Source organism: Coturnix japonica, chromosome 2 (genome assembly GCF_054131305.1).
Source record: "Coturnix japonica strain WE chromosome 2, WE-NBRP24, whole genome shotgun sequence".
Lineage (NCBI taxonomy): Eukaryota > Metazoa > Chordata > Aves > Galliformes > Phasianidae > Coturnix > Coturnix japonica.
This window is the reverse complement of record NC_140664.1, coordinates 63,647,051-63,935,408: the sequence shown is the minus strand read 5'-3', so window position 1 is coordinate 63,935,408 and position 288,358 is coordinate 63,647,051. Positions and strand designations below refer to the sequence as shown.

The 288,358-nt window shown below is 39.5% G+C and overlaps 3 protein-coding genes and 3 long non-coding RNA genes across 28 annotated transcripts in view; 3 read left to right on the top strand and 3 right to left on the bottom strand.

The window, feature by feature from the left end:
- Positions 1-18,183: 18,183 nt before the first annotated feature.
- LOC146761861 (uncharacterized) lies at positions 18,184-23,131 on the bottom strand. The gene is made up of 2 exons (XR_014942674.1): positions 22,835-23,131; positions 18,184-19,125 (listed from the first exon to the last, which is right to left on the bottom strand). It is a non-coding gene; the product is annotated as an uncharacterized LOC146761861 (long non-coding RNA).
- A 37,966-nt stretch (positions 23,132-61,097) lies between these two features.
- Positions 61,098-62,776, top strand: FANCD2OS (FANCD2 opposite strand). The gene has a single exon (XM_015855021.3). It carries the CDS (start codon positions 61,297-61,299, stop codon positions 61,735-61,737), a length of 441 nt encoding a protein of 146 aa, XP_015710507.2. The 5' UTR covers positions 61,098-61,296; the 3' UTR covers positions 61,738-62,776.
- A 13,845-nt stretch (positions 62,777-76,621) lies between these two features.
- On the bottom strand, positions 76,622-218,469 carry BMPER (BMP binding endothelial regulator). 10 transcript variants are annotated; one of them, XR_014943492.1, is made up of 16 exons: positions 218,330-218,469; positions 216,591-216,676; positions 196,504-196,603; positions 186,005-186,087; positions 184,396-184,486; positions 183,562-183,644; positions 147,014-147,113; positions 143,663-143,772; positions 142,900-143,040; positions 140,540-140,644; positions 135,118-135,163; positions 124,910-125,239; positions 118,409-118,745; positions 93,997-94,126; positions 82,869-82,999; positions 76,622-77,223 (listed from the first exon to the last, which is right to left on the bottom strand). XR_014943492.1 is itself a non-coding variant. In XM_085540008.1 (15 exons), exons 1-15 carry the CDS (start codon positions 218,442-218,444, stop codon positions 77,042-77,044), a joined length of 2,040 nt encoding a protein of 679 aa, XP_085396134.1. In that variant the 5' UTR covers positions 218,445-218,469; the 3' UTR covers positions 76,622-77,041. The 10 variants fall into 10 exon arrangements, 6 of the variants coding, with proteins under 6 accessions (XP_085396134.1, XP_015710551.2, XP_085396135.1 ...); XR_014943493.1 differs by lacking the exon at positions 93,997-94,126 and having other exon boundaries at positions 124,910-125,111; XM_085540008.1 differs by lacking the exon at positions 93,997-94,126.
- Positions 217,978-218,621, top strand: LOC107309895 (uncharacterized). Its single transcript, XR_014943501.1, has 2 exons — positions 217,978-218,053; positions 218,417-218,621. It is a non-coding gene; the product is annotated as an uncharacterized LOC107309895 (long non-coding RNA).
- An 8,055-nt stretch (positions 218,622-226,676) lies between these two features.
- LOC146761860 (uncharacterized) lies at positions 226,677-228,631 on the top strand. Its single transcript, XR_014943502.1, has 2 exons — positions 226,677-227,041; positions 228,331-228,631. It is a non-coding gene; the product is annotated as an uncharacterized LOC146761860 (long non-coding RNA).
- A 3,558-nt stretch (positions 228,632-232,189) lies between these two features.
- The window catches only part of BBS9 (Bardet-Biedl syndrome 9), a 257,151-nt gene continuing 200,982 nt past the window's right edge, over positions 232,190-288,358 (bottom strand). For 9 of the 14 annotated variants that reach the window (XM_085539988.1, XM_085539990.1, XM_085539987.1 and 6 more), the window contains one exon: positions 261,509-262,504. In XM_085539988.1, coding sequence (XP_085396114.1) covers positions 262,383-262,504 — 122 coding nt within the window. In that variant the 3' untranslated portion in view covers positions 261,509-262,382. Of the gene's footprint in view, positions 235,780-261,508; positions 262,505-288,358 lie in introns of those variants that run through there. The other 5 variants (XM_015855026.3, XM_085539999.1, XM_085539992.1 and 2 more) reach the window with 1 other exon arrangement.

Genomic DNA, 288,358 nt, shown 5'->3' with positions numbered 1-288,358 from the left:
ATAGAAGTTGTGTCTGAAGTAATGAATACACTCTGTCTTCTAGCGATGAGCAGCAGAATCTGAAAGTACAGATTTACAATGGAGGTGGAAAGCTGTTAAAGGGATTGCAGGACGTTTTATTGCCAATTACATTTTCATGGCAGGGTTATTATTTATTAAATATAGAAGCAGTCAGCTGAATTCTAACTGCTCATAGGCTTATTTCTACTTATAAAACAGCTGAAGAAATTATGTAGAGCTAGAGAAAAAATCCTTTGCCATACCAAGCATGTTGCTCATGATTTTCATGAATACACATGAACACACATGAAAAGAAAGCAAACCACTCTTCAGAGAGAGAATGAGCTATGCTCTATTTCCCTTTAATAATGCCTAAGGTGCAGTAAACTAAATGTATTGCTGGCACTAACAGGCTTGTGGGGGACAGTTTGAGCGGCATAAGTTCCTTGATTACCAAAGCTCAGACCTCAAGGCTCTCCTGAGAAATGCTTCACCCATTGCTCTCCCCTCCAAAAGGAGAATGAAGACAGCATGAAATCTGCTTACAGATGGAATCTGTCCCACAGCAGACCTGGAAAATACTGGACACAATATAGAACACAATGAACAAATAAATCCATTTGATTATCATAGAATTGTAGAATCATTAAGGCTGGAAAAGACCACTAAGGTCATCTAGTCCAACCATCAGCCTATCACTGTCACATGCACTAAACACATCCCTCAGTGCCGCATCTACGCACTTCTTGAACACCTCCAGGGATGGCGACTCTACCATCTACACAGGAAGATTGTTCCATTGCCTTGCCACTTTGAGAAGAAATTGTTCTCAGTATTCAACCTCTTGATTCCAATCCAATAAAGAAAAAGGAGCAAAACAAAATTGCTCACCACACTAATTTGAAGACAGAAAGGGTATTCGGAGAAGCCATGCTAGCTAAAGAAATATACAAAATTTAGCATCTGTCATAAGATTTCAGAAATACTTGGTGTAAGTACTCATACTCCCTAGGGACTGGACATTCAGCAAGTTGTAACTGGGTCAGTCAACTCAGCCCAGTATCTTTGTCCCTACATTTGAAGAGACTTTCATATCTCATTAACCTTACTGTCATTTCAGTAAGGTGCACACAATAGCTTATATATTATATGCTAGTGATTTTTTGTTCACTGATGTAAATAGATCACATCATCACAACACAAACGTTCAACAAATGTCAGAATGGGCACAGTCACCCACCTGACCACATCACTCTACCTGCAGTAGATGCCAGGTCCTCATGGAAATAAATGGGCTCAGCACTCTCCAGCTCACAGGTTGTGCACAAGTGTGTGAGGTGCTGATCTGGCTTTCTGGTGCTGCCTGGGGGTGAACTATTGATTTCTTCATATGTTCATGATGAAATTCTTCTGTGTATAAGCAGAGCTGATTTGCTGTTTACATAGACAAAAAAATTCAAGTCTGTATCCAAACATACCACTGAATAAGGTTGTATTTTTCTTGTAATAAAGGTAGACAGAGTAAAATGATAAGTATCCACATGGAAATAGGAGTGCAAAAAGTTTTCAGTTTTTAGTGGTGGAATGGGAGAAATGGCACATGCAAAACATGATTTATTTGTCATTAGAAACAAACCTGGAATCATCTTGAGATGTGTTGCTTCCTGCTGCCCAAAGCCATGTTTTCAGCATTTCTAAAAAGACTTCAACTGTTGAAGAGCTCTTTGGTTTATCTCTTTGGAACAGAAAGAAATTCTGAAAAAATAATTTTTTATTGCTATGCATCCACATACACACCAAATTAGGGAGAGATTAAATGAAGGAAAGGCAAACCATCTCTGTGTTTGAAGCATTCATCATTCTTTGTAGCACAGTTTGCTTTAGGAGAATATGATGTTTTCTGTGGTTATGAAGATGCAAAATGATTCCAGTCTTTATATGAACTGCTGCTTGGGGATTAGGGGAGGATTTAATATCTTCCTCAAAGAAAGGATTAATTAAAGTGTCTCCTCTTTGGGAAGGTGATGAGCAAAACAATACATAGAGCTTTTGATTTATTTCTCCACAGAAATAAAATGTGTACGATGATTTTTCATTTCATTTTCTTTAAAAAGGAATCATTTTAGAAATTTATCTGTCATAGGAATTGCTTCAGGGATTTTAACATGCTTCCAAATGTCAGCTAAAACTGAACCATTGAGTCTACTTTAGAAAACTCTGACAATCTGTTGTTACAAGCTAAGGAAATACTACTTAAGCTTCGCTAGGGATCTGTCCTTTTGTTTCATTTATTCCAGTGCTTAACAGTGGAATTGGTTGGGAAACCTATTAGTTTGTTGACAGCCCTCCCTGTATTTTGCAGTTCTGTGATCATTTCATGAAAAGTTTTGCCATTCTTTTCATGAAAGACCTCCATTTTAATCAGAAAGCTGAAGGGTGGAAAGAAAAGAAAAGAAAAGAAAAGAAAAGAAAAGAAAAGAAAAGAAAAGAAAAGAAAAGAAAAGAAAAGAAAAGAAAAGAAAAGAAAAGAAAAGAAAAGAAAAGAAAAGAAAAGAAAAGAAAAGAAAAGAAAAGAAAGAAAGGAAAGGAAAGGAAAGGAAAGGAAAGGAAAGGAAAGGAAAGGAAAGGAAAGGAAAGGAAAGGAAAGGAAAGGAAAGGAAAGGAAAGGAAAGGAAAGGAAAGGAAAGGAAAGGAAAGGAAAGGAAAGGAAAGGAAAGGAAAGGAAAGGAAAGGAAAGGAAAGGAAAGGAAAGGAAAGGAAAGGAAAGGAAAGGAAAGAAAAGAAAAGAAAAGAAAAGAAAAGAAAAGAAAAGAAAAGAAAAGAAAAGAAAAGAAAAGAAAAGAAAAGAAAAGAAAAGAAAAGGAAAGGAAAGGAAAGGAAAGGAAAGGAAAGGAAAGAAACAATCGTTTTTATGCTGGCAAAGATTTTGAGTTCCCTTCCCTTCCCTCCACTCCCCTCCCCTCCCTTCTCCTCTCTTTTTGTTATTGTTCTCTGCTGGCTTTAGGATTTTGCCCCTAAGACCTTTAAAACTCTGGTAAAACTTGGACTTCTACATCACTAATGCACAACTGCTTACTATCAGCTCAGCATATTTGCTGAATCTGATAAGAACAATGATGAAAGGGTGATACAGTGCTTAAGGATATGGCTGTGGTTTCGTTTAACCTAAAACTATAAGGGGGATTAATGATCCCCTATATACTATCCCAATATACTATGGAAGAATGGTGGTGCCTAACTGTCTATAACTCATTTATGTGCCCTGCTCCTGCATTGTCCTGTCAGCAAATTGAAGACAACAGAAACTTGGGATATTTGGTCCAGAACATTTGCCAAAAAATAATGAAATTTTCACTCAGATGCATCTACACTATTTGTGCCTGGTTTAAAGCATGGCTTATAGGATAATTAATGCCTTCCCTCTTAGATAACTCAAGTTTTTGCATTTTCTTATTAAGTAAAGATGCTGGAAGGATCACAAAAAGTCAGATACTGTAGACAGGTAGGGTTCATTTTCTAGAGCTCAGATTTGATCTGTACATAGATATTTAAGTATGAGGACAATGCATTCCCCATCAGACAAGCCCTGAGCAATTACAAGAATGGTATCCCATTGTCACAGTAGGATTTGTGTTAGCAAAGTACTGTTTACATACCCTCTGTAGCCACTACTTGCAGCTTAATTAAAATTCCTTTATAGGTGTCACTAATGAGAAGAATTGCTGTGGCTGCACTGAACACACAGTTCGGTGTGGAAGTGTCTAACATATTTCACTCAGTTAACCAACAGCAGGTGCAAAGGATGCTTATCCTGAAATACATAAAATTCAAGGGAATGAAAACAAAAGAAAAAGGAGGAATAGACAGTGAGAGGCTGCTGAGAGGAGCAGCATTCATGAAAGCAAAAAGCAAGGCTTTTATTTCTGTGCTGACTTACTGTCAATCTGCACAGTTTCAGCAGTCCACATTGCTGTTGTTTAAATGTGTAAATGACCCCCAGAATGAAAGAAGGTCACTGTTTTTATTAAAATTAGAGAAATAGTGAGGAAAATCTTCTCTTTAATCTGAGCCTTCCATTCCAGAGATCTTTATATGAGGTCTTCTAAGACGTGTTTTCCATTACCAGACATCTTCCTGCCTATCACAGCTAGCAGCCCACACTATTAATCCCACATGAATTTCAGGTACAATGCCTTTTGCCATCCTCATACTCCGCCAACCTTCATAATTTACAAGAAAATGTCAGTATGAGACATTACACTAACTCACCAAAAAGTGAGGAAATATATTTGCAGGCCTTACAACTGTTGATTTAAGGAACTCAAATGAAAATGCAATTAATCTGGCCCTACCTCAGGGTCTGAAAATCTGGAATGACTTTCACCACTTTATGTCATTAGAGAATCTCAGAGGAAATCTGTTAGTGCCCAGCTCCCTCCTCTTCTCCCTCCACAAAACAACAATTTAAGGCAGTTGCAGTGAAAAAATAGAACAGTAAAATTTAAGGAGACCAAAATTTCTTATTCATAACTCTTTTTTGTCAAAATGATTTGACACCAAAGTAATTAATTTTACTCAACCCAGACAAGCATTTTTGTGAAAGTTATTGCACAAGGATAACTTTTAATATCCTGATACAAGGAGTTCAGCAATAGCAATTCTTAAAATATACCTGTTTGGTGGACTGTGGTTTAGTTTGTGGGGTTTTTTTTTCTGACAATATATCTGGCAATTTTTATACCTAATTCTGTGCTAAGTATAAATATGTTACGTAGGTCACATTTGTTCTGTTACATTAAACTTCAGAGCTTTCTGCATATTCATATAAAGCTCAAGAAATATGAAAGATAAATTAATATACCAAAATCAGAAGGACACTTGTGCTATCAATGCATATTGCATATGGGATATGGGAAAGAGGTGATGAATGACAAACTCTAAATAATATTTGAGAATAAAGACTCAAACAAATAACTTCACAACCTTTCATGTACTGGTACTCTTCTGTAAAAGCCCAGGACCTTATTTGGGTTTTTATGCCCCAGATGCAAGCTGGTTGAACCCTGTAGACCTTGCTTCTTGATTATGAGTATCAGCAGGGGCACTGCTGTCCCTCACCCTAGCAAGCACAGTCTCTGTCCCACAGCATAGAACAGGTAAGAAGAGAAAATAAGGATATTTTCATGCAGATGAACAACCTGAGGAGCTACCATGTTGTTTGCATTCCAGTGAATGTCTCACCACTGAACTGCAAGAAACAGTGGCCTGAACTTTACAAGCAATCCAATCCCATCATTTTAGCACAGATATTTCCCAGTGCTGAAGAAAGGATCGATGGCCAGGAGTTTTACAGTCTCTGCCACAGTCTTGTAAGGTAAATATTGATTAACTGTCCTGGATTCAATATTTAACGCAATAAAATCATTTTTTACAGGTATGGAAGTGCGACTTTGTCATGCATTTTAATTATGCTTCAAAAAATGTCATGTCAGCATCTAATTTGTTCTGTTCAAATCCTAACATGCTCAGAAGATAAATGTCTTCTGTTTGAAGAAGGTTAAGATAGTCAAGGGAGCAGATCAAATAATTAGGCATAGGTGAATTTAAAATCACTGTTTCAGACTGTCAAACAGATAAGAGTTCAAAGACTGATCAGTAAATTATACATACATAAAATATACATGTACAATTCCTCATTCCATTTTTGTAATTGAATAAAATTATATATGTTATATTAATTCATCTGAGACTCTTAAGATATTCAGTCAGAGGTCAGCAACTATATCAAATAAGCTGTAATGAAGCCTTTGGGGTGCCTGTACAGAATTAAATTGAGATTGGGGGTGCTGGTCAACAGCTAGTTGAATGTGAGCCAGCAGTGTGCCCAGGTGGCCAAGGAGTCCAAAAGCAACCTGGCCTGTATTGGAAACAGAATGAAAAGAAAAAACAAGGAAGATTAGGTCTCACTGTACTCAGCTCCAATGAGGCTGCACCTCAAGCACAGTTTTGGCCCCTCACGGCAAGAAGAGTTTGAATTGCTTGAGCATGTGCAGAGAAAAGGGAATGAACAGGAAAACAAGCCATATGAGGAGCAGCTGAGGGAATGGGGACTGTTCAGTCTGGGGCAGAGCAGGCTGTGGGGGAGACCTCATTGCTCTCTGTAGCCATCTGACAGGAGGCTGTGGTGAGGTGGGTGACAATTGATAGAACACAACAGCCTCAAGTTGCACCAGTGGAGATTTATATTGGCTGTCATGAAGAATTTTCTTCATGGTGGCCATGTGTTAGAACAGCCTGCCCAGGGAAATGAAGAACCCATCCCCAGAGGTGTTTAAGGGTTGTGGAGGTAAAACAAGGAGACGTGGTCTGGTGGTGGGCTTGTAGTGTTAAGCAGATGGTTGAATTTGGTGATTTTGAAGGTCTTTTCCAACCTCAGTGAATCTGTGACTCCACATCACAGCATACCTGTAGCTCAGCCTAGCTGACATGCTGTATGCACATACCCTTCTAAATTAGCTTTTGGGGCTATGGAATGTAATGATGAGGTGAGGAGGTGTCAGCTAACCAGTAAAGCAAAATGAAAACAGAAAAATTCAGCTTCCTTGCTGGAGGTCAGATAATCATTTTTTAAATTGAATTAGGTATAGATAAAGCTATAATATTTCAAGATTTCCAAAGTGAAGAAAATTTAATATTCCACAGAATAGTGCTAAAGTTCTAACTTATCTAACCTTTTATTTTAGCTGAAACTTTGCTAAGATGTTGAATGTTACTTGTGAAGCCAAGAGGCCGTAAGGCTTTATAGCACTGGCCTCTTGCTGAGGTCTGTGCTGTGTGGCATCATTAAAGGATATGAACCTGCTGCTCAGGAGAGAAGAATCATAGAATGGTTTAGATTGGAAAGGACCTTTGAGATCACATGGTTCCAAACTTCCTGCTACAGGCAGGGAAACCTCCCATTAGACCAGGTTGCTCAAAGCCCCGTCCAGATTGGGTGGAGGCATTCACTGCCTCACTGGGCAACCTATTCTCACTACCTTCACAGTAAATAATTTCTTCCTGATATCTAGTCTAAATCTGTCATATTCTAGTTTAAAACCATTTCCTCCTGTCCTGTCACTACCTGCCCATATATAATGAAGTTCCTCCTAAGAAGACGATTTGTTTTTGTCTTCAGTGCTGTTTCTGGTATCAGCAGTGCTGATGGGTAAGGAGAGCTGGGTAAGGACAGGGAAGTTTTCATCCACCTCCCTTATCTGGGCTTGGCTCCTTTGCTGTTGTTATAGAGGGGTTCACCAGTGGCACAGAGACTCAGAGTCACAGAATCACAGAATCATAGAATCATTACAGTAGAAAAATACCACTGTAAAGATCATCTAGTCCAACCATCAGCTCATCACCATTGTGCCCACTAAACCATGTCACTCAATGACACATTCACCTTTTCCTTCATAGAGCATCAGTGATGGCAGAGATGGTCTTGAGGAAGACTGCTTCACCATCACTTTCACCGCAGTGAAAATAAGTGATAATTAACAACACTGATGTTCAAAATCAGCAACAGCACCCGTCTATCCAAACCTGTGGCCTCTGTTCAACCTTTCAGATTTCACATTCAGAGGGATTCAGCCCATGGGGAAATTCCTGGCTAGATTTTGAGAACTGCCACATGAAGGACATCATAAAGCATATCTTGCCCCTCAACCCTGCTGCTCCAATCTTCATCTACATGCCATTCTGTCTTTATGACACTGGTCTGGAGCAGTTAGTTCTGGGCTTTTCCAAAGGACTTAGGCCCTTGAGAGCCAGGGTAGGTATGGCCCATCCAAAAGTAGGAAGAGTCTGATGAGAATGATCTTAGAATTTCACTAACACAAATTTTTTCTGTCATCATCTCTCTCCTTCCCTGTCTCTATTAACTACTTACTCTATTAACATCTCTCAGAAGGCCTGGGGTATTTTCCATGCACCTAAGAAAACCACGCTGCCCTCCTCTCACTTCACTTTAGCATAGGAGAAAACACAGACCTCGGTGGGCAACATAGATCCTCCACTGCCATTACCCTGTATTTTTAATGGTGGGTATTTTGGACCTGCCTGCCCTTTCACACCCTGCTCCTCGTCACTGGATCACATCACCCCCTGTAGTCTCCACATGCTCAGTATTCCACAGATAATGTGGCCAGTTGTCCCAAGTATAGGCTGGCTGCCAGTCATTATTCAGCAAAAAAATGGTAACTGTCTTTTACAATGAAATGCAACAGACCTCTTTACTGATGTGCACACATGAGGGATCTCCTACATTATTTAATGTTATTCATCTTTAAAAGCCGTCTTCAAATAAAAGCCTTAAAAGCATCTGCCACTATTGCATTTGGATTCTTCTCTAAGTATATTCAGCTCGTAAGCCCCTTCTATCCTGTATAAATAGCAAGACTGGCTTTGCTGGCATTTCTCACAGAACAGTGGAGCTTATCAAAGCCCTCTGGGGCCAAGAGCTCCATGTGTTATCCACAGGAATGAGAAGAAAATCTCCTGCTGAGGACAGAGGCTGGAGGAAGGATCTCTCGAGGTGATTACAGGTGCCTGACACACCAATCCTGCCCTTATAGTTTCAGTAAAGTCTTGGAGGAGGAATAAAACCAACAACAAATTACATAAAGATCAACACTGTATTAGTAGCACTACTGCATGGTTCATCAGTATCACTGAATTTTCTGCTGTCTCATATCCAGGAACATAGTGGCATCTTCAGGTATTCCCAGCTGCTACAGACATATTTCAGTATCCTAACTGAAAGTGGAGAAAGTTAAAAAGTGGTGCTTCTAGCTCAAGGAGACTTACTTCTCTTCACTCTCACTCTCTAGTCTTTCAATTTGCCTTTGCAAACTTATACACAAGTTGATAAATGGCCCAAAGAGAGCAACTGTCTGTCAAGAACCAAAAATTCATGAGCCTTTGGCTTACTAAATTCAGAGACTCTGTGAGCTCCAGTGTGTTTCTGTAGGAGCTGCTTGGGACTCAGAAGAAACACACTGAGTCTGAGGTGTATTAGATCCAGCACATGAAATAAATCCCTGTCTTTTGATAAAAAAGAATCCTGCCTTCTACTTCACTAGCAGATGTTTTTTTTTCAAGTTCTGCCTCTCAGTTGCTAATGATCCTTTTTACTGCCTATAAATTGTCCATGCCATAAACTGCAGTGTCTCCTAAATGAAGGGTTTTACCGGGAGCATCTGGTCATTTATATATTCTACTCAATACAGAGATAAAAGCAACTTTATTGGGGCAATTATAAATTCACTAGGACTTAGATTTTGCATCTCTGTTCTCATCATCAATATGACACCAGCTAATGCAGCGGACAGCACTGATTTAGCAAATAGGCTCCACATGCAGCGTGCTGGAAGAGTTAGGTGCTTACAGCATAGATCCTACAAGTCAACAGGAAGAATGAGAGAACATGAGCTAATGAAGAACAATTGCAGTGCTGCCTAAAACCCTGCTATGTCTACAAGGATACTGTTTTCAGCTGCCAGAAGCCTGAAAGTCATAGTCCCTCCTGAAAATGTAGGTGAGCACCACAGCAGATCCACTTGAGTTTTCCACCCAGAGGGACTTTGCAATAGACAGAAGCAAAGCAAGACAAGAGCATTGCCCCTGTTCAGGAAACAGCCACAGCTTTAAAAGCCTGAAGCCTTTGCAACTCTAGAGCAAACACCCTCTTCAGTGCTTCCAAATAGTTAATGCAGTTACTCATTCAGTAACACCTTTTCCCTTAGCAAAAGCAAAAACTGTGTAAGTGAATAGAAGACAAATTACACATAGAGCGAACATTCGTACCTCACTTAATTATTCAACTTTAACCTTCACAAACATAGTGACAGCGTACAATGGTATTTGCTACAGGCAACTGTTCTTTAAATCTCACACGGCAGCATTATTTATAGCACCAGTACACGTCTGTACAACAAAGGAACATGAAAGGTAGTTATGAAAGATGTGTTGTATGACAAGCAATAAATTAGACAGTACTGGACTGCCAAACACTAAAGAAAAGGAAGACAGTTGAAAGTAACATTAGCAAAAACCCTTTAAATAGTGCTTAATACAAAGCACATATTTGTTTCTTACTGAAGTCAATGAAATTTACACTTTTATTCAGAATTAGCTGTATTCTAACCAATTTACTGAATCAGGAACTAAAGGAGGATGATGCATGATGATTTCCATCCAAGATTACATGATAGACAATGTTTTCAAGCACATCCTAGTTGATAACAATGGATATCACTGACAGAATAAATCCTATTAGCATTCATTTCAGATTGAATCAGTGGCATTTCTGTAAACATTCATTTTTCAATTCTCACAAAAGTGCTTTTACTCATGAAAATCTGCTTTAGGAGGCTTACATACTTTCAGGACCTGTTACAACTAAACTCTTCCCCTGACCCATTATTTTTATGCAGTACTGGGGCAAAAACTCAAGAAAGTCAGGAATTAGACACTGAATTTATATCTTTGGTCTCTATCTTTGAGGACCTCCTATGATTTTCACATCTGTGGGATTCTTTAATATGTACGTAGGTCACTCCAAAAGTAATGCCTCTTGTTTAATTCAATGGAAACCACAAGAGATACAAAGAACACAATAACATCATTTGGTAGAGCAAATTCTCAGTTACAAAAAAAAAATTCAGCACAGTCATCACCAGGAGCTGTGCATTTTGGCCACAGTGAACAGGAGCCTGCATGCTGCACTCATAAAAATCTGCACAAATGAAGGTGATCCACTGCCGTTGTTAACCATTCCTGAAACGCACCACACACTGGCTCACTGTGCTCACATCCACTGCTTGGTCTCCATAAATGTTAGGAAGTGCTGATGATTGTCAGTGGGCGCAGTTCTTTCTGAGTAAAGAAATTCATTGATACATCTTTGCTTCAGATGCACTTCCATGTTAGATGCCACTTGGTCAGACTGCCCCTCTGTTGCCATCTGTCACATGGGAACAAAATGTAATGGAATACTGTCACGAAGGTTCAAACTCTACTGCAATACCACCAACATCCAGCTAAGACCTTGTGAGCTGACAAAATAAAATAAGAGACATTATTTTCAGAGTGACCTTCAGATATACCTGTGTGCTTATTATCTTAAAGAATGGCAATATAAGCTTTTAGTAAAGACATCTCCATATTTGCCTCTTTCCTTAAAGAAGCATTTTTCTTTAAGCCATTAAGATTTGATCTTTTCTGTATTTAGTGTGATCCTTTTATTCAAATAATTAATTTTTAACTGATTCAAAATAAATTTTAAAACATTTACAGCAAAAATGATCAAAATCTCACTGGTGCAGCTGGTACAAAGGAAGGGAGGGATGCCATCCAGAAGGACCTGGACAAGTTTGAAAAGTGGCCCACATAAAAAAGTTAGTTGAGTGTATGGTGTATGGTGTTGCACTCAGGCTGGGATAATCCCAGACATGTATATGGACTGGGAGAACTCCTTGAGAGCAGCCCTGCAGAGAAGAAGTTGGAGGTCCTGCCTAACAAAAATCTGGACATGAGTCAGCAGTACCCTGTAACCAGTTATATACTGGGCTGCATCAAAAGAGGGGTGGCTAGCAGAGTGAGGGAGATGATTGTCCATGTCCACTCTGCACTTGTGAGGCTCCATCTGGAGTACTGCATCCAGCTCTGAGGTCCCCAGCACAAGAAAGGGGTTCAGATAAGGCCCATGAAGATGATCAAAGGGCTGGAGCACCTCTTCTATGAAGACAGACTGAGGGAGTTTAAATTGTTCAGTCTGGTGTAGAGAAGGCTACGGGGAGGCCTCATTATGGCCTTCTAGTACTTGAAAGGAGCTTACAGGCAGGAGGGGGACCGCCTTTTTACACTGTCTGATAGTGATAGGACAAGGGGGGATGGTTTTAACTTAAAAGAGGGAAGATTTAGGTTAGGTAGTAGAAAGAAATTTTTAACTCAGAGAGTGGTGAGGCACTGGCACAGGCTGTCCAGAGAGACTGTGGATACTCTAGGCAGCCTGATGGAGTGGTTGACAACCCTGCCCGTGGCAGGACGTTAAAGCTAGATGGATTCCAAGGTCCCTTCCATCCTAAGCCATTCTGTGATTCTATGATTCTATCACCTCAGCAGTAAGAAACAACTGCCTACATGCCCTGAAGTCTACAAAATACCCCATGGGGCTGACATAGATAGAAGCAGTTTTCACAGTGATAATATTAGAGTAGAATTCTAATACCACCAGGTAATTCCACCTATTTAGACAAATGCAATTGCAAGCACACATGCTCTCTCTGAGTGAATTTTTTTTTTTTTGGTAAAAGGGGATCATTGGCTTCATTCTCATGTACATACATGCTCAACATGCAAAACTAGCCACTGTTACTGGTGTTTGACGATGCAAAGTGATGTATCTGACTGTGAGAAGCAATCTTTGCTACACAGAATATCCTCAATCACTAAATTAGTTGCAGGTTCAGCTTATTATAATATGGCAGTGTCTCTGGAATAAAAGGCGTTTGACTAACACTCTCTTTAAATAAAGAGAATCCAAGTGGCTGCAAAGGTCGTCATCAAAGCAATGAGTCATAAAGAGAGTTTCAAACACTGTTATGTAATGAATGCAAGCATATATCCTCCTTTGCTCAGAAATAAAGCAGAACCTTACGAAATGAATGAAAAATGCCCAGAAGGTGAAAACAGTTTTCTAGCCTTTGATGTAAGTCACTGGTCTTTTTCAGTTTGAAGACCCCATATAAGTTTTCCATTGAAGCTTTATATCCTCTTCAGTGAATTTAAGCCTTTGCTGATAGCTTTCCCTTGCTCAGTACTCCTACTGATCCCTTAGATGTTGAAAAATACAGACATATGTGAACTCCCTGAATCCAGTGAAATTTACAAGGGAAGAAAAATGATGTTCTTTGCAAGCACGCCTGAAAAAATTCATAATTACCCAGCTGTTCTGGTTGCAGTTAAGGAAAGTCCAATCTGCTTTCTGTAAATAACTTGAAGTGAACAAATTTATGCCCTCAAAGTGTTTCAAAATATGTATCTCACAGCAGATATAGGCATCAAATAAGGTGTCTGCTGATCACTTTTCCAGTGTCTTCACCCTAAATTAATTTCAAAAGATTTTTAGGCTACTGTTCCAACACCCATTGGAGTCAATAACATTGTTATTAATGAGGAACAAAAAACTTCATGCATTGCAGTTTCAGCATGTTTCCAGTTTTCTGTGAACAAGTAGCTAAGGATGAAAAATACTAGACAATTTTGTACACTTTCTCTCTACAAGGTAGTTACCTAGATATTATTCCAACTGCAGCAAGATCTAGCTTGATTTTATTTCTTCTAAGTAAGTTTGCTTAATTCTGCATAGAAATACATAAGATTTTGGCTGTCAATACCTGGAACATTGTACACAACTTGGGAACTAAGAAAGCATTCAGAAGGTCTTCTGGAATGAACAGAAACCCACCTCTTTAGGCAACAGCCATTATCCTTCCACCAGTTGGAGCTTTGATCAGGCCACTACAGAAGCCATGTGAAACACAGCAAGGACTACATGATAGCTATATTTACATGCCTTGAACAGCTGCACAAAACAAACCTCTGCAAAGAGAAGGCAATGAGAATTGCCTTGCCTTCATCTGAAGCTTTTAACCACTCATTAATTTTTTTTATACCAATGTGTAAAAACGAGCTGTTCTTGGCAGCCGTAACAGCACTGAAATTATCTAGATGAAGTGACACTGTGTTCAGCAGTTGACCTTCCTGCAAGTGGAGCATACCTGATGCATCCTGACTAATAAAACACAATTAATAAATTGCATTTTATTTTCCAGTTGGAAATATATAGTTCTCTCCAGCTCCATCTCTAGATACATTTTATATGTGACTCCATCCTATTTAAGTGTCACAGCCTGTGTGCATACTGGAGACTTTTCACCCAGAAGTAGCACAGAAATATCAGAGATAATTACAGAAGTGCTACCTTTTCAGTGGGAATGTTGTTGATAGCAGCATGCTAGAACACTGATCATTCTTCATCAGATTTCTGTCTTGAACTGAAGATGTGCCTTCCTAATCCTCCTCTCCCCACTATAGGGATTCACTTCAAATGTACGTAAATTGGAGCTTTTCCATTCACTTTCTGGGGCAGGTCTAATTGGAACAACCTTTCAGCTTCACATCCAAGACATAAATTGTATTCTTAAATTCTCTATCTTTCCAGATGTGTTTTATTCTATAACAAATAACTTTAGCAACCTCTTCATTTCCTTCAATTAAAAAATTTTGAGGAGAACAGCAGTAGAGTTACTGGTGATTTATAACCATGAACAATCCCATCTTTTACACATACAAAGATTTTTCATGTCTCTGCATAGATATTATTTAATTTTAAACATTAACAAGCACTGGGCAGATAAGTATTAATTTTCCATGTTAAGAAGCAAACAAAATTAACCACTGAAATATTTGCAACTACTATTTAATGCTAGTTAAGATGATGCTATAGCTGTGACCATGTTTCGACTCCTTCTCTATGAGCATTCCCAAAACTTCATGTCATAGTTTCTATCGCCTGCCTGGTACTGCACTCTAATAAGATACTGCATTCCCTGATGACACAGAGAATCCCTTCTTTCTGCACTTAGATGTAAAAGGCTGTCTGGTAGGGGGGATCACCCTTAAAGACCTTTACAGACATCTATTGCTGCACTGGCATTCAATATCCTTTGTGTGTGCAGATCTCACACCGAACAACTTGGCATAGACATCAGAAAGTCATAACTTCTAACCTCATTCTTTCCAGATTATCAATTATCGCTGTATATTATGACATATATCATATTCACACTATCTAGGGGCCAGAGAGGGTTTTCCACAAGTAGGCAGATGTGGGTTTTTGACTGGTGAAGACAGCTCAGGTAGCATTTTGATTTCCCCAGAACTTACACTGATTGCAGGAGCTACAGCACTCTTCATCAGAGACCTTTCAATTGCCATGAAACACAACGATCCTGTACTGTGCAGATTTCTGTCTGTATAAACTGCTGTCAGAATAAGCAATCACCCATATGCAAAGTATCACTTGCCAGCAAAATATATATATGCAAGTATTTCTATAGCACTTCTTGAATTGTTTTGATTTTGCAACACATTTTTGCGAGCTCCTGACAACCATTCTCAGCCTATCTTTGAAGACAGAATACAACTTCCCACACGTACCTTTCACAAAGAAGATATACTGTTTCTTACCTTCCATTTTCCTATTTTGTCCTCCTTTCCTTTCTGAAAAGAAAGAATATGAAAGAGTGGAGCAAGAACTGACTGACAGAAAGACATTGTATTTTTAAAGTAAATTGTGTTTCTGCCATTAATTTAAAAGCTAGCTCATCATAATTTTAAAAGTTAATCTAAATCTTAGATCTTGAAGTATCATATTTTAAGTTATCTTCCTGACCAGTTCCTTTCAATATGATCCTTCAGTAGCTTAGAACTGGAATGTTCAAAAAGTTAAGCAACCAATAGTTATTTATTCTTTGTAAAAGCAGAAGCCAAATACTGTTCAATTTCTAAGTTAAGCTGGCACGCCCAATTCACCTTGGGGTAAACAAAGCCAAACTAAGGAATCTCTGGATCAGCCCTTCGGAATCACCAGATTTCTGGTCTCTTAAGTGATTTGCTCAGTCCCATTTCTAATGAGAAGCAAGGTTTTTCAACAGAGAAGTAATGGGATTGACATTTAGAAGTATTCTGCTGAACAACATTGGTCTGGGAACTACAACTCGTAACCATAGAGTTTTAGACTGTGGCTGCTTCAAAACTGATCTTTTCATGATATATTTAAGGTAAATGCAGAGCATTCTAGTTGCACTGTATTGTCATGCAAATTTATCTGAGGTTGGTTATGAATGAAACGAACATTAGTAAACTGTATTGTTTTCTTCTTTTTGCAACAAAAATCAAAATAACTGTTTCATTATTACTCCCTTTTTTTATTTTCTCAGAATTCACAGATAAGAGTTCATCAGTCAGTAGGTAATTCAGGATGGCATGAGAGCATGGTAGGTAAACACTCTGCATCCTTACTATGTTTCAACAAGGAAGTTCTCTTTCAGCTCACAGCACTATAAAATAGATTTTAGAAAATACAGTTTTCAAAGGTTTTCCTATGAGGACTGTTTGTTTCAGAGTAACCCTTCTCTTATGGAATTTTTTTAGGTCTTTACTTCCTCTGACATGAACACTTCTAAAATTGCCACCATGTAAAGCTCCTGAGTTTAACGGCCTCTTTTTTCAAGGGTACGTGTTTTTAATCTGGCTCTAAACGCCACACTGAACCAATCTGCAGTGACACATGTTACACATTTGTCCTTTCAAACAGCACATTCCTGCTAGCAGGAAAGTAACAGAAGTGCACAACTTTCCAACATCTCCCACAGACTGTTTCTAATGGTCTGCTCATAGGGAGAAGCATGTGAGCGTGGTTAAATGGGTGTGTTCTCCAGGACTGAGCTACATTCAGCTCTGCAGCAACACCCTTACTTCCTCCAAGCCCCCAAGACCTGGACAGGGATGAGCATTACACAAATCCTTCCTTCACCACAACACAGAGAGTAGAGTAGGGGGTGGAGGGATTATGATTATGAAGATGTCTCTGAGAAGCCTGGAGCTGCTTTGATTACCTTTATTCTGAGCAGTCCCTGGTGAAACTGTAACATGCTGGGTCTTTGGTTGCTTGCTGTTCATTTATTTAGATTTCTCATAATTAAAAAAGATATAGCCTAAGTAAATTGGCCTGTCAGAAAGACAGGCAAGATCATAGGAAAAATATTGTTGGTGAAGATCAGCTATTCCCAGTTAACACTGTTATTTTTTGTGACTTTTTCTGTACATATGCCCCTTAACACTATGACAGACACTTGTCTCCCACTTATAATGTAAAGGACAAATTCCTGGGATGCAGCAAAAGCCCATCAAACCCCACTTCCATTCTGGCATACCACAGTGCCTTGGATCCTGCAGGGAGGCATAACAACAGCAGATGTGCTAAGCCTTTCATGGCCCGAAGGAGAAGCAAGGGTCCTTCCTGAGTTATGACAAGTATTTTTTAAAAGAAATATGGTTAAAATAGCCTTTAACGTTGTGAAAAGCAGCTGCACTGAAATTTTACAAGGAATTTAATAGAGGCCTCAGATATAAGCTGTGCCTGGCACATCAGTATGCTTGATTGAAGGGACACAGGCTGGACCAGCCAGGAGGCATGCTGCTTAGTTAATGCATGTTACTGTTGCCAAGTAACATAAATTCAGTGCAATATTCAAATACTGCCATAAGTCATCAGCTCTCCTCCAGCTAGTCATCAATCTTGGAATAAGCTCTTGAGATGCAAACATAACTGCTTCATCATTTCTTTACAAAGGAATATTGCTTTTTCCCACCCTGCTTTCTTCTCTCCATTTCTTTCTCCTCCCAGCCCACTATGAACTAAAGACTGACAAAAATGTACACTGGTCCACAACCAGCATTTCTTTAATACCAACTACAAAGTCAACAGCTACTGCTCTCAGTTCAGAGTTTTGCTTTCTAATCAGTCCAACGCAAAGACAGGACTTCCAAGAGTTTCATTCTCACTCCTTTCCATGGTCTACCAAACCACTCTTGCTTACACGACCCAGAGGTTGTACAAGTTTTGTTTGGAAGGAAGTCGTGATGATCCATAATGTACAGTAAAGTCGGAAGAAGCAGAAAAGATGCCTTCCTGGACTGCAGAGCTGTTTCCAAAATAACTGTTGCTGTATTACACACTGAAAGTATCATTTTGTGTATTAATCAATCAGGAAGAAATGCTTGCTTACATAATCCCAGAAATGAATTAAGGATAGCTGTGAGAATTTTTGAGAAAATATGGGTGATCTGAAATGCTACTCAGTGGTCTTGAGACTGTGGTTTTTACAGGATTTCTCCTATCCGTACATGGCCAAGGAGGAGGACTGAGTGAAAAACTTCTCCCTTCACAAAATGGCAAAAGGTGGTTTTTCCATATTTCCCCCATTCCATCTGTCAATCCTAAAACAGCAGCATAAGGCACTCATCTTTACTAGTTGTTTTTAGAAGAAAGATACATTTTCAAGCATAAGATATATGTAGGTTGCTCCAAGTTACGCTTTCTGTTTATTTACATGGAAACTGCAACAGATGAAAAGAACACAATAACACCACTTGAAAGAATAAAATCTCAGCTACAAAATTATATTTTTCAACATAACCATCACCATTAGCTATGCATTTTTGCCAGCAGTGAACAAGAGCCTGAATGCTGTGTTCATTAAAAATCTGCACCAGTGGAGTCGACCCACTGTTTTACAGCTGCTCTGGTGGCATTGTTGCTAGGAAAATGTTGCCCATGCAGTCCATCTTTCATTGGCCCAAATGGATGGAAGTCAGAAGGTGCCAAATCCAGATGGATGTACTAGGGCAGTCCAGACAAGATGGGCAATGTGCTCTGTGGTCTTCAAACAGATGTGGAGCCTGGCATTGTCATGTTGCAGAGGAAAGATTGTCTTCTTCTCTGGACTGATTCTGAAAGTTCAAGCTTTCAGCTTAGTCAGCATCGCAATGTAGTGATGGTGTCAGTCTGTATTCCAGGATATCCAGAAGGATCACCCCTTTCCTATCCCAAAAGGCAGCACACATCACTGAGAGCTGCGTCTTGAACTTTTTCTTCAATGGGGAATCCACATTTCACCACTCCATGACTTGCAGCTTGCAGAAGCCTTACCCAGTTAACGCACTTGGCGGCTCTGTTGTAATATTCCTTCTGTCCCAGCAGCTGTTGGCACAGCCCAGCCTTTTCATCATCTGGATTATTTTCCAGCTGCTTCCTCTGCACTCCAACTCCTCCAGCAGCCTTCTGGCAGCATGGTCCCACAGGGGACTATTGGTCTCTGTCCCAGGAAACATCCTCCAGATGGAAGATCACTGCAATATAATGTTGACGTTGTCAAAGTCCAACAGCTGCATCAGGCCTACTGGGACACTGGCACCAAGTTCAAATGTCCAGCTTCTGAGATACAGCACAGTGCTCACCTGAAAACAGTACAGGAAGAAAGTTTTGTATCATTTATTTGCTTTTTATAAGCTGTGGTAATAATTCCAAATGAACACCTTAATAAGCAATTTTAACCGGACATTGTGAATGTAATATGCTAGACTGTGTTTCCTTTAGTGTCAGAGGTAACAGCTATTATCCTGCTTTGAATTGTTATTTTTGAACTTCTTCCATGGTATATTATGAAAGATCTCTTCAACATGGATCAGCATTGTACAACCTGCCCTGCACTGCACATGTGTTTTGAGTTACTTTTCCCTTGAGACACTTAGAGTTGATATAAGATTTTGAGAGCATATAACTGGAAAAGAGTGCAAGAAATATTTTATGGTGCTGATGAACACCCAAGATGCATTCAGAAGTTATGCAGGATCCTAAGCCCATGTTTTTCCATAGGTGCAAGGACCCCAGATACCTTTCTCATGCTAGGCTGTGCTGTTCTCTTTATTTGCATTCTCAGCAACAGTGTGGATGTGCAGATTTCAGTCCACAGTGTAGCAGGCATGGACAGTGTTTTTTTATTCCAGTTTCTGGTTCCAGCTGCTTGGAAACAACATTGGGTAAGTACTGTTCAACCAGCTGTTCTTTTCTCATTCTCAAGTCATTAGGGACTATTTATCCTTCTTCTAAAGAAACACTTCCTGGTAAAGACACAACCATAGGTTACTTCCAAATAATATGTAAGCAAGAATCCTCTCAGTTCACTATATAATACACAGCTTGCTAACATGGCTTGCCACGGTGCTATGAAATTTAGCAAAATCTTTCCAGAATTAGAGTGAATATTTGTGCTCTTTGATTCAGCTTAATTCTCTACTGCTGCAGGCTAATGCAAGATCCCACAGGTATCTCAGAGAGCAGAAAAAAAGCCATCTTTTAGTGCAATCTACTCTTAATAAACTGAATCAATGTTATCAAATGATTATCATTTTTTAATCAAATCCTTATTATTAAATTCTTCTTTTTAGTGTAAATCTTTCCCACAACATCTCTTGGTGCTCTGGAGTCCTTCAAGCCACAAAAGCTGTGTAACGGAGGCTGTTTACCCACCCACAATTATCTACATACTAGCCACAATTATTAAACTAATTATCTGCCTTTTTCTCTGACAACGGATCCCATGCTCTTAGTCTGCTTTAGCCACAGTCTTCCCTCAAGACCACCTACACTGCTTTGTTTCCTACATCCAGTCATTGTGGCAAACAACTGTAAACCCTTGTCTGGACAACATCTAGCACGTTCAGTTGATCAAAGAGCATCTAGCTGTAGTTATCCAAGAGAAAAAAAGTCAGATTATAGCTCTTATTTACAAATATTTAATCAAGTCTTCAATAAATGCATCCTGCACTTTCATTAGAATGTTTAATTTCTTTGAGCATTCAATAGAGCCTCAGTCATAACTAGCAGTATGTATTCAACTTTAACATTGTATTTTCAATTGCTGTATTTGGATGTTTCCAGCTTGCACATCCCCAACACAAAATACAGCAAGCAACTAGCATTCTCTTGGATTTCTGCATAGCTACAAAATCCTGGTTGTTAATCTTTTATCTGCCTGCTCACCAATTTCACTCTTTCATTACCTCATCCATGCTGCTGTAATATTTAGACCTCCTGCTTGCAAGCACAGATAGCATTGCTGCAAGATGTATATGCTTCAAGCAAAATTCCAGTCAAGTAAAAATGAATGCAATATATCCCAATCTAAAGCACACGCAAGAACATAGTCATTATCTGACCTCTATATTGGAAAATGCACTTCAATCAGTAAAGAATACAACACTGACTTTATGCTTTATGCTGATGGTATTTTTACAATATCATCCCAAGGAATAAACCAAAGATATTCACTTGTAAAAATATCTATTTTTACACAAGCTGCAATTTTATTTTATTTTATTTTATTTTTTTAAGAACATGTTCCAGCAGCTCAGTGTCATAGCACAGAAACTGAAGGGACATCTTGAAGTGTAATTAATTCCTGTCCACTCTCCTCTTTCAGGCAGAATGTCATACTATTCCTAATGAAATATTATCCACTTCTGTCTTAGACATGCTTTTTTGCCCCCACTGCCATCAGAAGGCTGGTCCAAAACCTCTAGTTCTGATAACTAGGAATCCAATTTTTAGGAAATATTTCTTCATGGCTTATTAAACTTATTTATTTTTTTTCACATGTCACTCTTGTCATTCCATTTTTAGGTGGGCCCGTCCTTCTGAGAAGCGAGCTTTTGCAAGTATTTCTAGTCATAAAATTCCATCAAGACAGTATTTCATTTGAGTAACCAAACCACACCCTTTTAATCTCTTTTACAAGTTTAGGCTCCCTGCTATGCCCATCATACTTCTATGACTTTCCCAGTCTGAGTTCATCTGGAAGTTTGCACAGTTGTCCTGATAAGCCCTTAAAGTGGCAATGACTAAGCTACATCCCTGTCTCTATTGAAATGATGTATGGGAAACTAGATTAATTTCCTTAGTTGCTTTTTTTTCCCTAGATAAGTTCACCTCTTTCAAGTCATTACAGAGTGACAGAACAATCCAGACATTCTGCATGATATCCCAGCTTTATGGATGAAATTACCAAACTCCTGCTGGACTGCCAATAGGGAAAGAATTTCACCTTCTTAATCCCAGACAGTGCCTTCAGCTTCCTTCCTTAATTCAGGATACAACACACAAGAAACACAACTTCTGTAATCACATTCAAAACTCTGGCAAGCTCATCTCTTACATGTTCCAAAGTCTACACTTTACACTTGCTCACCTTCAGTTGGAAAAAAATACACCCCCCCCCTCACCCCCCGCCAAAAAAAAAAAAAAAAAAAAAAAAGAGGAAAGAAAGAAGCACAACATAAAATAGACGAAAACTTGAATAAAAAATGGTAGTAGGTGTTTGAGCTTATGCATGTACTCTACAGGTAAACCCAGTTACATATGATCCATTTGCTTCTGGATCACAGTGCCACATACCCTCTTGGTAACCTCACTGCAAGAAACAGTGTTATTGAAAACATGAGCCATATTTTTTTCCTCAAGCAAATTGCATTCAGTGCAGATGATCTCACCTTGATATCTGGAGATATTCCTTCTGTTTTTACATGCCCATAATGATACTCCAAAAAAACAACCAAGTTTGCTTTTAAGCAACTTTTCTGTGTGGGCTCCTAGAGTGCATTAAAACAGCCTTTTCAACCCAGCATATACAGGGGTTTTTATCATCAGTTAAATCACAGAATAATAGAATGAGTTGGGTTGGAAGGGATCTTTAAGACCATCTGGTTCAAACCCCCCTGCTATAGGCAGGGACACCTCCCTCTAGACTGGGTTGCAGTGTTTCACCACTCTCACAGTAAAAGATTTCTTCCTAATATCTAGACTAGATCTACTCTCTTCCAATTTAAAGCCATTTCCCCTCATCCCGTCACTACATGCCCTTACAAAAAAAATACACTATTTGAACCAGAGCTGCATATTTAGGTTGGAAAAAAAGTCATTTTTGCCAGTGCTGTGATAAGAAGTAAACATGAGATCTCTATATTGCTTTCAGATTTATGGAGAAGCTCACTAATCCACTTACTACAAGCCCAGGATGAACTGGAAGGATTACAGCCACTTCTATGTCAGCATTTTAGTTCAAAACAAGAGTGTCCTTCTGAAGTGAACCTCCCAATCATACCCCCTTACCTGCTTTGTTCATATGGCTGAGCAGACTCAGAGAACACAAAGTGAATGCTTTTCAAATGGAACTTAGCTGGAAGAAGCTTCCCACGAGCACCCTTACAACACTTCAGTCACTGATGAAGGCGAACTCCACAGGACTAGACTAAACTAACCCAAAAAAACCTGAAATATGTGTATCATGAATGTAAGATCTTCGGGATCAACTGTTTTGCAGTACAAATCCACTCCCACTGGCCCACTGCACTGACATAGGCAGGCAGCCGAGATCAACCATCGTGCTTCTCAAGCACCTCCTCCTATTGCTTCATTTCATTGCTGTGAAATTCTGGGAGTTTCAGAGTTGGAATTCAGCTATGTCTCAAATAATTTGGATATTTCTTCAAACACATCTGTGCTTCTTAAGGCAGAAAAAAAAAGGTCTAAAAATATTGTATACGTTTACTTGCCAGAAATGTGGCGTTTCTGTTGGAGGCAACATAAAACAGACTTTTCTGCAGTTTGAGCAATTCTTCTTCCATGCCTGGCTGCAAACCAGTGTGAAAAGGAATAAACAAAGAGTCAAAAGAGAAGAAATAATCAGCTAACTTCCCCCACTCAACTAAAATGTGACTCTTGTTCTGATTCATAATATGCAATGAAACTACAGAGGCAAATGCCTGTTCTTGTTCTGGCCTCAGATCAGAAATACACTATCCCTGTTTGTGTGCTTTACCACCCTTTGAGTAAAATTTTCTTCCCAATATCTAACCTAAATCTCCTCTCTTTTAGTTTAAAACCATTCCCCCTAGTCCCATCACTACCAGACTGTGTAAAAGCCCTCCTGTTTCAAATATCCCCTTAAATTCTGGAAGGCATTTAAGTAATGGCTCTGCAAATACACAGCCTTCAGGACCCTGTGGTGCATGTCATCCATCCCCACAGACTTGCACACATACAGCCTCATCAAGTGGTCTCAAAATTACACTTATCCCACAGTGGGGGGGATTTTGATCCCCCAGCCCCTGCCTAAAGATTCGAGATTGCAAGAAACATGGGAATCCTGACTGTCATTGAAGACTGAGGCAAAGAGTTTGTTGAGTACCTTAGCCTTCTCCATATCTTATTGTTTATCAGTGGGGGTGCAGTCTCTTTGGTCTGCCTCTTCTGGCCAGTGTACCTGTAGAATCCCATGTAATTTTTCACATTCCTCACCAAGTTTGATTCCATCTGCACCTTGGCTTTCCTCATGCCATCTCTGCACGCCAAAGCTCTTCAAGCATAATTTTGGATTGTTCTGAGTCAATGTTTGAACACCAAGGCATGGGGAGATGAAGTACAAGCATATGGGTGGTTGCACCAGTGTGGCAGCGGTACCTTGATGAGAGATGGATGTGCAGCAGTTCTGGGGCATGGTACCTTAGTAGTTTGCAGGGGAAAAAAAAAAACAAATCACCTGAAGTGCTACCACCTGTTAATCCTTAGAAGATTCAAAGGCAAAATTATAAGGCATTTTTAATGCTACTGATGTGCCAAATTCAAAACAAGGGCTTATACATTTTGGCAAAGGAATACAAATATAATCACACATAGGCAGCCCACCACTATTATTTCATCCTGTCCTGTCTCACACACAAAGGCTTTGTCTACATGCATCTATTCCTGCCAAGAGCAGTCTCCAATTAGAGAATATCTTGTTCTATCATCCTACAATGCATTAATTAGATCTGGGGAAGTTACTAGGAGTATCCAACTTCTCTATCAAATTACAGCTTTTTTTACTGCCTGTATATTACACACATACACCCATAAATACCAAACTATTGATTGCTATTGGAGGGCTGCTAATATTAGAGATGTTGGTAGGCCTCCAAGGGCATGAGTAGCCCTTTTGACCCCTGGTGACCTCTCCTGGGGACACCTCTGTCCCTGTCCACAGTTCAGATGGCTTCTGATCTTTGGCACAGCACTCAGGATCTTCCATGAATACTGCTGCTATAAGTGCATTTGCTAGGACATTTTTGCAAGATGATTTGCACAGCAGGGCCATGTGCTCCTCTAAGCAGCATATGACAAACTTTCTTAAAATAGCTGTGTTAAAAATAAATGCATGGGTTTATTTGCAAAACATTGAAAATGCAAACACAAACAGAAGTCATATTCAAGGCACTGAGTCCAACCAAATATCAACTAAATGAAATACATATTTGAAGGACTGAAAAAAATAAAAGCAACTTTTTCATATCTCAGAAGCTACTGTACAATGACAAGGGAGAGAGGAAAGCTTTCCACAGATGAAATTTGGATGACAGTCCAAGGAACCTGGAGGAAAACGAATACTTCTGTTTCCTCTGCTCAGCCTGAGCTACCTGGAAGCAATCTGTAATAAAATATTTTCTTCTTTGAATTAAGTCATATGATCTTGTGATTTATATTGTTGCAGAATTAGCTGAAGCTAAAGTTCTCAGCTCTGTCCCCGTGTAGCCGCCTCCTCCACTTGTTTAAAACCCAGTCAAGCTAATCACTAGAAACACAGATAGACAAAGGATGAAGAATTAACTTTTTCAGGTGTGCTTACATAAGATGTAGACTTAGAGACAAATGAATTTAGTTAAGAAATCGGTTATTGCGAAGTCTTTAAATGGGACATTCTGTGAAGTAATTTGTTTGGAACTTGATAAATAACAAGAACTCCATGGAAACTTTTGTAAACATTAAGTCCTACGTAATCAGAAGGGTAAAGTTATGTAAGTGATCACAAAGAGATCATGGCTTCATGCTGTACCACTGTTTTGAGACACAGACAGGGTCAACAAGAATGGTAGCCCCATAATAGTTGTCCATTTATACATAATGTGAATAAATGGAAGTCTGCCTGTCAGAATGCTGCACATGAGTTTTTCCACAAAGAAAAGCCTTCTACAAAGTCTGCAGTATGATACACTCCTGGAAAACATGTAGCCTTGGGATTAAGTTGTCACCCTTGGTAAGTGGTGAAACAGATGAAAGCATTAAAAGACTTGTGAGGAATCAAAGACCAGTTAACTTGTATTTGATTTCCTCTCAAACATTAAAATTTGTCCAGTGGTCTTCATTGTTCTGATGTCATAATTAGTTGTTCTAATTAGAAAATATATATTGTTAGTAGATCCTTATGATATGTCTGAACAGCCATATATCAAAGCACTCGTGGTTGGGTGAAAGAGGGTTTTTTTCCCACTCAAGGTCTGTAACCTCAGTCTGGAACCAGCTGAATCCCCACTGTCAGTTAGGCTCTGCTGCAGATGTTGTTTTTGACATGTTCTTTCCTCCCACCTGACTCCTGCTTCCTTCTTTTCTCAGGGAATTCCTAGCAGCATCCGAGGAGGAAATATCTATCAGCGCATTGTGTAGGCAAGAAAATAAGCTGTACTTTGAACTGTCTCTGACATGATACAAGTAGCTGAAAAAGAGTCTTTAAAGAGGAAAAAAGAGAAACTTCTCACGGACTTGTTTCTAAATTAATAATGCCTGCACCAAAAAGCATACAGGAAAGAAAGCTAGCTTAAACCAGAAATGCATACTAGGAAAGTGTGCTGGTCTCAGCTTGAATAGTGCTGTGTGGCTCCTGCGAAGCTCTTTCCAGCCAGATAATGATCAGAAAAAAGGTAAACAGCTTTGCAGCAACAGGAGGAAAATCTGTCCAACCTTCATGAAATCTGAGACAGTGAAGAGAGGACTCCACAACACATACAATATCTTCTTTTCACTGTGTCTTCCCTCTAGCACTGATGCTCTTCACAAATAGCAAAACAGCAGCCAAGGACGAATACTGTCTGCATGGCATTTGGTCTGTCCACATTCATATCCATGTTCAGAAACACTTTAAGATTTACAGAAGGTGAACTCATTCAACCAAGACAGGATACCACTGACTCCAATCCCTAGCTATGTATAAAGTAGTGGAATGAAGTAGTTTCTCAGGGATTACTGATTAAACCATCTTACTGTTAGAGTCATTATTTTTTTAAGCTTCACTTTGAGAAGACCTTTTAAAAAAATGACAGTAAGCCCCACTATGAACATGAGCAGAAGTGAGATTATTTCATCCTCCTATACAGTGTCCTTAACACTGAAGTAAAGTCTGCTAAGATTCAACATGCCAAACACAACATAGTCTATCTGATAACAGAACTGTATACATCTAAAAGTTACCTACGACATTACCCTGGGCAATAATAACAACTAAGATACTTTTAAGCAGCTATAAGATTATCCAGCATGTATTCTCTTCATGCAAGGATGGATTACATTTGCAGGAGTTATATGAAAAGAGATATACAAAACCACTCATTCTCTTCTCATAATCAAGTCCATGAATTTAATAAAAGGAAACAAAGAAGGATTGGGTTAGCTAGCAGTCAGATTAGTTAGATGCAGTCAGCTAGCAATGTACTGCATTTGGGACTCATTTTCTTTGGAAGTAGTGGGCTTCATTCAGTAATGAGTCTAGACTGAGCAAAATATAATTTGTTAGTGCTCCAGGCTTGTACATACTGTTCTATTAACTACAGAAACAATGCTGTTATTACCACTAGAGTAACTCCAGCTTCTGCTCATGAATCAAGATCTCAGATCTGCATGCAAATCCTGCCTCAAAAATCACAGAATGACAGAGTGGCTGAGGTTAGAAAGTGCCCCTGGAGATCCCCAAGGAAGACCACCCAGAGCTGCTTGCCCAAGACCATGTCCAGACAGCTTTTGAAGATCTTCAAGGAGACTGCAGCCTCTAGGCAGACTGTGCCAGTGTTCAGCTGCTCATACAACACAGAACTGCTCCCTTGTCTTGAAACAGAACCTGGGTTTCTGTCTATGCCCTTTGCTTCTTTTCCTGACACAGGACACCACTGGAAACTGTCTGTTTCACCTTCTTCACTCCTACCTGTCAGATATTTAAAGATACTGGTAAGACCCCAACGAGTCTTCTCCAGGCTGAATGGTCCCAGCTCTCTCAGCTTCTCCTGTCCCTGCCTTGTCTTGGTGGCCCTACATCAGACTGTTTCCAGTATGTCCATGTCTCTTTGGTACTAACTGGACCCAGCACTTCAGGTGCAACCTTGCCATTCCTGAAAAGAGGACAAGGATCCCCTCCACTTGCTGGTAACTCTATGCCCAATGCGGCACAGGACATGAGATCCAATAGGAAAAGCAAGCTGATACACATGCGGCACTAGAGGCACAGGCCACAGCTTCCATTAGTCTAATTAATGAGCAGCTAGTGATAATCTAATAGATAATATATCTTTCAAACATCCTTCCAAAATGTAGCCCTTCCTTCTCAAGTCAGAGTACCCTCAAGTGCAGTGACTCTAAAGCAATAGCTTAAGCAATCATCTTGTTGACCTCTGACTGTGTCTCTTCTCGCAAGGTTTAGTACCAAATACCACAGATGAGCTTTGCTCTATACTTTTCCAAAAAAAAAGAGATTTCAAACAAAATTTATGCTGAATAAGATCAGTAATAATAATAAAAAAAAATAATTCCTACTCCAGACTCTGGTAGCTGTACCTAAATAAAGGCAGATAACCAGTCTGCATGGTAATTTTTATGCTAAGAGAGAACATTTATAGGTTAATAAGCGAAATTTAAAAGCAGAAATCTTTGGGCACCAAGGAAATAAAAGTCAGTATGTGGAAATACAGGGTCTAAATCTCTCATATTAACTCAAGTCTTTAAATGTTAATCTACCTATCTCAGCATAGACTTTCCGAATACAATAGTCTTTTTTTATTTGCAGATTGGTATTTATGAGTCAGGAGGTAACCAAGGGATACCACTCAAATGAGTCTGTTGGAAGGAGGTAAATGCCTTGCTGATTCCTAATCTTGACTATCAGTGAGGTGCCTCTGTGAGAGACCACATTCACACACAGGAGGAACAGCCTGGTCTTCCCTGGGTAGCTTTTTCTGCTTTTCTAGATGTAGGATAAACACTCTTTAGAATAGTAAAGGTGACACAGCTAGATGCAAAGGTACTGTAAGGGCAAAGGAAAGCTTTGTGTGCATATCAGCAAACCACGTATACCACTGGGGTAGAAACACTTATTTTCAGACTAACTATATACTCCAGCCTCCCAGCCTAGAAGGCCATGTGCAGCTGAAGTGCTGCACTCCAGCACATCTTCCAACTTCATTTCCTCTTAAAACAGCATGGTTCATGAGCTCTGAGACCACTCCACAGTACAAACCAGATCACAATAAGCGTGGGTAACCAGGATATTCACTTCAGAACTGCACTCTAATCCAAACAAAGCATTAATGTATGTGCACCTTCAGTGATTAATCGATGCTACCAAAACAAATTTTAGTCCCTGCTATGTGCTGCTACTGGGGGAATAAACAGTGGAAAAGAGAAATCCACTCAGAAGTCTGGCCAAATTCAAAATCTTTTTTCCAGGTACAGAAGAACTAATCAAGTAATCATAATGGTACCATCTATCTTTTCTTGTACTGAGCTGTCCAATATTTTTGTTCCTGTCATTTATTACATTGCCTAAGGTTGTGCTTTATATAGAAAATCATACCTGATTTCAAGCATTTGAAGGTTGTCGGGCACATCTGTGAGGGAATAAGATTACTTTCAGTAATCTCAGTGGAGGAAGAACATACATAACTCTCCAACAGAAGGAAGAAATTTTAGGTGAAAAGTGAAATAGGAATAAGAGCAAAAAGATACAAAATGGCAGTAAGTAAACAGAAGACGGAAAAACAAGGAAATTATAAACATCAAGATGTTTGGACGGTGCAACTACTTTCCAGCAGAACCCAAGAGACAGATTTTCAGATGGAGCTTAATCATTTTCTAGGGGAAACTGCTAGAAATTGCTGCCTACAATGCTGGACTACAGCCAAAAGTCCCTCTTCATTCCATAAGGACTGCATCAACTCTCAGCATTGAGGAGGGCCGTAAGCATAATTCACCCCAGTGCCACAGAAGTTAACCTCCTGTTCTCACAGCAGAAGGATAATGATTTTGCATCATCTCTGGATGAGTGCTAGGGACAGTCAGAACAGTAGCGTTAGACAGAAGTCAGTCTCCAGATTTCAAAAAAGCCACTGCCAGACCCTGTCTTTGGCATATAGATAGATGATTGTGGGCTCAACTCTAATTTTAAACATCACAGATCTTTTACCTACACAGCACTGTGTGCCAACTTGCCAAGTAGAAGAGATTACTGTCTTCAGGAAGGATGCATTTCTGTAAACATGCAAATGCCAATCCTTATAAACTGTCAATTCTAACACACCTAGCACTGGGTTTTGAACTAGTAATGTAAGTGCATACCAGACCAATGACCTATAGTACTATCATCTGTGTTCATGGTGTCTTCAAGCAACATTGCCTGAAGACAACTTCATTTCCAATGTATTATTTGCTTTTGAATGTTGAGATTCTCAATTTTTAATTGTATTGAAAACTACAAATTATTGCATGCAGTGGGTTTGTGTGTGCATATACAGAGAGAGATATAAGCGATCTTTCATCAATGATTTGTTCCAAAGTGCTTTGGAAATGAAAGGAGATCTGCTTCATTGTTTTAAAAATATGCACTGGACTGTTGTTATGGAAATGTTTTACCCTTGTAAATGTCAGTTATATGAAAACAAAAAGGAAGCTGAAAAAACTAGAAAATGATTTTCTGCATTATAATATATCAAAGGGCTACACTGGCGGTCCCTGTGAGATAACAGCGAGCAAACCAGGAACAGCTAATTGCTAGGGTGGGCCCACAGTAAATATCAGAAAGGATAACACATAAGTAATCTGCTAAACTCTAAGGAGCACCTACTCTTGCTACCATCCTTTACAAAACTGCTCCCTTTTATTATCTTGGTTTAATTCAGCTACTGCATATATGTTAAGAGCACATGCAGATCTGTATTTCATGTTCTGAAAATATTTGATATATATATTCATATTTCTCATTTTCTTTAATACAAAAATAAAGTTTTTAATAATAATGTTACTGTTTTATGGTGCACACTCAGTGCAGAAGAATGCCATTCTGAAACAATTTACTGAAGTGCTTTGATTTAAAAAGATATACACTTGTTTTAATTCAATTCTTTTTTCACCCATGTGGCCAATTCTAATCATTAGCTTCTTCAGAAATTCTTTCAGGCAGACTGAAAATAGACTTAAAAAAAAAAAAAAAAAAAAAAAAAGAATAAAGGTATTTGTACCAAAAAAAAATCATCAAACTCTATATGGACGCATCCAGTGCTTTTCACTAAGTTTATTTTTACAGATTTTGCCATTCCTTTGGGAGCACATCTTGCATCCCTGGCAACCTGTAGCAACTAAGTAATCACGTAGGGTGATATTTCAGTCTGTTTCCTTCTCTCTCTGTCTTCAGGTTTTTTGAGGTCAAAAACCTGGCAGATGGCTTCAGTCACATCAGAACAACGTAATTCAATGGATAAATAATTACCATCATAATTATGATTTTGTTCATTAACTTTATCAACATCTCGTCTCTACTTGTTTTATTATTAAGCTGAATTTTAATAACCTTACCTGTTTCAGATTGCAGTACCTTCCCTTTCACCACCTCCTTCAGAAGGAGTTAAACCCAAAGAAATACAAGAAAATTCCCACATATGCTCGCACTTTTATCTACTTACAGTACATTTTACTTTTAACTACCTTTTCTCCCTACTTGCCTAACTGCTTATCATCCATCATTTGTAAAACTACTTATGCTTTTGAGAAGCTATAGAGTTTACTGGCATCATTAACAGCACAGCTTTCTGTCTAGCATTTACATTTGTATTTACAGCCCAACATTTGTTCCACTCTCTGCGGTAGCAGAAATATCATATGCAAGGCAGCTCTGGGGGAGAGAAAAAGATGAGTGCACCTGTGTGTACACATGAACGTTAAAAGAACCACAGATATGGGTCAGCACAGGCAAACTTCTCACAGTCCTCTGCCCAGGGGACATGCAGAGCTTTCTGACCACTCTGGTTGATGACCTGCCCATTCCCATTGACTACACATTCACAATATATACACCAAGATTGGGCATGTACATTAGTTGCATACAACTGGCTATGCCAAGGTGACTCTTTTTTAGCTTCTTGCAGTGGGAGGTCTCCAAATACCTTCCAGGGGAGATGCTGTACCAGCAAGAAGCAGTACGGTACCTGTGGTCTTTGCCAGGTGCTAGAGTAAAACATTGGTTCTCCTGATGCCTACTTCCATGACTCAAGGGTTGGGTCATGTCACCCAGTGTCAGCTTCAGGCCATTGGGAGAATCTTCAAACCTGAGGCCCACTGCTCTTCCAACAGTAGCATTTAACTAGAGGTACTCTTCAACACGTTCTCTAAACAAACTCCAATGTTTTCTTTCAAATGACACAACATGCATTTCCCTTCCTTATCCCTCACACTTACATAGTTATGTAACTCCAATCCATTTCTGTAATATGCAATTATCCTTCTGATTAACTAGATAATAATCCTTTTTTCCAGACTGACTACTCAAAATGAATGCTATATGACCACTTAAAGGTCAATAACATTCGTATAATCCACAGATCATTCTAATGTCGAAGCTGTCTCATAATGTTTAAATAATGAAGTCTCATTTTCTGTAGTGACATCGTATCAGATTTGTCCTTCTGTGCTTAAATACTCACATATGTTCCTATCAGTCTTCTTTGAAATAAGGAGGTACATATGTTTTATAAAAAAATAATTGGATTTGAGCATACTGCTACTTTGAAAACATCTTCTCAGTACTTGCCTGTATCTTTAAGTATGCAGACACTTTTAAAATATGGGTTGTAGCAAGCACAACTCATCCACTTTTTCTGCCAAATGTTGTTTTTATTCTGAACTAAAGTGACAATGAAATGCTATCTTTGTTGATCCCTTCAGTCATTTTGGTGATCAAATGCCAGAAGTAGTAGGTTCTGAATTAAAGCTGTGAGGGTTAGATGGAGCATCACCAAAAGCTTGCCTAATGACAGCCTGTCCTGGCTCAGTGCCACAAGGGCAAGCTGCAAACACAGAAGAAGGCAGAGAGGCCCCTGCCTCATTATCCTACCTGCTGCAGCCGTGCAGTGTGTTGGGGGTATCACCTGAACCTTGACCCACAGCCTAGAGCCTTCTAGCCTGCTGGTGTCAGAAGTAGGGCAGATTGCCTGGTCTCCACTGGTGGTCATATTAATTGTGCCCATGTATCTCATTAATAAGACTGACACATACCATCAGGTTTTTGGATTGTATTAGAGAAGGACTATAGGAGAAAGGTTGTTTACTTCTAATTTGCTTATGCTCAATTACACCAGCATACAGCCTTGACAAAGGATGAGTGATATCATTTTCAGAAGGCAGAACTGCATTTATTTCTAATGAACAATAGACATCTTGATGCAAGGTTTCAGTGAAGTTGTTTTTAACAGCTGTGTTTGTAACACTCCTTGCTCTGAGACTATACTTGAAATCTAGAGGCCTATTCTTCTTCAGGGCACAATAGATACATCAGCTTATTTTAAAAATCCTAGACACAGATTCTTTAAGGAAGATTATTAGATTGCATTATGCTAATAGGCCAATCTCAATGTTTAGAATTGAAAGAGAAAAGAGGTAAACCTCTCTTTAAGAAGGAGGCAAAAATTCACATTACAGATGCTGTACAGAGGCAGTACAGCACGCTCGGTCACAACAGGCATCTCCAGCAATTCCATAATAACCTATAGGCACTAGCATTTTGTTTTTAGAGAGTCAGTCTTGGAAAAACTTCAGACTTTCTGAGTTCTTGGCAAAAACCTGTCCCACTCCTCCCTGTTCCCGACATCAAGAAAATACTACTTGTTTTTTTTTTTTTTTTTCATAAGCAAAGTACTCAACACCAAATAGCTCCATGTGCTTCAAAACCTTGGCAAATGCAAGAAGAGCTCACACAAATTACCACAATACTGTTATTGCAGAAGTTACAGACAATGTATTGATGAGGTGGTTAGATGCACATATCTCATTTAAAACTTAGCTTTCTCCCTGCACAGCTGTTGGCTGCTGAAGGACTAGCCCTGTCAGTTCTGCCTAGAAGCAGTGTGTCTCCAACATTTGTGCATCTCTATTACCTAACAAAGAACTTTTAGACTGGACACTTAAAAAAAATCATCCATTTCAGCCTATAGAAGTGTATTTGCTGAAAACTAGGTTCAGCTTTTTCTTTGAATTTCCCAATCATATTAATACTCTTGTAGTGAGACAGATACACTTTAAACAAACCTGACATCAATGCCAGTCCTCTTACCTTTGTTTCAAGTATCCTTCCTTGGCTACCTAATAAATTCTGGAGGGCCTACTTCCTATGATCAGGAATATATGGCAGTATATGCCATAGTGTAAGAAGAAATACAAAACAAAGCATTAATGCTCCATATTCTGAAAAATAAATACATAAAATGAGCATATGTTTCCATTCAGAGACTTAGTGGCTCACTTCACTACTTCTGCATCTATTCTGGATTTTAAAAAACATCCACCCAAGACATTCCAGTGCACATAACTCACAGCCTGTAGTGTATCCAAATTCCCACCTTTTGGAGGGCTGAATAAACTACCCCTATTTTGCCAGGAGGAGTTTAACATATAGGCGCAATAGACATTCTTCCGCTGCAAACGAGAAATCAGCGGTGTGCTAGGGTTCCAAATGCAGATCTTCAAAAAATCACACAACTACTCACTATACAGTGGCACATCTGATCTCTTGCTAATCACAGAACCATAGAATCACCAAGGTTGGTAAAGACCTCTAATCATCAAGTCCAACCATTCCCCTACCACATATACCCCTAAACCACATCCCGTAGTACAGCATCTAAACATTCCTTGAACACCTCCAAGGACAATGACTCCATCACCTCCCTGAGCAGCCCGTTCCAGTGCCTGAATACTTTATTAGAGAAATGTTTCCTAATTTCCAACCCGAGCTTCCTCTGGTGCAACTTGAGGCCATTCCCTCTTACCCTATTGCTGTTACTTGGGGAAGATGCTGATCCCCACCTCACCACAACCTCCTTTCAGGTAGTTGAAGAGACTGTTAATGTCTCCCCTGATCCTCCTCTTCTCCAGTCTAAATAACGCCAGTACCCTCAGCCATTCCTCATAAGGTCTGTGCTCTAGTTCTCCCACAGCCTTCTTGCCCACCTCTGGGCACACTCCAGGGCCTCCTTATCTTTTTTGTTACAAGGGGCCCAAAGCTCTATGCTCAAAAATTATTTGTCTCTTCCTATAGTCCATAAGCCTCAAGATTTCCCCTCTTTCACTGCTAATACTCCTGCTTCAGCGGTGCCAGGTATGTACACAGTACTCCTGCTTCAGCGGTGCCAGGTATGTACACAGTACTCCTGCCATAAGTAAATTACTCTCAAAGCAATTTCTGCTATAGTGATTCAGCTTGAAATGCATGGCTTTGATAAGAAACAAGGACTTGTGTGCCCCAAAGTCCTTTCTGCTTTTATTTCTCTTTGTCTGTTCAACTATAAACCATTAAAAAAAAACAACACAATCCTTTCTCAGGACCTTCATGACTACAACATAACTACTAATCCCTACAGTGTCCTCTACTAGGAGAAAAAGGCTGACCTGAAACCAAATGCTGAGATTCATACAGTGGACTGTAGGAAGAAGTTCTAGGCTCCCTCACCTCTGAGGCAGCTAGGGCCCAAATCTCCATCATGACAGTTTATGTATGATGGACTAACACTTAGTTGCCAGAGAGATGAGGGCTGAATAAGCACTCTATACACCAGGTTTTTATTTTAACTTCTCTCTCACAGCCCTGTATCATCCAATAGAAGACTGCTGAATTGACTGAACTACATTTTCTTTAGCATATTCGCTGCCAGAGTCTCTGCATTTTACTAGGAAGTTATCTCTACAGCTGTGTGAAGTAACCTATCAGATTTCCTATTGTCATATCTCATATAGTTTTGCAGTATTTTCTCAGCTTCAAATTATCTACTTTCTTGCACGGACACCAGTCAGGAAATCCAGTTCTTATTCTGTATTGAAGTAGCATTTTAACACAGCAGTAATGACTGAAATTGTTGTTAATATACAGTGCCGAAAGTTTTGAAAAGAACAAAATATTGCCCAATGGATTCCTCGACTCTAATTGTTTGTTTTTGGGAATGCAGGTATTGATACAACTGAAAAATGTAGTTGTAATAATTAACCATTAAAAGCTGCTTTTGTATAAAGATAGAGCAAGAGTAAGAGCATTCTGCTGGAGGGATTTTTGTGATGTGCTCACTGATGAGTTTAAATAAAGTCCTATTTTGACTGCACTGAGGAAAGTTATGGTGCAAGTACAAAAGAAACATGAGCTGAAAATCACAGAGATCTCCTTGTTCTACAGTTCTTAATGTGATGTTTATTTTTCCACTAATGGGATCAGCACCTTCAGTTTCAGCTAAGACAAATGTCACCCGAAGCTGCATCCCCTGGGAATCACTGGAGGGCTGAAGGAACCAACTATGGTCACACATCCATCTCCAAGATGTGTTGCCCCAGAGCAGGACATTCATTCTGTCTCATACTAGCCTGATAAGAAAACCTTTAGATTAAGGCAGCTGGCTTTCAGTAACACAAGAGAAAACTTTACAACAAACCTTTCTGCCTCTTCCAAATGCACTGGATCACCTCTGCTTTTCTCTCTAGTTAAATGAAAGAACCCTGATGACAACTCAAAGTGGATGCATAACTAATACAAGGAAGGCTTCTCCTTGGAATCACAATAAATCATTTTTGCAAGGACAGCGGAAGAAAGCAACAACTGGGCAAATCTCTTAGCTGAAAGGCTGGGAAAAAACAGAAGTGAATCAAACTGCTGGAAAGAAAGACTCTTACCTGCTTGGCTACTTTCTTGTTTTCTATCTATTCCATGGCAGTATTGATGGAAAGACAGAGAACAAAAATACTGCGGTCTGCTGTAAGTGAGAAGGAATGGAAGTGAAAGGATATTTCACTGCTGTTGAAAGGAGAATGCTGAAGTAAAGAAAGAATGAAAGGCTGTAGGAATCATATAAAAATACGTATTTTAAAAACTTTCAAATTAAGTCTATCTAACTACAAAATAAGTGCATGTTTCTGTTAATCTCTGCTTTGTCCTGCAGCTGTTTTTACCAAAGCAAATCATCTGCAAAAGGAAATGGGCTGTGTAATCTCGTTCCCAAAAAACAGATATAAAATCAGAAGCAAAAAACAAAGTCTAGCTGAAGTCTCTAATTAAGGGGCTGCTTCTTTAGACTGGAGAGGCTATGGAGATCCAAGTGCAAAACACATGAATGCTATGGGTACTCACATAGGCTGCCAGTGCTTCTTTCCTCATCTAAGAGCATGGCTTCTTCCTTCCCCCCTTCACCAACTGCAAGAACATCAGAGAAGAGTTCTACCAGAAAAAAATATGATGATAACTGGTTTCTGCCTACAGCATCATTGATTTTAATATAATATTTTGGCAAATTAAGCATAACCACCTTGATTTAATCAGGTAGCGGATGAACCCCATTCAAGAGAACAGTATCTGAATCTTGAATATCTGTGATTCCGAGGTTACCTTGGTAAAAGATAAGAGTGTAAGGGCCATTTATTCAAGTAAGTGTTTCCTTGGTTAGAGACATTGCAGCTGCCTTGAGACTACCTAGAAATTAACTGCTCAAAATTTGGATGACATTAATTAGCCCTTCAGAAAGGAAATGTGTAATCTACCGCTGCAACCATGAATGGGAAACTTCAAGAAACAGCAATTTACTCAGGGCTGCAGCTGTACACATAAAAGCACCAGCATATGCACAACATATGCTTTCTCCTACAACAAACAAACACTTGGGTTTCCTATTTTAAGCCTTCAAACCTCATCAAGACACACAAGCAGCAGAGACATAAAAACACCTTCAATAGCTCAAATTGTTACAGCTACTTAAACTGATTTCAAGAGCCTGTTAAATTTACTCTGAAATTACCAAACAATATATTGCATACTTAAAAATCACAGCTGAAGGTGGGTCACTTCTCCTGGTGTACATGGAAACACGTGGGGGCATTGCACTGTTTTTAAAAGCCTCCACAGGCTTTTGGAAGAGCTTTGTGGCAAGCAAGGGCAGAGAAGAGCATGGGAGGACTCAGGTGGGCAATAAAAGGTGCTGCTAATAATTATTAGCATAATAATTATAATAATTAATAACCAGAATTATTTTTCAGGAGTCATTGTGATTTTTTTATTTTTTTTTCTGACATAAAACTTTTCAGAGTTTTGGAAAGAGAGAACATTTAGAAATGGTAAAATTGAGGAAAGGAGTTCAGCTTTACGGTTCAGGTGATGATTTGAAGTTCTGGTCCCATTTTCAGACTCCAGATTTTATTATAATTTTAAAAATAAAATTGCAATTTTAATTAATCTGTAATCATGATTTTAATGTGGCAGTATGAATCCACCTGCTAGAACTTTAAAAATAACATCATGAAATACTACGCCTGATACCAGAAGCCTAAAAGTCTGAAACAGGGTCCCAAGTCTGTTCACACTGTGTTATTCCATAGAACTTTATGCTGTCAGGAGATCCCTCTGTTCCACAGTCCTCATCCCTGAGGTATTTCCTTAGTAAGAATGTGCCAGACAAAAGTTCCTCTTCAAAAGAGATGTCTGTGCTGAATGTCTGCAACTTTTCCCATGACTGATCCACCAGGAAAATGTTTAAGTTCCTGTGCCAAACTCTGAACTGCTGTCTAGTCCAGGAAGGATATTATGATCGTATTATAATAAGATGTCACAAAATCTTTTTTTTCCTGAACTCAGTTCTAGATTATAAATCTAATTTTAGAAAAGAGCTTCAGAACATCCATATTTGAGTTTCACTATTCAACATAGAAAATCTTTGCTACTGCGCATTGGAAAGAATTAAATATAAAAATTAATGAAATGTGGCACTTTTATCTCGTCATATAGAAACCATGTCAAAGAAGTTATGTCAATCAGCATGAATACAAGTCTACTTAGGACTAACTTCTCCTATTACATTATTTTTGCACCCATGCAAACAGTTGGAGTTTAACAGAGTTACATTAGCCAATGACATAACACAATGAAGAATCAAATTATATAAGACTTGTGCCTGCCCTACTATTTGTGTAGGTCTGGGTCATTCTTTATCAGGGACTGTTGCCACGAATTGTTTTACTGTCAGGATTCAAGGTCCAAAGCAATAATGCTGAATGGAGGCAGATAATCAAAGCAGGCAAAACCCACTGGGGAACTGAACCTTAAGCTCTTGCCTCATTGTGTATTCAGGGCCGTATTTCCTTCTTTTCAGAGTTCAAGCAGAAGTTAATTTGGTAAGAAGTGAAGGCATGAGATGAGAATGCCTACCTGCTGGAAGCTAGAGGAGGCCAGGCTGTGTTGGCCTTCTCAGGGACCACCTGGAGCAGCAAAAAGCTGGTTGAGGTCACTGAGAGCCTGCCATGGATGTTCCATCACATGGAACACGTGTGATAACATGTTCCCATTGTGGTCCCTGAGAAATTCTTAAATGGTTACGGCTCATGCAGCTGCTAACATGTTCAGTGCCACATCTTCAAAGTTGAGTCAAGAGGAAGAGGATCTCTCCTGCAGCGTATTTCCCCATGAGGTAGCAAAGGCTGTTTCCTCTTTCACACCATCTGGAAAAGGCTTTTGGAGACTGAGCATGACCTTGAGAATCAATGAGGGTTTATCAGAACACTGAACTATAAAGTACAAAAGCACCCACATGCACGCATTAACATGCCCTGCACTTCAGTCATTAAAAAGATTGGGCATTTAATGATTAAAAGGAAACTTCTAAGATTAAACTAAGATCCTTTAAAGGATTACAAAAAGAAGGAAATAACAGATAATAAACAGAAAAATGTTTCCAACTGTCCCACTCCAGCATCCTCTCCTCACCCAGTATTGTACAACCTGATATTTGTAAGCACTTCTAAACACACTGAGCTGCACTTTCTAGGACAGCAAACCTGGAAATACTGTTTACCCTGCCTGCCTCCCCCTTAGTTCATTCCACTAATTTCTCCAGTTACCAAGCCACCCCCCCCCCCCTCCCCTTTATTTGAGGTTTGATGCATTTTGCATGCACAGAAAGTCTTCCTGGAGTTGGAAGGATGTTCATTTAATTGAATCTGCCTGACAGATGTGATATGGTGAGATAATCAATACACAGTTGACAGATGTCTATGCTACGTGTATACACATACTAGGAACCAGGGACATTTATTCCTCATATGGAAGACTGAGAGCAGGCTGCTCACTGGAGCGGAACTCAGAGTGGTTACAGATTTACTTTGTTTTAGCTAATTATACACTTTGATACCATGGTGAATTTGAGGAAAATTCCAGGCCACTGGCTGAATGAATTAATGCCCTTAGAGACCCACTGCTGGAAAGACCATCCACTTCCCTCTTTGGCCCTCCTATATCCCTAGAAGTGGCTCAGGCTCTGAAGCCCCTTCCCATTCACCCACAAGCACTAAGATCTGGCTGACATACTGTGGACTTCGGAATGTATAAGCAGCAGTGACCACTGTGTCACCCTTTGTGCCAGTAAGACCTGATAGACTATCCTGTGATTAACACCGGGGGCAACAGATCAACACAAAGAGGGACAGATTGAGATTGTCCTTAAATGAGATGGTGGCACTGTGATTGTGCCTGACAAATAATGTAAACCAATTATTTCAACCCCATATATCTTTGTGCAAGCTCTGATGCTATAGGAACTAGGCTCAGGGAAGGACTGCAGATGAAGGTGTTGTTTTAAGACATAGTTAACAACAGAGTAGGATCTCCACACATTTCATTCAAACTTAAATGCTTAGTTGCAAACCACCAGAGTATGATTATCACAGCCTCTGGTAATAACCTCACTGCTTTATTTCTAAACAGTAGAATTTTGACTCCTGCTGTACAGAAGCTGTACCCACATACTGCAAGTCCATTCCTGGTTTGGCAGTGCATCAGCCTAGAATTTCCTCCAGAACACTTCACAGGACTCAGTTCCTAAGCCAACTCACTGTGCCAGCGTCAAAGGCATGAGAAAGCTGGATCTTCTCCTGAAGTGCTCATTGTTCAATCGAAATTTGGAAAGAAATTAAAAGTGGAAAAAAAGCCACCTCATTCAGGTCTGCATCTGCAGCAATCAAAGCTGGGGATTATGTGAGCAGAGCCTGTGGTGGGCTGGCATCCTGTCTGTATGCTTCATGAAGTGGATCTGACTCAACGCCATCCATGTCCCCCCGCTCCCAGTGCCTATCAGCTTCACATGACCACAGCAGTGAACTGCCAAAGGACTGCACAGCCTCCATCTGAGGAGATACTGGAGATAACAGGTTGCCTATTCCCTTTCATCATAGATGGAGTGCTTGCCATGGGCCTTGCAGAAGCCATATGAAAAGCATGGAAGATTCTAGGGCTTTTAGTCATGCATTTGAACCTTCCAGTTCCAGGCAGTGAGTCGTAATACAGTCAGGGACAGCAAAGTCCTGGACAGGGACTTCAAGGACTTCTGAGTCATACAGCTCAACTAGATGGAGGGAGGTAGTTGAGCGTTTCCTCAGATAACAAAACAAGCACATCCTCCCGTAAGATTTTATAAATCTCCTTAAAACAAGGGCATAAAAGCACAGAAGCTAGAGAAGAATACAACCTGATCTCCTAAAAAGAAAAATAAAAGGTACCAGGCCTTCTGGAGTTCAAAACTAAACCTGTATCATAGCCTCCTTTATAGGCCAGTCCTTCCTCACACCACGTATTTTTTGTTTCCTTCCTCTCCATCTGCGGGATAGAGAGAAATGTTGCTTTGTGAGTTTACTCTTAGAGTCCTATCTGCGGAACATTGCAGAGAGACAGCATGCTATCTGGAGCTAAAATGATGGTGGGCTCATGCCACCTAGGCATAAAGAAGTGTACATTTATTTCACAGCATCACAGTAGAAATACAAGACTTAATTAGCATCAAGAGAAGGTACTGAGACATCTGTATCTATATATATGCTTATGGTTATATATACAGACATGTATAGATATGCATAGACAGCCATATTTACCCTTCAGAATGGATTAAACCCTAAATGTCTGAAAACGAAATCCAAAACCCAATTAAACTGAATATAGATTAGTAGCTATTCAGTTATTAACACTTTTATCTGCAAGCTTTTGCCTGTGGTTTCCTAGCTGAGGCTACTGGAAAAAACTAATACAAAAGATTGATTCAAGCTTTGTCAAACAAAATCCAGAATCCAACAAGCATCCAGAATGTAGTACTAGGCCATTAGGACAATTAAAAACAGTACAGCTGTACAAAATGAAACAGAAGCTCAATCAAGCTGGCACACAATTTAAAAATTAAAGAAATTCTGAATAAAGTCATCCCAGATCTACTTCATGAACTTCTACACAGAATCACTTTGTGCTGCTTAATGGTAGCATCTCAGGGTTATTTTATGAAGGTCAAAGAGTTCCCTCATCTGTCTCCCAAAATCCAACTGTTCTCATGTCAGACACTTTAACATAGCAAATACAAGTGGGGTATGAATGATAGCAAAGCACACAGAACATGACTGCAGCATCTAAAATGTTTTGGATGTGTTTTGAAATCAGTAGAACGGAAAAATATCTAAAGTACACCACATAATTGCTTTCAAGGCTTGGCAGCATCTGGAATTAACATTATGCAAAACTCTATTTTATTAACAGTTTAAGTTAAAATTTGATAGCAAAACAACACTATATGATAAAACGCATCCATTGCATTTTCAGAAGGGACTTCAATAATGTTGCCATGCATAATAGGCTGTGGGTTTTTTTTGGGGTTTTTTTTTTTTGTTGTTGTTGTTATTTGGTAAGGATCATTAGAATTCTTTCTATCAACAAAGCATTTGCACAAAACAGTTCTAATTAAATGTTTGGTGAATATGCACAGTGTTAGAATATTCGCTGTGCATTAGAAGCTTTATAACGAGGATTTTGCAAGTGATAAGCAGAGATGTCTTTAAGCTTTTTGGAAAAGTCACATTATGCAAAATATAGATAGATGACTTTTTCCCCTCTCCGAACTGTCCCATTCTGTCAAGAACCCAAGTTTGAAAAAGGGTGAGCCTAACTCAACTCCTGAATGAATTTGATAGGCAATAGATAATCAAGACACCACCACAGAGAAGTAAAAAGTGAAAATGGCATTAGTCAGACTTCTAAACAGGAAGCTACCACCCAGATGATGTCTGTGGTGGCTAATAGTATACAATGAGTGGGCTCAGAGGCACTCATTCTCCAAAATCACATCTCCATCTGTTTCTACACTTGAGCACTGTAACACAGGTACCTTCCAGCTGTCGATCTTGGCAACCATTCTGCTTGTCAACCGGAGGTTGTGCACCTGGTACTGAGAGATCAATTAAAAATGCCTGCATGCTGTCAGCTGCCAAATTTTACTTGTCAGTTATGAAAAATGCATCCAACATCATTGGATTTTTCTCCCTATTTCAAAATTTACTCTTTTTTTTTTTTTTTTTTTTTTTTTAAATTAAGTAAAAGCTACAGTAGCAGTGGATAGGACAGAAGGAAAAGCTGTAGTTTTACAGCTACAATTTCCTTCCTCTCTTCCCAGTGCTTACATCTCTGGAAGAGGAAGACTTCCTGCATTTTAGGGTTTTCTTATATTTCAGACAAAATATTCAATTACGAAAATCACAAACCTATGAAAGCAATAACTATTGTCACAGTTTTGCTATTCAGAGTATATGCTTATATGCGCCAACAACCCACTTCACGTATAATAATATAAAATACTCAAGTAATTGACTGAAGAAAGTTCCAGATGAGCTAGAGAACGCTTGGCTTGCTGCTCCCACAGCTGAGGAGGTGCCTAGAGACAGTTACCTACACAGTCTATGCAGAATGAATTAAGGTATTTGTGAAAACACACTGAAATAACCTGGCTTATCATCTGTCATAAAAACCTCTCATTAGCCTGAGTTAGTCCTTCAGCACGGTATTACAGATATGACTGAGGATTCCTTTCTATGTTCCAGGACTAAGAGAGAGAAGCATAAGATGACAGTGGAGACCACAGATGATAGGAAAACACAAAAAGGAATTTCTTACAGAACTCTGAAAAGAGCAGTGGTGTTACAATCAGAAAGATTAATGCAGTAGAAGGGTGATACAGGAGCTTAACAGCAAAGGGACTAGTGAGGAATGGAATAGCATTTCAAAGGAAAAGTGCTCACCCATCTCCAAAATCTAGGCTTGCAGAAAAGACTCCACAAAAAAGAGATCTCTAACCAGAGACCCTTCCCCAGTGGCAGTCAGCCCTTAAATGAGGTCTAAGAGTGATGCAGCCAGGCTCTACCCCTTCTGGTCACACAGCTGAATTGCCTTCACTTGTGCTCCCAGGGCTGACCGGGTCCTTTCCCCGGGTGCTCATCAGTGGTTCAGGCCGTGATTCAAGTTACCATTCAAGTGGGTAGAAACCATCTTGATGTAAAAAATACTATTAGCTCTGCTAAGCAGTATTTTTTCACCTAAAATTATCATATTATCTATTAATTCAGCGTGTGTGTCCTTTTTGCCTGGATATTACTATTGTTTCTGCTTTTCAACTAACATCCAAGTTGTGCAAAACAAAAAGATAAGGAAAAGATTTAGACAAGCTTTCACTTAATGTGTTGCACCAAGGAGCATCAGTTAGGCACACACATCTAGCAACAAAATTATCATCACTTTAACTCCCAATTAAAAATTATCTGCATGACACTTCCATTGTGAAGGCACCCTACAATCTATCTAACACTCACAAACATCAGAGAAGAAAGAAACATACAGGAAAAGGCTTGGTTAAATACTAAGGAAATTGCAGGAAGAACAAAGAATATATTCAAAAGTCAGGCAGAAATCTACACAACACTGATGTCTAAACTCAGAGTTCCCTAAAAGTAACCTCTGTTATATTGATTTCTGTATTTACTGTGCTGGTGCATTACAGTTAGGCTACTGAAAGTTCATCAACTCATACATAAACTTTTAATAGCTACAGAAATGAAAGATGCCTAAAGTGATTGAAATTTCCAAACATTTAGAAATCCTCTTCCAAAACCTCTTTTTATCTGATGAACAAAAAGCAGGGGAGAAAAAGTATGTGGTGCAGCAATCTACAAGGTTACAAGAAGAGCGTTTGATTTACATCTCTCTTCTGCAGAGGCGTCAAACAAAGAGCTTTGCCACTTAAGGCAATAACAAAAATAGTGAAAAAGATCGAGGGCAAAAGCAGTCAAAATCTTCGCTTTTCTTCAGAATTTTTGTGTGTTAAATCACGTGCACAACTGCTATAACAAAAAATAAAAATCAGTATTTTTCACGCTGAGAAATGCTAATCCTTAATCCTGTCAAACCAGCTGTCAGTGAATGGGACAACCAGCCTCTGCAACATTCTGGGAGCAAAATTATTTTCTGATAAACTGCAATTTACTCAGTTACTGCAGTATTGTGGAAGTCACAGTTTTTCAATTAAAGAGTGCTTTAGAAGAGGAATCAGTTCCCCAAAGGCTGCACTATGGGTGTAATGGTAAAACAAACAACTAAGCAAAAAAAACCAAACAAACAGTTTTGTAGTTACAAATACCACTTGAAGCATTTCTCAAGTGTAAGAGAAGAACTTTAATGAACTAGTTTAATGAGAATGTATATTATGGCATATATATATACATTTGCTACCACAAACTGGTAACCATCCTCTTTCCTGCATAATCAGTACCTGAACTGCTCACTCAGCTCATGGGAGAGATGCTAGAAGAGCATCAGTCATAGATGTATTAGTATAGACTTTACAAGAGCTTTAACAAAAGAACTTTAAATTAAATAATGCACCCCAAAATCATGTCCATTGTGCCTTCGAATACAAGAAAAAAAATTCTTTTGCAGGAATTTTAACAATATTTTATAAAATAGACTTTACCTTACTTCTTCAGTAAGACTTGACAATACAGATCAAGTCTTAGACTCTCCTCTATTAATAAGGAACTAAGATGAAAGAAAGTTCATATCTTCTTAATGTAAATCTCAGAGTTTCGCATCTACAGAGCCTTGAGATAGTAGATGGCTCTCACACTAAGAAGTCACCTTCCATGCACAGCAGGTCTTATCCTTCTTCTCTTTTCCCTATGCAGTCTTCTAAGGAAAGAAACAACTATGTTCCTATGTTGCAGAATACCACCTCTTCCAAATAACATCTAACAGACATGTAACAGGAACACCAACATCAGCTCAGAGAATTGAAGGAAGTAAGTCTGTGGCATGTCTTCACTTTCTATGAAAGAAGATACACCACTCTTTTAAATGCCAAAGTTCCATACTAAAATAAATCATGTAATGATTTACTTAACTGTTAACATCTTTCCCACTTCTTCAAATGAGTCTAACTGAAAACAGGAAATGCGGCAATGTCATTGGTTTTGTTGTTTGTTTTTTTTCTTCTCCTTTTTTAATAGTGCTTTCTCTTATTCAAGTCACAATTAGTGAAAGATGACAACAATAGATGACTTCAGTGAACACAGATAGGATTTTTATGCTTCCAGTCAGTATATGGCAATATTTCTGTTTTAGTGTAGGTAGCTTACTCTCTGTTAAGACATATCATCTTCCAGACAGTCTTCATAGTTCCTCTTCACTTCATATGCAAAGCTACACAAACCTAGAAATTTTTACTTCTGGAACCTCCCAATCTGAACTCACTAATGATGTTTTAGTGTTGAGCTATCTCCCTTTCAACAGTGCAGTCCTAACAAAATGATAAACTATGAACTCTCCGGATTCAGTGTAACCTGATCCAAACATGAGTACAGACAATAAACTCCTCCTGGATAACTGAATTTGTTTTTGCAGCCAAGTTATCAATCATAAACTATACGTGTGAGCTGGAGGTGGCTGTGCAGCAAAATTCAGCTGTGCTTTCTTATACTATCTTTCTTATTCTATTCAGTCTTAATGGTATTCCAAGTACTCACATGCATCAAGCTTGAGCCAGACATACTGGCTCAAATCCATTTTCAAGTGCAATGCTGAAAGCCAAATAGTCTGTTTCCATTTGCTTCTCTCTAATTCCATACAAGTTTATATTATTAGCTCATGGAAACATTTGGGAAAGAAAAAATATATTAACTATCCTCTAATTAATAGCTGTGTGTGTCAAGAGTAACCACCAAAATCACTTCAGCTGCATATCCGTAAACTTTCTGTTAGGCAAAAGGTAAGTGTTCTTGTAGCTTTTGAAATTTCATGGAGACATCAATTTGTGGAGCATACAGAGAATAGAATCATATAAACACTTGAGTTGGAAGGGATCCTCAAAGATCATCTAGTCCAGCTCCCCTGCAATGAACCCATCCATCCTGACCTTGAATATCTCCAGGGATGGAGCATCCACCCCCTCCCTGGGCAACCCATTCCAGTATCCCATCACCCTTACTGTAAAGAACTTTTTCTTTATATCAAAGCTAAATTTCTCCTCTTTTAGTTTGAAATCATTTCCTTGTATCCTATTGCAAAAGGCACTGCTAAAGAGTCTGCTTTTAGGTACTGAAACGTTGCTATCAGGTCACCTTGGAGCCCTTTCTTCACTGGGTTAAACAGCCCTAGCTCTCTCAGCCTGTCCTTGTAGTAGAGGTGCTCCATCCCTTGTATCCCTTTTATGGCTTTCCTCTGGATGTGCTCCAAAAGGTCTCTGTCTCTCTTGTACTGAGCTCTCCACATCTGGACACAGTACTCCAGTTGAGGTATCACAGATCCTGTGGCCTGCAACATCATGTATTAAAATTCTCTTTGTAGACATAAAAACCTGGTGACTTTCTTCTGTGAGCATGGTTATTTATATATATTTTAATAACTTTTGTCAGCCTGTCACTCTCTCTGGAAGAAAAGAAACAAAAAACAAGCAACAAACATGTAGACCTGGTCACATATACAGCCAATTTGTAAGGCATTTACTTTACTCTGGTAAATGCTGTTCTATTAAGCAGCAGGAACTGAACTACTGCCAGTAAATTAAGAAGAAGAAAGCTACATGCCTCCCCTGTGTTATATATTATTTTTCATTGCAAGAGGATCAGCTGATAAAGAGAAACTGTACTCCTGATCCTCATCTCTTTGGTTTTAAATTTATATTTAAAGAAAAAATCTCAATTAGAAATGACATTACAATTACTTAACCTCTTGAGATTAGAAATTGAGAATATAAAAGTGTGATCAGTAAAGTCACTCTGGTAGAAAATCCATTCTTCTGTGTGAACTTTGCATTAGGGTTGAGAGATTAAAGACTTTTTCTCATTGTGAAACAATACCTTTCCCAGGGTTTCTAAAGACACAAAGGATACCAGCCTCTTTTGCATATTTCAGTACTGTAGTGTACAGGACTTACAGCACACTTATCACACACTTATATCACCCTTGTCCTCCACCAAAAAGAAAACAACCTGAAACCGCATGAAAAACGTCATGCATAAGTACTTGAGAAAGATGCTCCTTCAGCTTGCCTTTTCATATCCTTATAGTCATCTTCTTAGAGCCTAAGTCAGGCAAGAGATGTTAATCAAAAGCTATATAAGCAGTAGAGCCTTAAGCCTGAGATCTGGGCTTGGCAGGTGGTCATAAAGTTACTGAATACTGCTTGAGCTGATCTATATCACTGTATGGCCAGTGATTTCACCAAATCAGTTCAGCCTGGTTAGGTAGAGGAAGGGCATACAAAAACACCGCAAAAAGTCCTCCATGAGTTAAATCACTTGCAGGGATGGCCTCAGGTGCTCCACAGCCTGAGAGATTTTTCCTTTTTTTTCCTGCATGGGAACTAATGGCGAACATAATTCTCAAAGTGAAAAGGCTGTTTGGAATTGAAAATATTCCCTCCCAATGACTGTGAAAGCTCACATTATACTATCTTTGGAGCTCCTTTTTCCAGCATGAATGACAGTGGTCATATGACAACTTTGCATATTTTTTTGTGTGCTTCTCTGGGAAATTTCATTTTAGCACTTTATTATCATTATTTAATGCAGGTTGGAAGCAAAAGGAGATGAAAACCTAGAATGTATTAAGATAGACGGCCACAAGTGAGAGATATGCTGCAGCCCACATGCTTTACTGTGTGAATGTGAACACGTCATTTAAAGTCTTTCTTTTTTGCATTATCAAGCTTTAGATGCATAGATACTTTGCTGGTAAAGGACTGCATTACCCACAGCCCCTGCAACACTACCACAGATAGGGCAGTTTATGCCTTTCACTGCTGCCATGACATATTTCCTACACTTTAAAAAAAAAATGTTTTATTCTGAAATTAAGACAGCTGACAAGTCAATTGGTAATGGTTGAATATCATTGTGTTTTATAAACCCAAAATTCCAGTCCCATGACATAACAGATAAATATCTGCGACCTTTAAAGACTGATTTAAATTGTATTAGCTTGTACAAGATGAGAAGCAGGGCTCTAATGACCTTGAACGAAAGAGCAGTGCTAGGGAAGAGACATGTTCACGGTAAAGACAAACCCACTGCATATGTTTCCAGCCATCCATACATCCATGCTGCACAGGGAAGAACACTTCAAAAAGTCTTGTCAAGGGCTCAGTCAGTGGAAACCAGAATCAGGAAGGACTGGAGAGAAGCCTATGAGAGGATGAAAGAATGGTCACTTGTGTGCCTGTGAGGGTGAAGAAAATTCTGCAAGTTGCTGGATTATTTGCACATTCACTATTGTGTTCAGTAATTCAGACTGCACTTTTTATTCACCAAAATCCTTGTTTAGCAGGAGTTTTTCATCCCATACCAGCTTCAGATATATTTTCATTCTGAACTTCAAGGAGACCGTGACTAACAAATTATACTGTTAGAACAGCAAGCCTCCTAAAGCAATCCTTTTAAACATTTCTCCAGAAGCAGAACTAGAAGGCAGCAACTAAATCTGCTGGGAAAGAAGAAAGCAACTACAACAGGAATTATGAGTATAGGCACAAAGCAGCAGCGTTAGGCATTTGATAATCTCATGGTTTTGTTCTGAAAATAGATGAGAAGGAATAAATTCATTTTTTAAAATACAGCTTATGCACAGATGGCTGCAGAATGATTGCTACCTATTAGTGCTTTTTATTCTGTATGAAAATTCTGACCTGCTAGTAACTCCCTCTTTTCCCACTCCAAAGATTTGACAGACCGACCTCAGAGTGATTTCATAGCATCATTAGTTCAATAATTATGGCATAGTTGTATTGCATTTCATCTTGTTTTAGTTCTCCAAATACAGAATAACTCTCAGTTTCTTTCATCCAACAAAGTCACAGTCTTCTTCTGATAACAAACTAGGGAGTCAGATGCCATCTGGCCATACCAATCTGCTTGCTGCCTGCACACATCATCCAGACAAAACGAAATACGACAGTAGACAGCCTATCTAACTGAAATTTAAATGGTAGATATTTCAAGCTGCCATACATTAACAACAGCCTATACTTTTGGTACACGTACCATTTATTCAGACTGACAAGGTATGCTCAGGCTGCAGTGAGGACACACCAGCTACACTCCAAAAAGGATTCCACTTCTATGTGGAATATAGCAATTCTGACAAAATACAGGGCTGACACGCAAATTGCAGTCTCTTCAACTCAGACTGGGTTTACAATCAGGGAACAATTACTGACACAAGCAGGCTTGGAGCTACAGATTTGATTTCTTTTGTTCCCCTTTGAGAACTGTGCCAAAAGTGATACTTTTCTTTTAGCACAATTATGCAATTTAATTTTAGAACACTTCACTTTCTGAGTGAAAATTTAGAATTAGTTGCAAAAACATATGTTCAGTTATGAGATCCTTTTTTAAATTCAGTTTTCACTTATCAGGACCCATTCTGGGCACATAACCAAGGCATGTCAGTGACTTCTTTGCGTGTCTTCAAACCATTAACTGTGCCTAAGTTCTGTCTGCCCCATCTATCACATTCTTTCCCTTTATGATTATAAGCTATTGACGTAAGAACATTCATACATTTGTACATTTATAAAGCCATCTGGAAAGTGGCATCCATTCCTACTTCTTTTCAGAGCTGAATTAATATTGTTTATGGGAGATTTGGAGAACTACACAGATGAAGAAAGGTCAAATGAACTGGATGGCTCAAGGGGATCCAACCAGAGTTTTCCAAATCCTGAAACAAAATCATAGCAGAGCTGTAGGAACTCCCTCCACAAAGATGTGAGGTGACAGAAAAGCGGCAATGGCTGCAAGCAGCTTTAAAAGTCTATCTAGATGCGGAAAAGAATGGTACAGGCAGAAAAAAAACCCAAATGAACAAACAAAAAAGCATTGGAATAATTTGTCCTATGGGATCTCTCTGACTGGAAATAACAAGACCTAACAGGGCCCTGAAAAGCACAATTTAAAGCACTGCACACAGCAGTTTGTACCAGGCAGTCTCTAGAGGTCCCTGTCATCCCAGCCTTTTGCATAATATTTGCAGTGCTATGCAGACCCTCTGGTTGGTCCATATTCAGCCCCAGCAGAAGTGAGGAAAAAAGGGAAGTGAAGCTTTAGGCTTTTGAATGGATTATAAAGCAGGATTCACAGCAAAACATCAAATGAAAAACAAAGACAAGGAAGAACAGGTATGAAAAAGGAGAAATGACAAAATATTCTGAGGAAATCGTTCCAATTTTTAGCATTTCAGTTTGATCTGAAGGCTTTTGGATATTTGATAATTTCCTGTGTTATAAAACCAACCAATCACTAAAACAAATTTCCATGTTCTTCTAGAATACCAGCTACTTGTTTACTCCTAGTATTCCTGGGTGTGTTGTGGAATGACCAACTTCTTTGAAGTGTCTGTCTCCTTCTAAAGGGTATCAGAAGACAAGATGTTAAAGTAATGATTTAAACAGGTTAAAGAGATTGTTCCACATTACTAAATCACTGCTTACACACTTCCTCTGACTGCTAGCTTAGAAGAACAGCCAAAAAATGTATAAATGTCTGTCCTCTGAAATAATTTATTGCTATTACTCAGGCTCAGTATTATACTAATATAACTCTATTCCAGGGGATTGCTGTTATAAAGAAAAACACAGCAGAATATACCCAAAGTGATGTTATAGCTGTGGGTCTATCAGATTCATGCTTCATGCAACCACCAGAAGATGGAAGGGGAGGAAAGAAGTGGAGGAGTAAAATAAAATGTGGTATGCAAAAATAACTGTTCTCAAAGTTGCTGCTGATGTGGTTTATGACAAAGCGCATAGAGAAGAAACACAGTGACAGCTGCTCATCCACCATGCCACCAGCTCAGCCCAGCTGACTGTCTCTGCTGAGAAGCTCCTATTTAGTGTCCTCACTGTTTGGTCATTCCTTACCCTGAGTTTAGGCACTGCACAACAGACACTATTTTACCCCAGGGCTGGACGCACATATAACAACTCAGGCACTGTAACCCCTATGTCCATTATTCAGTCTACAAATTCTTTCAACACTGGAGGGAAAAAAAACAAAACAAAAAAACAAAAAAAACCCCATAGATATATTTACACAATTGCAAGAATAATTTTAAAGTTCACTTTTCCAACTCTGCTTCTGAAGACCAGAAGGACAATGTATTTATATAGATATATTTTTTCCATCAAGAAAAGTAATTATAATCTCTCAGTCATTTGGAAGAGCAGCTCTTGTTCCTTTTCTCATTCAAAGTGCTCTTCAACAAAGTCTTTCAGCCTTTCTTCGATGCTACCTATCCAGAGTGTTTCCAGAGCACTGAGAGCATTCCTGTGGGATATCCAAAGGGTGACTGAGTGGGGCACTCAGTGGAGGCAGGAGCCTTTGGATGCCCAGAAGCCTTTCCCTTTCCCAGAGCCCCAGGCTCACCTGGATGCTATTAATGCAATCTGTTCATCTCCTTCAGCGTTAAAACATTATCACTCCTCCCTCTAGTGGCTGTCCTGATTGCAGCAAATACTCTCACTTACTTCCAAGGACATTCGTTCGGTACCAAGAAATGCACAGTGAGAAAATCTTCCGATGCTGGGACACTGGAGGAAAAAAGTCATCTTCTCTGCTCCGCAATGAATGAATGAATGAACAACAGGAAGATTTACTGGTTTACCTGACTGGTTTAATTGACCAGAATCAATGACAAAACTCCCACTGACATCTTCACCTCCTCGAAAAGGGCAAATGATGACACAAGTGGCACAAAACCAACAGCAGTAATTGGAAGCACGGTATTGATTTGCATGATCATTTTAGACACCTCCTATCTGCAGCAGCACTTTTAACTGTCCTTCCCCCCTCCAATGGGGAAAGAATTAGAACAGCACGCCATGAACAGAGCCCTGCTCCATGCAAATCACTGCCAGATGAAGCGACGGAGGTAGTTACTAACAGGTATGTTGTGCTGTTTCAATGTTGTGTAAAACTATGTCTTAGACCAGAGTTGTGTTGAAAACATCTTTCAAGCTGATTGACTGAATAGTCTGTAACGACATCTCAAGGAGATGCTCGGTTTAATAAAGTGCCTTTAGAACAGGAAAATTTACAGGCTATTTTTAAACGAAGAGCCATATGAAGAACATACCCATGTTCACTGACATTTCAGTGTTAGCACAGCAATATCTCATCACAGAAAATGCCCCTAAAACTAAATGCGTTGAAGGTTATGTGGTTACATAAGCTTAGTATTTTCCCATCTCTTAAAATGTGGGAGACAAAAAAATCTCTGAAATTACTAGTCAGGAAAGAATCTCCATTTCCCTACACTGTTCTGTTTTTTGCTTATCTCACACCCTCTTGCCTATCTTTAAGGACTTTGTACTTAGTAGTGTTATTTGCACAGCCATAGGCCCATTACAGATAAGAACCTAAGAAGACATTGGCACTCGAAGATCTCTCACTCTTCCCATTTCTTAAAAATGAGATGACAAAAGTTCCAGATACAGATGCTATCTTCATTCCCATGTCACTGGCTGTCTCAGCCACAATTTCAAATACATACAAACACAATCTCTTTCTTTTCCAGCCACCCCGAAGGAAAACACTGCAATTTATCTGACCAAGAAAAATGAGAGGATACAAAAATTAATATCTAAAACCCCAAAACAGAGCTGATGAGCCTATGCAGCAGTGATGGTTACAAGAGGAAGGGAGGATTTAACCATAAACCATTGAAAAAAGCTGCTGTGCTTGTCTATCTGATATGAGAACTGTAGGTAAAATGGCAAAACAGAGATTAAAATAATCCCTTATGATATAATCTGAGTTAGCAAGCAAACAGAAAACAATCACAGGAATGAACGATGTTCCTCAAATCAAATCCAGAGTCATTCAGACTTTAATCATGCTCATTATCTAGCCATTTGTCCTTCATCAGTCATTAGCCAATTACCATAATACCAAGCTCTGATTTTTGATTACTTTTCAAGAGCTACAATTAGAAGCTGAAAGACATTAAAACCACTACCCTTTTGTTGTAATGTTTTTCAAAACCTACATAAGTTGAGCTAGGACAGAAAAAATCACTGTTTTTGGAAACAGGACCTTTCAGTTTTAGAATTGTGGCAGGGTTCTCCCTCAGCAAGGCTCTGCGAGCTCCCCAGGACACTCAGCCCTGGATATCAGGAGCAGCCCTGCAAGGAACCAAGGCAGGAGACAGCAGGGGCCAGTGTCCAGAGCTGCTGCTGGACAGGTTCCTGGACAACGGGGCTGCAGCTGTTCCTGGACAGGTGAGGTAGCACTCCTCTGGATGGCCCTGTTACCCCAAGGAGGAGTATATGCAGTGGCCCAAATGCACCAAAGCCCTACAAGAGGCCACCCTCCACCTATGCCTCTAGAAGGGCAGTGACTTGCCCAGGCTGTATCGAGTGAAGAGGAATTGTCTCAGGCCACATATACATTATGTAATACAGCTAATGTATATAATTAACAAAACTTCTTTAATATATTGAGTCACAACTATAGCAACAAACTGATTTTTATTTTTTTTTTCAATCTTGAAACCTATTCTCAAATTCCTGTATCAGGGGACAGCCGTGGTGCATGTGTTGCAGTGGTTGTTCCTCAGGCTAGAAATGAGGGCAGCGTGTCCTGCTGTGGGGTTCATTCCTGTTGGGGAGAAACAAGGAGAGGACGCAGGAACCTACGTGCAAACTCTGAATTTCTGAAAAAAGAGATACAACTACTGTTTTTATGAAAGAAAAAAAAATGCTTATTTTGTGTTTTTATTATTATTATCCATTTTGAATTGTTACTTTAAATTGTTGGTTGTCTAATCTTGAAAAAAAAAAAAAGTCCAAGTGGAGTACCTGGACTGGATCTTCCTCCTGAAGTTCAGCACTTCTTCCTGCCTGCTTCTCCACAGGAACAGATGCTTCTCTCCTTTCTCACCCATTCTTTCCCTTGGTGAGGGATGAGGGAGGAAGAAAGGAAGGATGGGCTTGTAACAGCCTTGGCTGTCAAAAGAATTACCAGGAAATGGAGGCTCCATGTAAGCCCACAGAAAGGCCCAAAGTTGGGGCTCTCTTGGTTAATGATAAATCTATGGGATGAGTTGTTCAGCACCAGCATCAAGGTAGCTGTTTGGAGGAAGGCATATGGATTCCAGCACCCCTGTGATGATCTTTGGGGTGCAATCTCTTCATAGTTGGCCTGAGAGTGACGGTGGTCTTCAGTCTGCTCCAGAGGAGGTAGATCCACTTCCATCAGGTCATCCTCCAGAGGCTGATCCACCTCCATCGGATCTTCATCACTGCCAGGTAGATCAACCTCCATGGGCTCGATGTCATTGTCCATTTCCATTACCTGCCTCTTCTTGAAAGGCAGATACTTTATCCTCACTCAGGAAATAAAAACTTCCTAATCTCAGCTTAAGACAAGCTGTCACTGGCTGCTTCAGCTCAGCAACTGACATTCTGTATGTAGGGTCCTCATATTTGTAGGGCTTGCAACAAAAGGTGGCCATTGCAATAGGATTCTAAGTGTCCCATGGTGAACAAAACATAGCAGTTAAGAGTTGGGGCTCATGGCCCATTCTCTGAGATAGTTGCAGGAAGGTAGCAAGAGCGTTGAGGAAGAGAGCTCTCAACCGACATGCTGCTGCCTGAGGTGGAGTTGTCCCAGAGCCAGACAGCAGCAGAGAATGGCTCATTCCATGAGATGGTTGCAGGAAGATAGCAAGAGGGTTTGAGAAGGGGGCTCTCAATGACCCTGCAGCTGCCTAGGGCAGAGCCACATTAGGTCTGTCTGTGCCAGACCGCAGCAGAGGCAAAGCATACTGACACCCCACAAGCAGCCAAAGGACATGCAATCAATAAAAACTGTTGTCTTTCAAGGGTTCCATCAGCTGTCCTTTCCTATCCCTCACCTCTGCATCTGAGTGTGACAAGGTGGCATCTCTTCTGCCCCGATCCCAAAGAAGAAGGACAAGTAGGAGATGGCCTGGCATCCTCTGGGTGGCCACACTCAGACAGCAGAGGGTGCATTGGAGGGCCTGTGAGGTCCTTGGGGCTGGGGTTCTCCACCCTGAGAATGAGAAGGCCAATTAAGGATTGCTGTCCTCAGCCCGTTCTCTCCGTGGTCCATTGAAACTTATTGACTCTTGCTGAACCTTCATGGGGACCGGTGGATGGAAACTACAACAGACACAAAGCAAACAACAATGCTGTTTGATAAAGCAAATTCTCAGCTACAAACAACTATTTTTCAACACTGTCACCACCATAATGGATTTTTGCCAGTGATAAACAAGAGCCAGCATGCCATGCCTGTAAAAGTCTGAACCAGTGGAAGAGACTCACTGTCACCACCACTGACACACACCACTCCCCACCTCACTGTGCTTACATCCATTGTTTGGTCTCAATGTTCAACAAATGTATGTCAGTGGGTGCCATTTTTTGTTCATGGAGGAATTAAACGACGCACTTTTGTTTCCTACGCACTTCCATGTCAGACACGCTTTGGTCAGACTGCCTCTCTACTACCGTCTGTCACATGACAACAAAATATAATGAGATACTGGTGGGAAGGTTCAACCCCCTACTGCCATACCACCAACATCTGCCTCTGATGTTGCTGGCCAACATAATAAAATGTGAGGCATTACATTTGGGACAGCTCTCATGTAATATAGTTAATATATATAAGCTACAAAAATTCTTTTATTTTTCAATATTTTCTATTAAAACTAGAGAGAGAGCAACAAAAACATAAAACTAGTAGGGTATTTTGCTTTTGTGACACAAAAGCCTCACCATGGTTTGATGGCAGTGGCTGCCATTCTCAGTGAGCTCTCAGGGTTTTCATCAGAGACTTTTCATGGAATTTTACTCTTCATTTTATGCTTCATCTTTGAAAACAGTTGTTCACAAACGTGCATAATGTCAAACAGCGATGCCATGTAACAAACTGCATGCAGTTATCTGCCATAACTGGGTCAGCACTGCCCTGTGCCCTTCCCGTGTCCCAGCGCCAGCCCAGGCTGTGCCGATTGCACACAGTTGTGTGATTTTGTTGGGCCAGGCTGGGCCCGACTTTGAGGCAGAGCCACTGCCATATTGGTGCAGGGCAGGGGGAGGCCGCAGGGTAGTCTAGGCCATGCCACGGGTGGGATGAGGCTGAAATAGACCATTTGGAATCCCCCTTTTTTTTTTCTAAATAGCAGTTATCCAAGCTATGAAAAGTGCATTTGCTATTCAGCCTGCATGGTTGAGGTGCTAAGTTTGTAAAATGCTATAAAACATGTGTCAGCATGTTAACAAGTACGAATATCAAGAACCAAGTAAAAATAGTGCAGCTCTGTGAGAAAGGGGTTACGATTATAGCCTCTCTTATTAATTATAAGCAAAGAGGCTCTTTTATGAAGCTAAATGTGTCAAATGGTACAATGAATCTTAGGCCGTGAGTCACAGAAAGCCAAATAACCGAGCAGTAAGAAAGACATAAAGAAAAGCAATGCAGCCTTAAATACAGTTTTTTGTTGTTCTAAAAAGCCATTCTTCTGATATTTTAAAGATATCTATACATTTAACATGGATTCAAGGCTAAAAAGAAATAAATAATAACAATAATTAAAAAAAAAAAAAAATAAATAAAGTAGGGTACAGTCTCCACCAGATTTTCTAATTCTTACTTTTTACTTCCCCATGACCAAGCAATTCACAGCAAGGTACAGTCCAACTGTAAGCTGACATCTGAAAAACAATTACCTGGAACGGTTTCTCAGCAAGCAAAAGGCTGGACACATAGACTTCTGGACATTAACAGTGGTGGAACAGACTGTGGCTTTTCAGCTCCATCAAGCTCCTAAGAAACAAATCACAGTCACCCAGAATTAACTCAGATCCAAAATATGGAGATTTCATTAGTTTTCTATTCAGACTATAACTAAGCTGGATATCCCTCTAAAGTCCATAGCAAATTGTCTTAAATCAATGGGCTGAGTAGTGGCCTCAGGATTGAAAACCCGATTCACAAAATGAAATAATATCATGATCTGCCACTTACATAGAATAGGCCAAAAATACGTATGTTTACACATGCATATGTTTGTGGACATATATGCATATATATACAGACACCCACATATGCTTTTAGTACTGGATGGAGACAATCCAGTGCAGCCAACATATCTGCATATAATGTAGAGGAATTTTCTGGTTTTATAACAGGTAAAATTAAACCCTTTATACTTCTGTTTCTAAATGCTCTGTATATTTAGCTGTCAAAGCTGGAGTACCGTGCTCTCACTATGTGGGTTAACAAAAGCTTCATGTTTAGGGATATTTTCAAACAAAAGGCAATTCCCTCTATAAAACAGAGCATTTCATTTTGAAGAGATTTATTTTTGGAAGGAATATGGCTGTTACAATGCTTTGCATATATTAATGCAAGTCACAGATGCTAGAGTGAATTAAAAAATGCATTCCCAGATAGATTAATCCAAAATGAAAACTTATTTTATGCTAAGTTATATAGGTGACATTGGACCCTCCTTTCATCACAAACAAAACAAACCATAATTCTGGACTGGGGATTTCACATGTTCTTGTAACAGAGATGACTGTTTTGATATTTACTTGCTTTGGTATTTCTAAGGAATGCATTTTCCTTTATACTTGGTATGTACGCAGTCCAACAGCCTTGTATCAAACAAGAATCATTTATAAGGACCATTTTGTTTGCAGCGATAAGCAGGTCAGATGCAACCTGAAAGCTACTGCATGGAAGTCTGGCAACCTACCACCACTGAATTTCTTACTGAGTACAGTTGCCACTTGTGGCTATAATTTCTGTGACATCTCATTTCTTCACCGGTGGGAGGATCATCGTGTCATCCACGATGTGTAATTACATTGCCCCAAGCGTCATTACAACTGCAGAAAAAAGGATAAAACCCACCAAAACCACCCCTGTCCACAGCAAAGCATTTATCGAAACATGGTTTAGAGAAGCAGTCCCTGGCAAAGCCCACTAATAGCATCCTTTACACACATGCACTGCTAAAAAATAAGTAAGTGCAGACATGGTCACCGTTTCATTAATGAAGCTGTTTTTCCCTCAATTTCAACCACCTTGCTGTTTACAACAGCCCCCAGTTAAGCTGTTCCTATTGAAATGCTGTAACATTCTCCCATCTGTACAGAAGCACTGCATGAAGTCTGTCCATCTGTAGAAAGGAGCCTTCCCTCTGCCCCTTGAGGAGCAGCACATACTGCAGCTTGCATCACCATGCAGGTCTGCAGTGACCCCAAGCTGAAGGAAAATGAAAATGTGCTGGAGCAGGCAGATTTACAACTGCATGCCAAAGCACTCCAAAATCAAAACTGCAAGTAAACTATAAAGACACTCAGTCTTCTCCCATGTGGCTGCTAAGTAGCTCTGAATTCAAACACCAGCGAAGGCAGTGACAGCTGGAAAAGCAAAGCGCAGGGCTGTGAGCACCTGTTAAGTAACACCCCATGGGTCAAAAGGAGGGGCAGAGTTTTATTTGCTGCACAATACAACTTCTAAAATGTTTGCCGCAAGCAAACATTTGGGTAAATAAGGCTTTGCAATCTCCTTGCAAGGGCCAGAGTTGTTAAACTTGAGACACACAGAAGAAGTGCTGGTGTTACAAGGGCTGCATATAACAGAATCAGAATCCTTAAGAGCTGAAAGGGGCCTCTGAAGGCCATTTAGTCCAATTCACCTGCAGTGAACAGGCACACCACACCTATATCAGGTTGTCAAGGTCTTTATCTACTCTCTCCTTGAAAGTCTCCAGGGATGGGGCATCAACCACAACACCAGGTAACCTGTTCCAGTGCTGCCCCATCCTTTCTGTAGAAGATTTTTTCTTTATATCTAACCTAAACATATCCTCCCTGAGCTCGAAGCCATTTCCCCTTGTTCTGTCACCACAGACCCTGCTAAACAGTCTGCCTCTTCCTTTCCCGTAGCTCCCTTTTAGATACTGAAAGGCTACTAATCAGATCACCTTGCAGCCTTCCCTTCTCCAGGCTGAACAGCTTCAGTTCTCTCGGCCTGTCCTCATAGGAGAGGTGTTCCATTCCATGGATGATTTTTGCAGTCCTTCTCTGGATGCGCTCTAACAGGTCCATGTCTCTCCTGTGCTGATTACTCTGGGTGAGGCCTCACCAGCAAACAGGAAGGCAGCAGGATCACCTCCCCTGCCCTGCTGACCAAGCCTGTCCAGGTCCCTCTGAGGGGTATCCTGTCCTTCTGGTGTGTCAACTGCACTCTACAGCTTGGCGTCTTAGAAAACTTGCTGAGTGCACTCAACCCCACTGTTGATGTCACAGATGAAGATATTCAAGAGCAATGGCACAAGCAGTGACTCCAGGGGGACACTATTCATCATCAATCTCTATCCAGACATTGAGCTACTGACTACTGCTTTCTGAACTCAGACCTGCAGCCAGTTCTTCATCTATCAAATTCATATCCTTCCTATCTGTAGAGAAGGATGTTGTGAGTTACCATGTCAGAGGCCTTACTGAAGTTGAGATAGATGAAATCAGTGGCTCTTCCTTTGTCTGCTGATAGAATAAGACCATCAGAGAAGGCCACTTTGTTGGTCAAATAGGATATGCTCTGAACAGTGGAGCATGTGGAGATGAGCTCCAATGGAGCCTGCAGGAAGGCAGATCACAGCCATTGAGCTGGAAAATGATGAGCTCTGAGGACGGGTGTCTGGAGGGGTAAATTAAAAAAAGCACTAACTGGAGGATTATGTGTGGAGAGACAACGGCAGACGAAGCCGCGGTGCCGGGAGGGCTGCTGGGAGAACGAGCCACGGCTTCTCCGGCCAACGGCCGTGCCCGGCGGGCAGGCAGGGCCCGGGGCTCGGCGGGCTGGATGCCAGCTGGTTGCAGGGCGCCATGGCGGACTGTTACCAGCTGTGGACCCCCTCGCCCCTGGACGAGTCGCTGAGCTGGCTGAGGGGAACGCCGCCGCCACCGCCGCCCGCCGTCTCGGCGCACCCGTTCCGCTGGGCCGGCCTGCAGGCGGCGGCGGCGGCGAGCGAGCGGCGGGGCGGCGGGGCGGCGCTGCTGCGGCCTCAAGCCGTGAGGCTGCAGAGCCTCGACGCCGTCTTCGAGCGGCTGGTGACGGCGCAGCCGCCGCGCCGGATCGGCGCCCTGCGTGTGTCGGAGAGCTCGGCTTTCTGCCGGGTCGTGGACTCGCGGCGGTGGCGGGCCTACGGGCTGCGGGAGGCTGAGGCGCGTGTGGCCACCACCATGTGCCAGCAGATGATGCGAGCCATCCTGCTGCTCTACGCCGCCTACAAGAAGTGCGCCTTCGCCCTGCAGCACACCCCCTGAGACACGGAGGGAACGCCCCTGGGCGGGCAGCGGGCTGTCTGCTGCCTCAGGACCGTGCCCAGACTTGTCACAACTCGAAGCCCTGCGCGCTGAGCACGCAGCAAAGCTTTGGCTTGTATGGCCCCGCACTTGCAAAGTATCCAAATGCAGCTGGTGGAGGCGGGAGATGTGGAGTTGGTCACCAATTCCATCATGTGGATGAAGAGCCGTGCGCCTCATGGTGGCTTTCATGGATGTGACTGCAGCAGGCTGCCTGCGTTTGGGACCTCTGTCTCACTGGTGCTATGGGGAAGCACACTTCTGGCTTGCCATGCTGTGTGGAACATTGGTTGGTGTGTTGAGGAACAGGCTTGGAAGGAAGTGCTCACTGAACTGAGAGGTGCTGCTGCTGGACAGTACTCAGAAAAAAAGGTGTTTACACTTGATATATAACTACAGGTATATACGGGTTCCCCAAGCATATGGACTTCAAAGTAAAATCCTTCGTTTATTCATTTCTAGGGAAAATTAAGACCTCCAGGAAACCCTCAGGAACTCCTAAAGATAAGCCTTAGTCTCTTTAGTTTGTACACATCACCACCTGTGTCCATTACGGCTCTATGAGAATTAACTTGTTTACAAAGAATTCAAATTGCTGTTCAGCATTGGGAACGAAATCTCTGCTCATTTACAACTAGTGAAGGCATTCATGGAAGCACAGTATGCAAAGTTAACTCATCTACTTTGATTTTATTTAGCTAAGAAGTACAGGAATACTTAAACAATACTTAGAACAAAAGGCACGCCAGAAAACTTAACAAGAATTTTTGCCCTTCTTAATTGAAACTTTCTTCACAGTTAAATGCTTAAGTATGGTGTACAGCTTGTTTACAGCTAATGAAAACAACTTGTGAAGAGTGATCTGCAAAGCTTTTACCTTCAAAGTAACCTAAATAATATTTCTTCTTGTTTTAAATGCATTTTAGAAAGACGTGTGCGTGGCTCTTTAGAAATGTACTGCTTGTATTTTAGCAGGCCAAATAAAACTTGTTCTGATGTATTTCCTGCTAGTATAGGTCATTTATTACGAGTTCCATTAAGTAGAGTTACAAAGTATCATGAAAATTATAGCTTCCAGGTAGAACTTCAGTTAATCTTGCCCATATAATTACAGGGGGAAACCATTTATAATGCGTTCATAGTCAATATTTAACGTCGCTCTGATAACATAATCATTATTCATTCTGCTATGGAGATGAACATTCAGGGTCATCCTTGCATTCAGTCCTTGCTTGTAACGACCTTCAGAAATGCTTTCTCACTCTCATTTGTGTGAAGTATTTGTGCCCCCTCGTTCAGTAGGAATGGTTTGCTTTTTCTGCTCTCTGGAACAAGCCAACAAAGCTAGAATGGGCAATTGTGACTGCTTGGAAGTGCAAAACAAGAAAGAAATAACTTAATGCAGAGTGTATTCGTTACAACTGTAAATATTTTTAATGAAGAGAGTGTTTAGCCTTAAGGACAATCCAAGGTTTGTGCTTTGCTTGCATATGGTATAGCATCAGGGTATCTAAAACAAATGCAAGCTTTGAAGCTGGATCTGCAGTTCCTGATTTTGGTTCAGAGCTGCCTATTAAAACTGTATGGAGTCAGCCCTGCAGCACTGTAAGCTGGATTTTTCCAGCAAGTCATCATCAGAGCAGTATTCAGACCTGGCTCTGTGTTTTGGGCTCCTTTAAAGGCAGATTTGTATCTGCTTTCCTTCTGAATGGGATGCCGCTCCTTTAATGAGGAAATGACAAGGGTGATTGATGCAGCTCTATGAAAGTAATATTTATGCAAATGGATTATTTGGTCAATAACTGATATTTTCTAAAAATCTTTTTTTTTAAAGTGATGGCAAAGACTTTAATAAGCACCTCATTATCTGTCATACTGATAGATAATCATGAAGAGCCATACAAAAGAAAGTGAGTATTAGAGTCAGTTAGAGGGAACCCCTATGCTTGGAAGGGTTGCAGGAGCTAAGCATGAGCCATAAGAGTTCTGTTCTAATGATTCCCGAGAAAGTGATTGCTCTGACAAGTCTGGTGCATTTCTGAGTTGTACCCTTAATGAACTGCTGGTCTGCGATGATAGGGATTAAAGGGCTGTGTCTGCTGATACAAGTTGGTGTGGTTCCCACTGGAGCTACACTGAGAATGGATTGATTTTGAACTTTATGGTACTGGGCCCCTGTTCCACACACCTGACTTGTAGGTGTTAGTCTTTAGACAGGTAGGCACAACTGAGCAAGTTGGTCGTGTTTGTTTGGCTGTAGTAAGAGCTACTGCTTTTGATAAAGTGATCCTGCTCCTATACAAAGATGGGGAAATACAGCCTTTTTAAACACAATTCTGTGTAGATAAAGCTTTCCTTCCACGAGGCCCCAGGTACCAACAAGTTTTTCTAACCCTTTTAAGTCTCACACTCTCAATGCTTTCTCCTGCTGTTTGCTCGCTTTCCAATTCCTTCCACACACCACTACAATGAAACCAATGCCCCCAGCGCATCACTGCCGCTGGCTTTCAAGGCACTCACTGCTGAGATCCTGCTCAGGCCTTAATCATTACACTCTGTGCCTCGGTATTGTGCTGCCTGTTGATCCAATGACATTAAACAAGATGTGTAATTGCCTTTTTGCTTTCTCTGAATAAGTGTATGGCATACCTTTAGATTCAGTGAGAGCTGAGCTTGGATGTAAATTGAATAGCAGCCACCCGTTGCCATACAGGATGCCTCTGGAGCCAGTTCAATGGTCCGGGCACTCAGGGTAAGAATTTATTTCCAAGCCAGCAGACACTTGATTAACTTCAGTGACATAATTCATTTTTCTTCAGCTTGGTTGGTGCAGTTCTTGGGGATAGAGATAAACCCATAGATAAGAAAAAGCAACTCATACATCTTTAAATGATATACCACAACACCATCTGCTTCTGGGGACATCCTTATTGGCATCCCCAAGTTACCATTTTCACTTTTGAGAAAACAAAGTAAACCTGTGAAATCTAGATATATTTATATGAGCGTAATAGATACTTCCTTCTAAGGAACAAAACTCCTAATATGCCCATTCTAAATTTCACCTGTAGCCAGGCAGTCTCAATTATTGTCTTATTATATTTTTCTCACTGGAAGCTGTGACACTGAATAAGCATCCCTTTTGAGGGGTTCTGATCAGATACATGTAGGCACAGATGTGAAACATGCTCCTTTCAGTCTAATCAGGGCTTTGCTCAGGTATTCTTCTAAAGCTTCGTTATTTCTGCCACCCTTGAAACAGATCTGCATACAGCCAGCTGTGTACTTTGTTCAGCTCACAGCAGGCTGCAGTAGGGACAGAAGGAGACAGGAGGCCTTGGGCTCCAGATGAGACTTAGTCCTGTTGCCTTGTGAGGGCTCAAAGTAGCAAAGCACCATCATCCTCCATGCTAGACAGGGATCTGCTGATGTAGGGGGTCTAAGGGAAGGAGAGAGAAATTGCCTTCACCATTTGAATGACAATGACTTGTAAAGCTTCAAAATTATAATGATTTGCATATTAAACTACTGATTTTATTGCGCTGGATTGTTTCACTGAGTTCAGGATTAAATTTGGCTTCTTGGTAGTGATCTGAAATCAGAGCGGCACTGATTTGCTGCCTCAGCAGTGCTATGATCTATCTGCTTGCAGTGGCCGTGGAGACCAAGAAATTAAACAAAGGGAGAAGATGGGCCAGCAGCCACAGCTGAGCTGATGCATATTTACATATGACTCCGGACAACCTTGGCTGGAATTGTGTACTTGTCAGAATACTCCTAGGATCACTGCTCAGAGGCTCCTTCAATTGCCTCTTCTATGGTGCTTTCAGAAAGAATTTGGCCGTTTAAGTTTGGCTGTACCTCAGATGGATCTACAGCATTTCTCATCATCTGTGAACAACCATGCCATCACATGCCACAGAGACACTGGCAGCAGCATACCCTCCTCAGCTCTGGAGCAAGGAACAAGGCCCCTTCACACAGCATGCATATATAAGGCCCTAACAGACCGCTAGCCTCCTCACTGAACTAGTGGCAGGTCTTTCACTCGCATCTTTGGGGCTTTGGATGACCCTCATGAGTCATCCATGGACCACTCAGTTCCTCTCTCAAACTTGAACTCTGACTTTGCTTGATCAGCAAAGCTGATTTTATTTTTTTTTCTATTTAGAGATACAATTCATAACATCTCATGGCACCATGTATTTTCAAAGTTAACCTGATCAGTCCCGCACTGCGAATCACTCTGTTTTTGAACCACAGTAAATATACTGCAGATGTGAGACTTCTGTCTCCAAGTTCAACTGGCAGGTCATCACATGCATCCTTATGCAGATGCAGCAGAATAGCATCCAATTCGTATCTTCAATTCCTTACAGGAATCTTAACGCCAGCACTAGACTTGCAGCTGCATGGGGCTGGCTTGTCTTTCAAACTACTGCAGGCAAAGATGAGGATGGCCTCCCAGCTGCTTCTATAGGATGTGGAGATGGGTGTCCCATTCCTTTTGCTTCTGGCACTTCCAGAGATGGCCAGTTGTGGCACTAATAGGGAATCTGGCTTTGACCCTAAGTTTGTGGCAGTTCTGTAGTGTGACTAGCTGCTTAGCAAGCAAGCAGAGCATCTAAAAATGCTCCATTCTTTCACATCAGTGCAAATCCAGGGATTTAAGCCAGTCAATGGGCTTTAGATGGCCATTCCATAGCTGATGGTCTGCAGCTTACCAAGTGCCCTTTGGGTTAAACAGAGGTCAGACAAGGTTGGGATCGATACATAACTACTAGCAACTGATGTCAGCGTTTCTGTTCCTGCTGTTTGTACCTTATCAGCATATGTGCGCAAGGAATCTCCCTCATCAAGATGTTCATTGTGAGCCCTTTCGGAAACAAAAATGCATTGGTTTTGTTAAAAGAAATCTAATTGGAAAAAAAGAGGAAAGAGGAGAGGAGAGAAGAGGAGAGGAGAGGAGAGGAGAGGAGAGGAGAGGAGAGGAGAGGAGAGGAGAGGAGAGGAGAGGAGAGGAGAGGAGAGGAGAGGAGAGGAGAGGAGAGGAGAGGAGAGGAGAGGAGAGGAGAGGAGAGGAGAGGAGAAGGGAGGAGAGGAGAAGAGAAGGGAGGAGAGGAGAGGAGAGGAGAGGAGAGGAGAGGAGAGGAGAGGAGAGGAGAGGAGAGGAGAGGAGAGGAGAGGAGAGGAGAAAAGGGAAGAGAAGAGAAGAGAAGAGAAGAGAAGAGAAGAGAAGAGAAGAGAAGAGAAGAGAAGAGAAGAGAAGAGAAGAGAAGAGAAAGAAAAAAAAGCTCCCGGAAGAGTAAACTTTAATTAAACCTTTACTAAGCATGTTACTGAATTCTCTGTAGCATCCTGACTCACTGCCTACTGTCGCAGTATTCTGTTTGCTCAGGGTAGCTTTTGCTTATATATAACGACAGCTGCCTTATTAGGGATTCATCTTGAGATTCTGACACTGCAGAACGTACATAGCACCTCGGTGCTGCAGCACCTTGCTTATCTTGCTAATAAGATGCCAAGAGAAGAAACAATGACGCAAGTTTTGGGTTAGTCATGAGACAGGTGCCACCCACACTTGGGTTGCATACAGCCACAGCACAGACTGATCTGCTGGTGCCAGGAGGAGGAAAAAACAACCCTTAAATCACTGACAGGTGTAGGAAGCAGTGCTTCCCCAGTGAGCATTCAGCAGCATTAGTCTGGGGTTCATCGCATGATTTTCTTCCTCTTCTTTTGTCCACGTGGCAAGTAGTTCTTGGGAGCTTGGATCTCTCCCATTCATTAAGTAAACCTTGATGAGCCTGGAGGGAAAGGGCAACAATCAAGAAAGAAACGATCCTGTTATTGCCTAACTCCTTTCCAAATGTATAGTTCCTTATAGCACACCAGAGGCTATTTTGGAAGAAGTGCTGTTGTATCCTCATCCTTCAAACATTGTGCACATTGTGTACACTAAAGTAAGTCAGTCCTGCTGGGGGCTTTTTTGTTCAAATGGCTGTTTTTTCAATTAGAAAGCAAACAAGAAGCACGATTAAATTTCAGCTTGCAAGTCTGTTTGCAGACCTTGGCTTTAAAACGTATTTGTTAAGCACCATCTGCTGTACATTCAGAAAATAGCAACTAAACCTGCTAATCTCTTTCCAGATTTTAATGAAGTTAAAAGCTATTTAAACGTTCTCTATTATCAAATACATTATTTTGGCTGCAGTATGTTCAAACTGCATTTATATAGTACTGCAATTACATTAGCTCTGTACTGTTACATACAGAACAAAGGCTGGAACAGGCACTTGGGGGGGGGAAGCTGCGTTACACAACACTGTGTCCTAGGTCAGAACAGCAAAGGAGACAGGGAAATAATAGCTGTGTTGAGCCTGACTTCCAGATGTACTAAAAAGCAATGAGATGAATACAACTGAAGACAAAACATTGCCTTTCAAGGGCAAATTGAGTGTGCTGTGACTGCAGGATGGTGATATAAACAGAAGCTACACATCAGCTCAAGACCTTAAACAGAGAATATTAGCTTTGCAGTACAGTTTAATTATCAGATCTGTTATTACTGATGATCTCAGACATCACAGCTCTACTGACAATGAGCTGTAGGTGATGAGGGAAAGCACTCCAATTACCAGCCCAAACTGAGTGAAAAGCCTGGAAGGACTAAATAAACATAGAAAACATTTAAATGAAAAGCAGCCACCAGACATTTATTTTCCCTCAGCTTTTGTTAGGCCTTTCTTTCATATTATTTTAAAAGATGATTTTCTATCTGAGCAAAAATAAATAAATAAATTGAAAAAGACTCAGCACAGCCTGACCAAACCAATGAAGGAAAATCCTGATGCTTCAAAGTGATGCTTTGAATTCTAGCTTTGCCCTTTCCAGGAGATTCCTATGTAAATCTGGGTGTCTTCACTGTTTGTGGTTCCCACAATAGATGTGGGGTCCAAGCACTTGCAGCAGCTAGAGGTATCCATAGGACCTACATTGTGCCCCAGGAATAGCACAAGTGCTCAGGAAAAGCCTTTGCTTTGAGAGGAAAAGGTGTTGTCTGTCTTTGAGCTTAATCTCACCAACAGCCTGGTGAAATCTGGCAAGAGAGAAATGAGGGTGTGAGGAACTGCACGCTGCTTGGGAGAAGAATGATCCTTGCAGCATTCTTGGTGAGTATGACACATCTAAAATAGCTTTGAAAAATAACACTGAGGAACCATCACCAATGAGTCCAAGGGTAGAGATAAAAAGAATATGTGACCATGCAAGTAGTCACCTACCAGGCCTGCACACCCAGCCTGTGAACTTCAGTGTGTGGCACCTTTGCATCGCTTCGCATACCTTTAAAGGAACAAGGACTGGCAAGATGAGCCTGCCCTCCTCACAATGAGAACTGCCTGTGCTGTGGATATCCCTGTTCACTGCAGGGGAGTTGGACTAGATGACCTTTAAAGGTCCTTTCCAGCTCTAAGGATTCTGTGATTCTATGATTCTATAGCAATGAAGCATGTAGCACTAGTATCCCTACAATTTTAAGGCAAACAAACACTTACCTTCTGTGCACTCCCTGTCTCAGCCCAGGAGTGTGAAATCCACCAAAAATATCTTCTCACTCAGTACTGGCCATCTGGGTTTATGAATTATTTGCTCTTTCCAAAGTAAGGCAGGTTCCTCTTTGCAATATCTACTTAGCAGCTGCAAGGTCTGATCTACAGTTCCATGGATGCTTTTAGGAGCCTTACACAAACACAAATCAGTGAATTTCTAAGAAATCCATTGCTCCCAAAGTTTTTATAAAGCACTACCTCTTCAGTTCCAGAGGTAAATAGCAGTAAAGGAACTGGCCAAGTGGTATCACGTAAGCCAGACATCACCAGAAGCCAAAGTATCAGTTCCTAAATCACAGCCATACCTAAAAGCAAACCCTCCTCTCCTCCATCCCCACCCAGGAAATTACTGAATTTAAGATCAGTTCTTGGAGAACACAGCATCAAACATTGTGTGCAAGATGTTGTGTTTCTGAGTTAGACCATGTAATTCAAAACAGCTGTTTTCACTGATAGCTATGAAATAATCAAGCCTCAGTTTTTATCTGCATAACGATATTAAGTTTATAGGGGAATAAATAAAGACTTTATGAACATATTCATCACAAACCTGCTGTTACAAAATTATTTTAGAACATTATTATTGCAAAAGCTGTATAGATGTGCAGGGACAAGTCATGTCCAAGTTGGAATTCTGCACGTCACGATGAAGAAATTCATGACCGTACATCAGGCACGGGGAGATCCAAACCCCTGCATATCATCATGGTTTTATGATTACTGATATTCCACATCACATCATGCAGTGCACTGGGAATTAAAGAGTTAATGCTCCAGTTCCAGGCACCTGTCGGGAAGAGAACTCCATTCCCCAGAGGACTTTGTGTTCAGGGAAGGGATGTAAGCTTTTGTAGATCACCTGACCTACCCATTTTTTCAGCTCTCATCCCTGCTGCTCAATGCAACTGTGTGTCTCACCTCAGTGTTATGGTGAGGCCTTTCCACCTTTTGGACACACTCTCTCTCATTATATTTCATTTATGAGATTCAATTCTAATTATATTGTATCATAGTGCGTTATCTTGCATTCCGATACCATATTTAGTGAATTAGTTTGTTTTTCCTCAGACCGTTGCCTTTGATTTGAATTACTTTGAGGTCCCCTGTTTCCCCTTTCCAGAGGCGTGGACTTAAGAATCCTTCTGCCCTGCTGGTCATGGAACCCCAACGTAGCAAACATCTACGTGTTTGAGATGGGAGAAATAACTTCCTCCAAACACTACTCTCCATTGAAGACACAGTGCATTTATAGCTGCAGAACTCCATTAGTACACAACTACATCTGGATTTTGAACCCTATTCTGTTGAACCCAGTTAAGTGGGTCTTGAAAGTCACTTAATATTTGTTAAAGCAGTCGAATACTTGAAGGAAATGAAAATAAAATATTCCAAAATCATTTATGAAATCCTTTAAGTTTCTATATTCACCCTTCCTTTCCCCTTGCTTATGCTACTTACCATAAGCTGTGCAAGCAAGTTAGCTGCAACAAATTAGTTTTACTTTTTTTCCTTCATTTTAAAAGCATAATCTCCTGCAGCAAATTATTTTTACTGATTTGGGCTGTAGCTACTTTTATTCTAACACAGTGTTATCAGAGATTGATACTGAACTACAGCTAACAGCAATTAGAAGCAATTAGAAGCGAAATAATTGAAGGCAGACACATCAGGATTGTAGCTTACTTCCACAACTATAAAATCACGAGCAGTTTAAAACCAGTATGGCTAGCAGCGTTGAAGTCCTCCCTTCCTTAGCAGTATAAAATATAATGTAATAAAATCAACTCCAGCCTGTCTCTTTTCTTTAAACATCCCTTTCTTTGAACAAAATAAAGGAATAACACAGAGTAGGGAATTAGAATGTAAGAAATTACTGCATTAGCATCAGAAATCAGTAGAAAAAAAATAATTCTCCCATGTTTTGAAGTCTCCAGAAAGCACTGACTTCTATGATGTTATAATAGAAGATAGCAGCATGATCGCCAAGATGTAAGATTTGATGCTGCAGGTGCTGAACTCCCTGGCCCTGTCCCAACAAACCATTTAAGCATGTGGTTAGGAATCAGCATGCATGTTACCCCATTGAAACAAACGTAGTTATTCAAAGTTGGAGCACACAGTTAAGTGCTTTGAAAGATCGGGTCAATAAAGCACCAACCACTTACTTCCAGAGCATAAGTCTGAATTACTGCTATGTACAAGTATCACGTAGCTATTTGTTACATGGCTTATATACCACTCTCTGAAGCACACTCTGAAGCATTTCTTCACCACAAGAAAAAAATGTGGGTCTGTCTGGGCAGGAAATTTCTCCATTCCCATCACTTCACTTACATGTGCAAAACCAAATTATACTGATGCTCAAGCATAAGCATCGCATGGGGAGATCATATCACTATCAAAGGTAACGGTGGTTATATGATGCTGCCCACTCCATCCCATGCTCGCACACTCCATTAGGGCCAACTTCCTCCTGTATGCAAGCCCAGCATAACAGCTCACAGTGAAAAGGGTAAAGTCATGCTAATGGCAAATGTCACATTTCATAAAGAAATATTGCTTGATGCTGAGCAACACTGCTGCCTGGTGAAAGGGCTGTTATCAAAAAGAAAGCTTGTTCCTCCTTAGTATTGAATAGAACTTGCAATTTGATCTTAAAGGTAGGAGCAGGACTATTTCTAACAGAAGTGCATTTGTAGCCTTTGTTCTGACTGCTGTAGACTGGGGAATAGCTGTGTGCTCACTATAATATGTATCAAGGAGGAAACCAAAACACATTTGTTATGCTCCTGGAAGCAAGAGTATTCTGCAGATGTTTGCTGCTCTCAGACCAGGAAATAAGATCCCTTTCCTTAACTGAGGTGAATTTTACTCCTGTTATGTAGGGGTTGTGAAGTTGGAATAGAAGCTCCTAATTTTAAGTATGTTTTTATGTACCTGTCAGTTATACCTGTTCTGTTCAGATCTGAACATATGATTCCACTGTGGTTATTGGGGTTGTCTTTTTGCATGTTTGTTTGTTGTGATTTCTTTTTGCTCAGAGACTGCATACCAGTTTTGCCTCTGTCGGGCAACAGTTTGTTTCTAACACTGTAGAGAGAAGATACCCACATAGGAAAAGAATGTAAAAATCCTATTGCTGCTTTTTCCTTTCCTACTTGCCTCTTACCTTCTGCCTGATTATGTCTCACGTTACTATACCATCTTCACTCAACTACAGCTGCGTGGCCAGCTGAAGGATCCAGAGTCACCTCACCTTCATTGCAGAACCCTATTCTGCTGTTACAGACTGCACAGTGCACAGCCATTATGGTAATGATTGCACTAGAACTAGTGATCTGTGCAACAGCCTTTACAAGAGAGAGAAGGAATTCTGTAATGCCAGTGCAGTTAGGTTTTTGTCCTGAAACTTTACAGTGTTTCTGCAGATGTTTCTGTACAGAGGCAGAAATCTCTCTCACCACAGGGCTTTCTAATATGGTAAAATCAGGGATAGCAGAGCAAGCATTTGATTAGCACATGTAACATAAAGTTCTTGCTTTTCAAGTACTGAAACCTCAGAATAATAAGAATAATGCTCCCTGAATTGGAACAGTTCTTGAAATCCTGTAACATCTCACTGCCTTGGGCTAGTTGCTATTGACTGCACCTCTTTCTCCAACTCATCCATCTGCAAATGCATGTGCCATTGTTCACATATCCCTTATCTCTGATGTTACCTTGTCAACTATTCATGAAGGAGAAAAAAATCTAACTTTAAGCAGTCGCTCATCAGTTCAGCTTTTGGCGAATGTTGGCTTCTGTCGAGGAGAAGCTAAGCAGTGCCTTTGAACCCCGTGTTTAAACAAAGCAGATTCTGATGAGAATAACTTATTTCTTTTAGTTTATCTATTCATGTGATGTAAGGATAGAGCCACATCTGGGCAGGATATAGGAATCTTTTCATTTTTACTCCAAGCACATACCTAACTCTGTAGAAGAAAGGCATTCTTGGAAGATATGGGAGTACCTACAAGGTCTTGGGCTACAACTCAAATTGCTCTGCTTGGCTATGTAAGCCTCAATGCGTATGACAAAAATAGACATAACTGAAAGTAAATGAGGAGAAAGAAAATGTATTTTACCTCCACAAATGCCAACTGAAAGTTGGCTCCGAAGCAACAGGGATATGGGAGATATGGGACGACCTGATTCAAAGCAGACCTAGATAGACCGGTAAATACTTGCTGACATTCCCCCAGTGAGGTTTAGCATTTTTCTACCTACAGACTTGAAAAAGGTGCATGAACACAAATACCTCATTTTCTCCAGTGAAGTACAGAGTATTAAATGACTTGCTGGGGAACACATAACAGGTTAATGGCAAAGCTATCGATTCAAGTCTTCCCTTGAGTCCATCCACTGTATTACAGCACAGCTTCTCAGACTTCCCTTTTGGATCAGGTTTTGGTTGGAACCTCTGTTCCTTCAAATGTATTTTACTTATATTGGCAAAAAGTTATATGCATAGACTGACCTAAGCGCAAACAAGATCAAACCCATCTGTTTTGTATGGTGAATATACCTTATGAGTCGTCAGCCTTATGCTATTAGGAAAAATACATTTTTGCCATAGCGTACTAAAATTGGAATATCAGTGAATTTTGTCAAAAGTAAATCTCCATCAACGTGCAGGAAGTTTCCAGCCCTAGCACACTAGGGATAATATTTCATGAGCCAAGAGAGAAGAATGAGAAAGAATGCTGCATGAAGGAGGTAGATAGGCAGTAACCTGAACTTTCTGAGGCCTGTGGCCATCTTACTATTGCTGTTATTGGGGTAGACTTCCAGCTTCTAAACAGTGTGGAAGATGGGCAAATGGGAGACTAAAGTGAGACAGCCCCAGCTGTGACTGATATATGTGAGCAGCTCAGTTATAAGTGTACCCTGAACAGCACAGGGTAACTCACCATAGATAGGGACAGAAAAACTCGTACCAAGCTGAAAGGTGGGGTCAGTCTCTAGAAAAGCAGAACCCCTTTAGTTTATCTTATACGTGTGATCTAGACAGGTAATAGCCCCTCCATGGCCTCAGTAACTGGAGTTTGGAGGAAAAAGCTCTGCAACGCAGCTCTAGGGCACAATCAGATAGCTTAGAGGTAAAACCACTTTCCTTTCTTCCTCGGTTTACATCACTGAAGCAAAAAGCAGGGGGCTGCCCTCAATTAGGCAGATGTAGAAAAGCAAAGCTGAGGAATGAGTCCTCATTTTGAGATGACCTACAGGTCAGGTTTCAATCCTTAGCATTTAGGATTTCAAAAATAAAAGAGTTCATCCTACAGATAGTCTGCATCACCTCTTCACCTGGCAGCAATTAAGCATTGCTTGAATGCTATTGGAGGCCTGAGAGAGCTGGAGGGCTCTCCCTTCACCTTTCACTCACCTTCATTATTCAGGAGAAGAAAAGAGGAGTCACCTTCACATACTATTCATCTATGCAATTCACTGTGCATGTATTTTTTGTTTTGGAAACACAGTAAGTAATGAAAGTCAATCAGCAATGAAAATCAATCCCAACCAAGAGCTGGGCAAATAACCTTTTTATTGGTTAAGACCTTATATCTCAGCACCTAAAACTCGCAGGCTGAAATGTTCTGCAGTATAAACCGGTGCTTTAAATTATTTTAATGACCACCACTTTATGTTTTAACTCTACGGACCAATTGCAATTGTTCTGCATTTCAGCTTCACTATTCAGTTATCACATGAGCCACATAAAGCCCTCTGAGTTTCCTGCTCTGACGAGATCTGCACATTTGCAGTTCTGCTTTCCAGCATGTTTGTGTATGTGGCTTTGAAACCCCTCTGCCAGTAACACCGAATTATCTGATTGTTCCAAGAAAAGAAACACAAAATGGGACATAAAAAGAGCAAGCTGATTTTATTCAAATTTGGATAGACATCCATGGAATGCTCCTGGCATTATTTGCCCAGCTCTTTGTAACACTATGGTGGTACAGCGTTTTGGATAGTGTGGATAGTGAATAGTGAGCACCCTACCCGTGCTCACACGGCATCCTCCTCCAGGACAGGACTGCAGAAAGCTGTATAACTCAGATGCATTGCACCCACTCACTCACTGCAAACTCAGACCTTGCAAAGGAGGGTGACTTAAAGGAGAAAATTGTTCAAAGCATTACAGCATTACAGTGTGCAGTTTTGAACGGCATAATGGAAGTAGCTGTGTGGGTGCAAATTACTTCATTACAGATTTCAATCAGATGCCCAAAGATTTCTGTCTTCTCTGGAGAACGTGCCATCAGGTTCTACAGGAGGCTTTCCAGTGAAAGAAAAATACACTCCTCCCTTCAGACTTGAGAAAGCTGTACGGCTTTTTAAACAGTTTCTAATGAAACCCCATATTACTGCTTCTCCCCTGGGACACTTCAAAAGTCGTGCAAACTTCACAGAGCCCACATGTTCTTAAACTGGTAAGAAAGACCAGTAAGGAAATAAACTGCAGTTCTCTAATTAGCATCTGACATTCTCTCTTTTTCTTTTGGAAAGGGGAATTTGTCTTTCTTCTTAGCCGTGCCAATATATTAAATTAGTTATTAAACCCGGTATTATTTCATGTTTTAAGGCACACCGAAATAAAAAAATCCAATTCACTGTGGGATTTGCTTTCTGCAGAACATTTGGGGGGGAAATATGAAACAAGCCCAGCAGTTTAGAACATGCTAGAGGGGCTAAAATGTGCGTGAGTGTTTTCTTCGAGCTCCTTATTGTATATTCATGGCTACCGCCAAGCACAACAACATAAACGGGGTTTTAGGATATGAATTGGGAAGTGGTCAGGTTTTCAAAGCAGGCTGCTGGGTGCTGAACACTTCTGCAAATCTGGCCCCCTGTCTCTTTGGTGCCATTCCAAAAAGAAATCTCTTTCCTCTGGCACACGGCCAGTCAGCGCTGGAAATCCTTTTGCACAGTGATTTCAATAAGGCGTAAAAGCCGATCCTGAGCTTTCTCTGAGTGATTAAGCTCTGTCACCAATCACTATGCAGCTCTAAGGTATGCGTGAAATATTCCCAGATAAACCCTCCATCTCCAGAGAAATGTGTTTCCCGTACAACTGTAAATCCGGGTTCTGTGTTGAAACTAATCCAGTCTGGCAATGCTGCAGCTTTAGAAAAGTTTCCTTGGAAACGATAAACTCATGCAATGGCAAAGTCACCCAATCTTTTCATGCCGCTATATTATATTAAAAACACCTGGTTTATTTATACAATGACTTACAGATAAGGGTTTTAGAAGTAATAATACATAAACTTTATAGCAAAAAATATACATATAATAATTCATCCTTCTATGATATATAGAAATGACGTATATCTGTGTGTGTGTACATGTATATAAATATATGGGTTGTACTTATGTTTAGGGCACTTGTGTGTAGATATATGTATCTACATACACACAGTATACATTTATATATCTTTGTTGGGGCCGTGTGTGTATGCATAAACACACGAATACACACAGGAGCATATTTACACTCTGTAAGTAGAGCTGTACTTTGCAGAACCTGCACATGAACAGCTGCAGTCCTTTGCTGTCAGTGAGCATCAGAAAGGTCAGCGACACCCGCATTAGTGTCCTTGGAGAGAGAACAGATGTCATCGCTGAGGACATAGGACTGGCTTGATGCATCTTCCTCTGTGAAGAACTAAATTTGCTGGACAGTGGCATCCTGCAATGCAGGGCTTGTTGCATGGGCCAATCTCATTCCAGTTATCACATGTTTTGACACATCCTGGACCACAGGTGTCATAAACTGCACCGTGTTTACACTGGGTTGCTGAAAAGTCAAAAGAAACAAAAGATGCACATTACACAAAGTCACACAAGGAACATTCTGCTGGTTAGGTTGCTTGCTTTCTATTGAGGGCATCTAAAACCTAGAAGAAAAGTTACTTATAAAGAAATTCCACTGCCTGAAATGCAACGTGACATAACAGAGCAGATGTAAAGAAAAAGGCAGTTTGCCAAGGTTTCTGTCTAGAAGCAGAAGCGTGTTTTGTATTTAATGCTTAACATTGTTTACATATTTGTTATATATAATACCTTTTATCAAAGATTCCTGAAACATTTACATGGCTAGACAGTTACCACTTCCAGTCTTACAGGAAGAAAAGGTAGTCATTCATCACAATAGACTTTCTAAGATTATACTTTCAATATTGCATGTTGCAGCATATCAAAACAATGCTGTTAATTCAGCAGTTCCATTTCTTATACATATATATATATATACACACACACATATAAATCAGTGATTTCCGTCCTTCATGATATTCTACCAAGGGAACACTGAGAATGAAGATTCTCATACTTAATGATTCCAGTATCTCTCTATTGATTTATGTAGTTGACAGTTCAATGGATTTCCAACATAAAAGACCACTGAGGTTTCAGCTAAAAGCACTCTAAGCCCACCAGATCAATATTTAAACTCTTAACATTTTATATCCTGCCTTTTTAGTATGGAGAATAATGCATGGTTCAATAGTGAATAAAAGCCTGTTATTCTTTCTAACAGCTGTGCTGATGGCAAAAACAAGTACTGAGAAAATAGTTTATAGATGGCAACAGGCTCCAGAAACATCTCTCGCTATTTACAGAGAGATGGTTGCTTTAGAAAGATTTCTTCAATTTTGAGAGAGACTGGGGGTTCAGATTTTGTTAAAGAACAGTTCTGATATGGACCAGAAATGTTGTTTTGATGTGCAGAATTGCCTTAGAGTGTCACTATAGCACTGACATTATTCACAGTGAGAAAAAATGCAGGAAAGTGGAAAAAAAAAGAAAACCTGACTAAAATACTGAAGTCTTAAGAGAATACCAGGAAGGATGGTGGAAGTCTTACTCAAGAGATACCTTTTATTGGATATCATTCTAGAATAAATTGGGAAAATCCAGCAGTATTTGAGATTATAAGCTTATTCTGCTTGTCGTATATATATTCTGGGGACTTCTAGCTACGCATTTCTATCTTGCTCTGCATAACTTCTGTGTGCACTGAAGAAGGGAATAAGCAAAATCAAAAATTAGAATGAAATTTAAACTAAAGGGGAAATTTAGAAGGTTGGAAGAGCATGCAAGCAGCAATTGAGCAAAGAGTAAAAAGCTAGATTAACTGCAAACTCTGCATTTTCATAGTGTGTTAAGAAAAGAGATTAAATTTTTAGTGGAGTGGAAACAGAAATGCACAGAACTTCCAGAAGCTTTGCAAATGTATTTGTTAATACATTTTGTAAATGCATTAATTGTGTAGACCAAGATGTTCAAAGCACAACATGAGTTCATTTAAAGGGTCTGTGATCTTAAGTTTTTAGGCTGTATACAACCCACAAAGCTTTACAGTTGTAGCATCTAGCCCATTTGTTCCACCTGAGCTATGTTTGGTGCCTTAGCCAGGAGGTTTGAGGAAAATTGGCTCAAGGTCTCTTTATCACTTACTCCTCTCTGCCCTAAAGTAAAAAGAATATATTACAGGCTGCCATCAGTAGTGGTGGTACCCCTAAGTACTCCCCATCTCTGCTACGCATGGATAGATTCCCTCTTGCATCACAGACACCTCCTTCTGCTTGAGATGCCATGTAGAAGATATAATGGCTTTTTTCTCTGCTCTAGTCACTTCATAATGGTGTTACTAGCTTACCGTCAAGGGAAAAATCCAAAGAGTACAATGGCTGTTGTTTAAGTTCCCTGGATGGCTTTTTATTGTTGAGTGCTTTGGTTGTTAACGTGTGGTGTGATTGATCTAGAACATTCCACTTCATCAACAGTTTAAACATTAAAAATAAAGGCATCCTGCAGCAGGCTTCCCAGGGACTGCTGAAATGAATCAGTGCCATATAAACATGGAAAACACAAGTGATGCATTTACACCCATCTTTTGAGGTAAATTCCTCTCTTAAAGAGCTAAGTTCTGTTAGTGGTAACCCCTTCAGTGCACCACCAAAAAAAGAAAAAAGAAAAGAAAGAAAGTACAAAAATTACTAATAATACTACATTTTGCAATGTTACCAGTCCCAATAGAATCTTTCTACTCTTCTAGAAGCTGTGTTTGGCATGACAAATTTGAGCTTCCTTCAACCACGTTCTGAGCTGGCAGGATGATACCTGGTTCCTGTCCACAAGCCATACAGTCACACAGATATGGCACTGTGCCTGAACTCATAATCACAGAATCATAGAATGGCCTGGGTTGAGAAAGGCCTCAAAGATCATCCAGTTTCAACCTCCCTGCTGTGGGCAGGGCCACCAAGCACTGGACCAGGCTGCCCAGAGCCACATCCAGCCTGGCCTCGAGTGCCTCCGTAACCTCTCTGGGCAACCTGTTCCAGTGTGCCACAACTGTCAAAATGAAAATCTTCCTTCTAATATCTAACCTAAATCTCCCCTGTCTCAGCTTAAGAACATTCCCCCTTGTCCCATCACTCTCCACCCTCATAAACAGTTGTTCCCCCTCCTGTTTATACACTCCCTTCAAGTACTGGGAGGCCACAATAAGGACTCCCCAGAGTCTTCTCTTCTCTGAGCTAAAATAAACCCTGCCTAATAAGGCTGTATGAGTTTCAGACAAGCTGGTTTATTCTAGCTAGTCTGGCCCTTTCAAAGAGAAGGTTTGTGTCTGTTAGCACCTGCTTTTTGTAGACATGGATGTAATTATTTAGGATGAATTTTTATTACCCAACACAACATTCAAAATACCTAACATAGAACTGCTGAAGGCTTCCCTTAAAGGATGATACCCAGTTGATATGTTTCCATAGAAATTTCTGAGCTACTATTTTTGCACCTTCTTCTGTTGATGCTGTACAATTTGGGCTTTCAAGGTATTTCAAAGAACTTTCAATTTAGATATCCCTGGTGGTGCTTGATGTTCAGCAACAAGTCTGGGCACTAAACTCATGATACTTGTGCTGGTCTTTTCAACTTTCAGTGCTTAAGAAGTTTCCACTGAAAAGTTAGAATAGCCTTTCTCACTCTGACACATACAGAATAAAATCATTTAAAGAAAAGCAAATTGAAGAAGGGAAAAGGAGTGACTGGAAAGAAAATTCTACAGCAGAAGGGAGGAGACCCAGGAGAGAATAGTCAAAATCAGGTATAGCCTCATCCTCCTCTTTCACATAGGGATGAAAGCAGAAAATCATTCAGTTTTGTGAGGCTGTTAGAACATCGCAGAGTATCAGTGCTACGATGTGCACTTAGCACTCTCTTACAGTTCCTGTGTGCTTATTCTGTGTAGTCATGTCCATGCTAGGCAACAACTAGCATTCCCTTTACCAAGAAAGCCCCAAAGGCCAGCAAGCTTAGCACTCAAATATTTTGCCAAGGCCTTAGAGGAGGATACACTGTTGAACTGAGGGAGGAGGAAGAGCATGTAGGAAATTCAGCCTCCTGAGCATCCTGTTTGGCTGGCTGTCCAGACAACACAAGCTTTCTAAAGATCATAAAAATGAGCTAAGTGTACAGCAGTAAATGTATAGGAACTGGCAACCACACAAGAACTGGTTTTATAACACACAATAGAATAATTAAAACCTAACTTTACTAATAAATATACTCAATTTCCATCAGAACACAGCTCTTCCAGGTACCCCACCAGCTATGAAATGTCAAAAAGGAAATGAAAGTCACAGAATGCTAACTTTTTATTATGGGTATATTGTTTCATACTCAAAAACTTTCATCCATAATTAGGACATAATAATTGTAACTACGACTTTGCAGAATAAAAAGGTAAATTAAAGAATTAAATCTTGGTGTTGGTTGTAGGTAACATAAGGATGCATTTTACAGATGCAGTGGATGCACTTTATTTAATTTAATGCTTACCATACAACTCAGTATAGAACACTGTACTGCTTGACACTGGATGCTAAAGTGTTTTGAGGGTATTTGACCACATATAGCTAGTCCATATTTTCTGATTAATAAGATTTCCCCTTCCTCTCTATAAGTCTGCACCGAGGTTTAAAAATTCAGATGCATTTACGAAATTCTTTCATTAACTCTAATGGAAGATGTATGTTTAAATTCCTTCTTAATGTTCTCTCGAGAACTTTTTTTGACCTTGGTAAAAAAAAAAAAAAAAAAAAAAAAAAAAAAAAACCAGAAAAAAATGTGCAAAGAGGGCTCCATTAGTGAAGTCATGATATGCCAACACTTTTACAAACTCCTTAAAGCAAGTGCCGGAGTTTTTATTCATTTTACAGCATCTGCAACAGTGAGGTCTTTTTCTGAAGTGCTTGGTGAAGATAAGGGGAGGGGATGGGAAGAGAGGAGACGAGAGGAGAGGAGAGGAGAGGAGAGGAGAGGAGAGGAGAGGAGAGGAGAGGAGAGGAGAGGAGAGGAGAGGAGAGGAGAGGAGAGGAGAGGAGAGGAGAGGAGAGGAGAGGAGAGGAGAGGAGAGGAGAGGAGAGGAGAGGAGAGGAGAGGAGAGGAGAAAAACGGCAACAAAACAACACAAAACAAAACAAAAGAAAGAGAAGTCAGGCTGCTCAATTCAAGCTCTGCATGTATTTGCTACTGTATCAATAGATTAAAATTGCTTATGTTATTAGTGCTGAAACCACATCCTTGAACAGTGCTTTCACTTACTGACACCTTGTTTGGATTATTCTGTTCTGTCATAAGAAAATATGAGCCTTTCGGGAACAGTCAATCAAATGTAATTTGCTCTGTCACTCACCCATTCCTGATACTGTGTCTTCAACAGGAAAGGAAATTGAAGATGAGAGAGTAGACCCTGAGCCACAGACAATTACCAAAATCGACCACAGAGTGCTCTTTGACCAGCACTGAGTATCCTTCTCTCACATTTCTCCAACTCAAATTGCCTTACATAAATCTGAATACATTTCTAGGCAAACCAAGGCCATTATAGTGCATCCTAAATTACTGAGATCGTCATCGGGGGAAAAATTCATCTGCAATATTGCATTTTACCTCAAGTGACGATGACCACATGTGACCACTTCTCATGGAAACAATTACTTACAATTACTTTCAATTAATGCAGTCCTAATTGCATGCAGAATTTGGTCCAAGTACATGATTAATGCACATCTGCATTTTGATATTCCCATTAAAGATATTCTTTCTTCTTCCCTTGTTGAACCTTTTGCAACCATACATATATGTTGTCTAGGGAACTACAGCTGTGATTTAGCAGTAGGTCAAAAGAATTCAAACAAAACCTGCAACCAAATGTGTAATGATCCTAATAGAAAAAAGGCATGCATTTCTTTCTGAAAGTATATAAAATTGTGCTAGATGACATTAACAGTGACCAGATTTCCAACAAAATAAACATATTTAATATTTGATAGTTCAGTGTCCTAGCAAGTTCATTTATGAACCTCCTCCACCAGCAAAAGAGCCTGTTAACCTAAGCACTGGGTTACAAGGGGGAAGTTGCAGAATGCTTACCTGCACAGTGCTGCTCAGGTATCCAGTGTACTCTCAGCCCTTCCCGCTGGCAGGCGCGAGCATAGGCCAAGAATGACTCGCAGTAGCAATTCTTATGGACCGGGCACTCACACATGTCTGTCACACATGACCTGTAGAACAAAGCCCCAGAATAAATAAGCAAGGACAGATTTTGCAAGAATCTCACTGAGATCTGAATCCTGTACTCTCCAGTCACATGGAGCTCAGTAGCTCAATGCTACAGGTAATTTCTGCTAAGTGGTAAGAAAGGTAAATGCTTTTGTGCTGCTAAATGCAAAGGGCTCATCTCTCTTTTTGGCATGCTGCTCTAATGCAGAGGGAGCTACAGAGCAACAGAGAGAACCACAAAGGAACAGAGATGTGTGAATAAGAACTAAGAAATGCCAGACAGAGATCACTGAGACCACAGAGGGAGGAAGCAAACTCCATTTTTGCAACAAATTGCATCAACACACAGTAAAAGATTCTTGTTCCCTGGAAAGTAATAATGTAATAAAATTATTAGTAATTATGACAGCTGTGTTAAATAGGTGACTTCAACAGTTGGTGAGTATGTGTTCTTCCATGAGAACTGGTGCCTCCTCTCCAGGTTGCCTTTGGCTTCTGACTCTGACCCCAGAGCATGTATGCATGTGTTTTCTAACCAGTACTACTGCTAAATGACAAACTTTATAAAGGAGCTGGGCTGACACAGCATAACTGAGTTGTTCTTATGCTAGGAAACCCTCTAGGCACTGATCAATAGCACCATCTTCTTACATTGTGAAAGATGGAATCCCCATAAAACATGGCAGGAGAAAAGCTGCTAACATGGCCCTAATCAAAACTGCTAGTGTGTGTCACCTCTATACTTCAAGTTAGCTCACCCAGAATGTGTGCCCATTAGGCACAGTTCTAAAATACAACTAGCAAGAGACAGCAGATTTGCAGTTGACAGTTTCTGCATATGCAAAATTCTTAAGTGCTTCTGCAGATACGGAAATGTAAGTTCAGAATTGCCAAGTATCTGCTGCTCTGAATGAAGGCACGGAAAAGGCGTGAGACGACATACTCAGACCTTGGAAAAACAGAGCCTCAGTTCCTCTGTCTTCCTTGGGAGTGCTCTGGACCTTGAGGGTCAATAGGTACGAGCCTCCTGAACCTTGCATATCCACGTCTTCTCCATTTCTGAGAGGAAAAGAAAACGCTTGAGAGGTACCTCTAGAACTAGGGGTTGAAGTCATATATGAGCTCTCCATATTAATTGCTGTTGTTGTGGATCAAAGATTTAACTGTCTTTAGGAAAAGGATGGATATAAGCCACTTTATCCAGAAACTTTCCCTAGAGCCAGTGCTTGAAAAGGAGAAAGTATTTCAGACAAAGTCATCTACAGTCCAAGTGCCTATAGGATAATCTTGAGTCACTGGGTGCCCTTTCTTTAATACTAGGGGAGAGGTTTAGTTGCTGTCAAACACGGACAAGCTTCTTTCTGCACATGCAACAATGCGCCTTTGTTGGAATAGCTGTCTATTGCAATGACTTTTTATACAGTCATACATTCAGTTCTGCCTGACGTTTCCATAAACTTTTTGCCATTTTTGCTGTCAATGAATCTCCATCATGAAATTGCCTAAAAATACAATGCAATGAGTAAGCAATGTAAGTGCTTAAAAGAGCTGTCATGCACTTATTGATATATACATGATATGCATATAGAATTACTTTTGATTGAATCTATAGCATGTTTGCATTTAAAGACCTGTGATTTTCATTTGAAATAACATTTCTTTCCCAGGACACTGTAGTTGTATTTCACTTTAGTTCTGTGGAAGGTCCTTTTACATCTTGTCCAGTACCAGAAATTGCTGCACGGGTATCACAACTGTAAGGAACGGATCAACAATGCCCTTGACACTCACTGTTAGCTGATAGAAGACCTCACATAAACATAAAGGGTCTCTTTTTTAATGTGACACACTGACTAACTTTACACTGTTTCCTTTGGCCACAATATGCCTGTAATCTCTTACTAGCATCCTGCTGTGCCAATAGCTTGCTTCCTACTGTAGCAAGTCATTATCACCAAGAACGTCTGTAATAATGTCCACAGTCAGTTATCAAAATACCATTTCATCATCTTTTTCATTCTGTGCTAGTATCAATCAGTCACATTTTGTGGCTCTCCACTAAGATTTAGTTATTATTAATGCCTGAGGTCTTTGGGGATGCTTGCTAGTGCCAGCCTGGTTACATGTTCACACAATTCCTGGCTTAGAAATTACAAAACCCAAAACCTGAGGTACTTCCTCTGTTTTTGAGAGCATAAATACAATTATTTATTTATTTTTTTAGCATTACTCAGAGGGGGATGCTACCCCCTGCATTGAGTTTATACTTCGTCTAGCTCAGGTGCTTGTATCAAGTCAGGAAATCTTGGGCTAACCATCAGTCACTTACATTTTTCAATTAATGGCATGCTCAAGGCTAGCCAAGTCAGGTCACTTTGACTAGACCTGGGCATGATTTGGAGAATCAGGGGGCATGGGAACTGTTTACAGTCTGTGGGATGGCAGCATGGCAAACACACTTTGAGTTTAGACTCTGCATGCACTCTATGCTGTATCATTAGCCCTTGGCACAGAAGAAGCTATGGGCATCCAGACAGCCTCCAGAATGAAATATCTCTAGTTTGTCTGGGATCAGCATTGTTTGCTAATGAGTTCAGTATGGGTGTCCAGTAAGGAAAGTAGCATGGCACATTCAGCACATTCAGGTTCATTTCATTTACAGCTCAGTGTTTGTGTATTTTTGTTCTGAAGTGTTTCATCCTGCTGACACAGCTGGGCTCACTCCATAGGCTTGGACAAGGAGATGTCATCAGACTGCAAAGTTTTTTTGTGAATGAATTACAACTGCTAATTACTCTTAAGAGTAAGTAATTATGAAAAATGATAGTAAAGGAAACGATAACCATACCATCCAAGTTTAGTCAGTCAGTAAATATATATCAAAATGAAATTCCTTGGTGACAAGTTTAATGCATTGACATTAATTGTAGTTGGATGGATTGGCAGTTGGGTAGGGAGGAAAGGGGGCCTGCTATATCACTTCTGAAATCAGAGGGCCATGAGGGGATGTTTCATAAGATGCATATGCAAAATTATTCTTGTAAACTGTCCCAATCCTTTCTTCTTTCAACAATCTTTGGTATTCCTACCCCTTTTGGTTTTGTTTTTTTTTTAAACCCTCCCCATCGGCACATTTCAGAATTCTTTGTTACCTTAAATTCTGCCTCCTCTTCATTCCTTCTCTGAAACTGATAAACAGATTCTGTGACTCTAACTGCATGTATGCAGAGGTTTTGGCTTATATGTACTATAAACTGCCTGGGCTGTTCCAACAACAGAAAAACATGCTTTTACTAAAAGTCTGGAATTAAGCTGACAATGAAACTCTACTATCAAGTTACCATACAGTCCACAGGTGAAGACTTTGGGTCTTCCACAGTGTTGTGACTTTTCCAAGACCAAAACATTTGCTATAGTTAACTAAAAGTGAGAATACATTTAAAACATCCAAACATTAAAGTCGTAAAAAAATAATCCCACAGGAAGACCGCAGTGGAAGTTACTTATAAAATGAAGCCATTTTACTGACTATGAAAATACACACAGGATAATTCACGCAGTCTTAACTCTTCCCACAGTGAAATCATATTGAGAAGTATTTTATCATTCAAACTCATGATCTCTTAAAAAGACTTGCTCCTGATTGCAAGAGTAATATACTCATATACACACCTACATGTGGAACAATGCAGGCTTTTGCTATTCAGCCCTTTTCCCTGCATAGTAGTTGAGATAATTAGTGAGAACACGCAAGAACACTGAATGAATAAAAGGCTTTGACATTGTTCATGTCCAACTAGGGAAAAGGTGCTGTTCTTCCTGTGAGCCCTCCTTCAAAAAGCACATTATTTGGAGTCCCGGCTCTGAATAAGTACCAAAGCACAGCCAACCTCTCAATCCTCCACTGGCACTATGAGCCTTGCTGCGATTCCTTTTGATGCTGCCTGCACTGCCTGCAGGGGCTGTGTTAGAGATGCCGCTAATTGGGTGCCTATAATCACAAACTGTTTCAAAGGGAAATCCAGGAAAGTGAGGGCATCCGGCAGCTGGGGGACACACCTTGGAAGGAGACACATATATACACATGCTGCTTCCACATCTTCAAAGTGAACTGCATGAGTGTGCTCCTTTAGCAACAGCCTTTTTTTACATTAAACCATGGAAAGTCTCCAAGTCCCACAAAGGGCAAAGAACTGAGTCCCATGCTACATGAAAAAGAAGGAAGAAAGATCATGGCAGTGAATCCTACAGCCTTAGTCCATACCATGCAGGATTGAAACTGCAGATGTTTGGTGTCAGATGCTGAACATCAGCAGTCCTCTTCACTTTGGAGTGCACACAACTCGAGCCATGTTAGGATGAACAGTGTCTTTTTTCATTGTGTTTTCCTCATATCTCAGCAAGAATATGGTGTATAACAGTTCTCAAACCTTTTGGTGCCTTTAGGCATTGGCACCATGCAGACAAAAACATGGCCCCTTCACTGTCCCACCAGTAGGTCTCAGCAGACATTGCAAAAGCTCTTGGAGATGGTGCACCACTGTCCCAATTACATGTGTCTGAAAACTGAGGTGCAAGGTAACAAAGATGCTTGTTCTTAGCAGAGATAATCTGTGTACATAGAAATTCTGAAGCCTGAAGGGCCATCTGCATATAGAGGAGGATTAATTTCCAGTCCCGCCAGCCTGTGAGGGACTTTTTAGAAGAACATACAGTTTGCCAAATAGGAGTTTCAATACCAGGTTGGCCAAATTTAGCATTGGTTTTTAAAACAGCCAAACTACACAACAGCCAGGTTGTATTCCTATAATCACAATGGAGTGCTCACAATTCAGCAGCAAAACTCAGGATTCATTCTTCCTAATCCCAGATTTTCCCCTTTTATAGGAAAAAATATAAAGCCAATGGCTCCTGTCTGTACGTACATTGTTACAAGGAAGTTTGTATGGGTTGTTTTTCCTACCAAGTTTCAATAAATTGCCACTTCTTATTTCTCCTGCTAGAGAAGCAATTGTAATAGAAAATGAACCATACTCCAAAATATAATGCAATGGCTCATGCTGTTGCTGTTGTAAACTGTTTTGCATGTTTAACCTTTCTGAAGTATTGAAGCTTGTTATTTAAAGCTGGAGACTTTTTATGGTTTTGAGGCTTGAGATGAGAGCTTTGAGATCGTTCTCACTTTCTCCAGAACTTACTAATCTTAACACAAAAGCAGGAGACAACTCACGAAGGAGGTAATTTTGGAGGCTACGGAAAATACAGAAGTCATAGAATCATGTCCTTACATCAGTCCTTACATCAGCTGAGCATTCATTCAAAGTAGTTGCCTAGGGGACACACCGTTTCATGTAGTGGACAGTCATTCTCATGGATTATATTTTTCTAAGACCACATAACTGGATAACTGTACCTGCACATTCTCTGTGCTTTTCCTACACCTTACAACAATGATAGCATTTCCATAAATTTGAGATCTAAGAAAGGCATCTGTATCACTGTTAAGTCATCACTGCTTCAACCCATTTTGCTGTGGAAAAAGTGAAAAAGAGTCCAGAACAATTGGCAGGCAACCTACAGGCATTTTGTACTGGATATCCCTTCCACGGTATGAGAACTCCCCTATCACTGATCTAGCTTAAAGATAGATATATATAAAAAATAAGAGTGTGGGTAAAGAAATCGAAACCACAACACATCTTCTGTGAGCACTACATATCAGATCTATTGCAGGCATATGTTTTCCATGGGGATATCTCATTCATGTAAGAAGAGCACTGGCCATAATGCTTGATAATATCAGCATTATTGTTGGCAGATTGCAAAGGATTTTGCAGCAGTGGGCATTTGAACCATAAGTTCAAATTTCATCCTGATCCCACATTTTTATTGTAAACTTGAGTCAACCATGGGTTGCATTGCTGTGTGAATCCTAGAGGAAAAAAATAATAAAATTATGGGACTTCACCAAAGAGGAAGAGCTGTATATGATCTAATATCTTTTGGGCACAGCAGTCAATTTAACTGAATGCCAGTGATCCTGCTTCAGATATAGACTTGGCACTCAGAGTCAATTAAACCGAATTACACAAGATATCTACATCCATCCCTGCCTTGCCGAGGCACTCTACTGTTGCACTTGTTTAGAGGAGTAGGATTGACTTGGGAAAAGGATGTTTTAAATGAAAGTGATAATTATTGTTTGTAATATCCAACACAGCAGAGACAGACAATAATTCAATTTCGATTTCTTTGCATATACAGCTCCTTTGCAAGAAGCTAGAACGCATACTTTCCTCACAAAGGGTAAGCAAAAATGACATTTTCCAGTGATGCAGAAGATCCATACAGACTTCTGAAAAAGCATACTGTGCTGCACAATAGCACCATAAACCTACACTACTTGCTGCCAAATGTGTTATCCAAAAGTCTTTTAAAACGCCAAAAAGAGTGTTCTATGTATATTTTTAACCTTTATATACAGAGCATGCTGTGCCAGGTTTGTGCTTTACTGCCTTAACCAACATAACCCACAAGAATATGGTAAAACGAACAATGACACGTTCTGGAAAAGTTTAAAATGACATCAAGTTTAAGTTCTAAGGACACCTCTAGCTCGACATCACATTTATAATCTTCCCTGACTATGTAGTAACAGTGGTAAAGGCACTTAAAAGGAGAGAAGGTGGAAAAAAACAAAAGCAAAACAGAAAACCAACCCCCCCTACTTCTTTTTTCATGATAATTCTCAATGTATTCAAAGTGTCAAGTAGTCTTTTTCTATCTTGTACTTGGACCCTCACAGGCTCTGCATCTTTAAATGTTCTCTCTGATCCTGAGAATGGAAAGGTTGGCTAAAATCCCTCCATGGGGAAAAAGCTGACCCACATCTGAGGAGGACAATGGAGTCCCACACTGGGCTCCGAGAAGCATCTGTCTGACTCAGAATATTTCCTAGAGTTGAAGATTACAGTAGAGTTGAGCAGCTGACTTGCTGCTTTAACAGAGAGCAAATTTTTGCTCAATAAACTCCAGCAGAATAGAGAAACATCATCCGCAACACTGGAAAAACTGACCCCTTTCACTCCCACTCACTTTCAGAAAGAGGAAGAATTTGTCCTTTCTATTATTCTGCCGCAGTTGTGCTGAGCCATGCAGAGTTTAACTTTTAAAGTCATGACATTTAAGAGAAATACCCATACAGATGAAACTAGTTTGATTTCCTATATAACATATGCAGTTAAAAACAACTTCTCTGTGCACACGTTAACATCTTTCATCCATAATCACTGTCAAAAAGAAGACATACAACATATATTTCTTCATACATTTCAAGGAGGGGCCCGGTATCACGCTGAGACATGTCCATGGGTAATTACTTTCTTTTACTTGCTTACTCAAGCAGCATAAAATAAGTTGTTCCACTTTGTTTGGTGGCTCTAGAACACACACAGTTTCCAAAATCATTCTCAAGAGGCCACATGCAATAGAGAGTTAAGATCAACAAAAAAATGTAGATGAAAATTTAGAAGAACTACCTGGAACCTGACACTTTTGGTTCAAAAGCTGGAACTTTTGAATATATGTATTTCTTCAGTTAATTAATATCCACCATCATCCACTTGCAAATATACATCAGAGAACTGGTAAAAATTACCGTAGTGGTACATCTAATGTTATGGCTGATCAGGTATTTTTGCAAAGCTTTCTGACAAAAAGTCTTGGCCCTCTGAAATATTAATATTTGAAATCAACTCCTATAGGATTTTCTACGAAAAACCCTAACTTTCATGGCCAAAGTGTTCTAAGGACTGCAGCCTATGTGCTCACTACTCATTCTCTCTGGCAAAAGCTGTAAAAACTGCTGCAGTCTTTCAACCACATCCACTTGTCTTCTGTCTCAAGAACCTCATCATGTCTTCTCAGGAGCCACAACCTAGACAAATTCCTAAACTTCACAATTTTCTGTTTTGAATGTGTTAAACCAGTAAGATTTCTTATTATTTATCCTGTTTTAACATAATACAGCAGTATTCACACCACTTCAATTCATCACATCATACCAGCATTTCAAATGTCATTTCAAATGTGTATATAAAGTCTTTCTTATGAGATGAAAATATAGTGAAAATGCCCTAGTGGACCTTCTGAATATGCATACCACTACTTTTAAATTTCCATTCTGCCTGCTACATGCACGTGTTTAGCTTAGCACTTAGCTGCTAATGTGAATTTGAGATTTTCAGTGTCCTCTGGAGTAGCTAACATGGAAAATCCATCTTATTTTGTAGTTTTTGTATCATATAACTGACATAAATGTTTCTCTTTTTCTCCATGTCCAGGATTAAGTTTTAAAAGAGATCCAGCCATTCCCCGGTTCTTAAGTGGAGACTGAATAGTCATATCTTCTCTAGAGAGATAAAATGACAGACAATCCAGGAAAAAAATAACAGATATGTTTTAATATCTAACTTTGTAGCATTCAAGTGATGCTTTCAATCAACAGTAAACTTTAGTTTTGTGTTTTGTACAGGGCAAATGAACAAGGAATATGCTAAATGAATCTAATATGACCGCATCATCTTTCACATTAGTAGACAGAGGGCCCATTAGTGTATCCTGTGTGACAGTTCTCATCCAAGAAAAACCAGATGCTTGCCAGGAGTTTAAAAACATCCCAGACAGAACCTCAAAAATTATTCAGAGGTTTTAAAGTCATGGCCCCAGAGCAACACAAACCATCTAGATATTGCCATAGTCATGAAATAGCCACATAAAATACCACAAGATTTTAATCTTCTAAAATGAAAATTCAAAACAGGTGATCTCCTTTTCTCTACCAACTAAATATACCATGGCCCTGCTGTGCTATCTGTCATAAAAATATGTCATATCCAATAACAAGCACAATGAACAGGATGCCGGAAGTATTTCCATTGTATACATAGATTCTGAAGTTTGCATATTGCAGTTCATGGTTTAACTCATATGCAATTAACTAATGCAGTCAAGTATATTTTTCCTCTAGGTGGCTGCAGAGCATTTAAAAAGTTGCTAGCTCCAGATGGAATACAAAATAGAGGGAGTAAAGGAAAGAGTATACAGGAGACTACAACTCAGAAAACAGCCTAACTCCTCATCTTGCTTCCTTTACAAAGCAGAAGCCAAAATCTCATTTCAGCAGTCAGGCTCACAGTGAGCGTGTCATACTTTCAGCCCATCTCACACACACACACACACACACACACAGAGTGTTTCATCACAGATACTTCATGCTTTGCTCTTCACCAACGATAACGGGACTTGCAAGAAGTGGTACAAGAGCCAGCTTAGTTGTTCAAAATGCACTCTCTTCCTGGTTTTACGACGTCCTGTGTGGTCTTGGCCCAGACCCATAGGAAGATGCAGGCACATTAAAGTGTGATTTAGGTAGAGTTCATACACCCCATTCCAAAACTGTGGTCCTGGCTCAGTTGCCCTGGTGAGGCATCCTGGCAATGCTGGAGACGTAGTATCTGCTTTTACATTTCTTCGTACACCTATGCTTTTACTCTACATGTTCCTAAGGTGCTGCAGGCGATGGTGGGCAGGAGCCCAACTGGCATCTCAACCCTAAGGGCATCACTGCACAGAGCAGTGCTGTCTAACAGCAGCGGCAATGCTGCCATGGTCCTGTTCCAGATACAACAGATTAGGGAGAGAGTGTGATAGTTCAATAGTGACCCAGCACAGCCAGGAGGCAGAAACCTAGCTAATGATTGCTGATCTCTGAACAGTTTGTCTTAGCCTGAGCTTCATGTACAGAAAGCTTTTGATAAGTGGCACTCTGCGAGGTACCACAGTCATTTAATCTTCTTAAGTGCAAGATCAACTGTAAAACACCATGCAGAGCCTGAAAATACAAAGCCTGAAAACGCTATTCATGAAGTGCTGGCTCCAGCGAAATCAATGGGAATTTTCCTACTGGCAGCACAGGAGCTAAGACCCAAGACTGTCATCAGCCTTTCTTGCTGTACTTCAAGGCTTTGAAGGATCCAGACTCTTTCAGGGCATGGCTATACATTAAATTCAATCTTCCTGAATTAAAATGCTGGTGAATTAAAATTTCCTGTACTAGACACAGTGACTCCACAACATATTGGCCTTGCCTGGGAGCCACAGGAACTCACATGGATGTTGTAAAGTCAGAATGACCTAATACTGGGTGAGGTGGAATGAGATGATGTGAGGATACAGAGCCAAGGTTTGTTCTACTTCATGACAAACTTACCTTTCAGAGTGTTGGCTTGGGCATGGTAGTTTACTTGGCTAAATACAAAGAGACCTCTGATGTGAAGAAAACACTGGCCTTGACCATGAGCAAACCCACCCTATCACAAAATGGTCATAATCTCATTAGCTCCATGCTTCTGAAATATTTTCTTGCTACTCTGCTGGTGATGACCAGTGCTGAAGCTAATAATATCACTTTTTAGGCTTGTTTTGTATAAAAAGCCCTGAACATATAAATTTGACTTTGCTTCTTTTTGTTGGTTAGGCAGAGACTCTACCAAAGAGATCTGTGCCTATTGTTAGCCACTGTGAGCACACTGCTTGATGGAGCCATAAAGCAATTCATTCTCCATCCCTTTTCACTCTGTAACATCTTCCCTGCCCTTTCCTCACAAGCAGCAGAGAGATCTCAGCACTGTACCAGTTTGTTTAGAAGCTCGCTGTCAAATCTGGCAGTGGTTGCAAGCTACTTTCAAGCTTCCTCACCAGCAAAGTTCGTGGGTAAAAATTTTCAACTGGCTACTTCCTTCAGCATTCAGAAACAAGGAAGCAGCACAGCTGTGGTGAAGCAGCAAGACAGCACGGCTCCTGAAGAGAAGCCCAGCTGACAGGAGAGGGAAATCCCAGAAGGAAATGTGGAAGGAAGAGCTGTTACTGGAGGTTACACAGGCTTCATAGCTCATGTTCTCTCTGAGTCCTCAGGAACCACAGTGTTTGGAGTCCATACCTCTGGGAGGCTACAGATTTCTTCCCTCTGAGGTGAGCATGTGGCATCCACTCAGTAGTTTGCTGCTCCCATGGATCTTTCTACAGGTGAGAAGCCTGAGGGCCCATATGAAAGCACGGGCGGATTAGCTCTGTCAAAACAAAGATCCTGATTTTGTGCCAGTAAGGGAAAAAAGGAGGGAGCAGGGAAAACATAAAACAGAGTGTATGATATATAGAAGGAAAATTGTTTTTTAATAGAATCTTTTCAAAGTTTTCCATTAAACTTCAGTTGCTTGCAGTGCAAGTTTTGGAATGCAACTCCCTCATCCCCTCAGGATGGTCTGCATTTTATTATGTTAGTAAGGAAGCCTAGCTTATTCCTAGCAGAGCTACTGTATATGAAACATTTCAATCTCAAGCCAATGTGGCAGGAGTAAAAGCCCCTCCTGACTGATTTTCAGCCACTATTTTGGGGCCAGTAATTTAACACATTTTTTATCATGTGCAGAGGAAATGTTTATTACTAAGCAATAAGTAAACCAGAAAGGATCACATCATAATGAATGAGAGATACACACCCAAACGTTACTTGTATGATCAATAGATTTCAGCTGAGATTCCTAATCAGAATGAGCAAAGGGATATATCAGAGGAGTGGAGGAGGTGTTGGTCATGGGAGATGAACTGAGTAATGAGAGAACACTAAAAGCTCTTCCCTTTCTTCCTTCCCTCCTTTCCTCTCCCGTTTCAGTAATGCAGACCATCTGATTATTAGGAATAGCTGTGCTGAAAGTAGGGGAAGGCAGTCACAGAGAAAATAAGCTTGGAAGCTGGATGAGAGGCAGTGCCATAAGTCTGTCACAGGAGAGCAAGAAAGGGTGTGGAAGGTGCTATTATACTAATAGCAAATTCCTGCGAATCAGTAGGAATTCTTACAGTTCATTAGGAAGCCAGAATGAAAGCTACACCTATCAGAAAGAAACCACGTGTCTAAGGAAACCTGTATACATCCATACATGTCATATCAGCTTTGTGTATGCTAAGTACCTGTGGTCTCCAGGGTTGCCACTTAGAAGATTTAATGAGCACTGGCAAATAGCTACACGCTTAAAAATCAGGGGAAACAACTATGTCTATAAAGTACAGTGCAACTCACAATGTAACCAGTCCCATCTTCTCAAGGTGTCTCATCTCCAGACTTAAATTTCTTCAGTAAAGATTGTGCCTTCTGATTTGACTCCTGACAAATTCTTCAGAAAGGGCTATAGACAGTGATGTGGTTTCTCTGAAGTTATTTGTAAGATGTAGTCAGCTTTGAACCACTGCTTTCTCAGTTTCTCCCAGAGATATATGGCCAGGACTCATTTCTCTGAGCTGCAACATGGTGGTTCTCGAATGCTGTCTGGAGAGATCGACTGTTCAAAATAATGCAGAAGAAACACTTCAGGGTATGGGTGTGTGTGTCTGTGACTTTGTGTATGTGAATATAGATTTGATCCTTTTCTGCTTCTAGGTCAGTAATATAATAGTCTGTGCATTGCATTTCAGGTTAGACAGTCATGTTTACTTAGTTGCCCTCCTTATGTTGCACTGGATATTCTTCCATTTGCTAAAATAACAGCACAACAGGAGTATCATAAATTTTAACAATGGTTTCCTTGCCAAATAGGTTGATGAAATCATATAGCACCTCCATGGAGATTTGTGCATCTTCAGTACACTCCACATGAATGTCAACTGTTGTCAGACAATGCTTCTGTAAGTAAAGAATAGCACCATATATGCGTTTAGAGTTTCTTCATTTCTTAGCATCTTCTTAGGGAGATAACGTTCTTGTGAATGTCAAACCCAGTGGTTCTTAGAGCTCCCTTTATGTAACAGTAGCATCAGCCATGGAAAGAAAGAATCAGGAGGCAACATAGTTCTTGATCCCATCTGGGCGAGGAGTACAAAGGGAATCATCACGTCTGTGTGAAGAGAGTGATGGTGATGGAACATTAACAGAAGAGGCAGAGTCCCCAGAGTCAAACACTGTGGGAATGAGTAAAAGCCACAGAAGGAAATAGAGGCTAAAGAGAAAGGCCCAGTAAATATCTGCAGATGCTGTCATTTGAAATGCAGGCTGAACCAACGAGGATGTAGTTGCACACTCATGTAGCACCTACTAGCCATGGAAAAAAAGCGAAGAAAGCAGCCTAACTGGTGGAGGAATATTCCTTTTAAGATCAAAAGTCAAGCAGCAATAAAATCGGTGTCAAAAAACATAGACGGAGGAGGTTGTGCATGCTCACTTGTGAACATCTGCACAGAGAAGCCTCTTAAGTAACCATGCAACAGCATGGAAGAAACATCTGCAGTGTGTAGACCACCAGCTGTGCAGTAATAATACTTTGAATATCCAGAGCGCCTTTCATCTGAATACTGCAAAGCATTTTCCAAACAAATTAAGCTTCACAACACCACTGTGAGCTTCTTATTTAATGGTAGGATTATTTCATCCTGCACCAAAATGCTATTGCTGCCAGCATGAAAAGTAACACCTGTTTATCATCTCACAGAAATGAACAATTTTCATGATGAGAAGTGACAAAAAGCTGTAAGTAAGTTAAAGTGCAGGAAGACCTGAGGTACTCAGAATTAAATGTTTAGAAATTAAAAGAGAATATTACCACCCTTTACTTTTTATGCAAAATGTAATGCTGTTACTCTTCAGTCTTTATTTCACATCAGGAAGAGAAGACTTCCTTGAGTATATACTTGTTGGGCTGTCTACAGATGTGCTAAGAAGTACAGAGCATACCTTTCTTGGTTGTGTACACTCAATAAAATGTATTGCTGTGCATTGCAAATAGCTTTCCTTTGTACTCCTTCAGATCTGTTTTTATAAGACATCTTGATGGTTATATTAGAGCGCTGCCTTCCAAGACAGCATGCCATCTTGTAAGTTCTAAAACAGATTTCTTGCTGTGTGTGCTTTCAGCCCCATAGGGTACTGAGTGTAAGCAGTTATATCCTGACACTGCTGGATTTGCAGGATTTGACTGTACATTTCTCAAGTGCAAGGAGAAAGGCTGAAGAACATGTTACTTGCAGATAGGAAATATTGCAGACACCCCATTATGTTTTCCTCTCTCTGCCTAATACATCCACTTTTCAATCTCACTGAAATGTTAGTGGGGGGAGCAGTTTGATGAGCAAATTACAGCAGCAAAACAGACTAGTTCAAATTAAGTTACGTACTAGTAGAACAATATATAAAACCATAGCGGAGAAGCCATTCCAAATTCTTCCAAGTTAAAGAAATATATGTCTTTAAAGTGTAAAATGTAAAATGAGCTTGCCTGCACTAGACACTAACATCCTAGGTTCTTCACCTGCAGGGAAGGCTTTTTACTGTAATGGTTAAATTGAAAAACAGCTTGGACGTGCAAATGGATAACTGAAGACATTGTTAAGGGTATTTGGATATTAAGCAAAAAAAGCTCTAGCTTCATCTAAAGAGTAGATTTTATAAATATCTACAATGATCATGTCCGAGCTGGTTACATCTGGGCATGTGGTTAACCTCAGACCAACTTCTCCCTTCTTCTGAGAAGCTGGTTATAGGAGGACACTGGCTGGCTTGAGAAAAGAAGGCTCTTTCATGGTTAAGATTTTCCAATAACACTCAGTGTTGGTATAACTCTGTCCTGTTGAAGCCCAGGGTGAAATTTTTTGTCTGCAATGCCAGGTAAGGTTGGCCAGCACCAGCGCTTTTGACGTCTCATCCTACACGACTAGCTCTGAAAATGTTCTCTCATACTTACATACTGATTTTTCTCCAAAAGGAGCTGTTTCTTTTCTCCATGGATGCAACTGAACACCTGTGCCAAGTTACTTACTATCCCGCCAGGACTGACTACTTCATTTCAAATAAACCATAAAATGGCATGAATTACTTGGGGAGAATTAAATGTTCCCTTTCAGTATAGGCCTTCATTAGTGTTTTTTTTTTTTCCTCTTGTATGCTGGTTTTGTATGTTTGTTTCATATACGGTTTTCTTTAGCCAGATTTCAAAATAGTGAATTGGAAGATCAGCTCTTAAAACTAAAAGATATCCTTTTCAGTTCTATTATATCTTTCTGATACATTATCTCCACCGGCCTACAGCCTCACCACTCATGCCAACAGTATACAAAAGTGCTATAGACTTTGAAAGACTTCTGTCCACTTGAATATTAACATTTCATACTGATCTCTATTCCATTTTATTTTCTGAGACCATATAATTTGAATTTTATTTTGTGTTTCAGTTTGGATTAAACTCAGAACAGAGATGGTAACGAAGTTGAGACCTAAGCCATATGCTCACCAGTTGAAGTGATAGCACTGCATTGTTTCCGCAAGACAAGGAGAACCAAAATCTTCAATTCCAGATCCTACATCTGTTCCAATTTAGTAACAAGCTAAACTCATTCTCCATCCCCCATAAGCATATCCACACATACGCACAATGGAACACTCAATTTTAAGGACATTTGCCTCTGGATCTGGATCCACGTTGGGCCACTGCTAGATTCCAGACACGACCATAAATCAGTTCAGTTTCACTAAAGAGAACAGAGATTCAAAGAGAGCTCCAGGCAAGGATCTCTACCCAGCTTTCCTAGCTCCAAATCTGGCTCTGTGGTAAAATATTATATTTATTTTCAGCAGTAGAATAATATCACATACGTTCATCGTCTCACCAGGGACAATTTATGAGATGTTTCCCTTATTCCCTCCTACATCTGGTCCTTCACAAAGCTTGCATCTTTCTTCAGGAATAGCATGAAAAATGGTATTTTCCTAATTCTGCTTTGAACCCTCCATTTTAGAAGTACAGTAGCAAGAAGAACAAGAATTGCTGGGAAGGTCAGTAAGGCAGAGCCTCTGCTCTAGGGACACTGGAGGCCATAAGTTTACCTGACCAGACTCAGTTCCCTACTACTCAGGCTCAGAAAATACTCTTCTCCTCCCTCTTTCCATTCAAATAGAATCTGAAATTTAAGGAAAACAGAAATACAATGCTAACATGCTCCAAAGACTGCAGATTGTGAGGCAAGGAAGGGTCACCCACTTACACATCTGTTTTGCACCATGAACTATCTGAGGGTAATAGCCAACACACTTCGTGTTTTTAATGTTAATCAGAAGCTGCAGTGATAGCAAGCACCTCTAATTACTGACATCAGCACACGAGCTTCGGAAGCATTCCATTTTCCCATTGTCCATTTTCAGACTTCATTTTGCATTCAAGTACGTGGGCAATTTGAAGCCCAAAAGTCAATGCAGTACAACATAGTACAAGTCAATGCAGTGTAAATAATTTTATAGCCCCAAAACATAACTACATTCATGTGCTAATACATTAATGTTTTGGGTTTTTTTAAGTCATAGTAGTTTGAAAAGCTTTTTCTCTTATATGTTTCCTGCAAAGCTTGTCCAATTTATGTGTGTTTTAAATTGTGAAATATCGTAAATACCATATTTACGAAGCACTTACAGGTCGAGAGCCTTGGCATTAAAATCTCCTATTTCACAAGAAATGAAGTAATGTGTTTGCTACAGAGTGTTGACAATAATCCCACTGTAGAGGTGGGGAAAGACTTTCAGCATCCTTACGTTGCTTCTTCTGAGGATGCTGCTTGGTGAGTTGCTAATTATTTATGTAAATATCTAATAACAGAGGGAAATCACCATTTCATTTAATGCAACTTGCATACTGCTCACTGAGTAGAAACAGCTTTCCTCACCAGGCTCGATTCAAACCAGAGGCAGTTGTAAAATTATTTGCATTGATGGTTAAATCTCACATCTGTGGTGACAGACGAGAGAAATGAGGCCTAATTTCTTCTTCAAAACCTGAAGGCAATGGGCAACTCTAACTAAGGAAGCCCTACTTTCCCTTTAGGAACTGGTTATGGGGAGGCACAGAAATAATGATGAAATGGCGAAGTGATTTCTCCCAAGTCACTCCTTTAGCAGGAGAATTGGCTCTGCTGCAATCTTCCTTCCTTCCTTCTATCTCCAGGCACTTCATCACTATAGGGGCATCAGCTTCAGATCATCTCTGTGTGATAGGCAGAGCCTCTCTTATTTTTTATTTTTACTTGCCATGCATTCCTGAGGATGAACAAAATGTACAGATCACACCCTGTGACCACAGAGTGATATCTAAATCATGTTTCTGGGATGCACATGCTTCCTAGGGTTTCCTCTGATGCTGCCTGAAGTACCACAGACATATGCTATCCGGCCTCTCCAAATCACAGCCCTTCACAAGGGGAACGCCTAGCACTCAGTCTCCTGCATCTGACTTCCAAGAGCAGCAGGGAACATATGCAGCTGGGGGAGATGTCCCTGCCTCGTCACTATCAGTGGATTACTTGTCTGGTATTTTCCAGACTTTTTAGATATACACTGTCCTGGCCTAATGTCCTGGCTATATCATTTTGGATTAATCAGGGCTGAGCTATCCAGGTCAAAAACGGGTTCATTAGGGGTAACATTCAAAATGGAGAGTTCTTCTTGACAATAGAAAAAACAAGTGCTTACCCATACTATAACCTGAAATAACACAGCAGCAGCTTTCCAATAACTTTATAAAAATCTGTAAAACTAACTAGGCATCATCAGTCATGATGACAATCCCAGCACATATTTTCTTTTTCCTGTTTTCTGTGCTATCAAGAGACCCAGAGAGATTTTTCCATTAATTATACAAATGGGGAAATGTGAGGTTAAAGGCTGAAAAGAAGAGCTTGGCTAGGAGCAGCTCTTCTTGACTGTTATAATTATCTATTATTGTTGTTATTATTGTTCTATCATCAAAAGAAATAGCTCTATTGTTTTGCACAGCAGAAGTTGCAAGGCCCCGTGATTCATTGTGTGCATTTGTACAGCACTCTAGGCTAGGCTTAAAATATGCTCCTCTATTAATCCTAAAATGACATGTGAACCTGCACAGAGTTTCCTGGGGTGGCCTCAAGCAAACCATCTCAGTTGCAGTGAGATGGATGAAAATTGTGCCACTACAGTCTGACCCTGAGCTAACGTAAAGGGGCTGAGATCTATAGAAATTGCCAGGCCACAGGCTTGTACTGAGAGCATGAAAAGAAAGCTTTTCTTTCATTCCTTGGTGCCAGTAACAACTGGCAGTATGTGACATATGCTTTGTCCTCACGTCCTGCAACACAAATGGACAGTCTCTTTCAGGACCTCCACTTAAACAGCAACAAATTTCTCCATCCAGATATCCTATTGCATTGTCAGTCACACTTGCTATCTTATCCCCAGGGAATTTCCAGCGTCTTTTTATTCTGGTTGGAGTGCAAATCCTGCCACATTAGGGAAGCACTTCTGGCCCCCAGAGCAGCCCTTTTCCCAGAAACTTACATAGGAAAACTCATGGCACTCTGAAAGACCACGTGGTGGAACTGAACCTTTTCATTCTAAATCCACTTTTATTACTGTTTCCAGCCATCACAGGAATCTCATAGTGTGCAAGTCAGAAAATGCAGACACCAGAAATCAGCTAAGTGGAAATGTCTCTCACTTGCGATTGCAGATCAAGCACCCAGCTGTTGTCCTCAGCATTAGCCTCTCATAGAGACTCTGAAATCTGGCATGACCTCAATGCTGCACTCATCAAACAGAAAAAATGTGCCAGTTCTAACTTCTACAGCCTGCATCTCCAGCTCTCCTTCCTTAAAACCTGCTCCTCAGTAATGCTGTCATAAGTTCAATGGAGAATACTGATAGTAAAGCTGCTGGGTTCTTAGGAGACCTAAATGCAGGACAGCAAGCCCCTCCACAACCACATTTCTACTCTCTGCCCACTAACTGGGCAACAAGGACAAAGTAAAAACCCCACTGCTGAGCCAATGGATAAGCCGCCAGGAAATTTCAAACTGCTCCAAGCATGTTGGCCAACGGAAACCATGATGTAAAGTTCAGAAGAAGGTCACTGCTTCAGAATCTATTTCTAAAGAGAGATTTTGTTATGGTTTTCCTTTTGCATGCATGCCTCAATACAGCGAGAGTACCAGAGGCAGACAGAGAAGGGTGGATGTAAAAAAAGACATCCAAAGTAAATTTTGAAGTACTTTTTGCCTGGGTGGTTCAGGCACATATTTTCAGCCTTTGGTACAATTTGTGCATCTGAAAAACTCTACAGTGTTGGGCATTAAAGTAGCTTGAGTGTCTTCTCATGTTCTGCACAGCTGATAACCCACTTGCATTACATGGTTTGGAGAACTGGACTGACAAACTGCAGTTCCATGACAACCTTTGAGGGGATTCACTCTGAATTTGGAGACTTAATCTTGCATACTCACATTTTAATTTGCATACTCACATACTTATATTGAAGTTGGTACTCTCTCCTTCATTAGGACTTCCACCTTTGCATTAAGCAAGATAAAAAGACCACCCTATGTTTTCTGCCAGAAGCTGTGTGCTCTGCTTTGACTAAGGTCCTCAAGGAGCTCTACACATGCTAAGACAGCAGATTAAAATCTAATTTCTTGCGCAATTAGGATGTAGACTTAGATTTTTCAGAAGTAAAACAGAAATATGACACCAGTTCATCCCCAATTGTTTTCCTCTCATGCTGTGTTTCATGGCAACTTTCTATATTTGAAGGCAATCGTCCCACATGGAAACTCATCTCTTACAACAACCCATAATCACCTACGTGGCTATCTGGATCAAGCCCACATGTACACTGTGGGATCACAATGACAGAATGCAGGTTCAGAGATGATACAACCATCACAGCTAAACTGCTGAGAGAGCTGATAGTCTGAAGGTCTCCTGTAATCCTACTACCTGTACACACATAATCCGCTAACTGGCCACTAGGGAGTTCTTGCTGAGCTGACAAAATATTTACCTACAATCTGTTGTGGCCACTACCTGGGATTATACTTCTCATGAGGCGATCACTTGAAACTTCTCTAAAGTACAGAGCGTACAAACACATGACAGAACATTTTGAGAAAAATCAACTCACAGTGGAAACCAGGGAGGAGACACCACCACATCTTCCCCCCTTTGCATCACCATTGTGGAGCCCTCCAATGAAGAATTAAATAAATGGCTTATGAGTAAAAAATGACAAAGGATAATTAAAATTAGATTTAACTTTATCATTGCCTTTCTTTGGCGTTTTCTGCAATACTAATGTCAAAAGATTAATATGTTTCCTGTGTAATTGTAACCACAATTGCTTCCCAAGGAACATTCAGTACAACACCACTGCAGGTCGCCCTCTACCACCACAGTGTTTTTCCATGGCATCCCCCTGGGGACTGTAACAGCTGAGAACACCAGCATGCAGTTCTCAAAGCATGAGGCATCCTTTCTGGGCCTCAAGATCCAGGCCTGCAAACAATATGGGAGAAAAAAAGATGTTGTCTACCAGAAAAAAACAAAAACAAAAAACAAAAACAAAAAACAAAAACAAAAACAAAAAAACACCAAGAGACACATCACGCAACCATGGGCTACAAAGCACTGTAGGCCACCAAGGACAAATCTTTTACATCCCTGTTCTAATCAGTATTAAACTCATTACGCTATACTGATCTAAAAATATTATCAGTGGGAGGAAAAGCAGGTTTACAGATTAGCTGTCAAAATGTCCCATACCAACACTGCACTACATGACTGTGACCTTACAGGCGTGCATAAAACTCACACAAGGGTTTTCACTGAAATCAATCAGCAAGCATTCAAACTGGCAGCAAGCAAGTGGCTGCCAGTTGCTGCAGATAAAATGCTCATCACATTGCAGTCTGACTCGCTGTATATTAAGCACATTCAAGTGAGAACCTGAGTGATTTGTCTGGGCCATTTTCATTTTTGGGACACGAATTTGACCTGAGCCATTTCTCTGAACCAATCGCTTTTCTAAGTGACTATCAAATTTCTCACAACGGCAGGAGGAAGATTTCCTCCTAGGCATAGCAGGAGCTTAGGATGTGTCAGATAAATGCATCAAAGAGGAGATTATTCCTGAATTCTAAAAGCCCACTGGAAAAATATATATGACATCCCCAAGGCTGTCTGACACTAGCATCCCTTGGCTGGGGTTGTTAGACAAACAGTCCATATTTTACTTAGAGTGAAAAAACCACACACTCTATGGTTCTCTGACACTCTTTAATCTTAACACAGCTGCAAGCTTCTTTCAACAAAGAAACCTTCTGGGTGAATGTGACCTTTGGATAAGTCCTTGCATATTCTCTGTGGTGGTATTTATTGTTACAGTCAGGATAATGATCCCCATTGTGAACAACCCTGGGAGGGACTGCACTTTCCAGCAGCCCCACAGACCTGTAAATATGTTCCTCCATCACTGTCACACCTGTACTGCAAAAGGGGAAAACAATGGGTCAAAGTAAGATATTCTTTCACATCTTCATTTGGGTTACTGCACAGTTTGATGATCTGGAGCAGAGAGACAACATTCATATTTACAAAATATAATGTTCTTTGGAGAACATTAAGAAATTTTCAAGTTGAGGCAACTGGCTTCTGGAAGACTCTGGAAGAAGCTACTACTTTTTTTCTGGAAACGCTAGGTATCAGGGCATAATGTGTTTTCCTCAGCAGAAAGGAGCAGGAAAGCATCACTGCTCTTGCAGAACATTCACATTCAAAGCAGACTGTGGATGTTACAAGAGAGGAGGACAAACCAACACAAGCTTTGCAAGTTAAACCACAAATCTCTTTGCACGCTTCCAGCAATACCATTACTCTTCAGCTAAAGCTGGTTCTCTTGCAGTTGACCCTCAACAACAACAACAACAACAAAAACAACCAAAAAGAACAACAAAGAACTTTCTGTGCCTATCGCACATAAGGAAAATAATCCTCTCTTGGTCATTTCATCCTTGGCTCACAACACAATCCTTTTGCTGAGCCACCAAGAAGCCAGAATTCAGCCTGACCATGTAATTTGACAGGCTCCAGGCTGTCAAGGAAGGGGGGTGTCAAAATCTCCTGGGTAAACTACTGCTCCTGCTATTGAATATATTATTGAATGAGTTGTGGGCTACTTCATGGAACACGGTTCTGTCTAGAGCTCTGAGAGCAGAACTAACTTTACTCTCACCACTTGACAAAAGATGGATCAAAGAGCTAGTTCATGTCAAACTGGAGGGCTTTCTCGCATCTAAATGTAAAGCGGACTTCAGAATGTTATTAGCACCTTAAGCTTAAAAACGAAGGATGCAATGCTGCCAGACTCAAGCCAGCATCTGCAGGAGATTAATTTCATGGAGACTGAAAAAATAGCAGTGCTCAGATGTTTAGTAATGTATATAATTCCGACAACAGTCAGAAGCAGGCAAAAATACATATGCTGCATATGTAGGAATGATAGTCACGCAATATGTTGGTTTATGCGATCAGGCTCTGATCTCTGACTTTCCTGGCTCAAACTCTCTTGCGTTTCAGACACCTGATGTTATGAGTGATAAAATGTCTAACACAAAAGGAAGAACAGTTGTGACCTGGAATGAGTTTAGCTGTGTTTTCTTGCTTTCCAATATGGAGGAGCATGTGTCACAAAAGTGCCCAGACTGTTTGCAGTAATGAAGACATAGTCAAGGACCGTGTATATGTAAGACTTATACCAACTGCAAACTTCAGAAAACTGTGCTGTCATAGCCTGAGATAGAAATGTAGTAGTAGGACACCATAAGATGCTCTAATTACTGCTGTTCATAGTGTACCCACTCAACACTTCCTCCCCTAGGCTACCAATCTAGCATTTTTCAAGCACTCTATGTAATCCTACCAATTCTGTTTCAAAGGGGTATAGCCACAAATAAAAGGCTCTTTAAAGCAACACTGCAATGCTATATTCTATAAAGCATTATAACTAAGTTAGTTGCGAAGTTTGATTGAAAGGCAGAGAAACACGTTCCTAGCTTTGTAAAAGGTTGCTATTGGATGTCTATACCAAACGAACTTCTGTTTTCAGTCAGCATCCAGACTTACTAGGCCGTAGGGGAAAAATCAGGCTTAGTTTCCTCTCAGTCAGAATTGGTTCTCAAGTTAATAAATCATAATATTGACCACAACAGAACCCAGTAACTGTTTAAGATCTTCTTCTGGGCTTTAATTATAAACACTGAAGAAATTTGTCAACTCCTGACTTCCTAGTCATATGGAAAAGCTTTTAAGCATTCTGCATAGACCACTGTCTATCAGGCTCATCACGGTTATGGAACTATAACATATTCCACCAACAACACTTTGAGCATGTACACAGGATCTTTAACTTTGGGTACGACTTTGAACCCAGCGTCTGCATCTGCTCCAAGGATAGTGAGGACAGTGAAGATAATAAATAGCATCTTTTTATGTTGCAAGAGTTATTAATTCCAGTCCCATTGCAAAATTTCTTATGCTCATATAAAACAGCAGCTTTCAAATACAGGGAATGTTGAGAGAAATCTCTGTGCTATTCCATAACTAGAAAGCACTCCTGGCCAAGTACTTCATCATTTAGAAAGAAAGCATATGAATAACACTGAGAGACAAAAGAGACAGGTGAAGGAAAATCTCTGGACTATAAGACAGCACAGTTTGTATGCAGCTGATAAGAGAAACACGTAAAGTGAATTCCTAGTCTCAAAAACCAGATGGGAATCCTGGCTAGAGACACAGCCTGGCTACCTCGTAACAGAGGCTGCAATTATGGAATAGATTACATCAACTCAGATGGCAGTCTAGAGATCTTGGGAGAGAGTAAGGTCTAATGAGATGATTCCTTGCCAGAGAAGGTCATCCTCTCGTTGCCTCTGTGCCACTGTGTTTTGTGTGAGCTAGCCAAGTCATGCAAAGTATGCTTTTCATAGGTGACTGCTGTCTGCTTTTCTCTTGCACAGGGAGTGGGTGGAACACCAGGTTAAAAAGACTTTGTCTAACCAGACAGATAAACCATCCAGAGATCAGTGCAGGTGAGGGAAATGAGAGCTGAAAGATGAACTAAATGTTTTCTTATTAATGGTCTGAAATAATTTTTTACTGTACTTCAATGTTATGCTTGTGGGTGTTTTGTTTGTTTATTTGTTTGTTCATTTGTTTGAAATTAGAGCTCTGCTACCAATGTTTGCAGTGAAGAACGGGGCCTTCTGTAAAGTGAAGAATCATGATGCGTACAGTAGGAACTGCATATTTCAAATGTTAACTAAATACAGAACAATTAATACATAGGATCTGAATGCATATTTACAAAACCAGTGGCAGATGAAATAATCGCCCATTTGTCAGATCTTTGTAATTTTACTCTGATTACCATAGGACCTTCAAGCTCTTCAACTGATATCTTGGTGATCTTTCCCCATATTGCCAGCAAGTTGCCATCAATGCAACATGTAGGCAGACAGACGAGCAGAACAACAAAATGGACTTTCAAACCTCAGCATGGACCTTGATTTCAGAGAACAGGGTATGTTTTTTTCTTGTATATTCACACCAGCTGTTCCAAAAGCAAGCCTTCTATAGTCCATTCCTTGTTTCATTATTAAGTTTTGACTCTTTTATTATGTTTTTACTTGCCATAGACACACTACTGCATGCACTACTAGCAGGCTGTTGCTTAGCTGGGCCTTAAAAGAGCAGAGATCTAGTTCCTTACATAGTAGCAATGCTTTCTTCTGAAAGCTTTAGAAGAATGTGCACTTAAACCAGAATATGACAATACGCTTTTTGTGCATGTGAAACCTCTTAAATACCATCAGAAGGACTTGAGCTTCAGGCACAGAAACAGGCACTTTTAGATTTTAATCTCAAATCTACTCTTGGCTTCCTGTACAGCAAAGGACTCTTTCTTCATTTCAACAGCTTTAAACCAAGGTGCAGTGAGAATTAAATGTTTACACTGCGATTTGAAAATATAAAGTGCTAAGAAGGAGCACTTAGGAAATGAACTTTGTAAACTTCTTCCTTGCTTCCATGGCATCCACCATACTCAACAGCCTCTTATTTCATGTACTCATAGAGTACATAACCTTAAGCACTCAGTCTCTGTAAACTACATACCTCACTTCAGAGTTGATGTACAAAAATCAGCTGTCTGAATACCTTAACGCTTACGAGAGCTTCCTCTGGAGTAATCATAGGAGAAATGATTTGTTATTAAATTTTCACATACTGAATTTATTTTAGCTTTTATGTTTTAGGAATATGTTACAAACAGAATGCTGGTTATAGGAGTACCCAGGAATGCAAGAAAACATATGGCTTCAACTCCCTTCAGTATCCCCAGCACATTCCCCACCAATTTTAATTTCAACTGGCTTAAATGGGGGAGTCAAGGAGAGACTTAAAAGCTTTCATCCTCTTTGTATCACAATGAAGATGTGAAATCACTGCACCTGCTCTCACAAACACAGAGCCCTTCACTTGGATACAAACAGATCCTTCTCACTCCCTTTGGATGAAGAAGGGATCATGTGCTGCATATTTCAAAACCAGTGGCATTTTAAATCCTGCTCTGCTCCAAGATGACACAGGGAAGTTCAAGCCATTAGCACTCTCCCCATGTTAGGAAAAGTCTGCTCTGATGAGCCCACCAGAGGCACAGATAAGCATATCTGATCTGTGCATGCGCATTTCTAATTGGCACCTCAAAAGATTAAAAGGTGAGTGAACCTGGAACAAACACGTGCATGCAGTTTGTGCTATGTAGCTAATCAGAATATTAGTTATTCTGATGGTAAATACTTGAGATGAGTAAATACATATTCCTGTATAAGCACAAGTGCCTACACCCATTCTTGCTTTATTTCCAGCAAGTCTTTTATTTACAGCACTGCTCAGATGTTCTTGAGTACAATAACCCTGTGGTGTTAAGATAGATCTGAGCAGGCTCTGTCTGCTTATCATGTTCCAGTGCCTGGTACTCACCTGCATTTGCTCCTGGTGCTCTGCTGTCAAGGGAGCTAATAGTCTGCAGATGGAATGGCAGCAGCAGGGGCCTTCTGAAAGAACTTGAGCTGTGCAATGTAGTTAAAGAGGCAATGGGAATGAACTGGAATATATCAACACCAGGAAGGATTTCTGTGCTGTATGGGTGATGCAGCACTGGCATAGGTTGCTTGGAGATCACCAGAAGTGCCTGGATGGGGGCCTAGGCACCCTGCTGTATCTCTGCTGGGGCCCAGGCTGGACCAAATGGACACAGAGGTCCCTTCCCACCTCAACTGTTCTGTTATACTGAGGCCTTACAGCGAATGGCAAAGAGATCATCACTACAAACTGTCATTGCCGTAAATGGCTACCACAAATCTCACAAAAAGTAAAGATCCCCGGTGATCTCTAAAACTGGGAACAGATTTCTCTGCTAACAAAACAACCAGAAGAAAGCTTACAGTTCAGTCTAGCCCATATAAAGTCTCCAGAACAACCCTCTCACAAGTGGCAAGTCAGTTCTCCACCACAGCAAAAGCAGGCAGGATAAGCTGTTCTGGGCTGTCAAAGCCTTCCTAAGGCAAACTTTCTACAGAAGTTTTTTCTGTGCTGGTCACAGCTCACGTCCTGCTTTGTCTGGTTATCCTGCCAGAAGCATAAATGAACTCATAAGAATAACAGGAGGATTAGGTTAAGCTTATTTTTAAAACGTTTCCCACAAATTCATCTCATTTGCCTGCTTATAAACACCCTCGTTCATCTTTGCTGTGTGTCTAATTAGGCAGGATATACTGCAGGTGGCTTAAAATAGGAGCTGAAATATAGTAGCTTTGCAGTTATGCATGTTAAAAGAAAGGTAATTAAAATTTCATGCTATGAGCTGTAAACTGATCATCTCAGGAGCCTGAAAGGGATTTCTCGGCCATATATGACATGGCACAGTTGGCCAGCTACAGTATGGGTGGGTTTCCCCTTCCTTGCAACAATTATTAGCTTCAGCCCAAGGCAGAATATGAGATGTGATGGGTTGGTTTCCTGAATTATTTATTCACGGAAATAGCAACATTTAATTTTATTTAAAATCAATACTGCAATAAATTTAAACATAAAAAGATCAAATTAAAATAATAATAAAAAAACAACTAGCAAAGAAAGCCTTGCTGTGAGCATGTCCTAGAAGCTAATTAAAATGAGACTGAACAGAGGTCTTGGACTCTGTAGCACTTGTAGTTAAAATACTACAGTATCTGAGAGACGCACAGAATATATTCCAATGATGCTGACAGCTTTTCTGAATAGCATCCCTCCAAAAACAGGATTTACTTTTGCCCTTAAAAAGAATACTTCAGAGAAGCATGTATTTGTACTTTGGGTGTGGATCAGATTGCACTAGCTGACAGGTGGAGTCTTTTAAAACAGTTTCTCAAGGGAGGATCCCACTCTGCTTTTCTAGTAGTTCCTCCCCACACCTGCTCTTCTCTTCTGTTTAAAAGTTATGCATTGTATTACATTACTGAGACATCGGGGATATTTTCCAAAAAGTGAAAGGGTCCTTTTAAAAACATATATGCGCACCAGGGATGTGCTTTTGTTTTGCCAAAAAGTAACAAGTCTTAGTGCACACTCATGCTGACTGGGATATAGTGGCACGTTAAAGAGTCAGTTTTAATAAGGACCTTGGGGATGGGCAACTGTATTATAAAAGCTATGCCTGGTGTGTGTTTAAAAGCCTATGAGATAAGGTTTGAAAAATGTGAGGGATGGCAGCGCCAAGTGTTGCAGAGTACTTCTATGAACCCTCAGAGCTGAGAAGAAAGAAATATGAGTGACCTCAAATTACTGAGAAACAGGAGTGACCTCTGAGTTGCATGTGGCCAGCCAAATTATGTTGTCTGCTTCACAAAGCCACCCCTTAGATTTCACTCAGCTAAAATGTGATGGGGCAGACAGGATCTGGGAAGCCCAGTCTGGATGCATTTCACTTTTTGTCTACTCCAATAATGAAAGAATCCTCTGCCTCTGAACCAGTTTAACCTGTGATATAGAAGATGGTAGAAAGACTAGTCCAGGGTTGCTAATGCACAGATCTGTGTACTAAACCTGCATGGGACACTGACAGTCACAATGAGGAAATCACTTCCTTCAAATATAGCATCCCATGGTCTTCAATGAACCAGGATTTTATCTCAGAACTCCAGGGCACTGTGGACCAAAGCCAATGAACCAAACAAATAAAAATAAATAAATAAATAAATAAATAATAGTAGTAGTAGTAGTAGTAGTAATAATAATAATAATAATAATAATAATAATATTAATGTCAGACTTCTTTTAAGAGCAACCCAGGAACAACCAGTTCTACAAATGCTTTCCATATTGGCAAATGAGAAGTGCATTTATGGCACCCTACTTATTCTGTTAGATCTCTACCCCTTTCCTGCCTTCCCTACCATACTTTACAATCACTTCTGTCACAGTCAGATTGACCTTACATTTTCACAGAGAGTCTCACATCTGTCAGACAGAGGGCAAAGAAGACAATATTTTGTTATGAAACACCTGACTTGAATTTCATTGAGATGGGTAATAAACCAAAGACAAATGAAGTTTTACTAGGAAGAAGCAGGTTTTTGTAATAAGCCTCTATATATCAGCATGCACCATAATCACAAATTGAGCTCTTTCCTGGCAAAGAGCAGAAAAAAGCCTCATATTACACTTGCAAGCAGTAGAAAATAACATCTCATTCAGTGTAAAGAGACAGCATCAGGTAGGGTTGTGATCCCATAATTAGGTAAGAAAAACAGACACATTCCAGACATGCCATCCTTTGAAGCAAAGGAAAATTCTCTGTGTTTTAATCACAGAATAGTATGTTGCTTCATCTGGTCTTCCTATAAAAATATTTCCTTGTTTAAAAAAATAAAAATAAAAAAAAAATCATTAGCTTTCCATATAGGGAAGCTCAAAGTGGGTCATTGGGGAAGCATGCGTTTTTTGGCTAGAAATAAGCCATGGATAGTCCCAGGTGAATGGTGTCTGTCCAACACCACAGTCTTGTCAGATTTTGGAGCCCTCTCCACCCTCATCCTCCCCCCTGCCCATTCCCAATACCTCAACAGGAAAGGAGACATCTGTGAATCCTCTGGCACTGCTTCAATGTTTTACAGCTGTAATAACCACTGATACAAAGAGAAGAATGTTTTCTAGCCCAAAATTCCTGAGGTATTTTTTCTAAACAGACACAAGTGGACGGGGCTTGGTTATGTGAAAAAAACCTCACCAGGGGCAGGGGTATGGAAGAAAGATGAAGAGGAATCATGATCCACAGATAACTGAGCTCAGCTTGAGTTCAGATTTATCTTTCCTGGCCATGCAACTTATTTGTCCAAATCCAAGCTTCTAATCCTTAAAACGAAGCAGTACTTTTCTGGCAGCTTGCACTAACTCTTGGATAATCCAGATGAAAAATACTACATGAAGAGGCTTAGAATTGTGATGATTTTTATGTATACATAAGGTGGTATTTTTACAGTGCTCTTTATCATCAGTATATAGGTAGCAAATTTTGACACGTGTTGCTAGGAATTACAGAGTTCATCAGTCAGCACAAAGTTTCTTTTCTTCTACTTGTCAGTGCTGTCAGGTACCAGCACTCAGTCCTGGTGACTCTTACATCTGTGTCAGTGAGTTCATCATGGCATTCCACATGATTCACAAGTGTGACTCGATGGCAGGCATTTAGAAGTGGTTTAGGGTGTAAAGTCAATTCCTATAAGGGCACAAAGTCAAGGCAGCCCAGCCAGATAGATGTGGAGAATGTATTCCCAAGCACCTGTACTTTTGTAAGGCTTGGCAACACCAGCTCTCTTGTTACCTACACATTCAGGCTTAGTTCTTTGCGCATTTCTCCAATACAGATCTGCAAAAGATCACCTTGTATAAGTAGAATGACATAAAGCAGAGTATTTCTGAACAGAAAGCTTGAATTATTAAGCATTTAATAACACAGGCAGCTAAAACTTGGGATCACTTCACATAGATAAAAGTCTCAATGACACTGAACAGAATGAGAAGGACAGAACGACAGAATGAGAAGCTCATGGGAATCTCAAGTCCTGGTGAAGATTTGCTTAAAAAAATATGATTATAATTTCAAATATTTTTAAATTCCTTCCAAACCAGAAGCTCCCTGGGTCGCACAGCTGCTCAGTGACAATTTGCCCAAAAAGCTGAGTAAATTGTTTCAACCTGAGCTCCTCTCTTCTGTGGTTACATTGCTGTTAGTTCCCAGAATTAGGGTCAGATTCAGGAAGGAGGTCAGGCAGGAGTAGTTACCTCATCACGAAGATGAGCAGGAGAAAGGGGTGTCCACTTGAGCACCATCCACAGCTTCATAGTACCATTGCATTTTTTGAGCCAGTACTACTAGCCCTGACCTGAAGTGGATACAGGCCAGCTGTGTCATTAGGAGGTAGAGACACAGCTGTTGAGGCTGAGGCAGGGGTTGACACAGGCAGCATTCAGGGCTGCAGCCACCCTTTGACTGAACCACATGAGCCCCAGAACTGCCTGGCCTTAGCTGGAGCAGTGCAGGAGACTGCTGTGCCCTCATCAACAGCCAGGAGCAGAAAACCTTGCAAGGAGGATTTTGCAATATGCACCCTTGGCAGAAAACAGAAGGCTACAGGGATCCTAATTCCAACCACTCCTTGAACATGGAGTGGGCCCTTCTGAAGTCATTCTTCAGCCGACATTTCTTTTGCACTATCCTGCTGAGTGAACATAGAGGCATAACCACATGAATTTTACAGCTGTAGGACATCATTGTTAATGGGAGAAAAAGCCCTAAAAACTTTTGCTTCAAACCCTTGTTCTCCATCTTTCAAACAGAGCTTGTAATTAACTTAGCAATGCTGCAGCTCACATGTTCTCTTCAACCATACACAGCATATCTGTCAAGCCTAATAAAAGAGAGCTGATGGACTACACAACACTGCGATTTATGCACTGATGCTAAACAATAACATTTTCTCTAGTTAAATGGTAAATTTCCAGAAAATTAAGCATCTGAAAAGTTAACTACACAAGGTAACTGAAAAAGAAACTCACTAATTCATTACAGTGGAATAAAATCAACGCTCTAAAAAGGAATATTTGAGACAAGAACTGCAAAGTAGATTTGCAATTCCCAAATGTCTTTGATTAAGTGATTCAAGTGAATTATAGAATCATAGAATTGTTTGAGTTGGAAGGGTCTCTTAGCTGGCTGTCTAGTCCAGCTTCCCTGCAATGAATAGGGACATCTACAGCTCCATCAGGTTGCTCAGAGCCCTGTCCACTCTGACCTTGAATGTCTCCAGAGATGGGGCATCCACCACCACTCTGGTCAGCCTGTCCAGTGCTTCACTGCCCTCATTGTAAAAAACCTTTTCCTCGTATCCAACCTAAATCTACCCTCTTTTAGTTTGAAACTATTTCCTCTTGTTGTATCATTAAGCTATTATTATGTTAATTACTGTTCCTCATAAAACACTGAATATGATTAAATTTGGGTGTTCAAGACAAAAAAACATACCTCTTACAACAATTACAAAAGAGAAAACGAGTAACTAACTTTTTTGTATGCACCTGACAGTTAGAATGTAATACCAAAACTAACAAAAAATTAACAATAACTGTAATAATAATAATAATAATAATAAGACTTGTCTCGGGCACAGTTTTTCCAGTCCCAGAGAAATCTACAACATGGTAAAAGCAAGACATTAAATATTTTCCTAAGTTTATGTCAGCAGTTGGAGACCTAAGCAATGCCTGGCTAGTCATTCACAAGCTGCATTAAAGATGGGTGATACACTAATATCATGTTGATGCCATATTCCAATTTTATCAGTGATACCAAATCATTACAAATCCTGCTTACGAGGGCAGACATTACTAGGGGTATTAGCCCTCTTTTAGCTCTTCATGCCCTGTAGCCCAACCGGCTTCTTTGCAAAGCAGTGTTGCTGTGCCTCCATCACTTGTATGTCTGTACCCTCTGCTGGGTGCTGCCTGCTCCTGTGTCTCCCAGAGGGGCTTCCAAGAGGCACTAGCCATGACTGAGCAAAGGAGGCATGTACTATACCATGAACCTGACCCCAACACCACAAGGCTCCCTGGCCTCACTGGGGCTGAAGTCAACTCTTGACTTGACATGTTCCTGTGCTGCTCAATTATACACAATGAGATTAGCCATTGAGAAGGGCTCACTGAGCACTGAAAGATCTCCCTCCTTAAATCCCCAAGCCCATAAATCCTTATTCAAGAGCTTAAAGAAAGAGTACCATGATAATTCTTGATAATGTGATGAGTTCTTTCTGTTAACAGCAGCATGACAAGATGATATCACTTACTTATTATATTAGTGCTGCTTATGTTAAAGGGCAGCTTCAAAAATCTGAATACAAGCTTTATTGCATGCATGATCAAAATACTCCCTTCTAAAAAAATTATTATTATTATTTATTATTATTATTATTATTATTATTATTATTATTACTTGCAAAGTGTAATCCAGAATTCTTTGCCACATTAATAAAACGGTAATGGGAGGTAACGGGATGACTATCTCTGCTTAATCTCTTCTAAATTCTTAATGGAATTTACTAAAATCTCCTTTACCAAAATCTTCAAAATTGTTCCCCTACTTAAACTTGCCTCCATGAAGTTCAACCCTAAGAGTTATTTTTAGAGCATTGCTCAAGAATACTGAACAACTAGCGAGGCATTAAAAACAAACAAAAAATACCCATCTCAAACAAAACAAAATTAGAAGCCCATAAAACGTGTCTAGTCACAATACAAAGAATTAAAAGAGTGGTATAAAATTAGATGCCAGAATTGTTAGTTTGGAGTCTGGACTATTTCAAAATCCTGTCTTCTAGTCTTACATTGTGCTTTATTTTTCGAGGTGCTTTGCAGAGACTCAAGTCACCAAAGTTACAACATGAAAAAAAGGTGAAGGGTAAGGTGCAGAACCATTTCTCACAAGGCATCAAAGATCTATCAAGGTCGAACTCAGCGCTTAGCTGTTCTTCACCCTACAAACCACGCAACAAGATCTTTACACTTTCAAACATTAACCGTATCCCTTTCACCTAACAATCAAGGCAATCTTGCTATGTTTTTTGGATGGCTAACAGAAGGAGAAACTACAGCTGTAAAAAGAATGAGACTTCAAATGAATCTGAGATGTCTCATCATCAAAATCGCATCAGTAACACAATGTCAGACAAATGTTTGCAATGCATTGTTCACTGCCTTTTTTGGTATTTGCAGAAAACACACCCTACTTTGTAAGGTTCCTGCTGAGTTTATTTCTATTTCTGAGAATTCTTATTAGCAGTAGGTCACCAGAAGAGCAGCATAATGAAAAACGAGGCTATGTTGATAATATAGGCACAACTGAGAACTCATCCAAATCAAAGAGGAGAAAAGCAGGAAACTGAAAAAAAACTGACCCCAACTTTTTACTTTATTCAGTGCCTTTGTTACCTGAAGTTTGTTCATATTAAAAAATAACAGGAAAAATTTAATTAAACAAACAGTGGTGTCTCTGAAAAACATTCAGGAAAAATGCAGCTCCCATAAGTACTCATATTTTATATGTAAACAAACACATATATAATTATATGTGTAGATATTACTAATAAAAAGCTTCCCAGGGCTTTCTCAAATGCATGCCAACCTACTTGGTTGGTAATTTCCTAGTGTGAAAAATGGCCGTGATTGTTGAATAAATTATTTGCTACAACTTTGTTGGTTTCTAGCAAGCAGCAACATCCTACTAAATCTCTGCATTTATTTCTCACATTTTATCTGTTACTCCCATATTTGGATCTAAACATTCTAACAACCGGTAATATTTAAATAGAAGCAAATGAACAGCCACTTCTGACAGCATATGATGGTCCATTCATTGTAAATTCTCCTAAGAGAAAAATAAACTTTTCTACAAGAGGACATAATCTAATTAAATACTTGCTTAATGTCAGTGTCCTTCCAGGACAGGAGACAATATTGTAAAGGAACAGAAATGCTTAATGGTAATTCTCGTGTGCAAGATTATTTTTTCTTCTGTCTGCTCTAGCCAAAATGTAAATCATTTTCCACTGTAGTGTCAGGAAGTGTATTGCAGTACATCAATCACAAACTACTTTTAAAAAGGGACCCCCCCAAAAAAATTAAATAAATAAAAAAAACAACTGCAAAATGAAACAAATCTTTGTATGCCTGTTTTCCATTTGTATTGTCATCACTTACCTTCAGAGAACGATGTTAGTGAGAAGGGAATGCTGCTGAAATGAATCCAGCAGACTCTGTGTGCATGTGTTAGAAGCTCTAGTGGTCTCTGCTGTGTCCCCAGCCATTCGAAAAACCAATGCATTACAGCCTACACACGGTATAATTCTTACTTTCTGCTGGGCTGCTAAGCTGGGTTACTCTGTAGGAAGCTGAATGCAGAAACACAGGGACAAGCTGTGTGATTTCTTTTAGCATTTCCTAGTACTCAGTAGTATTCTGCTAGGGTAGATAAAAGACTTTCTGCCTCGTTATAAAAGAAGAGGAAAGGCAATTCATGAGGGAAATGGAATCATTTTAGAAAGCTTTTCCTAATAAGCTCAATAGTAGAGCAGATGTGTGTGAGTGGGGAAAGCTGGGAGCTCAGAGAGCAGGCAGCTCCATCCGTCATCACACAACTGTGACTCGGCTTGCTTTTATCTTTTATGTCAGGCAATCAAATGAAAAGCCAATTTTATTTACTGAGTGAGGGGCAAATAAACTCATGCCAATTAAAGAACAGAAATGATGTATCTGTGGTTTAGGCTGGAAACTTTTTTAAAAACAAAAACTCTGTAATAGTTCACTCAGACAAGACTTTTAGATCCTATTCTGTCTTTGTTTGCTCCTAGGGCAAGATGGGCATGGACTGAACATTTTGTTAACTCTGTCCTTTCAAATTTTAACACCCACAAACTACACCATCCAAGAGGAAGAAGTAGTACTTGATGTCTCTGCTTTAATTAAGTCATTTTCAAAACCTTTCCAGGAAGAATTCTCTGGACCACAAACAATAGCAATTAAAGTGAGCCTAAGCTTTACAGCTGACTTTGAAGGTGCTTACCAAAATGTTTTGAAGACTTTTATTACTTTTTCCCTTTTCTCAGTCTCCAAAAGCACTTTTCTTTCTCTAAGTGGCTGCAAGTCTGCCTTTCTCCCTGTTAGGTGTTCAGTTCTGTATTAGCTTAGGACTGTCATTTTCTGTGTTAGAAAAGTGTTTCATAATGTACCAACAGTGTAAGTGTAAGCCTATTTAGTAGTTCATTGCAAAAACAGTTCAAAACATGCATTGAAATTACCAAATTAGGCAAATTTTGTGGGGTTTTTTTTTCCTCACACAGTAATATTTCCCCTCTCCTCAGCAAGCCACACTTACCGGTAAAAGGTTGTGTAATCCACTGTTGAATGACAGCTCTGAAAATCCCAGCCTTTGAGCTTCTGGCATTCCCGGTGAGCCCGGAGTTTCACCCTGACAGTCCCATGGCAGAGCTCAGGCACAGGTTTCCTCTGTGGGCGACTGCAGAACTCATTAGACTCCACACGCCAGGATTCAGCAAAGTCGTCCACGTCAAACTTAAAATTCCCATCCCCCCCAATCAGGTCATCTCGCTTGTGCCCATTGTAGTTACCACACAGGCCACAGAGTTTGCCCTTCAGATGTGGTGCAGCCATGACTTCCACAAAACTGTCTCCATCCCATGAGATTTCCAGGCCTAACAAAGAAAGAGATGAGATAAAAGCACAAAGAAATTGAGGTTAATAAACTGTACCTTATATATGTGAAACAGTGTTCTGAGGAACCTAAACAAAGCTATTGGTTTCCTCCTGATAATACTGTTAGATTTTTATAGACCTCTTAGTAAGCGCCTCTGGCAAGTACAGTGTTTCTTAAATCAGAGTTTGTAAACAGAGTAAATCAGAGTAAATCACAATATACTTGGTCAAAATCAAAATTGCTTTCCATGTGTGAAATCTATTTTATGTCTATACCCATCTAAAAACTAAATGTCTAACTTTATGTCCCTTTAACTTAGAGAAACAGGTAGTTAAGAGATCACAGCATGGATGTCTAATGCAGAGGGAATAAACTACCTTCTGAATTCCCTTCTGTTTCCAGTGACATTATAGATGGTGCAGAAACCAGGTGGAGCCTAAAATTATAATATTAACCTGAGTAAATTTATATGAAGTGAGTTCCATCCTCAGAGCAGTAAATATTTATCTCATAAAGGAATGAGATTTTGGTATTGTATATGATAAAAACAACACCAAGTAGCACTTAACTTTCATCCCAAAATGGTCTTTCCAATGTCTGCTGAATGCTAATACTTTGCATCTCCGCAGTGCCCTCCATCTGAAGACCACAAAACACTTTGCTAATGTTAATTTATTCCCATAAACTATCCATGTGTGGCAGTTATTTAAGGATAAACAAAGGAACCCGCTTTTAAACAGGATAATCCAGATTTTACTCTCCTCTGTGTCTGGCCAAGATTACCAAACAGCACCGCTCTGTGGTGCAGGACCAGGGATTGGCTCCAGATTTTTACATTTGCTCTGTGTGCTGGCTTAGCACCACCCTTTCCTCTTGTAAATCAGCACTTGTCACTGTGCAATCCAAATCCTTCTCTATGCTCATGCAAGTAATTAACACACCAGAGATTCAGTTCAAAGATGGAACCCTTTTTTTTTTTTTTTGGCAATACAACCCATTGTCTCTTATGGCAATTCCTACCTGTACCACAGAGGATCAGGGTGAGGCCTAATGGGCAATGATCACAGAATCACAGAATCATTAGGATTAGAAAGGACCGCTAAGATTGTTTAGTCCATGCATCAACTGTAAGAACCTATTAAAGGCTGTAGAAGGTATGCTTTGCCATCAGTACAGACTATCAGTATCACTCAGAGTGATTTAAACCTATCCCAAGTGTTTGGGAGAACATTTACCCAGCAAGGTTTGCAGGCAATTCTGCATCAGACAGTCTCCACAGACTATTTCATCATACTTTCTTACTGATATAGATATGCAATGATACTACTAATACATAGTATGATGTTGCCTGAAAGCAGCCTCAAATTCCTTCATAATCCCAGATCGCATAGGACCACTTTCTCCTCCAGAGGCATTTTACACCAAACCAGCTGAGAAATTGTGCAAGAATACTTTCATTAATGAGGCCAGCACAGTGGCGAGAAGGAAAGCTGCCTTTTCAAGCTGCTTCATACATTATCATTGCTGGACAAATTCAAATTCCAGCTGCCTTTGCTTCTGACAGCGTTGGACAAAACAAAACACAGCTCGATTTACAGTCACCAGATTAATACTGCTGTGCTGGCATTTAGAAAAAAATTGCCATTAACATACAAACTAAGATTATTTCAGACTTGAGAATCATGTAAACTTTCTCAAAGTCTGAAGTATCCAGATCCAAGTCCTCAGGCAGCTCTCTTGAGAAAATAACTCAGTTTTTAAGGTAGTTTTCAACTTGTTCCCCAAATGAGCTCCCTTTGAAGCTGCTGACTTCACAACAGAGTGACAAAAGTCAGGTTAATGATTTAACTATAATTTTCCTTTTATAAGGTTTTTTCTCAAGTTGTGAATGACCAACTTTCAGTAAAATCACTTGTATTCATTACAAAAGGCTAACTCTAATATTATCCTGTGTGTCCTTGGTGAGACATTGGCATCTTGTCATGCATTGTCCTGTGAACTCCAGATATGCAGACATGAATAACATAAAATTCTGATTTTTAACTCAGCATAAAAAAATGCACATTTTAAATCTAGAGATCCCTGCTTTGATTATGGGATTTGATTCAAGAGAGTTACAGTTCAACTACCAGCAGTGGACATACTTTTTCTAGTTAGATATAATTATATTGTATTTGTTGTAATTGCTAAGATGCAAGCATAGCAAGTACATACATCATGCCAGGTTGTCTTTAGCTGTACTAACAAGGTTTCTAGCTTTTGTGAAAACTAGAGGTTTGTGTTCATAGTGGAGCATGTTCCATTTTGGGGTAATGAGGAAGGGTATTTAATCTAATGTGTATGATAACTGTCAGTGCCTGGTTGCACCACACAGTGTGTGCTTTTTTGTTTGTTCACACGCAGAAAATTGGTTTCTATAAACCATCTAGAGCTGTGGCAGATGGGATTATGCTATGGAGCAACGTTTAAAATGGTCTCCTTGGCAGACAGAAATTGTTTGGAAGAGTTTCCTGGTGCCTATAACCCCCTCTCTTTCCCTCCCAATGGATGAGTTTCCCATTCGCTTGGACAAGAATCAGAATCCAAGTAAGTGGTGAGACTGGAAGCCAAAGGATGCAGCATCTGTCCCATCTGGAGATGTGCAGAAAAGGAACATTCTCAGAGTTACTTTTTAGTGTATTCCAATTTTCCTCTTTCTTTGAAGGACACTTAACCAACTTGTTACTTGATTTCTTAACTTGGCACACTTATGTGCTCTCCTGCATTTAAAAGAAATTCTTCTGGATTTATGCACATCACACACTGAGTTTCACATGCTGGGAACTCCCATCAATTGTTCTGCATGATTTTTCATGGTAAAGGCATCCTCAAGAACTGGCAGATCATTCCTCCCTAAAGACTTAGGGCCAACATGGTACAGAAAATCTCAGCAAAGCAGATATGTGAAAAAGATCCGCACAGAAGAAAAACAACAACAGCAGCAAAAGACCTCTTGCACTGGAGGGACAGACTCTGTGACTGTCAGCTCTCTTTGTCTTCTTAATGCATTAATACACACGTTGTAGACTAGGACTCAACACCATGCCAGACAGTACCAGGAGTACCTGCAAGTTCAGGGTGCCAGAACTGCTGCTGTGGAACCCAGGGATACAGCTGGTGAGGAGTTCAGCAACAAAACAGGTTTTCATGGGAAAATGCCAATTCATCAGAAATGAAATGCATCAGGGAGGCATATCAGATTCAGTGAACTTCCAACAGAACCCAGGCATGGCTCCAAGCTGGTTTCATGCCAGCTCGCCCGGTGGGCTGTCTGGAAGCCCGAACTCTCAGGATATGTAACTCCAGGGCAGTCCTGCCACGCAGACTGCACTGTAGCCAGGGACCACAAGGCCTCCTGAAGCATTGGACTCCCCTGTTTTATCCAGGACTCAACTCCCAGCTCTGCAAAGAGAAAACCAAAAGCCAAGGGAATGCTGACAGAGCTATAAGCAACAAATTCTGCACTTTTCAGACCAATTTTCCTTTCAATTTTTCTTCTAGTTCAGTGGCTTTTCTTATTTTTCATTATCTCTTTTCTTTGCCTCTTTTTCCCCACTGTGCTGAGAAAGCATAGATTTTAAAAACTGAAACAGAATTTTTATTTTCCCCTGGCATTTGGAATTTTTTGTGGAACAGAAATTTTGCCTTTAAAACAGTTCCACTCAGCACATTCCTCCTCTCTACAGCCTCTCTCTGCTGCTTATCCTCTCCCAGCAAAATGGAGTCATGTTGTTCACTGCCTCTTTCCATGTCTTCTGGACTGAGGGAAGGAGGACTTGGCCTATCGTGCTGCCTTCAGTAAGAGAAACCTAATCCTTCTCTATTAAGGGGAGGAATTATTTAGACTATAATTTGCAGTGATTACACAGTGTTTGGTATGTTGTCATATGCCATGTTTGCACTCCCTCTGCCAACACATGGACGAGGATGTGTGCAGTCATTTATTAGGCTTGCACTAGAGACAAATGGAATAGCAGCAGGATTAGCTGTCATTCATCTTCAACTGAAAACCTTTCCGTGGCCTGTGGTTGGCTAATGAAATCCACATCGCCAGCATTCACAGTGTTCAGCTGGCTGCAAAGAGAAACCCTCAAGATGCTTTTAATTAGAAGTTGTGAATAATGGTCAACTTGTGTGCATTTTACAGACAGCCACAAAAATCTACATTGCCACTTTTAGGAATGAACCCAGAGCTGGGATCCACATTATACAGACTTACATTTCGAGGGGATATATGAACAGGTGTCTAAATTCTCAGTTCAACAGTGGGTGCTAGTGTACCCCTTGAAAAAAAAAGGACTCTAGATAATGAGTATGACTATGCTTCATGCTTGTGACCATACCACTCCATAAGAAAGACTGGCTTCACTGTTTGCACATGGCATTTAATTGAATTAACAGTAAATAGTATTCTCACTGAAACAGTACTTCACTGTTTAAGTGAAATCTCCCAGGACTACAGCGCTACCTAACACATGCTAATGAGGAAATTCTTAGCTTCCACTCAGTATTTATCTATGCGAGTGTATTATAGTCTCAAAATAGTTTATCAAAACAAATGTAAGTCCTCTGGTTTAGAATTTTGACAATAAATGTATTCTTTAGGTCTCTAAAGACTTGAGAATCTCCTATCTTCCCTCCTAATTCTCCAAAAAAAAAAAAAAAAAAAAAAAAAAAGTGCCAGATTCTCTAAGTTTCCCATTTCCTTTTGCCTCTGATGCTGTCAAGTTTGTTCCACATGTAGAGACTCTTACCCAAACACAAAGCAAGCACAAAACAATGGCATTAAACAGCAAATTAAACCTTGGTTTTCAAACGAGGACATCTGTTTTAGTGGGTAGCCTCAGTCAAACGTTTCCATAATTTGACAACTTAAACCTATTCCAACCATAAGTAACTATGATTTCCCATGTATCTCCCAGGTATGTTGCTATAACTGTAGAAAAAACAATAATGAATATTAAAGGACTGATTATATCTCTGTTCTTAGCTGTAAGTATTAAACAAACACAGAATTACAGAATATCCCAAGTTAGGAGAGCCACAAGGATCACTGAGTCCAATTCCAGCAGCCTGGTGCTATGACCACTGGTCATGGTAAAAAACTTGTTTGTTCCTAACCCTCAGCTTGACCCTCTCTTAACACAACCTCAGGCCCCGCTGCTGTCACCAAAGAACAGAGCTCAGCATTGCCATTCTGCTCCCTGTGAGGAGCTGCAGCTGCCATGAGGCCTTTCTTCAGCTCCTCTGCTCTGGGCTGAGCAAACCATGGGACCTCAGTCACTTCTCACACACCTTGCTCTCTAGACCATTCCCAATCTTCATAGCCCTCCTTTGGATGTTTTATGTACTTCTTAGACTGTGATGCCCAAACTACATAGAATGCTCAGGATGAAGCCACACAGCACAAAGCACAGTGGGACAAGCCCTTTCCTGGCTGGGCTGGCAGTGTGGGCCAGATGCACCACTCCCAGGTACAGTTGGTCCTTTGAGCTGCCAGGGCATGATGCTGGCTCAGACTCAACTTACTGTCATCCAGAACCCACATATCCCTTTCCTTGGAGTGGCTGTCCTACCACTTGTCCCCAGATCTGTACTTATGTCCTGGGCTGCCACACTCCAGGTCAGAATTTGGATTTAACTCTTGTACAGTTTCATGCACTTGGTGACTGCCCAGCCCTCACATTTGTCAAGATATCTCAGCAAGACCTCTCTGCTCTTGAGAGATTCAACAGCTTCGCCTAACTTATTGTTATCCACAAAATTATGCAGTATAACTTCCAGACCTGTATCCAAGCCTTCTTTAAATGATTACACTGAACAAACCACTCTAGTTACTGGAGGTGAAAATCATGGCGCATTCATCTATGCAAGTAGTTAATTGTTAACTGCACAATGAAATACAGTGTAGGGGGTGTTCTGCAAAAGCTTCACTCACAGCTGGATTTCTGTTTGCTTGTAGTCTTAAAGAGTTTTGAAAGAGTCATCAAGTACTTGGGTTACTAAAATCTCTAATTATGAAATATATTTATTGCCTCTGTTTTGGTTTTATACCAATTACTGTTTTTGTTGCACTTCACAAGTTTTTCTAGGAGAAGACACACACACACACAGTTGCCCTACCTGTTTTGGTTGTTACTTTCAGCAAATAACCATCCAGATCGATCTGAAATTGTGGTGTCTCGTAGGGTAGTGAGATACGGGTCCCATTCCACTTCACTGTGAGGTGCTGCTGGAGGCTGATGGTGCTTCTGCCCAACACAAGGTCCACTGACTTTGTCCAGGAGAAAGAACGGGTCCGACGGGCATCGTTTTTCACCAGCACCTGGAAGGGCGAGGCAGAGGAGGAGCAGTCTTTTGTCAAAACGTACTGACATGTTCCCTGAAAGTTAAATGTCCGTCCATCAAAAGTGTTGTAGTGAGGGTCTCCAAACACAGTGCAAACTCCAGGTTCTGCAGGTAAGTGAGAAACAAAAGTGCTGTATCAGGATCGATCAAAGCTTGGAAAAAAAAGCAGTTGACATGAACTTAAAGGTTGCTGCACTCAACTAATCTTTCTGCCCTACAGAGAAGAATTTTTCTGAGAACCAATAGGAATACATTTATCTGAAAAGTATAAAGCTCATGGTTTTAGCAGAAATCTTTCCCAAAGCAAGTGAAATCTAGATACCAACCAACCCTTAGGTCAATATGAGGAGGTTAACCTGTAGCTAGAAACCAAAGACAAATCTTCCAACCTATGAGTTAGTCCCTTAAACATAATGTGCCACCGGGGCAGCTGAGGTTGTTACAATGCCTGTGAGATTGTTCAGTTTCATTGACAAAAAATGCAAGCCTCATTCGCAGTATCAGAGCAAGCAGAGCCCAGGGCCTTGCAGAGTCCATGTATCCCTGGACATGTGTGATGGGAGCCTTCCAACTTCACTCCATCTTTCCAAGCACCAAATGTGTACTGTGACCAAATCATCCAGTCTCTTTCTTACTGACAGAAAGAAGCAAACACAACTAGAAAGTCTCTCATCTCACTAGTTTTAGACATCTATTTTAATATGTGGGATGTTGCTCTCTGAAGGAGCCTGTTTTGTTCTGCTACCTGCACTGAGAGCTTAGCTGGAAGCATTCCTCTCAGACAATCAAATTCACCCAGGATGAACTTTCACCCTTGAGTTTTGTGTGAGAGCAAAGCCTAATCCAATTACAGAAGTAAAACTCAAAATATCACCTGTATATTTTTGAGATTTAGTTTGAATGTCCCAGGTTAGGCAAGAGTGATTCTTCAAACTTAAAAGCCATCAAGCCACTTCAGCAGGACCTGGTTCTGTCCATATTTTACATAGGCACATATAAAAATATATTAAATAGGTATATTTGTATTTTTTCTAAATCTTCTCTAGTACCACTACTAAAGAAATGTGATCACCATTTACCATATGCATACTCTTTTAATACTACAAACTGTCACATGTTATTTATACAAAACTGACTTTTAGTGGTTATTGTTCTCACAACAAAAGCCAGTAGTACATGAATAGCATGATGCAATGACTATCTAAGGGCATAGTATCTCTGCTAGTTTTTTTCACTTTTACAATTAGAGGGAGATGTCTTATGATGCTTGCAGCTGTATGCTGGTCAAGGGAAGCCACAGTTCTCAAAGGCAGAACTTGTCCACACTCACTTCAACAGTTCTGAGTTACCCTGCAGTTACCCAGCAATTGATTGAACTGCTTGGCAGTTGAGGAGAGCAGCAATTTGCATTTCAGCCTTTGGTTATAACAATAGGTCCTAACCACATCTCACTGCCGCTGTTCCTGGAAGAAGGAATCTTAGGATAGAGAAATATACACTGCTGCTGCCAGCTGAATTCCCATGGGCTTAGGCTGCTATTGAAAGATGATGCCTGTTTTAGGGGGACAGCTTGATACAGTAAGAAAATTTGACTCAGTAATCAGACAGCTGAGCACATGATCAATCAAAAATACAAAACAAAACAAAAGCCAACAGCCAAGGGGAATGGAGAGTAACAGAGACTGCCATTTCTTAGCTGAAAGAAATTATCATACAATGTCTTCTCTGAAAAGGCAACTAAAACAAAAAGGGAAAATTCAAGCCTACAAAGAAGGAGGCATGGATAAGAGACACAGAATTTCTATGATGGAGTGCAATGTGGTTCTGACTAAGCAATATACCTTTCTCAGTTAGCCTATTTAGCCTAGGCACAGTGCTATGCTAAAGCAGCTGCATTGTTCCTGATATTTTCACGAGCTTCATTTAAAGGCCATGCTAGGATATGTATAGAGTAAGCACAGGGGTTAGAAGGGATCTCTGGAGATCATGAGGTCCACAGCTCCCGCTAAAGCAGGTTAACTGGAGTAGATTGCACAAGAAAGTAACAAGGTAGGTTTTGAACATCTCCACAGAAGAAGATTCAACATCATTCTGCAGGCAGCTTGCTCTAGTGCTCTGTCACCCACAAAGAAAAGGTTTTCCTCGTATTCATATGGAATTTCCACTTTGTGCCTGTTTCATCTCGTCCTGTCACTGACACCACTGAAAAGAGCCTGGCCTCACTTGATTCCCTGTCTTTAGATACTTATAAGCATAGATAAGATCTCCCCTCAGCCTTCATTTCTCCAGACTGAATAGTCCCAGCTCTCAAAGCTGATCCTTCAGATATGGCCCCACCAGACAGAGTAGAGAAGGAGGATCACCTCCCTCGTACTTCTGTCCACACTTTTTTTAATGCACCCCAGGATACCATTGGCCTTCTTGGCCACCAGGGCACACTGCTGGCTCATAGCCAACCTGCTGTCCACCAGGACACCCAAGTCCTTCTCTTCAACGCTTCTGTTGGGCAGGTCAGCCCCTAACCTGTACTGATAAATGCAGTCATGTCTCCCCAGGTGTAGGACTCTGCACTTGGCCTCATTGAACCCCATAAGATTTCTCTCTGCCCAACTCTTCAATCTGTGAAGGTCTCTGCATGGCAGCACAGCCATCTGGTGCATCAGCCACTCCTCCCAGCTTCATACCATCAGCAAACTTGCTGAGGATGGACTCTATCCCTTCATCCAGGTCACTGATGAATCATGTTTGATCAACAACCATGGAAGTCAGGGCCTAAGGACTTTAAGCAATGCCAGAAAACCAAGATGCCTGAACGTGCTTTTAAGAAACATGCACTTTTGCGAATCTCCTTTTCCCATTGCTAACAATAAGGATATCAATAACTGCTTTCCAAAGTCCATAAAATAATTAATTGATTGATATTTATCCACAGTTATTTTTTGCAAACTTCAAATGAAAGGAACAACAGAGTTTTTAATCACCAATGCACTTTTCAACAAGAGGAAAAAATCTCCTGGTTTTATACAGAGACCATCCGACTTTACTGCCAATAAACCATACAAATAAGTTTTCTGATTTCTTTATGTATTCATGCAATTATACTGCATGATGAATATTATGATACATTTTATTACCTGTTCTGATTCTATTTCATTTTTTCAGGCTTTAATTTTTCTTTAAACATAATGAAAACTAAAAACAAGGAAACTACCAACAAAAAATGAGCCCAAGCAACAGTGAAAACTTCAGAGATGAGAACTGTTTTTTGTTTGCATTGTTAGGGGCTAAGAATGTAGAGATGTTATACACGTTACTATCCCATAAGGTGAGAGAGAGAGGGCAGCTCTTATGAAAGTGGCTAAAAGGCAAGAATGAGAGAGGAACAAACGTAATTCAGAGATGTGCAAGTAAAATGGATAGTACCAATGGGATCCAAAGGAAATATTTTTTTTTAATTTCTAATGTGTTATGCAGAGTAATGTTGTTTTATGTTATGTTACATCGTGTCACGTCATATGTCAACTTGATACAGTGCAGTTAAAATAAAAAAGAATGTATTTTGGATTGGATTGCTGAATGTCTGATCCAAACATTGCTGTTTTCTTTAATAACCAAGGAAATGGGGGAAGGAAAATCTACCTAAAAAACAGCCCAGATTATTGATTCTCTGATATCACTATATAAAACATTCTTGAAAGGTTTGCTAAAATTCTGTGTGTCTTAAAAAATAAACCCACACCCTGCAAGAGTGTGTGTGATAACTCAGGCACCGCCAGTAAGAACAGTCTGGCCTCAAAGGAAACCTTAATACAGGGTGTAGCGGGACTGCAAAAGGCAGGCAACATAAAAAGTGTTCCAGCTCATTTTTAGGTTTTGAGTTGTTTACCTTTTGAGAGGGTTTCAATCACATCATGTTTTATGATTTCTTTGTTTCTGGTTTTTATTGTTGCTTATTTATTTATTTATTTATTCATTCATTCTTTTGGAAATAAAACAGGCCTTTATGCTTGGCTGTTTTTGAAATCCATTGGAAACACTTGTTGTCTAGTTAGTGTCATGTGTGACTTGCTCCTCTGTTTGAGATGTAGTGGATGGAGAGTATCACTGCATTGCCAAATCTATGCTTCCCTACTTGGAAGTGTGACTTGTGCTAATGAAGCAGAGAGTTGTGGATGTAGATTTCTATCCCTACAGTAAATACTTGTCAGCTTATTGCAGATAGATAGTCCTTATCTCTATCAGTTGTCTAGGGCACAGTTAGACAAGGGCAATTATAGAAAATGCTCCCCCCAGGATTCTGACAGCCTCCAACTGTTTCCACCTTAGGGACTTTTCTGAGCTAGACATGGTTTGTCTTTATTTAGTAACCTCTGATAGACTTCTTTTCTATGAATTTGTCCAGTCTCTTTTTGACCCAGAAATATTTTTTAGCATCCACAACATCCTTGGGCACAGTGCCTGAAAAACTACTGTCTCTTGCTTGTTTTAAACCTGGCTTTTCTCAACTTCAGTAACTTCTCCTCATCTACACATGCACATTTATATAAAGGCAAACACACCCATGTTCCCTCTCTTTCCCTGGAAGACACAGATTTTTAATAGCACCACAGAGCTGTGCACAAAGAGCTGTGATTTCCCAAGCACCTTAGGCAGTAAAAGCACTCAACTCTGATTAAACATTGTTAGAAGCTGGCTGCAAACACCTGTAAATGTCTTTTGGAAATCCCACATTTCAGTGCCCAAATCAATTTTCAGAACTCCTGGCTTTTGTATAAACTTCTGGGAACAAGGCAGATTTCACATTTGTTTTTTTTTAACAACAAAACATGGACTTCACGCCCTTACATTTGATGGTCTTCACATGTAACTCACACAGTTTGCCCAGTTCCCACCTAAGGATCTATAGCTTTCTTGCAAACTTGTAATAATAGTATTTAGGTGCTAAAGTGAATATTATGGAACTCTTGGCCAGCTCTCCTTGCATGTTACAAATCATGCACCCAATTCAAATGAAATACTGACTTTCATTAGGAAAGGTAACTAACTGGGAAGGTAATTGTAGGCAAGGAGCACAGGGTTGAAAACACATTTATCTGTACAAAAAAAAAAAAAAAAATGCTGAAAAAGAAACAGCAAGGAAAAGAACATTTAAGCATTCCTCGATGTTTAACATACTCTTTTAAGGAGGAAAGAAAGTTAATGAAATCACAACCAGTTCTGGCCAATTTGAAACAAACTTAACAGAAAGATGTTCAAGTTCAAGTAAGTAGTATGCTGAGTGAAATTAAGAATCACTTACTGAAATAACAGGTTGCCAAAAAGTATCTACATGCCTTCAGGCTAATGTCCCTACCCCCAAGGTGGTATATGGCCTTTATGAAAAGTCTAAATTATATATAGACTGTTTAGTTGAGGCCAGACAGACAGTCAGCACACACATCCTGACCGGCCAAAGAGCATGAGCATATTGGCTGGCCAATTAGCACATTTTTAGCTCCAGAACAGCCACAGGATATATTGTCTCTAGCTGGGTTTATTATTTGTTAGGGTATAAAGGAAATGGGACACAAATCCATAGGAAACCAGGCTGTTAGCTCTGGTGCTCATGGAATAACTTGTTTTATTTTTTCAGGACATCAGAGCAGTCAATTGAAGTCCAAGATGTCCAGATGTCTGATCACACTCTTCTGGGCTTGTAGCTAGTTAAGAGTGGCCAAGAAAAATACACTTTAAATTATAACTAAAATTGTTTTGGACACTTTCTGAGTAGGAAAGAGGGAGGAAAAAACAGAAGTTTACCAGTGTAAAAGTGTTCTGGTTGCACATCTATAATTCATAAAGATCCCAGCTTTTTAAAAATAAAATGAAACTTTGAATGCAATTAGCCCATACGCTGAATTAAGCCCTAAATCAAACAGAACACATTATTAACTTTCGAAAGTTAGCTACGGAACACACATAATAGAATTTCATTAGCTTTTCTTTAAAAAATGCATAGCCTTAGAGTACTTTCCTCATAACTGTTGCATAGTGCAGTTTGATATAATACACATTACAAGGTGTGGTGTCAAAAACTCCACAGGAGTCTTTATGGTCTCTTTCATAAATAAAATATCTATTCCAGTTTGTTCAAATACATATTTATACAGTAGGCCATCACAGCTGAAATGACCGAGGAGCTAAATCATGAACAGCATTTCAGTATGAATCAACAATTGCAGTCTTTTTGTTGATGCATTTCTCTATAGCAAGGAAATAACAGGAAACAGGAGCAACAGACTTCTTTGTAATCCTTTAGTTTCGATTCCTGCTTTCAATGGTATCTACAAAGCATAACACTATTTTTTTTATCTTGTGCTGTTGTTTTGAAGAGTCATCAATTTTCTACTAGTATTTCTATAAACATAAAGGATCAGCATACAGGAGCAGGTGAAAGTACCAACCTTTTAGTTCTAAGGCTGGTTGGCTGGATCCAAATGCCCTGAGTTTGGCTTTATGTCAATTTACAAAGATGCTGAATGATGGGCAAACAAAAGTTTCTGACCGCCCACCAAATAAAAAAGGTCTTAACTACAAAATTAATCATATGTCCTGCTAAACCTAGATGACTGCAGTACTCTTTGAAAAACTCTAAGCCCACAAGACCTAACAATGACATAGGTATGGCTGTGTTAGGGGTATTGATAATGATTAAAATTTATCTGCACAGTCACAGTAGGAAGCATTACTGCATGCTGTAATTTCAGCAAAGGCTATCAATTCTTCAACGTCAAGAACAAAGATTTAGTCTCCACTGCAAATTCCCAGCTTGCTCTGAGAGCAGTCTGTTAATGTTATTTGAATTCAGGTTTAGTGTTTTCTTTTTTTATTATGAAAATGACCTTGGTCTAACACAGGATTACTAATTTATGGAATTGACGTCAGTGGTGATTTTTCTAAATCAAGCCCAAAAGAGTACATTTCATTACATTTTTACAGCAAAATAAACTAAACTGTTGAATTTTCCACTGGTATGACCACTGTGTTTAATTAGTGATAACTGTACACCAGCCATGGAGCTTAAACAGCAACATGCCAAAACCAACCACAGTTAACTTCACCAACAGTAGACAAAAGGGACTCCCTAGTCCATTAGGAGACAAGGTACTTTTTCCCTCTGCAACAAACTGCTTTGAAAAATAATCCTTTGATTCTTTTTTTTTTTTTTAATTATATACACACACACACACACACACATATATATATATGTACATATATATATATATTTCAGTTTAAAATGTAGCCTTTAACAACGTGACTGTTTTTGACCCACTTCATAGAAATTGGCTGCATTTAAACTGTACTCAGAGCTCTCCTGTGTACAGTATGTTCTCGTACCTCCTATGTTGTTTTTACTTTGGAAAATTAATATCTTCTGGACCAACAAATACGTCTGGTGCACTAACATGTGGAGAGAGGATCAGTATAAGTGGGTGGGTGAGGGAAAGGGCTGTGCATGTGCGTCTTATCAGGAATAGGTTGAACTGGCAAAGTTTCTAACAACTGGACTGCGATTGTGATCATCACTGAAACTGATTTTACCTGTCAAAATGTTGTGATGAAATTTACAGCACTTCTGGCACAAAGGTGGAATAAGTTCCTTGCTAATGGCAGCTGTTAGAATGCTAATGGATACTGGTGCTGTATGAGAGGAGGTATTTAAAGAACTCTTTGATTACATTAACTGATAAAAGCTTAGAGTTACTTGTAATCATAAAGCCTTAGCATTAGTCCTCCTCCATATGCTAAATGTGTCTGTAGTGAGAAACCTCTCCAAAAAAAGGATCCATTTCATGTGCAACAGAGGAACACACTGCTATGGGACAGTTGGTACGCCTCCCAGTCATACATAGAACCAATGCAATGCAGACCCATAAAGAGAGGCTAAGAGAAAAGGGTTGTTTAGCCTGAAAGCTTTGGGAGAACCAAGAGCTATCTGACCTTATCTGTACATAGGTTACTGAGAAGATGGAGCCAAGCTCTTAATGGAGGTGCACAGCAGAAGGACAAGAAACAGTAGGTGTAATTTGGAATAAGGGAGATCCCAGCTTGATAGAAAGAATAAAATTTTACCATGGGATGGTCAAACTTTGGAGAAGACTACCCAGAAAGACTGTGGAATCTTCATTCCTGATAGTTGTAAACCCCTGGCTGAATATCATAGTCTCAGCCTGATGCTGAAACCTTTTTGAGAGGGAGGCTGGCCACAGACCTCCAGCTGACAAAAAATCATGAAATAACTGGAGTTGTCAATTTCTTCGTAATAGAGATTTATCAGATTGCAGGAAGGTTTACTGCTTCCTCACGCAATGGACCCATGCATTTGAATTGAGGGAGATGCTCTAATGGCTGCTGAATCAGAGTCCAAATTCCCATGGTATCCCTAGAATTCTTCTCCCTGCACACTTGTTTGTGGAAAAAAAAAAATAAAAATACTGCTTTTTAAGTAAGATCAAATATCTGCCACTTCATTCATAATAGGAATGTAAACTTAACATATTCTGCTGGCTGCTGATACTCTCCCCTTAATTTCATGTCTTAAAGTCATGACAATTCTCTTATATCACCAAGAAGTTCTGACTCTAAGGTCATCTGGCTGCTATACAAGTTATTTTTACTTAAAGCAAACATATTTTTTGCTTGCTGCCCCCATGAAACTGTTGTCATGAGTTATCTCTCTCTAGCAGGATTTCTGAAGGAAATGTCTTCTTTGTAACCACTTACAACAGAAGATCTTCAGCACTTTGAGGGAATGGATGGCACCACTATTTACCTCTCCCTAACAGTAAACTGCTCGTATTACAAAAGAGCACATCAGAAAGGCTAAATGCGACTGAAATGTAAGAGCAGAGGCATGACAGCGATCAATAAATTCATTACACTAATAACATGTCATGTTCAAGCAGAGTGATAGGGAAATGTCTTCACCCTTGAAACTGAGCATACATAAATTCAGCTGTTCAATCTTTCATTTCTCTTTTGTCTTGGTATTCTTTATTTCAAGGCTTTCTAAGTTTGACATTTGTATTTCACTTCATTTTGATACTGAAGAATCCAAAACTAGATTTATTTTATTACAAGTTACATATTCAGATCCAGCTGATGAACAGAGTGGAAAAAGGTCGTTAGTTTATAGAATCCGTGCAATACAAGAATATCCAGAAATGAGTAGACCAGTAAAAACAATATGACTTCAGACAAAAGAATAGGAAACATTCTCTTTAAAAAAAATGGTTCCTAAATCATAAAGCCCCTTTTTAACATTCAGTTCCTATTTGGTAAAATACTTCAACACATCCTGAAGGAAATACATAATTGTATCCTGACAACTTCAGTGAAGACAGGTCTCCGTGTATTTGAATAGGATAATCTTAAGGGTAAGTGTGCAAGTAGGATTTGCTGGCTAGGAAAGGTTGCAAGGGATATGGGAAGATGGTCACTGCTGAAGTGAAGAATAAAGGAATAAAAAGGTGATGGTTGAATTAAACATCACACAGACAGAATAACTGCTTCCTACTGTACTCTCTATTGCTGTTATGCAAAACTATTGAATTATATATACACTTCGACTGTTTCCCCTCTCTTGCACAGTGGGGTTGCTATTTACAGGTATAAAAGTCACCCGGTCTTAAAGGATACAACTCTATATACATTGTTTATCTAATTACCTACAAATTTCACAGGCCAAGTATATCCTTCAAAGAGCAGCACCTCAGATTTAGCACAAACAGTGTCACTTGCGGGCAATAGAAAAGAAATAAATCACTTTTTTCAGTCATTTTGTTTAAAATTCATAGACTTATAGGAAACAAACTGTAGCCAGAAAGAGTTACCTGCCCATTTGTGATCTATAAAAAGAAGGCAGAAAGCAACCATATTTCTACTATATTTATTTTCTTTCAAATAATAGAAAAGAATTTTAAAAATGTGAAGAAAGAACTTACTTTCAGTGCAAATAGGACAGCATCCTTTTCTGTTCAGGATTTTACCCTAATTGGGAGAAAGACAGGCTGATTTAATGAAAGAGTTTTTGGAGCAACGACTGTGTTATTTTGTAAGGCTGGATAAGCTTTTGAAAATAGTTTAAGTTGTGTTTGAACTCAATGCCCTGGTTACCGCTTCAAATATCAGGTGCTAAAAACAGACAGAACTATTCAAAAAGCTTCCTGGCAGTCTTATTAGAAATGTAATACTAAAAGAGTTCTCTGTTACCAGTTTTCTCTTTAGAGAGTGCGAGAGAACTTTGGGCTCATGTATTCACAGATATCTAAAAGCAGACTAGTCATTCGGTTACCAAGATCACCTCCTTTCCCCACCTCCCAAAACACACATATTTCCTCATGTATACTTAGACTTATGGACACTTATGCAATCTGCCACCCTGCACAACCCAACGCTCTCCTGTGCCCCCAGATCATACATTTTCCTACAGAAATGAAGGAAAGAAGGCACTGGTAGATATCTAGTTTGGCCAGATTTCTTTCATGGCTAAATCTTGTGGTACCTCTTACCAGATCATATTACCAATCTCAGACCAGGTTGCCCAGTGATGTAAATGGGCATATGTCCAAAGACATGCAACATCTAAAAATAAAAAATTTGGTCTAATCACAGGATCATGGATGAAATTCTCAAGTATTTACTCACCACTTTGCCCATGACAGTTTTATTTATAGCTGTGTCTTATACAAGGCTGGCTAGAAGTAGGAATCATGATTCTTTGTACATAAATTCATTCTCTTTTTCAGACATCCTCAAATTAAAAGATGTTCTCTCTGATTTTACTTTAATTCCCAAAAGCTTACCATCAAGTCAGAGGATAGGCCTGGAAAATTTCAGACTGAATGATATGTTTTTCCAAGCAAAAACTGGCAGGGGTTGTAACAGAACTAATGGTGATATTGGAGCTAACCCACATTCTCATAAGGGAAAGCAAGAGGCATATGGAGTCGTGCTGTTCCCCAGCACCAACACTTTAGTCCAATAGTAGAACTGTAGTTGAACTGTATAGAAAGTCCCTTTTGTGTGACCACTTGTTCTGTTTCCCACTAAGCAGGCAAGCAAGGAGTGGCCAGTAAGGGGGAGCAAATGGAGCTGCAATGTTGTTTGCTCCAAATTCAGCAGTCGCGAAATGCTCGTGAAGATGAACAAGGAAGGGGTGTCAGGTCCATGCAGAGACAGGGTAAGAGAAGCTAGACTGCAAGCCATAATGCTATCTACATTGCTTTCTGCCAGAAACACTGCCAAGCTTTGACATCATGCATGGGGAGAAATGAGCTCCAGGTGATGAGTGTGCTTGAGCTCATTGTCATCAGGGCACAAAAGTTCAGTGTAAGCTTGCTCTTGAATGTGTGACTGCAGATGGAGAGAATGGACTTTAGGCATGTCTCGTCTTGAGAAATGAAACGGATTTCAGTTTCACTGGCATGTGTGCAATGCTTAGACATTTGTGTGGCCATCAGGCCCCAGAGCAAAGAAGACCACTGATGACCAGGCTGCAATGAGAAGACCTATCAAGCACCTGCTAGTACAAAATCCTTCTAAGAAAGAACCAGTAAAACTGCACAGAAGTACAGAGCTGGGATGCATTTATTTGTACAAAAGGAAGACAAGCAGCTGAATGCCACACACTGCACACCGTAGCCTTACCTCTTTTTCAATAAAAGAGTTGAAATCATCAGCCAAGCTGGAAGTGGCAAGAATACAAGTGAAACTGGAATCTCCAAGGCAGCCTGCTGAGGCTGGTTACTTGAGCCACCATGTTGGCCTGAGATCCTGTTTTTGTCTTGTAGAATAAGGAAACCCGTTATTGCTAACATGTGCTGCAAGATTTTGTTAGCATTGAGGGTTCCCTTAGGAGTGGGCTAAGTGATGTGATCCCATTTTTCCCTATGAATATTTATAAGCAGACCACATTTGAGTCTATTTATTTTCTGGGATTTTTCTTCTTTTTTATGAGGTTTTCAATTTTATGTCTGAGGTTTTGGGTTTTTTTCTAAGGCAGGACTAATTGAGGGGGTTGTTTGGTTGTGCAATAGCAACAGCTGTTGTTTTTTGTGCCTCATTTGGCACTAGAGTAAAAACAGCAACTTTTTGTTTGTAATAATAACAGATGTGTATAACATTAAATGCTGTCTGTGTTAAAGATGGGAGAACATGTTCTGAATAAATTTTCAACTCTCTTCAAGTTCATGGGTTCAAATTTTACCCTCTAAATCAAACTCTGCAAATATCTTCACCTGCCATGAATTTGATTCTATTAACTTTTGAGCTCTGGACATCAGAAAAGGTTTCGTGCTGTAAAATTCAAGACTCTTCTCTGGAAGTACAAAATAAGACATCCATGACCAGTGACCATTTCCACAGCCTGGCATTACTAGTGAGGAATGCAAAGGCAAGGAGAAAAGGAAAGGAGGCAAGGAGGAAATAGATAATCATGGACAATTAGAAGGAAGATGGCACAAGGAAAGTGGGAGGCTGGAGCAGGACTAAGGCAAGTGAATAGCAAATTAGGTAAGAAAAGGTCTAATAGATGTCTGAAATTGCAGTCTTGTCAAGTGTTAAATTACTCCATTTCTATATGGTACTTAAGCATGTGTTTAAGCAGACATGGAGTACGTTCAGCAAGACTGAACATACACTTAATATTGTTGGATGGGGTCTAGCACGCACCACACCTTGCAGGCTGATGCTCCAGGTAACTGAGAGGAAATATCAACATAAAATCAATTACCAGAAACAGGAACCACTAGAAGCCCAGGAAGGACACTGATTTTACTATAGCTATGACAGGAGCAATTGAGTTTACAAGAGATATATTGCACCTGCGGCAGATAAAAGAAGCTAAGAAAAGCGCTTCCTGAAATTACTGATGCAGGATTAAACATTCCAAAAAGAGAATAATAAAAGGAATGGAAAAATGTGCCTAGCTCTATGAAGAAAACTAAAGAAATGGCAGAAACAGTCTCTGAAAATATGGCAGCCTGCCACCAATAGAATGAATAATACAAATGGCTGCACAGCATTAGAAATTTCTGAAGAAACTTATCCTTTCAAGAAATAATTGACTAAAATCTATGCTGATAAATAATATTCCATCACAAAACAAAACCCCCAAAAACAACAACAACAAAAAAAACCCCACCCCACAACCATTTAAGTCGAGGAACAATATTGCAAGTTGCTTTGTGAATCTTCAATCTGTTTACACTCAGTTGTGTGTATCCTAACACAGTTTTAATGAGATGACTGTATGTGGAATGACACCCTAAGGGGCAGCATTTTACTCCACAGCAGTCTCCAACAGCCAACAGAGACTGCTTACTACCAGAAATGTTGGGGAGAGAGAAAAAAAATGGGAATTCATACCCCTACAGTTTTCAGAGACAGCAGCATAACTCTATACATGATATCCAGACTTTCAGTACCAGAATCACTAAAATATCTTTATCTTGAATAATATGGTGTGTTTAATTAATGTTTATAGATTTCTGACAGAATATCTCATCAAACAGAGCATAGCACAGATGAAAGATGAAAGATTTAAATCCATTAGCATACATAATTTGCTTTCAAATTACTTGAGGTGGTACCCACTTGGAATAGGAAAATAAATCTCACTCTAGAGTTTACATTCCTTCTCCTGCTTCTCCTTCCAATTTAGACTGGAAGAGCAGAACCATTGCTTGTATCTGTGGAGGAGGGTGGTTTCACATGCAGCTTGGTATGGGCTCCATTTTAAGAGAGAGCACAGGGTGACTGGTTACATGCTAGAGGGAAGAGCTCTGCAGGATAACATAATCTGATCTTCTAAGCCCTGAGGAGCTGAGCCTTGTCTGAAGAATCAACTCAGAGGTTTAGTGCAGTTAAGGAGTTTGCATTAACCTTGGAGCAGTTCATGTAACAGCCGGTTGGTACACCAGTCAGCTTGTACATCAGTCAGTTATGGTCCCACAGGACCGCAGACGATGAATTGTTACTCAGTACTGTTTCCACTAACTGTCCGTGAACAGTGGATTCATTCACAGAAGCCACTTTAGTTGATTATCTCAATGCTGTAATTCATATATGGGTAGTGCTGAACTGGCTTATTTCACTTAAGAATTATATAACGTCAAACTAGTTATTTGATCTCAAAAGCATCTTGAATGTTTGAAATGCATCTTGCATAGGGAAAATATAAATGAGTTGCAGTATGTGCCAAGGTCAACAACAAAGAATTTGAGGAGACCAGAGGGGTCCAAGCTCTCACCTCCTGCTTATGCAGTGAAAGGCGAGGAAGCCCAATCGCTATGGGCCTCATCTGGCTCCCAGAAGAAGAGCTACTTTTGTTCCTATTTCCTGTGTGCAGTATCTCGTATGAGGCCTATTAACAGAATTACCCTGTGGAGTGAACACCACAGTGACAGGAGATGTGCCCTCTTCTGAGGATACAAACATCACTCCTGCAGCCCACTGGCAAAGCAGAAACAGGAGCACCGTGGTACAGGCTTTTTATTCTACCACAGCTTCTGGCTGTCAAAAGTTCACACATATAAAGTTTTACAAACTAGAGTTTGTCATTTAAAATTTTATACCTAGGTGTCTGTGACTCATATTTTCCCGACTGGCTTCCAGGATGGAGAGGGAAACACTGAGAAGGTATAATGCTAACCACTTGGCTCTCACTTCTGCAGCTCTGTTCAAAGATCTGACCTTACATGAGGTGCTATTTAGAGCTCCCTCTTCTGAAAGCTTGGGCCATTAAAACAAAGTAATTTGTCAGTGACAGAAATCCAAGACACAAAAGCTGGTTTTACATCAAGGTTTTATATGCTAATTTTTGAAGCAATTGCATAAAGCATAATTACACCATGCTCTGGGTTCACTTCAGACACTCAATTTTTTTTTTTTTTTCAGGCTGAAACCTCAGAGAAAGTGGTGAAGTTTGATTGAGATTTTTAAATTTCATTTAATTTAGCTGTCTAACCAAGTTTCAAGCCTCATATGCACTAAGAAAAGCAAGCACAACCTTTTGACACTTGCCTTAACATCTGCATGCTAAATGTATGTCTACACAGTCATCTCACCAATCTACAAAGCTACTAAATATACGTGAAAGAGATGTTGTATTCCAGATACTTGAGTCGGAGAAAAAGTAAGGAGGAGAAAAGGAACACAGTCTGCAGAGCAAAGACAGAAGTGAGAAGCTCTTATTCAGAGTAGCAATAGCACACTTGGAAAACACCAGCCTAAATTAATATGCCAAAGAATCTCTACTTTCCAATCTACGTGCCCCAGTGCTAAGAACACACTTCCAAGAAACACTGACAAACATAATGGTGGTGAAAAGTAGAGAAGAAAGCCATGCTCTTTTAAACAACTCACATGAGGACAGCTGCTGACTGGAATGCATTGCTTCTTGCGACACTCTGTCTTGCCTTTCACACAAGCACAGATGGTGCAGTTCACAGAGGACCACATCTCTCCATCCTGCAAGAGGGAACATGATCTAGTATCAGTTGGGGTGGCAACAGGAAGCTATTTCAGCAATGCATCATTGCACAAGAAGGGATAACTTTCCCTGTTGGCATAGTGTCATTGTTTAGTCTAAATTATTTTGAGGTATCTGTCCACATCCAGTTGTATTAAAGACAAAGATCAAATTCAGAGGGTTGTTCTTCCCTTCAGCCCTCCCAATCAAGACTTTATTATTTCAAAGCTAACCAAATCACATTTGAGCTTTCCATTGGTGTCCTGATCATTTGCATTGTTTTCTCTTCACTGTGTGCCTAAGATGTGATCACACCTACCACAAATTTTCATTTAAGCTGACATAATTAGAAAAACCCGATTTATTTGGTTGAGTGATGTCTTTAAGTTGTTGCATGTGAAAGTATTTGATTAAGATGCCAGCATATAGTGAATTTATTCCCAGATGCAGCATCAGTTTGGCTTAAGGCAGGAATGGTTGAATAATGAATTCTAATTTAGATTACTTACAGCACTTTCATAGACACTTGATCTGCTGAACATCTGAAAATGTTTAGAAGAGATACTGGATTGAACTCCTCAAATGCATAACCGGTAAGAGTCTACAGCTCTTGAAGTATTAGGTGCAGAGCAAAATATGGTCTTATCCTCACTTACTTGGGGAAGACTGTTCGTGGAACTGCCCTGGCTCATTTCTCCACAGTGCTTCATTTGCCAAGTGTGGTTCCTAAAACATTCTGTCTCACCCACTTACAGTCTTGTGCTAGTCTGCTTAGAGCCAAAATGTGCATGTTTTCTGTTTGCTGGACCTCTGTGAAGGAAGGGTGAGGATAGACCTGACAGGAACAGAGTACAGGCAGTCCAACCAAACAGCTGTGAACAATTATGTGCCCACCTCAACATGACATTCTGACCAGAGTGAAAAATAGACAATATCCAAAATGCCAAGGTGACTAACTCATTCTGTGCAATATGTACAGCTAAAGGCTGTCTCTCCACTGTTCTGTCTGTCCCCGCCATGTTAAGATCACCTCATGTTTCTGAGGCAGCATTCTGGTGCACTTCTATTGACTGTTCTCCAAGCATCTGCTACAGACTCAGAATGGTTCACAACTAACTGCACACAGCTATCCCGATTTTTGTTTCACAGTCATTTTTGCACAGGACAGAACACAGCTCTGACTGCCCAGTCTCCCAGTGAACCAGTGCCCATTCTACTAGTGTTAGGCCATTAACTTAAACCAAACTACACCAGATTTATCTTTTCTTATACAGGGCAAGAAATAGATGTGCTGTCTCTTATCTTTTTCTTACTCAATATAATGTTTAGTAATATAGTAAGATCTTCACGAGAAGCAGATTGTTTTATCTGGGCGCCTAAGAAGCAGGCACTTGTTCTTGAAGCACAATAGTACCAGTGTAAGGGTTCCAATCAGATCCAGTATAGTCTCAGTGTACAGTAGGTTCACATGTAATTTCCAGAATAAACACTTCAGCTATGTACACAAAAGATGGAAAAAAAATGGGAAGCAGTTCTGGCTGAGCAAACGAAGTATTCACATGGGATTTAACATTTTATCTGATTCAAGGGGTTCTTAATTCACAGATGGCCCATAAGGTGACAAAATCTTTGTCTACACAGTGTTAAAAAAAAACAACTGCACCACTTGGAAAAACACGCAGGGTCTCAGTGACATGAGAAGTGTATTGCAGAGTATCCCCTGTGATTTGAAAACATTGAGTGAGAGCGCAGTAGGTAACTGTTATTATATGGCTATCCCAATATGAGATGTCAGAGGTGCTGTCCTCAGCAGAGCTGTGAAATTTCAGTGAGTAATTTTCAGTCAAGATGAAATTTGCACAGCTCCTATTGCTCAGCTGTGGAAGAGGCCGCCTCAGCAGATGAAGCCTACACACCTCTCAAAAATAACTTACCCATAAATATCAGCATTTACTTGGGAAAGCGGAGAATAAAAAACTCATACCAAACATGCATTACTTGTTTTGAAACAGGAGCTTGGAGAGACACACATCACAACAAGAAGGAACTAGTATTAATTGCTGCATATCAGCAGAATCTGCAGAGACTCCAATAAAAAAACAGCAGCTGGCAAATTCTGCTGTGCTGTGCCTCTGAGCTGCTCCATCATCTAAAGTGATGGTGAGAATTCTGCTGAAAAGCAAGTCACGACACTAACTTACAGTTAGCCTGTGTTGTTTCAGCATCTATTCTTCAACCACACCTGAAACTGTACCTGGAATATCTTATTGCCAAACTTGCACACTTTCATTTCTTCTGGAGTGATGTAGGAGACACATTCCTTGCAGCAGTGGTCTTGGTTTTTATTGCATTCTCCAGGAAGCAAGCACCTCTTCTTACATATCACTGTTGAATCCTAGGTAAAAGGACAACAGGAAATCATTAAACCATCACCTCAGAGTTTCTGCTCACGTGCATACCTATCGAAACATTTCTGCTTGCTCAGCCATTGCATCCAAGCAAGCTAAGAGCCCAGTTCCTTTGGATAGGTTAGCTCAGTGAAAACAAAAGTAATTCACTGGATTAATGGAATCTTTTATGGTCTGTGAAGCACTCTGTTTACCTGCAAAATCTTGACTCCAATCTGGCAACACTTTACTTTGTCTCTATTTAGGTGCGAAAGTGCATGTAATCATAATCACGCATAGTCAACTACATAAAATAATCTCTTCCCGTTAGCAGCAATGTGTTAGCTCATCATGTAGTGAGTTAATTCTTCTTGCAGTGTAATGCAAACTCAAAGAAAGTCATATAATCTGAGTAACTTCATTTTGCATCACAATGATAGGCATCATGTCTTAACTGAGAAACTCGGTAGCTTTATAAACTTTCCTAGCACAACTGCAAGAGCTCTTCAGACCCGACTCTCAAGGACCACACAAGATGCCAAAGCAGAACCCTATCGGGGCTTACAGTTCCTTACAAATTACTGCCAAGTCAGACAACCAGCATGCTAAACCAAAGCACTGTGGACTTACCTTGCATGTACACATTGTACAGTTGTCATAAATAAATGAGGATCCATTATCATACACATTACTATGAAAGAGACAGCTTCCAAATGGGAGGTCGAACACTTTCCTCTGTCCTGAATATAAATAAACAATAACAGAAACAGAATGTGGTTGAAGAGATGCCACACTGACAACAAAAATAGTAATGCTTATTGTCACAAGACCAAATTCATCTGCAATATGTCATTCACTGTGTGTTTCCATTTTGGTGTGAAAAAAATATGTACTTTTAACAGTTCTCTGTTCTTCTAGCACACATTCATCTATACAATTTTACTGTGGGAGGGAATGTTAATATGATTTATGACATGTTTATATTGGAAAAATCGTTCTTCATCATAAAGTGCACATTGCAGCTACATGAATAAAAAGTAAGCACTCAAACTCTTAGGGTTTGTACATTTAAACTAGTTTAAACAGTCTTTAACTTAATGTAACAACTTATCAAATGAAGCAGCCTGAACTGGTTTTAGCATATCTGCCTCAGGGGCTCACAGCAGCCAAACTAAACCAATTCAGTGACATTAATGTAAAAAATCATATGTGTTGCCCAGACTTATTAAAATAGCCTGGTGTACCATGCTTAGACACCATTGCAAGGAATACAGGCATTTGCAAAGTTTACAAGAAGAATGAAACAACAAAAAATATTAACTTTCCAGAACACTTTAAAAAAAAAATAGTTGCATGAAAGTGAGGCACTTTTTAGAGCACTGTACAGGGAAGACAGTGTCAATAGCAAATCCTTCCTGAAGTCCTGCAAATCTACAAGCACTTCAAATCAAACTTGGAACATGTGACCATCGAAACAGACAAGCACAGAGTCTTTACAAAAACTCTGAAATCACTATACTTGTCTTCCTGGTTTAGAATATCTTTCCCTGTTTACTAATGGTGGCAGCTGTAATAAGTTCCTTTGGAAGAGGCTGCCAGTCTCCCAGTTTACCCTTTCTGAGGTCTGATGTTAAACAGGCATCAGTTCCAAGGCAGTGAATGAGCAGTAGAACAAAATACAAGTCATTAAGTACTAGCCCAATAGTTTAGCTCCCAAATTGCCAAATCTTGGCAGCTGGGATAGCTGAAGTTTGTCCCTGTGTTCCAATTTGTAATCCCTTCTTTTTCCAATAAGTCTTGATAAAAGCAGAGCAGCTTAAAAGAAAAAGCTTCCAGTTTCCTCTGAGAAATAAGTGAACAGAAGGATAAGCACACAGCAGAATCCACTGCATAAGCCTGAAGCTTTCCAAAATATGTATATGCAAATAACTGTTTTTTAAAAAGCTAAGAAACAATTGCTGTTGTTCAGTTAGACACAATTTCAATGTATCTTCTTGCAATAACTCAGACTAAATTGTGCTTGCACAACCTCCCTCCCTTTTACCGAATATGCATACTTTAGCAAAGGCTTAATTTCTCTTGCACGACTGACATGTGAAATCAGTTGAGGATGCTCAGTAGCCCTAAAAGGAACTGTTCCACATCCACACACCACTTACAGGCAAAGCCAAGACATACTCCCATCTGTAACAACACATCTGAATCTCTATGTGGGGCCAGGGCTTCCATCTCATAACTTACATCAGCAAGTGAACAGAAGTCAAGCTCTCTCTCACGCTGTCTTGCCATGCCTTGCAAACCACCCAACACAATTCTGGGTGGCCAACCCAGTTCAAACAGTTGGTAAGAAAAACAACGAAAAAGGAAGATGTGGTGGTGGAGATATTGGCTTAATGGTTGGTCAGCTTTGCTGGCTCATAATCACTAGTTAAACTAATAATTCAAGTCTCAGAGGAGTCAACTGCATTCTTCTAACATATTTACGCTGAGTATCAGAAATCCAATTGCAGGGAGGTCTTGCACATGATACTTTAAAAACCATGCCTTGGCATCCCTGGAAATGCTTTTTTTTTTCCTACTGCTGTGCCCTTTGCTATGCATCTCTTGGCTCTCCAGAGCATTCAACATTTCACTATGAGTAGACATCACCTATTCACAGGTATTCAACATACCTTAATGTGATGACTGCACAAAATGCAAATCACTGTTACTGGCAAAATCATTTACAGACATTTCTAAGCGAACAAAAGAAAAGAACCTGTGCAAATATCCCTATGAAACAGTCAGATATCAAAGCTGGCTTTTGAACACTCAGACCAAAGACAGGAAGGTTCTGTTGGGAAAAACATGCGGTGAAGAGGACAAGGGGAGTTTGCAGAAGGAAAAATGTCCTCAGCCAAAATAGCAGCTCAGAAGGTCACTATTTGAACTGTTCTTCCCTGTTTCATTCCTTACTCTATTTCTACCTGGTGCTGTGGTTAAATGTTCTGGGCAGGTATTTATTTATAGCATTTCTCAACTTGTAAATAGATAAGCAAATTCAGGCTTATTTCAAGTAGTCAAAAATGTTCATTATTCTGAGAAACTGGAATTTTCTATAGATCACTGCCTTCAAGGCCAGTGCTCTCTGTACTCTTATTCCCACCCTAAAAACTGACCAGAGACAGCAGTAAGTATTTGGACAAAATGTCAAGAAGTTCCTATTGAAGAACTGGAGATTTCCAGTCTTGAAAACTTGCAAAAAAACTTACTCATAACCTTGTAGACCAAATTAAACCTAATTTACATGGTAAGATCCTAGCTTATGGTGAACCTTGTTTATGAAGTAGAGGGTCGTGTGCTGAGGAATGCTAACCTGCAAATCAGATTAAATGGCAGAAGCAAAATAAGGGCTTTCAAAAATCACTGTGCTTCTTGGCATGGCTTAGAAGAACTAAACCTTCTCAGAGGCCTCTGATTTACTCCTTTAAAATGTGTTGGAAAGATGTAATTGAAAATAGTCCTGGCTGAAACTGTGATTCCACCTTAAGGCAACAATAAGGCAAATTCCTGGGTTCTGGCCTCTCTTACAACAATTTCTAAGAATGCAATTTCAGACCAGAAGTTTTCTTTGACCTGCATTTCCGCAAAGCCAAGAATGCAAATGCACACTTAACCAAAAATCTGAGAGGGAGAGGCCTTTCCTTTTGTGGTACATTCCAATGAAACATTTCCTCTTGCCTCAACCTCCTTCACAAAACATGTGTAATGAAGGTGGGAAACCTCTCTATATCTGTCTCTCCAAGCAAGCCAATTGGCATATACTCAAATCCTTTTCTGCAGTTGCTTTCCGAGTGCCATCCATCACAACTCCACACACAGACCTGGAGTATATATTGAAGCCTGTATATTAGAACAGCTCTGTTTTTTCCACTTTTCAGAATTTAGCAGTATTTAAGATTTACCAGTATTACCAACATTGACGGGAATGTAAACACTCACCTAAGCATTTGGGGCAACACTGTCCTGCAGGAACGTGACTGAGGTGCTGGGGACACGACAGAATGGGGCAGACTTCTTGGATGCAAAGGGTCCTGCCACCCTGAAGGAAAAAGCAAAATGTCAAGTAGACATGTCAAGTAGACACAGACTGTTAACAAGGCCTGAAAAGCCTTAGCCAAAGCAGTTTTTGCCAAGAGGAATTTTTTTTTGCATCACATACATGTGGAATGTGTACAGTTATCCTTTAGCACATCCTGCATCACCTGCAGTGACCTTGGAATATTTGTATCTTTTCATTCTCTCAAGAAATGAATGTAACAGTTGAAAAAATATTGTCTTTCTATCTATTTCTCAGTTTGGATGTGAAAAGAAACACAACTAAAACAACCAAAGAGAATAAGCCATGAACCTTTCCAGATGCACAACAAAGTTACTGAGCAATTTTTATTTCTCCCCTCCTGTGCCACACCCATATAGGCTTGTCTGGAATGGAGATTAAGTAATGAAGCACAATGAGAGCAGGTGTTCTTCTACTATGTCCCTGATCTCAGAGGCCAAGTAAGTCAAAATAATTTAAGAAAGCATGTTTTTGTTAGCCACTCAGTCCAACTATGCAAACCCAGAAGGCCCGTTTTCTTCAGAGGACTCGAAATACAGAGAGTATATGAGATTTTCAGAATTAATGTGGCAAAATAAATAAATAAATAAATAGATAGATAACCTGTACTAGATATATCTTCATGAGCCTACAAATATCAGGGAAAAGAGAGACAAAAAGAACAACAAAGACGCAGTATATCTCTTTAAGATTAACTGCAGTTAGTCAGAAGAGATCTTTGTTGTTATTCTGCTGTGTTCCATAAATACTTCACCATGCTTGGAGAATACAACATTTAACTCAGGACTCTCTATCAAAATGTTCTTCAAATGCTCTTAAGAAATGACCAGGTTATTACACTTCAAAAATCAGCTCACATATGCCTTAGTAAGAGAAGACAGTCTTTTTCATCTAGCTACCCTGCCTCATTTATCACTCAGAGCCGCACTTATCCTAACAATAACCTTTGTGTTCCTGGATGCTGAGATGGAAAGCTTATGAACAGTCTCCTCCCACGTACATACTGGATGCGTCTTGAGGCTCCCTAGGGAAAGATGGAAAAACCTGTTCATTTTGAAGAGCTCTGTGCCTGAAATGATACGCCATTCCACTCCTAATGGCCTCAGTGAATCACGTAAAAGCTTTTACATAGGGGTGAATCCACATATGCAGTATTACATAGAAAACAACATGCTGACTATACCCCCATTCTATAATAAGTTTTCAGGCACTGGAGTCTACCTGTCCCACAGGGCTACCAAAGCATCCTGAATTCACATGGCTAAGGACTGCTCATAATTCATTCACTGCTGCATGCAGAAACACAGAGGTTATTGTAGACCGAAATGACTGCCCTAAATTAGGGGTCAGACCAGAAACTTGACAAAATGAAATGAATTCTTCACTGAAGTTATGATGTTCTGGGAGTAGTTTTGTGAGAAGAGACACAGGTGCAGGATGAGAGAATAAATATCAAGGAAGGTTTCTCCTGTAATCCTGCTCAGGGAAAAAGGCTAAGAGAAGACAAAGTTCAGACTCTGGTGATAACTTAATGAATTGCAAAGGAGAGCAAAGAGGCCTCAGTCAGCCTGGTGCCAGGATCAGGAATACAACCACTGAAGACAAAGCAGTGCACCAGAACATGGTGATTGCAGATCTTCTCTTGCAACATTGCTTCTGTATTTGACAGTCATATATCCCATGCCTCTACAGAAATGTTCTAAAGTCTTGCTTCTCTGACAGATGGAATCAAAGCTCAGCCTTACAAAATACTGAGGCACTGCCTTGCAGTCTGTTGCATAGACTATTTAAAAATATATATATGAAATGCCCTGGATAACTAGTGAGTAAAAAAATAGGAACTATTTATTCATTTCTGTCTTTTGTTTACAGCTCCCTTTTATGTCTGCAGCAGTAACTGAACCAGCACCTCCTTTGCACAGAACTTTTGTTCTAAGTACAGTTTCATCTCTCTTCTTACTCCACTGCTGTGCTCAATTCCAACCGTAATACAGTAAAACAATAACAGTAAAACAACTTTCTAGCTCATTGCTACCCCAGGTATGCTCTTCTAAGTACAAAAATCATCACAGGATATATATTCAAAAAGAGTCAAATAAGTAATACTTGCCCTAAGAGCTCTTTGAACACTATGAAGAAATGTCAACATTTACACAATATATCCATCAGCTTTTTTTTCTTATTTTTTTCTTAAAAGTATTTAGCTTTAGTAATCAACATTCAATACTCACAAAGTAAAAACTTCAGAGTGCTAGCTCACAAAGCAGGATTATTTAGCATCGTCAGTTCTTTATATGGCATGAAATAGAATGGTACAGAAAACACAGTACAACAAATGTTCATTAAAAATGCAAGGGAAAAAATAAATCCTGAGAGCAAAAAGATTGGCTCCGGAAAACATAAAACGGGATAAGAATTGCACAGTTAACACCTTGCCTCCTTCACCTCCCAACTACATCCACAGCTTTTAGGTCGCATTTCTCTGTTAAGTGTAGCATCTCCTAGGCAGCCATAATATTCCAGGTCTGAAGCAACACTTTCCAGTAATACCAAACCTTAATTGGAAGCCAGTGCAGACCAATAAAGTACAAGTGACATCTGCTTCCTGTGAGAAATACTATTCAAGAGCAAGGCAAATAAATTCTTGAGTGATAGTTACATGAAGCCTTAATCAGGATGCTGCTGCAGTCCACAGTCCTCTGGAGGTAATGGATTTCATAAGAAATCTGAGGTCTAGAGTGCAAAGGTTCACCTTCCAAGGTGGAAGCAAACAATAACTCTGTAATCCCTGCTGCCACTTCATACCCACAAAACAAAGCCAGAGGACCCCTGGAATTGGCTCAGAGGGCAATATGGGCTATCATGTCTCAGCAGCTTTCTCACAGACATAGGAATGAGGCAAAGATGGACCAGCACTTTCTAACTCTCTCATAAAATATTCCTCTTTGAGAAAAGAAACTGCCTTAGTCTTTCCTAAAAAAAAATCATGAAGCTATTCAGCTGTCCCTTCTATCCACTTCTGACCCTGACTTTGATATGATACTTTGCTGTTCAACAGGGACACAAGAAACTCAGCGGAGACAAGATGCACACGGCCAGGCTGTGTAAGACTTTGGTGGGGACAAGTAATGAGAGAGGGTGTAGTTTTGGGACAGGCTACACATGCACTCACCTAGTGTACAGTGTGTATGTAGCCTGTGTGCTAGGACTGATGGAGGGAAATGAGTGCAGAAAAAAACTGTCTGCCCAAAACCTCTTGAAGGCTGAAAAGCTGCTGCCATTAATCTCCAACAGCCTTGGTCTTCTTGTACAATGAAAAGTGACCATCACATTGAACAGTGCCCTCAGACATCCAGGTTAATTTTAAGTAGTCCTGCATGGAGCCAGGAGTTGGCTTCAACTACCCTTGTGAATCCTTTCCAGACTTAGTTATTCTGTTCTGTTAGCAGAGCTGCCCTTGTCATAATCAGATTCTGAAAGCAATTTTGATATTAATGATTTTGAAAGATTCTTTGAAAGAAACACATAATTGGTGACTGTTTGCTTTCAACTGTTCTAGCATTTTGTTTGTGACTATAGCCACCATGAATAGCCATAATAATAAAAATTATCATTTTCATGGCAATTATACCACTAAAGCAATTAATAGAAAACTGCTGATAAAGGAATGGGTGTATCATTTGAGATTCAGATAATGAGGAGTATTAACACTAGGGAAGGGAAAAAGAAAAGTTGAAGGCATACCAGTATTCCTATTTCATTATGCCATAATTGTTAAGGTGTATGATGCCTCCTATATGAAATGGATAATATACTGGCTTGTATACAATTATTGGTCACCAAGAGCTACATCTGATGTATTAATTATTATGTGACAGTAAAGACCTCCTTCTACCTTTCAAACATGCACTAAATACATAAAAATAGTCAGCAACATGTATTACGCAAACATCTTCAAAAGGCCCCTTGAATCACACACTTGTAAACTCATGCCTTGGGTTTACAGTCAGGTCTACAGTCCTTGATTTGTCTTGGAGGTAGCCTTCATGCACAGAAGTGAGAGGATATCATAACTGGGGTGTAGGTGTTATCTCCCAAATCAAATGACAGTCCTCTGTCAAGAAGAGTGTGGTAATGGCAGACAGCCTCCGGGAGTACCTTCATCCTTACACAGTATTTGAGGGTCCCTGCAGAAGCCACACTATGCACAGTGACTACTCCCTGGAAAGGTCACTGGATAGGGAAGTGAACAAAGCAGTAAAAAAGCTCTCAGCACAAAAGCAAACAGCATATCAATCAGCACAACAAACAGGCAGACAGACAAGCCAGAGCTTCCCACATCCCTACAGCTTGATATGTTGTCTAGACAAGGATTTTTAAAATGTCTCTTTAGAAAATGTTGGATAAAATTCAGAATAAGGAGATCTTGAACTTTAGTTCAGCACAAAAGGTATTTAAAGTGCCTTGCGTGCACTTCATTTTTATACTCTGGATCCAGATGTTAAAACCCTGTTTTCCGTGGTATTGCTGCTATAGATAGATTTTAGAAGAATGTTCCAGTGACAGCTTAAAGTGGTGTCCTAAGAACTGGCATGTGCAGCAAGTGCTCTGAAGAGCTCTTCTTCATTTTGTTGTCAGATCATGCAAATGAGTATGGATATAAAATATTGTCTTAAATTTCTTAAACATTAGCTAAAATCCTTAAAGATTAGAAATGGCAAACTGAAAGATTCCTGTGAATAAACTTCTGGAGTAACTTCTCAACAAAGCAAATGTACAATTCTTAACCTACTATTTCTCTGTTTTCTTTGAATCTGATGCAAATACATTCCTTGTCTTAGTCAAGAGAAGCCTAGAGAATTCCACTGATCTGTACCACCTCTACCTTTACGTGCAGCCTTATGATACAAGTAATTAGAAGCACTTCCCGTATAATCAACAAGCTGTATTAATTATACAGTTCAATTAGTGGTCTTTAACTAATACAAATTCACATACCCAAGCATCCAGAGAATTGCAAGTGAGGATGCAAAGCATCAGATAGGCTGCAACATCTTGACCTAAAACCAGCAACTCAAAGGCCTTCCTCTTCTGGAAATTAATCAGTATGTGGTTGATTATCTAAATTATTCTGTATTTAATAGTTCAGGGCAGGATGAAGCCTCTGAAATAGTCATGCTTTCAATCAACTAAATAGCACATGTACGAAGTGACTCAAGTAAGTGCCAAGTCAACTCAGTCTTGCCATCTACTTGACAGCCACATTTTCTGGAGTTGCTTAGATGGAAATATATATATATTTATATCTTTTTTTGAGGGAAGTTGTATGCTGTGTTTGTTTGCAAATTCATATTTGGAATATCGCAGTGTCCTCTTGCAGGGTGAAGTATGCAATTCTGTGGTATGGTTCTCCACTTCGAAATCAGGCATTCAGGTTCCAAAACACAATTTGACACTCCTGCATGAGGAGGTGGGTGGAGAACCAAGGTATCTACTGCCTTGGGTAGAAAGGAACATTCTGGAGAATGAAATCAAGCTTTACACAGTAGCTGTCTTGTAGTATACACAGCCAGAGACAGTGCTCCTAAAATTTCACAGTTCCTGGAACCACTGAAGAGTTCCTCAGGGAGGGTCAGGCAGAGCTCTACTCTCAGCTGGGGTCTCAGCACAACCAGCACATGGTCATATTTCTCTGGTCTAATAGCGTTGTGCAGAAGTATTGTTCAGATTATATTGCATCTGGCTTCACAGGCCAGCTGAAATCAAATCACTCACTGACCCAACAGCATAGCTGTAGAGTCTAGCAGCTGAACAGCCAGCAGCCCTCTCCCCTCCAGGATTTACAATTTGAGGGCTTTTGGCTCTGTTTAAAGTAATGTTGTAAATAGCCCCCCTTCACTTGGAAGCCAAGAAAGGTTTAATCATAGTGTGTTCTCCTTTCAGGCTGATTTCCTAAAGAAAGAAGGTTTCTGCAGGCACAAAACAAGCACACCTGTAGCCTGTGAATCCCCAGTCAGCTCCAACCACAAATGACCAAGGGACTCCACTGAAAATGGTACAAAGATAAAATAACAAAAATCTCGGAGATATTAAAATCTCTCAAGGACATCGAGTTTCTACATGTTTTGTTAAAAACAGATGGTTGCAGAGAGTACAGAAACCTAGTTGCTTTCCATAAGGGACATGAGAAAGCAGCATCAGAGTTAGGCAGCAGTTGCAGTGTCTCCCAGACCCAATATCTTTTGCTTGCTGCTCAAATCATGGAGGGGCTGGAGGAGAGCTCAGATTATTGCCATTAGGGCAGAGGAGCAAGCTATAGAGGCAGCCCACCTGTGGAGTCAGATCTTAGTTACTTCAGCTCCAGGGGCAACATCTGTACTTTCAGGTTAGCAGAGGCAATGAGACATGAGGCAAGTCTGTATCTGATACCTATAGCACCATTCCCATGAGGTGTGCCTTTTTTTTCCCTGACCTTTCTCTTTTTTCTACAGTACCTGCACAGATTCATGATACCTGTGTTCCAGACTAGCCTGCAATTGAGTGATGCATTCTTCCAGCTGGAGACCATATACTTGTTCTGTATTGGAACCTGTTTTTTATTGATCATTCTCCTCAGTGGTTGAACAGTCTTTTTCCAGGGGTAGATCTGTTTCTCTCCACAAATCTCTCCTGCAAGCTGAAATAATGTGCCCCACAAAAAATTCTGTATTTCATTAAGTACTCTTTAATGTCTCTAAAGTTACATGCAGAAGCCAGAGCTTTCAACTCTGTAATATAAATGTCTATTCCTTCTTCTGCTAGTTGATAGTGAGCTAAAACAATCAACTAACTTATCTCTCTGCAGCTCAGAGACGTCTGGATTCACAGCACACCTCAAGTACTCTTGTGGGCTGTTTAGTTATCCTGAACAGTATTTCCAACAACAGTTAAAACTTACTTCTCAGAACTTCTTTCCCAGTGAGAGAGTATCTTAAAAAGCTATCATCCTTTTCTCAACTCTTCCCATAATGCTAATGCTACATAGCAGGTCAGTCTTTGTTTCCAGCAAGGAGAAATTTGGCCAGCATCTGAAATCAAGCTTTTATCTAGTCCAAATCCTTTCATACCACCTCCGTTACATCCTGTCATTTCACATACTAATCAAATTCTCTTCTGCATATCTCATTGAAATGATAGCTGTCGTTGCATCTCATATATCTCATGCTGAATGGTAGTATCAAAAGTCTTCAGACCTATGAAATTGAAACTTTCTCTTCATTGAGAGAATGACTTAAAATACATGACACAACTATGGGTACCGCTTCACACACCCTCCCAACACATCTTGGTGTTTTCTGTGAACCATACTTCTTTCCACAGGAAGTGCTTTGCCCCTTGGATTCCCTCTAGCTGCTGCTCAGGACACACTCGAATTGTACAAAGTCATCTTTCCAAATGCTGCTAGAGAAGATGGAGCTAGGGATGTCACTCCATGCAGCATACCATGCCTTTTTATAGTGCAGGAAGTTAGACGAGCACACACAGTGCAAGAGGTAGATTTCAGGGTCGTACGTAGGAAAGGACTGTATCAAAGACAATGAAAAACAGTGGGAGTCTTCCCACTGGTTGTCAGTCTGTTTCAGAGGACAATGCTTAGAGCACAAGACCTGAGGTTGAACAGGATGATGCTAAAAGACAAGGCAAGACAACCACTTTGGTGGGACTGGTCCAGGGGCAGCCCCACACTGCAGGAAGGGGCAGAGAGCAGCTGCTTTGTGGGGAGAGTAGAAGGGAAGCAAAGGTGCTGGCAAGGAAACAATTCTGGCGTGCCACTGCAGGAGAGAGTTCAGCTATTCGTGATTAATTCAGCTGTTACACCAGAGGTCTCCGGTGAATACAGAACCTTTGCTGCGAGCCATATGATTATTTATTTCTCTTCTGAAAATTACTGTTTCCATGAAAAAATAAAAAGAAAAAAAGCAGTAAAACGTTATTCTGGGAACTGTCTGTGGTCAGAAAAACTATTAAAAACTACTAACAAGTATCTTCAGCTTATTCAACTCCCATCCCATATAACAAGAAAGTTAGGGTTAAATTCAAGGGACATTCCTAACTTCAGTTATTTGAAGCAGAGCAGTAGCTTTCTAAATTAGGTCCTGGCTTCCAGCAGCCATGACTTTTCCCCTTAATCAGCTGGAGGTTGCTTTGCTTTCACTGGCACTAAGAACACATGAAGCACAGTTCACTGGGTATACAGTTGTGTATATACACCATCACTGTACTTGCAGGATGTTTCAGAGTCCAATCCTGACACTTGCAAAACGATATCCATTGAAACAATGCATTTAAATAAATAGCACTTGCTTTCCCTAAGATGAATTTGCACAAAAGTTTTCATTTGTCCATATTTGTAGGCCGAGTAAGTTTTGTGACATTGCCCTACGAACTTTCCTTGCTATGTCCTAAAGAAAAAGGTGCCTCTATAAGACCCACACTTTGGCAGCTATCACTGCTGCCTTCACCCCCAATTCCAGTTCCCACATTTCAGTACAGCACTGGCCGTGACTTTGAGAACAGTTTTTCCTTCAGCACAATCTGTTTCCAGAGATATGCAGTTATTAAATCCCTGCAGCGTCCCAGGCGTCCTTCTTGCACACACAGAATATTAGTATCATTGTGGTCCTGAGAAAGGTGACAACTCTGACTCTCACTTCATCATCATTCTTTTAAATAAACTCTACAGATGTATCCATACAGCTTTACCTTAGAGCATTAGTTTTAAATAAGTTACCTTCAGTTATCTGCAGAACTAAATTGCAAGACTAAAGTGAATTAAATTGCAAAATGCCCAAGTTTTGACATCTGACATTTTGACAGAAAAATAAAGGCTTTATTTTTAGCAGTGTGGATAATTTCTTGTAGACAATTGAAGTTCCTTTCATTGCATGATTCGAAGCTTCATTTTTGGAGGTGTAAATGTCTAAATAAGGTCATGAATAAAACCAGCTAAGGTTGTTCTTGGAAGAGGAAAAGAGTGTGCAATTTAGAAGATGGTGTCTGCACACCTAACTTTGGAAATGTTGTTACTAAGTCAAAAACTGCCAGAATAATTCACACCAAGTTGCTGTTCCATCCAAAGAGAACAAATCTACTTCAGTGTTGCAGGACAATGAGATACTGGAGGGGCTGACTTGATCCTTCACTGGCTGTTTCTACAGTTTATGGATGCCAAGCCTGAGGGGTTGATGATAAAACACACTGATATCTGTAGAACATCTGTGGTAAAATAAATGATCCTGTTGTATGTAGGTCGCTCCAAAAGTAATGCCTGTTATCTGTTTCAATGGAAACTGCAACAGATACAAAAAGCACAATAGCACCATTTGGTAGTACAAATTCTCAACTACAAAACACTGTTTTTCAGCGTAGTCATCACCATAGCTATACATTTTTGCCAGCAATGAACAAGAGCCTACATGTCATGCTTGTCAAAATCTGAAACAAGAATGACACACAGCTGCTACAATGGCATCGGTACTAGGAAAAGTTGCCCATATAAGTTCATCTTTCATTGACCCAAACAGAGGGAAGTTAGAAGGCATCAAATTCAAACTATGCAGTGAGTCCTGTCGGTCAGTCCAGTCAAGACTGGCAACGTGCTCCACAGTTTTTAAACTGGTGTGGGGCGTGTCATTGTCTTCTCTGGCCTGACTACTGAAGTTTGAGCCTTCGGCTTATTTGGTGCTGTGATGTAGAAGTCAGAGATGATGGTTTATCAGGGTTCCAGGAAATCTGGAAAGAGCACTCCTGTCCTATCCCAAAAGACAGTGCACATTAACTGCTGAGTCCTGAATTTTTTCTTCAGTGGGAGACTCACATGTCAATACTCCATTTACTATTGTTTTGACACATCTTGTCAGGAAACTTACCTACAGCCTTGTATTGGTTCAATAGATCCTGACAAACTTGCATACAGTATTTTTTTCTGATCCTGTGTGAACATTCATGGCACCCACATGGAGCAAACTTTGCAATATTCTAAGTCTGAAGCCATTATTTCCAATGCACTGAAGCTGATATTCAGCTCTGTACTCAGTTCCCTGGTTGTAATCCACTGATTCATGAGGATGAACTGATCAAGACACACTTCATTTCATGGTGTGAAATGGATTGTCTTTCAAATCACTGTCACTACTGAAACACACCACTCACCACCTCACTGTGCTCACATCCACTGTTTAGTCTCCATAAACATTCAACAGGTGTTCATGAATGTCAATGGGTACAATTTTTTTCTGCATGCTGGAATTCAGTGACACCCCTTTGATTCATATATGCTTCTATATCAGATGTCATTTTGTCGGACTGTCCCTCTGCTGCCATCTATCACAAAGCACCAAAATTTAATGGAATATTATTGGGAAGGTTCAACTTCTACTCCCATACCCTCAGTACCTGCCTCTTGACTCATGGGCCAACATAATAAAATAAAATAGGAGACATTGTTTTCAGAGTAGACCTAATAGTAATAGTAAATACACCATTTCTGGCATTTTACAAGACCTTCATATATGCATGCACACTCCTTAAATATTGTGCTTCCTTAATGCATCCATCAAAGGTTTTTATTAACAGGAGATTCTGTTTGTCTCAAGCATTTAGCAAATAGTTAATAACACACTTTAAGTGTCACAGAGACTTCAGCAGAAGAAAGTGTTAAACCACAGCCCAGTCAGAGGATTTCTTGGAAATAAGATTTTAAGAAAACTGTGCCACCTTTATGAAATCAACGGGTTATGAAACTATGAAGTAATAGCAAGAATAGCTGTAGTCTGCCTGAGATGGTGTGGAATTAGGCCCGCCGTAGATCAGTGGGACTCATCTGTGGAAGCATTTCCATTATCACTGCACACAAACCCACTACTTCATACTAAAAAGAAAGTTTAGTACAACAAACTACTAAAAGAGATGCCCTTCCCCAGAGACATGGCTTGGCTTTACACCAGTGTACGGTACACTCTGGCCTGTGGTCAAGACAAAATCACAGATTTTGATATCAAACGCAAGCCTTAGAAAGAGCTGCTGAGGAATTCTCAGGTCTCCAGGGAAAGCCTTGGGAAGTACCTTGATTAGGAATCATTTACAAGTCACAGTTCTAACACTTTCTCCCTTATTCAGGGGGTAATGATTTACAGGACCATCAGTAGCAAATACCAACACTTTCCAGTCCTAGTTAGTAATACTGGTGGGGGAATCACAGTTCTTCTCTCCTTTCTAGCTTATAAACCATCCACACATATGCAGAGAGAGTGGGTGCAACCCTAAGAAGTTCTCTTTCTTCCTTACACATATGTATGGACTGTGTCATAAACTCAGGTCTCCTCTATCTTCCAATTTTTTTTCCAACAAAGTTCATATCCAGATACATATCCACTGTTAATTTATGGGAGGATCCTGTTGCTAATTGCTGACTTCTCATTGGCAGCAATGCGTCTGTAAAAGGCTGATGTCCAGATTTATAAAGAACATATGTTCCTCAGGGACAGTTTAGTAATTATATAGAACCTACACAAGTAAACATTTAACCATTTAGTCACCAAGCACTCCAAAGCTGGTTATAGTTTGACCAGGCCAGTTCTTGCACCTGCCTGAAAGTCTGCTGCTGTTCTTGTTCTGGATCAACAAAAGTATGACAAGCCAAGCAGCTCAGCACTTACCTCTGAGGTAAACTCACATGACATTCGTAGACTGAACATCTCATATCTAACTACTTCAAAAGGCCAGGTGGAGTACGTTTAGAGCACAGCGCAATAACCATGGGACTTCTCACAAGGAAGGTCTTATTAAGTCTAAGAATGGGGGTAATATCCCATACAATTGCACATGTGAATTACAGCACATATTTCACATACTGCCTCCTCATCAAAAGCCATTAGCAATGGGTAACAGAGATAATAAGAAAGTAAATAAAATTTGGTTTGGGTTGCCAGTGTATATCTGTCATTGTTACTGGTAAGTCTCCTTTCTACTTGTCTGATGATGTAAAATGGTCTTAAAATCATTTAAAGTAGCTCGTTATAGATTCCATAGGAAACAGAATCATACATTTTTATGTGTAGGACTTGTTGAACTACAGTAAAGGAGTTAATTAGCAAACTAAAATTGTGAATTATTTCTATTCCACAAGCAGAGAACTTTGACACTTTACATCCCCAACTATTCTTGCCTTTTTTCCCCTGCTCTTCAGTTTTCTAACATGCTCTTGAATCCACTGCCTTCTCAGCAAATTTTCAGCATTTGCAGTATTCACAGCTTCATACGCTTTCAGTTACTGACTTTCATTCTACTCGTTGTGGCCTTTCAGGAAAGTTTTTTGATAATGTGAGAAAGTGTCATTGGAAATTATTTTAAACCAGAGAACAGCTACACACTCCAACTTAATATTTTAAGTTAACACTAATGGAAGCTATACCTTTCAAAATGATACAATGATTTTAACTATTTAAAAAGCAGACCCATCATATAAAACAGCTGCCATGTTTATTTAGATAAGTGCTCCTCTGCTCTTATAAGTGGAGGCTGATGACAGATGTGTTTTTAAGGCAAAAATATTAACTCTAGAAATGTCAGCATCTGCTTCTTTTCAGCCCAGCCTTACAGATTCACACATCATTTTTCATCCACAAGAAGAGTTTCTTTTTTCTTACAGAGAATCTAAAAACATGGGTGTAAATTACTAATCCCAAGGCCTGACAGTTTTATTAGCATAGTCACTGGTGCTACACGTGTTAGGTCTGATTAGACACACAGAGCTGCTGGTTTCCATGGCCTATTCCTTATGGGATGAGGAAGGCTTTCACTTCCCCTCCAGGAACTTTCCAACCGACTACTACACCTCTGTGAATTGGTATTTGCTCAAGAGATGCCGTACAAAAGAATTGTATGTAGCTGTTACTGGAGAAAGAGAGAGAAAAAAAAAATAATAAAACACAAAGCAAAATTCTCTACAAAATTCAAGAAAAATTCCAGCCTTCTAGATCACACAGATAGCATGCTATTCTTCCTTTTCATACGGTTTACATGGTAACTGTTGTGCTTTTAATCATCTACACAGTATTGTTAGTTTAAGAAGTAGATAAAGCTGTGTGGCTTACTCATTACACCCACACAAGGCTTTACTCTATATGACAGCAGAGCACTGTGGATTCAGATTGCATATCAAAGAAATGCAAGTCAAATTAATCTGTTCATGGACAGTTGTGGACAATCAGACCAGGAAACCTCTGCGCAGTGTAATAGAAGGTTGCTGCCATTAGCAGTTCAAGGTAAATCATTGACCAATTAGAGCAAAAGACCAATTAGAGCAAATTGGAACTCTAAGAATGGATCACACTTGTTAAGAAGACTCACTGAAAAGACACACAGAAGTCACATACTCATCATTAGCCAATGCTACTTGAGACTTTTTGAATATCCAGGGCATTCCCATGCTTAATACTCAAAACATTCCCAACATAATAAAGGATTTTCCAGTAGAGACCATGAGGGCTACTCAACACTATATAAAACACCCAGGTCATATAACAAATGCTGTCTTACTTAGAATAGTAGCTGTTCTCTGTAGTGAGCTATCTATACTTCAGAATATTCTCCACTTATTACCCCAGACATTTCAGTGATGGTAAGACCGGTATGGATGCACAGAAAGCTGCTGACAAATCTCCTTTCCCATTTTGTGCAGGTTAGAGATGAGACATCATCTATGGCTTGCATGCAGGCATTTCTGGCCCAACAGCATGGTACCATGCCTGAGGTAATGTGTCCCAGAAAGGGTAGACCATGGGCTGAGAACTTGAAACTGCATACATCTGCTAGGGATGCAAATACAAAGCACGGCCACTAAATGACACAACAAAATTTCCAGTTTTCCTCTTAGTGAGGGAGGGCAAATATGCTGTAAGAACAGTTTATGTACTTCTATAGATAGGAACTACGTGATGTGAGATTTAAACATAGACTAAAAAGCCAAAAGACAATGTTCTTGCCTGAGCAAAATCATTATTTAAATAGACAACACTGAAACAAAGCTAGGGGAATGAATGGGAAGCAGTTTGACAAAGCTGCACATATGACTGTCCTATTAGATCTGTGATTTCTTTATTTGCTCACATACTTTCTTCAAGTTATCTTGCCCTTGCTCTTTGGCAAAAACATATTTTTACAGATGGGTCTAAAAATAGCAAGGGATGATAGAAACAGAAGACTGAAAAAGGCAAGAGTTGCCAAGTGAGCCTGCATGAGTTCTCTGCAATTCAGTCTCCAAGTTAAACTGATATTAGGACAACCATTGCTATGGAGTTTCTATTTTGGTTTTTTTCTCTGTTGGTGACAGGCACTTCTGTTATTGACTGTGCTTAATATTACTGAGCTCCTAATTTTCAGAATCAATCAAATATTAATTTTTTTAAAAGTTATTTTAACTGACAGCAAGCTGGTATTTTAAAAATAATATTACAGAGTCTGACTGGCAACTCCATTTCCTTTGTAGTTCAAAGACTCTACGGGGACTTTGTTTTCAAAATAATTTTATGTTTTCATTAGGAGAAAATGCTTTTTCTCTCATGAATATTCAGATTGTAGAAGAAGATAAGCTTGAATTTTTTGCAAGTATCTGCATAACTCTGCCAAATCCTGGTTAGGATTTGCAAAAGATTATATTTTGAGAAGATTAGATTAAAAGGTTATTCTCCGACTGGGGGCTTTCATTTCTCCCAAGGCCTCTAAATCATCCAGTAAGGTTGTCCAGATTGTAATCTGCAAGTGCAAACTGTCTTCCCTTAGAATAATTAGGTTGGTTTGGGTTTGTGTTCTTTTTTTGCAAAGCAAAAAACAATCCAAATCTACTCAGAAGTCTACTGTGCTTTTCAAGGAAAGAAAGTTTTGCAGAGATTTTCAGTGGCTGAGGACAGTTATCACCTTCCAAGTGCCAGGTGCTTTCTAGGTGACATAAGAAAGAAAAGTAGCCTAAGAGAGGCAGAGTAGGTCACAGAGCCTTGCACAGGCATAACCAGGTTTCTTCCTTGGGCAAAAAATGAAATAAAAGAAGCAAAATAAGAATGAAGAGCAATTCATCTGAGAGCATCCCGCAGAACGCTGCCTACTCCCTTCATGAATAATAGATAGAATAGCTTAGATGATCTAGTTCCAACCCACTGCCATGGGCCATGACACTGAAAGAGGTGCAAAAGGTCTGTCTTTTCAATGAAGATACAGAAAAAAATTCATCATTCTTTCTGGAAACACTATGATTTGTGTGTGTGTTTGTGAGTCTTTCACCCACATCTCTTTTCTGTTTTAAACAATCTGTATAAACCCAAATAAATGTAAAGAAAAAGGGATTATTTTCCAATTCTATCCTCCCCCCAGCTCTCCTCCCAAATGTGAAACACTTGCTTAGGAAAGGCTCTTCTTCAAAGCTAAATGAAACCTTCTCTGTATTACCCCATCTATCCATGGCCCTCTCAAACACTCTTAATTAATTTTACTGCTTGTTTCAAAGAGCTTTCCAAGTTGGCTCAAATCCCTTTGGATCGCATATCAGCATTAGCAACAGAAGATATATTACCACTTTCTCTTTCTCCTCCTTTTCCAAGAGGAAGCAAGAAAGGAAGATCAGTCACGTTATCACTATAGAGTATGAGGCAACTACTGTATCTGAAGAAGACTCTGGACTCCTCATGTGTAAGTTTTTTTTACAAACTCCTAATATGATAATGCTGCATTTTGTGGCCTGTATGTATGCTTTTGTTTTTGTTTTTTTACTGTAAGTTTAGCATTTTGCATAGTGTGGCTTTTCCTTGCTTTTTTCTGCTATAGGAAATTCTAAAAGAAACAGTCTATTCTGTAAAGATCTCATTATGTCATGACAGGTCTGAATTGCTTTTTCTATTTATTTCCTCCTTCCAGGTTTACTGTAAATCTCACAAAATTAATACAGATTTTTCAAAAGCACCAGAACTCTTACATAGATACAATGGACTCTGTGTAAGCAGGGCCTCAGACAGGATATTTCCTAAAGCAGGGATTTCTCAAGAAGAGTCCAGGAGCTTTCCAGAGCAGTCAATTAAAGTATTATGACTGAATTCACACACAACAGAGGGAAATGCCATTCTAATACGGGTAATTTGAACAGTGAAATAGCAGGTGCTTATACCAAAGCTAAATTTGACACAAGTGATTTTAATGGATTCTTTTTCAGAAGTAATTATTTACTTTGTTCCTAAAAGAGTGCAAGAGAATGGAATGAGAAAAATAAACAAGAAGAAACAAAACAAAACAAAACTGTACAGATGTCAGACACTCACTGAGGGATTCTTCTGTTGTAGTGCAAATTCTTTACAGATTGCTCCATACATTTTGTCCCATTTACAAAATCATCACAAGAAAGAGAGAAAAAGCACTTTTTCTCCCTGGAGTCAGTTTTTTTAATTGCAAACAGGGCTTCAGAGTGCTATTCAAGTGAGATACAATGAAATGCTATTTGCAATTATTTTCAAATGCAGTAAACCCAGAAACTTTTTTTTTGCCTATGGTATATGTTGAAGATAAGTACTGAAGGCCTCCTCCAGCAAAAGTAAGAAGAAATAAGTGCATTATAAAATCAACAGTTAACATATTCTTAAATAAATGTTTTACTTGCGAAATTTCAAAGGAAAAAACACAGTCCTTCCCTTTTCTTGTTCCCACCAATAATACTAAAAGACGTCTGTAACTTCTCTGTGTTTCTAATCAACCTAGTTAAAGATAGCTCCTATATGGAGTGATTCAACAAACTGAAGAGAAGTAAATGGAGTGAAAATGCTGAGAAACAGCAGTAAACTCTTCTCAAGAAAATGTTTATTTGAACTTGAAAGTTAAAAATGTAAAGAGTTGAACTGAGACATGCTGTTGGGAATTTGGCTCTTGCTGAACAACCAGACTGTGATATTTCCTTGTTAGGAATCTTCAATATGAGCAAAAATTCTTCTCTGATTCATCCTTGCTGTCTCTCCCTTAGTTGAGAATTTTTAATGAATCCTTTAAGTTCTTTAGACCCTCTTGGAAAGCCAAATGCCCTCACTCTTGCAAACCTGGAATAAATGTTGCCTCATATATAGCCTAAGGAGTGTGGATCAGAGAAATACAGATGCATCATAAAGCTCTCAGGAGCCACTTCCCCTGATAACAACTTATTTGTGGGCATGATCATTTAAGCAGGAAAACAGAACTACACTAGCATCCAGACGATTGGTTGCCTTTCCCTCCTTGGTGACACTAGAAGTGCTGTGAAACTCTTCGTTCGGCAGTGAGCCTGAGTGGCCACCAGTAGCAGCAATTCATGAAGCAATATCTCTGCTGGATTCTCCCCTGGGTTCTCAGGAATCTTTAATGCAGCCTCAGCAACAGGAGGGCTGGGAACAGGGCAACATGCAGCTCTGCAAGCCAGCCCTTCAGCCAAATCCTCCCACCTCCATGCCACCCCGTACCTCTGTTTTCTCTTGCTCAGCTCTCTGTTCCCCAGGAGTTGAATTAGGCAAGACCATTAAAGAGCTCCATGGAGGTAGCTGAAATCTGTAGGTTTAATTAGGAAACTGCTTGCATGTACACAGGAGATGTCTTCTGGGCACCTCCAAACACCTACATCAATGAAGCAGAAATAGCTTAGCAATCTTCTGGCTGAACTTTTCCAGTAAACAGCTATCCATCTAACTCCAAGGGTAACTGAGATAGAAGAGGCTTATGAACAAGGCGGCCTCGCAAACAAAACTAATTGCGGAGAGGTTTGCACACAAGCTGTCCTTGCTCATAAACTTGCACAGTTTTCAAATTCCTCTCCACTTGGTGTCTGTAAACTCTCACCACATAAGGCTTCAGTTATAAAGGTCGATTGACAACTTGAACTTATGAACTGTGAGCTTACTGCACAGGCTTAATAGGCTAATTAATATTAACATCATTACCTTGGGTAGCATGAAGTTAGAGTTAATTATACATGCAATGTATGGCACACAGAGGGGTCACATACTAGGGGGAACGTGTATTAGGAGAATGGGGATGTCTGTAAGTTCCAAGTACTTCAGCCAATGAGGAAAGGAGTGTTAATACAGTCAGGAAGTAGGAGGAAAAAGAGGTAACACATCTTTGACGAGTTGAGAGACCCTATGGAGGAAATGCCTCCAGTAGACTCTCCCTTTATTCACATAAAGATAGCTAAGGTCTCTCCTCTGTCTCTTTTCAGGATAACGACAGTTGAGCAAGCCTACTTGAGCAAAATTTTCCCAACAAAAATCAAGTACAGTTAAGTTTGGATCATGCATCACAGAGACAGGAAATTCTCAGCATTGATTTTCTGTAACATCAATTAGAGCAACAAAAAAGCTGACTTCCCAAGGTCTGATTACAGACATGAGATCTTCTGTACTCAGCTTTGGGCCAGTTTAATGTTTCCAAACTAGGTTCGCTAATTCCATTCAAAAATCTAAGGACATTTTAAAAATATTAAAATATTTAAAAAATATATTTACTTCATTCCTGACCAAAAGAAGGAAAGGGGTAGGTGTGAATACAGGCAACATCTGTGATCTAAGACCACCAGCTGAAGGTTGTCTTCCAGATGTAATCACTGCAAACTGGAGGCTATCCCATACTATGAGTTTTGCCAAGGAAAAGGGCTGTATGAGCTTCAGGCGAAGGCAGACAGGTTATCTCAAGCCACCTATCTCAGCTGCTTGAGATTACACAGCTGCCTTTGCCTGAAGCCCATTTAGTGTGTGGTGTGTTCTTACTGGATCCCTTCCACTGGCGGAGCTCAGGAGACAGGAATGTATGCAAGATGGGAAAATCAAGCATCTGGAGATGGTAACATCATAACCAGCACAGCTGTCAGCAAAGAGAACATCTGCCTATTGCTGAGGTCTCCATTCACGAAGGAGAGAAAAATGCTCTCTCCCACAAGCTCATTTGCTGACAATACAAGTGCTCACTCACTAACAATGTGCCTTATGCATGGCTAAGCTTTTTTCCAGTGTCAGTTAGCCCATGCAACGGTCTATGTTGCCATGGCTAGATTGACTTGAATACAGAAGTTAACTGGAGTATACTGAAACATCAAACATCTCTCTCTCTCTCTTTTTTTTTTTTTCTTTAATCATAAGTTTTAATGTAAATAAGCCATACTAAAAGTAGAAGAGGAAACTGCACAGAGGAGAATATTGTTTATGACATTTTAGCATTGCCTGTACTATGTATATGTTGGATAATAATGATGCAATTCCCTCAGACTACTTTCTTCCCTGAAGAACATGACACACAGTTCTTCAAACTTAATATTTTTTCCATCTATTAATTACATAAGTTATCAAGTAGCCCTCCCAAACGTAGGCCAAACCATCGCTTATTAACTGCCTGAAGCTCTTTCTAAAGCACCACAGAGGATTTGATGAGCCTCTTAGACCTAAGTAACAGTGTCATGCACACCCCATACATCATGCCAAAGAAAATGCTGCTACAGTAGAAGAGCATTCGTTAAAGCACAGAGAATTCCAGATTTAGTAAATCCAGAACCCAAAAGCAAATCTCAGTCTCAGGTCTATCCCACCCAAGAATGCAAACTGTGTTACAGCATTTCTACAGTGAGAGTCAGGCTCCTTGCCACCCAGAGTTCAACAGGAATATTTCTGGACTGGAAATTTCCTGATCTCATGCCTCCCAGGCACTGTTGGCTTCACCCAGCATGAAATCACTGCTGATGATGCCTGTGTCTCACAGTAGTTTATTTCACTCCAAAATACAATCAATTCTTATTTTATTCTGACTTACATATTCCTAATGGTGATTTCTTCAGGCTCTCTCCTATTCTCGTGACATCAATGAGGCACTGTATTGCTCTTATTAGCCAACAACTTTTCAAAGAACTATTTTAAGAGAGGGAATTCCTGTCTAAGAGCATAAGAAATCATTTCTCTATCTGGCTGCTTCACATTTTTCTTTTATCAAATTCTGTTCAGCTTCCTAAGCAAATGCCTTTCAGACTGCTCACCTTTTGCCCATTCTGCCTCCCCTCCAGGTCAGTACTCCATATCTCACCTCTCAATTTCCCATCCAGTACTGCAAATTACACAGCAATAATTTGTTCTCCACAGACAGAGAAAGATAAACACATTCACGCTCTGCTTTTTCCATGCTTGCTTAAATACATCTCTGCTATTACTCCTGACAGTCTGTATTGCAGAAGGAGCAGCAGGGGAAAAAAGTGTAACCATTCTTTTACTGAATTCTGCTCTATAATGGTTCATTCTTCTAATACATTTCCTGTGTTTTGAGAATTTTCCGTGTTTTAGAGTAAGGTAAATAAATCCTATAGCTCACACAAGTGTTCTATTTTTGACAGTTCTCAAGGATATCAGATTAATGGACAATGTTCAGCATCACAAAAATACTGTGCAAGAAAAGGGAAAAGCCATGTTCCCTGGGAAAATGCGTAGAGATTAAGTGTTTCAGCATGAAATGTATTTCGCTTCACTCCTTCTGGCTCTTTGCCTACCTTCATGTGGGGAGAAAGAATAAGGTGTGAAGCCAGATCAAGCTTCCTCTTCTTCTCCAAGAGGACAAGCCACAACCAAGGAAAGAACACTGCCAATAAGCCCTGTGTGCAGATGCTTTTCAGGAAAGCAGGACGGGCAGTCCCAGAGGAAGGTGAGCTCATACTGAAGTTTGGTTGGCCATTTGCCCATTTTCTCCAGAAAAGGTGTTACCAGTCCAGGGATATAGTGTAGTTGAAGTCATAAGGATTTTTCCCTACTTCCTAAAATTCTTCTTCATTAAGACTATTGCTAAAGTAACATGAAAACATATATCTTGTTTTCAACAGTTACACATATTATGTTGTACTGCCCACAGTTAAAACACAAGGAAATTCAAATACAACTTCCAATTCTGTTCCTCTTGCAGTCAGCATACCTGCTAAAATATTTCCTTCAAAATGAAGCAGTGCTCTGTTTGCTGGATGTAACTTCATAGAAATTGTCATTTTTTTGGTCCAGCTGTCATTTGTAGCTATTCACCACAAGGTCAACATCTGTATGTTACATTCCCTCCTCACACTTAGTGCTTTACAAAACTTGCCATATACGAGAGTTTTCTCCGTTATTGTTAATCACTGGAAATAATTTCTTCATCTCCAGTTTTTGGAACAGCATCTCCATAAGTGACCCAAGAAGCTTCTACAGAGACAAACAATGCCATGTTTGGCTACCATGCAGGAGCATACTGGAAAATCAACTGAAAAATGAAGTATTGACAATGTAGGCAGCTAGAGTTACACAGAGTCACTCTTGAAAAGCTGGAGTACATTCTGGGAATCTTTGTCAAGTAAACAGTAATGCACTTGAAAATATCCAAGGCATCTGCTGGAACAGACCTAGAAAACTGATGGAATTCTTAGAAGTAGGAAAATACTTTATAAAAGTTATACATAAAAGTGCAGTCTTTGAATTGGGATAGCCTTTCATGTTGTAGGGCATGCTTCATACAAACAACACACTGAGACATTTTGGATGATCCTGTTTTCCATCTTAGTTATCTTAATAGGCAACTGAAACTTCTCTAGATGGTACACCATATAGCTAACCAAGCAACCAAGCTCCTACAATCTGAGCATGGATGTCCTGCCAAAGGCATCCATGCTCAAAAAAGAAAAGAAAACAAAATGAAAAAAAACCCCAAAGCTGTGAATCAAACTGGGCAGTTTAAAGAGCTGTAACTAAACAACTGAAGTGAGTGCTTAAAGAAACCAAGGAATAGGTATATGAGTGATCATATTATACAGTCAAATTAATCAGAACTACAGAGTTATTCAGATTGGAAGGGACAACTGTTCTGCCATGCACTGCTATGAAGAGCCTGGCCCTATCAGTAGCCTCCCTACAAATGCTGAGGAACTGCTGCCAGGCCCTTCCTGAAGCCACCTCTTCTCCTGGGTGAAACCTCTCTACCTCCTCAACCTCAGTTTATAGAGCAGTAGTTCCAGTCCTGGACACCTGGGTGCCTCCCCTGATATCACTCCAGTTTGCTAGTATCATAGAATGGCTTGTGTTGTAAGGGACCTCAAAGATCACACAACCACAGAATCACAGAATCACAAAGGTTGGAAAAGACCTACAAGATCACCCAGTCCAACCATCCACCAATCACCAATAGTTCTCACTAAACCAATCAACACAGCATCCAAACGTTCCTTGAACACCTTCAGGGTCAGTGACTTCACCACCTCCCTGGACAGCCCATTCCACTGTCTGACCATTCTTTCAGAGAAGTAGTTTCAACCCCCTTCCATAGGCAGGGTTTCCAGCCAATAGATCGGAATACCCAGGAACCCAAGACACCTGGTACTGAATGTCTCCAGGGATGTGGCATCCAAAACACAACACAATATCTTTCACATATTGGGGGGCCAAAACTAGATGCAGTATATACATGTGGTCTAATAAGTTATGAGAGGGCTACTCCCTTCCCTGGACCTATCAGCCATGCTTGGACTCATACAGGCTGGATGCTGTAGGTCTCCAATGCTACAAGGTCACGCTGGCTGGGAGCTCACACTCAGCTCCCGACTCATCACCCCCATTCCTTTTACTTTAGACACATGGTAAACAGAACATAAATGGAAATTACTGAGGCATAGGTTTCTTCTTCTAAATTGTCTTGATACTGTGCACAGTCTCTTAAGAATTTAACTGAGGAGGTAGAACCTTCTGATAATAAATTAAAAGAGTAAGGAGGCTGATTTTCTGTGGGTCTGCTGCTCCTAAGATCTAAAAAAGGAAGGTCCAATGGTCCTACCACCTGAGAGCCTATTTTCTGTTTACAAGGGTGGCTGCAAAAGGGTCTGGTCCTTTACTCTTCTTTTCACAGCCTGGTAATAGAGTATTACCATACTTAATATGCATTACAGCACACATGTGCCTCTCCCTATTGCCTTCAGTGGTGACTTGAACAGTGATCAGCTCACCCACACAGGAACATGGCTACCCACTGTACTTCCAAATTGATGAGCTCTGCTCAGTACTCCTATTGCCCTGTGTGCAGGCAAGTTCCTTTCACTGTATGGGCATTCCTTGCAAGTCAAATAACCAGAGAGAAGGTTATCCAAGAGCAGGCTACACTGCAGCTAAGAGGCAGCATCCTGTATGCTATTCCAGGCTATGTTCAGCTGTGTTAGCTGATACAGCTTCTTGGAAGTTTGCTGCACTCGCAGAAATATTTCAGAACTCTGCATATTGTAATTAACAATTGGTCATTTCATTTATATTCATTTTCAAAATAAGTAACAACTTGAACATGCAGCTGACTGGAATCCCATTCAATACTGCTTTTCTTAACTTCCCAGCAGACTGCAACTGTTCAGATTTCCTTCCTTTGTATTCTCCTTTCCTTTTCATTAGGCTGAAGCCCAAAAGTCATATATTAGTACTTGCCATTCCTGTGTTCCAATTTGTTATCAATTAATACAACTAAAAGTTTATTTCTAAAAACTGCAATGTCACCAGAAATAAAATCCAAGAATTTTCCTCTGCTGACCTCTGAGTTTCATTACCAGAGAAATGATTATGGGAAGAGGTAATAGCAAAGAATAGGATAACTATTTAAAGGCATTACTTGAACATCTGTGTACAAATACATACATGGTAACATCATCAGCTAGGAAGCTAGCTCAAAAACACACACAAAAAATCAAGTACTTTCATGTTCCAATGACTTACTTTAAAATGAGCTTTTCACTGTATGCAGAAATGGAGTTGATGAAATCTCTGAATATGGTTCTTATTAAACATTTGTTATCAAGATTAATTGTCCAGTTAGTCATAATGGGACATTTTTCTACTTAGCAGTTTATAAACTTGGGGATAGTGAAGCTTCTTGTAGTACTTCACAGTGCCTGCGTTTGTGTAATGAAATGACTGCACATTGAGTAACTGCTCCATTTGTATTGCCCAGAATTACATTTCCCTTTCTGCAGCCACATTTTCTGGAAAGAGGAAAGAAAATATTCTTATGCCAGCCTTGATTGTAGTCAAAAATAAAAACCTCCGTTTTCCGACACCATAGGTTTGCAGCATGTGAACTTCCTTTTGGATTTTAGACAGGCTGCTCTGAAAGTAATGTCTCATATTTTATTACGTTGGCCCACGTCAGAGGTGAATGTTGGTGGTATGGAAGTAAAGGTTGAGCTTTCCCACCCATATTCCATTACAATTTGTTGTTCCCAACCAGGGAACTGTGTGTGGAGCTGAATACCAGCTTTAAGGTGATGGACACTATGGCAGCAATATAGCACCAGGTCGGTCCCACGAATATTCACACAGGACCAGAAAGAACGCTGCTTGCAAGTTTGTCAGGATCTATTGAAGCAATTAAAGGCTGAAGGTAAGTTTCCTGGATCACATCATTACCAGTGATGAGACTTGTTGTCGGTGCTACAAGCTAGAGACAAAACATCAGTCCATGGAGGGGTGACATGAACTTCAACTCAGTATAAAAAACAGGTAAAGCGATGGAATTAGATGGAAAGCATTATTTTTGGAGAAATCTACACTACTTTCATTAAATGCCCTCAACTAACATTTGCATTTAGAAGTGTAATTTTGAGTGGTTCCAGCAAAGTCAAAGTGGCTGATTAATGGATGCCTTCTTCTTATATATTCTGTGTACATTTTGGTCTTGGATTGCACATGCACTTTGACACTACGCATATGTCTTTTCTCAACCTGACTAATACTGAGCACACAGAAGCACTGCTGATGTAAGCCCTGCCTCCTGCCGCCGCTAGGTGACGCTGTGAAACAGCGCTCAGCACCCACCCGCCCCCCTGCAGCGCCCCCCCGCGGCGGGGCGGGGAACAAAGGGAGCACGGTAAGGAGAGAAAAAGGTGTGCACAAGAACGGACCCACCAGCACCGTGCACACAATCACACACACACAAGATTTTTCTGTGTCACTGGGCATGTTTCAGCTTAAAAACAACAAAATCAAATAAACAACAACAACAACAACAATTAAAAAAAACCCAAACAAACCCACATACTTTCTCCCACTTCTCCCACTCAAAATTATATTACTTTTTCTTTTTTTTGCAATGCAGCCAAACAATCCATCCAAACTAGATTTTCAGTTTGACCTCCAAGCCATTATGCAAGATGTTTCTGTAAAGTTTGCCAGTATTTTCTCTCCTGAGTATCAAAACAATAAATTACAAACGCAGGACTCGTTCTACCCTTGAATTAACACCACTGAAATGAACCAAATTAAACCAGGAAATTGTGTATCCTGTGGGATTGCAGGGAAAACAGCTTTGTTTTTCAAAATTCAGAGATTGTGAAGAGCACTCTTCAAAGGCAGCAGGCTGCTGTTTTGACAAGGTTCTAGCAGTAGGTGATAAAATTTCGCAGCAGTCACAATCAGTTTCCCATTTTTATGCCACCCAACCCGCACCTGGATTCCATTTTTATAAGCAACATTATCTCAATCTTATCTATCTCAGAAAACCACACTCATTTTAATTTGTGTAACCTTTTAACTTTGGCCTCGTTTTATTCAGGTGAAGAAGGAGACAACTAGTCTAAGTGAAATCAGGTTTAAAAGAGATAGAAGAAACTATTTCCCCAGGGCCAGGGATTCAAAGCCAATGTTGGGAAGATTTTCTAACTCAAATACAAGCTGGCAGTATCTAGCAGGGCCTTATTTAAGACTGTTTATATTCTCAATCTGAAAGCCAAAACTGAAAGCATAATCATAAGCTACTCTGATAGAAAATTTACATCCTGCTCTTTTCAATGCTTTCTTTTCTTCATTGAAACTGTAAGCCTCAAATCTTCAAACATCTCCATTTCTGTCAACAGACCAGAAGGAAACACTGTTTGATAATATTTCATAGGGCTGACACATCCTCATCCTGGAGTTCTGGCTATTGAAGACACATTGTCACACTCCTACACGTTTTCAACATTCTGATTTATTATACCCATAATTTTACAAGCTTTTATGGAAGACTAAATTTTATCTAAATTTATGTTCAGCATTTGGGGAAGCAGAGTTTAATACATTCAAAGTTATGTACTACCCAAAGAATGTGCTCTTAAATCACATTTAATTAATAAAAGTAATATTTATATTTATTCTGTAGTTTAACCACAGATACGTGTTTTTTGGCATTCCAGATATGAATATTTCAGGCTATTCTGACTGAGTACGTGTGGTATGTTACATTTTATTTTAGTTTTCCTTCTGTGGGCGAGCATCATCCTTAGGATAAATTGTTCCATCTGATAAAAGTTACTACGAATTTCAAATGAGCATTTAGAATTGTTTTTGCAATACTGACTTAAAGCTGCTACTTCCAGTCTTACTGGTTTGCTTTGATGGCAAGAGCACAAATACCGTGCAAATCCTGTACACAAGAAATGATGAATTCTCCCATTGCCTTTTCTTTCATCTGCCCACTTCCAGGACACGTGCTTACTTCCCCACTTTAATAAACACAAGCATTTAGAAAAAAAGATAGAGCTCAAAATTGCAGAATAGATGAAAGAATTAGTGGGTAGCTGGGTTTTTGTGGGCAAGCTGGCACCTTGCCTGTAGCTGTAGTAACTCCAAGGTACTACTGAGTTCGAGCCATATTTGCTCTCCTTTAAGGACCATGTGCTCTACACACTGTTTTACAATCTTCATGTCATGAAGGAAAGAATTCCTTCCTAAGTGTGACCTGTCTCACAATTTGAAACCTTTTGTCCTATGTGAAGTATCACGCAGAAATAAATAATAATAATAATCAGCATATACAGGGTTGCTCCCTAAAGTCATAGGAGCAGTAGCAGAGAACAAGCAAGCACATTCCAAGTGTATTGTGGGAACTATGCCATCTTCTCTTTCCGTAAGTTTGAAGAAAGACTGAGATAAGGGGTTTCCCAGAGCGTAACAGCAATGATAAGATACTTAGAAATAGAAACACAAGCACTCATTGCAAAAAAAAAAATGCAAAATGTCCTTTTGGTCACCATGGGTATTAATATCATCTTTAATAGCCTCATGCCAGATTCAGAGAAATACTGCAAAAAAAAAGTATCTCATGAGTAATAAGAAACATGATACGCAGGTCCATGATAAGTCTGTTGTACTGGATGTACAAGCATGTTTGTTCTCCGTCCTTTGCCCTTCCTGTAACTTACTCTTCACTTTATATAATTGCTTGCTATTATCCCTGCTGCACTGAATACTTAGGAAGTGAGAATGTATGCTTCAAACAGCGTAAACACTTGAGCTTCAAGTGATGCCCATTTGAACACAGCATAATACCCCGCAGCCCATATTTCAGGAAGCAGAGCTATTACTGCTGACCACAAGGAATGTAACAACACCAGGGGGAAAGAAAATGCCTGCCTGGCTTGGTTTCCACCAGGTATCAACTTTTATGGTTCCTATTCCCATTTAGCTACTTTACAGAGTGCTTGCTGTGTTAGAATCAGGCTCACCATCAAAAAGTCACAGTGGCAGATGCTCTGCAATTGCTGCTGATAAAAGATTTTACACATCCACGTCAACTACAAAGCAGTGGACAGAAGAAAAGGAAGTAGGTGCAGATTTTTTTCTCCCTACGTGGTTCTAGATGTGTACATGTCCATGCTTACTTAAGTGCAGTGATAGAAACCTAGATGAGGGAAGAATAGTAATTGCAGGAGCCCAGGGGAATCTTAAAAACTACTTCAAAAAACAGAGAGGGGGGCAATTCTCAGTTGGCTGCTTAGAGAGCAAATAGTGCATCAGCAACTGTGATTGCTAAGAACTGCTATTCAGATTCATCCACGAAAAGTTATGCTGCAACTAGGAGGAAGAACGGAGACCAAACTGAGCACTGAAAAGCATAGGATCCTTAGGCTTCACATACATTGTTTTATTTACAATATTTTTTTCCAGCATGTTGAATATTTGGATGCAGGGCTGAGGACAGCAAAAGAAACACTACCCTCATTGCTATGCTTTCAGAGCTGAGACCAGCTCTGATTTTTTTTTTCCTCTGAAGAAAGATATTATTGGCAAAGGCACATTAGCTTCTGTCCTACACTCAAAAGAGCTTCTGGTGCTGTGTTCTGGAGAAATGAAAAAAGGGAAAAGAAAGCACACAAAGCATGCAAGCTACTCAAATGCTTTTGGGCTCAGACGCTTCAAACATCAGATCTGAATCTTCTGAAAACCCAGACTTTGTGCTTGATGTTGCATTGGCTCTGACACACAAATACAGTTCATAAAGAAATTTCCATTTCAATTATCTTAGCGCACAATATCGCATAATGCCACTAACTAAGCTCCTATTTAAAAACCAAACAAAAAAAAAAGAGAGAGAAAACAACAAAAACAACAACAAAAAAAACCCCCCTACTTTCTGTGGAAAATGCCAGTGCTTCATTACAAAGCTTCTGGCACAGAGCTAAAACCTTGTTTTTTCATTGAAACTTGGGACTGTCAAGTTTATGGTGTTCTAGTCATGTTTGGAATTGAAGTTTAGGCAGTGTGGGAGTGGGGCTTCCTGGAAGAAACTTAGACATTCAGGCAACATCTATCACCAGGGTTAGAGAACATTTTTAAGGTTCTGGGGTTAGGAAACTTTTTTAAGGTCGCATCTTTCATATTTAAGCACCTACAGTGGAAGATGAGGGCTTAAGTCGTGCGGTGATTCCCACCTCAAGTTGCTCACAAGCATTTCTGCACCTTTCCTTCAGATTGATTGCCAAACATGTTATGTTAGTTTGGCTCCTGGTCAAAATTAACTTCTGACAGGTTAAAGGCAGAATAAGTAAATCACTGTCATGTCTCAAAGCATTATTTTTTCCTTCCTGTTTCCTATGCCTATACTGATAGTCAGTTATTCTGACTATACCACTTCTCAGCCTGAGTTATTTAAAAAGATAAAGACTCACACAGTCCTGAAAATCAAATTTTCTCAGTATCCCTTTTCTCTTCTCCACAATCCCATGCATTTATCTCTTGTCATTAAATAGGAAAAATAAGGAAAATATTCATTAGCATTTTAAGAGTTGATAGAATCCAAAGGGCTTTGACTAGTCTTTCTATATGGCTTCCTTCTTAAATCGCTGCATGTCCCAGATGGAGAATAGTTGTAACAGGAAGGGTTGGAAACTTGCTCTCTAAACAACATTTAAAACTTCCAGGGAAGAAAAGAAGAAGTCGGTGGTAGGGTACAGTGGAAAGAGCCAGGAGAATTTAGAAAGCCTGATGATTGAGACAGGATCTGGTAATCACAATCAACAGCAAATGAAACAAACTACAATTTACGCCTTCTACAACAGACATTAAAAATGATTACAGTCAATGGATACAGCGCAAATAAAAAAATAAATATGCTGCTCAAAGTTTTACCAATATTGTATTTGGGGATATCGGCGAAGGGATATTTTATGAGGGATATATGATGCCCTATATGTAACACTGTATTGTCTCCAATCCTAGTTTATTTTTTTCATCTTATAAATCAGGAAAAAAAGAGGAAAGAGGTAGGTTTTATTCAGTTAATTAAACTCTTGTGTAAATTAATTTAGTACTACTGTACATACTAAAACCTCTTGTCTTGGGACGCAGAGGGATGTGTGCAAGCTTAAAATCATTAGCTTTTGTTATCTGATAACAACCCCCAAGCTTGTGACATCCACATTGATTTAAACTGAAAGGGTGACAAACTCTCATCCTTTCCCTCATTGTAACACCAGTCAGAGGAGACTTGGACTCTTCATAAAATGTTTGGCAAACAAAGGCCCTGTTAATTGACGAGCTATTGCTTTTACTGCTTCCTACCACAACTTGTGGGAATCTCTTAGACCCAAATCAATTTTGCACACAAGCGTTCCCACGAGATGCCACATGCATACCCCCATTTGAAGCCTCTTACAAGAAGTGCTGTAGCAGGCTTGCATAAAATCTTCGCGCAATCTTCTGAAACCACATGCAACCCTTTCATCCCCTGTTGGCCAGAAGGTTTTTTGTTTATTTGCTTATTCTAACCAGGTTCTTTGTTTTCTGCTGTCTTAATGCCATGCTTTCCCTAAATGATAGTTTCTCCCCTTTGCAAGGAGTGAGTTATAGCAGAGATGTTTGCAGACTTCATTGCAGCCCTATGCCAATAAAAGATAGTCCCCTCATCAGAGACTGCTTGTTAACAGCTCTTCGTTATTGTTAAAGGTCTGTGTACTCAATTCTTTTTGTCAATAGGAACAATCAATCTCAGCCTGTTAATTAGGAAAAGTTTAACAAGACAGGGAACAGACACCTGACAGTGTAAGCTCTGTGCTCCTTTGCACTCGAGAACTATAGCAACCTCCCCTCAATGTGTAAGCAATGTGGTCACTTTTTTTTCTTTTTCTTTATATGCCTTAATAATGCTACATGCACCCTGACGTATGCATTCATGTCATTTAAATGATAAGTCCTGTACTCTTTTCTCTGTACTGCAACATTAGAATTTCACGCAGGGCACAGTCATGAGGAGATGTTAACCAGCATTTATTTAGGTTCCTCAGATACTTAGGAAGTTTAAAGTCTTTCATATCTTCTAGTATCCCTTACTTCATTAATTATTGCAATGCTATGTTGCCATCAAACTGCAAAGACAGTTTTAGTCTAAACAAGTCATACCTGAGAAAATGAGAGAATTTTTTCCCCCACAATTCCTCAGTCTTCCTACTCTTCAGTTGGAAAATATCCCCCTAGAAACACAGTGGACACTGATCATAGATGACATCTCAGAAATAATATGAACTAAGTAACGTGACCTATGTGAAATGATGGAGGAAAGGGAGAACAGCTGGAAGCAAAGTCAAAGCAGCACAGAACTTGCTGAAGGGTGGAAGGTGCATTTGAACTGGTCCCTGATGGGCAGGAGCGGCAAACAATGACATTGAGGGAGGAAGGGATATGAGAAAGATGTGGATAAAGATGTGATATTTCCTAGGCCCATTGTCCTTAAAGAGTCACCTGGATCTTTAGGAAGTTGCTCATTACTTCTGCTCTCTTGGAAATAAGACTTAATTGGGTGTAGGCTCTTGCAGCACAAAAAGAGTGATTCAACTCACACCAAAATTAAAAGTGTGACAAGGGAACAGTACAGGAACAGACTTAGCTGGGAGCATACATAAATTAGGTGAGCTAGAAAGATCTCCAGGTGGAAGAGGTGCAGGATGATGTTCAGATATCCAGAGAGGGAGGAAATCTAACTGCAGATTCAAAGTGCCTATGAAAGCAAATCATTTATACTGAATAATTACACTGAATTGTGAACATTTGCATTGGTAGTTCAGAGCGTAGAAAAACTGAAAGTTTCAGAAAAACTGTTATCAATTTTATTTTTAAATTTATGCATGACTGTTATTTAAACTACATACTTGTTTCCTAGCTGGAAAGTTATATCTTTATTAGGCTAGAAAACCAATCCTTCAGGACTTGCAAAAAGTCTGGAAATGCAGGGGGGCTTTCAAGAGAAACACTGAACATCTCTCCATATCCCATTTCTGAATGCTTACTGCTCTCCACTTTCATCCACATATAAGACAAATACTCGTTCTTACATCACTAACTTTGAGCAAGTAAACACTATTCTTACCAAAAAAAAAAACCCTACTCCACTTGTCATCCTGACTAAAACTCAGTCTCTATCTCATAGACTTCAAAGTGGGGCAGACAGCATCTGCTGTAATTTGGAGCTGCATCAAAGCATGTCAAGTACATGGAAATTCAGAAAGATGGGCATTTGGCACTGCACTGAGAATGGATATTTTAATTTGGACTCAACTTGTACTGCCAGCCTTCACTGCCATACATGTAATTATGCACTCCCTATGTTTAATTACAAGATTTCCTGTAGACTGGAGTTGTTGTGGGAACATACTTCAGCAGCTCCCAATATTTGTTAAAGTAAATCTTTTAATGCAGTATCAGGGTGCTCCATCACTGATCTGACTGCAGGGGTGGAATCCATCCCAGCTATCTTCAGTCATCTCAGGGGCTATGGGAGCCACAAAGGCTCCCCCTATAGTTACTAGAGAAAGATAGGCATCTGTGAGGGTAATCCATCCTACCTCTCTCTCTGTTAACTGAAGAGGAGCCCAGATAAGTAGCTCAGACAAGACACATTTTTTTTCTACATGTCTGGAGCTAGACAAGAATTCCACCCTCAATGTTCAAAATACTAGCATGTGTAGTTTCTCCTTATTTATTGCCATTGCAACGTCTGTTACTCATTGATTTAGGAACAGATTTCTTGGTGTGATTTCCTTTTCTTTGTGCAAAACTTTCATTATGCAGTTTTTTGCACTCTAACACTCAGGAACATAAACAACAAGACATTTCCTGCACAGACCCACAAGTACACCTGCAGACCAGCAGTGGTGTGCACATTGAGTCCCACTGCGCAGAAGCCCTTGATGTATGCACGAACATGGAGCTGAGGCCACTTTTAAATTCAGTTCACCAAACCCCTGCGCTCTGCTTTCATCCCTTTAAGTTTCACTTGCTTTGCAACATTTCCGTGAGGACAGCCCCATAATATGCATCCCTGCTGGACAGATGGACAGCACAACCTATCCCATTTCCAATCCAGCTGGTAATACACGCATCCCTCAGCCATTCCAGCAATGCCATAATCTGGCTTGCAATTGTTCCCCAAATGCAACAACCCACTGCTCGCAGCTGGGGCTTCAGGGGAAGATCAGCCCTCAGCAGAGACGTCTCCATAGCACAGCATGCTCTCAGCATGGCAGCCCCTCATATGGCTGCATGCCTCACATGCCCGAACACACAGCGCCCATGGTCTGGGTAACGGCAGTGTAAGACCATGCCTGTGGTCAGAGCAGCTAGTTATAAGTTTGGATACTACCATTAAGAGATATGCTTCCCCATGGTTACCACTCTCATTCAAGGTCATTTTCCTGCCGAGCCTCCTTTCCTCCCTCCTTCTCTGCCTCTCCCTCCTGTCCTCTTGATATTACTTTTTATTTTTTCAAATGTTCTACATCAAAAGAGAAAATGAAAACATTTAAGATAATCATAGTCTGACTATTTTAATACAGGCTGTAAGAAAGGAAACATGTAAGCCAAGTGCTCTCACCGTGCAAACAGAAACACACTCTCAGACTCATAAAAGTAGTATCTGAGAAATAACACTTGATTAAAGCGGCCAGTCCTTCACATAAGTAGGTGCTTATGGTAGGGAAAATATCCAAGCTCTCTCTAGACTACTTCGCTGGCCTATCAAGAAAAGCAGGACCAGGCTAGACAGATGAATTATTGAGAGACAGCTGGGTTTCAGCCAACATGAGAGGAGATCCCTATTATCCTGTCCACCTTTCTTACACAAATGCATCTCCCCAGAGAAACTGAGTCATTAAAAGCTGGCTCATTCACTCCTGACAGGCAATATGCATTGAGTGAGAGGTGATACATTTTCATTTTCAGCAAGAAATCTTAGTCACCCTAAGGAGCAGATCTCTCAGGAAAGTGGTAATGGTATACGGAGCCTTTCATCCCCACGTCACCCCTGTGAGGGCAGCCTGGCTTGGTAGCAGCCCAAAAGTTATTAGCTAATGGTTGTTTCAGTGATATGAGTCTGGTGAATTTGGTCTGGCTTTCAGAAGACAATAACAAAGACCACAAGTGGCGATAAACAGAAACTGCACTAACAAGTTGACAGCATGGCAGGCAAGGATTGAAGCACATGTTGCATCCTTTATGGCCAGGGGCCTGCAAGGAGACAGAGCTGCCCAAGCCCTAATGCCCTGCTTTGTCTTGGTTTGCACAGAAAATGCACATTAAAAACAACAACAAAAAAACATCTTAACGACCACTTCACATTCCTTGGGAGCTCAATAGTGTCTAGTAGGCACTGCTTTGGGCTGAAAAAACCACAGACTTGAAGGACCAAAGAGCTTTATGAAGACTGGGCTCTGCAATCCTGAATTTCTGGCACATGTGGAGTGCTGTGCATATCATTTTGCAACTTTAAAATTTCCTTTTGTAAGTAATCACTCATTGTAGTGGATTCATTAAGTGTCGAGCAGCCCTATGTTTCTGTAGAAAAACATATCACAGCCATCCCTCCTTGCTTTCTTCCTGTTTAATGCCTCCTTTAGATCCCAAGGACAGTGATGCTCTTTGTAGTCCAGAATAGTCCACTACTAAAAAAGTTCATTCCTAAGCAAACCCCAGAATTCATGCTCAAGTGAGCGTTTTGCACCATCACCATCCCAGAAATACCTTGACAACAATTTCTGTCACTTTCCCCATTACATTTCCACAATATATTCACTAAATACTTAAGACTGCAAATCCTTGCAGAATAAATCTATTTTGGGGCAAGGAACTGCCTGTAATCTTTTAAATAATGCACAAGTTAAAGCACATCACACTCAAGCCTGTTCCCATCGTATCACAGGAGTAGATTGGTATCTGCATACCCAACAACTGCTTAGATAAGAGATTCACTGGAAACTCATTCCCAAAAGAATATGGATGCAAAGCAGGCACTAAGCAGCTATTGCAGCCTGAGGATGCTTCAGTTAACTTGCTTCCAATTTAAATTATGTAAGAATTAACATGGGCCCATATTCTGCAGGAAATGGGCAAGAGGTACTACAAAAAGGAACTACAGAGAGAGAGAATTCAGGTGTGGCATACACGCAGACACTTTTACAGTCTATAAGATTCAGCCTTAAAGCTGGGCATTTTATACAGATATCATTACCATCCCAAATCATCACGCTGCCTTTCTCAGAAGGGATCATTACATTTCTTGCTTGAGGCTTTAAACCTCTTACTATCAGTAGCTGATTTGTTTCCTTCTCTAATGTACCGGGGACTGGTTGCTGTCAAGGAAAGGCCCTCAGGTCTGACCCTGTATGCCTACATTTCTTTATCTTTTCTCCTCTGAGATATCCCACTCCCCCACTGTGCTCTTCCAGGCACAGCTGCTTTTGCTATTTAGGGAATAAAGGAAAGTTCATCAAGGAGATACTGGCACACTAACCACTGGGCAATATGCAGTATCCTTCTAGTATTTAGGAAAAAGCAACGCACATCCCCAAAAGACTGAAGTCTGTCTCCAGAGACTTCTTAACCACTCAGATCTGCCTTCCTCTCAGGAGCATCACCACTGCAGCTGAATGACAAGGGGACCAGATGAGAATGCAGGGTGTTATGCCTTTCTGCTCAGGACAGCAGGCAGGCACCAGAGTCAGAGATCACCACTGACAAGGGTGAAAACATATTTTCATTATTATGTGTTTATACCTGGGAAAAACAAACAAACAAAACAAAACCAACAAACAAAAAAACCCCCCCAAAAAACAAAAAAACTAATACAAGAAAAAAAACAACAACCGTGAACTGCTCAAATCTTCTCAGGAGCAGTGATGAATAAGTACACATTAACTCCACAGATTAGAAGGATTTTTTTTCCCCCTCAAAACAGTCCAAGTTCTCTGCAGTCTCTTCATGAAATGTCTGTGTATAAATATGTTTTTATGCTTTAATTCTATCATTCTCCTCCCCCCTCAACCCCCCCCTTTTTTTTTTAATTGTAATGATGCAGGAGAGCCATGTCTGGTACTGAGAAAACTTTGTGACATTCCACTGGAAAGTAAAGTTCCCCAATCTTGCATTTTCTGCTGATAGCCAGCCCATCACTTGCAACAAAGGCAGTGATTTGAGCTTTGCATTTTACTGGTCTCACAGATCACGGCAGTGAAGTCAAAGTTATCTACCCCAGCAATACAGCATTATCTTTTAACTTAATGGTAGTGAAAGAGAAGCCTGTGCTCATTACCCAAAGGATGCAATTATTACTTCCTCTCGATATTGCTGTTAGTCAAGGATGAAATTCAGGATATGACCTTTTCATTAAGCATCAAGTCAAAATCCACCTGGGACAGCCTAGGGAGGCAACCCTCATCCTTTCATTCAGTAACTCAGAGCAAAAGCCCTTGTTGAAGAAAGGAATCCTTGCAAAGGATCAGCATTTACTAGAGGTTTCTTTAAACTGATCAATAGATTAAACCCAAAAAATCTTTTCTCTCCTGCATGATCCCACTGCAAAAAAACATCACTAATTTTCTGTATCAACACACACCCAACACCATGCTCTATCTGCACACAGTGTCTGGTCACGAAAAAGATGATAAACTGTGAATATGAGCGATACAATGTATTAGCATGGGGAAAAAAAAAAAATCTTCAACAGATATCTCAATTCCAAGAGAAGAGCAGCATTGAATTCCTTATATTGCTTTGTTTTGTTATGACAATAATAACATGCCTTCCAAAGTTCATACAGGGAGATACAGTGCCAAAAGGCAAATACTTACAACACAAGAGCACTTGGTGCATTTATTTCCTTCAGGCCTAAATTCTTCTCCTTCATTGTAATGTCTCCCTTCAAATATACAACCTGGAAAACAGTATTTGAAGAAGTTTAGCTCAGAATAGCAAACTGCAACATACCCTTTCACAGGACAATACGAAAAGTAGATCATACATCCACACCGGTTCAAATCACTCCAGAAGCCTTTACAAAGGTCTTGAGAATCCCAAAATATCTTTTGGGGGGAAGCATTCTTCTACAGCAGACAAATACATACCAATGACATTAAGGCTAAATGAGGTCTTCCATTTAAAAGCAGCTTTTTATAAATTGTTTACTTTCACGTTAGATATTGGCAGATACTCAAAAAAAACTAAAGTGTAATAAATCCATTGTATCACAACAGGAGCAGCACTTTCCTATAAAATTTCTGTTTGAATCAAATTACCAATAAACCAGGTTAATTTGCCACTGCTTCACAAAGGCAATACATTCACATTATCTTTAAAAAAAAAAACAACAAAAAAAAAAACAATCTTTCTTCTAGGATTACTCTTATATTTCCTCTCCGATTGAAATTCCTGTCATCAGCCAGGGAAAAAACAGCTGACTGATTCTCTGAAAAACGATGTAAAGACATGCAGCCATTGCCAGTGGCTACATGTTCTCTACTAAAAATATTCTCTTGTGTCATATAGCTTATTACATGAGCCAGTGGCCCATATTTTAGTACTAGTGAAGTTTAAAAGCAGAGTTAGAGCAGCTCCCAGGTAATACTTGTTACCATTACAAATACAGTTACATGCATAGAGCACACATTCTCCCCACGGAATCTCACCTGGACACACAGGGCAACACATCCCCACAACTTTGGATGGGTTTTTGCAATGAACAACACACTGTACCTCCGACTCTATTATCACTCCCTCCTGCAAAAGAAGAAATCACACACGTTCGTTGTTATTGTTGTGGTTGCTTTAAGAAGCTAAAATCCACAATTCCTAACAGTACAATTACAGCAGGGCAAATGCTGTGGAGAGCTGGGTGTTAAAGGCCCTTTTCTTTCTGTGCCTGCTGCTTGGTATCAGGATGCAGGTTAATCCGCAGCCGAAAGATTCACTTGAGTGTCCCTGACTCCAGATGCAGGATTTGCCTTAAAATGCATCAGGGAAGAAAGGAAGCAGCGTTTTAGAAGAAGGAATCCTGCTTTATCAGGCATCCTTAGCCTTAGCAATTTGCCATGCAGCTTTGGTGGAACCAAACACAAGTACTCTCCCCCTCTAACCTCAGAGGAAAAAGACTTAGCAGATAAAAGCATCTTGTTTTGTAAAGGTGAGATGCTTGTCTTTGATGCTTCTCCTGATAAGTATTAGTAAATTAACATTTCCTGTACTTCTCGTTCAAGTCAAAGCCCTTTTCAACAAACCTGGGTGTGAGGATCTGGCCTGTGCATAAAAAGTTGCTACGTTTTTTTTTGCTGCTTGCAGCTTTGCATTTCGAGGCAAGATAAACCTGGTAGGTTTTTTTGTTGTTTTTGTTTTTGTTTTAAACCTGTGGGCCTGGGGTAAACAGGATTACTCAGTTGTGCATTTAGGTACTGAAACAGGCCATAAAGAATTGTGTAGTGGTCAGAGTATCTTAATCCCATCTTTGAGTTCTTTTCCTTAAGTGCAACAATACAAAATACTGCTACTTAATCTTTGTCTTCCTGGTGTATCTGTCTATAAAAATATGTGTTGGTATCATAGAGTAGAAGCATGACAGAGAGAATAATTTCAAAGCCCTATTCTCCTATTGGTGGAAGATCTTCACACTCAGAAATCTCTCTTGTTTCTAATAGCTGCAGTTCTTAGTAGCTGCTTGAGTGCCACTAATAGAAATGGATCAAGTTATCAGCAAAAATCACAGAGCTACTCACAGGCAGAAACTAAAATTACTTACACAATTACTTGTTCTGTGCCTGAAAACGGTCAGTCTTGCAAATGCTATGGCTGCACATAGACAAGCTACTAAAAACATCAGTGTTAACAGGGCAGAAACCAAAGAAAAGATTTGACTGTGGGTTCCTCCCAAAGGGCATTCCAGGTATGTGAAAAACATACACACAAAAGCTCTGAATTACTAAAATAGTAATTTGTATTTCAGAAAATACCTAATGCACTAAGAGGAATTATTTCAAGGTCAAGACAGAAGGAAATGGCACAGTGAAGTACCATTTTTTCAGCATCCTTTAGGTCTCAGAGTACTCAGCTCATGCACAACCTACAGTTCTGGATGTCTGGTTATAGCGGGTCACTTCTGAACAGATTTCAGCTGCTTTATATGCAAAGTCCTTATTGCACTTTGAGTATAAAATATTTTGCGTTATTTGAACTGGATAAAAAAAGGCTCTGAGTTTTACAGAAAAGTTCATGATTCACTTACTGTGGCACTTATGACATGCTTACCTGGCACTGGTACGTAATACAGGGATTGCTAGGGAGGTGCCATCTCATAGAGCTGTTGTATGTCTTTCCTCCAAAACTGCAGTCTGGAGGGAGAGACAGAAGCACATGTCAGTCCAGCTGAATGCATCAATTCCCTGGAAGACTGCTGCTGAGGATCATAAAGTAGCATCCTTAATGTGCCCTGTCCTCTGCCCAGGGTTACGAGAAGAGGCAGAGCTGAGAGCTGACAAGCAGAATTGTGCCATGATTGTGCAACAGCCCCCTGGATGTCTGCTCCTAGTGCAGGACTGGACAGGCTGCTTAAAAACTGTGACCATTCAAAACAAACCAAAATCAGCAACAATTTGCCTAAAAATATGTGTTGCTGGTAATTCAGTGTGTATTCTTCCCCTGCACCAGAGGAGAGACAATGAAAGAAGAGCCAAAAATGTCAGTCATCCAGTCCGTCCCCATCCATTACCAAATCCCCCAGGAGAGCTCTTCAGACAGTGCAGCTTAGAATGGACTCATTGACATGGGCAGCACTCCCCCTTCTTTTTGCCTTTCCACATTCGTGACATGAGATCAACACCCATGTAAACTAAAAGCCATCAGGCTCTCCATGTGGGTGGTGAGTAGGAACATTCTGGAGCCCCATGGGGTTTAGCTTTATATGACTTTGTGTTACACTGCAACTTCATTAACAGCAAAGAGGTTAGTCCACCCACAGACAGGTTCTGTGCATGTTTTTTTTTTAATGCAAAATGAAGTTTTGTTGAAGCCTTTTGGAAAAAAAAATAATTCTCATTTTTGACTATGTGATCTTACTATTTTCCTTTTCACTCTCTTCACTGTTCTCTGGTATTTTGCAAAAGAGAAAAAAAAAAGAGAGAGAGAGAGAGAGAGAGAGAGAAATGAATAAAATAAAATAAAATAGCAGACATTAAGTAGAAATAAAGTATTTAAGAAAAAAGCTTGTTTAACACTGTAAAATTGTACTGATTACTAATCAATTATTTGGAGTGACAAAGCGATTCTGATCGAATGCCCATTTTCCTGTTACTGCTGCAAGGGATTTTTCCTAGTATATTTTACTGAAAACAGGCTTGATCAAAAAGCCCAAGAAATGAACAGACGTCTCGACTGGACTGTGACAGTCCAGACACAGAATCATCAAGCACAAAGATAAAATCAAACGATGCCATGGAGACGTATTCCTACCCATACTTCAGCAAATATTCTACCAGTCATTGTCTGATGTGCAGGGTGCCCTGTCCTGAATTGCTTTGGGCTACACTTTGCACCCTTCTGAAAACAAAGACAAGTTACCAGTGGTACACCAGTAGATCTTCTACCTCAGTGTGCAAGAAAACTTTAGGGTAACAGCTCTGAATGGCTGAGGAGCTTAAAATACCAACAAAATCATTTTGTATCCAAACCAAAATTGAAAGGAAGCCTGGTGAATGAAGATTATTTACAAACTCATTGACTGCCTCCAGTTAAGATCTTAAACTAAAGAAGACTTGTACTGAAGTACTTGCAGTATTCAGGAGGTCTTCTATGCTAACTAAAGATCAAAACAAGAGAATTCTGCAGTTGATTTGGCAATTTCACCAGCTTAAGATGAAACCAGTATGACTTTAAAAGAGTTTATCAGTAGTCTTAAGAGCTGGCTGTGGTAACTCAATCCTTGACAAATACTAAAAGACAGCCCTGAATCTTACTTTTTCTCCCCCAGTAGCAAAGCACCTACAAAGTTATTTTGAATGATCAAGTGTTTACATTCTCAATATATTAATAAAGCTCTGTGTGAGAAAACTTATACTTGGAAGTCAATGTCAAATGAGGAACTTGAAGTCCTATACATTTCTTAAGCATTTTAAAGTCCCATTCTGAAAAATAGCATCTTTGTATTGATATGTATACCAAAAAAAAAAAACAAAAAAAAAAAAAACCAAACCTCAAAAAGCCCAACCATGATACGTACAATATTTTGTCATAATTCTACTGCCCACCACAAATCCTGACAAAAGCAAAGCATTTAGCGGCCTCTATTTGCAGAAAACAGGCCCTACTGGGACTTTATGAAAGTTTGAACACATGCTTGTCCTCTAAGCACTCAAAATGGAATAAATTGTGATGCTGAACATCAGTGCACGTGTTTTACCATACAGGTCTGGGCTTCAGCGCCATGCAGAGCCATGGCCCAGCTTGGAACCTACTTTTGACTGCAAAATAACTCGTGTATTTGCTCACCACTCATGTTTTTTAATATGAAGTGTTTTCTCTGTAGGAAACCCTGGGCTAATCTGTAATGCACAGACATGCACATTAAACTGAAATTTTCAATTTAAGCATTAGTCTGGCCAGAATCACAAAAGCAGTGCTGCATCTGAACCCAAGAAGAACCAGCAATTGTCTCTGCAGAAAGCAATAAAAGGTGAGAGCCAAGCTCCCACCATCTGTCAGTCATGTACTCTGGTGACACAAGAGGTTTGTTGTCAGCACTTGTTGACAGCACAACAAATGTCTCTATGGCAGGGAGAGCTTGCAAGTAGCAAAAGTAAAATTTTGAAAGGGAAACAACAATGGAAAAGTCTTAAGAGGAGTTAGAGGTGTGGAGACTGCTCCCAAACACAGGCACAAACCTCAGTGGAGGTGCTGATGCCTGTATCTACAACAGAGTATGTCCTAACATACTTCAAGTTCCTAAAAGCCATTTTAATTCCCTTTGGAAATATTATTACATTAAGTTACTGTCTCCATCCGCCATTTGAAAGGAAGAGTGGGAGAAAATAATAAATCAAGAATGATCAGAGCCTAGCACAATCACTTGAATGCTAAGCACTTGCTTCAGACTGAAAGCACACCTAAAAACATTGGAAGAAAGAACTAGAGGGGTTTTCAAGAGAGGAACCCCAAGAGAAGAGATTCCAGTCAGTCCACTGTGAACTGGTCATTTTATTCTCATGACTTACAACCCACAAGCAAAACCTTGAGGATTCCACATACAGGAGGACATTAAATATCACTGGTCTGTATAAATTTTAATGAAGCTAATGTGATTCATGTCAGTCAAGAAGTGTGACCTAATTTTTTAGTCTTTCCCACTTCTTCCTTTAGGAACAGCTGGTGTTTTATTAATGTAATATATTAACTTTAAGCTAGTTGTAGGTTTTGTTCCTATTACCACCTTCAATCCAAATATTTCAGATAAGTCCTAAATAAACATGCAAGCTGAAGGTTGCTTATCTGAACCAAACCAAACCACCAAACACTTTGAAGTTGTTCAATTGTGATATATGCAGTGAAAACTGCTAATTACCTTACAATGACTTAATAAAGACAAAATGATCTTCAAGACTTGATTCATTCCTGTATAATAAATTAACAAAAAAAAATAGCTCTAACTCTAATTCTAAAGCTTAATCTCTTCTAATTTATTAATTTATCTGTTCTGGTTCAATGTTGTACACACCTTCTTTGAGCATCCTCATTTCAAACATTATAAACCAATCTTTGGCTAACTTAATTTGAAGGAGAGCAGTTTAATTCCAAAATAAGCACTCAGCCAGATTTGCACTGAAGTAACAAAAGATGCAAATTACAGCAGATTTCATTAATGGCATCTGGACAAGCTGGCAATCAGGAAGCCATTTATCATTCCGGATCCAGCAACATTTTTAAATGAACCTTCTTTCTTCCTTAGACACCCAAACAGTATCATGAAAAGAGGGAAACTGACTAAAGAATACAATTTAGTAGTGCTAAAACTCAACCTGTGTCCTTAGAAGTTCATCAAAAACCAGTTTTTATTACACTATTTGACACTGCCTAATAAGATTCCAGAATATAATTTTGCTTATTTTAGGCTAATGAGAATTTTATAGACAAGTCACTTCCATATTCTTGCAAGACAAAATGATAAAGCATAATAGATTGGCTCCCCATTCCTCATTTCTTCAGCCTTTTTCTTCTCCTTGCTTTCCCTCCACTTTATATTTGAAAAAGTAACCTCTCTATTGACATGGAAAATAAACATCAGGAAAAAGAAAACAGCCAGAAGACATGTTTTATTTAGTTTTTGATAAATTAATCCTCAGGGAGGATCCAGGCATGCTAACACTAAATACCAGTTCTAGCCAAGCAAAAAAAGAAAAAAAGAAAAAAAAAAAAGAAAAAAAAAAGAAAAAAAAAAAAGAAAAAGAAATCAAAACAAAAAATAACTTGTACACTGTGTAGTATTATATCTGTCGGCAAAAATGTGAGAAGTTTGAATCACATATACACTTAGTAGAAATATATTTTTACATGTCTTAACAGTGGTAAAGCTGCTGACAGCTACTAGAAAATAGAACTTCATATTGGGTAATCCTGGTTTTCTTTCATCAACACAGAAGTAGAAAAATATATACAAAATCTCCCAAGCTTATTAAGTCATTCTCTAAACAGTGAAAATCCAACTCTTTCCCCTCTAACTGTGTACAATCAAACCTATTTGCAGCTGAGCCACTGCAATCATCATGACCAAGAGATATGAGATTTAGGGGCCATACAAGGGGAATTTAACACAGCAGAGTAAAATGGCCATGGGAGTGAGCTATGCTGGTACCACAGTGCTCACAAGCATATGATGCAATCCAGCTCATGTTCACTGAACAAATAACAGCAGAAAGCAAGACACCACCCCCTCGCACCGCTTTGATTTTGCTCCCCACTGGAACTGAATTTTGCCTTTCCAAATGTCTCATGTTTCACCTATACATAGTGAGTAGGGAAAAGTCATTTTGTGGGGTCCACAAGAACCTTGAAATCTAAAATATAGTATAGTTATTTCTGCCACTGATTCCTGTACTGATATCTAATTTGCTAGCCAAAGCTGACAACTGGAGGACTGTGACCTCCTATGGCTGTGAGGAGTGTGGAGAACAATGTCGTCATTTATTCCTGATTTTCTCACACCAGCAAAATGATTCACATTTAGTACATCTTACAATTTCAAAGTTGAGTAGAAAATTCTTATTCCAGTCATAGGTCTATTAAAGTGTTTATCATATTGTTCCAGAGCAATGTTACATGGGAAAGCAGCATTGGAAAGCCTCCAGTAGCCTTGAACTTTCTTCTACTTTGCTGCAGTGGACATGATGCTCACACACAAGGTACCAGTACATCTGTGTATCACCACAGACATTTCATACTATTTTCAAATACAAGAATTCTGAACAACTTCCCTGTGATTGCTACGGTGTGGGTATCCGGTGTTTGACTGAAGAAGTATTTATGATAACATGACAAAACAGTTCATAAAAAAAATTCTTACATAAATAGGGAATTAAAGTAATCAAGTGAACAAGAAAATCGAAAATTTAAGGCACTATATTGAGTCAGTAGTATATAACAGATACCGAAGGGATATGTCATACGACTTTCATAAGAAGAGTTAACTCAAAGGAAGTGATAACGATATAGAGATCTTTCCTTAGGCAAAGCCAGAAGTAACAAAAGCTGACACCATAAGTGGAAGATACTGTCCTTAGCGGCAACCTGTCACTGCAACAAAATCCCTGCCTTTACTTGAAATACAGTTAAGAACTAAATGAATGTTGAGGTTAACTTGAATCCTAGCATCAGAAACTGGCCTCCTGGCTCAGAACTGTAGCTCATTAGCACTGAGACTGAGAGGCAGTGAGAAAAGTCAGCCCAAGAGTCAGACTTGATAGGTACCCAAAGAATCTCTTTCCGTATCCAGGTGCCAGGATTAGATTATTCAAATGAAGGTGAAAAGGTTTTTACTAAGACAATACATGATTATCCTCCCACCCCATAACCTTCCATCCACCCATATCTCTAAGAGTTTGCCCTAAGGCATATAAGGATGGGCTGCGAGTTATAGTGCCCATAAATGCCCCAACACAAAGTTCCCCACCAAACTGGTGGCACCAAACTGGTATTATCTATTTCATTAGGGGAATATTCACAAGCAAACTAAGTGCCGAATGTAAGGCTCCTGAAAGGCATTAGCAGAGTAGTCAGAATAGCAATAAACTCATAATCTCACTCTAACTTCTTCGCAAGCCAGCCTTGGTAGAAAGGAAATTACTTCAATCATAAAATATGATATCCTTTCCAAGAAATGTACAATTAACTGTGATAGCTTTGGATACTGAATATTCTAAAGCCATGCCCTTGCTTTGGCTGTGATTTCATTCTCTGGTAGACTCTTAATAAATGAAGAATAGCTTGTGAAACTCTAACTTCATTGATTAAAACAAAAAAGGAAGGAAGGGTTGGGAAGAGTGGGGACAGGATGGAAAGGGGAAGGAAAAGGGGAAGTGGGAGGGGAAAGGAAGAGAAGGGGAGGAGAGGAAGAAAAAGCAGTAATTCTCAAAAGTTAAAACAACACAGAAAAAGTAAAATTGCATGTGGGAATTGAAAGAAATTCCAGAATGGCAAATGATACATGCTGTGACAAATACCCACTGATTTTTCCTTTGTAAATGCATGGAGTATTCGTATTCTTAGGATAAAAGTAGAGTATGGTGCACAATTTTAGAAATGCAAACTTCATACAGCCCTGAGATGGTAATACTTCCTCACAGAGCAAACAACTTATTATTGGAGGTGCAGAGAGCTCTATATCCAAATGACACGTCTCCAACCAACTAAATAAGAAAATGCTGCCAAATCTATTTCTATAATCTCAGTGATCTCATATGTTTTCATTAAGCATATTAAATAAAATGAAAGATGAAAAGTGGCCTATTTATCCTATGCTAAAGTAATAAGAGGGCTTAATTTTTTCATACTTTCAAAATGAATAGTATGCTAGAGGTGTATGGTATGTTTTATAAACTACAGTAAGTAACTGTCAGAAGAGTAATCTCACTGAAAGTTTTCCCTATTATGCTGGGTTGTTTACATTCTGCTTGCAGCAGGGAGCCATAATCACAGGTCTACATTTCTCTGTTCCAGACTTTGCACAAACACACAGTAAGAGCAGAGCCCTTGACTTCACTATCCAGGGTCCTCTGTGCTGAAAGTCAGGATCAGAGTTAAAATACATTGCTGGTCTGGAGGATTAAAATATTAAGTAAAGCCAAATCTCTTGATGTGTTATGGACAACATGTTGTTTCCATCACCGTGAATGTCACTGTATTTTTCTTTCTGATTGCAAAAGCTATACTTGCTGCTGTTTTCTTTTTCCTTTTTGTTTATGCACAGAAAGGAACGAAGTGCTAAAAATTGTCTAAGTAGCAAAAAGATACCAAAGCAGGAGCAAAGAACTTACACTCAGTATGAAATCATTTGCAGAAGAAATTCTCTAGCTGCAATTCAGGCACACCAGTGAGCAAAACTCTAAACACAAGAACTCAGCTGGATGCACCACTGCAGGCATACAGTATTTCTTAACTCCAGTATCGTTTATGCTATCAGAAATACTGGGCATACATACCCAGCCCTCATGCCTTCCCCAGAACAGCATAAAATATCCTGGCAGAAGTGTCACAAATGACTCATGAGTGGTAGTTTCCATTCTGGAAACACACTCTTTCATTTTGATGTTATCCTCCTATAGCTGTATTCAATGACAGTAGCCACCCATTCATTCATTCACTCATTCATTCATTTCTTCACAAGTTATGAAGACCTGAAGCTATCTAAGGGAGCTGGCAACAGCTCATAAAGCCTGATTAAGCCTTTCTAGGCTATGGGAACTATGCCAAGAAAGAAAGAAAAAAAAAGAAAGAAAAAAGAAAAAAGAAAAGTAAAAAGGTTCTGGTGTCTTTTTGTTGTTGTTGTTTGTTTTGGTTTGCTTTTTTTGTAATATTTTGTTAGGGTTTAGAAGAAATGCAACCAGCAAAAATCTCAGCTTCCCTTTTCCTGCCTGCATTCCCTATGGGCATTTTGGCAGTCTGACAAAGTAGTAACTGAGAACAAACGCTGCAAGGTCAATTCCAGCTGAACGCTGCACTAAGAGTTTTGGAGACCTACGAGGACACCATAGGGAGCTAATGGGACACCAAAGAGGGCTGAAAAACCTCACAGCCAGGCTGGTGTGTATATTCTTCATTCCCCAAATGCTTTCCACAGGACACTTATTCTAGATTTTTGCACAGAATAGAAAGGGAATTCTAGGAGCATTTAGAAGAGCAGGAAAGCAAGCAGCTTCCCCAGAGACGTGGTTCCATCGGTCTCTTTCTATGGCACCAGAACATCCCAGTGAAAATGCATGGCACTGAGACTGATGCAGTTAAACAAATGTATAGTTAGCTTTACTTTTCACTTTACCTTTCAGAAAGAAAAAAGTATGCAGTACTTCAGCATTTCTTTTGCAAGTTTAGGCCCTTAAGAGCCTTTTGGTGGTGTTGTGGGTTTTCTTTGGGTTTTTTTTGTTTTTTTTTTTAATTCCAAAATTTAAAGCTGTCCTTGCATTTTAAGTACATAGAAACTGTTGTCTTGAACCAGACTGAGCATCCTTCTAGCCAATCACCTCCCACCTCCTCCCTGATGACATCAATTTCCTCTGCCATTTTGTAACCAGTTGCCAACTTCCTAAGAACCTCCTACAGCTTCTCACAGCTAGTTCTGCTCTCATGCTACACTATCGTATCAACAATCTATCTGTTACTTCAAGCTCTGCTAGATTATTTTGAGCATCCTGACAAGTCGAGAACCATGAAGAAACTGCTGGTAACCTTTTTTCATTACAAAAGCAATTGCTTATTGTCACCAACTGTCTGTTATTTGCTAATGAGAAGAGTTTATCTACAAACTTGGGTCTGCCTAGTTCGTGTAGGAGAATTTGATGGGAAATCTTGTTGGATACCTAATAGAAATCCAGGAAGATATCAGCTGGATCTCTCTGTTCGTGTATTTATCTGACCCCTTTGAAAGACTCCAGCAGTTTTATAAAACAGTGTTCTTCGCACATAGGTACCTATGTGTCTCTTAATTCTATTTTTTGAACACTTTTATTAATTATCCTGTTAGAGACATCAAACATACCAGCCTGCAGATGCCAGATGTCTCAAGTCTATTAATAACGTATACTATAATATTCACCTCAATTCAGGCTGATAACAAAATCTAAGAAGGAATCTGAACTAAATTTTCAATGTAATAATAATATTTATTCACACAAATGCTTGTATCCTCATCTTTTAAACATTAACTTTCTTTCTTTAGTGCAGAATCATTTCAAATCCATGAATGTGCATACATAGACAACTTTCAGGAAACTGACCAGCTACACATCCCTTTACCAAAATGTAGAATTAACCTCTAGCGCAATCAAACTAAAATTAGGATATTTTTACTTTAAATCTGACACTAAATAAAATTTGACAAAATAAATAAATTACATTTAACTTATGTGAAAACTTCAACCACAAATTCTCTTTTCAGTAACGCTTTCTTTTTCTTTTATTTTTTCCATTTCATTTCCTTTTCTTCTAAGTATCAGTCTTAAATCTTCAGACTGGGGCTTGCCAAACCTATTCTAAACTTGCAGCATGAATGAAGACCAGCTAGCACAATTCTGCAGTCATTCAGGAAAAACATATATCCATCATGTTTCTTCTGTCTGAATTTCAATGCAACCTGTTCTGCATTTGTATTTCCTCTGGGAAGGCAATAAATGCTCACATTTCCCAACAATTTATCCTACCACATCTCTCTTCTAAAGCCACTATAACACCACTGGGGAATTAAACAACACAGAAAAAGACAGGAAAAGTGAAGCAGTCTGAATTCCTCATTCTCTACCTCATGGGCTGCATCAGCAATCTCTCAGCACAATCATGGTTTTACCACATATAATTTACTGAATAAGAATTAAAAAGAAGACTTTTTCAGCTTAATCTATTTTCACACTTTTCACATGTGCACGTATAATAACTGGATACCATGCATTTTAAACAATTTATTATTTTATGTCTATTATCTGTAGAGCTTTGAGAATACAGTGTTGGTCACACATACTTAGTGTTCAGATTGTAACCCACTTTGGCTTTAACAAAAGTGTCATTATTATTTGAACCAGGAAATATTTAGTAAAATGAATAGAAATTGGTTTATTTGTTTCTAGTACTGGTAAAAACAGAAATAGGTATTCATAATAACCATGTTTTTTATTAATAGCAAGCATTATTCCTGCTAAGTCCAACCACATGGGAAGTTAAAGAAATTCTTATGGATGTATTACAGCAAGCAGACTGGCTTTGATTCTATTTCCAATAGAAACAGTTAAAACAGAAGATACTACTCAAAAGACTGACAACATACCAGTGAAGTACAATCAAGATGTATTCCTAGAGGACTGTCATTGCATAGGACTGCAGAATGGATACGTGATTTTTTGTTATCTTCACCAGCTTTTTAAATGTATGGATTATAATTGCGGTTACTGTCCTTTCAAAGCTTTGGGTGACTAGCTGAGAGACTTTGTCCCATCTCTGGCAATATAGATTTGAATAGATAACACTTTTTAAAAGAGAAAAAAACAGGAAGAGCACCACACCTTTGCAACGTTCACAGCAAGCTCCTCTCTGCTTAATGACAAGAGCGCATTCCTTGGAAAGCAGGGGACACTTCTCTCTTCTGCATGTCACTTCCTTATTCTGGAAAATAAATAAATAAATGATATTGCATATAAACTAAGTAATTAAAAACACTCTCTGCTCTTGAAAGACTGCAGTAGAAGATGGTCTGGATTGTCTAGATGCATGAGTAAATACTGTTTGCTAGGACAATAATTCATAACTGCAACACATAATAGTACAGAAAATGTGCCCTGTTGAAGAAATCTACTTTAAACAGACAGCTAGCTACATGATGTGCTTGTTAAAATATCCTTGAGGTCCTGAAGTGTTGCCCCATGAACCACACAGTTTAGGAGTCATTTTTCATACTGACATAAGACAGACATCTAAGGAAGAGCTGGCATATTTAGAGAAAACTAAACATTCTAGCAGCACTAAAATCATTTTTTACCTACCAGTATTACCTGACTATGAAGGAGTCCTTCAAAAAAGGCTGCTATATAATATACTATGAAAAAAAAATCTATAATTTATCTCTTTCTCCCCAAAATACTTAGAATCAATGAAATAACACAAGCAAGTGGAATTACTGTACATTACAGTGTCATCTTTCTACAGCAAAGAGACAGTAATGATGAAGGCCAAAGAGCACACTGATCTTATTAAGGTTTGTCAATATAGGTTATGTGACAATAAGCAGAAGTGTTCCATTTATAGCCTGACTCTACCCTGTGGTGTCAACCACTCTGGTTAACCCTACCTTTAAATAAAGGCAGAAAACAAATACTTTGGGGTGTTGTTTTTTTTTCAGTCAAGTTTTGATAATTGAAATTCCTAACTGAAATTAGCCCTCTGAAGTGACCTTTGCCTGTAATTAGTAGCTCAGTTCATTAAGAGACACAGGTGGAAATTACTCAATGCAAGCACCCACCTCACCCAACCTTATGACTTAATTAAAGAGCAAAAAAATCAAAGGACAAGAAAAATGTAAATCATAAAACTAAACCATGCTTTCCAGTCCTTTTCTTTTCCTCCCTGTGGCCTCATTCAAGGTGCCAGTGGAGGATAACACACAGCTTTTATTACGCTCCAGCCCTTTGTCTAAAATAAGAGGTTTATTTTCTTCAAAGTCACTGCCTGATCTGATGGGAGCTATAAAGGCTCTTCAATCTTATCAGTGTAAATGAGGAATAACTCCAGCCAAGACACTGTGAAATCAGTAAGTGTGGATCTGGCTCTAAATTGCCGCTCAGCTGAAATGCAGCTGCAGTGACATGAGCTACTGTGAAGAGGCAGGTCACTGCTAGTTACCAGTACATGCTGGTGTCTTTGCATTCCTCCAGCATTGCAGAGCAAACATAAATGCAATTTAAACAGTCCAGTTAGGATGAATTTATGAGAATGCTCCAGTTCTGGGTTAGCACAAAACAGCTGCATCAGTAAGACCACCTCAGCAACTTCTTTTTAGTGCACAAGGTGGAATTCTACTTTTCTTTAGGTGAACATAGGGCCTCTGACTTTGCTTTAATTCAGCCTGCTAAAAGACAGCAAAAACAACTTTACTGAATCAACTACATACACTCTATATTTTGAAGGGTTCTGATAAGATAGTATCCTTAGCAAAATTTTGTTCAGTGCAAGAATTAAAAAGTGTAGTGGCACCATTCCCTTTATCTGCAGGACAGTCTTCTGCATGTTGAAAGTGAGTTTGAGGGAAGAGCAAAATCCATTGTGCGGTATGTTCCTTTGGAGAACATGAGTGACTTAGACACATCAGAGACTCACTGGATGTATGGCATGTTGTGTCCCACTAGGCCAACCTAGAAGAACCCCTGTTATGGGTCTTGGCAGGCAGCTGCCACTCACAGTCCCTTAGGAAGGAATCGCTACTGAGAATGAAAAGGAGAAGAGTAAAAGAGATCTGTATAGCTTTTTGACCCTTCATTCCCAGAATGCCCTGAGCTGAGCTGGGAAGGACCCACAAGGATCATCTAAATCCTGGCTCCACAATGGACCATCTAAAATTTAAACCATATGTCTGAGAGCATTGTCCAAATACTCCTTGAAAACCAACAGGTTTGAGGCCATACTCATGGGGCAAATGCCTCCTGCAGCCCAACTTCCAAGCCAGCTTCTCCCCCTTTCTACCAAGCGTGGACTTCCCTGCCCTGCTCTAAGGTGTACCCTGACACGGTCATTCCTTTACAGGCAGTTCTCCTAAGGATGCTCCCAACACACATAGAAGATGCTTACTAGATACTGTTCCTAACTTTGGCCTAGGTCACTTAAATAAGAAATATCTATTAATAACAAATTTAGTGCTATTGAGACAATCAGGGAGTGTAACTAAATTTGGATCTCACTCCCCTTTTTATCAGCAAAACTAGTGGTTAAAGCCCAAACTTATGACCTTCACTACAGGTGATCAAGTAACTGGAAAGAGGCAGAAAAACTGAGTGTGAGTCATAGCCTAGCTATAGATGGAAGATTTTGGAGTTCATGACCTGGCAAAGAGACCAAGGGCTGTTTTATGTTAAGCAGCTATTCCAAGTGAATCACTATAATTGTTCATGGTGCAACCAATACCACGTTAAAAAAGAAAGGAAAAAAAAGAAAAAAAAAAGAAAAAAAAAAAAAAAAGAAGAAGAAAGAAAAAGTAAGAGAAAGAGCAGAGTAAGATCATCTTTGTCCTTTGGAGAAGAGGCTGCAGCTTCCTGCCTACAGGACCACCTCGTTGTGCCCCATGTAAGCAGAGCCAGTCCTTTGCCACAAGGAGAAAGGCAGCCAAGCCCTGAAGCAGAATGGGATTTGCAAAGACGATTTTCCTCCTCTGCAGCTGGTGTGGCAGGCAAGCCCCAGGGAGGTCAGAAACTGGCTGTGTCAGATGCCACCCTAAGGTACCTAACTCCCTGTGCAGGCAAAACGTGAAAAAAATAGGCCAGAAGATGTGGAGGAAAGGGTTAATACTGTGCTGATCTAGCATAGGACAGCAGCAGCAGATAAAACAGGTCTGGTAAATCATTGTTTAGTCTATTGCAGTCAGGCATTATCCACTGCAGATCTCCCAGGCCCACGGGGTGTAAAAGTACAAGGATAAAACAAAGAACAATTGTCACCAGCAGCTATTTTTCACACTGTCGTCCAAAACACTGTTCTTAATACATACTGCCCATCTGTTTATTTCAATTTTGTTCCCTCCTATTTCACAAGGGCAAAGCGGGGTGCAAGAGCAAATGAACTTCAGCAACAAATCTTTTCCTTCCAAATGCATCCCCCCTCCCGCCCCCCGTAATCAAAACATTTCACTGCTTGTCCCAACCATACATTTTAAATGTTGCTAAGTAGCTGCGTGCAGGAGCATTGTATTACCGAACCTCCATCTGTGTTGTCAACAGCGCCCCCGGAGTTGTTGAAAGCTCTCAGATACTTTGATTTTTGCTGTTCTTAAGAGAAAAACTTCTTAGACGGCAACATTCAGAAGCCAGCAGTTATGGGAGGGTAGGGGATTTTTTCCTTTTGTTTAAAGGACATGCACTCTGGCACCAAGAAGTGCGGAAGAGACACATGGCTCATAAATACATAAACCATTTGCTAAATCAGAAACCTGGGAGTCAGTCAAAATCCATAATAGGATCCCAAGATTCATAATAAATAACTTTTAATTATAGTCCCGCACAATAGTTATTTTAAACAGATGGTTTATAGTTTCACATCTGGGATTTTTTTTTTTTTTTTCCTATTTTTTTAATTTAGTGCTCAGGCACACACACACACACACACACAAAAGAGAACGTCGCAAGAGCTCAGCTAAGGTTTTTATTAGTGTTGGATAAGTATGTATTTTCTAAAAGAGGTCAGGCTGATCCAGAACAATGCTGCCACAGCTGATGCAACTCCCAACGAGCACCCAGTAAAGGGCTCTCACTGGAATCTGAGGCTCCCTCAGAAGGGAAAAGGTAGGGATGAACTGCAGCATCACCCCGGGCCCCTCTCCTGTGCTTACAGAATCCAACAGTGGAGAAGTTGTGTTTTAATGCATCTGGCAGAAGACCAGAAAGTTTTGTCAGGTGCCCGCATTTCTCCCCTCTCCCACACACTGCCAGTGGGAACCGAAGTTCTCTTCTGGAACCTGGCTTGCAAAGGTGATGTCAAATTCCCATACAAGAGAGGCATATTAACCAGGGCTAATACTGGTGTTGCTGCTGCTTCATGTTACCTATATTGCAATCTCCTCTCAACATAGTTTGTTCAACTTCCACATACACCTCGTATTTTTAGCTTCCAACAAAGACCTCTGCACAAAATAGTCCTGTCTAGTGACAAAATATATCAAACTAAAGGCATTAAACTATAAACCACATTTAAATAATATGCCAACATGAATAGTAAAATAAATAAATAAATAAATAAAACAAAAACAATTAAAAAAAAAAAAACCTAAAAATAAATCTGAATATTTGGCAAAGATGTTAGAGAGGATATGTGCCAAACCACAGCTTGGAAGCTGCAGCCAACTTTTACAGGGTTCCCCACTGGGCTCCAGCCGGCTCACAGCAGCCACCAGGAGGATGGCTCTTTTCAACCTGGATGTGGCTTGGAAGAGATAAAAACTGTGAGTCCATTTCGTTTCTTCAGGGCTGCACCCGTCAGCAGTACTGCAAGCCCCGGCCTTGGCTGTCAGCCGGCTGCGGAAGACCTTGCAGATGTGGATTATCAGGGGACTAGATTTCCACTGTGAAATTCAAGGTTTTCGTCTCTCTCTCTCTCTTTTTTTTTTTCTTCCATATTCCTTTTTTGTAAATGTGTTTAGAAGACTAGCACTGTGTTTCTGATATCCTGAGGATGTCGTGTGTTCATACTGAATAGGAAAAACGCTGCTTAAATTTTCGTTTAACCAAAGGAAGTGATAGAGAGCTTGTTGTAAAAGCAAGAGGCACAGATCTGGTAGAAGTAAGAGCTACCATTAATGGCTAATCCTGAAACTCTTCACTTTTGACCATTACTCATTACAGTACCATTAGTATGCTCATCAGTAACACTGATGGTACCCCTCCCACAGCAGTCCAGAGCATCCCAAAGCTCGTGCAAGAAGAATAATCCTCCAAAACAATAACAATTTTCAAACAGTGTTGAAATCTACCCCCCCGGGAATTTGGGATGGGGCTTTCCAGTGTGAAGAAAGAGCCATTTAAAACGAAAGAGCCATTTAAAACGAAGGAGGCCTGAATGCTGCAGTCACTTCAGCACCGTGAGGCACAGTGTGGGCTGCAGCAGGGTTGGAGCAGGCCGCAGCCTTGTGCTGCCAGCGCTGCCAGGTACCACAAATGTCAAGGGCAGCCTCACAGCGCCCACAAAGCCATGCTTACCCCACACAAGGCACAGAGCCAACACTGGCCACAGGCTCTGTCCTTCAACAAAGCTGGGGAGCACGGGCTCTGCACCCATTACATGCAGACAGCCCCAGTATTGTGCCAGCTTGAACTCAAGAACAGGCTCAGGCACGCGCATAACTCATGTTCTAGACAAATCCTGAGGCACTTTCTGAAAATACTACCCCCGTTCTTTTGGCACTGTTGCCTGGAATTTCACATCTCACATCTCCTTCTCCTTTTTATAGCTGTGTGTACGGTAGCTGCTGATTCACTTGCTCATCCTTGTAACCTCCTTGGTTTATCTGCTTTTAGTTTAAAGCACCAGGCCACTGCACACATAGAGCAGGGTGAGGGCTGCAGCTCTCCGTGGTGTTACCAACCACTGACTCCCTAGGAAATGGAATTAAAGCAAAGGTCCTGCTGAAAGATGACACCAAATTTCACTGCAAATGGATATTTCTCACCATTGAGACAAACACATTAGTATGTGCAAATCATTCAGGACACATCATTCACAACCCCTTCATTCACAGATTTTTTTCCCAGTGTGTTTCATGATTTTTACCAGCATGAGGAAAGTGACCTCTTTGCTCACTTCAATCCTGATGTTCCCTGACAGCAGCCTGCTACACTATCACATGGTGAAAAATTAAGTATTTTCCCCTTACATTTGCTTGCATTAATGAAACTGCATAGATTGCAGCTGGAATCAGAGTCCTGTAAGATCAAACACTGCCTAAGCACATTGTAAGAGCAGGTCCCTGCTCCAGTGTGCTTGTCAATAAAGCTGACACAGCTGGATTAAATGACCACAACTGCATTTTAAGTCAGAAGGAAAGCCAGAACAGCATCTAGACCTCCTTGCTCTCCACCTGTCTGTTTCCACCTCCACCTTTAAGTGTCACCTAGCGTTAGAGCTCATTAACTATACAAGACAACAGTGTGGGATGTTCTTCTAGCAATAGAAGATGCAGTCTTCAGAGTTTCCAAGCAGTTTGCACTACTGTCCAAAACAGTACCCATAGTTTTCCACGAGTCAGGATTCAGGGGAAGAGTACACTCTGGGGTTCTTATAAAGGACCTTTGCACTTCACAATGTGTACGCATTTAAAATTCGCACCTTATTTCCCCCCTTTCTGTGTTTTCAACAATATATATACATATATTTGTATTTTGTCCATAAAGAACTCATATTAATTATGAAAGCCAGCTAAAGCTGACGTAAATACCTAAGAAAAAGAGTAGTTACAGGCAATACTTGTTTATTTTAAAGCTCCTGGTGTACTGTGCTGCTAGAAGGGGTTGTGTCCCACTGAGCTCATTCTTTGACACTTGCTGGACATTCCCAGTTACTCAGATCAGCCAAGAAAACATGTCAGATGATCACTGCCCAACTTATTTGAGCAAAATGAGAGATCCTGAAAAGTGTGATCCAAACCCAGCCTGGCTTCTGACGGAAGCCAATCAGACAGATTTCTTCTCCCAGAGAGGAGTGAAAAACAAGATGTGACAAAGGTTAAACCATGTGAATTCAACAAATTTTAGATGAAGCCACCATGTCATGCTTTGCCCTGTATCAAAAATGAACACTAACCTAGTTTAATCAAAAGAACCTCCAACAACGTGCTACTTTTTTTTATTAACTACTTCCATCCTGGTTCTATAGTCTACATATATATAATTGTCCAGCAGACCTATTGCCAATAAGAGAAATGAAAAATCACAAAAACTGGAAGGAAAAAACAAAACAACAAAAAATCCACGTCAAAATCTGAATCCATCAGCTCCAAATTCCTATTTTTGGATAAGTTCACTGTATGTCTTGCAAGCTGAATACTGACTGATGGTCATTTCTTTTCTGTGGATGTAAATTAAAACTTCATTTGAAAATTATTTTAAAGAGGTTCGTGTTAAGAACTTAACTTTGTTAAGAATGACTTCATCATATCTTGATGGGCTAAATCTACAAATGTATGTTGTCCAAACAATAGTTAGCTGTCGTCGTATCTTTATTACCTTCTGTGTCTGAAGTCTGCTTACTCAGCCTTCACACAGGAGATTTAGATAGTGGCAAATATACCGGTCTTGGGTTTGAGCCTGTTCTAAAAATGTTGAACAAAGCAGCCCTTGAGGCAATGTACTTCTTAAAGACTTTAAAAAGCCCAATGGGCCTCCTAACTTTGCAACAAGTCATATCCCATGAAGAAATTCACTTCTGTACAACACAAAAACTGAGCTAGATTAAAGAAAAGGGAAGAAAAAAAAGCAAGGTCCCCTGCTGCTCTGTCTGGCCAGAATCATGTCTTTTACTGCCCATATCCTCTAAAGAAACGATGCTCTCATGATATATTACCCTAATACATCACCAAGTGACAGTTTTCTCATGATACAGTATCCTCAAAGACGTGATGCATGCCAGAAGCAGCAACAGGAGACCTTGGATGGGGAGGGGAGGGGAGGGGAGGGGAGGGAAGGATTTTCTGTTTTCTTCCAAATTTTCAATCTACAATTTATTTTTTAATGTAATTTTGTAATCAGGAAAATCCCTGTCAATCCCAGCTTCTTAATCCAGAGGACACCAAAAACCTTCACTTTCAAACTGGAAAGCACCAAAAAAAACCCTCTTCATTTAATTGAAGCAAGTTTTGAAATAGACCCAAAATGCTTGAGGAACAACAACGAAAGAAGAATAGTAGCCCAAATGAAAGCAACAGGAGTCTGTTCTCTATTACAAAATTATGTAGGCAAAAAGCCTCAGGACACTGGTGTTTTAATGAACTTGTAAGTAAGCTGAGCACTGACCTGAGAAAACAAAAGCTGAGCATTTGTTTTCTCACATGATCTTGCCTATGCTACATAGTGCTGGTATTTGGGGGGGGTGGGGGGGGGGTGGGGGGGGCTGGAAAAAGAGGTTACTTAGAAATAAACAGCATTTTGGCCAAGACTTGTCCACAGTGGGCGAGAGCTTTCAGGGTCTTTTTCTGCTGCCATCAGATCATGAAGCTCATTCCTTACTGCTACAGCTGCTGTGCACTATCGGCATTTGGGAATATCTTCACCCAGCTGGTGCTAGTGAGAGAAGCTGAGGCCACGGGAAAAGTGAGTTAGAGAAAAATATGCCACAATGATGTTTTATATGACATATCTCTTTTCTATGAGTTTCTGCTTTAGATCCACTCATATTTCTGATGGACACTATAAGACCGTGGTATAAGCTCCTCTTTGTTGTGTCCAAATTGGCTTTAGATTTTGGCTCTCTAAGCTTCAGACAATGCTGCAGTTACTAGGAGAAAAAGCACGTTTGACTTGTGAACTAGGCAAAAGTGATATGGAAGTCACTGAGAGGAAACAAAAAGTCAAAGCTGTCAAAGTCACTTTTGCAGTCCTTTTGCTGACTTTGACCATATTTTGCAGCCTGGCCCTTGCTGCTTTTGGGTGAGATGCTGCAGCCCTCACTCACAGCCCTGCTTACTCAGCCGTATAACAATACCATTGCCATCAATTAAACCACCCACATGAGTTGAGAGGTTTGAGCTGAGCTCCTCAGAGCAGACACACGTACAGTGCCCTGTGTACTGGGTAGACCCAGTTAATTAAACAGCTATTTTTAAATATGGCTCTGGAAAGAAGTTTGCTGTCCAAAATAAGAAACTAATATTGCACAACAACTTTCTGCTTGAAAAATCCAGTGGTTAAAACAAGTTTTTGCATAATTTTTGCCCTGCGGGGACAGTTCTCACTTCTGAGCAGCAAATTCCCTTCTTTCTGTTTTGCACATGTATATACAAACAGATCTGGAAATGTCAAAAGCTGGTGAATCTTGAATATAATGATACATTGAATAGATCAATAGATGCAGATTTTTTTCTTAGTGTATGTCCCTCTCATGCCTTCCTTCTGGTACTGCTTGAAGTTAAAAAAAGAAAAAGAAAAAAAAGTTTCTGACAAGTAAATGGAGCTGACATTAGAGTGAAGCTATGAGGTGAATGGGGTATGTGCAAGTCATTTGTCATCTTGACAAAGTGATTTTCAGTCACCGGTGGGACACTTTAAAGGCATCTGAACAGTTGGCCTTGACCACCAGCGTTTCTTATGGCTTATAAGGAGCCCCGTGGGACAAAGAACACAACCTGTTTTGGAAGTGATTCCTGCAGTGGTACCTCTTGATAGATGTAATAAAAGCAGTGTGATATATCAGGTGCCATTAAGATCTTTGCTAGCAGATTATATTTACATAAGTATGGAGTGCAGATAGCATCTTGTTAACCCAATTAATGAGACTCAAATGTCAGGAAAGGGATTATGACTGGCTGGAAGTCTGAAGTGCTAAGAAATGTAGCCACAGATGACTTCATTGTGTGGGACGGCACTGTTGCCTTTGAAAAGCAAGAACTCAGGCAGCAGCACTGCTACCCAGGCAGCCAGGAGGAAAATCACAAGGGAGGGGAAAAGATGTCCCAAATCCCAAAGGTTTCACACTTTCACTATAAGCAAGGCTCTTTATAGTGAGAGATTTAAGTGTAATGTAAAAATGAGAACCTGAAGCTGAACTGAGGAAAACTGAAAAGCATCCTCCCGAGGTTTTAGAAATTTAAGATTTTATTAACTGTACCTTATTCTGCAATAAGAGAAGGCCCTCGCCACCAAGTTATAGCCCAGTCTGGGCTAGAAGTGAAGCAACATTTCTTCCATTGTGTCCACACTTCGCTAGCCTAGAGAAGACTGGGAAATTTCTTGACCATAATCTCTGCATCAATTGCTCCTGATGTACTTTAGAACAAGCTGTTTGTCTTTCACAGTCTCAAATTATTAAGCTGTATGACACAAGAGGAGATGCTCCAGTCATCCATTAGTGAATAACTGCAGGTCACATCAGTGAACCCTGAATGGCAAAGAATGAGGTACTCGGCCCCTAAACAGAAAGGGGTTCAGGGTCCAGCCTTGCACTCAGTCCCACCCATCATCTCTTTGCTCAGCATAATGACTGTAAGAAATCCTGTTCTGAGTTGTCTTCTCAGTGGAGGAGATAAGACAATTAGAGCCTGCTTGAGACAACAGACCAGTCTAAGCAGTATCCAGTGGGTTAACCTCAATTCTTGAACGGGAACAGTATCTTATGTGCTGCCTTGTGTGGAAGAGGCAATGCCCAGCAAACAGACTGGGGCTGCCTACTCATCTCGCCAGCTGGATACCTTCCAGTGAACCTCCCTTTCGTTGTAGATGATTTGCTTTATTTTTCCCTTTTTGGCTCCCACCTTTTTGTGTTTCCATATGTGGACTGGTTTAATTACGCCAAGAAACCTGATAATATCGAAGATATAAATTCTATACTAAAATGATTATATGCAGACTTAGGCACCAAAAACACACCCCTCTTGTAACAACATGTACATGAAACCGCTCAAATTTTTCAGTACCATGGCCTAGAATTCCAGATTATTTTTTTTTAATTTCCACTACAGATTGATTTTTGAGATTTTGCTTGAGGATTAGGAAACTTTGCCAAGTTAAATTGGACATACACAGATATTTTTCCAGAAGTTATACAAATTGCATGCTTCTTTTATTTCCTCAATGTTTTCTTGTCAAACAAGCTCTGGTTCACTATTAGTGCACGTTGCTACTTCTATATCCACATCAGCAAGTTCCTCCAGAAATGCTTAACATGTTTAGATCACAGATACACTAGGCCCAAAGCACATTTCTGTTGGAAAGGTTTCTTGCACTGCCACTCTGAAAACACTGTAATGCGTAATTTTAATTATGCAGCCTTTTTTTTACCTACTGCTTTTACAAACCACTCATCCACCACCCCTTGATTTACAGACTAAAAGCTCTTCATTCTGCCTGTCAACATAATTTTATTCAGCCACACTACCCAGTTCCTTCCTGCTCCAATGATTCCCAAGAAGCAGCACAACGTGGAGGTGCTTTAATAAATGGCACCATCAAATCTTAACAAAGCCTTAGACACTGCTTTGTCAGCTCTTTTGCAGAAGATGCCTCAGTTGCGTAAAGCCACTCAGACAGCAAAGAAGGAGATAATTTCAGGACTTCTGTTATTTTTCAGCCACTGAGAACTCATAAGATAAACCAGAAAATAACATGCAAATGTATGTAGATATGGCACTGAGGGCCATGTTTTAGTGGGCATGGTGGGGATGGGTTGATAGATGTACTAGATGACTGCAATATATATATATATATATATATATATATATATATATGTATGTATGTATGTAATATACAACTCCAACCTTAATGATTTCATGATTCTTTGAATACAATTGGACATAAACATGCTAGGAACAAGCACAACACTTTTAACGAATTAGTTGTCAGAAATCTCTTCTTCCTGGACAGAACCCTAAGACACATCAGTATGCATACTCCTGGGCAAGGACGAGTGCAGAGCTGCTGCTTCCATGCCCCACATAACATCTCAGCTACTAGAGAGAAGGCGTGTACATGCAGCTCTCTAAGGCAGACTTAATCTGGTTCAGTCTTTAACACTGAAGCTTTGAGAACAGGTTTATTTAAAATGGGTACTCCAAAAACTGAGACCTCTGTTGGTGAGTGAAAATGCCAGATCTTTTTCATCCATTTCCTAAATGCCATTTTATCACAAAACCCTGGAAAAGAAGTCAAAGAGGATGAACAGACAAAAAATAAAATAAAATAATAAAAGTACAGAACTACTCAGAAAGTACAACTCCTGAGGATGACAGAAGGGCAAGATGAGGTGAGGCTCATGTTCCACTTAGAGAGCTCAGCACTTGATTCAGATGGATGCAAAATGGTGCATAAAGCTTAATCTGACAAGTGGTCAGACTAGAGATTTTTTAGCTGCAGCTTAATGCATGTGAGGAAGAGGACAAGAGGTCTCAGAGGAAGTAATTACAGCAGTTACTAGGTACAACATGAGCAAGTACCAGCACAATAGTCATTTTAATAGTAGTTTTACAGGTAAAAGGTTTTATACAATATTGTTGGTTTTGTTTTTGGTTGTCGTTTTCTTGGTTTTTTTTTTCCATAATGGCCTTTTATTTGACCATAAGCTCAATATAATAAAGATTGCATTTTCATTTGATTTTTTAGTTGTTGGTTAATATTTTTCTTCCCTCAAAAATTCCTATTAAAAAATGATGAGGATATAAAGCCAGATATTTTGTGGGGGAAAAATATCTATTTTTATATAGCAGCACAAAGCAGAACACCAGAAATACTGACACTGTGAACCATTCACTTACAGGACCATAATTCTTAAGAAGACTGTTAACAACTCAATGGAAGAAACTTGAAAGCTAATAAAAACTATATACAGGTAACTGTATGCTTTTAAAATGCCATTTTGATATTGGACCAGCTCTTTAATAATGTTTTTCTTATTGGCAATAAAAAAGTGCCTTAACTTAGACTGATCCATCTTGCACTTATTGTAGATACATTCCAAATACATTTGCAATTTATATTACATTTTTCCATTTAGTTTATGGTATTTTTGTGCTCTTCGTACTTTTCTCCATATTATTTATACAATTTAAATATGTTCTTTTGTATTTGAGCTCTCTGATCCATTAATTACGCCAACGAGAATCTCATTTCCATACTTGGTGTATTGGGTCTTCATCGTTATTGCAGTGACATATCACCAGCACTCTTCCAGGAGGGTTCTGCCAAGAACTATAATCATTTCAGCACAGTGTGCATATGTCTGCTTGCTCAATACAGCTGACTCTATGTTAGAAATGCACAAGTAGTGATTTCCTCACTAGCCCATGTGGTCTGAGAACACCATGAAATAGCTTCTTCAAGCCTGCAGATTTCCAGAAAGCCTTAATCACAAGCTGTCACATATGACTGCACGCTGTGTCTCCAAAATGAATGTCATGATAAAGCCTAATGAGCTGAGGGCACAAATACCTACTTACGGATGTATAAATCTCACCCACAGTGTGGAGGGTTTTGAGAGATTTTTCTTTGCAGTAGCTCCAGCCTGTTCTTTAGCTGGACACCCATCAGCAGCTGGCCCCACTTCTAACTGAGCTTTGCTGAAATCAGAAATGCCAGCACAGGAACACCGGGCCGGGCTCCTGCTCAGAGTGGGACTGATGGCAGCACAGCACTTTTTGATCTGAGAGGAATCTAGCCTGCAGGCTGTGGGACTGCTCCAGGATGTGATGTGCAACAAGTGGACTTCAAAGAGCCACAGATGGCACAGACCCAACATGCTGCTATTCAATCCGTATTTGTTCCTCAGAAGTGAAAATTACCTGGAGATGTTACACATGGTGCTACTTGGCCAGGGTGGCCCTATCTGTATACAGGACTAGGCTGACTTGAACACTGCCTCTACACTGCTGTTGTAAACATAGAGGAACAAGTCAGAATCACCATCTTCTGACATCAGCTACTTACATTTCATTCTCAGATCAAAGTCTCACCTTATGCACAGGTATTGCATTAGTTAAGAGCAGAATCTACCTGAATTATTTTTGGAGACCCTATCAAAGCAATCATCTGTGTAACAGATAATAAACCTGCTTTGGCTCTTCATTCAATTCACTTTGCACTTGCAAAACTATCATCATCTACTCATGCTGTTCCTTGGTCTCCCTAAGGAAGTACGTATTGGACTCCAAGTTGCACCAGACATGGAGTTTTAACTGGTTTTTGTTTTCTGGGTTTGTTTTTGGCCCTGTACTTTTTTTTTTCTTTTTTTTTTTTTCTCCCTCCTCATTTAAAAGATGTCTTATACATCTGTATCTTTTTTTGAATCGGATAAAAACTAATAAAGCTTTCATCATGTTGGGGCATGTTTGTGTTCCAGGAACCCTTCAAACATTGATCAAAACAATGTTCTCTTTTGCAGTAATACGGGGTTGAAAACTACCAGCACACTACCGTATCTTAGGCTTTTTTTTTTTTTTTTTGTCTTTTTGTTTGTTATTTTTGTGGGTGAAAAGAAAGCTGATTATATTATGCAGTAATAGAGACCAAGAAGTATTTAAATTGAAAGAAGATGCAATCTTGGTAGATTCTACAGTTGATGTATGTAAACTATTGAAATTATATTAAATAAAGTAGGTATGAAAGAATTGTTTGATGATTTTTTTTAATTTTTTTTTTTTAATATGCACTTCTCCACTGAAAGTCATCTGGGCTGCATTATACCTTGACGCAACAACAATTGAATCCTGATGTATGAAAACACTGCCATCTTCACTGAACATGTGTCAAACACTTGCTCTTGGGCTAGCTATGCACTTTTGAATCGTATATTGTGCCACAGAAATCAGCTATGTTATAGGTAAAGAATCTCAGCAAATCTAGCAGCTTTCTTGCTTTAGCCTGCAACGTGGAGTTGGATCTTAATGGGAACAAGGAGAACCGGGACAGAGATTCTTTCTTCCATTTTTGCTTTGTTGCACTTGGTTTCTCTACTCAATTGGTTCAAGCTAGGTAGAACACTAGATCTCACAATGAAAAATTTAACATAATTTTTTATGAGCAAAGGTCAAATTCTACATTGCACATTTGGATTTAAAAGCGGAAATTTAAACTACAGAATGATGTTTCTAGCTGAATAAAACTTATGCCAAGCAAAACTCTGATTTCTAGTTTCTTGGGCTCCTGTCTCCAAACTTTTCTCAGGTTTCCAACACTCGGTTACACTTTCTGGCTCACATTTATTTCCTTCTGTTCTGGATTTAGGCGATAAAAGGTTGAGACATATGATTACCACTACTCAGGTGCACTTGGCAAATTTGAGGCTCAGGCATGAGGGAAGAGAGAAAAAAGTAGGGGGAATGGCACTGATTTAGATGTGGCTTGTCAAGATCACCGCTGGCTTTTATCAGCTGTTTCTTGACACAACCCACTTTGTTCTAAAGTATTTAGGAAAATAAAATACAATCCTTCCTGACAAAGTAAGAGTGATTTCCTGCCAAGCTGAGATATGTTCTTGTAATCTACAGGATATCACTAGCTAAGGTGCACTTATCTATTTCCTTGCACTTCCTGGCTTCTCACCTATCTCTTTCAATTGGCATTTTTGATCCACTCATTTTAAAATTACGTACATCCACCACTGGCCCATGAACAGGTTATTCTTGGATGCCTGCTTGCTTCTGGCAAGATGCTCAGGGTTCACATAGATGATGATATATGAGCCCAAAATGGCACAGCTCTCCTCACCACCACCCATCAGCACTGTCACCCCCAAGTTCATCTCACCTTCACAATTGTTAGCACTCAGAGTTTAATTCAGGCTAAGCCGATCCTGGGAGGTTTTTTATATATTCATCCTAAAATTATACACAGGCTCTCCTTTCACCCATTTCTGTCGGACTATAGCATTTTTATGTCTTTTCCACACAAGTATATTTCTTGAAGGCAAATGCTATAATATCAGGTGTGAGACTACTTCTATTTTGAGTTTTAGATATCTTCCAGCCAAAAAGCTGTACCAACAAAAACTCTTTTGCACTTGGTCATTTACTGTACTGTACCAAACTTGAACTTAAAATATTCCATGCCTATTTTATATGCTCACACCCGTATAAAAGAAATGTAATCAAATGTTCCCCCAATTCTCCATTAATAGCATTTTCCTCTTGACATTTCAAAATCCTCAGAACATATCTGAACTACAAAAAGACCAAAACTTACCAAAGTGTGGTAAATTTTCACATTTATGAAGTTCTGTTTTTATGTAAGACCAATTCACTCAAGCTTCTGCAACTCTCAGAATAATACATTCACATCTGAAATATTTAAGTCTGCATCCAAAGATGTGATATGTTTGGGTCTCCCCAAAACTTAAAAACTGTATAAAACCTTCCTCTGGGTTGAAATAAACGTGTTTATGCAAATCTGTGAGAGTATTATAGAGGATAATTTTTGCATTAGGAAGCCTAGATATAACCCTAAAACCCATCTTAAAGCATTTAATACCTTGAATAGATAATCAGTTTCTTAAACTGAATCAATATAATTCCATTATGAATAGTATTAATGTTATATGTTTTTACCTTGAATTTACCCATACACTCTCATCAAGTGCAAGTGAAGTGAAAGTGGACAGTTCTGTAGCCAAACCATTAGATGAAGAGTTAGGAGACCTCAGCTTTCATCACAGTCCTACAAGAAATTGCTAGGGGGTAAACTACAATCTCTCTTTGACTTTGATGTTTTCCTCTAAAAGAAAAAAAAAAAAAAAAAAAGAAAGAAAAAAAGAAAAAGAAAAAAAAAAAAAGCTCACTCCTTGCAGTCAGCTGTAATTAATGATCATTGCTTTGGAGATCAAATTCATTCATGTTTATTAAGTGCTTAGAGATGATTAGATGGACAGCAATACAACAGTGCTGAAGTGCAATTGTAAAAGCTCACTTTGAATCTACTGCCTTACAGATGTTTAAAATGAGCAGTTTTAATGAGTGTTGTTATGATAATAAAGCAAAGACTTATAGATTATAACTTTGGGGCCTGTAGATTTTGATCTTGTCAGAACTTACCGTAACGAGTAATCACATCCAACAGGTAAAAGTAAAAAGAACTTTATTAGCCGTAAGTAGAATGTAAAGCTTGCAGTGACTTTATTAGTTCTCATCTTTCCTACCAAAAAATATTTCTAAGGCTTATAACTTCATAGCAGTTTAACAACAGAAGGATCACAGGATCCTCTTGTCCTGATATCCTCTGTATCACTAGCCACACACTTTCACACCATTACTTCTGTGCTGAATTGCATATCATAACTAAAGCATACTTCCAATCTTATTATCACTTGAAAGCATCACAAAAGCAACATCCAACATTATCTGCAGTGCCTTGTTCTGCTCCCAGTCTGACCTTATACGAGGGAGCAAGCACCAGGATGGTTCCATGCATTCCACTAAATTTCAATATGACAAGTGAAGAAGTCCACTATAGTGTTATCTCATGGTGGACACAAAGCCTTTTTATTAGAAAAACATTACCTGTACTTTAGAAATGAATGATTTACTATGTGCAGCTTATGAAATCTCCAGCACGTGTCCCCCACTCTGAATTCACTTATCACCACAACTTCTCTTCCCACATGTTACAGCAGATGCTTATGAATGAACTCATCTCAGTTGGTAGCTGCACTTGGCTGCCTCCAGAAGATCCTCGGTGTTCAGGGTTTTGTGTTGCCAATAACTCTCAAACGGGACCTACAAGTTTTAGTGAAGCAGCACCCACAGAAGTCCATGTCTATGCTATTTACTTTGTTCATATTCCAATCACAAAAATCAGCCCACTCAGTCTCCTACAGTCAGTGAAAATAGACGACTTTTGGGTTTAGGACATTCTAGCAAGGCTTCTCACTGTTGTATGAGAAACTGCATTTGTAATTGTTCTTTAGAACCTTTGTTGCATTATGGCAACTTATTAATGACCTATGAGTTTCTCGAATCTGCTACATTTTCTCTCTGAAGAGCACTACATCCGACTACTTCCCAACCTATTCAACATGTTAAGAGAGACTGTGGAAGATGGGAAAGACATGCGAGATGGGAAAGACATAGAAAGACTTTATTTAAATATTCCAATTCTTCTCTGAGCCATTCAGATTTCCAAAACTTGTGCAGTTCTCTGTGACAGCTTGCAGCTACGGAAATGCATCACTGATAGGGAAAACCTGTCATCATTCAATCCAATATTTAAGTTACCTGCATCCTTCTTGGTCTTAAGACAATGCCTTTTGTCAAATAGTCTGTTCTGTCTGGACAGCAGTTCTTTCTTTCTTGGAACAGCTGATTAAGTTCTCCTTTAAGTTGCTTTCGTCTTAGGATATGGACATAGATCAGGTTTACCCTTGTAGAGGATGATCAGTCTTTCAGAGAAAGTTCCTCACTGAATCACTATTAAACAACTGATATTTGTAGTTGGGTGGAAGGAAACCTGGTCCTCTTTTCCCTCTTGGTCACAAATCATTGTATCACATCTTTTGTTTCTGATCTACCCAGACCTCCTAAAATTGATCTTTTCCTTTGTGGTAAGGCCTGAATAAAGATTTCAGCAACCACCTGTCCAGTAAGTCACCGCTTGGGATGCTGCACAGCATCAAAGTCAGCATCCCCCTACTAGTTTCATTCTCCTCTACCAGGCCTCCTGGCTTCCCACTCAAGAGAGATCACATTTACCCTTTGGGAGAAATGAAACAGAGCATATCTAATGTAGTAAGTTGCTAGGCATCCATACTAAGGGAATGTGGTATCCTCCTTCCACTGAAGGGAACCAAGTGCCCTCATTTGCCATTTCTCTGAAGTATACCCTAGTAACTGCAAAGATTTAGAGTTCTTATATCCAGCGTTTTTTGCACTTCTTCATGTTCACACACTAAAAGGGTGCTCATTGATTTAAAAAGCCAAGGTCTAGAGAGATCTATAAATATAAGTATTTTACCCTGCATTATTGCCCTCATGTCCAAGACTGAACTTCTGCTCCTTCACAGATAAATTGCTTCCTCGCTGGTTAACACCAACTTCCATTAGCAAGAGTGGTGGCAGACATATTTGGGAAGGTGATCCATGATAAAACACAGCTTCATGTCTTTTTTGTTTTCCCTTTGATTTCTTGACTCACCACATCCCATGCTCCTCCTTTCCCCACACCACTCTGTTCAGAAGAATCAATAACTTATTCTTTATCACTATTAGCTAAAAAGTTATCATTGGGCCTCACTTCAAATCTACTGAAGTCAGCGTGACATACATCAAACTCAATGGGCTTAAGATCAGGTTCCTACAGTTGCCAAAATTGCCTTCTAAAACTCAGCCTGAAACAATTCTTTAAGTCTTTTATAGGGTTATAATAGCACAGACTAATGCTAATCAGATTTATAGCAGTAATAGAAGGTGGGGGGGGGGGTCCTTGAGATTTCATTCCTAAAGTAGAAAACATTCTGTGCATTCCGCTACTCAGTAACTTCCAAAACATAAAGCGTAGCACTTGCTGGTCTGTGCTTCCCTTTGCATGCAACAGCACATTAAGGTTTATGGCTTTCTCTTAAGTATGTTGTGCAAAGTTTTATTTAGAATAACTGTTTTTCAATAACCCCTAAGCCTTGGCGTGTCCAGCTGAATTGCTCCCAAAATGCTCAACTCTGAAGTAAAGTTACAAGGAAAGGGAATGTTTCTCCCCAAAACATGCATAGGCGCAAGACGTTATTAACTGATGCATCCCCAACAGGGCAGGCAGTGCCAACCTGGAGCAAAGCAGCAATACAAGCATCCCTTGTGCTTTTGCTGTCTTCTGATCCCAATGTGTACAGCACCTTGCAACCTCCACCTCTCGCCCTTGTGCCAGGGGAAGCCAACTGCATGGAAGCAGCAGCATTTCCTACCCCTTCTGGTCACCCCCTTTGCTGAGCTACACCCAAAGGATTTCGTGCACATCACTGAAAGCAGTTCCAAATTCACCCACTGCATGCAGTTTTGCAATGACATGTTAAAGTCACGTCTAACTTTGTGCCCAAGTGTTTTAAAGTCAAACCACTGCCAGATCAAGGATTGGGTTTCTTTCCATTAGCTTGGTGCTGAGATAACCCCATGTTACGTAAAGGCAACAAAAGTACCTGAGGTTTCATTACATAAAATATTCCCCTCTTTGTTCTGTTACTTTTAGCGCAGGCCTGAATGTTCTTATTATCTGAAATCCAAACTTACCAGGCAAACACACATTATACAAGGGTTGTCTGTGATAAATGGTATCTGCAGAATTTCCCCTTCATTTTCACACTTTGCAATGGATCCTGGAAGACAGATAAAAAAAAAAAAAATTAAAAAATATTGATGTATATTGATTCCCCCAGCTGGTTTTGGGTGATGACTTGTCAGTCTCAACCCCTGCTCCATTCCTAGCCTTCAACTTTAAGTTTTGCCCCAATTTGTCCGTTTTGAGCAGCTGAGTATGCCAAAGGGAGCGGAGAAGGGACTGTCCCTTTATAGGTGGCACAGACCCAACTTGCTTTGTGTCCCACTTATAGCTGAGAAGGATGCTTTTTTTTTTCTTGGATGACGTGTGGGGAATAATGAGTACTCCAAACAATGCAGGACACTTCTGTAATAACAGATCCAGAGCTTGTTGAAATCAGTGCTAAGCTGTCCACCGCACGCTGGGTGTTGGACCAGGAGCCCAGCACAGGCGTTAAACTGAGCATCCTCCTGGTGCCTGACAGCCAATTGGCGACAAAGTGGACGCAAGCAGGCTGACTGTCAGATGGAATCGAATTAGGAATCCCTTTATGGCCCTATTAGCCAGCATTGTGTCATGTTGGAATCTCTTCCCACTCGTGCTAGAAATTGATTCGCGTTTCCCCGAGTGCCCCAGAGAGCAATAAAAAATAATCTTTGAGGAGAAAATCAAAATAATAATAATTTCTTTTATAAAGTAAGAAAAATTGAAAGGGGGAGGGGGGGGGGGGGGGAACCTGTCTCCTCCATTCACCTGCCGCGAACCCGCCCTCGCTCCCGCAGCCCCGGCCCTTACCTGTGAGCAGGGAGGAGGCCGGCGCCCCGGGGAGGCAGAGGGCGCCCAGGAGGACGGCAGCGGCCGGGACGAGGCCGGGTGTCCCCGCCGGGCTCCCGCCGGGCCGCGGCATGGTCCCGGGCTGCGCGCCGCGGGTGCCGCTGCCTGCGGGACGCCGGAGCCCGCGCCGACCCCCGGCCCTGGGTTACGGGGGGGGCCGGGGGGAGGAAGGGAGATGTCGGCCCGCCGGGGAGTCCCACCCCGGGGAGGGGACTGCCGGTGCGGGGAAAGCAGCTGTCAGAGCCAGCCCCTCGGCCCCGCACCCCCTCTTTCCATCACCCCCCTCCCCTGCCCGCATCCCTTCTTATACCTTCCTCTCTCCCATAGTCCCTCCTCCAGCACCCCCCGGCCCCACGCCGCCTCCCCCCGGCGCACACACGCGGCCGCGTTGCCAGCCCGGACCCCGCTTCCCCGCCGGGAGGTGCCCAGCCACTCCCTCCCGGCCCCGCCAGCACCGCCCGGGCCAAAGCGGCGTCGGGGGCTGCGGGCGGGGCGGGGAACGGGAGCGAGGCGAGGAGCAGAGGAGGAGGAAAGGTAAAAGAGGGCCGGGAGGGGAGGAAGCTTGGCTCCTCAGAGGGGTCCGCTGTTCGCGCAAACGCAGGTACTCAGGCAGGGAGAGCCCGTTGCCTTCGTGCCCGATAGCTCGTGGCAGTGCCATTCGTGCTTGGGAACAGTGAGTGGGAAGAGGAGGAGGAAGGACGAGCGGAGCAGGCGGGGGATCGGCTGCGGGGCTCTGCTCCCCGGTTGCCGCCCGGCCGGGTCCGCGGAGCTCCCTTCCTCCCCTCGCTCTTTCCCCTCTGCGCTGCCGGGGCCGCTCCTTTCGGCGCAGCTGAACTCCGGCAGCCGGAGCCGGGGCTGCCCCGGGCGTCCCACCTACCGGCGCCCTGCCCAGACCTGCGCTGCCGAGTCCGTCCGTGCCCGGTAGGTTCTGGTCTTCGATCCCCCTTTGCGGTTCCTTCCGCAGGTCGCTGTTCTAGACGCGGGCACGGCATGAGCTAAGGGCACGCACCGAAGCTGAGCTTCTTGCACGCGTAGCTGCCCTGACAGTGCGACCCTTCTGCTACGCGATTTTTCCGGGTTTACTTTGCAACTCTTTCCATCCACGGTGCTGTTTCACCGGGGGAAGCGGGCGGTCGCAGAAATAAACGGCTCTGGTGCCAAAGCTGAAAGGTGCTTTCGGATTCATTCACGTTTGCACGGTCTTTCTCTGGGGGGTGAATTGCGAGCTGTTGTTTCCAAACAGCTGACAGCAACGGCAAATGAGGTGCGGGCAGCACAGAACTGCTTTTTCTTTAAGGGCATTTACTTCCCAAGTCGGACGCAAGACGGTCGGATTTGCGAGTTCCTTGTTAGAATGAAGCCCAGGTGCTTGCAGACTGCTGGAAGCCTGCAAGCACCATTGCGAGATGCAGGATGCCCACGCCTTACTTGCAAAGCCATTTGTCACCCACCTTTATAGTGGGAAACCAACCCGTCCTGTGATGGGACCACAGCAATCTGATATTTGTAAGCCTGTCGAAATCGCTAGCAAGATCCCTCCCTGTGAGAAAAGACAGTTTCTTTTCCTATCACATAATATCAGTCAGGACAGGTTGAACTGAGTGAGCATATATGATAAATATGATGCTGTTAAAGGAAGCAGCTATAAGAAAAGGAAACGCTGTATTCCATGGAAATAACATTGGGAGCAGTGTGTAATTATAATGCATGAAACTTTAATGTATTTATTCTGGGAGGTGATTCACAATTCCCTTTATTTCACAGATAAATGAGCCTGTAGAGGTACATATTACACACTGCTCCAGAAGAGATTCTCACTTATCTGAATGATTTTTTTCCACTGGAAAGATGTACTGAACCATTTGGCAAACTGGTTCTTCCTTACTTCTCTATCTGCACACAGTGGCTGTGCATCCCTTTTCTAGTTCCAGCACAGCTACAGTCCTTGTAGAGCAAAAGCCACAGGAAAATAAATAAATAAGTAAAAATCAGCTCCAATAATTTCCTAAGTGACAACTCCCTCAGGAGAGTACTTATATCACTGTGTGCATTGAGCCTTCTCTTTGTGATGGTCGAAAATTCATTAAGTATTAATGCTGCCTGGTGTGAGAAACATACAAATCATCAGAGCATCAAATAGCAATCAGGAATCCAAATAACAGCAGGGCCTGATAAAAATGCTCTACAAATGTAAAAGGTTTGCATCTGTCAAATGAAGATGAGAAGGGACAGCAAGTGAGCTTCACACTCAACTCCTGCCGTCCCTCATTCAGTTTGCAAGTGCATATAATGAAATCATACTTAAGGCAGGGCAGTTGTGCAGCAGTGCACAGGGATTTGCTGCAGCATTCCCAACACACTAATTGGCCCCAAACTTACCTCTGCAACCGCATCTGCATGATGAAAATACTTGGAGTGTTCCATGGGTTGAGCTTGCTGGGTCTGTGCTGTTTGCTGCAGCGTTGGGGTGAAGAGTTTGCCCTGTCCTTCATGGTTAATGCACCTGCTGATGGCACAGCATGCTTCCCCGTCCACAGGCTACCAGGTGCTGGGCAGAGTAGCTTGTTGAGGGCTCAGCTCCCCACCTACCTCTCATCATGGAACGGGGGAAGTGCTCATGGTTGGGAGCAGTTCCGGTGCTTCCTGGCATCGGTGGTGGTGACACTCTATGGGGAATCACTCTCTAATTTTAATCTCTCACAAAGTGAAATCCAGCACAGGAGGGAACCGTGCCATCCCAATCCTCCTACCTCCAGTTTCACACATTCAGTGCTACAGTATGAGTTTTGGCTCAGCTTTTTACATTTCCCTTAACCTTTCTCCAAAGTCTATCACATCAGTGGTCTGTGTTTTTTCTTGTAGTAATGTCACATTAAGCAGCTCCAATGTTTTGGGTATTATTTCTTCTTGCATCCATGTTTGAAAGGGTATTTACTTTTCTAAGAAACATTCTAACTTGCAGTAACTCAGCAAAGCCAGAGGATCACACTGCAAGTCGTGTCCTGCTGTTGGACACACACAGAGGCTTCTGTTATAACTGCTGGCATATAACAAAATCACATGTCGTCAAAATTCTTACCTCCTTTGTATAAGCATCACACAGTATCACTTTGTGTTGAAGGGATACGTTCATTAGTTTTGTTTATTGGTCAGCCTGGCTTCATTGATGGAGTGCTAGCTGTTCACAAGTACCTAGTTTTACGTCATTTGGCTCCTTCTCCAGTTCTGCTTTCCCAGTGGTCAGCCATAAATTGTTAACAGTGTCAGCCATGAGCTGGTGACAATAAACGTTCTACTTAGCACTCACCTAACATGAAAAACAAAGCGATACTGTTTGTTAAAAATAACAGTAGTAAAGAAGATGACAGTGATCACAGTCACATCTTTCTGCACCATCATCTGTTTTACTGGCGCATCAAAATAGCAGGAACACCCATTATTTATGAGCTAGAGAATTCTTGCAGAACTGAAGGGACACGCTGAATCAGTAGAGTTCATGAGTATTTTCTTTTGTTAAGAAAATTTGCTGTCTTAAATCTTGGGCATAGGGTCCCTTCCCATGCAAGAAAGTATGCTGTTAACATGCTACATAGGAAAGTGTGTATGTTAGCAACAGGAATGGCCCTGTTTTTGTTGCTTTTATATTGCTCTGTGTTATGTAAATACACTTTCTTTGTATTTATGAGGCTTCTTAAAATAAAGAAGGAAACACCTCTCAGGAATGCAGTGTACTGATGTCTACTCTGTGAATGACAATGCATTTGCAAGGCAATTAAAATGCAGTGAAAGTGGTTTGTACATCACACTGATCTTACCCATTCTTGTTGTGTTCATTTTACCAACGACAAGAATTCTTGACCCAGTAAGTTACATCATCAGAAGGAAGGGCACGTGCATTTGCTGTATGTGGAGCTGTGGAAATGATAAGCTTCAACTCTGACAGTTCTTGCTAAGAGACCTGTTATTTGGGGAAGTACTTTATTATCATGGTGCATCAAGACACAGCCACTGGGAAGCTTGGTAACTCACAGAATCACAGTACTGTTGTCTCCACTGCAGCCTTTCAAATGCTTAAGCACGTTCTTCTGAATAACTCAGTCATTTCTGTGCTTAATCATGATTAAAGTTAATAGTATCTACTGGTGTGAACAAACAGTATTTCACGCATAACTGCTTCTCCTCCATGAGATAATGGCAATAAGCCTTGAGGTTGGCCTGAGTTTCTCAGAGGTGTTCTTGACAAAGCCCCCTACAACAAAGTAATCAGAAAGCCAATGAGGGCTGGAGGCCTTAAAATTGTAACGAGGTTAAAAAATGACATATGGTCCAAGTCCTTAAATAAAAGGAAAGTATCTAAAAGTTACAGTGAGACTTACTTGAATAAATGTTTATAAATTTCATCAAACAACTCATCATTTTGACAGTTTTCCATAAACCCCTGCAACATGCAAAGTATTTAATTTATTTGTGGCAAGATAAAGATAATGAGTAACATTTTAAAAGCTTGTTAACGTAAAATGTCTTGGCATGGTCAAACTTGCATACTTCTGCTGTTTAAATTATGTTTTCTAAGAACTCAGAAAGCCATACAAGAAGGAGTTGCTAACTGCAAAAGTCTTCAAAATCATTCTTGTAATTTGCTTTTGTACAAATGCAAGCCAAATGTACAGAATGTAATCTGAACTGGATGTAAATGGCACCAAATCTCCAAACTAAAATAACAACAATAATAATAAAGATGACTGCAGCATGGAGAAGAAAATATCACTCCAACATGGAGAAAATGAACTGCTATAGCCTTATATCAAGACAAAAAATGATATCAGAAATGGTCATGTGGTTTTAACTATGGAAGTCCCAGCAGAAGCTATAGGCCATAGGCTAAACAAACACAATTTATTGGCACGTGCCTTTTTGTTACTCAGCTCCTGTAAATACAGTTTGTCTTCCATAGGTAATAAAAAATATTTTGTGGGCTATGTGTTTTCATGTTAAGTTTGCCTTGAACACCTGCTGTGCCTGAGAAATGATAAGAGCTAATTAAATCACATAAAGAGTAACACACACGAAATAGTCCTTTGTTTTGCACTTGGGAGATGAATGAAACCTGTGTTTTGCCCAGCAACTCTCCTAGCTGATGTCTGGAACAAATAAGGAGCATTCGAGGAACACCGTGTACCATGGCAGTCTGATGCCTGCAGGTGAGGGTTGTCTCTGTACTCTACAACAGCCTTGCTACATGCTCTAAAGTTCCTGGTTCCACACCACACACACACCTAAAGAAAGGCTTGCTTATTCTGATGTGATTTTCCTTTCCAGCCAGGATCCAATTCTAAAGCATCTGCCTCTAGCACACACATGAAGGCAAGAGGTTGTATGTTTGCCAAGTGTCCAACTGCGCATATCCAGTAAGATCACCTTGTCTCCCACTGAAATCCTACCGTGTGAGTTTTCATGTTGCTGTGCTCTTACTGCTTTTCCTGTTTTCTTGCAGAATTTCTCCTTGGGCTTGCCTGAATGTCAGCTAAAGGCTTAAGAACTTAAGAGGTGATGTCTGAAGAACAACCATAAGTTGCCAAGCTGGATCTTTCTCTAGTTCATCTGACCCTCAATTACACACAGTGAGCGAGAGGAGACCAAGGGCCATTAGTTTTAAGACATCTATAGTAAAAAAAGTTATCGCTTGTCGGCAGTGACAGGGAAAAAAGAGAAAAGGTGCTGTGTGGTGCGATTGCTGGCAGATGGCACTGTTGGGAGCCCAGATCTTCACAGCGTGCGGCAGCATGGCAGGGAGGGGATAGGGCTGCTTCCACAATTAACCTGAACCGCAGATCTGTTTACAGCAATCTAATCCATATGTGCTAATATCTTGCTGCTACACGAGGGAAACTCTCTCTTGGATTGTTCTCAGAATGTACTTTTTGCACATCTGGCTTCATATGCACAGGACATTTGCTTTTACTTTTCCTGCAAGGAATACGGCGTACCTTATTCCATCTGGAAGCAAAACAAGACAGTGTTACAGTGAAATCCTCATTATTGTTGTTTACAGACACAAAGCTCAAGTAATTTAAGAATTACTTCCTTTCCTTTCCTTTCCTTTCCTTTCCTTTCCTTTCCTTTCCTTTCCTTTCCTTTCCTTTCCTTTCCTTTCCTTTCCTTTCCTTTCCTTTCCTTTCCTTTCCTTTCCTTTCCTTTCCTTTCCTTTCCTTTCCTTTCCTTTCCTTTCCTTTCCTTTCCTTTCCTTTCCTTTCCTTTCCTTTCCTTTCCTTTCCTTTCCTTTCCTTTCCTTTCCTTTCCTTTCCTTTCCTTTCCTTTCCTTCCTTTCCTTTCCTTTCCCTTCCTTTCCCTTCCTTTCCTTTCCTTTCCTTTCCTTTCCTTTCCTTTCCTTTCCTTTCCTTTCCTTTCCTTTCCTTTCCTTTCCTTTCCTTTCCTTTCCTTTCCTTTCCTTTCCTTTCCTTTCCTTTCCTTTCCTTTCCTTTCCTTTCCTTTCCTTTCCTTTCCTTTCCTTTCCTTTCCTTTCCTTTCCTTTCCTTTCCTTTCCTTTCCTTTCTTTTCCTTGAATAATTAAACCCCAGATATTCTGCATGTACTTAAGCCCAAAATTAGACTTGTCTACTATCAAAGAGTATTTAAAGAAAAGGCAGAAATGTACCTTAGCAAATACAGAGCTGAAGACTGTTAAAAACCCATCACATTTTGCTACTGATTCGTGTGAGTCAGATTAGTCTTAGACCATTCCCAAAAGGAAAGCCTACAGCCATTTGAGCAGGAGAAAAAGGTACTTGCACAAGGCAGTGTCATTCATCTGCCTGCCCCTCAGCTATATGTGGCTCTGTCAGAGGGAGAGGACCACTAAATGTGCCTGAGGTGGGCATTGAGTGTAATTATGCAGATCTGCAGGGGCTTTCAGCCCCAGCCCCAACTTCCCCTTCAGTAGCATATCTCTAAATATATTGCTGAGAAGCACAAGATGAACAGGGACAGGGAAAAGTATTCTGGTAAAGCATCAGACATGTCTTGTATATATTAGCAGATTAAACCCAAGAGAGTCAGTGGAATTACCCATGACCAAAGAAAACAACCAACAGTTTGAAGGTTTCATAGAATTTTAAATATGTATTTACATGGTATACATCATTTTAGGTATCTTTAAATGTAAACTGGGGTGTCAAGGGAATGGCTGGCCGGTATCCTGACACAGAATGATTTCTGTTCAGATGTTGGTTGGTGAAGAACTATTTTCATCTTCACGTCTGGGGCCTTGGAGGGTTTGATTTGCTTTTGGTTCTAACCAAGCTAATTTGAACAACACAGAACTAACTGTTTACCAAGTTACTTAAAATTCTACCTGGCTTTCATATTATTGTACTTTGATTAACTTGAAGTCAGTCCATAAGGCTTTAATCTAGTCTATGTCAGTATGAGAGTTAGGTAATAAATAGGAGAGCTATTTTTAACAGAATGGATGTCACTGTGCTGAAAGCACTTTGGTAATTTCTCGTTGTGCCAGTTTAGATCCTTCCCTGGGAAACGTTCACACATCAGAGTACCCGAATGAGATAAGTAAGAATCATCACATCATTGTCAGAAAGGCTCTGCCTCCTGCAGGGCCTTGTTGAACCAGGGCTCTAAAGCAAATCAGGATAGTATGAACTGAAATGAGATAAATTTAAGTGCGGAGTGGCATCAGAGTAGCTGTGTGTTTGGCCTCGCTATGTGCTGGGGCAACCAAGGAACAGGATCTTCTCCCAAAGGATGCATCTGTAGGGCCTAATGGCAGCCTTCAGACTCTTACCCCTCCAAGCACCATGCACACAAAGCTCTGCATCTCCAGGCCTAGGAGAAGCAGTCATGGTCCCAGAACAAGCCAAGTCCAACCCACCCAGTCATCTGGGTCCCCTGTGGCGCAAGTGGTAGAAGTGCCGCTCTGCTACACAGAGGCTCGAATCCTGGGGGGTTGGACTCGATGATCTCTAAGGTCCCTTCCAACCCGCACGAGACTATGAGACTATGATGATGATCTGCTCAGTCCTCACATTCAAGTTGGCAGGCCTAAATTAATCCACATCCAGTCTGGTAGAACCACAGAAATAAACCTAAAAGTCAAACTGGAATCCTTCAGAGAAAAGGAGAGGAGCTACCTCAGTACTTTCAGGCTATGCTAAGCCAACTGTCCCAGTTGTGAGACTCAGCTGCGGGCCTTCACTGTCCACTGGTGTGGCTTGGATGGGGGACATGCATAGCCTGCAGCACCTGCAGGATGGAGACCCAAGCCTTCACTTACCCGATCTTCCAGCATAGTATTTCTTAGTTTTCACAATTACTTTCTTAGATAGACTTGTTTTGAAGCATATGTTTGTCTTCATAAACTTTCATATTCCAAAAGAAAAACATTAGATAATAAATCACAGAACAAGGGGCCTCATGGTGAAGCTGCTTTCAGTTCTGTTGTGCCAGAAGTAATGGAAGTAATTGGACTTCTTAAGGATTGTTCCTGTGCATCTCTATTAAAAAAAAAAGAAAAGAAATCATCCCCACAATCCAAATGATGATTAACTGACTTATGAGCCTTCCACAAAATGACAATACAAGCCATCTATTATAGAAAGTAACACTCAGTGACAAGTTAGTGCTAGCAACAGTTCCATGCTTTGCTATTGGATCCATTCCAGTTGGATGAATAGACAGAGTAATTCCCAAAATGCAGAAATGTTGCTGCTATGAAACATTCGGAGGACAACAATCAACCCTCAGCTTTGTAATGATAGGATTTTAAAAAATGGCCATTTATTTTAAAATAGCCTCTGTGGTTTGTAAAGCTGTTTCTACAGAATGCACAGAGGATAAGATGCACATATTTTTTGCAGGCTTTCAGCTGCTGGCCCCAAGTGCAGCTAAGAATTAGGAAAAGACAGATTGAATTTACATGATGTAAACTAGAAGAAGAGAGCAAGAAAAGATGGCTCTTAAATATGTACTTTATGTTCTTCTAGAAGAGGTGCAGGGCAGAGTATTTTTTCGCAGCTAGTAGAATCCAGTCTGTCTGCAAAGGTATGAGCAGGGGAGCAGCTTAACAATAGCTCTATTCACCCGCAACCAAATTCTCAAAATCTGGAGTCTCACTTTTTGAATTCCCAGACTGAGCCTCAGGCCTTGAGCTTAATTGGGGTAACTAAAAAAACGAGGGCAATCAAAATTATCACTTGGCTTTGATAATGCAGGCCTTTGCAAGGGAAGGACAGGGACTGAGCCAAACCCAACAGAGACGACGTGCAGCGCATCAACACAAAGACACCCCTGTGGGCACATGGCAAAGATGAAGAGAGACATAGGAGCCTGCAGGGAGCAGTGATCCTCTGTGACTGAAAACTGTTATACTGGTTTACGAGCATTTTCAAAGCACCGCCGAATGCTACAGTGTACAAAGGTTGGAAAATTATATACAGAAGGGCCCAGTGATACCTCTGACATGAGCCAGGTGGAGGCACAGAGCTGGGAGAAGAGTCTTAAGGGATTCTGGCACATCCTGACTGCAAGATGCGACTGCTGCTGCAGACCTATGCTGCAGCACAGTTACCCTTTGGAGGTAAAGTGAAGCATATGATTCTATGGTTCTCTGCTTCTGCTGTCCCTAATCCCATGAGCTTCTTGCCACAGCAGCTCCATGACTAACATCTAGCTCCAGGTAACTATAAAGTAGCTATAAGAGATGAAGATTAAGGGTGCTACTTTTATTTATACCCTCTGGCTTTGTTTTTCATAACAAAGATGTCCTCTGGCCACTCTGGTGAGCAAGTTTACAATTTTGGAAACTGGTCTGCCACACCCATTGTATTCTGAATCAGCACAGGTTATACAACTTCACTATTTACAGGTAGCTTGATCTGTTTACCACTGCTGGGCCACTCGTTTCAGCTGCGGTAGTACACAGCTGGCTATGAAGGAGATGTAGCTACTGACAGGATAAATGTTATACAGCGAAGGAATAGTTGGTCCTTAAATTCCCTGGCAGTGGAACTACCTAAAAGTATTCAATAGTGAAGACAATGACAAGAGAGAAATAGAAGAAAGAGTTTCAAGCAATATGAAAGTGATTTGGTAACAACTTTCTATATAAAAAGTTGCACTGCATGCAGTTTTTCAGTCCTCAGCTGTGCTATAGCAACCTAAATATACAGAGAGGCAAATGCCAGAATCCACTTCCTGGCTTAGCCACAGCAGGATGGACATAACCAGTGGTTTGAGACCTAAAGAAGTTCAACTCAGCTAAACACGTAGGGTCCAGATTTATACTCTGGATATCTACAATGGCAGGAAGATGGAAAAGCGTTTTTAGAAGTTGTTTTTCTGGCCAGAATCAGAATTCTGCGTAAGGAGGACCACACAGTACTTTCTGTCTACTTGTTTCTGTGTGATCAGGAGGCAAAACTGTCAAGAACTCACCAGGCTTAGCAATCAGGTCCCCTTTCAACATGTGCTAAAACTGGAAGCCAAAAATTGGTGCCGAGGTTTGAAAAAGTTCATCTTAGTGAGAAGCAAGAAAGGTTAAAATGTGCTAATGCTGTTACTCATTGGGATTTATTCGCTCAGTTCTAATTTTAACTTTGGTTAGCCCAATAAAAGGTATCACATCACCGTCTGGGTAGCTGTCTTACAAAAAAACAATGCAGCTACCAATTTTCCTCCATTGGATGACATACTTGGGCAGTAGCCCTTTAAAAATGCTTCATCTTCTCTAGAGCACATTCGGTTTTCCATTCATTATTTTTCCGATGCTGAAAGCAATGTTATTCATCCTAGAGAAGAATAGCTACATTGTATTTCAAAAGTTTAACCAAAACGCTCTTTGCTGCAAGTTGCCTTTTTTCCTTCCAGGGTTTTAGAATATATCTACAAAGTGGCTGCTGGGAGAAATCATCAATTTATGATCAATGGGATCTGGTTAAAAAATAATTAATTAGTTTAAAAAAGAAAAGAAAAGAAGCAATATGGGAAAGAAATGAATTACACAACTGCAAAAGTGACTGCTATCTACAAAAATGTGGATGACGAGAACTCCTCTCCCCATGAGATGAGCTAATGAATGCTGAATGTAAAATGACTGTTAAAAAAGAAGGAAAGAAAGAAAAAGACAAAACTAGAAAAATAAAATCAGTTATTATTACACTGTATACTATCCACAATCTGGAATAATCCATACAACTATAACTTCTTTTGCTCTTGCTTTTTGTTAACTTCACCTGTAGTAATTACCTGAAAGTCAGCCTTTGCCTTCTTTAGTCCTGCTTGCCTGCAGTAAGGAAGCAGAGTCCACCCCTGCTTGGACTTGTTTTTCTATGACTATCTCTTGATTCACACCCATGTAGGACTATTTAGGTGCCACCTACACAGCAATGATAAATCATTAGCTATTCTGAAAAGTCAGCCCTTTGTGTCCATATCCTTTTTTGGTTGTGTGGCCACACAAACACCTTTGTTTTCTGTCTTCTCCTACTGATGTCAAGCTGGTTGATGTCACTGCTGCTTGACTACCAAATGCCCGAATGCAATAATCCTGGGGGGATGTTCTCAGCCCCATGAGCCAGGATTCATCTTCATCTAGGAAATATACATTTGTCTGTGTCAGCTGTAATGGGACTTTTAGAACACAATCCTGATGGGTATTAAGGATCCAAGTGCACACTGAAGCTTCTTGGTTCTTTTTCCCTCCTCCTTTACTTTCCCTTCATCCCATAAGGGCCAAATCCTCACAGCTGGAATGCAGTTGCCCAAAGCAATAGGCAAGACAACCCAATACAAGTCATGGACCACAGGTATGTCCCTACCTGCAGCTGCACTTGGGATTTGCACTCTGATGTACATTAAGCAACTGTCCAGTTTCATGATAAAAGATATGTGTTGTGCCACTACGAAATACTTAACAGATGCTGTAAGCTGCCAAGACAAACTCTTTTTGTTTCTACTGGATCAGAAACAAATGCACCTTGTTAACCAAGCTGTATTACCACCAGTTCGTAACTACAATCATTGCTTGTGCAGAAGGAAGACACTGCCTTCGAACAGCTGGATAAGGCACTTCCTAGTTTCTGTAAAACATACATATATTACAACTTGACTGTTCTTCAATATTTATGGATCTCAACTGCCTCCAATTCATTATACCACCAGAGAAGAAAAAGTACAATAATCCCCTTTATGTCTCCTGTAATTGAATCCAACCATGATTATAATATATTGTGGGCACTTGAAGTACCTATTAATTATTGAATGCTTGCTTCATAATGAACTGGAATATCCTCTCTGATACACTAACTTCTTCATATATTCTTTTAACAATTCCAAGATCCTGCAGAACTGGTCCATCCTTTAATATGAATAAAATAATAAAATCAATATAATAAGTAATTTTAGTTATCTCCCCAACACACTGTAGGCTTTGGGATGCTGTCTCATGAGATTTGGCAAAACTGGTCCAAGCTGTCCTTGGATCAAACAATTTGGTGCTCTTTCCTAAGGTTCTTAAGAATGGCATCTACGTTACATTCGTCAACAATGATTAAATGTCTCAGCATAATGAGAGGAGAATGGAGGTGCCAAACTTTAACAGTACATTAGATTGAGGAAATGGTAATATTAACATCAGTTTAGAAAAACTGCGGCAACTTTTTAACAGATAGAGGGCCAAGCTTTGTGTTGATAAGGTGCCAATTCAAGTGCATTCTTCCCAACATATCCTGCTAATGTATCCCTCCCATGCTCTCTTGATTGGAAAGCAGGAGAGCATGCTGCTCATTGCTTGGTTTCCTAAACTAATAGCACTGCTCTGTGCTGTTGAAAGCTGTCATACACCATCCTGAGAGTGACTTCATCTCAGAAGTGGCTGCCGTAACCTGTATAAAGTACTTTGAGAATTTATTTATTTTGAAAGGGCCTATTTAACATGTAGCATCACTCTCTACGGAGAAGCAACCACCATTTCTGGGGTGGAATGTAGTAGCTGTTTAATTAATACTGACTAGCTGACTCTCACAAATACAGATTCGGGGAATAATACCTTTTGGAGCAACCCACACAATGTATCACATTATCTAGCTAGGAGTAAATGGTGCTTATATGTCATCTTATTATGGCATTTGGCCTCCAGTAGAGGAGTATGGATGTTCTCCTATCACACTCTGTGGCAAAACACTCAGTTAAATTCAATTAAGGTAGATTTGGGCACCTAATCAGGTTACAGTAATGACTCATGATGACTGAACTCCAAGATTACTGATCAGGCAACAGCTCACATAATCAGAGCAGAGCTGTTATCTTGTTTCTGCAGCTGAATGTGCTGTCAGTCTGCACCCAGATGGAGCTGCAGTGGAGGGTGGACTGTATGCTGCAATGATTGTTCCTACTTAGGAAGCACTCCAAGTTTCTATTCTGCTCACAAAGATGAATCAAAATATCTTATCAAACACTGTTATCATTTTCCTCAGGAGTCTTAATTGTTTTTGCCAAAAATAATTTCCAAAAGGAATATTTATTTTATGATGAAACTACTAAAGTGGTATTAAAGTAGCAAACAAGTGAATAATACAATATGCTTATGCTAGATCAGGTGGAAAATACTCCCACTAGAGCTAACATCAATTTACATCCTGTAGCCTGAGGGTGTGGATCTATTCCAGGGCTCCTGGTTACGTCTGTGATTTCTTTCCGCTACTAAAAACACAATTTTGCTCAACCCTTTCATTTTAAGAATGAGGCTGAATATTGAAATTTTCAATGCAGCACGTTCTTTTGCAAGCATGCACGCCTCGTGAACACACAGTAAATCTAAGCACATGATGGTGCATGTGAAGAAAATATAATGGAATTTTACTCTCTTTCCTGCTTTTGACAATATGAAACTCTTGGAAAATACCACAGTGTTTTAAAATAACAAATATATTTGTTTAAATGTGCTCGGGTGTTGCATTTTCTTTGTACTCTTTGCTACAACAGATGTAAAATTATGGCAAACAGGTCATGTTGTCAGATAATACCAGGTCAATACAACTAACGAGGTTAGGCCTCCATCCAATTAATTAAGTCATTTGCTGTACATTCAGTGCTAATAAACTTGCTAGGTGTCTCTGCTGTGATCAGCTGGTCTCTTGTACAGAGCACATTCTCCCCAAACTAGAACCTTTTATACAGAAAACTGCTAGTCATCATACAAAGGAGGAGGAGAAGACAGAATACTTAATATCACAGACCATTGTAAGAATTTACAATACAGGAAATGAGTGAGTAGAGAGGAGCTTTGGACTCTAAATATAAAGCAATGTTTTCTAGTCTTTATATGGCTATCATTCTTGTGTTGAATTTGGTCTACTGGAGTACTAGAATAAATTCTCACAGAAGCAATGCATTCAATAGCACTTCTAATTGGGGACACTTTTGCTAATTTGCAGAACACTACATGGCTTGGCCTCCCACTTGCTTCATTGTGGCCTGAGGGCATTCATTCACCTCTAGAGGATCATGGCCCATATGCAAACAAGAAACTATGCAAACTTAAACATATGTTGAGTTACAGAGGAAGAGCTAGGTCAGCTGCAGACAGCATATGAAGATATCACATAAATACAAAAGGAATCCTATGCTATGAGGCAGTGAATGAACAAAAGCATCATGATAGCAAAGGGTGGCTACAAAGCCATGGAAAACTCTAGCTTAATTTAAAAACAAATAATCAAGAAACAAGTTTGCTTTCAGGAGTATGGCATATATTTTGCAGTATCTTTGCAAAAATTTTTTTGAAGTATTTATTAACAAGATCCTGTGATAAGAAGGAAAGATACTTGTTAAGTATGGGGCATAACCTGTATTTTTTATGCTGAAAGGACTTGACGTACAAATACAATCTCTGCTCAGCAAATTTCTTTTTGTGGTAGTAAACTATTCTTTATAAACAATACACAACATTGAAACCTCTTTCTTAACACTCTCTGCACAGTAAGCACCAAAGAAAAGACAAGATACCATGAAAACAAAATTCAACCTCTTGCAAATTAAGAAATAATGTTTTTCTGTGCCATAGTTTAATAATAGTTGGACAGATGAATCAATCTGGGACTGAAAAACACAGTCCTGGACTGAACTCAGCATTGTGTTCAAAGCCCAAAAAAACCCTCAGAGCCCAGACCTTCAGATTTTGGTCATCAGAGCAGTAATTGTTTTAATCTGTTTTTCTAAACTTCAACACCATGAAAATAAAATGAAAGAAAACCCTCTTATACAATAACATTCAGAAAACAACGACCATAAAATATTTACCTGTTTAACAAAAATAAAATGCATATATTGTAGGTTAGGACTTACTTTAGAAAATACATTCCAAAGTATTATAGCACAAATATAATAAAAAAAGTTGCCATGACCCTCTGTTTCGTTTTCAAAGTATTACAAAATTCACTTTAGATATAAGTATCCAAAATTGATATTAATAAAGTGATCAATTAATTTTTGCCTTTGAGCCAACTAAAAATATAAATTTCTCCATGAACAGCTGACTATTCAAACAGACTGCATATTTAAGCTCAGAAAGTAACATTTCTTATATGAGTAACCCTTTTGCAGACTAAAACGCTAGGTTTCTAGATATGACATTTATATTACAGACTCCGCATTACCTGAAAGCATTGTAATATTATAATTAACAAACATTTGATTAGACGTTACCCTAAAATCCCATTCAGAATTATTTGGTTGGTCAGCAATATATTTTTTTGGCCTCAGAAACACTGTCAATGCAAACAAAACATTCAGACCCCCTAACCTTCCAATGTTTCCTTACATTTTTTGGTTGGCCAGCTCTCTAAATTCAAAAAAGTAAGCACTGGGGGAAACAAAGTGATTTTTACACAAAACAACTGTATTTCTCTCTTAAATCTTGACAACACTATCACAATCCACAATTTAGCACAGTATACAAAGAAGAGGTCATTTATTACGACTGTAGTCAGTTCTACCTTTTGTTTTTTCTTTATGACCAGCATGTTTTCCCCTTTCTGCAACGGTATTCTCATGAGACCTCATTTTACAAAGCATCTGACAGAAAAGACAAATAAGAGTGCTTCTGAGCCTTACATGTTAAAACGATAGAAAACAAAAGTGTATGAAATAACTGACATGAGTGCCCATTCATTTACCCTAAATTCCTGATGAATCGAGGCAGCTCTGAGCACTGGGATCACATTCAACAATTACAATTATGACAGAGTAATGTATTTCTCATGGTAGTGTATTTTCCAGCTAATTTCATACACATATAGCTCGGCATTCTTTGGTCCAGTATTCCACAGCATAATGGCACTTAGACGGCATGGGTAAAATATAGTAGACTGTGGAGGATTTTTCTAGATTACCTAGCAGCCACTCATAAAAGAAGATTTGAGATCTATGGTTAAAGTTTAAGCCTGATAGCTAGAGTAATTGATTAGTTCTCCATGGATTTTCTTTGGTCATTGAGGTGTGTACAGAAACTACAGGAGATTATTTTATTGGGTAATTTTCACAGCGCAGCAGGATACCTTTACAATGGGCTGGATACTGCCTTCTTGACAAAAACTATGCGGAGGGATCAGAGTGAAGGAAATTCAACCAGCAGAATCCCTGCATAACAAGTAGGACATTTCTTCCTGGGAAAGAGGCAAGAATTCTGGTACCACAGCTTCAGATCTCTGAGATCTTCTGGGGTTGTGAGAACCCGATCACTTCAATTCTAGAGGTATCAGAAACCTTACCCAGCGTTCTGGCCACTTTGTTCCATGTAACAGCTAACGTGTTGAAAAGGGCTCAACGAAATGTGCTTTTATCATGGTTACTGAGCCAGAGTAGGACCAAAGCATTAAGCAGCAGATCCATAACTGGTGCAAACTGGTTTTGTTTTGGGGGTGGATGCAAAAAGGTTGAAAGTAAATACGAAGGCAAATGAAAGTTGTAGGCTTAACAGATCCTGAAAAATGTCTCCTTTTAATCCATAGATCAAGTCTTGTACAGACCATAGCAACTATCACAACCCTTTCATGAAATTGGAGGGACCTTTTCTGTGGTTAGAACCTGAGTTCATGAAATCAGCGGGAGAGTGAGAAGTGGACATGGCTCATGCCATTGCAGAAACAAAGCTGAGACCTGCAATGCTTTCTGTATCTGGAACCTAAAAAAACCCACAGCTTCTCACTTTTTATGAACCAGCAATAGCCAAGAGAGAGCTTGTTCGTCAGATATCTGTCTTTACTCTTTACTCAGGTCTCACTTGTTTTCAGTTCCAAATATCTTCTTCTGATACCACACTCAGCTCGCTCTCAGGAACTCAGACATGAGTGTGACGCTTCCAAACCCTAGGCCAAGGTTTAGAAAGGTGTTTGGCTTGTCTCCTTTGTTGGGTGTTATATTTCAGGCACCTCGTATGGACCTGATTTTCAGAATCTAAGTGCTGAAACCTCTCAGCCCCTTCCAACTGGATTCACTAAAATTAAGGCACTCAAAAACTGCTAGTTAGTTTTGAAAATCTAACCCCTAACTAGAACAGGCTGAACCACAAGAAAAGCAGGAATAATAGGTAACCACAGAAAGATCCATGTGCTGCTGTGCTCGGGGTACTTAAAGTGTAAACTTTATTCACTTGGTAGTGACATTGTTAATGGCAAAAGGGTTTGCCCTTTATGTCCAGTAATCATATTTTACTCTGTATCTCCTGAGAGCAGGAGTTTGTATAAGCAATGAGGGGGAGTTGGGGCTGAAAAAGAGTTGATGGATTACCAGTTTTTTTCATGTGGTGAATTCAGCTGTCTGGAATGGTGAATGTTAGTACAGGAGGAAAAGAGATAGTTATCTTTTGTCAAAGCTGTGATATAGCAAATGTTAATATAATCTCAAAGGGAGGTATAGTTCAGAATATCTTAAAAAACAGATAAAACATATCCTGAAACAAAGGTTTCTTTTAACTGTATGTAAACAGTCTTTGATCAACCAACAGAATCTTTAGGAAGGGCTGATGTATCACAAAACTTAACACGACATCCCTACCACAGCTGAGTAAGTGCATTAGCTTTGCTCGCAGAAAAGATGCTAATAGTTCTCAAGAAGATCCAACTGAAATGATTAGAACTGAACTTTTTTGTGTGTAAATTATCACAGTCCTCTTCTTCTGAAGGTTGTAATCGATACAGAGTAAAAAGGATCGGTACTGTTGCACTATAAATGCATTTGATATCAGATAGAAATTCCTCCTGAGGGTTGTCTTCATATTTCATGGCTTTTCTGCTTCCTCTGCTGCATCCTCAGACAAACCTATATAGGAGAAAGAAGATGCTTAAAAATTCGCTGTGCTTGGCAACTGCATATACTCTATTGTTGATTATTGGTTTGTAAAAGCCTTGGTTATAGCCAGAGGAAACAATTTATTACAAGCAAAACAGGATGAGAATGTGTAACTTGCAAATTCAAGAACTCAAAAGCTTAGGAATACAGTAATTAAGGCAGTGAGGGCATTTGCATATCAACTCAATTTCGTATATGATGGACGAAGGCACCCTTAACTTATAAAATTGTAGACTACTCTTAAATGTGAGGAAAAAATTGAAGAGAACAACTAGGCATACAATCTAACACATGGTTCTCTTCTTGATCTTTGCCTGCATCCTTTTACAGGTAGAATTAGCAACACAAGTTGAAAACAGTATAAAATTACTCTCTGTAAACTTATTATGGATGTTTGTATATTTATTTATTTATTTTAATATAAGACTTTGGGAAAGGGGAGAACAGCAAAACCCCTGTACAGAACTTCAGGTTTAAACCAGGAAAGGATGAGTTTCTTATTTTCCAGTATTTGTGCAAAGGTTAATTCTTGGATTGGATATTAATCTTTGCAACTATGAGCCTAAAAGAATCAGAAAAGTGGGTAGAAACCCATATAAAGTTGCTTGAAATATCTACAGAGAAAAGGAACAGTGGATTTGCATATGCACATATTTTCATGACTTAATTAAAGTGATTATTTAACCCCTCAGTTTCTTACATGTCCACTATTACTTTAGGCTGAAAATTATTTAACTTAAATCCTTTTCAAATTAACATTAAACAATCCAAAATAAATTGGTAATATATCCAGATGATATTTGAATAATAATACAAAAAACACACAGCTTTTAGACATCTCTACAGAAGGCTTAAATCCCTACACATTCAATAGGTCAGCAGCAGAACTAAATTTGATTATCCAGTCTTCTGAACACGTGCCTTTGCATTGTCCATAGGCCCAAATACCTTCCTAATCACATTCACACAATATCACAAACAATCTACATCATGTAAGAAAATAATAATAAACTAAAGGCTGTCATTTAGATGCAAGCAAGTCCACGTGAACAACAACATCTACATTGCTTTCTCTTGTTTTATTTTTCAGTTTTTGGTTTGTTCTATCAATGTCCTTTGGTGCTTGGGGATTTCAGCATATGCGTGAATGGTTTTCATAGCTGCTGGTAAGTTAAACAAATTTTACCTCCAGCCTTGAGTTTGAAGCAAAGTGTCAGTGAAGCTAACAGAGCAGATCAAGGATAAAATTGCCAAGATACAAAAGACTAAAGCAGTAACATTTAAGCAACAGCTGGAAGCCCAAGCCCCCCAAGGATTCTGAGGTCCTCCTTTACTGAAGTTGGTGGTTTTTTTTAAAGAACAATTCAAAACACCATGTTAAGAGCTGATACGGGTTTACAAAGGTCAACGTCCCAATGGCAGTTCCTTTGTTCTAAACTCCTCTTATGAGACAGCACATGCTGAGATGCCAAAGGGACAGGCAACAGGTCCCATGTTGCTACACTAATGATCTAGAGGATAGAGGTAGGTAGCATGATAATGAGATGTGTGGAACGTAGGAAACGCTGATGAGCTACAGCCACTAGAGAGGAGAAAGAAACATTGCTCTAGGACCTGAGAGATTCACAAGGCTCAGAGAAGATAAGATTCCATTTAAAATACATTATGGGACTAATCTTAAACACAGATGGTTGCTGAGTAAAGCCCCAGAGAAGTAGCATAGTAGAAAGAGCTTAGAAGACATGCATTCACAGCGAAATGGGCCACGTAGCTCAATGCAGTTCAGAACCACAGAAGCCACTGCAGAGTCCTCAGTTCCTGTTCCTGACTATATAGCTTTGTTGAAATCACATCTGCAGCTATTTACAGCTCTCTCCGCTACATAAAAAGACACTGGAGAATGCCTTCCTTTCCCACCACAGTCAGGGAAGAGTTTGCAAACTGCTTTCTGCACACTCTTAGAAAAGTTGGACACACACATAGTTAAGAAACAGTAAAAAGTGGTATGCTTATGTCAGCTGTTTGTCCCCAAAGAGAACAGCCAAAGATTCACCAAAATGACCCAAAGGCACCGATCTGTGCGTTAGCACTGCTCACTGGGTTGCAGACCTCAAGATGAGTGACAGTGCTACTGCACCGAGCCCCCAGTGTCTGCACAACTACATTTGAGGACATAAAATAGCACCCAGGATACTGCTTTCACAAACTGTTACTACCATGACATGCACTTCTTACAAATAATTTCTGTGTCTGTTTCAGTAAATTGCTGTGCAGAAATGAGGAACATGAACGGTGACTTTAAAGACCGGGAAACACCGTGAATCATCTAAACCTGATACATTAGCTGTAATCAAGGGCTGGCAAAACTGACACAATATAGCAGGAGTTACCTCAGCTTCATGAAGCTTTGCCTGACTGCACTACACACAACTACAGGTAACCTGGAACACTGCTGTGCATTTCAAAGAACTCCTACATGAGTAAATTGCAGGAGAGATGAACAGAGAGATGAGGTATAGACTGCGGCAATTTTTATTGTGTAACTCAAAAATGGTAGGCGATATGAAAACACAGCTTGCAATCATGAGCCTTCCCACCTCAACCCTGTACTTTTCAGTATGCAGCATTTACTAGTCAGCTAGGAGAACAACATAAATCTAACATCATTATCTGCCATATGCTATTTGTAGCAGGTCAGATGACTAATATCAGAGAGGTTTCTCCTCAGTTTATCCTGACAGGCTTAGGCAGAACCTAAGAAATACATGGTATAAAATGAAAAACTCTGTAGATGAAGGCTCCTCTATCTTATTTCATCCCAACAGAACAACAGTGGTCTGAACACACACTTAGACAAACGAATGCTAAAGAGTTTTATGCCTAAACAGTTATAAACTGGGAAACGGTGCTTTTAGAAGCAACCATAATAAACTTTAACCCATGTGTATTAGGCTACCCAAGAGCTTTTGGAGACAAGTTTTCAAAATTTAAAGCATGTGATTAAATGGATGTCCTGATTAATAACATGAGGCTGCATGTATCTGAAGCTAAAAATAGAGTCCACCTTCAATCACTTAATTAAATCCTCAAACTATGCTGTGTATCTTTCAGTCAGAGCACATTAGCGCCCCTGTGAAAGCCACTTCTGTGAAGCAAAGACATGGAATATTTTAGTCATGCCAATTCACCCCTCAAAAAGCGTAACTTAATGCATGCTACATACACAGAAAATTCATCTGTAGATTAAAAAGCATTTTTTGAGCATCAAAACCTGAAAACCAAAAGACTGAAGAAAATCAGTTATAGTTACAAAAACACCAAAGACAGAAGGAAAAACATCAAACACCTTTCTTGGAATTAAAATAAACAAACAAATTGATAAATTAATTAATTAAAAGGAGAAATGATATTTGAGCATGATGGAATAAGGAAGCAGAAGAGAGGTAAAAGGATCATTTTCTGTAGTCATAAATTGTTCATACTAAGCATTATGGTGTAAGGTTTAAAGATGTTCAGGTTAAACCATTAGGCAATGGAAGAAACTACCTAGGGAGATGGATGAGTCAAGGATATGAGAAGTTTGTCAAGATAGGGTAAAAGAAATCCTAGTGGGGATTTGTGAAGAAGATACACAGCTTTCAACTGGATGACCTAAGGGATCTTCTCCAATCCTATCATTTATGCTGCTATGATTCATCCTAAGGAGAACATTTTGGACTCTCATGAATTACTGGCTGAGTTTCTTGGATACTATTGTACATTAGTCTACTCTGAAGCATGCATACAACTAAGTCAAAGTTGGCTTTGAAGTACTTAATCTACAGTATTCAACACTTCCCTGTCTCTCTTTCATACAGTGACTCAGAAAAAGGACTGCTAAAACAAGAGAACAAAAAGTTATTTTGAGTTCAGATAAAGTTAGAGAAGGGAGGCACCACTTTCCTCAGCTCTTCCCACTAAAAAGAAAAGAGGAAAAAACCACTCCATCTCACGGCCTGATGGGTAATTTCGCTATTTGTAGATCAGACATAAAACAGCCTTAAAAAAAAACACGCTACAGTTTTCAAGTAACTTCTTCATAAAATTCTGGATGCAAAACTAAATGTTCCAAATGACCAAAGTGAATAGCTCTTTTTGCTTTTTTTTTTTTTTTTTTGTGTGTGTGTGTGTGTGTTAACAAAGGAAGACAGATTTTTCCTTGCACCTTCAAGTCATGTTTCCAGAAATCATAATTTTCTCCTTAGAATGCCATCTTCTCACTGCTAATAATTTTGATTAACGTCATAAGCTGCCTGAGAAAGTATATACAGCTTCCTTTTTTTTTTCTCAGCATATGATCCTTATTCCATGGACATGATCCAAAAGGTTTTTCAGAAAGCTTAAGAATGTAACAATATCTTGCTTATCCCAATTTAGCCTGGAGTGAAAAAGGGATTAGTGTGAAACCACTGACTTCAATGCAGTGCTGAAGACCAATCATCATGATGGACAAGCTACAAACTTTCCTACTGTGTGCTGTTACAGGAAAAAGTGGACTTGATCAGTACTTGACACTACTTTCTGCGGAATAATAAACTGAAAGAGGGCTTTACCATTCCCTCTCAAGTCACCAGTGAGCTACTGATCACTACATACATGATTTTGAAATGATCAGACTTTTGAATCTGAAAGGGGAGTGATGGTAGACAAATGAGTGGGAAGCATAAACTGACTCATTCATTGAAGAACTGGGTAAATAAAAGAAATTTGCTTTACATTTAGCAAGTGTGCCTGAAAGCAAGGAGTTCATTCCATGAACTCTTCTTTGTCTGAAGGGGCTATCTACACCACAGGATGGATAATGTGAGACAACAGTTTCCCTTACTCTCTTTTCAATATGTCCTCTACTGCCATACAATGGGTCCAATTTACACAAAACTAGTATCACTGCAGTTTCCAAACTGCTGCAATATAGCACTGTAGCCTTTACCTTGAGTTTAACAGCATTTATAAACGTTGCCAAAATGTTCTTTTGTCATTCTGACTTAATTGTGACATGTAATTGCAGTGTAAGATGTAATAGCAGTGTAACACAAGAGAGATAACAAGCACCAAGGAGGTAACAAGTAACAACAATGTCAGCATTTAACAAATGCTCACGGATTATTATTTTTTTAATTAACTTGTAAACACTTCAGGGAGTTCTTGAGCATTTGTGTCCCTAGGCTGCAATCCTCAATGGAGATTCTACAGACATGGGCATTACTGCCATTCAGGCTGAGTGTGAAAAGGGGTGCATTAGGGAAAGTCACAATAACTTAGAAGCAACTTTTTATTTCTTTATTTTCTGAAGTATAGCAACTAAATTGCCCTCTTAGCAAGTTTATCCTGCTAATGAATAATCTGTGGCGTGCTTATGTTGTTTAATACTGATACCTTTAACTTTCATTACATCTTCTTTTGTACACACATATATCCATTCACATCTCTAATACAAAATCTATTGAGAACCACAGCACCAAGAAAACATTAGAGCTGCCAGCAGGAATAAACAAGTAGATTGAATTACTGCCCATCTGTTTTGGGAAAGGTAAAGAGGTATGCAACAGGTTGCAGATCTTAGGATTACTAAAGCACTCAAGCTGTTAAGAGTTCAGAGTCCCATATTTATATAATCCTGTACATTTCTGTACTTTCTTCATGTCCTTCAGCTTTATATTTGGAGAATGCCCAAGAGACATGAAATTTATCTACTGTAAAATTACAAAACTTGAACACTGGGAAAACCAACCAGGAACATCACCAAAAATTCCCCAGGAACAAAATGTTCTTCTTCTAAAAACCATGACAATATTTATTTATTTATTCGTGTATATCTCTGTATACTGTCATATGTGCATATATACATAAAATTGAACTGGAAATAAGTATATTCTAAAAAAGGATCTAGCTTGTGCTCATAGCTATCAACACAGAAAAAAGAACAAGAGGAATGGGATGACGGCCAGTTTGAAGTAATGTAAAGCTTTGCAAGCAGCCCTCTAATAACAGTATTCTGAACTCCACTCAGGAACAACTAGGGAAAAAAAAATAATCCAAAGATTATTACAAAGCAAACTGAATGTGCTTGCAGGGAGACAAATGGTGTAAAAAGCATTTTATCTGTTGTGAAATAAAGTAACTGGTCATTAGTGTGGGAAATGCATTTTCAGTGAAGACTAAAATTTGACTGAAAGGTGCTTATTTTCCCCAAATACCTGGCTTGTCACAATCAGCTACCAGATCTTTAATATTTTCCTAGGAAAACCTGTAAATTAATTCTAGAGAATTGATTGTTTTCATTTGAAGATAACTACATTCACAATTCAGCTTGGACAGATTATTTCTTGCTGGGAAGTGAATCCCTAAAAATGAGTTTGTCCCTCAGTTGTCAAATCTCCATTCAATCTAATTAGCTACCAGATTATGCTAGGGCAGTAAACTAATTCAGTGAATTCTAAGGCAAACATGCACAAGAAAAAAACTAAAACTTAATTATGGCCACAGAAATGTCAATGCTTTTAATTATTTTCCAATAGAATACTTATTAGAATTTATTTAAGAATTTGTTTAGTAGAAATTTATTCTTCATTAGGTTTACATCTTACCATGCCCTGTGACCAAAAATCCTACCAACTATTTCAGAAAAGTTGTTTCTTTAATAATTTACTGTCAGAAAACAATATGTACATTTGGGCTATGTACATTAAGGTTTGATAGATCAAACTATATTAAAATCAGAGTCTTAACATAGATAAAATTCTTTGCTTTTTCCTGGGGAGAAGTAATGCCATAGTAGATGGTCTTCTGACTGCTTGATTCATTGTGCTGTTCAGTTGAGTTCTCAGACAGACAGATTGGACAGCTGACTATTAACTAAACCCTTTTTTTTTCCCCACACACACACAAGTAATCACCATGACAGATAGGCAAAGCACCAGGAGTAAGTTAGCTCTAGGGCAAGATTTTCCACCATTTTCATATGAATGGTAGGGAATCTACCACCCAGCAACAGTCTGCAGGAAGACCTAAGATCCTTCATGGGTATGAGATGTACATATTACAGATACTTTGTACTCTTACAGGCTGGCCGCATCTCATAACTGACATCTGAAGAACTACAATCTCCCTGATAACAGCATCATTCATCATTTACCTCTGTAACTTCAGCTAATATTAAGCAAACTTTGCAGCTGAGATATTTTACTCTGAAAGATGCAGATGTAGGTCAGACAAGCCATCTGTCAGATTCCTGCTGAATTTGTCAGATCAATTTGGCCGTACAACTGTAAATTCCTTAAGCATTTTTCATATTTCCAAAATCTTTTGGATTTTCATTTCACACTGAAGTGTCAGTTAACAGGTCCCAAACTAGGCAAAATATTTCAGTTCCAGGAGAAAAAAGAGAAAACTAAATCAATCTTTGGAGGTAGTGTTTGTCACAGAATAACACATTTTCTAATCCTATAATTTAGTTTATTTAAAAAACATTCACAGAGCTCTACTCATTTGCATGTGCTTTTGCCTGATGTAAGTAAGTCGAAGCAGTGCAGTTATCCTTCATTCACGATATAATTGCCATAATGAAGCTTTCAACAAATGCACATGCTAACTATATTAGGCTTTGGCCATCATCAACTTGAGAAAAGTGTGGATTAAGAAGTATTCTAGATTTATATGGAGGGGAGAAAAAAATCACTGCATCTTTTTTATGGTACAGGCAAGTGTTCAGGACCTACACTGTGCTCCTACTGCAAGCATAACTTCTATGGCCACAGAATAAGTTACGTAAACATGACTTTCTCCAGTAGAGATTTTCCACATTTTCTGTATTGTCTCCAGAGAACAGTACATATAAGCCCACGGCTTCTCAGTACTAAAAAGATACAACAAAATAGAATAAAATCCAAATAGAGCACTGAAAATAATAGTGTGATTCCATGGAAAACACAAAAGAGAAAATAGCTACAGGCAAAGTAACATTAGGAATTGTTTAGTGCAATGAAGAGATACCAAAGAGGATCAAGAAGATGGAAAGGAATCAAGGATCACGGAAAGGACTATTCAGCTTGTTTTAATACCACATATTCTTCCAAGAGAAGCGGTGGAAGCCATATGACTTATGACATTTGCAAATTAGACCAAGTACTGCAATGAAGACAACTATTTGGCAGCGTCAAGGAGATGGTCAAGCTGATATAACAGGAGTTTTCCACTTCTAATTCCTATTATCATACAACAGATCTGAGGTGCTACAGATTCCTATGTGCTTTGTAATATTCAAAGAAACGTTAGTTTTGCTTACCACCAAGCATTCAGCAACTGAATACCCTTCAGTACGATGTTCCTTTTAACAATGGAACATTGCAGTGAAAATGATAAAATCATATTCAGTATTTCCACAGATCCTTCTGGAAATAGCATCCAACAGGATTTTATGCTTTAATGTCATTTTTCCTTTGGAGTCTGGTGGGAGAAAAGGCTCCTTAAGGAGGCAGTTTTGAAGGAAAATGTGTTTGGAAAAAAAAAAAAAAAGAAAAAAAAAAAAAAAAAAGAAGAAGAAGAAGAAAAAAGAAAAACAAAGGAAAATGTAATACTTCTGTGTAATACTTTCCAAACTTGAATTTTGTACATTCCTTTTAAGTTACATTATATGAGAAAAATTCTCTATGAGTTTTTTCTTTCCATGTGCAATCTTTTGATAAGTCTCAGTGTTGGCTTCAAAGCAAAAGAACAAAATAAAAGAGACTGTGTTAAAACAACAGATAAATTCTTGTCTAACTGGACACTTGCTTGTTTTCCTGAGATATTACCTTTGTAAACACAAAGGATGATTTTGAGGGGTTAGAGGTGTAATGAGACAGCAGTTTGCTAAGTATTCCGGTAAGTGTTCTTAATTGTCTTAACAGCTCACTATACTAAAATATGTAATTCTCCTTATTTCTACTCCTATTCCACTGATATCAGTCTTGTCTCATACAGATGGAAACTACACCCCTGGATATCTTTAGCTACTATTACCAAGTGATCCTCATAATAGTAGCTAGAATGGCAATTTCAGTACTCACAAAAAAGATTTTAAAGTAACTCAAATTTGATGATCCTATTAAGGCCCAAATCTGTGCATTTCTGAACAATTAGAAGTAATTTCTGAGCCCTCCATGCTCGCACCAAAACTGGCAGAACCAAAGGGAGGGCAGCACTTTGCAGGCCTGAGCCTTTTAGCACCTCCAGAAGGACTGCTGGAAGCCAACATGCCTCCAACTAAGGCCTGAAATGATGAAAGTAACAGTTTTAAATGTATGGATTTTCTCATGCACTCAGGAAGCAATAAAAACTAAGTATAGTCAGACTGCAGGAGAGTAATATAGCTTTCATCATTTTCTGTGACTTCAGGGAAAACAAGCTGAACTTTTATAGACAGGCAATTCAGTTTTGCAAATGTTCAGAAAACTGCAGTGGGATTTCCACTGTAAAGTTATATTCAAATTACTGTTCTCTGCAAGCACAATGCTGAAAAATAAAAAGGCTGACTTCATGTAAATGAGTAGGTCTACTGCGACACAACTAACTGCCTTAGATCACAGGCTTCTCAAACTGAACTCTAGTGATGCTCTGAAGACTAAGCAATTTTATTCTGGTGGTTATATAAAGTTATTTACATATTATCAATAAGGTGGAGTGGCTGAACCAAACTGCAAATGCAAAGAGAGATACTTTGAGGAGAACAATTGGTAAACCATTTCCAGAACAAACACTGCAATATAGAGAGAAAGAAATCCTTCGTTGAGCATTGTTTCAATTCGTCCACCGAATCGCAGTTCCTTCCAAATTCAGAAGTTTAGAATATCCTCAGTTGGAAGGGACCCACAAGGATCACTGAGTCCAATTCTAATTTAAATCACCAGCTCAGAGTGTTTAGAAGTGAAATGTCAAATTCCAACACAGTTAAAGTGTAATGCCACAGAGAATTACTTTGAATAGTAATATATATTTAAAATCAGATACTGCAAGCACTTGCTGCAGTTATGTGTAAGTAATTCCACTAAATTAAGGAGTCCTCAAGCATGTACACACACAGAAGCAGTGCCTAATTTTCACAGTAAGATTTTAAGGTGTTAGTTGATCTCCTATTTTATTTTGATATGAGCAGCATAATGTTACCAATTATTACCAATTAATACCCCCAGAAAAGATCTCTTTTGAAGTCTGAAAGACAGGTTTTCTAGACTCAGCAATTACAGCTATATAACAGAGAAAGAGCCACCTTTGGGGCTGTTTACCTTCAGTCTTCTTCTCATCCACCTGACACAACCTAAAGGCAGTTCAGTCATCCTTGAGGGTAACATGTCTGTCGGTGAAATCTTAATGTTCTTTTTTATACCCGAATTAACGTTATTCTTCTATACCTGATACAGATAAGGCTCACAAATCTATGGTTGAAGACAGCATCTAGGCCAGTGTTATTTGTTCTCATTTACTTAAGCAATATTGTATGTCTTCCCAAGAAGGCAGAGATTCACATTTTCACAAGCTACCTTTAAGTCACTGAAAGACTTCCTCAACAATATAAATCTATTCCTACATAGCAGCTCATAGGCCAGAGTTCTAAGACTCATGTTTGCTCGCTGGGAGAGCGGTCAATCACTTATGCACAATACTGAATCAGTTGCAATTCCAGTTCAGAAAGCTGATTCCAGTCATTGAAGCATATGATCAACTGAGATCAGCAGAATCAAAATTATCAGTACTGTGTTGAAACTATTGATATTAGCTGGGTGTATGCCTAAGCACATTGCCAACAAAGAATCCAAGCACAGCCTTAACTGCTTTCCTAAACAATGCTTTGTGTATCATTCTTTCCCTTTCCTCTGTCCCCTCCTCCTTAATTTTGCTGATACTATCTTAAACACCAGCATAAAAGAACTCCAGTGAAGGAAGCAAAACAGAATAATAACAAAAAAATCTTCATTTTTCTTCTGAATGAAATATAAATGTTAATGAACAGTACTGACCCTGAAAGAAAAATGATTTTTTAAGATCTTTTTTCCCATTTTCCTGTGTATATGATTTGCAAATAATGTTGGTATGGATTTATATTTATTTATTTATTTATTAATCCAAAAAGAACCCAGTGACATCATCTAAGGAAACACCTAATCACACATTACATTTAATTTGATACAAATTTGCTTAACTTATACTTCCTTAAGAAACAGATGCTTTTTTGTCTCCAAAGAGTTCTCAAAGGAGTCTTTGCTCCAACTCATGATCACTTCTGATCTCTCACTGTGGGAGAGCTTTACATCAAAGTTCACACAGAGCTACAAAAGCCCTACTGGACTCTCAAGGTGGTACTTTGGTGGGGGGGGGGGGGGAGGGAAGGAAGTTAAGATCACACAGTTGTTATTGAGATAGATTTATCAAAATGTAGGCAGAGGCAGTTTGTCTGCTGCTAGGATCTTGCAAAATGTATGCAATTGCTTCTCTCTCAGTGTGTTAGCAGTTGCTGCTCTTCTTTCTCTAATGAGGGATTTTGTTGGAAGAATGGTAATATACATTATGTGTAAGATGCTTTGAGAGGAGCAGTGAGTTAAATTACAGGCCCTTCTTGCCTTTTAACCCTTACTTGCAGTGCTGTGTAACAGTTTTCCAATCTGTCATCCATGAAGTCATGGTCTGCAGCCCATGAAACCACATTAAACAGGAAAATAAACATAAATCTTGCAGTTTTTTTCAGCTAGAGGTGCAAAGATAAGATCATCTGCAAGAAATGGGCCAGCAGAAATCCATGATTGTGAAAGTGTGAAAGCCACTCATTTAATTCTGCGTGAAGATGAAAAGAAGAGCAAGTTATGGTTTTAGAATTATTAAATGATGAACAAAAAAACATTAAAGCATATGAATAACAAAACCAATGTGTTACAAAGTTTCAAATACACTACTTAGGGGATCATCTTCTCTTTTCTCATGCCTTTAGGAACACAAGTAAGACACAGGCACTTTTGAAACAGGTCCAAGCATTAGCAACACTTAATGCATTGCAGCAGGACTACCAAGAAGCTTGGAAAACGAAGTTCCTTTTAGCATGGCAGAATAGTTTACCAGCTCACACATAACCCGGCCAGATCTTCTTCATCCACATAGAATTCAAATTCTGCTGTAAAAAAAATCAATGTGCCTGAAGAATTCCATATGTGTAACAAGTGCTCATGCAGTAGTTTGGAAAATGATGTCTACTCACTTTTAACAAATTACAGATTTAAGAAAGAATGAGTTATTCTCCCGTCTATCACACATCACAAATGAGATGATACATTAAATGACAGAAAGCTTGTTAAATAAAACTGGACCACACTAAGATCCCTCTCTTCTGAGGTGCTGCAACACCACCTTCCATGGAAGCCAACAATGTTTTGAATGACTTCCTAGAAATACTTCTAATCCTCCTTTACCTTCCAGATGTCAGAGCCAAAATGTTCTCCACCTATATTCACTCTCTTAAAAATGATCTAAAAATCTCTTTATCCCATATGTAATGCCACCTTCACGTGACAGAACCCAAACCCAGTGCATTTCAAGTCTCATTTACTTATCCCTGCACTTTCATAAGAGACAGAGACAAGAGAAGGAGAATAATAAAGTCTAACTACAGCTTTAAATAAATCACTTGTTTGTGAGAGGTCCTTCTGTGCCCTTTTGACACACTGAGCTCTAATACTGCAATCCATCTAGAGATTTTATACATTTGACTAAATAATTTTAATTAATTTAATAAGCTAAAGGAAATAATATAAGGCTTTTGTATATCTTTCTCAAAGGCATCTGCACATCTGTCCACAACTTTCTTCTTTCTCAATGTGTGTTCAAATGATGACAAGTACTGGCAATAGCCTCAGGGCGGGAGCAAAAAGTGACCTGCAAGACTCAGCAGGATCATGAGTCAACTGAAGTCATAAGTCAGCAGCAGCCTGTAGCTGATTGCCTCTGCCTTACCAGTAGGTGTTACTTCAGCCATTAATGCAAATTGCTGTACTGCAATACTGCAGGCTCGTACATGCCTGCCAAGGTACATAAAAAAATATCCCAACCCAACTAAAATCTGCCAGATTCTGGAAATATCATGTAACACCCTGCTTTGTATCTGTAACAGCATCCAAAGTAACATTTGGGAGCTCTGACCACGGCCACACCCGTCCCTGTGTCTGCAACAGAGCCTGAAGGCTTTTCATTGATGGTCATTCCACTTAATCGTTCAAAGCAATGCTTGGCTATTTGATTGCTGTGATTTAACACAGTAATAGCAATAACCCAGACTATACTTAAACCTTTCACAATACTTCCAACACTGTTTATTAGCATTGGCTTCTGCCTTAGGAGCAATTTTCAACACCCTTAATACTTAAGTTCCTCCTCTGGCACTTCTGAACCAGCCAAGACCATATGAAAAAGAAGGCCTTATTTTTTGTTTGACTGAGTATTTGATAACTGAACTTAACTCACCCTTTATTTCTTTAACCCCAGATCAGGCTAAAACCACTGAAAAATGCCCTGTCAGTGTACTGTAACTTCAGTTCCAAAACAGAGCTGCACATTGTACACAGACTTTGTAAACTGAAATTTAACAACTCCTCTACAAACCTCGTGTTAGTTTCTAAGCTGACAAAATCAGGTTACAATGCTCACCATTTCTGAGTTGAGTATCAGCCATATCAGACTGAGGATTTATGGTTATGCACTCACTAAATCTTATCTTTGAGCTAGTACTTTCCAATTCCTGAACAAGCCCCATTCTGTATAACTTTAGAATGGAAAGCTCATCCTCAACAGTCTATCTGATCACGTATTTTCAATGAAAATAATACTTTCCATGGACTGGAATGACCTCTTCCTTAACATATGAATTTGATCCCTCATCATATCACTAGAACTCACAAGAACTGAATTCATAACTTATTTAAGACTTCCCACACTCAAAAGTCAACATTTACCAAGCAGTCATTAAAATTAGACAGAGAAAAAAGAAACACTTCTCCTTAAAAGTAGGTTTTGGTCAATAGCAAAAACACAAGAGTAACATGCAACATAACAAGGGATTTTAGAGTCATAAACTCACAGAATATTCTCAGCTGGAAGGGACCTATGAGGATCAACCTAAGTGTTTCACCATGTACGTAGAAGGGTGTCCAAACTCTTCTTGCACATTAACACACCTGGGGTCCTGACCACTCTGTCTACTGAGGACAAAATATCTCACTTCTTTTGTCAACACAATTAACACAGGTGAAAGGCAGAAGTATGCAGCATTTCAACTACACATAATGTGAAAGAACAGAATTTCTCTAGGAAAGTTTTGTACTGAAAAGCCAATGCTTATAAAAGCAGCAAAATTGGAAGCAAGTGGGAAGCAGTACAAGGGCTTCTCATCTCTCTGAGCATATACTTTAGTTCACTAACAAATAATAAGGCCTCTATGCTCATTCAGTTTTGTACTTCTCTTAAATCAACGCCACTCAATTGCACCAAAAGCTGTGCTGTACAATTTGGGTAAAACTGAGAACACTAAGCTCATTTTCTTAATGAAATGTGCTCTACTTGTATCATTTCCAATTGACAAGTAGACATTACAAGAAAAGAGAATTAAAACTTTCTGAAATTAGCAGTTTCTAATTTCTTATATGCTTGGTGAAATCTTAGAGGATGCTATACTTGAAATTAAAACTCAAAAATAACTTTACCACCATGATGTAAATATGCCCACGATAGCACATAATTAGATAATCATGTACATACGTACATGTATTCACTCTGCCAAATTCTGCACTGTCACTATTATTTATATTTGATCTGGCAGCTGGAAGACATTCAGACCATTTTCTTTAACACTGTAAACAGTAGATAGTATCATCCTTTATATTCATTAAAGATTAACAAGTCGGTAACAAAACTTCTACCACATTCATTTTTTGCTAACTTTAAAGTAAGAAGAAGATAAAAGGGCAACTTGCATCTCATCATGTTGAATTGTAGCAGAGAGAAAGAAAAACAAAGATAAAGCAAGAGTTTACAACATAAATCTACTAATAGCTGAACTTGTTCAGATAAAATAAAAACTATAAATCAACTTGAAATGGTTTGAAGCATTAAATGATGAGTTACGTTTCTGGCACCTTCCATTCCTTCACTCTCACAGTATCTATTTTCACAATCATTTTTAAAATTTGGCTCCTGGCTGTTATTAAACAATAAAACGGAGAGTGAGAGTATGAACAGCTTTCTTTTGAAATTGCGATTGCCAAGAACTGTCACCTTTGTCTGCAGAAGCAACTTCTTCTCAGGTCCTTATGTAACTCTGACAGATACAGGGGCTGCAATGTAATGAAATTGGGTGCTTTTTTTTCATCACAACTGACTTAGAGAGTTGTATGACTGCTTTATGGAAAGGATTTGATTTTATCATAGGTTTTCATTCTCAGCTATATCAAAATACAAAAAATAATATTTAAAAAGTGAGCCTTTTTAGGAAGTTTCATATTGGCAATGTCACTGTAAAATGAATTGTGGTTGTGAGGAACAACAGAAAGAATGGTCAGGTTTCCTATGTGTTTCTTTCAGAGATTTGCATGTTCCCTCTCCCAGTCTGTCCAACTAAATCCACCTGTGTGCCCTTATCTCACCTCACAGTACCCTCAGCCGATCTTCAAGTCAACTGACTACCTCCTAAGCAAGATCCACAAATAAGGCTGGTTTTGAGGTAAGGCTGTGCTTACACAAGACCACATCAAACAGAACAGATAACTATTAAATTCATGTTTGAACTTTTCCCCTAAAAATCTGAACTTTTCCTTTACAGTCACTTGACAACTTCCATGAAATTTATATGAGATTATTTTTTGTGATATATCTCTTTTAAATGCATCAGTAATTGGCCATGGGGGTTCAACAAGGGCATGGAGAGAAGAACAAAATGCAAATATTATGATTACTCAAGGTTTCAAAGAAGGTTAAAAAGTGAAAGTATTTCTTAGATAAGAAATGAGTGGATGTTTTGAAATTATGATTTTGGGAGAATCCTGTTCAGAAAATCCAAATACCCCATTTGAATACATTCAATTTAGTGTCAAATAACAATATGTGCATATTCTGCTTGGCCTCCTGACAAACAGAGTAGTTTCCGATGAGTAATTTTTGCAAATAAACATCCTCAAAATCAAAAGCTCACAACCTGACACTGAGTTATATACTCAGCTTGGAGAAACATCCATAACCAAGCATTGTTATCTTAGAGGTTTGCATTAAATTCGAATAAAACAGCAACTATGCCTTGCACTGCTCATTTATTTTATTAAATGCCATGTGTTGAAAAGCCAATGTCATTTTAAAAAGGTGGACTAAATTCACTATCTCTGACAAAAATACCCTGGTTGTTAGCTTTCAGTAAAAAAAGATGGTTTTGAAAATTGTATCACTTAAAGAGATGACATTGAAAATGCCCTTTAGCTGGAGATGCCTGATTTAACTCCAAGCTTTCTATGACACAGTGCAAGTTCTGTCCCACATGGACTTGGCTAACAGGCTGGTGGGCGCCCAGGGCACACCTTTGCACACACAGTGCTGGCACAAGGGTCTCCACCACATGCCTCAGCTCACTGCTGCCATTCTGCAAGAGAGCTGTAAGCCTGCTAGGCCTCTCTGAGGACCTAGAGAAGGTTGTGAAACTGGCAGAAAGTGAATTCTGTGGGCCTCTGCCTACCTGCAATGCTGGCTTGAGTCCTTGAGACAGCATTCCATGAGGCTGTACTTGACTGTCATTTATTCTATTCTTTCCCTCGGAGCAAAGCTTGAGAGATTTTTCTCTACATCTTTGCTTGAGGAAATTCTCATCACCTGCAACCTGGAGTTGCTAATTCAAGATTTCAGTTGGAATGACAAGAATAATCTTGCCCAGTGGAAGACACTCTCACTGACAGGAGAGAATGAGAAGAGACACAAGAATGAAAAGAACAGGAATCCACAGGGTGAACACTTTACAGTAAAGATGTGTAAAGACAGGTGCTCATTTTCAAGATGAAATAATCGGGAGATAATTTTTTAAATATATAGTTCTCGATGAAGTACTGATTGGGAAACCTCATCTTCACAAGCACAAGGTAGGGGGAGATTCTGTCAGTCACCATACAGTCTTGGATTGCACCACCACAGCAAGGCTTTGATGGAGCAACAAGGAAGGAAAGCACAGTTTATGCATCTGAAACAGGCACACTAAACAGAGAGTACCTCTGTGGTGGGAAAACCCTCTGATGGGAATCTACACCATGCAGAAAACACTGTTGGAGCTAAACTGTGCACAATTACACTATTTTAAAGGAACACCGGGTATCATTAAGCAACCTTTATAGTGCTACACCTTAATGGGGCACACCAGTTAAGAAAATGTAGTATGGTAACATTAAAACATATGTCAACAATCTTCTGCTGCCCACAGGTTTGAGAGAACAGAAGGGTTTAGACTGTAATGATCTCAATACAACCATCTAGTCAGATGTCTGGAATAAAAAAGAATATAGAATTTCATCCAGTAATCTACTCAACAAGACCTTAGTTTCAAGTTGAGTTTTTTGATGTAAAAATGTTAAGAATGGAACACATCTGTAAGGAAGTTATACCTTTCTGCTCAAAAATTGCCCTTTATTTCTAGGTCAAATTTTTTTCCAGTTATGTACATGTGCAATACACTGGTTTTAAAATTATTATCTGGTTTTGTTCATCTCTACTTTAAATCAAACAAAACAAAAGAGGAAGTAAAAAATAGCTGTAATATGCACATTACAGATCACTTATCTCATGTCTGGCATCATACAAAGTAGGAGATAATGATCTTGAATTCAACGCACACTGTCTACTGAAATCGTCATTGCTTTGATAGTGAGTTCAATTTGTCAGTACTTAGAAGGATTAAATCTAGGTAAAGTACATATCTGAGCAAATGATAGCCAGCATGATAGTTTTCCCATTTGTCAGAGAGTGCTTATGGAACTAAGGAGACAAAAATGCACATTCAGCTTCAGCAGATTTTTCTCTGCAGGACAAATAATAGTTTGGTGGACTTATCTTTATTTTATTAATATGTTAGAAAGCCAGATGACTCTCTTTATGCAAAAAAATTTGCTTTAATAAGTCACTTTAATGCCAGATCATTTTCATTACAAAATAACAGTACATTCTTAAAAAACAAATTTGCTTCTCTGGATGGAATAGGAACTCAGTCAGGTGCTGTATGTCAGTCACTGGAAGAATGGAGTGGAGATGCTGAGTGCCCTGGCAAAATGAAACTACAAATTTGCACTCTGAGCATTGGAATTTCATACTGGAAAGGTCCCTACTGATTAAGATGGGTGTATTCTGCAGTAGAAAGCACTGGTAAACATTTCCCCAGAAACATTCAGCTTCAGTGTCATAACACAGTAACAAGGGTGGAATAAGCTACTCTCTCAAGAAATTCTCAGCTCAGAAAGGCAATCTGTGGGAAGATGAAGACAAACTGGACATTTCTGCAATGTCCTAGAAACACCCTTTCTGCCCACAGTGTGGGAATACAGGGAGTATGGAAATCTAGCTGCACAAAGTTGCTGTGGTGTAAGAGGGAAAGGGAAGAAGGCTGTTTCTGAAACATGAGGGCACCTCTGCCACCTCTCATGGAGGGCACCGACTGAAGACAGTGGATGGTGGTGAAATCTTCAGCCAGATTTGTGGGACTCTGACTGACCTGAGGCAGCAGAATTCATAGTGTAAACATAGCATTTCAGAAAAATATAACATTCATCAACAAAGTAAGAACAATACCAGGAACACAGTTATATCCACTTCTACGTCGTCTTCTAGCAAGGACTCTAGCCCTAAGGCCATTCCTGTCAGCTGCTATGCAGAAGATAACTTTGCTAAAGATGGTGGCTTCACAATTTAAAAAGTAAAGACACTGGGACCAGGTCCCTCAATCGGGTCATCCAGCTGAGAATCAACAGGCTACTGTTGCTTTGTTTCTAACCACTTCCTGACTGCAGCTTAGCTATTTAGCCTTTCACCACCTGGTTTGCATTTGATTTGCAAAAATAAAAATAAACAATCTCCCACAAGTAACAGCAAGAATACTGCACAGTATGCAGTTTGTGACCAAAAAGGCTAGAGGCTGAGGCAATATAATCTCTGGTACCTAAGCCACAGGTCAGGTTGGTTGCCAGTTAAGCCCATATTTCTGGTTTGAAGCATCTGTTGAACTCTTTCAAACAATAAGAAAGATTTGTTCTATCACTGAAATAGGAAACCAAATTTAAGGATGGCTGTGTAAATAAAGAGGAAATTCATTCAAAACTAGTGACCCAGAGGCCAGTTATTTCTGGAATATAAAGAAAATTAACCCGGGAATAGGTCTTAAAGTTTGAAGCCAGAATTCCACTGCTTTCCTTCTATATGAATATATACACGGGGGAAAAAAAAAAAAAAAAAAAAAAGCTGTGAAATACAACATTTAAAAAATAAACAGATTTTCTTATATACATAACATGGATGTAACTTACTTTCTATTTTCTTGTCCACTTAAAAAGATAATTGCTGAAATAAAAAGCAGTGGTTCCTATTTTTTTTCTTCCAAACAATACTGCATATTTTACTGCTCATAATTGTACATCCTATTGTAAAATTGTAAACATTTTGTAAATTAAAAATATTATTATTATATTATTATTCGCTTTTCATTAGCTCTCAGACTAGTTCTTCCTACACAATTAAGCTTTAAACTTTAAGTAGAACCAGTTTGAATCTATTTTCCACAACATCCTATGGTAAGGCATTCTACAATTTGTAAATCACCTAGAAGGGTACCCTCTTCATTATATTTTTAACCCTGATGCCTGATACCTTACTCAATAGCTCTAGCATTAGTATTTTGGAAACCACTGAAGAATCCTTTGTGATCTCTTCCATACAATTCAAGACTGTCTGCCTCTGTCATATCACATCATGCCTCATTCATCTCTCTGCTACTGTCTTCAGCTTAAACTTGATCATTTATTTTTTCTTTGTTACCCGCATGGACCACAACCATCATCTCCTTGCTTCATTTTCTAATAGACCTCATGTCTTCTTCAGAGTATCATCTCTGCAAACTATTCTCCTACCTCAGGGAGAAATTTTTTCTTCTTTGGAATTTTCTTCTTTTCACTCAGAGAGTGGTGACACACATGAACAGGTTGCCCAGAGACACTGTGGATGACCCATCCCTGGATGCACTCAAGGCCAGGCTGGATGTGGCTCTGGGCAGTCTGGTTTAGTGGTTGGTGATCCTGCACGCATCAGGGGGTTGAAAATAGATGACCTTTGAGGTTCTTTTCAACCCAGGCCATTCAATGATTCTATGATTTGGTTGAGTGGTCACTGCTGGAGAAAACTAGGGTTCATTTCCAGCAGGCCTTTGTCTCAGAAAGGCACATACTCAGAAAGACACATAGTCTTCCCTCCCCTAGAAGGCCTGGGAAGTGACAGCACGTATATAGACAATATTTCCATCTGCAAAAGGCCCCATTGTTCAAGCAAGTGGGACATTTGATACCTACATTGTGTGATTGCATCTTTCCAGACAGTGTGCCCCCACCATCGCTCCTTAGGTGACAAATTCCGGCCAGCAGAATGTCCTCATTTGTGACTGTCACAAGCATGAACAGGACTGACAGTGTTAATGGGATTCATAACTGAACCTAATCCCCAAACTGTGACAAAAACCATTTCAGTAATCCCTTATCTGTCAGGACTGTGTTTCACTTCCTCTACACACTACTACACCAAAAAGGACAGAGATGAGTGGAGTAGTTTAGTTGTGAAAACCCCAGCTGAGCTTGTAATGGGAACCACCTGCCCACTGGCTTTGACAGAAGAGAATTTCTCATTGTATTCCCTTTATACTACTTACTTTAAAAATTAAGAAGAATTCAATGTTGCGTTAAAAAGAAAGTGATTTGAAAGGTATGGTGGGATAATAAAACAAAACATACAGAAAGGGGATGCAAAATATGGTGGAAAAGACCAAAGCCAAAAGATAAAGCAATTTCTTCCCATCTTAAGACAATGTCGTCATTACAGATGCAAATGCCTTCCACTTTCAATAACAGATGTATTGCTGATCTATGAATGTGCCAGCTCAAATGTCTCAGATGTTTCCCAAAGCAATTACTGAGCACCACTGACATGAATCCCTTTCATTCTCTCCACCTAAGTTATATAAGAAGTCATGCTAAGTATGTACAAAGTTAATATTCCATAAACTTCTACTCTTCAAGGGAAATCCCTACAAGCAGCTTGGTTGTATTGTAGAGTAATAATTGAAAAAGGTTTTATTGTGGGTCTAAGATTTTCATTTAAGTTGATTCAAACACAACCAGCCTTAGCTGAGTTTTGAATGTAAAAGCTCACTGAGTTATCAGAAATGGAGTCAGTTTTTTCAGCAACATGACATAATTTGAGAGTCCCTTGTGCTCTGATCTTACAAACCCAACTTGGATCAGTGTGGTACCTGAATGATAAACTTCCAAGGATAAAAGGGAACCACCAGTCCACAGCTGATGACAGAGCAGATGGCACACTCCTCTCTTTAAATCAGTATCTGACTATCAAGACATTAAAGTACTAGAGACCGTGTTTAGTAGAGGGGATAACTCATTGAACTGAGCATCTCAGCACTGTGAGGTAAGTTACAGTTAGGCACAGATCACTTGGGAGGACCAAAAACCATGTTCCTAGTCTCTTTGCACTCATCAGAAAGGTGGCAGAATTTAGCCTACTATTAGAAATGAAAAGTGACAAACTTTCCATTCTAAACAAACGCTGACATGCTGACTAACAATATTCACTTTGGAGTCCCAGTGGGATACAGTACTTCACGCTTTCTCCTGAACTGTTGTGTAGTGTTGCTAAGTACTATTAAATACTTACCGCATTCCACCCCAGGGGTGGCTCCATTTCAGTGCTGGGCAAAGTGATCCTTACTTAAACATTACTTAGCTCACAGGAGCGCTGTGAAACTTAATTAAATTAATGCCTGTAAAGTGCTTTGAGGTTCTCAGATGAAAGGTGCTATAGAAATCCAAAGTACTATTAGTGTTTCTAAGGATAGGTGGAGCAATTTGGACAAACTAAAAACCTACATAAATCTTTCCTCAAAGCAAAAGTTTTTGCAATTTCAGTTAACTTATTTTTATTTTTGTTTTGATTTTAGTGTCTCTACAATTCCTACCTTCACCTTTAATCAAAATAACCAATTTAAACAAGACAGAACATACTAATGCCTCTAATGCCTCATTCTCTTTACCTTTGCTCAAAATGCTTTCTCAGTATTTCAGACCACGCTGCTCTCAAAGATCATAGCCATCTATCTGTATGCGATTCATGACACAGATGACTTTTATCAAATAGACAAAAAATAATAAACTCCTGAACCTCCAGTGAATCTATAGTTACAGAACTAGCACAGCAATCTACTGTTATTGGAGAGTTAGTTCTAGTCTCTAAATACATTGAACAAAAACAACGGAAAGCCTAACAGACGACTGTATAAGAAATGCATTTCTAAACAGCATAAACATGAGGCATTATTAAAATCATGTTACAACATGTAAAGCATATCAAGCAGAAGGTAATTAAATCCCATAAATCCCATGGAAATGCTCATTCTCATGAAATTCCCAGCTTAGCTTCTAAATCAAAACAATATGAGTAAATATCCTCAAACAGAAAAACTATAGTAATGGAACTTCAAATCTTTAGAGATTTGCCCCTCACTAATTTCCTTTACAGTTTGGAACTTAGGGGAGGAAATCTGCAACACCATCACCTGCAAGAGAGCACTGAGGGATGTGGGTACATAAAACTGTATGGCCACTTTGCTTCAGTAGTACTCTACTCAGTTCAGACCAAGAGGAATTTTTATTGATTCAGTGTACTTTGGGGGTTTGGCATTTAGTCATATAACACTACTGTGAGAAACCATTTTTAATCTCAAGTATGCATGACTGCTTATGACTACTTCAATGTTATGAGGTAACTATCCAGGAAAAGAGAAGGCTGTGGTTGAAAGGAAGGAAATCCCAATCTCTGACCTATATATGTTCACTGTAATTGCCATCTGCTTATAAAAATATGTGCTCGGTTTGACTGAATGCATGTGTGCTTTTGACAGAACACAATAACATCAACCAAAATAATACCTTGCATGAAGCCAGAGAGCATAATACATCAAATATTGCTCAAGTATGGAACTGTAATTCAGCTAGCAAATAAACACACCCTGGCCTAGTGATTGATAAAAATACAATACATTCCACTGAAACACAGCCATAAATTTGTTATCTTTTTTTATGTACATGTTCTACTACAGTCAACAAATGCATGGCATTACTTCCATAGTAAACTGATTCTACCAGGGTGTGGCAAATATTTTCCTTTCTTGTGTTGCCTACAACCGTGGTCTAAGAATTGTCTATACAGAGATTTCCACTCATTCAGATAATCTAAAAACCCATTAAGGACATTTTTCTAACTTAAACCTACTTGTGTTGACTACGTATTTTCTTTTGAATGTACACCCAAACACTATTTATTTCACTTTTCTGTTGTCTTCACTCTGGAAGCTATTTAATATTAACAACCATCTTTGCAAGAAGCAATTCCTCCTCAATTATTTTCATACATGGCATGTCTCACATCTTGTTCATAACTCTTTGTCTTCCACCCCAGTCAGGTTCCAAAAGCCTTTAAAAGCCCATTCTTTCAATTCCCTCAAAAATTACACACATATCGAGTGGAATCCCTCTTACCTCAGTAGGATCCCCTTCTTTCCTAAAGAACACAGACCTAGTTATTTTGTGTAACCGAAACCCTTGAATTACTGCATTATTATAACTGTCTTTTGCTCTGCTGTAACTTTTCTCTCTGTATTTTCCCTCTTTTAAAATAACATGCCTTCCTTATACAGACGTAAAATTATTTCCCACAGCTATTCCTGAAATTTCAAACAGTGTTTTCTTGCCGTTTAATGCAAACACTATTTATACAACGCCTTTCATCCAAAAAGCTTAAAGAACTTAACACGTTAAGTTTTACCATATCTCAGTGAACTCCCTCTTTATTTGAAAGTTTCTTCCCTCTGGGCAAGATTAGATCCACATTACAGAACCAGAATCTGAGGCAGTGGGGACCAGAAAGCTGGTGAGCATGGCTTTACTCCTGGTGGAAACTAAGTACAAGTTGCTACTCAGGAGTGCAAACCCTGCCTTCTACCCTGTGAACAGGGCTCACGCAGCCATGACACACGCCAGATCAGGGGAATGGATCCAGAGGAAAATAAATCTGTTTTGTTGGTTTGCTTTTCATCTGAAACTGTTTCTTAGTCCATGCCACTGCACAGACTTTAGTGGTGTCATCATGAGGCAAGGAATGCACACGGCCGAGATGAAAGTACAGCTCTCACTTCTTTCAGCATCATTTAGAACTTGAATGATTCAGATCATCGTAAAACTGCAGCAACTGCTTAGGGATAGGTAAAACAAGCACCCTAAGAATTTAGGCAAGAATATACAATTCTGCTGAACCCCTCCACTTCTGTCTTATCTCCTGTCTCTTATTCTAGTTTCTTGCTCCCATCCAATGCTAAACTTATGCTAAAAGCTCATCAGACTGCACAACTAAATCAATACAACCCCGCAGAAAAGCTAAACCTGCAGAAAATGTAGAAAGATTTTTTAATTTTTTTTTCTGGTGGTTTAGTGAACTGAGTGCTCAACAAAGCTCTAGCCCAAAGGCAAGGCAAAGGGTTCCATAACTGGGGAGATAGAGGAGGAAAGGAGAAAAATCTCTTTCCAGCAAGGAGTGACCCCTCTGTTAGATCGGTTGCCTCCACACCACTGTAAGAATCACAGCTACTCAGTTGTGACAGTTCCCCAGAAATACTTACTATTCACATAGTGCTCTACTTGCAAACACTTTAGACCTTATATCAGACAGACTTAAGGCCACTTGTCTTGCTCACTGTTCACCAGTACTTGCTGACTTCCTATTTTCTTTCTCAATTTCTTAGTTTTTAGTGTCATTCAATTCATGTATGAAGCTCTATTGAGTGTTTACTGACTTCCATGTCCCTCAGTTGCCTAAACTGAATCACACTGCTCTCCATGCACTACTCTTTAACTTTTCCCCTTTAACTTTCCTTAACTGTTCCCTTTCTCAGCTTGTTTAGCTCCGAGAAGAGAATTCTCTTGGGAGACCTCACTGTGGCCTTCCAGTACTTGCAGGGAGTGTATAAACAGGAGGGGGAACAGCTGTTTACAAGGGCAGACAGCGAAAAGAAAAAGGGAGAATGGTTTTAAACTGAGACAGGGGAGGTTTAGGTCAGATATTAGGTGGAAGTTTTTCATTCAGAAGGTGGTGACGCACTGGCACAGGTTGCCCGAGGAGGTTGCGGATACCCCATCCCTGGAGGCATTCAAGGCCAGGCTGGATGTGGCTCTGGGCAGCCTGGTCTGGTGGCTGGTGACCCTGCACATAGCAGGGGGGTTGAAACTAAATGATCACTGTGGTCCTTTTTAACCCAGGCCATTCTATGATTATATGATTTCTCCAAATCCTTCAATTTTTTTTTATTTTTTTTTTCCTCAAAGTACAGATGTTGTTTTCCTTCTAACTTTTTCTTCATTTTACTTTCCATTTATGATCATGTCGTCCCTAAACACATCTCTGAACTGCCAATCATCCCCCGTGAGTTATTAATGATAAGCAGTAAATAGATGTACAAGAAAAATGAACAAGTGTGCCACCACTGATGTGAACATATAGCTTATGCACCACACTATAGCTCCACTCCATTAATCTCTGACTCAGTTTACAGCAACACTTCTCTAGGTAGCAGTAAATAACCTGTTATTTGCATGACAAACTCAAACATACAAAATCATCTGTGAAAACTTCCAGCTTTGCTTTAGACATGAAAACCGCAGATTTGAACTTTTCACGAGTCCTATATAATTACAGAAAATCACACAATTGCGTACTGATCTGATAAGAGAATGAGTTGTGCAGTTCTTTAAAGTAAGAAAAGTAACCTTTTTATTTTTAATGTAGTGACATAATATATTTTACAATTTTAGGACACTGTCATTATTGGGGCACATCTAGTTTATGGCACTTTCTTACATAGTTAGGCAAGGAAAACTGCATGGAGAATGTGGCCCCTATCTTTGGGGCCTTTCATACCTTTTAACAGTTGGTTAAGAAGCCTCCAAAGGCCAGTTTTAATACATTACTACTAAGAGAACAAATTGGCCATCCTGTCAACAAAGAACACCAAGAAGATAACTAGCCTTCTTACAAGATGGGCAAAGATGAAATGTGACGAATATGCAGCTGATGAAGGAAATGCATAGTGAAAACTCTTCAGGATGGTACTCAGTCTGCTAGCAGAGGGCTCTGCATTGCCAGCTGCCAGAGCTCAAACAAAGCCTTTGATGAAATCACAACTACCCTTGTCTCAGTTTCGCCAAAAAAAAAGAGACTGTGGACAGTTTAATTATCTCACAACCATTACCATCAGCAGCAGTTTCATAATCTTGAAATGCTGCCATTCTCAAAAGCCATTTGCCTGAAAAAAAAAATAAAAAAAAAAATAAAAAAAAATCCTTAAAACACAAGAGACTGTCATACTGTCCAAACAATAGAGCAATTCTTATACAATCAGACGCCACAACTAATTATTCAAAAAAAAACAAACCATCCCCCTCTCCATTATTTTTAAACAAGGGAACAAAGGATGTAAATTTTATCCAGAAATATTAGATTTTTAAAAGAGTAAAAATATCCAAAAATCAAAACAGATGAACACTGCACTGTAGACTTTCCTTTCTTCCATGCCTGTATGTGCACAAAACTGATTCTGTGTTAAAGGAATGAGTACATACACTATTCACATCCCTAACAAATGTAATAAAAAATAATAAGTAATAAAAGCAGACTCTGTGGGAGCTTTATTTCTTGTCACTTTTGCTTATGTTTCAAAGGAACTGGCTCCTTCATTCACACTCTATCTTATTTAGGTTAATCAAACTGTATTTTATTTTCTTCTTTGGCACCTATAAAGACTGTACGGATATAGTGCCTATTAAGATAAGTGTTTCAGTGTTCTTTTTTCTTACCATTAGTCACAATTTCCTAATGCTGATATTTTGGCAGGAAGGCAGAGGAAGCAGTTACAAACTCAAGTGATTAGTATGTGTGTGAGTGACTTGACACACAGTTTTGGTCACTTACTAATACAAATACTGAGCTGGCCTAAGGGCATCTTTGTGTCATTTTCCATTAATAGAAAAATATGAACTCTTTGTAAAAAGTTGCTACTAAGCATTATTTCCTTGACTTCTACTGAGTTAACTTTTCAGACATCTGATGTTTGTTATTCATTTTGTACAGCGTTTGGACGTTCTAGAAACCTCAGTAATCAAAGCAATATGCTCATTGGAGAATGTTCTTTTTGTTAGTCTGTACTGGTCATATATCAATCATTTGACTACACAGAGACTGGAGTAAGTTCAGCTTATTTTTCCTTAATGAGACAGATTCATATGCAAAGGTTATATATGCAAATAGTGCCCAAAGGCATGGGAAAAAAACTATGCAGAGATAGAGGAAAAAATCCTAAGCTAGTTGACTTGAGTAGAGCCAGAATTACATTCCTAAAATTTTGGCTTAAGACATCCACTTTGAAAAGGTAAAAGGAGTCCAAAATGATGGAGTTTATGAAGAAGAGGGTCAGAGGCTGTAATAAAAGCACACTGCCAAAATAAGAAGACGAGAGAGTGGAAATGCCGCAGAAAAAAAAGTAGCATACAGAGAGATGAAGGTCTGAAAGATCTGTGTGAAAGCAACAAAGTAAGAGAATAAATGTAGGTGATTCAAGCAGGGGACAATCATTAATGAAGGCAAACAGAACCAGTGGCTGTCAATAAAGGAAGTGATAGAAGAGTGGTCACCTTGAGCTGCATTTCACTAGACATAGGTGAGTAGGATGAATACAGTCGTTAGTTGTAGAAGGGGTCCTGGACTAACAGGAAGTTCTAGAAAGAGGTCAAATATAAAGAGGTGGGAAATATCTTTAATTTGAATCTAAGGTAAGCATAAGGTCCAGGCTCATCTCTCTTGATACACTTACAAAGGTGGAGATAGCAGCAGAGGATTTTAGAAGTCTGCATGGGACATTCAGGGAACAGATGCAGTAAAGGTAAGAGGAACCAGACTCTGGGGCTGGTCTCTGCTTGAAATCAGGTGACAAGCAGACTACTGAAGAAGGAAGACTTGTACTGGACTTTTTGTTCTGGGCTCCCCAGTACAAAAAAGACAGGGATCTCTTGGAAAGAGTCCAGCGGAGGGCCACTAAGATGGTGAAGGGCCTGGAGCATCTCCCCTATAAGGAGAGACTTAGGGAACTGGGTCTGTTTAGCCTTGAAAAAAGAAGGCTGAGAGGGGACTTGATTCAGGTTTATAAATACCTGAGGTGTGGGAGCCATAGTGGTGAGTCTGGTCTCTTTTCAGTAGTGCGTGGGGATAGGACTAGGGGTAATGGGATGAAACTACAGCATAGGAAGTTCCACACGAATGTGCGGAAGAACTTCTTTACAGTGAGGGTGACGGAGCACTGGAACAGGCTGCCCAGGGAGGTGGTGGAGTCTCCTTCTCTGGAGATATTTAAGACCCGCCTGGACGCCTACCTCTGTGACGTGGTGTAGGGAGACTGCTTTGGCAGGGGGGTTGGACTCGATGATCTCTAGAGGTCCCTTCCAACCCCTACAATACTGTGATTCTGTGATTCTGTGTGATTCTGTACCCGGAGGCTATGTACATCATAACTAGCAGCTCCTGTGTCTAAAGGAGCTACAGAAGGATTCTGTTGCTGCAGGAGGGTCCTGAGGTTTGGGGTCACCTAGGATCCAGAGGAATGTTTCTCTGGTTGATCTGAAAACAGAAGAAGGTAGAAAGCTTTCTTTGCTTCACTGTACTGAGCAGGCTTCTGCTTCTTGTCTCTTAACTGGAGCAAAAATGTGTGAGACTGCTACTACAGCAGGGAAACGTGTAAATACGTTACCATGTCCAGGACATGCCTCCCTTGATTTTGGCTATTTTCAAGCTGTGTTGGAAGAGGAATACTTCTTCCTCTTCCTCGAGTCCCATCTTTCTTTCTCCCCAACCAACAAAGAGAAAACTAGAGTAAAATTGGGTCATTTGATCTGGATAAGGTAGACCGCATTGCATACCTTGTCTTTCTAGGACACATAACATGTGATGAGGAATACTTCCAAGATGGCTTCAGCTTACAGTCAAATCCAGTTCTGCACAGCCATTGATATAGAGAACGTTAAAAGTCACTTGAATGACAGCGGATTCCATTGCCACTGAAGTTTTCAACTCTGCCCCTAGCAAAATATCCAGACCTAAAACAAAAGAAATTCTGTATAGATGTAAGGCCAGGGAAAAAAAAATAAAATAAAATAAAAAAAAGCTTTTGCTTCCATGGAATAGGTCAAGAAAATAATAAATTACAAAACAAATTCTAGATGTAGCTAGAGTTGAAGTGAGGTGAACTAGTAAACCAGTGAGGTACAGCTGGCATCCTGCAAGGCATTACCATGAACTCTACTGTTTTCCTTCCTCAGAAGACACACAGAAAGGCTGTTTAAGCAGCACACAATGTCCAAGCTAACTGCCCTCTCCTAAACACTTGGCATCTTAGGGGCTGTATGTACACAGGGAGAGAAGACTGGTGTGGAGAAAGGAACAGAAACGTATGCGGCAAAGCACATAGATCTAGCAGCCATCACCTCTATGTCACCCGCAAGAGACGCTGCATTTGGTGGACTGATTGTTTGTACACCATGTACGAGGGCACCCAAACGTCTGTGTGTGTTTACAAGTGCACACAAAAGAGGCAAGGATATATAGCAAAACTTTTCTTAACCTGCCACTAAAAGTGTAAACGTTTAACATTATTTAAGAGCTATATAACCTACTAATAACATAACCTAATGCATTGGTGAAATATAATTTATATAGTCAGTCTTCAGAGAATTCACATACGCATTAGCTGAATTTGCAGACAGGAGGAAGAAAGAGATTATTTGCAAAGATACCACATCAAACGACAGAAAAATGCATAAGAAAATATGTATCATCTATTTGGGACTTACCATAAAACTGAAAGAAGGGGAAAACAACACCATACATTGTCAACAGAACAGAAACGTGTTTAACACTTCTTCGATCTTGTATAAATAGTAAGCTTATTCGATGAAGATTTATGATGCTAATTCCACTAGATTATTTATTTTAAATGAGGTATTTAAATCAATTCACAAATGGATTGTTCCATGCCAACTTGGATATTCCACAGGCACTGTGCAAGGATTTGAACATAGTAGCCTTTTTGGCAGGAGAGGAGAAAGAGTTGTGTTTTCCCTTCCCCACCAAAAAAGGCTTTTCTATTAGAAATATAAACTTGAATCCAGGGTGACAGCTCATCTCTCCCTAAATCTAGGCATGTTTTTTTAAAAAGCCTATGAAATTATAAAGAGTTAGGAATTATATACAAAATAAAAATATGACAGAAAGGGAAGCTTTCATCTCTCATGGAAGCAAAGACTGTTTTTGTTGATACATATGGAAAAAATTAGGCCCAATTATATGTTGTGCTTTGGCACTGGGGTTCCAACTTCACCACAGGCTTATTTTTTTCACAGATATACCATTACAGCCAATTCTACCCTTGAACATTTGAACTCAAACCTTGTAACACAGGCATTTTTGTTGCTAGATTACTTGTACCCTGGATGAAATGCTCAGTGTTACCGTTGTACTATATTTAGAGGTTAAAAAAGGGTTATCCATATGGACTCAAAAGAACATATATTCATAAAAATATAATAAGCCTCAAACTTCTTATGAACAAAGCACTTTTTATTGCAGTCTAGTTTCTCATTTTCTAAATTGGATTGTGAATTACAGTCGTCAGTATCATGAGCTAGATATCCATTCAAATAAAGTTTTTAATATAGCAAAACCATTCTACTGTATGTCATAAATATTTGAAGGAAGAGAGCTGATTCTACACATGAAAAGGTGACATGATAACTGAAAGGAACTAGTCCAGCTAGCTAATCCTTGCAGCCAGAAATTTTGGCTGATAAAACAGGAAAATTGCAAGAGTTTCAGAGCTCTTTTGATACAACAGACAGAGATGTTTATTTACTAGATCCTGAGGACTGCATAAGTATGACTGGTCACATATTAATCCAAATAACTCTCCATCTGGCATGGATTGGATACTCTCATTCCTCTGAGATTTTTCAGATAAATAAAATATCTTCAGTCGGTGTGAGGTTGGAAAGCATATTTTCAGATTCTGTAGATTTAGGATGGTGGGTCCATCCATCCTTTATGCCACTAATGAGACAACCCAGTCAAAACCTACAGCCAAAATTTGTAATCCTTGCATAAAAAAGTAATGCAAACACTAGTATTCGTCCTCTGCAGTCCCCTCCGCCTCCCCTCAAGAAGGTAGCAGCAGCCTTAAAGATAGAAGGAAAGCAGTGGAACTCTTGACAGCTGAGGACCGAGAGGATGGATGGGTTGTACTGAGAAGGAGAAAAATGATGGTCAGAGTCTCAGAAGAAAAAAATATCAAAGAAATAGGTATCAGTATAATTTGTAATTAGGAGAAACAATGAAGAGGAAGCCATGATGAACAGAATATCATAACAGTAGAGGTAATGAATGGCCAGAGTGAATAACAGTTTTACTGATGTAGATCACGCCAAAAGGAAGAGATTTTATAAGTACCTAATCAAAATGACAGAAGACAACAACCTTGAAGGACAAGAAGGGGAAAAAATGAAAAGTGTGAGATTTACAGATGGTGACTATAAATTCACTTCGGGAAGGACAATTAATAACACTTGAAAATAAGTTTCTTAAACATATAAGCAGAGGTCTACCTCTAAAAGCAGAGGATGTACCGAAAAGACCAAGAAAAAGCAGTTTTTTATTACAGTTCCGCAGCTCTTCTGGGAAAAGTACAGTAGTTTGCAGAATAAAATGGTTCAAAAAGCATTACTTCTGATGAAGCCACAAACATCTCTGGCTAAATCCTTATATACATTGGAAATGTATTATTTTATTATTTGAACAGAGAATATGAAAGCACAGCTACCTTAAAGATCTGCATTAAACAGAATCTTTTTGCACTGACTGAAATTTCTTTGAAATTCAGCTGTATCTGAACTAAAAAGTCATAGGCATAAATGAAGGTGGCCAAGGTTGTATGCAACTTGAAAGAATGAAATTCCAGAGCACACAAGCCATCAACCATCTATCAGTGGAATTTCCTAAATGCCTAATATACCTTGATACAGAATGTCACCTAACTGAAACACTATAACAATAATTGGTTCTTCCTGTAGTTAGACAAGAATGAATATTATATGCAGAAAATGGAGAGTGACACTAAAATGAAATGTAAAGGGGGAAGTATCTAATAGAAATGTAATGCATACAGTGAATGCTAATAACTTGAGCTATGGGGACAGTAGTGGCTTTCTCCCTTCACATAGTAAACTCTGCTTCAGAATGAGGAAACTATTCTTTTCAAATGGATTCATCTTTGATAAGAACTACATTAGTATAACAGGAAAAAAATAAGCAGATTCAGATGACTTTATGCTAAACTTTAAAAAGACAAGTTCAATAACCTGCAAATGATGTATACTCTAAATGAATCTTAAAATGTATCCTCATTTTTAAACTACAGCAAGGAAAACACAAAAGAATGTAGTTGTACATATAGTACATATTGGGTACAATAGATATACCCAACTATTCAGTCTTCAGTGATGACCATGCTAGAAATATTTTTTCCTGATGCCCATGCAGGTCATGTAACCAATTTTCTTTCTTGAAAACCAGTGTTCAATAATGGTAGCAACAGAAATCATCGGTAGTATAAGGCAGAATGTAAATTTAAATGGCTTATCTAAAACATACTTCATCCATTTTGAAAATACCAAAGATGCTTTTGTGAATACAGTGCCCCTTCCAGTCTTTCACAGGAAAATACAGCTACTATCTACAATCTTGACAGTATGGATAATCTCATGCTGATAAGATCGTTTTGTCTGGGCGGTGTAAAATTACATAGTTCTGAAGTCTGTTACTCACTCTTCATTATGCGCACAAAGACAGGGTAAGCTGCAAAATCTGAGCAGTGTAGTACTCGTTATTAGAGACAAACCTGTCAGGTTGATGCCACATCTCCCCTGGATTACCCAAATCAAATTTGTAAGTAAAAACACGGTTTGATAAACTGATCCAGATATGAGCTTTATAATAAGATTTTAGAAACAGTGTTTAAAAACCGGAACAATAAGCATGAGATGAACAGGGGAAATAGAATATAAAGGTACAGTCTTCCAACCTCATTCTTTTTCAGTTTTCCTTTTAAATGATTTATACTTCCATAGAAAGTTGGCTACCCTGAACTAGGAAGAAGTTGTTATCACAAATGAAAAAGACAAGACAAAATTGTTAAAAAATATTACTGTTCGCCATGGTGCACTACACTTTTTAAAACAGCAACTGCTACTTCTGTGTTTTCTCCCTAGCCATACCAGCTCTGTTTCAAAATATAAAGTAGAAACAAATTTGTGTATACTTGTGTTATTTTTTAGCAATTCAAAGTGGGATAGTAAGGCAAAATATTTTCAAAATATCAATAGCGCAGCTTTTAAGAGTGGACGTTCACTAAATTACTTGTATTTTCTTACAGCACTGTTTTTGGAAAATAAATAATGCAATTTTACATTTTGTTTCGAAGGTTAGTTTCTCACTTATTAAGAGATCAAACTTTCTCATTTAGTTTTACAATGCACAGTGAGAATAATGTTGAGATTGCAGAAGCCCAAGCTAACAAAGCTACCTACATGCTAGAGTGTACAGTGCACATTTAACAGAGTGGGTATGGGAATAATTAAAGTGTCCTCACATGTTAGCTTTGCTCTTTGAGTAAAAAGTTGTTGTGTTCCTTTTTGTTTGTTTATTTTTTCCCAATTCAAATAATAATTAATATAAATAAATAAATAAACAAGCAAGGATCAGAACCATCTTACTGTTCTGTCCACATGATGAAATTAAGCCTCAATTAAACACCACAGAACTGGCACAGAACTGGAGTGGTGACCCACTGATTGGATTAGCTGTATGCATCTGGCCTTATTCAGGAAAGTCAGAGTGATTCAGCAAAAGAAGTGGGAAGATAAATACATCAAATAATGTTATTTCCTATACCCAATGAAGGGAGTATTTTTAGGACCTTGGTGGCACACATTACGATTATCTTAATTCAAGAAAGAGACCCTCCACAAGGACATCCATCCAATTTCGGCATACATGTTTTAGATCTCAATGTTAAATAAATTAACTCTCCCTTTCTTAAGCATCCCTATATTCATAGGCACTCTGGAAACAATTCACTGCAATCCTTTCCCTCTCCTATGACTCCACAGAGAATTACACAGGCCACAGTTTTAAAGAAAACACAGTTTACGAGTCAAAAAGACTGTTTGGGGAAATACAAAGTGGATGACAGATTTGTAATACAATATGGGAGTTGCATATGTATTTGTAGAGGCAGACAGGTTAAATTATTGCCTGATGGATTTCCCATGGCAGTGAAACATAGACAACCACTCTGACCTTTTAAAAAGTTGCTCTTTGGTACTCTAGTGTTGAAAAACAATCATTAAAAATTATTTTCTGTAGTAAACAGATGGCTCACCTTTGTAAAGGAGCTCTCAGGTGTTCAAGGGCATGGATAATGAATCCTGTATTTCCTTACATCCCACCTCATGTGCTAGCCACAAGGTGAGGAACAAGGAGAAATAGCTGGAATGACCCTAATTCTGAATAGACTCTTGCTGCTAGGCAGCCATTTGGGCACTAAACAAGTATACATAATTTATGACATCTATTAGAAGAATGATTTTGAACACTATCGAGTAGAACTCACGTACTTTAGGTCATCTAAATTCTGTTAAGCCTATGAAAGGCAATCCAAGAAAGTATCAGATCTTTATTGGACACATCTTCTGGGAGTTTTGCCTGAGTAGCATTACTGTTTTCTGGCCTGAGCAGGAAGCCAGAATTTCATATTCAAGATATTTCTGTAGTAAAGTGAAAACGATGAAAAAAACCCACATATTTCTTCAAAACAATGTTTCATTAATAAGGTTACTTGCCTTTCCATTATGCTTGGGCCCAATCTGAGCTCACAATTTAGTTTCTTCTGAGGCCACATTCTCACAGTTCTGTGTCTCACCAATGTCCAAGGCTCAGGATTTTTTGTTTTTCTGCTTCTTTCATATACAGAGAGAAGAAAGGCACACCACGAGGTTTGGTGAGCATCTCTGTGAAGGCAGCTCAGTGGCAACAATGAACAGCTATGGATCTGCCAAGGCTTCTCAATACTCATGGGGACCACTAACTTCTGTCATCCCATTGCCTCTGATTGTGCTACCAACACTAGAATGAAGCTTCCTATGCTGAAATCACATCCACTTACTTGCTCGGACTCCTCAAGCCACACATGCTTTGTTGTTACTTTATGTAGTAAAATATAACTGCATTTTGACTGTAAACATAGTTTCCCCCCATGCTCCCCAGTCTATTCCAGTGAATTTTTGCCAATTCTCACCCTGAACAATGTCAGACTGCAACACAGTGGTGGTTTCAGAATAAAAAACTGGAGTGATATTTTCAGAATAAGTTAATTTTCCTGATCGGAGTCAAAGAAAAAAAAAATGCTGAGGAATTTATGCACACTTCAAGACAACAGCTACCTCGGCAAAATCAAGAGAAATATGATTACATTATAAATTCACAACAATAAAACTGAGTAGTTATCATTCAAACTGCACCATGTAGCTACACAATACAGTACTTGCTAACAAGCTGATGCACTTATTTTGGACTGAAACTACCAGAGACAACAGAAAGACCTAATTCTGGAAAATACTTCCCATCTTCAGAGATATTCACTGAAGTTCAGACTCTCTTACAATTAAAGTTTGAACGTATTGCAGCTGGTCTTCACTATTAGCCAAATATCATGTGAAATACAGAGCTATCAAGGAGAATATTCTGGGAAAGAGATGAGGAGAGCATATATATATATATATATGTATATATATATATATATATATATGTATATATATGATCATTAAATTAATGCTATTTAATTTTGATTTTTAGTAAAATACAATACTTTTTCAAATTCATGTAATTAATATATTCATACACATGCAAAAAATGAACACTTTGATAATAGATTTACTAGTTCTTTCAAGTAGAAAAGCTCCCCCTTTTTAACTAGCACTATTCCTTTAGTGTGGCTCTGCTACAAGACTACTTAACTAATCATTTCATTTTAATGATGCTATGAAAATACCACAAGGTTGTCCCTGCAGTCCTAATTACTCTTACTGGGATCCAAGGGGGTACTTTAGAATATATTCATCCTGCACTCGATATAGCATAAATTCAATTAGCAAGCTAGATGTTCATACTCAGATTAATATACTTTATGGAAATTAATTCTTTATTAGTGACAGGTGTACTAAATACTTCATTCCTGTTTGTAACAGCTGCTACCCTAATTATGATTTATTCCAGTGATAAATTCTAAGACTTTGGCATAATGTAAGATAACTGTTGAGTACCAAATAGAAAAGAGAATTAACAGTGTATATATCACTCACATGAAGTTAATATCAACAAATGTATCTTAAAAAAAATTTGCCTTTTCAAGCCAGTGAATGTCTGAGTGACATCCAATAGAAGAATTGTAACCATGGTACTTTTTGGATCTCTTGGCTTACTGTCACAGCTTTTTTTTCTGTGCATTGACCATCTCATCTGTACTGGCTTTTCGATTTAAGTTGTAATTTTGAAAGGCTCCACAAACATGGAAAACTTTAAACATTCTGTATAGTGAAATTAGATGCTAAGAAATTCCTGAGGCAATTAAAAATGTGGCTTTTTTTAATCTGAATTATGCCCCAAATATGGAACTTTATGGAATTGGCCTAAATTAGTCTTGGAAAAATCGTTAAAAGAATTTTCTTCTTTCCCAATTTCCTCTCTCCAAGGTGGAGCTTGAATATGCTGATTTATTAACCATATTTTTTCAAGACTGACATTAACAACTACAACATTCCAGACTGACATTCATAAAAAATTTTTGCCTTTTCTAAGTCTTCTTTTAACCTGTCAAAGAAAGAAACTGTGGGTTCTGGTTGATTTCACAGCATGCATACAGAAGCCACATTGTATCACTGTCCACCAGTATAGATTTCTTCTTCTGTTGCATTCTATTTATAAATGAAAACAGATGAACTCAATAAAATGTAAACCTTCAGAATTATGGCTTCCTTTATCCCAGTGGTAAAGAAGTTTATACATAATTGGCACATAATTTTATCCAGTGGTGTAACCTTTTTCTTGATTTTTTTTCTTTTCGTAAGAAACAGGAACTATTCAGTTTAAGAATCTGACAATTTCCCTTCACTGCAATCCATCACATTTTCTTATGCTAGAAAGTATGGATTATCTAAACAGCACTGACCTATACTATGCAATTCTAAGGAAAGCTTCCTTTATTCAGTCTCAAGCCAGGGAACCAAGAAAACCAGTAGCTTATCAGTAAGAGACAGAGTGTCTTAGGAAGATGGAGGCCAAATTCTCTTTTCATATTAATGATGCCAGGAAATCGAATCCCCTTTGATGGAGAGCAGAACTCTGTTTTGCCAAAACAGTATTAGTAAAACATAGCTCTCTATACATTTCATAGCTATATGTCAAGTTTTGAGATATATATTAGAGTTTAATGTTTTGGCTTCCTGCCAACAACTCAGTTGGCAAGAACTGCTTTGTATTTTTAATTTGTTATTTTTGAGTCAAACAATAATCAATTATCAAATATTTTATGTGCTTCATGGGCAACTGTAATGAACACCAGTTCCAAAAAGTGACTGGCACACAAACCTATGGCAGCACCATGCATTTCTGAAACAGTAATATAATAAAAGGAAAAACGGAAAGGTTTTCCCTGCTTCCTCCAGAACAGAGGTCAGATCTTCAGCTCATGTAAATGGTCACAAGTCCCTTGACTTTAGAAAAATGATGCTTAATATGTATTCAATGAATTTCTGGCTTTTCATTAAAGGCACAATTTGTTTTACAGCTATAATGGACAGTGCCACAGTATTGTTTTAATTTGTTATGAGCTTCACTTCTGCCTATCACTTGTCTTTCTCACATTAGTGGGGGGAAAAGAAAGTTGATTCATCCCATCTACAGTTTCAGTACAAAACTTGGTCATCTGCTCTGGGACACTAAAATAAACTCCTTTGATATAGGTCACAGAGAATTCAAAACCAGAAAGCAGTACACTATGTTATATAAAACATTCATCATAGAGTAGGATGATGCTTCATCCAAACCTATTTTTCTGGGTATTCTAGAGCCTAAATAGCTAGCACTGATCAAACAATGAAAAGCATTAAATTAATTATTTCATATTTCTTTTTCTGTACCATACCAGGAGCCAAAAGACAAATTAATTATCATATAGAATGCACATAGCAGAATTCTTTGATATATTATGAAAGAACTAACATTGCCTAATAGTCTACATTACTTTTAACAATGTGAAACTGTATGAGTTGAAAATCGACAGGATGTGTAAAGCTAATGTTTTTCTTAACACATCACTGAAGACAACCTCTTTCAAGATCACAAAGCAGAACTGTTTCCTTCTTGGACTACTACATATTCTAAACATGTAGCTGCTTTGAAAAAAACAAAACAAAATTGGAGCAGATTATAAATTACAATTCAGTCATTACCTTGAAGTTCTTTGCATTGCAAAGAGTCACACAGAATCATTTCCCCATTTTTAATCTCTCCTCATTGAGAAGAAATTAGCTTTGGAAAATTTTAACAGTATGAACACATTCATGTGGATGAATACAAGAATTCCAGCTTTCAGGCCACTTTGGTCATTTGGCCAAAGACGTACTGTATAATAATGCACACCTTGTTGTGTGCTGTAACTTGCACAAAAATATTATTCATGCAAAGTTTATAATAACATACATTTAGCATTATAATAATAAACATTGTTAACAAATGTTCTGTAGTTGGCAAGGATGCTGCTCCACCTTATGCTACCCTTACAGAATAAATCTTCACTTCTTAAACTTACCTAAAAAAAATAAAATAATAATAATAAAAAAGTCTAAATCCTTAAGATTTTAGAAGATTGGGTTTTTGTTGAAACTACCTAGAAATGAGAATTATCACTGATACAGGTAAAAGACACAAACCAAAGAAAGGTAGCATTAAAATCTCAGAACTCATGCTACAGACTGAATATGCTTAGAACTCACCTAAGCATTCTCAGCAATCTTTTAAACCTGAAACAATGTAAATTTGTCAGTTTCAAAAATGGGAACTAAGGATGACAAAAATGCCTCTGGATAAAAAGAGTCTTCAGTCCAAGTGCTGGATTCTAGTGTTTCCCCAGATCCCCAGGCATTCCCTTCCTATCAGTGTACTGGCTCCATCAACGCCATTGACTTGCTCTCTTCCTGTAAACACTGCATTTTGGATAATTAAAATTCACTGAAGAATAGATGTGAAATCAGAATTCTCCCTTTGATACTTTGAGCCAGCTGTTAGGGTTTACAAAGTCAGTTGCATTTTAACAAGTTGTGCATCTGTTTTTCAGAAACTTTGGTTGAAAAACATTTGTAATTTTTAGGCCATGATTCCCTTTCAGTTTAAATTTACTCTTCCCCTTTTCAGCATGACTGTAGTATCAGTATCATGCAAACAAAGCAGTTAAATAAACTTGCAATCAATGTGCTATCTAAGGGGAAAAATCCAGTTTGTTAACGACTCAAAGTGCAATATAATGTATTCCTCTTTACATATTCAACAAGAACCTTTGATTTTTCCTTTTTGTTTTCCCCTCTGAAATTATTGAACATAGCATTTCCTTGAGAAACATATCTTAAGTGTTGTTTAGATAATCCAGACTGCACTGAAAATTCTATCTGCTTTCTTAGTTTACATGAAAAACTTTATAGTGGTAGAAGGTATATTCTCATTAAATGGAAGAAAAAATCAAGGAGTCAGTGAAATAATCACAGTAGGATGTAAAGAAAGAATATCTTGCTTCCAGTTGCACAGAAGGAAAGACTTCATTTATGGATGATGAAGCATTCTGGAGAAGGTAACAAAGAACTTCAAGAGGGTCTTTGATCCCACCAATGACTGAACCAATGTCAGAAACGTTACCCAAAACATCATGAGCTTTCTGGTGGTTTTGCAAAAAGAGAATATTCCAGTGGGGAGGGAAAAGTCAGTCAAGAGGCTGTAGAAGTCATCCCCATATAAATGGGAACTGGTTAGAACTAGAAGGGTCATTAGAGATGAAATTCATAGAGAAAGAAAGAAAGAGAGAGTGCATTCTGTGTACTTTGTGAAAGAGAAGGGTCACTTTTGTAAGACAATTACTTCAGCAACACAAAGCCTATAAAGTGTAAAAGCCACTGCTATTCAGGCATAAAGAAAAGCTCTTCAGAAAGGAAAATTCAAACTCCTTCTGCTCATCTGTTTTTCTGTATAGAAAGAATCTACAGACATTTAGTAACAGACATTTAACCCAGCTCTGGCTGCCATGACCATACTGAACACTCAGCAAAAATAAAGGATTTTGAAGCATTTATAACCTTTCAAACTTATCGTGAATCTCTTCCAGATGGGACTGTCACCTAAGATAGAAACAAAACTCAAATGCTACTGTTTTTATTCCAGTTGCATTGTTAACAAAAATCAGACTAATCTTTTGCAGCATTTGGACAGAATTTAGCCAGAAGTAGAAATCATTGTACCTTACTATAAACACCAATATGTGTTTCAATTCATTTCATTAGCACAACAGGCCTGTGGGATTCAGTTTCACACAGTAAGTTCAACAGAATTTCCAGACACATTAGTCTGTCTGCAATATAAATACTGAAAATTATGAGAAGATTAAGATTCATCAACAAAAGTTACCAGAAGTTAAAGAGCTCCTTTGATAGAACACTGGGTTAGGTTCACTGTATTCTCCTGCTGGTATGAATTCTCCATGACTGCTTCAGTCTAATCTTTGGTCATTCAACCTCTACTCATCTTTAGAATGAACATATTGTTTGTTCTCACTTTACAGTAGATGATGAATCTTATCTGTTTCTCTCTTACCACACTGTATTTAGGTTGTTTGGAAAAAAACCCAAACAGTTTGGCTGTGCAAATCACAGCACTAAAAGAGCAAGAGTCTTGGGTTTATTTATTTTCAAAATTATTTGAAATAACCCACACAGGTACACTTACATATACTAAAATCACAAGTATAAAATCAGCAATATGATCAATAAAAGATTATGGAAGCCTCTATGGCTCATTTCCACATACCCAGACTAAAAAAAGTGGAGATACAACTTGAACTCTGCCACAGGCGTGGCTAAGTCACTTAAACCAGCCTCCCCCCCCCCACCCTCCCCCCCTCCACACACACACACAGTATCTTCATAAAGAGGTGATAATTCTAACACTAAACAATACTCTACACAGGAAGTTCCAAAAATATCACCATGGACTCGTACATCACTGCCTAGCACAGGATGTGCTTAATGCTCATCAATATACCTCCATGCCATTAACGCCTTCCTTTGACTGCTCAATTTACTAGCACGTGATTCATTATAACATCAGAAAAATATCTGGTAATGTTCTAAGAGGATACGAATTATTATTATTGTAATTGACATCAGACTAAATGACACAAAATGCCACAGCTAACTCTGAGCATCAGGCGTGACTTAGAAGTCATTCATTTCTGGTTAGAGATATGGAAAAAAAATACATTACACTTTTCTGTGACTTTCTTTAATTGACTTTCTTGTTTGGTTCCGGAAGAGTTTTGTGCTAAGACTAATCACAGCATTTTCTTCTGCCAGGATCCTGTAATATATTCAGCACCTTCAATTCCTACTGAGTGGCAGCACTTTGACCTTCACCTTCACATCACCCCAGCAAAACATTTAAGAGGTTTGGGAGTAGTTGCTGTTTATTTCCTTTTTCTCTCATGAAAATGATAATGCCAAGCCACCATGTCTGGTTCATAGCACTGAAAGTTATCAAGAACTTCCTGCATATTTTCCACTGAAGCTGGATCGCTTCTGTACTGAAGGTGAAAACTGCTGTGAAATCTCTGATCTCTTCCAGCAATTTCTGTAAAAAGTTACACATTCAACATTTGCTTTTCTAAAGTCACTCACTACACTCAAAAAATAAATCATCGACACTAATGACCACTAATCATCATACTAAGTTTAAAAAAAAAAATAAATTCTCAAGTCTGTTTTCCCTTTGATTTTTTCTTAGGGGAATTGGTTCCAGCTAACACATAGCACACCCCTCTCTTGGCCAGCCAGCACTGGCTGGAGGTGATTTATCCTACTGCCATTACCTAGGTAATTTGCCATGTATCATTACACTGCTGACCAGTGATCTGGGAGTCCCAGCAGTATCACTGGGATGTTGAAACTAGTGAGAATCTACTATATGAAAGCTGGAGTTATTATACTGCTCCTCTCTGAGCTATTTAAGCTACTTTTAGGAGACCTTGGAGCTTGCTTCTTAAAGTACAGTGTTTATTTTCCATGACAGTTACAGACATAAAAGCCCAGAGCCTGATCCAAAGACTCTTGTAGTTGGTGGCAAACTTTCTGCAGATTTCCTCTGCATCAGAGTTCAACGATTCGCAGTAGCTACGGCCATAATAAGGCACTATTTTAAAGACAAAATAATAGTTTAGAAAGGGTGAGCCTTAACATCTAACATGAATGCTGCTGACATCGGGGAAGAGGAAGAACACTCCTCCAGCCGCTATGCTGCCAACTCACAAACAAGCATGGCAGAAGTAAGGCTTATCTATAGATTCTGCTGATTTGCACAGCAAACAGAAGTCTTTGAGTGTGAATGTCAGATGAAAAAGTTCTTTCCCTTCCAAGCATTCATTATTTTACAGATGGAATCATTTCTACGTAAATTTTGCTAGTTATCAGCTCTAAGTTATCAGTTAAGTCTTCCCACTTAACAATAGCTCTGCCTAAAATTAAGAAAAAGTGAAAAATAAATAGGAAAGAAAGCATATAGCCTGTGTACAGATTGAAAAAATATATTGCATTCACAAATTAAGGATTTCAAAATAGACATAACCTGTGTATGAATACTATGAACATTTTGCTTTGTGATGGAAGAAATCTTAAACTAGCACAAGATATGTATTATACCACAATGACTGGGAACGTAAAGTTTACAGAGCCTCAAATCTGTAATTTATTCATTGGGTTTGCTCACTTTTCAAATCTCATGTTGTACATTTAAAACATCTGTTGTTCTGAAAGCTCTTAGTTACAAGAAAGGAACAGAATCCAAAGAACAACAAGGTCACAATATGGCAAAATCATGCCTCTCTTTTATTTTTATATTAAAACTGCTTTGGGACTTATGAGCCAAAGAAAGTTGGTCCTGTTACCAAAAGGAAATGAGCATATACCTTGAACTGACTGTATTTAGAGCACAAATTGTCATCAGGCCAAAAGATGGTACTTTCAGTAGCCAGAGTAATGACGTATAATCATGCATAATAAAGGTGATTAAAATAACAAAATATGACTAATACTCTCAAAGATTTTGACTCATTAACTGTAACAGAAAATATTATTACTTTTCATGTTCAGTTCTTCCCAGTCTCAGATACAAAACAAATGTTTCCTTTTAAGAAGAAACATGCAAAGCTATATTTTTTCTCTAATAAATGTGTATAATGCAACATGAAAAACTACGAAGCAACTTTATAAATGAAAAAAACAAATCCACAGGAAAAAAAGCAATAAAAACTTATCCAAAGGTTTTTGGTTTTGTTTTTCCCCAGAGACTCCAGAAAAGGAAGAGAAAAAAAACCAAATAAGAGAGGAAGAAAGGGGGGAAGTAAAGAAGGAGGGGGAAAAAAAAGAAAAAAGGGAGGGAAAAAAAGAGGAGAAAAAAGAGAAATAAAAGAGTGGCAGGGATAGAATAAGTATGAATTGTTGATTTCTGGTTTTGCATATAAAAGAACAAAAGCAAACTCTTAAAACATTTATACTGCCTATTTTCAGATAATGCACCCTACTGCCTTTCCTCTGGATTCTAAAGCTGCCTGTAGCTTTCACCCTGAACACCCTTGTTTCACACCTACCTTAAAAGTGACACATTTAAGTTATTACATGATGTACACGTTCACATGGCATGCCAAAAGTTTGTGTTTCGGATCTCTAAAGAAAACAACAGCTCCCTATTACCAGTTAACCAATATATTGTGCAGATGAGTGCACTGCAGCATAACTGTGGGGAAATTACACGCACCACTAACACACTTCTTTGACCAGTGCCAATACATCCCTTGTGTCTAGTTTTTACACTGCACTTGTAAAAGCTCTTCTGAGGATGCCTCTACCTTATTAATTCCACAAAACAGATCTAAGCACACCTTGCACAGCAGCTGCATGCAATCTTTATTGGAGAATTCCCTAAGAAGGTCAGCTATGCTTGTTAAGTATTGAAGGTGTCTGCTTCATTTAAATCAAGTTTTTTGTTTCGTTTGTTTTGTTTTGTTTTTTAAAGAAGTTTGGTAAGAGAGAACAATTCTACGTAAATGAAAAACATGTGGAAATGTTCAATAGGTCAACTATGTAAAAACGTGTTATATACTGTGTTTATAGGTATTTTATTCACAGACAAGGCTGGTATTAGTGTTTTATTGATATCCTGGTGAAAAGCACATTAATCTAACTAAGGGTTGCAAACTGCTTTACTCTGATAATGATATCGACCACATAACAGCATAGTAACAATTATTTTCAAAACATTAACTCATCCAATTTACATTATATCTTGGCTGTAAATTACTTCTGCAAATCTATATCCTGATTTGTTTGCAAGTAACCTGTACAAATGACATATCTAATCAAAAACTTTAGCCTCACAGAATTTCTCAACTTCAAAGCACTGATTAGAGATCAAAAAACCACCTTTATTGCAAGCCTATCTTTAGTCCAAAAATATCAGACTTGTTATTGCAATTAATTATACAATCTGATCCAAATAATCTAGTGTCAGATATCCTTGTGCCTGAGAACATTCAAATTTTGGCTGAAAGCAACTAGGCTTTCGTACTCTTAAAGTAAGGAAACACTGAAGTCCAATGGAAAGAAATACAATAAAGACATTGAGAGTCTACACCCAGAGAAATAAATAAATAAATAAATAATCTTATGGAAGATGAACATTTGTGCCTGCAAAAAATCCTTACTTTCAGTGAAACTAAATGTTATGATTGTGATTAAAATCAGAGTTAGGCGCAATGGTACATAGAAGCTTCTATTTCTTGCTCCATGATGAGGTGGGTCACAGTCAACTGTCTCATGCTCAACAGATTTGCCGAAAAACCTTAGCAGCCCCCTGAAATACTACAAAACCTCTTTTAGATCTGATTAGACTCTGGGTATTTTTAATTATGTATCTGAAAGCAACTCACAATTGCACAGTTCTGGAACTATATTAATAAAATACATTTGTGTTTTTCCCTTTTAAACATGCCACTTCCCAGCAGTGATGAGTAATTAGTTAAGTACTGCTAGATGCTAGTTTAGTACTATTAAGTACTAGTTAGGAATGTCAGTATAAAATTTAGGATTCATTATAAGCTGTCACCTAGGGAGTTGTCCTTACTTTGCCATACAATGAGTGCACTAAACAAAGTGGAGTTCCATACTGAATGCAGGAGCAGCTATGCCAGGAAGTTGTTAGCTGTAGGGTTCATGGCTCAGAAATCTGCTTTCCATTTACACCTGTGCAAGTCAGAGTCTGTAGACAAGTCCTCTCCTTGCAACAAACCTTTGGTTAAGGCTGGAGTTGTGACAGGAGGTGTGATTGGTGAATACAAAAAAATACATGTATATTATGTCCTTTCTCAGACGCTAGTTATTTCAGAAGTAACAAGTAATGCTGAGTTTTACTTTATTTTTTAATCAACAGGCATTCATGGTATAAATGCTAAAATTTAATGAGATACACCTGTAGTATAATTGATTTTATAGACTGATCTATTTGCTATCTATAGTAAACGTGCTTAATAACTAAACCTAGGTTATAAACCTACGCACAATATATACATTAGATTTCTTCTTACTAATTTTAGATTTGGAACAAAGATTCTAAATAGAAAACTCAAGTAAATATGGAAGTACCTTTCAGCATAGAAAGTACTGTATTCCAGAATGTCAGATCTAGTTTTGCAACTGATAGGACTAAGAAAAAATCTGAATACTAAATACAGATAATCTTCAAAGTACTCCTTTATTTCTGAAGGGACGGCACCTTCAACAATTATGGGAGGAGAAAAAGATTAAAGAAAAAAAAAAAGAAAAAGCCTTCTGTTATGAAAATCATTTTACGCATGTTCTTAATTCCACTTATGCTACAGTAATAGTAATAATTTTACTTTTAAAATGTTAAAACAATATCAATCCATACCTTTTCAGAACACAGCAATCTCACCCCGATAGAACAAAAACAACATGCACAAATTAATTAAAAGGAAAAAAACGCAAATTGCAATCAGTTGCTGGAAATGCTCCACTGATTTGAATTTCTGCCTTTAAAATGAGAAGATGACAAACCCTCTGATCCTCAGTAACTGATGCTACTCCACCTTTCATATAAAGAAACAGATTCTTCAGGTTATATATTCAAATCAAGTGTTCTTATGTTAGCATTCTTCAAGTAATATCAAATCCTTTTCTAACCACTGATTAGTCCATTGAAAGGAACCTACATACAAGAGCATGAACCCACATGTTCCATAAGGGTACATTCAGAATCTTAATAGGAAGCATTTGTAACATCAGTCCTGGAAAATGTATTTGTAAACACATCCAGAAGACTGAAAAGGTTAATAAAATGAATATGTTGTGTTGCCTTTTTAAATTGCTGTTAATCATTATCATTTGTTATGATAAACTCTGCTGATTTTACCTAGATTTGCCATGGTAAATAAAAAACAACCTTCTCTCCTCGTGATTGTTTCAAATGTAAATAATTTACTTGCTATGCACTTTTCTTTACCTTAAGATCTATTACAGGTATTGAGTAATAAACCCATGTTCCCTGCTTACTCCTCAATCTGCATGCGCAAACAGCACTTTCTGCTTTGAGCATCGAATCAGCAGCTGCCAAGTGAAAAGGAAGGAACTCTGAATAAGAAAAACAAAAACCTTCACAAGAGAATATTACACGTGTGGCAGATATCAACCTCTTCATTGTTGACTATTTCAGCATACACAAAAAAATCACCCAAAGATAATTAAAATGTTCTAATTTTAGGTTCCAGAATCTGAAAATGGCATTCATCAGTAGATCCCAGGTAGTCCATATATGTCAGGGTCAGACGAAGTTTAGCACAGGTAAGGATTCCCTGTCTACCCCCAGGGCAAACGGTATCCCACTTCTCCTCTACCTTAATTTTCTTGTACAATAAAAACTAGGGAGACAACTTCAAGTCTCAAAGATCTCAGGAAACTGGAATTCGATGAGAAAACAATCTAATCAAAGGTGTAAAATAGTCAGCTGAGTTTCAAATGACCTTCTGATCCTATCTATTTGGATTTTTCCTCCCCTCCTTGCTCACTACCAAAACTGCTTGTGACAATTTTATTAAATCTCTCAGAAATTAACCTGAGATTCCTACAATTACCAGTTGCTGATGTTAGCCTAGGCCAGATGAAATATGGCACTTCAGAGTATCTGAAGGATCAAGTCAAGGGATGAATGTACCTCAGCTTTTACTAAATCATGTTTCATTTGGTTTTCCTGAAGTTTTATGATTCTCCAGTATTCTGATTTAATGCATTTGCTTGATTGAATCAATTTGAATGTCCCTTTTTATTCCTCAAGCAGCTACTTCTTTATTTTCCTCCATTTACAACTATTATGTATAATTTAAAAGTAAATTTTTCTAGGATGTATTTGCTTTCTGTGAGGTACTGACTTCACAATTTATAATTTTAACATCCAAACTTCTTAGCAAGTGCCACTGATTTAGAATACCACACAGAAGATTTAATGAGATGGTATAAATGAATGACAAATGTCTGGCAACTTGGCAACAGTTCACTGGTGAGACGGGACTGTTTCAAGGCCACAGAACTTCCGCCATTAAGCAAACAGAGGTGCTAACTCATATTTTACATACGGACATCTGAAGCACTGCATAAAACAAGATATTTTAAATATTATAAAGCTCTTTCCGGTGAGAACCAGTTTGAATATATAATGCTGGAGATGAACAATCAACTTTTTTGTGATGCACATGTAATGAATGTGCTGCTGTACGCTTCTTAGTAGAAAAAGGAAAAGAATTCCAATGAGAGCCGCCATCCAACTCACACAAACACAAACCTTGAAAGGCTAGAGAGATTTCAAAGGAGAAGTAAAGATGAAGACATTAAGCACCATCAGTCAGGAAAGGATGACACATATGAGAAACACGTGCAAGCTGAGGCTGGTGGAATTTTTCAGAGACAATGCAAATAATGTTTAACTGAAGGCAGACAGTGAGAAAACTCACAAGGCACTTGTTTTGTTACATGATGTATTATTTACAACAGTGTTTTTAAGACTGAAACTCTGCTAAGCTTACTTTCTGGGATTTCATCTGAGCATGATTTTAGAAGTACTAAAGAACAACTCTCCTCTTCCTGAAAATAAAATGAAAGCTCTCGAATAATCACAGTTCCTTGAAGCAAAAACTTGAACGACATGCATTCTATTTCTCTATGATTTCCATTTAACTCATGTATGTAGAGAATGGGTGAACTGTGAGGTTTCTGGTAGCCTTATCAGAAAATATAAAGAATATGAATATTGGGAGAAGGAATAGGAAATCTTATAATGAAAAGCATGATATGCAGCTCAAAACCCTGAAACAGAATTGTTTTCTCTAAACATCTGGCTTTCTTCTGAGGGATTTTATATCCACGATAATAAGTAAGTGAGGTTTAGGAGCGCCAGTTTATTAAGTATTTAAAAATGGCTAAGTCACAGCAGCTGCCTGGATCTCACAGCATATCCAAGTAGACCAAATGTTGCCTGTCGGTAACACTATATTCTAATACAAGTATTACTATTATGGATTGATACTAATAAACACAAGGTTTAATTTTAAATGGGGCTTAAAAATCCATTTCCTTCCCTTACCATTTGCTATTTATTTTTTAGCTACTGAATATTCCTGGACAGTTCGCAAAAATCTTAAACATTTCATCACTTTGCAGTACTCGTGAAGGCTTCAGCTCAAACAGTACAATATTTCTAAATTAAAGATTATTTTCCGGAATCAAATGGGTAAATACACACCATGTCTGTATATTTTTTCTTTTCAAACTTTCATTTTAGTGCATACCTTACAGTTTCAACTCACCAATTCCTATCGTCTGCACCGAGGCTGAGGGACAGTGAATGAACAAGCTTTCAGTGTCACCATCTCTAGTGCCCAATCTCTTAAACAGATCTTTCACTCTTACTATGAGAATAATTAACAATTAAAATCTTCTTTAAAAATTTACAAAGAATTTGTATCATTTATAAAGTTTGTAGACTTCATCTCTGACACTAGACAATGCTTGCATTCAAGTAATTAAGATTTTTAACACTCTGGATACTCATTTGAATTAGGCTACTAGGAATTTTTAGTGCTTTAAAGGAAATTTCTGGATGGGAGAAGGACAGTTGAATTGCTATTAAAATTTGCTTTAGAGAATCACTGCAGATCAAGTTCAATATGGAGAAGGAAAATAGGTTAACTATAGTGCTGCAGAGCTGTGAGTGCTCATTGTTAAGAGCCAACAGACTACTGATAAAGTTAGTTAGATCCCATACTTCTGTAAAGTCCATTTTAGTCACTGGATTGTAAAAAAACAAAAACAAAAACAAAAACCAAAAAAACATTGTTTCCACTTGCTTGGAAATGAAATAAGGAAATCTTGGAGGAGAAAGTTCTTCAAGAGTAGATGTGTATGATCACCACAGTGACTGAAAGAGGACGAGACACATGACATGTAAGAAGATATAGAAAAAATGTGAGCATTTCTCCAAAAGTATGCAAATCTCAAATTAGTCCAATAACACTGATGAGCCCTTCCCAAAGTTAGATGCAAAACCACAGAAAAAGAGGGCTAAATTTGGAGACCCAAACACCCTATTGAGAAGATGGCTCTTGTCTTCTGTCCATGATAAGACCAAATCCAGTCCAGTATACAGAGTTTGAGCATTGTGTTCCAGCGTGCATTCTAGTATTTAGCACATGAATGGCATTTTTTTGCCTAACATTTTGTGCTGTGATCTAAAGATGACAATTGAAATCATTCAAGCTAAGGAGAAACTTTCCTTTAAAAAAATTGTTTCAATCATCTGGAATTCTTGGAAGAGAGTTGTATAATCCAAAACACAGCCTGCATCAAATTGATGCAAGTTCAATAAATGGAATCTTTCTTCTCCTCCAAGAGACACTGCCAAAAATGCGTTTCAGATTTTGAGCTGAATTTATTGAGATTAACTACTAAAAAACCCAATGTTTGCAGCATACCAAACACATACTAAAATATGTGTAACTAATGGATACAAATGATCACTGAAATTATTCAGTGGATTTAAGAGCAACACATGGTTCATTTGAACTAGCTAAAGGTGTCTCTATTTCAATGAACATTATAAAATTGGAAATTGCTATTCTGCAAGTTTCAGTTCCATCTATAATTAATTCAATAAATCAACAAAGTTTCCTAGATGATTTGATGTACCATTTAAAAATACATGAGTAGTAGGTTGCTTGTTACCTGAAAGTATTGATTCTGGGCTATTCGAATCAGAGTGCATAAGAAAGAATTACCTAAATAACTACAAGCAATTACCCAAAATAAGATGCTATTTTTCAAGATCTGTGCTAAATGTGCGATATAGTTGATATATGCTCTTCAAGCTGCAGTTTCAGTGACGGAAGCTTATGCTCCCTGAAGAAGCTGCAGCTCCTACTGATACAACAGAATAAAAGACTGCAAATGTCAATGACCTACAGTCATTAAACAGTTACATTTGTAAATTCTTAAAAGTGCACCCATTTCAGGAAATAGAAATCTTGTCGTATGAAAACTTGTCTGGATTGATTACATTATCAGATGCAAACTGTTATAATTGCTGGTCTTGTTTCCCTGATTAAACTTTTGATGAGAGAGTCCCCAAGGTACTCCTTAATTCTGTTTGCACAGCAAATATGTCATGTGTGGCAGCCAACAAATATTTTCATGCTGATTAAACAGGTTTGTACAACTCTGATTAAGATCCTTCTCCTGTCCTAACTTTACAGCTAGGCCTTCCAGTTTACAAGTGAGCTTATAACTGAACACTTGCAGAATTTGCACGCACAACTAAGAAATTATATAAGCAAAAAAATTACCTCCAACTTTCTCTTGTTTCTTTTACACATCAACATTAAAACACAATTTCATTCAACTATCTACTGTACATTTATTGCATGTATCTTCACAAACACAAGAAAGTCTGTTGCCCTGGTGATCACCCATCCTAGGAGAACGTACCTAAGCTTAAACGCAGACCTCCACAGGGGCCTAATTCAATACATCTTCTAAGAAAAGCAGATTACAGTTACTTTTGATTATATTTATTTTTCTTACCATAGAATAACAGAACCATAGAATAACAGAACCATAGAATCGCTCAGGTTAGAAAAGACCCCAAGGATCATCAAGATCATCAAGTCCAACCTCAACCCAACCATACTACCCTAACTCTAACAGCCGTCTGCTAAATCATGTCACTGAGCACCACATCCAAATAGTTTTTAAGCACATCCAGGGATGGTAACTCAACCACCTCCCTGGGAAGCCTATTCCAGTGCTCAACAACCCTTTCTGTAAAGAAGTTTTTCCTGATATCCAACCTAAACTTCACCTGGTTCAACTTGAGGCCATTTCCCCTTGTCCTGTCACCAGTGAGAAGAGATCAGACATGCTCTCACTGTAAGCACCTTTCAGATAGTGGAAGAAAGCAATAAAGTCTCCACTCAGCCTCCTGTTCCCCAGACTAAGCAGCCCCAGTACTTTCAGTTGCTCCTCATACAGCATATTCTCCAAGCCCTTCACAAGACTTGCCCTGCTTTGGAATGCTCCAGCACCTC

Bases quoted from the DNA above. Each gene is read 5' to 3' on its own strand.
- FANCD2OS (XM_015855021.3), top strand. From the start codon at position 61,297: ATGGCGGACTGTTACCAGCTGTGGACCCCCTCGCCCCTGGACGAGTCG.
- BMPER (XM_085540008.1), bottom strand. From the start codon at position 218,444: ATGCCGTGCCCGCGTCTAGAACAGCGACCTGCGGAAGGAACCGCAAAG. The intron at 143,041-143,662 runs GTAAGTCCACAG...CCTTTTACCTAG, and splicing joins GTACAATGTGTACATGCAAG to GATTCAACAGTGATATGTAA. The intron at 125,240-135,117 runs GTAAGTTCTTTC...ACTTACCTGCAG, and splicing joins CTGTCCTATTTGCACTGAAA to AACCTGGAGTTTGCACTGTG.